The 274,635-nt window shown below is 53.2% G+C and overlaps 16 protein-coding genes and 1 long non-coding RNA gene across 30 annotated transcripts in view; 8 read left to right on the top strand and 9 right to left on the bottom strand.

Moving 5' to 3' along the window:
• G3BP1 (G3BP stress granule assembly factor 1) overlaps positions 1–9,536 on the bottom strand; it is an 18,440-nt gene extending 8,904 nt beyond the window's left edge. For 2 of the 3 annotated variants that reach the window (XM_009091469.4, XM_009091470.4), the window contains exon 1: positions 9,378–9,536. The gene's annotated coding sequence lies outside the window, so the exon portion shown is untranslated. Of the gene's footprint in view, positions 1–6,855; positions 6,982–9,377 lie in introns of all 3 variants that reach the window. The other variant, XM_050979620.1, reaches the window with a different exon arrangement.
• A 1,984-nt stretch (positions 9,537–11,520) lies between these two features.
• ATOX1 (antioxidant 1 copper chaperone) lies at positions 11,521–16,477 on the top strand. The gene is made up of 4 exons (XM_030229372.2): positions 11,521–11,673; positions 13,059–13,134; positions 14,406–14,562; positions 16,270–16,477. Exons 1-3 carry the CDS (start codon positions 11,668–11,670, stop codon positions 14,537–14,539), a joined length of 216 nt encoding a protein of 71 aa, XP_030085232.1. The 5' UTR covers positions 11,521–11,667; the 3' UTR covers positions 14,540–14,562; positions 16,270–16,477.
• Positions 16,478–30,947: 14,470 nt separating this feature from the next.
• SPARC (secreted protein acidic and cysteine rich) lies at positions 30,948–40,420 on the top strand. The gene is made up of 10 exons (XM_009091468.4): positions 30,948–31,110; positions 36,791–36,859; positions 37,024–37,074; positions 37,228–37,312; positions 37,731–37,852; positions 38,058–38,178; positions 38,362–38,495; positions 38,639–38,787; positions 39,344–39,492; positions 39,679–40,420. The coding sequence occupies exons 2-10, from the start codon at positions 36,803–36,805 to the stop codon at positions 39,705–39,707; spliced, it is 897 nt and encodes a 298-aa protein (XP_009089716.1). The 5' UTR covers positions 30,948–31,110; positions 36,791–36,802; the 3' UTR covers positions 39,708–40,420.
• On the bottom strand, positions 31,117–54,706 carry LOC108962265 (uncharacterized). Its single transcript, XR_007778749.1, has 3 exons — positions 54,605–54,706; positions 45,727–45,981; positions 31,117–31,680 (listed from the first exon to the last, which is right to left on the bottom strand). It is a non-coding gene; the product is annotated as an uncharacterized LOC108962265 (long non-coding RNA).
• A 15,524-nt stretch (positions 54,707–70,230) lies between these two features.
• On the top strand, positions 70,231–124,956 carry FAT2 (FAT atypical cadherin 2). The gene is given in 26 exon segments (XM_009091466.4): positions 70,231–70,621; positions 82,042–84,763; positions 84,766–85,326; positions 85,735–86,049; positions 92,394–92,455; positions 93,284–93,595; positions 94,250–94,460; positions 96,773–96,912; positions 98,598–98,873; positions 99,306–99,516; positions 100,487–102,471; positions 102,473–104,540; positions 106,774–106,970; positions 107,599–107,752; positions 108,433–108,666; positions 109,453–109,842; positions 110,657–110,871; positions 111,514–111,651; positions 112,498–112,641; positions 112,890–113,087; positions 114,208–115,015; positions 115,753–115,898; positions 117,762–118,203; positions 120,643–120,796; positions 122,470–123,062; positions 123,404–124,956. Coding segments are annotated over 25 exon segments (13,188 nt in total). The 5' UTR covers positions 70,231–70,621; positions 82,042–82,062; the 3' UTR covers positions 123,937–124,956.
• Positions 124,957–126,402: 1,446 nt separating this feature from the next.
• LOC103817318 (proton-coupled amino acid transporter 1) lies at positions 126,403–147,235 on the bottom strand. Its single transcript, XM_050979743.1, has 11 exons — positions 147,182–147,235; positions 143,740–143,887; positions 142,955–143,045; positions 142,269–142,357; positions 141,943–142,038; positions 141,113–141,197; positions 138,801–139,019; positions 138,463–138,561; positions 136,905–137,071; positions 131,836–132,005; positions 126,403–129,127 (listed from the first exon to the last, which is right to left on the bottom strand). Exons 2-11 carry the CDS (start codon positions 143,880–143,882, stop codon positions 128,859–128,861), a joined length of 1,428 nt encoding a protein of 475 aa, XP_050835700.1. The 5' UTR covers positions 143,883–143,887; positions 147,182–147,235; the 3' UTR covers positions 126,403–128,858.
• Positions 147,236–148,180: 945 nt separating this feature from the next.
• Positions 148,181–153,029, bottom strand: GM2A (ganglioside GM2 activator). The gene is made up of 4 exons (XM_030229385.2): positions 152,747–153,029; positions 150,822–150,974; positions 149,793–149,975; positions 148,181–149,687 (listed from the first exon to the last, which is right to left on the bottom strand). Exons 1-4 carry the CDS (start codon positions 152,861–152,863, stop codon positions 149,532–149,534), a joined length of 609 nt encoding a protein of 202 aa, XP_030085245.1. The 5' UTR covers positions 152,864–153,029; the 3' UTR covers positions 148,181–149,531.
• A 4,558-nt stretch (positions 153,030–157,587) lies between these two features.
• On the top strand, positions 157,588–166,071 carry CCDC69 (coiled-coil domain containing 69). The gene is made up of 9 exons (XM_018915500.3): positions 157,588–157,787; positions 162,790–162,859; positions 162,999–163,153; positions 163,346–163,421; positions 163,608–163,681; positions 163,903–164,004; positions 164,189–164,308; positions 164,543–164,640; positions 164,798–166,071. Exons 1-9 carry the CDS (start codon positions 157,740–157,742, stop codon positions 164,964–164,966), a joined length of 912 nt encoding a protein of 303 aa, XP_018771045.1. The 5' UTR covers positions 157,588–157,739; the 3' UTR covers positions 164,967–166,071.
• Positions 166,072–166,225: 154 nt separating this feature from the next.
• LOC103817487 (cationic amino acid transporter 2-like) lies at positions 166,226–173,133 on the bottom strand. The gene is made up of 13 exons (XM_050979866.1): positions 173,079–173,133; positions 172,444–172,478; positions 171,593–171,965; positions 171,334–171,489; positions 170,908–171,076; positions 170,530–170,666; positions 169,927–170,149; positions 169,339–169,475; positions 168,895–168,997; positions 168,640–168,782; positions 168,142–168,308; positions 167,476–167,584; positions 166,226–167,219 (listed from the first exon to the last, which is right to left on the bottom strand). The coding sequence occupies exons 1-13, from the start codon at positions 173,131–173,133 to the stop codon at positions 167,065–167,067; spliced, it is 1,962 nt and encodes a 653-aa protein (XP_050835823.1). The 3' UTR covers positions 166,226–167,064.
• Positions 173,134–175,425: 2,292 nt separating this feature from the next.
• Positions 175,426–191,548, top strand: ANXA6 (annexin A6). Of its 2 annotated transcripts, XM_009091463.4 has the most exons (26): positions 175,426–175,570; positions 177,904–177,962; positions 180,539–180,623; positions 180,870–180,964; positions 181,123–181,236; positions 181,343–181,433; positions 181,547–181,626; positions 181,703–181,759; positions 181,908–182,001; positions 182,084–182,179; positions 182,435–182,493; positions 182,770–182,892; positions 183,048–183,106; positions 183,539–183,614; positions 184,518–184,599; positions 184,822–184,916; positions 185,351–185,464; positions 185,884–185,974; positions 186,403–186,482; positions 186,681–186,734; positions 188,389–188,406; positions 189,216–189,312; positions 189,606–189,701; positions 189,986–190,044; positions 190,776–190,898; positions 191,190–191,548. In XM_009091463.4, exons 2-26 carry the CDS (start codon positions 177,945–177,947, stop codon positions 191,247–191,249), a joined length of 2,016 nt encoding a protein of 671 aa, XP_009089711.1. In that variant the 5' UTR covers positions 175,426–175,570; positions 177,904–177,944; the 3' UTR covers positions 191,250–191,548. The 2 variants fall into 2 exon arrangements, with proteins under 2 accessions (XP_009089711.1, XP_018771039.1); XM_018915494.3 differs by lacking the exon at positions 188,389–188,406.
• A 4,877-nt stretch (positions 191,549–196,425) lies between these two features.
• On the top strand, positions 196,426–211,938 carry TNIP1 (TNFAIP3 interacting protein 1). 6 transcript variants are annotated; one of them, XM_050979570.1, is made up of 17 exons: positions 196,426–196,517; positions 203,803–203,973; positions 204,968–205,090; positions 205,396–205,478; positions 207,463–207,654; positions 207,815–207,909; positions 207,988–208,069; positions 208,306–208,398; positions 208,644–208,709; positions 208,874–209,005; positions 209,090–209,218; positions 209,514–209,630; positions 209,926–210,051; positions 210,365–210,445; positions 210,556–210,750; positions 211,001–211,091; positions 211,447–211,938. In XM_050979570.1, exons 2-17 carry the CDS (start codon positions 203,841–203,843, stop codon positions 211,470–211,472), a joined length of 1,764 nt encoding a protein of 587 aa, XP_050835527.1. In that variant the 5' UTR covers positions 196,426–196,517; positions 203,803–203,840; the 3' UTR covers positions 211,473–211,938. The 6 variants fall into 6 exon arrangements, with proteins under 6 accessions (XP_050835527.1, XP_018771042.2, XP_018771040.2 ...); XM_018915497.3 differs by lacking the exon at positions 196,426–196,517 and adding an exon at positions 197,877–198,018 and having other exon boundaries at positions 208,309–208,398; XM_018915495.3 differs by lacking the exon at positions 196,426–196,517 and adding an exon at positions 197,877–198,018.
• Positions 211,939–212,573: 635 nt separating this feature from the next.
• GPX3 (glutathione peroxidase 3) lies at positions 212,574–215,495 on the bottom strand. The gene is made up of 5 exons (XM_009091461.4): positions 215,190–215,495; positions 214,014–214,167; positions 213,699–213,816; positions 213,407–213,506; positions 212,574–213,316 (listed from the first exon to the last, which is right to left on the bottom strand). The coding sequence occupies exons 1-5, from the start codon at positions 215,478–215,480 to the stop codon at positions 213,083–213,085; spliced, it is 897 nt and encodes a 298-aa protein (XP_009089709.2). The 5' UTR covers positions 215,481–215,495; the 3' UTR covers positions 212,574–213,082.
• A 4,418-nt stretch (positions 215,496–219,913) lies between these two features.
• On the bottom strand, positions 219,914–222,152 carry SMIM3 (small integral membrane protein 3). Its single transcript, XM_018915490.3, has 3 exons — positions 221,498–222,152; positions 221,203–221,325; positions 219,914–220,907 (listed from the first exon to the last, which is right to left on the bottom strand). Exons 2-3 carry the CDS (start codon positions 221,211–221,213, stop codon positions 220,727–220,729), a joined length of 192 nt encoding a protein of 63 aa, XP_018771035.1. The 5' UTR covers positions 221,214–221,325; positions 221,498–222,152; the 3' UTR covers positions 219,914–220,726.
• A 305-nt stretch (positions 222,153–222,457) lies between these two features.
• Positions 222,458–237,136, top strand: DCTN4 (dynactin subunit 4). Of its 2 annotated transcripts, none has more exons than XM_009091459.4 (13): positions 222,458–224,087; positions 225,329–225,399; positions 225,814–225,992; positions 227,576–227,619; positions 228,340–228,447; positions 229,965–230,038; positions 230,374–230,486; positions 231,782–231,891; positions 233,291–233,364; positions 233,716–233,770; positions 234,238–234,345; positions 234,757–234,854; positions 235,025–237,136. In XM_009091459.4, the coding sequence occupies exons 1-13, from the start codon at positions 223,953–223,955 to the stop codon at positions 235,236–235,238; spliced, it is 1,383 nt and encodes a 460-aa protein (XP_009089707.1). In that variant the 5' UTR covers positions 222,458–223,952; the 3' UTR covers positions 235,239–237,136. The 2 variants fall into 2 exon arrangements, with proteins under 2 accessions (XP_009089707.1, XP_050835663.1); XM_050979706.1 differs by lacking the exon at positions 222,458–224,087 and adding an exon at positions 224,395–224,645.
• A 165-nt stretch (positions 237,137–237,301) lies between these two features.
• Positions 237,302–244,593, top strand: RBM22 (RNA binding motif protein 22). The gene is made up of 11 exons (XM_009091457.4): positions 237,302–237,448; positions 238,160–238,213; positions 239,116–239,145; positions 240,176–240,308; positions 240,572–240,672; positions 240,846–241,018; positions 241,552–241,752; positions 242,236–242,400; positions 242,812–242,900; positions 243,413–243,544; positions 244,258–244,593. Exons 1-11 carry the CDS (start codon positions 237,395–237,397, stop codon positions 244,386–244,388), a joined length of 1,263 nt encoding a protein of 420 aa, XP_009089705.1. The 5' UTR covers positions 237,302–237,394; the 3' UTR covers positions 244,389–244,593.
• Positions 244,594–245,150: 557 nt separating this feature from the next.
• On the bottom strand, positions 245,151–252,167 carry MYOZ3 (myozenin 3). 3 transcript variants are annotated; one of them, XM_009091456.4, is made up of 7 exons: positions 251,733–252,167; positions 250,760–250,846; positions 250,283–250,446; positions 249,959–250,033; positions 249,711–249,858; positions 249,261–249,432; positions 245,151–246,778 (listed from the first exon to the last, which is right to left on the bottom strand). In XM_009091456.4, the coding sequence occupies exons 2-7, from the start codon at positions 250,788–250,790 to the stop codon at positions 246,616–246,618; spliced, it is 753 nt and encodes a 250-aa protein (XP_009089704.2). In that variant the 5' UTR covers positions 250,791–250,846; positions 251,733–252,167; the 3' UTR covers positions 245,151–246,615. The 3 variants fall into 3 exon arrangements, with proteins under 3 accessions (XP_009089704.2, XP_018771029.1, XP_050835665.1); XM_018915484.3 differs by having other exon boundaries at positions 250,760–250,842; XM_050979708.1 differs by lacking the exon at positions 251,733–252,167 and having other exon boundaries at positions 250,760–251,689.
• A 75-nt stretch (positions 252,168–252,242) lies between these two features.
• On the bottom strand, positions 252,243–274,225 carry SYNPO (synaptopodin). Of its 3 annotated transcripts, none has more exons than XM_018915483.3 (4): positions 274,059–274,225; positions 266,308–267,062; positions 255,453–257,377; positions 252,243–254,202 (listed from the first exon to the last, which is right to left on the bottom strand). In XM_018915483.3, exons 2-4 carry the CDS (start codon positions 266,768–266,770, stop codon positions 253,435–253,437), a joined length of 3,156 nt encoding a protein of 1,051 aa, XP_018771028.3. In that variant the 5' UTR covers positions 266,771–267,062; positions 274,059–274,225; the 3' UTR covers positions 252,243–253,434. The 3 variants fall into 3 exon arrangements, with proteins under 3 accessions (XP_018771028.3, XP_030084978.2, XP_030084977.2); XM_030229118.2 differs by lacking the exon at positions 274,059–274,225 and adding an exon at positions 271,877–271,896; XM_030229117.2 differs by lacking the exon at positions 274,059–274,225 and adding an exon at positions 267,233–267,323.
• Between the last annotated feature and the right edge of the window lie 410 nt (positions 274,226–274,635).

Raw genomic sequence — 274,635 nt, 5'->3', positions numbered from 1 at the left:
TACAAGGATCTTAAACATTTGATACTCACTGTATTTAGTGAATTTCAGAGAACTTGTCCTTTAAACACCAAAAACTGACAAGAGAGGAAATCACACTGCTGGATGGACCAAGAATGCAAAACAGAAGCTTTAAGCCTCAAAGAGATGAATGTACTTAGGAAGATGCCATGGAAGCTGGTACTGTGGGTGAAACTAAGTTCAAATGAACCTGGCAAATTTTATATATCTCAATCAATGGTCAAACACCCAACTCCTGGTAATCAAGGGACAAGGCAATGTTTAGCCACACTGTCAGAACATCCAGGTAATAGATCCAAGGATGTGATCACACCCAAGCTCCCAGCAGCAGGCAGAATGCACTGCAATCAGCTTTGATGGAGGAATGCAGCTAAGACTCAAGGCAGAAGACATAACAGCAAAGCCATAATTTTGTATACATTGAGGTATTTTGCTCTGCTTTTAATGCAATCACATGTTACCATCTTTTTAAGTCTAGAATAAATGAGAAATCTTCCCATTCTATTTTGAAACACACTTTTCTCTAGGTTTAAACACAGCAAGAAAGATCTGGTGAGCTCCAGAAGATGCGTCCACGAACTCTCTCTTTCAGCAGGATATGTGCCTATCACAACCACACAAAGAAATGTTACCTACATGATAATGTACAGGAAAAGTAAGACTAAATATGACCTAGAAGTTAAAGAGGCTTTTCAAAACATTCAGAACCTTTCAGATGTTAGAGGATTTTCAAGAGTTAACCATGCAGAAAGGAAGAAATAGTACATGGCTGGGTCTGGCCTGCAGGAAATGCTCAGATTCTGCAAACCACTTTCATTTCAGGAAGGTTCTACTAGCTGTGGTTTTGCAGAAGCCTTTGAACTCAAAATGTAATGTATTACAGATACAGATGTCCAACACCCAGCACAGTCTGAGGTGACAAAAACCTTCAAGAGATGAACTCTTGCCTTCTACTGCATGTTAAATGAGATCTTGTATTGTCTGATAAAATATTATCAGACAATACAAGAACACAGCAAAGGTAAAGTACAGCTAAGTGGTGACTACCACTGCTGACTTCCTCATCCCACTTTGTTTCCTCTTGAGTACCTGTGAAGCTCTAGAAGGAGCAGGCCAACCCTAAAGCAGTGGGAGCAGAAATGGCAGAAAGACATGACCCACACTTTTAGCTCCAGTCAGCTTAACTGCCAAGGCAGGATTTCTATGCTCCACAACAGTTAAAAATTTGCTTCTGTGCTGACAGTTTACAGCCAGGAAGCCAGTCCTACCATACACCACATCACCATTTGGAGAATGACAGGAGGCACACTTAACTTCTTTTTGAAGATATACCTTCCCTGGAATTCAAGCTTATTGCTACAGATGTAAATAGGCAGTTTTCTATTCAGTTCTGATAAATGATGAATTGGGCTCTTCTGAGAATTATTTTCAAGTGCTTCCTAGAACACCAATGTACAAAGCTTGACATTCTCACATTACGGCAAAATCGTCCTGTAGCATTAAAAGTTCAACAGCTGATTCACCAACAGCTCTTTCAGATGTCTGTTCTTCAGTGAAAGCCCTCACCTACATTAACCCACAAACACATCATCTTCCGTGCTGGTCTCAAGAAATATTGGAAGTGAAGGGGCTTGATTATGTCTGTCATACTTACATGCTTAAAAATATACATAAAGTTTTTTAATGTATATTTTTATATACATAAAAATATACATAAAAAAATATATGTACCCTCCTGCTAAGGGTGAAAAATCTATCAGAACTAACTCCTAACACGAAAAGAGGAATTGCTGAGTGCCCAGTTGTTCTCAAGCAGATCTGAAAAGAAATGGGAAAGACCTACATGACCTAATCAGAGGACAACAATCTGTTTTTACTGCTGCTGCACCTGCTGCTACGTTGCCAGGTGCCATCTGCTCTTGTTCTCCAGCCAGCACAACCTGAATGGTGGAAGCCAAGCATCTCCTCAGAGAACATTTGCTCCCTACCACTCATGAGCAATTTACTACTCCACTATTCCCTGATCCAAGAAAAACTGCTAATCCTTTTTACTACATTTTCATTGCACAGCACATAATAGCACCAAATGTTTGAACTGTCACTATGCTACTCCTGATAAAAGCTTATCCACACATTTTCCTGTCAATTGACATAATGATGAAAGGGTGAAAATTGACAGGAAAAGCCGAAAATCTGATTATTTAAGATTCATTCATAATCATGCATTCATATTATCCCATATGTAAAACAAATTGGATAAGTCAAATTTTAACAAGTACACCATAACAATTCTCCAGCATAACTGAGCCCCTTCCTTAAGCCAAGGACTTAGAGGAAGACAAATACCTCCTTTACAGTGGTTATCACCTGGCTGATGGAAAATTCCACCATCTGTTACAATGCTCCCACTTGGCAGAAAATCAATGTCAGGCACTGAATTTCTGAAATACTGTTATGTAAATTAGAGCCATTTATGTAAATTCCACATTAGCAAATTCAGATTTAGGCCCACAAAACCTATTAGTATATTAGTTCAGAAAAATGGACTCAGCACTCAAATCTAGCATGGGTTATTATTTTCTTACCAAACTGCAACGCGGTGAAAGCAAACTAGTCACTGCCGGGCCAATTCAATTTGGGGTTTTTGTGGATTTGGGTTTTAAATTTTTGAATCAGACAAGTTTAGCCTGAATGTTGCTTCTACTGGACTTCCTACACAACAGAAGTGTGTGTTATGCTCATCACAGGATGTTTGGGCTCTCAGGAAAACCAGTCCCAAGACTAAGGCAAAAGCCCCTTGGCCTAATGTAACCAGCCAAAAGACCAAAACTTAAATTTCACTTCCCAAAGAGTGTAGCAGTTTTAAACTTCTATTAAGAAAAAACTAACAAGACGACAAATTAAAATTGAATCATTATCACAACAGGCTCTGATGTGTTTTTAACGTTAGCCTTGTTTCTTTGTTCTCTGCCATCTTTAATTACACTTTTTTACAAAGAACCTTCTCAAGATACCCGAAATTCCTACAATGCATTCTAGGCCTGAGTGGAATATTACATACAGCTCACCCCTTCTACTCTGGCTACCCAAGTGCTATAAGGTGACCATCTGAACTCCACTCCTTACACCTCTACAAACTGGTGGAGTTTACAGGGTGCCAGAACAGCCATTCCAAATATCAAACTTCACACAACCCTACTCCCTCATTTTGGTATCAGTGAATTCCTTAACTTAAAAAGGCTTTTTGGAAATTGAAGAAACAGCAGGAGAAAAGAGTGTCTGTATCCAAGCACAAAACACCACAAATGTGGCAAACAGCAATTCTGCTGGAAATTAAAGGTCTGGTCAATAGTTAATAGGATTGCATAATTAAGTGTCATTTGGGATTTCTCCAAGTTGCTTAGCAACAGGTGAGCATGCTCAAAGCCACAAACCATTTATTTAGAATAACCAGCTCTAGAAGCAGTTATGGACAAAAAGAAAATTAAAGTAATGGAAGAAAATGCCAGTAGGCCTCTAAGAGGCATGATATAAACAAAGTTTAACTACAAAACAACAAATATAGTTAATTCCAACTCTCCATACATTTTACATGACTGGCATCTGCTCTGCTGCTGACTAAGTAATATAAGAAAAAAAAACCATGGGGCTGGTACCTATGTGAACCATGATACAAAACAATAAAGTGAACAATGAAACACAAGCTAAACTTGCACCCCATGGCAAATTCCAGGGCCCATCTCAGCTGGGGATTTATATCACCACACCAGCTTGCTCTCAAGTAGAAGAGTGATGTTAAGTAAATGTGTATTTAAAACACAAAGACTGCAGATACACTGAGACAGCCTTATTTTAATACAGCCTTAACTATCCAAGGGGAACAAAGAAACCCATAACAATCCAGTAGTTGACCTGAGCTTAAATTATAGAGAGCTGAAAATGCACCTCAAATAAGCAGGCAAATGAAGTCCCAAAACACTAATCTGCTTTAAAAAATAGGTCTCATTAATTGCCTCCCACTGGATGAAGAGGCAGACAATGTCACTGGGACAGAGTCCCAGCAGCACAGCCTGTATTTCAGACACAAACCATACAGCTACCTACCTGTAACCACTTCATCTTTTCTGCCTTTTGACATATTCAGAGGCAAAGTATTTAGCCTGGAAGAAGTTATCTTAAGTCAGCACTATTCCACAGGAGGCAAGATGCTTGGTAGCCACAGTCAATGGAAGCTCAATGATGGGATAAGTTATGCAATAAATAAATATTTGAGGATCAAATTGGGACAAGTTGTGAAGTTACCAGCATTCAATTCTTACTAGCATCTCCAGGAAACATTGAGAGTCTGTGAGGTGAATGTATTCACCAGGAACCTCCAGAAGCAGGCACTTCAGAGCAGTGTGAATGAAGTGTCAGGCATATGATGCAGACAGAGGAGCCTTTAATAATCTTCCAAACACCTAATAAAACGTGGATCTAGACTGTCAAACTTAGCACAGCTATTTCTCCTTTCACTTGTGACTCATCTCCACTGTATGACCCACACAACCTACAAAGACAGGCAGTGTCTACATTCATAAGAAACTTCAGGTGCTGCAGGGAACTAGATCCTAAAAAAAAAAAAAAAAATCACACAGCAGTCATCAAGCAATCAGCTTTCTCTGTGCTTAATTATCCAGATGCAGCAGAAAAGCAGAGCAATATCTGAACCCCTTCTGAAGTTTGAGACACACTGACAAGGGATTCTCTAGAAAAGCCATGTATCACACTAAAACATGGATATGAAAAATTAAGTTAGAAGCTTAACTATTTTCTAATCAAATCATCCAATCCAACAAAATTTAAGCACAATAAAATGAAATTTTCATCACAAGATTAAAAAAAAAAATTCAGAATTACATTCAGCACTGCCCATGCTAGTACCAAAAACCCTCTGCTTGCCAGTGGCAGATGGGAAGCCTTACTCAGCAGCAATGCACAGCCCTTCAAACACTGGGAGAATACAAATAAACAAGCCAGCAATTGCTGAAGAGCTGTCAGTGTAGAAGTCTGCCTGTGTTTTTGCTAACAAACCTAAGTGTGATCCACAAGTTGATGGATATGATGGAGTCTGCCATTTTTTAGACAAAATTCAGCACTTGTGTTTTTCAGCTCTACCAAGCAAGAAAGAGACAAACTGAAGATTTCTAATGCTTTCAGTCAGAATCTAAAAGAAAAGAGATAATTTTGGAGAAATGTTATTTCCAGGACATTAAGCTCAAAAGCAGATTAAAAACACAAAGATCACCTTAAATGTAAATCAGGGTACTTGAGATCAGCATACCCCTACAGAAAGGGATGAACTTTCATCTGGGTAAGGAAAATGATACCAAACACTATTCCTGTGGCTAAGAGCATAAAGCTCCAAAGACAAATAGCAAATCAGGTCCTGCTTACAAGAAAAAAAAAATCTAACAGAGAAGAATCTTGAAAACTTACTCTTAAAACTAAGTGATATAGTACGAAATTCTCAACAAGGTGTTTGGGTTTTCTATTCCTCCTTCAAAATATTTTGCCTTCCCTGGGTGCTGAGCTCAGTATGGTGTGGGTTTGGGTTTTCCTTCCTTTTTAAAGCTGTTTCACCTGGCTTCCAAGTTTCTGCTTCAATCATCACTCCTATTCAGCAGTTACCTGCTCTAAGATTAAACTAAGGTGATTTGTCCCAAGCCTAATGAGCAACACTTCATATCCTCACAAAAGGAGAGCTCCGTTACATTTAGCACTACAGAAAAACACGTGGCTCTTTTGATTTGACAGAAGAAAAAAATGAACTCTTCAAAATCTAGTTCTCTGAAAACTCAAAGCCTTGAGAATTCCCAGAAATATTCCTACATTTTTAATAATCCTAAAATCAGATTATCCTAAATGGGCTCTCAAATATGGGGGAAGGATTTGCCCTTCTAACTGAACTTACTTCAACCTCACTGACCCCTCAGTTAGAAGCAATGTTTTTCTGCAAAATTACATTTTAAACACGCAAATCTCATCCTGAAGGGCAGTAGGATAGTCCTGAATGGTTTGTTTACTTTTTCTTTAATAAGCTTTCTGCCTCTACTGCTCTCCAGACTGCTTCATGATAAAGCAGCTACTTAGTCCCTGTGATTTTGCCATTAGAACAGGTTTTGTTTTGACATCCAAGAGCTGCTCCAACATCTCGATGAAGTTGGCAGCAGGTCCAGTCATCTTCTCTTAGGTCTGCAAATTTTCCATTTGGCTCCAGTGCAGCTTCTTAAAGTAAAAAAGCAAAAGTTACTCATCAGCAGTTAGAAGAGGCAGATCAGAACCCTGAGCTACACCAACACTACAGCAAAATTCAAGCTTAATGCCACCCAGATTAGAATCACTAAGATTCAAAATATTTTCTGCATGCCAAGGAACAGAGAACTGTAAAGAGAATCAACTCTTTCACCTCTACCTGCTTAGGTCACAGAAGAGGCTTAAACCTGATGTATCAGCTGTATCCTGGCACTCAGGACTGACCCATCCCAGCACTGTTACATTAAAAACAAAATACAGCCAGCCCAGCAGCAGCCAGGAAACAGCACAGGGCAGAGCAGATGGAAATGGAAGATGGGCACCAGCCCTTTGCAGTGCAGGGCTGCACGTCTGCCTCAGCAAGGAATCAGGTTCAGCAAAGATCACTCCTACATAACTGACAGCAGCCAGGTCCTGCTCTGAAAGCTGCACTGCACCAGCCATGTCCTCCTGGAAGAGCTCCAGACTTAATATAGCAAAGCTGGGACCTCAAGCCAGCACAACACTCACTGCCTGCAAAGTTTAAAGATTCTTTTACAGTACCTGAGGATCAGACTTCTGGTTTTCTTTTTAATTACACAATGAGGTAGCTTAAGGTTATCAAGTCTACTAGTAGGTACTCCAGGAAATCAAATAATTACTTCAACTCTGCCAATTTTATATAGGCACCTGTAAAAAAAAAAATATCACCCAGTCTTCTAGAGCAAACTATCATTTTTGGTTTGTTCCAGGCAGAGCAGACTACAACCAGCACAGCAACCAGCACCACCCAGCTGATGTCCTGCTTTGCTTGGATTTCCTCTTTGATTCTTCACTCATCACCTTAGTCAGACAAAAAGCCCCAAGTGCTAGTGTTAAAAACTGAAATAGTGTTTTTTAATTCTAACAGGCCATTTATGCCACCCTTATGAGTACTCTCTTACCAGGTCCTACTGTTTTGAACAGAAATACCAAGATGTACTTAAAGCAATATCACCTTTGATTTATCTACCTTTCTGTAAAAAGTGTTGCTCTGTATGTTTGCCTTACAATCTGCTACGTGAAAAATAAAGCTCTGAAACAAAGAATTTGCTGTTTCATCGAGAGCATAGATTCTGTTTAAAATTCAGGTGTTCAAACTCTATCAGATGTGTTGAACTCTACCAATGCAGTTATGCCAGCACCAAAGGGAGCAGCAGAGCAGTGGTCCTGCCATCACAACACAAATCCTCTGGTGTGCTTTTGTTGTTTCTCAGACTGCAAATACAAAGATTTCCAACAGAAATCCTAGTGGGCTTGGCACACACTAACTAAGTCTTGTCCACCAGGTTTTCTTCTTTAATTTTAATTATGCTTCCCTGTCTTCAACTTAAGGAGTCCACACTTAACACAACCTAGCAAAAAAAGGGCAAATTCACCTTAGTCAGGAACTGGGGCTACTCTTTACCTCCTAATGTATACAAGCCTAAGGTTTTTAAAAATACTTATATTTATAAAAATATGATATACATTTGCAACGGCTCCTGAGTTTTTTTTTTTTCCTAACAGACTTTGTACAGTTACACTTTCTAGCAGGTTTCACTAGTGCCTTTCAGGCAAACCAGTCCCTGCAACACGTGATGCTGTCAAAAAGGTTGTGAGATCTCCGTCATAAAGATAAGGATGTAAGATTTTAAGCACGTGAACACTTCCAGCCAACCTTCAAATAAGCTATGTATACCATCGACTAAAACAAAAAAAGCTAGAGTCATACATGGAGACTGAAACATCCCAGGAAAGGTGAGTTCAGTTCACAGGATGAGAAGATGCTACCATCAGCATCACGGAAGTATCACAGAGCTATCTAGAGAAATGGTTTCTCTAGACAGAGAATAAGAAAAGTGAAAATTTAGTCGAAGGGAAAAATATCAGGAAAGGTCTGAAATGCAGTTTTTGTCCGTTAACTTCTGCACTTCCCTTTATGACATAAATCTAAAAAGCTTTGTTAGCTAAAAAAAAAAAAAATCTAACACAACCCTCCCCACGTTTGATTTATGGCATCTGGAAGCATCAGCTTCCAAAGCTTGATAGCAGTGTCCAGATTTCCTAAATCTGTCACTCCTGGCTGTGAGAGCAGGGGCTTGCCAAAAATAGCACACACTGGAAACATGGCGGCTTGCTGCAAATGCTGCTTTCCCCCGGTGGTGGAACAAAAAAATCCTTTTTTTGGTAAAGACTACTTATTATATTCATGCAAGCCTTAAGACAGAAGATCACCAGGTAAGCCCGCAGAGAATGAGGAACTTGGTGGAACATCCAGCTCAACACTGGGAGCTACTGGAAGATGTATAGAAACCTTTTCTCTAGGGCTTCTCCAGCACGTACATCAGGGGCCTTACAGGATGCTGGAAAGTCTCATTACCAGCACTACTTCGCATTTAAATCTTAGCTTAACCCCGGATTCAGCCAAGGTCATGCGGTAAACCAGGTTAAGATCCACGCTCTCCTGCTCGAATTATAACTTCCTTCACCTATAAAGTTATGGCAAGGGAGGCACCCCGAGCTCATACCCAGGTCCTGACCCAGCCAGCAGCCAGCACGGCCCCTCAATCCGCAGCTACAGCTCCCCCTGAACCTCGGGCTTCGGGTGGGCTCCTCCCGGCCCCACCTGCCCAAAACAAAACCCAAAAGCAGAGGGCGAAAAACCCTCAGAGCCTAGAAAGCCGAGAACAAAGCTCGACCCGCACACCTCGCCTCGCACAATGCGGGGCCGCGAGCAGCCGATCCCCCACCGCCCCCCCTGCCCCGCACCGCTCCCGCCGGGAGCTCCGAGGCCGCCGCGGCACCGGGAGCTCGGGCGAAGGCTGCGGAGCCCAGGGGGAACGCGCGGCCGCGGGTCGGGCGGGAGGGCGCCGGCGCCCGCCACAAAGCGCCGCGGGGACCGGGCGGGATGGAGGGGGAAGGGGGCGCCAGCAGCGCCGTCCCGCACGGCCCGCGGCCTACGGAGAGCCGGGGGCGCCTCGGAGTCGGGACGGTGCGTGCGGCCCGCGGTCCCCTCGGGAAGGCGCGGCCGCGCCGGTGTCTCCCCGCGCCCCCCACCCCCTCACCTGCGGGCAGAGCGGGACGGGAGCGGAGGCGCCGCTTCACCACAGGGCCCGGCGGACGAGAAGCGCCTCACGCAGCGGCGTGCTCTGCCTCCGGCTACATATATCCGGCGCGCAGCCTACCCCAGCGGGCGCGCCCCAGCCAGTCAGAGAGCGGCGCTCGCCCGCACTCGGATGCCGGTTGGCTCACAGCCGTGAGAAGGCGGGCGGAGAGCTGAGGGGCAGCTCAGCCAGCCAACCATGCGGCAGCGCTCCGCTGGACGGGGAGAGTGATTGACAGGCGAGCAAACCAATGGGCGGTGGGCGACGGCTGATAGATTTGTGCTTTGGCCAATGGGACGACGCTCCCAGCGCCAGCAGGCGCGCAAGGCGGCGCGGGCCGGACGCCGCAGTGTGGTTGAGCCGCACTGCAGCGCCCTTGAGAAGGAGGTGGTAAACCCCGTTATAGATGGGGCGGGCCTTCGTGGCACGGCAGCCAATGGGAGGGCGCGCTGGGCGCTGATGGACAGGGCCCCGTCGCTGCTCTTAAAGGGGCAGGCGGCCGCCACGCGGGGCGGTGTCCCGCGCTCCGCCGCGCCCTCTGCTGGAGGGAGGGAGGCGCTAACATGGCGGCGGGCGCCATGAGGCGGCTCTCAGGACCCGGCTCCCGCGGCCGAGCGCTGCCGACTCCCGGCAGTGCACAGGCAGTGGCCGCCTGCTTTGGCTGCGTCTCCACAGGCTGCCTGGGGCTCACATGTCCCACGCACCTGAGAGAAACTGCCAGTGCGGGCGGGTAGAAGGAGCTGCGCACCCCAAGGCACCTCCACCACAACCAGCCCGGCCACTCACACCAAGCCGAAGGTGGTCGTAACTGGCGGTCACTGGCCCATGCCCATCCCGGGAGGCTCACCCAGCTGCTGCTTCTCCCTCACAGCTTCTGAGCAAAGCAGACTCAGCATCGTCTGCCCCAGAGAGCCAATGCAAGCAGGAGCGTTTTCTAACACACCTACAAAGGAGGAGAAAGGCCTGGAAGTTCTCAGATCCTTTCGTTCACCAGCAGGTGCTGGTCCAGGGACCCCGGCAGGCAGGAGGGAATGGGAGCAGGCAGTGAGCCAGAGCTAAGCAGCTTCCAGGCAGCCATAGCTTTCCATTTGTTTGTGTCACATCCCATCTCACACGTATCTATGACATGAAGCACTTGGAGATGGATTTCACCCTATAAAAATGACTTCCTGCCCACTGCCACATCCCTGAGCGCTGCATAAACCCCTCCCTGCCATGCCTTGCAGCAAGGGATACAGACAGGATTGGCATGGGGCCACCCTCGGCATTAATATCCTCCCCCAATACCTCCTGGCTATTTTTAGCCTAAGCCACGCTATCTGCCAGTTCATAAATCAGCACTGCAGACTTTTACAAAGTTTAATGTAAGCCCAGTGACCCAGCACAACAGCCTGCGCTGAATAAACTCTGCCAGGGGGATCTTGGACATCTCTCTACAGAGCAATAGTGGGGCAGGGAATTCCCCTTTTATAAAACCATCGGTACAGCAGCAGTATTCTGTGCACCTCAAAAGAAATGCCCTGACCCCCAGCTGGTGAGGCAGAAAACAAGAAACAGGCTGGTTACATTCCCTGCCACGCGTTGGGCTTCTCAAGGGGAAGATGCTGAAAGCCAGCACGTGGTGGGGAAGTGTCACACACACAAAGCTCTGCCAGCTCTCCTCAGCCCTGGTGTGATGCTCTGTCCCCCCTCCAGCTTCCCCGTGAAAGCACCTGAGCTGCTCCTGGGTCCTCCACCTTTACTCAAGTTTTTTAGAAAGGGGCTCATTTTTCCTTCAAAGGACCATACAGCAGGGAAGAAAAAAAAATAAACCAATAAAAAAAAAAAAAAAAAACCCAAAGCAGACACATCTTCAGGAACCAGGACCCTTCTTCTCAACCTGCTCTGCATTACTGCATTACAGACTCCCCCCAAAGCTCCCGCCATCAGTATCCAGTCTACCGGAGCTCTCCCAAGCCCGTAAATCTCAAAACCTCAAAAACCGGACACGAACGAGCTGTCTTTAGCAGCCCGGCTCCATCCTCATGGCTGTCCCCACCGCCCCCCCGCAGCCCTTGGTCCGTGCTGATTCCTATCCTGGAGGCGAGCGGAGCACCCGTGCTGGAGCTCTACACGGCCCAGCCACCATCCCAACGCTCCCCGCCGCTTCTTCCTTCGCTCTCCGCGGCTTCCCCGCCTCCCGAGGCCGCGGCAGGCCCGCCCCTTCCTCCGCGCCCGCAGCCGCAATCGGGGATCCGGGAGCGGCTCCGCCATGCCGGTGGGTTCGGGGCCCGGGGGCCTCACCGGGGCCGGGGGACGTGGCGGGCGGCGGGGCAGGGAGGGCGCTGGGGCTGCCCCGACCCTCGGTGCTCCCGCGGTCCCCGAGGTTCCCCGGACTGCCGGGGCTCTTTCAGCCCCCCGCGCTCCCCTGAGGCTCCTCCAGCCCCCGAGGCTCTCCCGGACACCCAGGGCTCCTCCAGCCTCTGGGGCTCCCCCAAACCCCCCGACCCTCCCAGTCCTCGAGGCTCCCCCAGCTCCTAGAGTTTTCCCTGTCCCCTATGCTCCCCTAGTTCCCCAGGGCTCCCCCAGCCCTCCAAAGCTTTCCCAGATCCTGCAGCTCCTCCAAATCCCGAGGCTCTCCCAGCCTCCCAAGGTCCCCCAGATCCTGCAGCTCCCCCAAACCCCAAGGCTCCCCAGTCTCCCAGGGCTCCCCCAGTCCGAACTCTCCCAGGCCATTCCCAACCCCCAGGGCTCGGACCCAGAAGGGCAGCATTGATGGGACTCTCTTTCCCCCCTGCCTGCACCCTTCCCCAAAGTACCCAGGGCCTTTGGGAAATAAAACGAAAAAAAAAAAAAAGGCAATTACACTGAAAAAAAAAACCCTAATGGGAGCCTCCATCCCAACCTCCTTCCTGGGTGAAAGATCCCTAGAGGGTTTTGGCTTCACAGTGGCAGGGGGCACAGGGTGGTTCTGAATAGAAGGAAATATGGGTTGCAGGCAACAAATGCACAATAGTTTTACTTTTCTTTTTAAAGGAAAGTAAAAAGCACGTGCAAGAGAAGGAAATTAGGACCCATCTAGTACCAAAGGTTGAAGACAGTGGTTAGTTACAGGCAAACAGTGTTTTGTTGACCCACTGTTGCTCACAAGTAGTAAAGATATTGCTGGGGGCCCCAGTGGAGCAGAAGGATGAAAAAACAGCACTAATGGTCCTTAAATTTCTGTTTTGCTTTTATTTTTATTATGTTGGGGACCAGAAGCCTCGTAGATGCAAGAATAGGATGGGGAAGCACTGAAAACCTCACAGACTAAAGTCAGGACAGCGAGTAGCTGGAGGCAGGAGATTTGCTTTTGCTTGGGCGCCCTGGACAGGCGAAGTCCAGCAGAGGCCATGGAGATGGCCATTTGTGCTGACTCTGGAGGTAGCCATACAATCTCCAAAGGCCCCTCAGGATGATGCTGTGGGGGACAGCACAAGGACACCGTAGGGAGGAGTACCAAGAGTTCTCAGTTTTGCTGAGGATCCCTCAGTGGTGTGTGTAGGGACCTTTTTTGCTTGGGAGGCTTTGAACCTCCCCAAGGAAAAAGGCAGGTGTGGAGTACTCATGGTGCATTTCCAGCTGGGCTCTCCCTGACTCCTGGACTGCCTCTTTTCTTTACAGAAACACGAGTTCTTTGTGGACATGACCTGTGAGGGCTGTTCCAATGCAGTCACCCGTGTCCTGCACAGGCTGGGAGGTGAGTCAGTGCTGGCTGTGGGACATCCAGATCCAGGGCAGTGCCCTGGGGTCCTCCATCCTCAAGGATAACACTGTGGGTAAAAGTTGAAAGTTGGAAACTTCTCTTTGCTCTGCTCTGAGGCTGCTCCTTAGCTGGTAACAAGTCACTGGTTGTTTGTAGGTCTGTGACCCTTGGAGAAGTATCAAGGGAAGGAGCAGCTGCCATGGCTGCAGGTGGCTCTGAGTCACCAGGGCGTCACCCTGAGCCCTCTGGGAAGGACACTAGTGGACCCCTGCTCAGGCTGCCAGAGGGAAGGGAGGTGGATGTCCTGCCTGGCCTTGTTTCCAAGTAGGCCTGGGGTGTCTGTAGTGCTTCTCCAGATGTGTCATCAGCAGTCACAGGGAAGAGCTGCTGAGCAGAGCATTTGGTGGTTGTCTGTGTAGCCTATTTTTAATACCACCTGGAAAATTATAAAAATTATAACCCATGTCTTCTGTTTGCTGGCATTTCCAAGAGAGAAGGATCTGGCCTGCACTCATCAGTTGTGAGGACCTGCTTCTCTCCAGGGGAGAACAGCTTCCAGCCACCAAGGCAAAGGCCTTGCAACTTCTTCCACACCCCATTACCAGGCTGTGACAATTCCATTTTCTCTGTGTGTGGTTGTCAGCACACCTTCATCACTCTTCAACAGGCTGGCCAGTATCAGCCTCAGTGATGATGAGGCATAGCTCTCAAAGCTGATAGATACCTACAGGTTTTGTGAAAATACATAACTGGATGTCCAGTTCCTCTCACTGGGATGAGAGTGGCTCACCTTCATTAGGCACTGGGGAATCCACTTGGTAAAATGTCTTTTCCCTCCTTTTACTTCCAGCTGTTAGTTGATACTGCCAGTTTAGGCATCTTGTTCTGAGCCTTTCCTAACCCTATTCATACTAAACCAGAGCACAGACTGAGCTGGATGGAAATTTTAGTGGTTGGTTTGAACTCAGCTTACCCAGGCTCCTGCATGGGTGATTGTGTTGATCCAAGGTGGGGTGAGCAGATTAAAGCAGTGGAGAGACTGTGGTACCTGATGTGGAGCTAAAGCAGATTTGGCTTCCTTCATACCACTTCTGGCAGGACAAGCAGGTTGGTTTTGCTGGCTGGTGGTGGTATCAGGGTGTGCTGGCAGGAGATAAATGTCCATTTGACTGGTGCCCTGGGGAGCACAGATGTGTAAAAGTGAGCTTTCCCTGTGCTTACACTATTTGGCTGCTTCTGACTCTGCAAAATGCTTTTCCTCATAGGTGTCAGCTTTGATATTGACCTGCCCAACAAGAAGGTGTGCATTGACTCAGAGCACAACGTTGACACCCTGTTGGAAACCCTCAAGAAGACTGGAAAGAATGCTTCCTACCTCGGGGAGAAGTCTGCACAGTAGCCTTGCCTGGTTTGAGGAGCTAGGTATATACCAGCTGTACCCAGTGTGGAAGAGAGACAGCTGAGCTTTTTCCAGCTCTCCCAGTAAAACAGACATCTTCCTGGAAAGCATAAATATAAAAAGACCTGCAGATCCAGCTTTAGCAAACCCCTCATGTCAGAGAAGCAGCTGGAGCACACACAGGGACCCTTTAGCTATTCTGCACAGCCTGTGGGATCCCAGCCTTGGCTGGAGAAGTAGAACACAGCCTCTGTGCCATTCCCAGATGAACCCAGAGTTTGCCAGAGCATATTGTGCATGAAAACAAATCCCAAACACACTTAACAGCTGGCCAGAGAGAGTGGTGGGCCCCAGCAATAGCAGGGAGGGTGATGGGACACAAAGAGTCCTTTGGGTGTGGGATGCTGTGAGTTGGCTCTTAGCACAAGGACCTCCAACAGCTGATTCTCCTGATAAGGCTGTTAATCCTCCACTATACTTAAGGATGGAAAAACAGCAGCTCCCTGCTGCTCTTCTGGATGTAAAATGTTTGGTTTCAGAATAGCTCCCAGTACACACATTCCCTGGCCAACTGTCTACTCCAGTGACAACCTCATGGTTGCAGACTGTCAATTTTCCCAGAATTCCAGCATTATGAAGACATGTACAAAACTCTGCTGACTGTAAAATATATTGGCAGACAACGTTCAATTTAAGTGAAAAGAATAAAGTGGGAGAGGGCTGCCCACCCACTGCATGTATTGTTCTTAAGTGTGCAAAATTATTACATGGCATCTCCTAAGAATTTGTTTCTGTCAGTGCAGCTTTCTGATCCAGTGACTTTTTTTAATGGTCTAGTTGGATCATCACAAATACCCAGCACAGATGCACTGAAACCAGTTCATGCTGATTTAATTCCCAGTCAGTAAATTAAATCAGGGATTTATACCAGCAGGAATTAAATTGATACAAGAAAGAGCTAAGCTGATAGTGATGTGTGTGCAATAGATCTGCATTGCTTAATAGGCTGCCAACACATTTAAAATCTGCAGTGTGTATCATTTGAGCAAGCTCTCCGTGCTTCTTAGAAATTGTTTAAAATCATAGCTGTAATCAAATAACAACCCCACTTCAACAGAGAGAGGCTGATCTGAATTGATCAGTGCCTCAAATAGTTTTCAGTGCATTTCAGTTTCCTAGTATTGACTGTGAGGGCTATTACAGCTTGCAGGGACTTGTGGACTATGTGTCTGCAGAATTTAACTATTACAGCAAAGTCAGTCTCAAATAAGGGGGGGTGTGTCTCTTTTCCTGGCCCAGTTTTCCCATTTCTTTCCTTATATGACATCAAGGCAGCTGGTGAGTCAGTTCAGCTGGCCAGCGTGGCAGAACATTTCTCTGGGTGCCTTTGTTTTCGTGCTGCATTTTAACTGAAGCTCTTTGACTTATCCAAGGATCTTAAAACCCAAAACAAAGGAGAGCAGGGGGCTGGACTGGCCTTGCAAGATCACTTCAGCTGTGAAGTGAAAATCCACTAAATTAAAATTTTGCACACCACAAAGGGAATGTTTTTAGGGGCCGATCTAAAGGAGGGAGGGAAGTTGCAAATCCTTGGCTCTGCTGGATGGATTTCCTTTGGCCCTCTTCCTGCTTGACCGGCAGAGGGCATCTCTGTATAACATTATCTCCTCTGGGCCTCGCCGTTCTTTCCCCTTCATTTATTCATTTATTTATTTATGTCTATTTTGCAGGAACTCAATCGTGACTTCAGCAAAAAGATGGCTTAACTGTCTGCATGTGTCCCAGCTTGCTGTGTCATTTGACCTTTGCCAGATGTCAGAAAGCAGAGGGCTGGCAGGAGGAGACAGCTGGGCCTTGGGCTCCAGAAGTGGAGAGGTCTGGGGGAGGTTGTGGTGTTTCTAGTCCCACAGTAAATCAAGGCACTGCTTTTAACTTTCAGTGTGTGTCTGCGTGTCCTGTGTGTCTTTGTACTGCTTTGGAAGGTTTTCTGTGAAAGAGGCAGCTTTTAGGGATGGAAAACTCCCCTCTCCATGCAAGACAGGTCTCCCAGGAAATTGAAGCTATCCTTAGAAGCTGACTGGAACCACTGCCTGAGGAACACATCTCTGGAGAACTATGCTTGAATGTCACTTAGATTCAGGGAATCTGCATCTTGGAAGTTGTTTTACCATCACAGAACAAACAAACAAACATTCCATTTGGGATTCAAGTGCTGGGAAGGAGGGACTTTAGCAGCCACTCTAAGTCAAGGATAACCAAGTGTCCTTTGGAGCTCGATGTGGCCTTGAGGCACAAGTGTGCAAAAGAGAATGCCTGGGCTGATGAGAAACACAGAAGGGATGGAGGAAGGAGAAGGGTGTGGGCATATCCAAGTTCTCTTATTTCCTGGCCCAGTGACCAGCCTTCTGGTCTGTACTGCTGCTTTCATTTAATTCAGGTTTTCAGCCCAGTGAGGGATTGCATGTGTGTGTCCCAGTCTGCTGTCTGGTTTCACGTGGGGGATGTTTCCCACACCTACCAGTGACATGGGGCTTGTTCTACAGAAAGGAAAAGCAACTAAAGTTTGGAGGAAAAGGTTACTCTGCATTTCAGAGATTTTTTTGCAACTAATTTAGATTAATTTTGACATAATTGCAATTTACTCATTCTTAGAGTAGTTTACTGCTTCAAAGTCCTTCTTTACCTTTGATCCAAGCATGATTAATTGCTATAGATGGATTTGCAGGGGGCTGGAGAGGCACTTCAAGGAATGTCTTGCAGACACCTTTTATTACTGTTTAAATTAAGGGAAGCTAAAGGCTGTAAAGGTAGCATCATTGCTTTATTTTCTTGCCTTAAAGTCTCCCAGTTGAGCAGGAAATTTCCAGAGACAAGACCCAGAACCACAAACTATTTCTGCTTCGTGTCCATGCACTCAGATGCCTGGTGTGACCCCTCCAGAGTCCTGGGGAGTGAGTGAATCCCTTTCCCTAGACTGTCCTTGCTGCCCTGAGCTGGTGTTTGCCAAGCTCAGTTATTATTTATTGCTTTCATCTTCCTCCCAGGCTTGGCCAGTGCCCTGCCAGAGCCAGTGGCTCAGCTCTGGTCGCTGGGGGAGGACGTGTGCTGGCAGCCTGGCGAGGAGCTGGATGGCACAGTGGCCTTGGGACCACAGTCCGGGTGGCACTTGCTGTCTGCCAGGCTGGCAGAGGGCAGGGGCAGTGTGGTGCCCACACAGGACAGCTCCCACTCTGTCTTGCTGAAATCAGGCTGCTCGTCCTTGGTGTCTGGGGTGCAGCTTATGCTGCCCACACTGCCCTGGCTGCTCTGCTCCCTCCTCCTTGCTCTGCTTTTGGTAAGCCTGTTATCTCTGAGGCAGACAAGGAAAGGTTTCTACCCACAGCCAGCCAGGAGGTTCACACACATACCTGAAGCTCCAGCATCCATCTGCAGGGCTGCAGTCTCCCAGCTCTCCCCTCCATTGTTCAGTGTGGGCAGAGGGCAGACTGCTTTAAGCTCTGGCCTGTTGATTTGAGACACTCTGTGACAGTCCTCACTTTGGACTGTGGGCTGCATTTGGGCTGAATGCAGCTGGGATGGTTGAGTCTGAAGAGAGCTGCAGGTCTGCAGGGTGGCTGCCTGTGAGGTTTATGGCGAAGCTTTGGGAGAAAAAACAACTTCATAGACTAGAAGAATAGGAGAGTCACTACCTAAGCAGAGTTTCCTTGTTCCACCACTGCCCAACTGCAACATCTTCATTTATCATGTTAGCCTGAACTTGACTGCATCTCATGGAGAGGGACCCTGACAAGCCCACACGGTAACATCATCACAGTATTTTCCACAGGAAACAATATCCCAGACACTGAGGCTGTGAGGCTGTTTTCAGACAAGGAAATGCTCAGTTTGCAATGCAAACAGGAAAGGGTGGCACTTGGAAAAGGAGCTTTCCTATACCACAGACACCCAGACTGTGCAGGACATCCCAGTGACCTGCTGGAAGAGTGATGTGTCAGCAGGATGAGCAGCTGGTCGGGTCCATGGTTCATTGCCATCCAAGAATGTGGCGTCCCAGCTGCAGGGAGACATCACTGCTGGTCTCTTTTTTGTTTAATTTCTTCACTTCTGGTTTCTTCAGAAGGGTCTCAGCCCAGCTCCAGCTGAACTGTGAGGATCCACAAACTGCCCCTAGCTGCAGCACCAGTAAGAACGGGGCAAACCCTGAGGGACTGGCTTTAAAACTTATTTTGTTTCCACTGCCTCAAAATGATCTTTCCCCCTGACCCCCCTCCACAGTGTTTCCAGCAGACAGCATTTGCTTTTCTCACCCATCCCTGTGTGTTTGCAGTGTTGCTGCTGTGCTTCTGGGTGTCATTTTTCACCCAGTGTTACCTTCCCCTGCATTTTAAATAAAAATCTAGTTTAGGTGGAAAAAGTCTACAGCCTCCAAAGCCCAGTCCTTTTTCCACAAAAGAAAAGCCGTGGTTATCCCAGGGCTGCCTTAAACAGCACTGGCTTTTGGGCACTTTCTAATTACCTGATGACAGGCAGGGGATGATTTTAGCCAAAGGAGCAGTTGTACTCAGTCGAACCACCCAGTAAATGAGAGAATTTCCAAAATAGCACCACGGGCTGCAGAAAGCAGGCAAAGGACAGGAGATCCCCCTCCAGTGCCTGCAAATGGTGATTCCTGGTGGCTTGGAGATGTAGATTGCTGTGAAATTTCAGGGTGGGAAAGAAGGGTTCAGTTTGCAACAATCTCAGGAATTTCACAGGCGTGGCTGTCTGGGTGTTAAGACATACGTGTTACATGGTTCCATGGGAGATTTATTACCAAAAGATAGGGATTTTCTAGTTTTACTGTGCTTTTAAATGTTTGCAGTAAGGAACAGCCCGGCCCAGTGGGAGGTGATAAGCACCATGAGTGATGGGCTGGTGGCAGGATCATACCCCCACACTTTTGGGGTCAACATCAGCAACATTGCCCTGAGCAGCTGCTCTTTGAGCTAAAGCTGTGCAGCTGGACCTGGGGGTTGCCCTGGGTGGGTGTTCAAAGTCAAAAGCATCACCTGAAGTGGTCAAACACCTCTGCAAATGATGTGTCCCTCAGAAGGACTCCAAACTGGCTGGAAAAAGCTTGGTGGTCTCTCTGAGCTAAATGTGCTGGCCTTGAATCTTTTCAATAAGATCTGCAAAGACCCAATCTGCCTCAACTGGGCTAGGGCCCCTCTGTGCTGGGTGATTTGCAGAACTGTCCTAATGCAGCACTGACAAGCAGAGCAACATCAAAGGCCTGGCTGGTTCCCAGCTCCCCTGTTGATACATGCAGATTCCCTGAGTGATTATCACAGGCAGCTTTCCACATTGCAGCTTCCAAAGCAGCAAAACACACAGGGACCTGACAGACTCCCCCTCCAAAACAGGAAAACACACAAGGTTCTGACAGACTCCCCCTCCAAGACTGTGGCAGCATAAATAGAAAAAAAACACCCAACAAATCAAACAAACAAAACCCAGGCTTAATTAAGGACTTCAAGAGCAGGAAATGTGCACACGTGTGCTTGCCAGAGCACAAATATTTTCTTTTGGAGCTGCTTTCTCCAAGGGTTCAGTAAGGTGATGGAGGCTGGGTTACAGAGCAAGGGTAGCAAACAGTTCCCAGCCCCTCCGGAAGGCAGCGGCCACAGGGCACTGCTGTTCTGCATCCTTCCCCATGCTCCAGCCTTTGGCTTTGGGCTCCCACAGTATATACTGCAGCTATTCAACCATTTGGCTAAAAGCAGATGGGGAGGGAGAGAAAACAAAGTCAAACGAGAGGGAGAAAGGCAGCTTTTGTGCAGCCTCTGTTTGCAAAAGACAGCCCAAGCCCCTTTTGGACTAAGGTTTAATTTATTGGGCTCTGGAGAGCCGAGGTTGACAGCTCCACAGCTGCTGCAGGCAGTGGTACATTGGGGCAGAGGGAAGGGGTGTGGGAGCCAGCTCTGATAAGTGCATCCCTCAGAGGGGCTGTGGAATGCACAGGACACGATGTGAGGACCCTGGCTGCTCTGGGGGTGCAGACCTGCCCTCTTAACTCTTCTGCTACAAGGGCCTGTCCAGGTCCCCTGAAGGGATGAGGGGAACTGGTCTGCACAGATGGGAGCCTTCAGCCTGGCCCTTCCTGCTATTGTCCCTCTGCCCATCATGTCTGTTCCTGAGCACCTCCCAAAGCAGTGCTGGGTGCTGCAGAGCTGGCTTCACGTTTCCTCTTTACCACTCCACACTAGTGGGTTGCTGTCAATGGGGCAAGACACAGCCAGAAGAGAGATCTTGCAGCATTTCAGCCTTTTCCACAACTCCCAGCTGGCATGAAATTCCCAGGGCAGGACCATCTCTCTCAGCCCATCTGCAACCTGCTCACCTATTTTCAACAGATGGGTGAGAAAATGCTAAAACAACAAACACAACTCATCCCCTTGTAAATGAAAGGAGATGCCTGAATGGAGAAGGAATCCACTGTGTGCAAGTATCCTCCTGTTCCATCTCAGATGGAGCAATTTCCCCCACTCTGAAGCTCCTGCTGGGTTGTGGGCAGAGCTTGGCCCGCAGAAGCCAATGTCAGCAGGGTGCACAATGCCTGGCAATGACAACAGGGGCCTCCAGCTTAATCTGTTGTGCACAGCTTCAAAAAGTCCCATCCCACACAGCTATTGTCAGGGTGATCCCATTGATTGCATCATCAGTCTGCCTGGGACACGGGACTGTCTCCAGGGCCCAGGGTGGGGGTGCCTGGGGAGCAGCTCTGGTGTCCCTGGGGCTGTCCCAGGGTCTGTGGGAGCCACAGTGCAGGCTTGTGCTGTGCTGCTCTACAAATAGAGCCTAAGACCCTTTGGCTTATCCCTGGCCTTTGTCAGCTGGTGGGAGCTGGTTATTATTATTATTATTTTATTATTTTATTATCCCCACAAAGGCATGGGACACAGGGTCTCCCTTTGGTGGAGAAAACTCTGACACCAGCATTTGCATCTCTATTTCCCTGTTTTTTTTTCCTTCCCCTGCATCTGTCCTGTGCTCCATGCTTGTGCCCTCCCAGGAGCAGCCAGCAAAGCAGGGAGGTTGGTGGGAATGATCCAATTTCCAGGGCAACTGGGACGGGACTGAGTCCAGAGTGTCCTTGACTCACAGAGCCGCTCTTATTTCTCCACAGTTTCCTCTCCGTTTGCTTTCTTAATTCAGCCTGTCCTTTGCCAGGGAAGAGGCCAAAAAAGCAGAGATGTGGCACATCCAGAGTCCTCCCAGCTGGCTTTACAACTGCTGGGGGAGTTTTAGCTTTCCAGTTTCAGGAGCAGCCCTCCAAGCTTGCCTTGCCCTGAGGTCAAAATGTGTCAAAGCAAGGTGAAAGCAAGAGCATAGGAAGGCGGGAGGCCAGCTCTGGCTCTAAAGGCTCTGTGCTGAGCTTCTCACCGTGTGCTAAAGACACAGATGTGTATCCCCAGGTATGAATCATCATACTGCCAATAGTGCTGGTCACCTCTGCTATAAACAGCTGAAGATACAAGTCCTGGTGTGTCCAGAAGCAGTCCAGAAATCAACTCAGCAAAGTGTCTCCAAACCCCTCCTGCCATACCCTTGCTTTCCTTCCCCCTGGCAGAGAACTGCTCACAATTCCTCCAAACAGGGTCTCAGCATGCCAGTGGGATGGCACGGGCTCAGCTGCACCCCAGGCCTTGCAAGAAGCCAAGAAACCTTCCCTGTGGGCCACCCAGAGATCCAATGAACAGCAGGAGCTGCCCTCGGGATCAATGCTGAAGAGCCACTTTGAGGCAAAGGGAGCTGGGCATGAACTGCTCTTTGCCATGGAAAACAATAGACCCAACCCAGTGCTAGAGGGTTTTAAAATTCATCCCTAGAGCAGGATACTGCTGAAAACCTCCAGCTGTTATTTCCAGATTTGCAACCCCAACAGAAGAGCAGTCAATTCCTGCCAGAGCAGCAAACTTGTTTGTGTGTCTGCATAAAACTGACAACCAGGCATTGCTCCCCATGCTGGCATTGTCCCCCTGTCCCCAGCTGTCTCAGCCTCCCAGCATGTGGGGAGCAGGAGAGAAAGTGTCCCTGTCCCAGCTGCAGTGGGCCCTCCCTGAGCTGCAGGGCAGAGCTTGCTCCAGGGCTGGGGGCAGCAGCTGGAGCCCCCCCAGACACACCAGGCTGGGACCAGGCTCCAGATGTGGCCCTTGGTAGGTGCAAAAAAGAGGGGCCAAGAGATGAGATCTTGCTTCTCCCTTCATTTCTTCCACAGCCCCCATAAAATTCAGGGAGAGGGATGAACTTTGTGATTCCACTGGAAATGGTTGAACACAGAGAGATTTGGGGAGGGGTCAGAGAAAGAGGTGTCAATTCTCATCCAGCCTTTTCATTTTCCATCCAGAAGCAGCACAGATTCCCTTGGTAGCACTCACCATTTCTAATGCCTTGGAGAAAAACCAGCATGAATGGCCCAGCCTTGAGAGAGATGGCATCAGTGTCAGGCCAGGCACACCTCAGGCAGTGAGGACCCTTGTTCTTGGGGGTTGCAGTGGATGATTTTTAAAGGTCCCTTCCAATCCAAACTCTTGTATGGTTCTGGGATTCTCCAGAGTTGCCTGGGGGAGAGGAGCAGGAAAGGAGCCCTTGGGCACAGGCAGGAGCCAAGCTCCCTCAGCAGCTGCCCAGATGCCCTCGCTGTCCACAGCTTCATCAGCCTCTGTGCATTAGAGAAGGAACAGGGGAACATCCCCACTGCAGGTTTGGTGCCTGCATCCTGCTGGGTGGCCTTCAATAATCCAAAAGCACAGTGTTGTCTCCCTCCTGTTTTGCAGCTGAGTACTTCCAGAGAGGCCCAGACAATTCCCTGTACCACCTCACTCATCGAGAAAGCTGCTGTTTCCATAATTTCCCACTTCCTACCTTTTCCCCCTAAGTGAACAACAGAATATTTTGAATGTTCATGCCATTAAAAATCCACTCCATTGATCCTAGTAGTAAATCCTGTGCAATCTTGCTCCCTGGGGTGACGTGGGCATGCACAGGAGAGAGACTGCAGTGGGTACCTGTGGGCATGTCTGAAGTTAAGGAACTGGGGAGTGACATCACCAGTGCTTGTCTCTTCTCTGAAATTTTCTGATTAGTCTTTGCAGATGCCTGATACAATTAATGTTCATTAGCAGTCTCACAGCATTATCACATGGGAGAGAGTCCAGTGTTCTCTCTCTCCCATATTTTGGGAAGGATGTTTTCTCTCTGCTTTTCCCATAAAATAGAAGCTTAAAGGGGACTTCTCCAAATCTGATAGGGTTTTTTTAAACTGTGATTTTTGTCCCTCCCTCTCCTTAAACAGCTGCTGATAACATATGCAGGGCATATGGCTGGGGAAGCACTGCTAATTTTAGCAGCAGCTCCTGAGGGAGGACCCTGCTCTGGCCAGGCACAGGATGGAAAGTCACAGCGTTTGCTCAGGGCCCCACATGACCTCGCTATTTTGGGGCTGCCCACGTCCCACCTTGCCCCAAGCCCACAGACACAGAGTGGCCTCAGCCCCGAGCCTTCCCACAGCCCAGCTACAGCTGCCACAGCGCCGCTCTGCCAGAGGGGATGGTGGTTGCTGAAGGGAAGTAAACAAGCTTCAGGGCTAAACTGAGATCCCCACAACTCACACACTGAAGCACTGATGGAAGAGGTATTCTCTGCCCACATATGTCCGCTGTATTTTCATGTACCTAAGGGGGTTGTGTCCTCTCGGGTTTCCTTTACTCCCCAGTCAGTGAAATTCCATCAAGCTCCACACAGATGATGAGAATGATTCCTCCACTGACTGGCCCTTGCAAGGGCCTATACATGGCCTTAAAGATCTGAATTGCTCAAGGCAAGAAGACTTTAGGGAACTTGAACTCCCCAGAGTAAAATCCACACTGGACAGGGGAGCTTACAGAGGTTCAAAAGTGGACAGGAGATGATTTGAAAGGAGCCAGCAAGCAGAGATGGTGTGGAGGTCAGTGCTTGGTGTTAGCCTGGAATGGCCGTGTTTGTAAAGCACAGTCAGACACCAAAATCCCAGAGTGGTTCCCAGCACTGCCCCTACCAGCCCTGCCTGCCTGACCCTACAGCCCTTCACATGGCTCCTGCACAACAGGGGTGGCTCAGGCTCACAAGATATCCTGCCCCAAAGTCTTATCAAAACTATTTCCTACCGTCTCCCCTAATATCTACTTTGCCAGCTTCTAAGGCTGCCTGTGGCTAGCTATGCTGGTGCAACCCCAGTGGGCAACCAAGCACCAACACTTGTTTTTCCCTCTGTACCCAATCCTCCCAAATGCACGTTGCCAAAACCAATCCCATTTTGCTTCCTCTGAGGGACACCCTGTTTGTGGAGCCTCCTGCATCTGGCAGCCTGGCTCAGCTGTCTGGTACCTCTCAAGCCAGGGCTTGTTCTGAAGTGAGCTCAGCTGGAGCAGAAAGTGGCAGAGCAATGGACAGAAAAATGTGCATTCTCAGAGCAGATGGGTGCAGGCTCAGCCGGGGTGGCCCAAGCACCTCAGGCACAACAAGCACTGTGGATGCAGCCACAGCTCCAGCACAGCTTAGCTCCCACCCAGGGATGCTGTAGTTCATCCACCAGCAGTGCAGGGGATGGCTCTGTCCGGAGCCTTTGCTGGCTTGTGTCACCACTGTGCAGAGGGCAGGGATGGGGAGGAGCTGGGAGCAGGGAGGGCGCACACACCGAGGCACTGTGAGCGGGGCAGGGCTGCCCGGGAGCCGGCATGTTTTCATTGGGTTTTGCCAGTGAGGGTTAACAGCAGGACACTAAAGTCCTGTTCTTCAGCCTCCACGGGGAGCTGCTAAACTTTCCAGGCTTCAACTCAGATTCCAGCCTGCCTGTCACCAGTGTGCCTTGCCCTCGCCAAGGCCGGCTTTTCCTCCTCTTTGCCTCCAGCGATGCACAAGCCTGCAGTGAAGGCAGCCCTTGCTTCCAGCCCGTGTTCTCAGCTGCTGCATCCTGGGAACAGCGAGGATTCCTTATGCTCAGCACACCAAACCCTGCTGCCTGCTTTGCTTCAGCTGCAATCCCAACCCATGTTAGCTCCCATAGAGGAGTACTTGAAGACCTGCAGTTCATCTCCACATACATCTCAGATAACAATTCTTTATAAGACTTTAATAAATACAAACATAATTATTACAGACTTTTACTGCAATAAAGTGAAAATTTCATGGTTCACAACTCAAAATGAAAATGAAGCCCCATCACTGCTTGGCCCCACTGGACACTCACCAGCCTGACCACTGCACCACATTCCCAATGGGGAGCTTTGTAAATGGGCTCCCAGCAGAGACATGGCCCAGAAAAAACATTGTTTTCATCCTTTAGCTGAAAGCTGGTGTGGCTGATTAAATTAAAAAGGGTTGTGGGGTGAGTGGCCAACTCATCTGAGAATCAAGCTTCTCTTGGAGGACCTCACACTCATGACTCAAAAAGAACAAATGGAGCTGGCCCCAGAGAGCCTTGTGAGCCCTGGAATTTGCCTTTCTGGGCTTTTCCTCACCCATGGTTATTGCCACTACTTTCCAGATGACAATTGATGTTCTAGGGCTGCCACAGCTTCACCTGGGTACTCCCATCAAAGCTGCCCTTTAGGCTGTGTTTCTCCATGGAAAAGAGCTGCCACTGCAGCCCAGGAGCTTCCCTCCCCACAGGTCCCAGGGGCCTGAGAGTGGATTCCTGTTTATTTCCTCAAGCAGTTCTATTCATATCCTTCAAAAGCTGCCAAACCGCATCTGTCAGGCTTGAGAGGACTCAAAAGTGCATCGTAGGTAAACACCAGGAACAAGGTGGGACTACCTGGAGTGAGCAGCACTTCCCTCCTGGAAGTTTTATTTCACCTTCTGCAAGTCACAGGTACAACTCCAGCACAAGGTCTCAAGCAAGAGCAGAGTTGGGCTGAGACACCCAACTGTAATTCAGGCACTCAATATCCCTGGGCCCAGGATGAGCAGGGAACAGCCCTGGCAGCAAGGGAGGCCTTTGGGGATGGACAGTCAGGTTCTTTGGATACTGTAGGTGCTGGGATGGCACCAAGCTCAGCCATGCTGGATGTGCCTGGGAGTTTCAAATCAGCTGAGGAGGTGTCCTGTCTGCCAATGCCTGGCGTGATGTCTCCGGGCAGGGCTGTGGGGACTCTGCCACAGGGACAGGGTGAGGGGTACAGTCAGAGGGTTCTCTCTACCACCCCTTCTGGGTGTTCAGATGGATGCCCAGAGCAGCATCCTGGGCAATGCAGGGGCAGCTGCAGCACACAGAGCTCCTGTCTTGCACCACAGCTGAGGAAGGTGATGGATTTTATTCCCCTGCTTGGCCTCAGTTTGGTTTCAGGGAGGACAGACAGGCTTCTCCCAGGCCTGCAGTCCCACACATTTCCAAGTGAGTGAGATGATAATGCAGGGGGAGTTTGAAGGAGGCAGAGGAGAGACCTTCCCCATGGGGCATGGAAGAGCCTTCCACCAGAGAACCCTGGGACAGCTGTGAGAGCCCACACATCTCATGGAAAGAACAAGTCATCCCACAGTGAGCCTGTCTTGCTTTCTAGCTCTGCAGCCTGCTCCCAGGCCATGAGTCACTGCAGAGCCATGCACAGCTGCCTTTCCATCCCCTGCCCTGCTGGATTACAGCTGAGAATCTGCATCCACTCCTCCTTCTCCATCTGCTTCTGACCAGCACCCCAGTGCAGGCATCCAAGAGACTGTGAGTGTCCATCTGCTCCATCTGAGCCAGGCATCAGCCCCACAGCTCAGCTGAAGGACAGAGTCACATCCCACTGGGAAGAATTCCTTGCCCCATGCAGGACAAAGACAGCCACTCTCAGGCATGTTCCAAGGGCATTCCAGGTTCATCCTGCCCTGTGGAGATGGTGCTTCCAGTGGCCCTGCATCTGCTTAGCGCAAGCCCAGAGAGCACAACCCTTCTGCCTCTGATCTGCTTCTGAAATGGAAAAAGCCAGAAACCCTCCAGCTGACACACTCCCAGAGAGCAGGAGAGATGGGAAATTCCTGGGATAAGCAGATTCCTCTCTGCTCTGCATTTACTCTCAACTTTTCCTGAGCTGGGTGCTGGGCTCCCACCCCTGCAGCCATTGACTTCCCCCACGTTGCCCTGCACCTGTGAGGAGTTCAGCCTTCAGCCACACACCCAGGGATAAAGACTTAGCAAATTACAATCCCACAGTGGTTCCAGGGCATCCTGTTTATTTATATGCACTTTGGATTCATTGTTTTGCAGCAGCATCCACCAGAAATTAATGCAGACACATCCTCTAAAGAAAAACTCATTAGAGAATCCCTCCCAGAGCAGAGGGAAGGAAAGGCTCCTCACACTGATAGATTTGTGAGCAGGAGACAGCAAGATTATGAATCCACACTTGTATCACTCCTACAGAGCTGCTCACTTGCCTTTTTCTTCATCTCTTACAGTAGAATTGTTTCCCTCTTGGAAAGCACCAGGGTTTTCTCAACTGCACCAGCCCAGATCTGCCCAGCCTGGCTCAAAGTAGGATGAAGAAATTTGGATTTTTGTCTGGGGTTAACTGGAGTTCAAACTACCTCACCCCTCCAGACCTCTTGGCTTTGCTGTAAAATGAGCTCAGGCCCCAAAGTGTCTTGCCCTGTTTGCTGTTTCCATCAGAGTTTGTGCAGTCACTTGAGCTGGGAGCGAGCACCAGGAGCCCTGGGGTTCATCTGCTGTGCCAAAAGCACCCACTGGCACAGGTCAGGAGCCTGAGCTGGACCTGCTGCAGCCCTGCCAGGGTTCCTGGGGCTGAGGAGGCCCCTTGGGCAACCTCCTGCCCATCCAGTGCCCCATATGGCATAAGACAGCTTTCTAAACATGTGTGAGGTCCAGTTTTCCTCCTGGCAGCCTGACAGAAAAATCTCCTCTTTGCTGACCCCACTAAGCCTTACAAGAGTGGAAAGGACTTTCCAGGACTTCCTTTGCAAGCTCTCAGTCATTTCTGGAGCTCTTTAAAGCTGCTGAGTTTAAAGAGCCAGGCTGTTGCTCCAGGCACTTTGTGATCCCCCTGCATCCCACTGCTGATGCCTGGTACTGTGTCCTTCCCATGGCGCAGGACCTGGCTGTACCCATCCTGTGCACCATGAGCACCCCTCACTCCCACCCCTCTGGGCTCACTGGATGAGCTAGGGGGCATTTCCAGATGTGACTGCACCACTGGATTTTGCTCTCACTCAGACCCAGGGCCTAAGCCACCACATCCACAAAGAAATCCCTGCTATAATTATCTCCGTGGCACTATCATTTGTTTAAGCCTTTAGTAGAGGGCTTAACTTCAGGCTGCAATGCAGAGCAATTGCCACGTTGTCAGTTAGAAAAGCCGTGGTTTCTTTTCTCTTCTTTTTTTTTTTTTTCCCCTCTCTAAAATTTTTTCCAGATGTCTTTTCTTTTTTTTTTTTTTTTTTTCCTTAGGAGAAGAACCAGCAGCAGTACAATTTCAATGCGAGCCGTGACTAATCCACTGCAGAGAGCATTCAACAGCTGTGTCCCGCTCCTTGGGTTCTGACTCAAGCAAAGGAAACTTTGGCTTAGGGGATGTGTGACCTCTTGGAGCCAAACTGGACCTACAAGTGGCACTGGGCTGCACCTGGGAGCCACGGACACTTGTGGTGGGAGGACAAGGTGCTCCAGTCGGTTGCATTAGAAGGAGCCATGGAGTCTTAGACACCATCACAAATCCAGCCTCCACAGGGACCTAGGAGGGTCACATGGAATATTTACGAATGTCTCTGTGAGTGGTAACAAGATCCACATATCAGCACCCAGGGATGGCTTTTGGGAAGTGTGCAGCCAAGTAAAGAAATGGGTGAGGAAGATTTTCTTCTCTTGTTCTTTGCCTCCGGCCTCCTGAGCTGCCTGATCACAGAGATTGCCTGTTCACTGGGAAGTGATGATGGATTCTCATTAAACCCTCCTCCATTTTTTCCCCTCTGCTTTCTCTTTCTGTCCTGTTTATATTTTTTTCCTTGTTGGCCATGGGATGTTTAGTCTTACATCTGACCTCTCACATGCAGCAGAAGTGCTGTGAGGCCGGGTGAGGAGTGAGCTGATACAGAGCCACGACACAAAGGCATCCCACAGATCAGAGAGCCAGCACAGCTGGCAGGTCATCGTGGGCCAGTCCCTGTGCTGACATCTAAATCCTCAGCAACATCAGTGGCAAGAGTTAAGCACCCAGGTCCATGTCTCTGCCCTCTCAAAGATATCACATAATCAAGAATGAGCCCAAACCCCAGGCAGCTAAGACAAAACACAATGTTGAATTTTGCTATGATCTCGGGTGTCCTTCACCCAGCATCCACAATCTCACTGCTGGTGCCCAGATGTCCTCAGTCCTGCTGGCTACGCAAGACACCATCTTTCCCTTCCTCTGGAGGACAGTCCCAGGGTGAGGTCTGATGCCACAGGGGGATCACAAGCTGCAAAGAGCTGGATTATCCACGGGGCTCAGGACAGCCCTGTATGGCACAGAGACATTCTTTAGGGATGCCCAAAGTGTAGCAATTTTTGGCTACTGGTTCTCCTTTGCAGTGCAGTGCCAAGACCATGTTGGTGCTGGGGAGCAGATGCACCTCAGATCCTCTCAGCCATGGAGAGAAGCAAGGAGAGAGGAGCTGGGTTTTTCACCCTGGGCAAAGAGAGGAACAGATGGGAAAACTCAACTGCAAACAGCTTTGCTGCTTGGCTGCCTCTGTCTGGGCAGCTGCTCCAGCTGAGTTATGATCTGTAAATAGTGAGTGATGTCTGAAGAGACCACCCAATTCAGCTGAGTGGCAATTCTGGCTGTGGGTTTTGTTCAATCAGTCCAGATTTGCTGGATGATAACCACAACAGAGAGATCGCTGTGCTGAGAGTCACATCTACCAGCCCAGCATTTCTCTGCCTACTTACAGCATTTCAGATATGAAATTATCTATCCTCCACATTCTCTGGGTCATTCTTTCCTCTCTCTCTCTACAAGGCAGTCACAGATAGCAGCAATACTAGGAGACAGGATGAAGAAGCAAAAACTCTGTTTTTCTCTGCATCCCCCTGAGGATGGGAAACACCAGCTCAGGGACTGAGCTACCCCGCTGAGAAATGACAGCATTTAACATTATAATTGCAGCAGGTCGAGGTGCTGGGAGGTGCAAAACCAGGCAGAGAGATGGCATTTCCCCATCCCCGTGTGCTGTCAGTCCCAGAGAGACAGAGAACTGAAAATTCAGTACAGGCAGCGCTGTGACAGTGACTGCTGGGAGGGCTGCGCTGGCGACTGGTCTGTCCCTGACCGGGACCCTTTGATTTTCAGCTTGATTTCTCTGGTCTATCCTTTGGAGCCAGGCTCAGGGACTGCCCACTGGGAAGCGGAGGAGAGGAAGAGACCGATTTGGAAAGCTAGAGAGGAGGAGGAGGGGGAGAGGCAGAGGGAAACCCAGCCCACCCTTTGGCTTCCTCCTGCCTCCTTCTAAAACTTGCAGATTCCTCCAGCCTGTCCAAGCGCCCGAAGTTCCCTCAGCCGTGCTGCCGGGACTGCGAGGTATGGCCCGAGCTTCGCGATTGCCTTTGCTGTGCTTTTCCTCTCGACACGGGGGTCCCACAGCCCCACTCGTGGGGGTCCCGGGACCCGCTGTCCCAGCCCGGGGAGTCCGTCCAGTGCTGGCCGTGCCTCACTCGGGATGGGGACGCTCTCCACCCCAAGCGGTGCATTTAGAGACCCCTGCTGACTTCACCCCCTTCTCCTCTTCCCAGCATTTCCCCTTCTAAACTGACTCTTACTCAATTTCGCTGCCAGAGCTTTAATGTTTTGGTGGCATCTGACTGTAAAGGTTTAACTTGCCCTCATTCTTCTCCCTCCTCCCTTTTTTCCCCTCTGTGTTTTCAGCTGGTGGGTAGTTCTTTAGTGAGATCCATGACACCAAGGTCTGGGTACATCAAACCAACCTGCAGAGAAAATCAGATGTAGTTAGGAACAGTCCCCACCTCTCCCAGCCTGAGGTGTGTTGGCAGGTGATGTTTTACTCACCAGAGTATCCAGAGGAAGAACAAAAGAGCTGCTGGCTTCATGTCAGCGGTTTTATTTTTTTCAGTGCAGCCGGTCTTATTTCTCCTTTGGAAAAAAAAAAAAAAAAAAAAAAAAAAAGACACTCGGCTTTTTGTTCCAAGCAAACTCTGAAAGCTTTTCAAGTCTGCTGCCCTGGCTTGCCAAACTCTGGCTGATCGACTGGTAGGGAGACGGAGATTGCAGGAGAGGAGGAGCAAAGCTCTTTCGGGATTTTTTTTTTTTCAAGTTTTAAGAACTTTGGTCCCGTCAGGCACAATTTTAGGTCCACACAGAAGAGACGAGGGCTCGTTTCCTTTAAAGGCAGCCGCTGTCCTTCCCGGCCCGCTGACGTGACAGTCTCACTCTGCTCTTTGTGTCCCTTCTCTGAGAAAGCATCTAGCCAAAAAAAAAGGGGGAATTTAACCGGTTGGGGGCTGAATCCCCACCCAAACCGAAAGGCAGAAGTTTCAAGTCGGAGTGAAACCGGGGGTACCGGCACTGTCACCAGTACTCCCGAGTCCTCAGAGGCGACCAACTTGAAACAGCCCAAAAACTCAGCATCCCTCCGAAATGACAGAAGTTAATTGCAGCCGTTTGTTAGGGTCGACCAGACGAGTTTTAATAGGAAAAGAAAAGCTGTGGCGTCCGGCGCAGCAATTAAAGCCAAGCCATTGTCTGCCACATCGGCAGAAGCAGGGGTGCGGGCGGTGTTGGGAGGGGGAAGAGCAGAAATAAACTTTTCGAACTTTTTTTGAAGCCCTTCCTTCCACAACACTCTGCTCTTCCATGACTCAGCCCCAGAGGAATGTCGGCTCCCATGGAAACCTTTTCTGGGTCCTCTGGTCCGAGGGATGTCGGGGCTGTTATCGCTGGAGCGCTTGTGGCAGGGCAGGTCCAGGGAGTGCTTTGGAGATGGTTTGCATTTTTGCAGAATATTTATCGGACAGTTTATTCTCTGCCTCCTTTGTGGAGCTGTGCGGGATCAGCTGGTGGCACCCCCGGGGCCGGAGGGACCTCTCGCACCTGGCACAAAGCGTCCAGGCTGCTTTTGACACTGCCTTAGGTCCAGCCCACACAAAAGGAAAAGCTCAGGCAGGACAGCAAAATTCTGTCTCGCCTCTCTGCACAGGGCTCATCCACGAGCGGCTGCCTGCAGCCCACGGCACATCCAGGCTCTTTTCTTGGTACTAATGTAAGTGTTTTCCGTTATGGATTCAGTCTGTAACCTGGAGAAACTATGGCAGCTTCTGGACACAGCTGTGATGGGGATGGGCTCTTGCTGCTGTATCAACAGGCCCTGTAAGATCTGGGCGTTTCTGAGCTCACACCGAGCGGCTCAGCTCCCAGCACAGGGAATGGTTTCACACAGTGCTGCGGTGTAGCCGTGTCTTTAGTGACTCTACACGGACACATGGGGTAGGGGGATTTTTTTTCCTCTGCTGTGTTTTACTCAGAGTAAGTGTGTGTGTGAGTTAAAGGGAATTTCACTTCCATCTAAGCCTTGCATGGCTCTCTGAGCCTGCACAGTGTGTGAGAGGGGCCTGTGCAGGTGGCAGGAACCAGGCTGGCTTCTGCCCAGTCCCCTGCCCTGCTCCCAAGGCACCCAGGGCAGCTGCAGCACATCTGGGTGAGCCAGCACTGAACGTGCAGGGACCTGTTCAGCAGGGAGTTCATGGGAACTCACACAAACAAATGGAATTTCAGCCTGGGAGTGGCTGCTGAGTAAAGCTCAGAGGGTCTTGCCTGCACAGGGAGGGCAGGGCAGACAGTGGGGACCCAGCCCTGGTGTTGTGTCGCTGTGGGTGTCACACTTGGTCACCCATCTGCACCTTCAACACTGTGACCCCAGTTGGGTTTGGCAGAATCTTTTTCTGGACCAGCTTTGCCTTCAGACTCAGTGTGAGGTGGGGGAATGTCAGATCCTCCAGAGAATTGGAGGAGCAGTGAGCAGAGGGAGGGTGGGTGCAGGAGACCCTGCTGCCAGGCTGGGGTGCAGGCAGGAGCTGAGGCACGGCAGGGCTGTGCCCCCCATTCCTGCCTCCGTGGCTGCAGTGGGAGGAGGCAGCAGAGCCCCTCGCCCGGGTTAGCAGGGGTGGCAGCCGGGGTGAGGAGGAGTTGTCCAAGTGGCCAGGGAGACTCCTCCCCACGCTAACGTGGCATCCCAAAGGGCTTACGCAACCCAGGCCAGGGCCAGCGCCACATGGACCCCGCTCCACCATCCATGGAGCCTCTCCTGGAGGCTGCACCCACCCCATCAGTGTCCTCCCCAGCCCACAAAGGGCCCAGCTGAGGTCCCCAGGAAAGACCCAGCAGCACAGACTCTCTGTGCATCACTGTGGGGAGCATTCCCCATCAGAAGGAGCTGATGATGGTGCCACAAGCTGAGGGGAAGCGTGGTAAAGAGTTCCCTGAGCAGTTTTATGGAGGTGCTGAGGGTCAGCCTCTGCCCTCTCTACACCCCGTGGTTTTCTTCTTTGGGGTATGGCTGCGAAGTGCAATGAGCAGCTGGTGCTGAGGGCCATGCTGGAGAGGTCAGCCATTGGGAGGGGGTTGGGGGAGCCCCCAGAATCTGTTTAAAGAGTGGGAGCTGAAGTCCCCATGTAGGATGGAAGTGGGATCAGGTCTTAAAAATCTGCACAGCCCATGGTGCCCTGTTGCCTGCTCAATCCACTGCATTCAGGAGGGCATGGACACCTACCTGAGGAGAGGGTGGGTGACCATGGAGCTTCTATTATTCTATATTCAGCAGCCCTTTCTGTGCTGGTTTCCAGCATCCTGCAAAGTGCTGGTGTCTGTTGATTCCTTTAGGATGCAGAAGGGCCTAAGTCCCTGCTTGCTAAATTCTTTTTCCCTGCTTGCTAAAATCTTTTCCCTAGCAGTGCCAGGCATTCCCAGTGCAGAGCCCCTCAGGGATCCTCCCAGGTCCCTCAGCTGGGGGATGGATGCTGAGCTCCTGGTGTGGCCCAGCTGCCAGCTCCAAAGAGCATCCTCTTGGATAGCAGGACCATGGTTGCTCCACAAGGAGGGAGACTTGCACCATGGACCATGGTATCCCGATGGAGCAACCCTGTGTGCAGGGCTCCTGAGCTGTTATTTCAGGACTTTTGGCCACCAGGCATTCAGGAATGACTATTTGCAACCCAGCCAGGGGCTCACAGACTCTGGAATGTCCTCACTGCATAGCTTTGCCTCCAAAAAGTTGTTATTTTATAATAAATTTGTTTTACCATCTAAGGCACAAGACAGTTCTGCAGAGATTGTTTGCTCAGACTTTTTCATGCTCCTTCTTCCTCCAAACACAACACTGGCAGCTCCAACTGTCTGCTGGCTCCTAGCAAACACCTAATTCCCTGACCCCACTTACTACATGCCCAGACTTTGAAATTCAAGGCTTTTTTAAAGCTTGGGGAAATGATCTAAGATGGCCTTGGCATGTGGTTGGGTTCTTCTTAGTTCCACCTTCCACATGTGCATGCACTGCCCTCTCCTCCAGGCTGGGCATTGCCCAGTGAGCATCACTGAACCTCAGAATACCTTCCAAAGCAAACAAGCCCCTGGGAGAAGCCAAAGAGGAGCCTTTACTAGCCAGGGGATACCAGCAAGGAAGAGATGGCCTCCAGCATCACCTGTACTTTTCCACGTTACTCCCCAGACAACCCTTGCAGGAAGAAAGAACCAGTGATCTCTGCTGGCAAATGCTGGCAGAGCTCACAGAAACCTCCAGAACAAACAAGATGAAGGGAAGGGACAGCTCACACCAAGCAGGAGAGGAGGGAGATGCTCAGCTGCAGCCTCATAGAGCCAAAGAGCTCATCACCCCTGCCCACAGCCCCAAAGAGCTCATCACCCCTCCCCTTCACACCACCACAGCAGCCATCCCCACCACCCCCTCCCAGCCCTCTGACATCCCAGAAAAGCTGCCCTCCATTCCCTGACCCCTATTTTGCACAGACACCCCACTAGAGGCTGGGTGAGGTCCTGAGATTGGAAAGAGGATTTTCTCTGAGTGGCCAAACCTCTTTGAATCAGGAAGCAGAGCCCAGCCGGGTTGGTGCCCTGGCAGCACAGCTTTGGTGTGGCTGTGTATGAGGAGGAAAAGGCTGCAGTGACATTGGATACCCTGGGAGACAAGGAGAAATCTCATCCAACGCTTTCTGTCCCAGCAAATCCCTCTCAGTGCTGGCCCCAGGGTGGGCTGGGTGCAGGTGGAGCTGAGGAGGGCAGGCGGAAGGGAAGGCTTGGCAGGGGCACGGATCCCCTCGCTGGCAGGGGAGAGGACAGGGGTGTTCCAGTGTCCCCGCGGGCGGAAGGAGCGGGCAGCCCCCGCGGGCAGCAGCTCGATGTCAGCCGCATACTAAGCGGGCAGCTGAGCTCCTCTCCGCCCGCACACAGAGCGCTCAGCCCTGCCAAACAGGAACCGGGGGGGACAAGGACACGGGGATGTCACCAGCTGTGCTCTCCTAGCTCGCACCGCAGCCGCTGCCTCAGCCCAGACTGGGAGGGTGCAAAGGGCTCGTCCTTCTGGAGCTCGTCTCCCAGCGGGACACAACCCCAAAGTGCCTTGGATCCCTTAAACCCAGTCTGGGCACCCTCGGGTCTGAGCAGGAAAGGGAAAAACAATAGACACCCCAACACTTTGGAGTGCTGGGGATGATAGATTGGTCTCTGATACCCCTAGGAATGTCCATGGGGAAAGGGTCCTTTTCTAAAGGATTTAATTCTCAAGTGCTCTGTCTCATTGTCTCTCTGTTATCTCTTTCCTTCATCCATTTCCAGATTTATTCTGATTGGCAACTAAGATGATAGAGTTTCATTCTTTGTACCTGGCACTAGTATCAGGGGATTTTTAACATTAAAATTGTGGGGGGATTGGTGAAAAAAAAACCTTCCAGGGAAGGAAAGAGCCATTTTGACTGTGATTTTCCTAAAGGTATCCAGGAGAGCAACAGACATCTAAACCCCACTGTCTCATTTTGCAAAATCAAACCAATTTATCTTGGAAACACGATTTGGCCCAAGGTTTTGGCTAGAAAAGCCAGCATGTGGGTCTGTAACACTGAACAGACGAGGCAGGAAATGGAGAGAACGCCTTCCTCGAAGTGTCTGCTCAGCCTGGAGCCCAGCAGCCCGCAGGGGCCTCCTTCCTCATCCCTCCTTTTCCTCTGCTTTATTCAAGGTCTGCTGAAAGATGAGGGCCTGGATTTTTTTCCTTCTCTGCCTGGCAGGCAAAGCCCTGGCAGCTCCGGTAAGTGCAGGAGACAGCAGAGCCTCTGCTGTTGGGGTTGTCCATCTGGAGCAGCCAATGGGGATTTGCTTTTTTAACACTGGAACAGGCAGAGGGTGGCCCTGCTGCCTGTTCTAGTGGGTCACCCCCCTTGAACCCTCACTCATGTGCATTTTCCTCTGCAGCAGGAGGCTCTGCCCGATGAGACAGAGGTCATCGAAGATCCCACCACAGAGGTAGGTGGTTCTTCCCTCCTCCTCACCCAACCCCTCAGCACCCACTGCTCTGCAAAGAGCATCTCCAAAGCTCTGGGGAGCCATGGGGGGATGCTCTGCCCCCCAGGATCTGGGGCTGTGCACCCACAGCAGAAACACCAACCTCTTTTGCAGGAGCCTGTGGGGGCTAATCCTGTCCAGGTGGAGGTGGGAGAGTTCGAGGAACCCACGGAGGATGTAGAGGAGATTGTTGCAGAGAGTAAGTAACTTTTCCCCTGCCCTCCAGCTGGCAGGGACACTTTCCCCTCCCTGTGTGGGGGAGCATTAGCCACCCCAAATGGTGAGGGGCTTCTTTGGGAAGGGCTGTAGCACAAGGATGATCCCAGCCTGGATGCACATTCAAAGCAAGGAGGCACATGGTCTCTTCCAGCCCTGGGCTCTCTCTAATCCCATCTTTGCAAAAGAAAAGCCATTGGTGTGGCTACAGAAAGGAGTCCAGGATTAGCCCCAGGGCTAACATGGACTTCTGGAGCCCTTCACATCTTCCCAGTGTGAGAATAGATGTGGGGAGCTGTCCCTGGTGAAGTCTCAGTCTTCCCTCTGCGCTGAGTTGCCCTGAGCCTCTCGTGGGAGGTGAGAATGTGGCTGGCTGTGACTTTGCTCCGCTCCTGCTCCAGACCCCTGCCAGAACCACCACTGCAAGCACGGCAAGGTGTGCGAGGTGGATGACAACAACTCGCCCATGTGTGTGTGCCAGGACCCCTCCAGCTGCCCCGCCAGCGCTGGCGTCTTCGAGAAGGTGAGGGCAGCATCTGCTCAGCGCCCAGGGCAGGGAGGGACCCACATGGGCTTTGCCAGAGATGGTGACACGTGGAGACAGAGTCAGGGTGGCTGGTCCCCATCTGGTGGTGAAGAAGGAGCCCTTGCCCACCCCAAGAACAAGCTAAACATCTCATCTGGAGGCTCTCCCTGTCTCTCACACAGCATCTCCCCTTCCTGTGCAGGTCTGTGGCACTGACAACAAGACCTACGACTCCTCCTGCCATTTCTTTGCCACCAAGTGCACCTTGGAGGGAACCAAGAAGGGACACAAGCTGCATCTGGACTACATTGGACCTTGCAAATGTAAGTGGAGCCACTCCCTCAGACAAGGGGATCCCTAATTGGGCACACCCCCCATGCTCACAGCCTGGTGGAGAGCAAAGGTCCTGGCAAGCTCAGGGCTGAGGTGGAGGGGCACTGGGGCTGTGTCCAAGGCCTGGAGCTGCATGTGCAGATGCTGCACTGAGCCCTGTGTGTGACTTGCAGTCATCCCTGCCTGCCTGGACACAGAGCTGACCGAGTTCCCCCTGCGCATGCGGGACTGGCTCAAGAACGTGCTGATCACGCTGTACGAGCGCGACGAGGACAACAACCTGCTGACCGAGAAGCAGAAGCTCAAGGTGGGGCACAGGGGAAGGGGTCTGGGAGCTCACCCCCACAGTGGAGGCCAGCACAGACAGGGAGCCTGTCCAGAATGACCTGTGGGACTGAGCCTTGCACCCCGTATCCCTGCTGACAAGGCTTGCCACCTCTCCCATGGCAGGTGAAGAAGATCCACGAGAACGAGAAGCGCCTGGAGGCTGGTGACCACACCGTGGAGCTCCTGGCCCGGGACTTTGAGAAGAACTACAACATGTACATCTTCCCTGTGCACTGGCAGTTCGGGCAGCTGGACCAGCACCCCATTGATGGGTGAGTGCCAGCAGAGCAGGACGAGGCCCCCAGAACCATCTCCTGCCTGAGGACCAGGGTGATTTGGCAGTAGAAAGTGTCGAGGCAGGCTGGAGATGTGACACAAGTGGGTGGCTGGTGGCAGAGGTTCTGGCAAACCAGGGTGGGGTAGAGGCACCTTTGCCTCTTGCAAGCTGCTCTTCTGTAGGAACAGGGGCCTCCCCCAGCCCCAGATGCGCCCACCTCCCTTGGGTGTGGGGATTCTCTCTTCTCAGATTTACTGTTCTGTGACAGTGCCCTAAAATATCTTAGTCCAAAGGCCCTGGGATAACTTCAGCAGCTGAGATAGCAGCTGCTGGCTTAGCTGTGGGCTGCAGATGGGCATGAGAGTGATCACACACTCAGGCCTGTGGGGTGGGGGCAGCTGGCAGGGACCCCCAGCTGGTGGCTATTTTGTGACCAGCCCTTGACCCTCGTGACACTCAGTGGCTGATACTGGGAGGGCACAGGGACAGCAGCCAAAGCAGAGACCTGGGCCAGCACCTTCCCTCCCGTGAGGGTGTGGTGACCTTGGCAGGTACCTGTCCCACACGGAGCTGGCCCCGCTGCGTGCCCCCCTGATCCCCATGGAGCACTGCACCACTCGCTTCTTCGAGGCCTGTGACCTGGACAACGACAAGTACATCGCCCTGGAGGAGTGGGCCAGCTGCTTTGGCATCAAGGAGCGTAAGTACCCAGGAGGAATGGGGCTGGGGGGAGGCTGAAGAGCACCCCCAGAACCCCCACTGTGGATGAAGCAATGCATCACAGCCCTGGGTGAGGGGAAGCAGGGGGGAGTGGGAAGGGTGCAGGAACAGTGGGAGCCTGGCAGTATCCACCTCCTAACTTTGTATCTCTCTTTTCCTTCCACAGAGGACATAGACAAGGATCTTGTGATCTAAACGCTCACCTTCCTGCACTGCTGCCAACTTTGTCATGATTTAACCTTCCCACGTCCTTTGGTTTTTAAACTGCTTTTGTTTTGTTTTTCCCTGGGAACAAGGTGCTAATATAGGTCTAAACATATGTAGTAACGGTGCTAAAAGAAATTACAGTCCTCATTCATAGCCTTATCTATCACCACTAGATTACTCACCCAGCTGTTTCCACATGCTCTTACCAGCCTTTTCTCTCTCCTACGTCTTTACTGCTGATTGTTCCTGTGCTAAATATGCTCTGCCTCACCATCCGCTCTCAGATCGACTTCTCTTCTCGCTAACAGCACGTTCCTGGACACTCAGACACACAACCCTCTCAGCTGATTCACCACCCCAGGTGCAGATGCCAGCGAGGGAAGGCAGAGCCAGAGGATGCAGGAGGATTGGGTTCTCAAGCAGAGCAGCTGCAGGTGACATTGTGGCCACCCAGCTCGTGGTAGGAAGGATGGAGAGGGGTGAGAAAGACAGAGAGTGGTAGGATTTTGTTTTCCTTTTTTTTTTTCCCTCCCATTCCCAGGGTTTAGCAGTTATTGGGCACAGAAAAAAATAAAAAAGATAAACTGAACAAGCAAATAGGGAAGCGCACAGAATTTAAAACAAATAAGATGAAATTATTCCCACCCTGTAAAATCCTCTTGAATAATAAAGGTTTGAAAGTGCTACATGCTTCACCATCACTCAATGACCACGCTGCTGTCGTGTTTTCTGTGTGGCTGCCTGTTCCCCGGGGTGTGTGTGGCTCACCTTGGTGCTGCCATTCAGCTGCAGGTGAGACAAAGCTCTTGGCTCTCCCCAGATCACAGTGCCCTTAAGCACTTCCCACCCCTCTGCCTTGGCTGTGCCTAAATTCCAGCCCTGCTCTTCCAGGGAAGCTGTGTCAGATTTGGAAGGGATATTTCTGCCCAGAAAGTGGCGTGTTTCGAGGGAAAGGCTGCAATATTTTTTTCCTTTTGTGATTTAAGGGATGTAAAGGATGGAAGGGAGAAGGTATTTGGATTTGCTTTATAAGAGAGGGTCCTGACAGGAGCAAAGTAATGGTTAAATCTCACAGGCTGAGAACCCTTTTTTTACCTCTGAATGTTCCCTGTGCCTTATATTATTAAATTCCTGCCACAGTGTGAGCAACCTGATGAGTTTCTGTAATAAAAAATACTGATTTGAAACACTGACAATAAACCAGCCTGCAATGTTCCTCTGTTTCATCCCATCCTGATGAGAGGGACTGCCCCCTCAACACCAACCTCGTGCATGGGTTCAAGTTGTTACCACAGGTCTCCCAGCCCCAAAAAAGGTTCTGGTCCAAGGTAAGCTGAGGTGTTTCTGCCCATTCCCGCCCATCACTGCAAAGGGCTGGAGGAATATTGGATGGGAAAAATGTGGGCAGAGATGGGGTCACTGCAGCAGCCAGCACAGACACTCATATGGCTCTCAGGCCTTTGCTTTTATCAGCAATAAAATCCCTGGGAAAGGCAAAAAGGCACAAGAGCAAGAAAATAAACACCCCCATTTGCATGGGCTAAAAATAGCCAAGTTTCAAGAGCTCTGGCTCAGCTGTGAGGTCTCTGCTGACAGCCCCTGTGGAATGTGCAGGGCTCTCAGCAGAGCTGTCAGGTCAGATCCTGCACAGGGTCACTCCTGGCTGCAGAGCCAGGGTAGATCCCACAGGACACAGACACTTTGTATGGCCAAGGTGTCTGCCCCCTGTGGGAAAGCTAAGCCCAGAGGGCCCAGGTGAAGCACAGCACCCCTTCCCCCTGGCCACACTGCCTGCCAGGGCTCTTAGCCAAAGGGGGGCTGTCCATGGACACAGTGAATGCCTCCCCACTGTGGGAGCAGCTGCTACAAACTGGCAGACCTGACACAGAGAGGGGCATCAGTGCCCATGACCCCTGCAAGAGCCAGCTGGATGTGACCCACCTCCAGGCCTGGAGTGCTGTTGAGAGAAGGTTTGGGCAGGGGAGAGGACAGGGAGACAGGCAGGGGCTGCAGGAGATCAGCCATCCTGTGCAAACTGCTTTCCAGTCACTCCCTCTCAGCCAGAAACCCTCTCTCTGCTCCCCTGGGAGAGGCAGCTCCTCCACTCCTTCCAGCTCAGCCCTCCTGCCAGTGCCACCACACAGGCACAGGAGCCTGGGTCCTGTGCAGGGGAAGGCTTTGCAGCCCTGCTCTCCTCTGCCTTCCCCTCTGGTGCACGAGTCAGCCCTGAGTCCCAGCAAGCTCAGGAAAGCCAGCAGGCTGCCCCGGGAGAGCTGGGTATCATGGCTCTGAAGGTGCAGTGATCCCTCTCTGAGGCCATGTCCCTTCTCCTGGGACAACACTCCTGTCCCAGCAGTCTGGCAGAGCCCAAAGGAGCCAACCCAGTGCTATAACAAAGTGCAGCTGGCCTGGCTTTAACTGAGCATCAGAATGAGCTCAGGAGATCTGAGCTGGGGCTCTCTTAACCCTTCAAAGGTCACAGCCTGAAGTATCAAGGGTTGGAATTTCACTGCCTTGGGGCAAATGCTATACAAGGGGTTATGTCAGGACTTGAGGAATAAGCTGGCCTCTTTGAGCTTTCAGACCCAGACAGTCAGCAAGGGTGGAACAGAACAGCCCTTTCCCTGTTGGAGCTGAAATGGAGCCTCCCCGTGCCTGCACAGCAGTAAAGAAACTCCCCTGTACTTTCCGAGTGGAAATTCTCCCTGTGGTTTGTGCTGACTGAGGACACAGTTTGCAAACCTAAAAAAGAAAAAAAAAAAAACAAAAAACAAACTAAATAGAAAACTAACAGACAGATCTGGATCCAAAACCAGCACCAGCCTGACCCAAGTGCTACAGTGCATCTGCAGAAATGGTTCCTTTTGGTGCAGTCACCCACTGAGCCATGTCCTGCATTCAAGAGAGGAAAGATGGGGCAGGCAAAGATTTCTGTAGAGATTTGTGCTGTCCTGTTTTCCCAACTCTTACTTTTGTAAGAGAGACAAACTGTGGCATAAATACTGCATTAAGGTTTGTGGCTGAAATGTACAAAATGCAGGTGATGCAAAAGGTGACAAGCTATGGATCACCAGGACTACCCCAGTCACACACCTGGAAACAGCCTGGACTCAGAGCCCCACTGTTTGTGAGGTGCAGCTGCACCTGGAGCTGCTTCTGCTCTAGCTAACAGTGACACTGGGAAGCCATGGAATTAAACTCATCCTACAGCACAGAATCATGCAATCACAGAAAATTCTGAGTTGGAAGGGACCCACAAGGATCTCTGAGTCAACTCCTGCGACAGGAGAGCCCCAAGAATTACAGCATGTGTCTGAGAGTGTTGTCCAATGCTTCTAAAAATTGGGCAGGCGCTGTGGCCACTTTCCTTGGGAGCCTCTTCCAGTGCCCAACACCCTCTGGATATTTGATAATATCCAACCTAAGCCTCTCCTGTCGCAGCTTCACATCATTCCCTCAGGCTCCATGTGTGAAGGCTGGTATTTCACACAGGTTTGAGTCTCATTAGCTAAAATCAGCCCTGCAAAGGAGGATTGAACCATGTAACTGAGGGCTTTGACCTGTGTTCAGCTACCCAGGGTGGTGGGGTTGATGGAGTCACCATTCCCAGTGAGAATCTCCCAGAATTACTGAGGGGGGATCTTATCATGGGTCTGGCACAGAGGGTGTCCCCCAGGGTCAGGATTTCCTCCACCCATCTGCCCTGCTCCGGCCTGAGGAGCAGTTCCCAAACTGCCCATATCCCCTGTGGAGCATCCTTTTCTCTTAAAATCCCATATATTTCAAAGATGGATGAAATCTTGCCCAGCCTCCAGCGAGGAGACAATGCCGTGGGAAACCCTTTGAGGGACGCATCTCCTGCGGCCGGCCTGGAGGGAGGGCAGAGGGGAAGGAAGCAGACACACTTTTGTCTGCCTCCTGAAACTGTGAGAGGCGCGTCCTCTCCCTCCTCCCCGTCCCGCTCCTCCCCGGGCCGGTCCCATCCCCGGCAGCGGCGCGGAGCGGCCGGCGGGGGGAGCGATGCGGCCGGGGATGGAGCCGGGGCTGCGGGGAGGCTCTGCCGGAGCGGAGTGGGACGGGCAGCTTGTCCCGGGGCTGCCCGGGCACACGGAGAGAGGAGAGACCCGCTCCCGCACTGCTCAGATGAGGGCTCTGCCCTTCGCAGCGGAGCGGCTCGGAGCCCTGGTCCCTTTAGGGCTACGTCCCCTCCACGCTGGGCTACTGCATCCCATTGCATCCCATTGCATCCCATTGCATCCCATTGCATCCCATTGCATCCCATCCCATCCCATCCCATCCCATCCCATCCCATCCCATCCCATCCCATCCCATCCCATCCCATCCCATCCCATCCCATCCCATCCCATCCCATCCCATCCCATCCTGTCCCATTTGCTAAACCCTTTAGACACAAAGCAGTTGATCAAATCTCAGGCTAAGTTTGGCCAGGGGGTCCACTCTGAACCTCATGATTCAATGGAGGCTCTTCCTTACCCTTTCCACTCTTATCCTTTTGTGTCTCTGGTCTCCAAGCAAATCCTTTTAAGATGATTTTGGTCACTTTTCCTCTGTGTGCTTCATCCACGTAGGAAGTGACAGAGTGGATGTTGCCCCATCAAACTCTGTTAAGCTGCAGTTTGACTTACATTCAAACTTGTATTCAAACTTGCTTTTACTGACACCTTTGTCAGTGGCTCTTTAAGTGACCTAATGACACCATCCCATCTCACCCTGAGGTGCCCAAGGTCCCCCCAGCCCTTCTGGAGCACAGACCATTTTGCACTCTAAAGGATTCATGGCTTATATGATTCCAAGCTTTGAGTTTTGCAGCTCGCTCTGTCTTCCTCACTACCATTCCTTCTAATTTCTGAACATACTGGCTGGTCTTAACTTGATTTGATGGGGCATAAAACCACAGCCATGGCATTCCTCTGGGTGGCTTGAGGACAAAGAGAGGATGCAGACAGACAGACAGACAGACAGACAAGTACTTCACTGCACAGTGATGCTGAATTCTAACAGGAGCTGGGCTTGGCCTGATGCTCTGGTGCCGAGGTAATTGCACAGTAAGTAATTATTTGTGTCAGGTTTTATCCAGTTTCTGCACTGCCCATGGAGAACTTCCATTACTTTCTGTGTTATGTCCTACCACATAAACAAGGGCCATTTCCCAACTGAGCCCATTTTTTGCCAGGCTCAGTATTATGCTCCTAATCAAAGAAACTCTGATTCTGTGATTCTTGGGAAACAACTCGCCCCAGGACACATTTTTATGTGCATTCCCTACATTTTTCTTAATTTCATATTCCTTTTGATTGCTACTCCATCTGGATTAGAGAGACTGAACAAGTCTCTTGTTTTTTCTTGTCCAAACACCTCACTGATCACCTTCACTGCCTGGGTTTTGGAGACTCTGCTGCCATCAGCTCTGGGACTGAAATTCTCCATGCACAAAGCCAAGCCTGACCACAGCCTGATGGTGACTGTCTGCAGCTGCCCAGGGCAGTTGTGGCACCACAACCATTGGTCAATTCCTGGTGGCTGGCACTGTACTTGACACTCACAGGGCTTTTCACAGCCAGGAGCAGTGTAAAACCACCACAGGACTCCTACACTGAGCATCCAGTGCTGACCAGCCAGGTAATGCATTTCCTTCCCGTGAAATGAGGGATCTCCTGGAAACTTGAGGCTCTTTCTCCCCCACACCAATGTTCCCAGAAGAGCTGCTTCAGCTCACAAGTGCCTGAACTGGATGCAGTCTGGAAGCTGGGTTAATATCTGGGTCAAGTATCACCACTTGTTTGCTCTGCTCCTTCTCCCTGAAGCATCTGCTGTTGAGAGCAGAGATGAGTCAGGGCAGACCTTTGGTCTGACCCAGTCCTGCTGCTCCTCTGCACTAACCACACCTTCAATCATGCCCTGTCTGCTTGGGCTTGAGCAGCACCATTCATCCTGCAGGATTCCTGTTGTTTCCTCCTGGTCATGGTGTCCTTAATGAAAACCTTACCTTATCTTCCATCAGATGATTCCCCCTTCACTTGAGAGCCAGCTCCAGGTTTTAGCTCTGGTGCAGATTTCCATGCCCTTCAAAGAGCCATTCCCCATTCTGAGCACTTCCCACATGCTGTTTGGTGAGCCTTCATCCTGCTCCACAGGAATAATTTCCTTTTCCTTTACAGCTTGCTCATCCAGGAGTATTTTACTTAACATATCTTGTTTGCATCCTTCTCCTTTGCCTGGCAGCTGGCATTGGATGAACTACCTGTGGCAGGAAGAAACATGCTGTAATAATCAGAGGGGAAATCTGGAGGGCTCCAGAGGTTTGTTGCCCTTCAGAGGCAGATGCCCATATCCCTTGCACATTAACCATAACACAGGGCCTGTGCATACAGATGTTCTCAAGACAGTGCTGGCAAACTTCAACCCCTGCCCATGGAAACTCATTTCCCCTGGAGATCTTGGCATGGCAGACAGACTGGAAGGAGAATGAATTTCCCTCTTTGCAAAGGGCAAAAGAGGAAGGGAGGAGAAGACCATCCTCTTCTCCTTGGCTGCCTCTGCCTAAAAACTGGCAGGGATCAAAGTGCTGCACCTAGAGCTCACACCTACAACCCCCTGCCCGTGCTGCCCACAGGGAGGAGAGCAGGGCTGGGAGCCAAACAGCCTCTACAGCCCTGGGCACTGCGGGGCTCAGCCCAGCACTCCCACACTGCTGTGCCCATCCCTCCTCCTGCCACCCCCAGACCCCATCACCACCACACAGCTGCAGTCATCACAGGCATGCAGCAACGACCCCCTGGCAGACCCAGTCCTCCTGCTCTGGATGGTTCCTCTCCCCAAGTATGCTCAATTCTGGCTTGAAAAGCCAAATGTTAGCCGAGGAGGAACTCCTTTGGAAAGGAGTTGGGCTGGGATGTCAGGGCACACCTTGCTGCTCCAGCAGCCAGCCCCCCCTCCACAGCCCCAAGCTTGGGGCTCTGCTGAGGGCTCCTCTTTTCCTCCATGCTGGAGCTGTGGCTGGCTTCCCTGCTCCTGGCCTCCAGCTGTACCTTTAACATGTGTGGGCAAACCCAGGTTCCTGAATGCAACTCAAGGCAAAGGTGTTGGGGCACGTTCCGTTCGGGAGAGAAGGAATGATTGAATTGCTGGGGAAAGGCCAGCCTTGGACTGCCAAAGCTTGGAGAGGCCTGGCTTCCTGATCCAGCCCTGTCTGGGAAGGCTTTGAATGGACCCAGGGAGGAGGCAGGGAGGGATGGAATTGCTGGCATCCACAGGGACAGAGGAAACAAGATGGGGTTGAGACATGCCCCTGCTGCAAAGGTTCCTTCTGTGAGGATGCCAGAGGATCTGTGAAGAGAGTGAATGAACCTGCCTTGGCATCCCTGCTTCTTTGGAAATGTTTCCTCTTTCCATCCAGGTGCGAGAGCAAAAATCCTCCCCCTCCATGCAGACCAAACCAAGACCAAATGGCAGAGCTGTGCTTCACTCATACACGTGCACACCCACGCACAAACAGGGTTTCTTGGGTTATCTGACAAGCTTCTACTTCTTCTTCCATGTTCTGTTCCCTCTCTTGCTTCTCCCTGGGCTCAGCTTATCCTCACACAGCTCCTTCCATCCCAGTGAGTTAAGCTGAGAGTAAAGCTGAGTCCAGGTGGCTCTGACTCTGTGGGCACCACACCAGCCCCACAGAGAACAGGAGCTTGTTCTGGGGCTTGTTAACCCAAGAGACAACTCTTGGTGGGTGGGTGCCTCTGGATGGGAGTTATCCATTCATCCATCCATCCATTCAAACCCTCCATCTCTGCACTCCCTCTCCCTGTCTCCATCCCATCCTGCCAAGCCAGCTCCTCAGGGCCACAGCTGCCCCCACACTGGCTCCTACACAGGGCTGGAGAGCTTCTCTGAGTTACTCTGAGCATCCCAGACCCCTTTGTCCTGCCCACTTTCCATCCTGCCTTCTCCAGAACCCAACAGACTTCCCAGGAAATGCTGGAAGGGATTTTCTGCCTCTCTGTGCTGGGGTTTCCTCCTCCATATCTCCAGATCTAAATCACATCAGACGTGCCACAGCCAGCAGCCACACCAGCACTACCCCCATCCCTCTGGAGTGAAGTCAACCTTCCCCCAGAGCTAAACAGGAGGCTCTGCTCCCCACCCTCTTGGCAAGTCCATGGCTCACCCACAGGGGAATATCAGCCTTCATTCTCCTGGCCCCATCAGTCTCTCCTTCCCCCCTCAGCCTCAGGGGCTGGGGAAGAGCAGGCACTGATCTCTCAGCACGTTTTCCTAGCAGGACCCTGCCTGTGACCTCTGTCTAGAGACCTGCAGAGGAGCAAAGTTGGAAAACACGAGCACAAACTGAAGGGTCTCAGCTTTCCAGCTGAGTTTGTTCATCTGCAGGCACCCCAGGACTGGGATTAGCTGTGGGGTTTAGCTCTAATCTGAGTACTCTGAGTTTGACCCTGCCTTGCTGAAGAAGAGATGGTTGAATTTCTTGTAGATTATTCAGGGTATCAGAAGTGGCCTGGCAACAACATTTTTCTTCTTGCAGAACTCAGAATTAAGCCATGTACTGCTTTGGGAGTGGTGAAACAATGATCACACAGGTGATCATTGAAAAAATACCACCCAAAACCTCCACTGACTTCTACTCATTTCCAGTTTTGCTCGTTGCCAGTGCCTCTCATTTCATCTGACTCTGATGATGACAAGCAGGATTCCAGCACTGGGAAGCATTGATTGACCAAGTTCTTCTCCTTTTATTCACTTCCCCATCCACCCACACGTGGCCAGGCTTCGATTCCCTGAAGGATCAGCCCCTCGGCGTTCTTGGAGACTCATCTACAGCAATAATCAGCACAGATGCCCTCAGCAGGGTTGAACTGTTTGAGGGAGGGAGTGCTGATTTCTTGGTGGGAATCCAGTGAATGATCTCATCCTAGAAAGGAAGCCAGAAATCACCATCTCCACCGGGCAAGTCATGGTGTTCACTGTCAGCTGCACAGACCACCCCATGCTCTCTGCAGATGGCCTGTCATGCCTCCCCACCCCTCAGTCCCACCATCACCTCCACCTCCACATTCTTCAGCTTTGATTTCTTGGCAGGAATAGTCAGGACTGGTGTCATGGCTGTGACTGCTATCCCACCAAATGCCAACTGGACATCAGCAAGCTGGCCAAAAGGAGAAGAAAACAAGTTCAGCATCAGAGTAGCAAAACAAACCCCAAAGAAGGGTGGCACAAGCAAGCAGTCTGTCTGATAAGGCTGGGGTGGCACGTGTGATGTGGTGGGTGCTGCTGGGCCAGAGGCAGATCGTGTATCCCTGCCACAGCCCCATCCCTGCACTGTCCCTTCCCCATTTCCCTGCTCTCTGGGGGCTGCTCTGCACTCCAGATATTGTCCCAGTCACCCCTTCTTCCCCTGCTCTGGCATTTCCTCAGCAGGCCCAGGCAGCAGCACATCAATGGCACATGGCTCTGGTGAAGCCCTCAAGATGTCCCTTCTCAGCCCCGTGGGAGGAGGCCAGCAATGCAACAATTGATCAGCACCATTCACTGCTTGCACTTCTCACCTGAGCCCCCTCCTGCCTCTGAGCTCTTTCCTGTCTGCCTCCCAGCTGCATTTTCCAAAGAGGGGCTACAGGTTGTGGTTTTGAAACTCAGGAGCCATCCAGCTCCTGTGGTGGTCACTCAGCCTCCATCCATCCCGCTGCAGCCACAGCTGCACTTCAGACTGAGCCCTCAGCTCTGCCTTGCTGACCCAGCCTGCTCAGCTCCTGGAAGCAAGGACAGGGAGCACCCTGCCAAGGTCACAGAGAGGGCAGGGAGGAGATGTGGTTTGTGCATGTCCACAGACACCACTGCAGAGCTCCCACTGCCAGCGGGTCAGAGGCTCAGAGATCCCTCCTCAAGGTCTCTCCCGGACCTGCAGCAGGGCTGCTCTGTGGTGGAGTGGAGCCCTCCTGGCCCACCTGCCTCTCACACATGTCCATCCTCTTAGAGACATCTCATCTTTGTTCTCTATCCCACTGTGACATCTTTTTCCACTCCTCTGTTTCTCCATACAGCTCTCCAGACCTCTGGCTCTTCCTTCCAGACTCTACCATATTCACCATCTTAATTCTGCATTCCAGTGCCTCTTGCCACAGCCCCCCATTTCACACATCTCATCTAAGTATTTTTGCTCTATTTCTATCACTCCCCAGCACATCCCTCACTGGCTCCATTTCCCTCCCCAGGTCCCCAGAAACCACCTCTACCCCTCTTCTGTCTGCTCCCAAGTGTTCTCTCTGCCTGCCTCCACCCACAGCTCCCAACAGCACTGCCTTCCTCACACGTGGCTCTCCCTGCCCACCTTCAGCCCTCCCCTCTTCCAACTCTCTAGGAGGGCACGGAGCCATCAGGAAAGGTTCTGCCCTTTTGGAGAGAAATCACACCCAGATCCCCTTCCACAAGTGCAAGAGCCAGCAAGAGGGAGAGGTACTTTGGACGGGTGCCTCCCTTTGGTGGGAGGAATTGGGGTCCACAGGCAACAGGTTTTGGTTTCCTGGGCTGGAAAGTCCTGTGGGACCTCCTACCCTCCCTGCCTATCAGCCACTCTTTCCAGATAGCCCAGGGTACCCTCTGCTGAATGTGGTGCAGCTCCTTCTCTTTGTTTCTTTTCCAAACTCTGCAGTACCTTTGTTCCCTGCAGATTTCAAATTGCTGAAAGATTTATAAGACCGCAGTAAATCACAAGATGCAACACCCAAACAGGGGCTTTAATTATCATCACAAAGGTATTAAACATACATCCAAAAAGAGAGGGGGACTGCTCATCTCTCTGTGGGTATAATTCCCTGTTGATGTGTTTGGGTACATCTCTTCCCCCCACCCTGCATATTTGTATACCAGTGCATGAATTCATCTTTGAAGGCTTTACAAGAATGTATAATCTCTGCCTTTCATGTGCTTCCATATCTCTTCTCATCTCGATTACCAGGCCTCCCCTTCAGTCATGTTCACGTTATGCCATGAAAGCATTGTGCACATCCATGGAGAGGAGCACAAACTGGTGTTTACTACCTCCAGACATATTTCCACATAAATACGTTCTGCACCAACAGCTGCTTTTGCACCTTACAGAGATGTTTTGACACATGTGTGTAAGTGTTTACTCCATGTCCCTAAAACCTCTCATTTCTGCACATGCACAACTTTGGCATGGTTTTCTCCACTGCTGGTGTCATATCCTTGGGTCAGCACCATTCCCCACCAACCTGCCCCAGCCTCTGCATCCTGGGTGCCCAGAAGAGAGAGCAGAGATGTGAAGACCTGGTGTATTTTACAGGTCACTTGTTTTTGTTACAACACCTACCTTAGGTTAGCCCAAGATGCCCAACCAGCTTTGAAGGCAGTCCCTTGATCCTAAAACACCCCAATGTCTGTGTTCTTTCCCTTGGAATTACCTCTGCCTTCAGAGCTGCCTCTCATCAAAGGCCCTGGCAGAGAACAATTTCCCCCACCTTCAGTTTTCTGTCTCCTGAGCCCCACACAGGTCCACATGTCTCTGTAAGAACAAAAGCACACCCAGGAAGGGTGGTGAAATACCACAGCCTGTGGTCACTTTGCCTTTACCCTCTGTTTACAGCCCATACATGCAAAAATCACCACAGAAGAAGACACTGGCCAGGTACATCCATGTGAGGAGTTCCCAGGGATTTGTCCATTTGTCCATCTGGCACTCACATGCTCCCACTGCCTTGCTGGTCCATTCCTGCATAAACAAGAGCAAGCTGTGGCCATCCTGTTGTTGTTTCCACATTCCCCACAGCCGTTCTGCCCTCTGGTAATTTTGGACAGAAGCACTTGGGAAATTATAAACCACAGGTAATATAGAGGGCCCTTTCAGTGCTGCTGGCAGTCAGGCTTTCTCTTCCCCATCCTCAGTGATTTCAGGTATGAAGAGAGAGGAGATAAATCAGAGATAGCAGAACTTGTGAGAATCCACACACTTTCCTGTTCTGCCAGAAAACAAAGAGCAGAAGAATGTCAAATCCTGCAGCCAGAAGCAAATGTCCCTGCTGTGCACTGTGGGGCTCCTGTCCATGCACACACTCTCTGCTGGACACACTGGGCCACATTTGGAGCCAGCCTGGCCAGCAGGCACACCAGCTGCCACAGAAGCCTCCTGACCTGTCCCACTCTCCAGGAACACTGCAAGCTTTGGCTCAAGGCACATGTTTTGTGAACTAGGACCTGCCCTCACCTTACACCAGCCTTGGCACTCACGCTGGTGGATGTCCTGCTTCCCAGGACTCACAGCCAGAGTCAGTGCATGCCCAGCACAGTCACCCAGTGCCTGCTGCACCCTGAAACTGCATCTGCCCAGAGGAGGGCACAGCCCAGCAGGGAGGTTCTGTTCACCTCAAACCCTTTGGATTCAGTTGTTTGAAGCTACCCTCAGGGGCTCAGTCAGAACAAGTGTCAGCTGATGGCTCTCCCCCCCACCTGAGGATTCAGTCACAACCACTGATACCTCAGGGGCCCTTGGTGCAGGAGCTGCAAAGGCTGATCTGATCTGCCCTGAGAGACCTATGCATAGCCAGCGGCTTTGGCTCTCCCCTCTCCAGCCCTGCATGCCCCAGGTTTCCCTGTACCCAGCCCAGGGAGCTCCCACAGAATCCAGCTCCACTGCACTTTCCTGTACTGCTCTGCCCTTTCCCATCTGCTGCAGAGGGATGTTCCCTCCTAATCCCTTTATAATTTCTCCCATTAACACAACACACTGCTTTTGCAGAAGGAAATCCTTTCCAAGCACCTAACAAAGCTATGCCCCATCATTTCCTACTCATTTGGGAATCCTGCATGCTGCTGAAATCCACCGAGCTGTGCTAGGGACTGGCAGGGAGCTCAGGGTAGTGTCTAAAGCAGAATTTCCTCTATAACCAGCTTAGGGAGCATTAAGAGCATATTAACAGCAATCTGGGCCTGGCCAAGGATCAGCCAGTGCAGATCCACATGGGAACACCTCACACTGCCACACTCCCCAGCAGCAGCAGAGACATTGACATGCAGGGTGCGTTCCCAGCTGCAGCCAGCCTGGGCTCCTCACACCCTGGGGCTGCAAGCAAGAAGTTCTCCAGATTTAAAACTGGATGAAATACCTGGTCTCAAGCTTATCTGAGAGCAGAGCTGTGTCTGGAGTGGCTCTGTGCAAGAGCCACAGCTCCTGTGCCTTTGTCCAGCTCTGAACAGTGTAAAATGAAGGGACTGGCGGTGGCAGATGGACACAGTGAGAAGCACCTCAACCACCTGGGTGGATTTTGTGACAACAGAGCAAAAGAGAGGGAGCAGGATCTGTCCTCTGAACCCAGAAAAAGACATTAAGCTGCACATTGTGCCCCTCATCATGCTCCTGCAGTGCCATTCAAGCTGATCTCAGCCAAGCAGAGCCCCAGCTGAGGCACTGGGACACCTGAAGAATTACCCCTCCCTCGTTGTGCAACACTGGTGTGATTTGCATAACAGCAAACTATTGCCCAACAATCATATTTAGGCTGCTCACAATCATCCTTTGTACACACACACCAAGCCATGTCAGCATTGGCCAATATTTATTAGATCTCACCCATCCATCTGCCTGCCTGCATCTCTGCAACACTTGTGCTGCAGTAAACCAGAAGGCTGGGTTTCCCATCATCAGTCAAGGAACTGGTTATTTCTCAATTCCTGCTCTCCTGGTGCTTCAAATTCCGTATTTCAGGGACTTTACCCTTCTGATTTGATGCCAAGGATGTTCAAGCTGTTCACCTGCAGATTCCTCATTTGGCATTAAATAAAACCCTAGCAGCAAGAAAATACAACTGGAGTGAGACACTCACCAGATACCAGGGAGAGCCCCTCAGAAGGCAGAATGACCCCAGTGGTCAGCTCAGCCACGTGAAGCACAGACATCCCCTCCACAGCCTGGTGTGTGAACCCTTAGGTTAATTCCCTATGAATTCCCTAAGAGAAACCACCTAATACCTGATTCTTCTAAAACTCAGAGTCAAATCACCACCCTCAGCCCCACAGGGGAGTCATGGCACACAATTCACTTTTTAGTGAAGCCCTGGGCTCCATGGAGCTAAACCTCCCTACAGAACCATGGGGAGAAGGGGTGCACCAGAGTTTGGAGAGGTGGGGATGCTGAATGGGAAGATGATTTATTCCAACACACCAGCCTAGGCTTTAAACCTCAGCCTGGCAGATGGTTCCTCTGCTGCCCAGTGCCCTGCACAGAGCCCATTTGCTGTTATTTATCTGAGTACAAGTCAGCCAGGCACAATCCTCGTTGTGAGAGGATGAACACAGGCTTTACAGCAGAGCTTTCTTCAGGCAGCTCAATAGATGGCCGGGAAATAAAACCCAGGAGAGCTTCGCTCTGGGTGGCACCCACCCGAGATAATTGCTGCTGGATACTTGCCTGGGGCTAGGGAGAAGTTCCTACATCAGCACGGAGGAGCTGCTCCCCAGGTACCCCTGCTCCTTCACCTCCTCATCTCCCCCTTCCAACCTGCACCAGGAAATTCAGCCCCCAGGTGAGGTGGCCGTGAGAGTGTCCAGCAGCACAGGCAGGGTTAAACCGCAGTGCCAGCAGCAGGAGCCCACCTCCCCCTCCCCTCCCTGTGGCTCCTGCCTTTTCCCGCTCCCCCCAGACGAGTTCTGGTTTGTCCTGAGGTTTGCTTCTTGCTTGCCTTGTTTATGTGAACGATAATTTTGGATGTGGTAATGGCAGAACTGTAGCAACATGCCTCCCTCCCACCCCCCTTTCTCCATCGGCGCTGTGGGGCACCAAGCTGCACGGTGCTGCAGCCCAGACATTTTGGGGCCTGGGAAGGACCAAGCTCCTCACCACTCACCTCCCAGCATCCTGCTTACTTCCTCTTCTAACCCCAGGTCCTGCTAACAGAGCTCAGACCCATCCTGGCCAGTGCTGTGGTGTGTCCTTGGAAAGCCTCCCTGCAGGCTGCCACACTCCCACCACCCTCTCTGCAGCAGCAGGGGTGGAACCAGCTCTGGGTTTCACCTGATTTATTCCATATGCCTTCTATGGGCCTGTCCCCCCCACAGGTCAAATAAATCACGAACCAGATCCACTCAGAATAATATTAATAGCCATGTTTATAGTCAGCAGATTGCAGGAAATTCCCTCCCCACACCTATCACTGTCAGGCTTATCACTGAACTTTCAGGGGCTGCGATTTTATTCTTGATTCCCGTGCCAGGAATAGATGAGCTGCAGATCCCTCGCCCTGCCCCAGAGATGTGTATCTGAGATTCATCCCCTGCAGTTATTGATGGTGTGAATTACCACAGCACCTCGAAGCCCTTGTCCCAGGGTGCCTCAGCTCCAGGCACGTGTGTGTGTCTGCCAGCAGCAACGGCACCAAGAAGGTGACTGAAGGATGGTGACACCACCAGGGTGAGGTCCCCTTCTGCCCAAGACCAGCAGGGAACAACCCCATTGCGTGGTATCAAATAAGGGATGCATGGATGGGTGGGATAAGCCATAGCACATCCTGAGAAGGAACCAACAAGCAGTTTGATGTGATGCAGGATGAGGAGATTCAGGTGAGTGCAGCCATGCTGCTCTTTAGGGACCTGAGTTCAGATCAGACACAGCTTTGCTGCTGCTCAGATCACTCCTTGGGTAGACTGAATGGAGCCAGCAGCAAGGCCCTACAATCCTGGCCAATATTCCCACCAGAAAACTCAGGTCAGAGACACAGCCAAGCACAGAGCAGCTCCACACAGCAACCCCAGGTGGTTGTGGTCCCCACCACCTGCTCCTGCCCTTTCTGAGAGCAGCAGGCTTTTCAGTGACTGGCCACAGGGTTGCTTCAACTTGTTAGGGACATATTTTTGCAAATCCCATCTAAAGAGATGCTCACCAGGCTCACCCACCACATTAGCTTCTTGGGGAGCCCAAAGCAGCCTTACCCTCAGGTCCCAACTCCATTCTCCCAGGACCTGGGAGTGCAAAGAGGATTTTGCTGCAAGTGACTAATGCTCATCATGCTACAGACTGCACCAGAAGCAGACAGGTCAAAGAGGAAGACTCACCAACTAACTTTCTTTTAAAACTGGTGTCACTGCCACAAGTTGTTTTTATTGTAGTAGTTCTTAAATTAGATGCTCTTAACTGCTCTGAGCCAGTGAACAGCAAATGAAACAGCACAACAGAGAGAGCACAATGAGAGTCTGCTCCATCCACACAGAATGCCACCTACTGCCGGTGGGAGAGGACAGCTGGGCATGCAGGATGGCCCTGTACCAGCTCCCCACTTGGAAAATCCCCAGCCTACAGCTGCCGCATGGGCTGTGGGAATTGGCAGCGAGATCGGCCCAGCACCAGCTCAGGGCAGGGCACGGCGATGTCCCCTCGGCTGTGGCCGTGTCCCGGCTCGCCTGAAGCACCAGCAGAGGACGAGCCACGGGGCTGGCGACGAGCTGCAGCCCCTGCAGCCAGCACAGGCAGGCTGGGCTGCTCTGCTCTGCCCCGGGGCTGACAGCCACCGGAGTGCCCCGCAAGGAGCAGCCAAGTGCTCCATCCCCACTCGATTCTTCTTCCCCTGCAAAACCTGCGTGCTGCATCGCAAAGCAGCCGCGGTCCCTGTGCGGGAGGAAGGCTGCCCACACTCCTCCTCTCCTCCCATCGCCCGTCCTGCTCGCAGCAGGCAGGGCTGGGTAAGCCACTCCTGGGTGATTCACTGCCCAGCAGGCAGAAATGCTTTCCTGGATACACACAGCTGGGCACAGGGAGAAGGCGCAAGTGCTCTGATCCCAGCTGAATCACGGAGCTCCGGCGTGCAGGGACAGGGCTCCGCTGAGGTCGTGGCCAGGTGAGAATTGCAACAGCGCAGCGTGACTCACCGGCAGGGAAAATGCCATTTGGGGTAGGAGTGGGGAACGGGGGAGGAGAGGAGCCCGCCGGGGCACAACCCGGGGGTGGAAGGCTCGGAAACACCCAGGTCTGTCTCAGGGCGAGGAGGAGAACAAGCTCCTGCCGAGCGGTGAGGGGGCTCAGGGAATGGAGTGGGGTGAGAGAGCCCTCCCGGGAGCCACGGCATCCTCAGCATCCTCAGCCACGGCTTCTGCACCTGACGGAGCTCGATAGAAAAGCTCCTCAGCCACGGCTCTGGGAGTTCTCCTCTTTCTGTTTCACGACAGGATGCAACTACACAAGCTCCCCATGAACGGGATGGTCACAGGAGGTTTGGGCTGGATGGTGCCAGGAGCACCTTGCTTAATTCTGCCGTGGAGTCACACTCTATCCCACACAGTGGCACTGCCAGGCTCTGGGAGAACCAACCCATGGACATTGTTCCTCTCCTCCCCTGCCCAGTCCCTGGGACAGCAAGACCTGCCCCTGTGCCCCAGCAGTGAGCCAGTGTCCCCAGCACCCAGAGGCTCCCATGGGCACTGCTGTGGGTAATTCCAGTGGCATGCCCTGCACCTGCCCTGCAGGGTGACAGGCTTTTTCCCACACCTATGTTTTCTTGCCTGTCCCTGAAGGCAAGGCAGCCTTGATCAGCATTTCCATGTTGTGTTGAAACAAGACACAAACTCCCTCGAGTCAACTGTCCTAACAGCCATGCCAGGGGCAGCAGGAAAATGGGCAGAGACTCCTGGTCAGGTAACAAGACTCCTAATTCCTGCTAGGAAATATGTGTCCCTAGTCCAGGGCACAGCCCCATCCCTACTTCCAAGGGAAGGGTGTTGGCTGAGAGCAGCAATGCTGAGCTGACAAGTCATCATGGAAAGCTGCATCCTCCTGCATCCCCCCAAGCCAGCTGGATTTCCTCCTGGGGACTGCAGAGGAAGGGAAACAGGGCACCATGAACCACCCAGACCAGCAGAGGGGCTCCCCCATCTCCCTCTAATGACTGAAGTCCTTGGAGAATTTCAGGTTAATTAGGCTGGATCACTATCTCAAGCTGCAGCCCCGTTGGTTCATAGAGCCATGGGGCCCCTTGTCCCAGAGGGCAGAGCCCACAGCATCCCCAGAGCAGTCTCCCAGAGTGGTGGCAGTGTTTATGTACATGACAACAGCATGTCAGAGCAGGGGTACAGAGCCAGAGCCCTGCTGTGCAACATGCTGTTCAAATGGAGAACTGCAAAAAAAGGTAATACCTATCTATATAAATAAACCAGGCACATCTCCATTGGGAACTTCTGAAAAAAAAAAAAATCATTACCCTTTGGGATGCAAAGCAGCTAGGCCTGGAGAGCAGCTAAGAATTGTTATTAAATAAATTAATTAGCTCAGCAGAGCCCGCCAGGTACTGAACACTTTCCACTTCCAAGAAGGTAAATGAGTCCGTGGGAACAGAGGCTGCTCCACGCCTGCCAGGCAGCACAAGCTGCATTTAAATGTGCATGCAATTTCTGCAGCTCTGCCCCTGGAGGTGGCACACCGGGAGCTGTGTGACCCCCAGGAGGGACCAAAGAGCCCCTGAAATGTCAGGGACCACAGACACCTTCCCGTGTGCCCCGATGCAGAAGGGTTTGTGCACAGGGATGCCTGTGTCCAGCAGAGCCCAGAGCTTTCCCTGCAGGGAAGCAGCAGGTCTGGAGGCAGGGCTGGCACTGAGGTGGCACTGAGCAGGGCCAGGGGATGAGGAGTGCTGAGCATCACCTCGAGAGCACAGCCCCATGCTTTGCATGGCCAGGAGCTGCTGCAGGCAGCATGCCTTTGATCCCCTCCCCAGCCCTATCTCGCTGCCTTTAAACACCGACTTTCATCACCCGGGGGTCTGGCAGGAGCAGGCTGAGTGAACTCCTCTCCCATGCTAATTGCAGGGCTGGCAGCAGGTGACAGGGCAGCACTGCCCTCCCTGCCAGGGCCAGAGGCTCAGCTGGGCTCTGACCCAACCAGCAGGAGGTGACCCAGGGCCAGGCTGGGGTCAGAGCACGCTGAGAGGAGGCAAAGGAAGAGGAAAACTGGAGCTGGGAAGGAAAGGTGGAGGTGGTAAGCAGAAACTCCCCTTCCTTCCATCCTTCCTCCAGGGAAGGTCTGGCTTCAATGACCCTTCCTGCATCCCCCCCTCCAAATAGTCTGCATCAAAAGGTGAACAAATCCCTCTCCTGTGCTAGCTTTGCTAAAACTGAGAATTTCAAGGGGACTGTAGAAAGCACCAGCAGTGCTCAAGCCTCCCTTCCAGGGAAGTGGGGAGTTAGATCTCTCTTATAAGAGGAAGTTCACAATTACAGCACAAGTCGTTACTGGAAAACAAAATTCCCTGGCATGTTGCAAATAAAATCTGAATTCCCCAGTCTGGGGTTCAAGACAGCCCACAGCCTTCATTCCAGGGCCCATTTGAAAGATAAAATGAGATGATATTTATGATGGCGGAGACAGATAAAAGTTGGTAGGGGAACAACTCTGGGAGGGCATTTCAAACAATGACTGTTAGATCCAAAACAGCACAAGATTCACTTGCAGAAAGAAGCCCACAGTGCTGAAAACCCATGAAATTAAACCTCTGTGCACACCCTCCCCAGTAATCTGAGCAGCACTATTGCAAACAGCTCCAGAGAGCAGGATCGTGCTGCTCTTCCTTTCCTTGGGGAAAGAGGGTTACAAAGTCACTGAGAATCTTTGAACAGCCCTTATTTTTCACTGTGGGTGACAGCAGCTGTGTCTAGGGCATTCCAGAGCATCCAGCTGCTGCAGCACACCAGGATTGGGGTCTCTGCTTTGAGTCCAGCCCTGAGGCACCAAGAGTGACCCCAAAACAGCAGTCAGTGCTCTCCCCACCCAGCAATGGATGCCCATTCAGGTTGGTTCCTTAATGGACCCCAATCCCCACCCTAGACCAACCCTCAGCATCACCCATGGGGGCTGTCCTAAGAACAGAGCACAAACCCAACCTTCCCAGCACTCCTGCCTACCCGTACAGATGTGCCTGCCCGTACAGATGTGCCTCCCCATACAATCATATCACCTGCCCTTTCCTCCCAGCCTCCTCCAGAGCCACAACAAGCCCCAGAGGCTCCCCAGGGGGCTGCAGAAGCCTCTCGTGTCACCCACAGTTGAGCAATCCACAGATTGGCCACGACTTGGGCAGGATTAGGCAGAGCTGCTGCCAGGCTGAGCTGCCCAGGGAGGACAGATTATTCCTGCCAGGAGCCAAGACTCTGAAAAGGAACATTGTTTCAAGGATGATTTGCTGTTTCCCCCTCACACACACACACAAATCTGTAGCTCCAATCTGGCTTTTCTGCGAGGCACCTGCTACCACCTGTGGTCAGCGACGAGACCGGAGAGGGATGAGCAAAGGAAGGAGGGAGTGAAAGCCAGGCTGTCAGCCAAACCTTGGGTGCCCTGCTGAGGAGCTGAGCTCTGTCTGGGTGCTCACCTTGCCCAAGCCCAGCTGCTCCAGGTGCTGCACAGTGATCTGAGGGCAGCCCAGAGCAGAAGATGCTCTGCTCCCCTCTCAGGCCAGACCCCAAGAGCCCTGCTGTGCCCAGGAGCCACGTGCTCAGTCCTTGCTGCAGGGAACAGGCTCCCCAGCCCATCCTGGCTCGGGTGTGCTGGCAGCTGGGAAGGGGCAGTGCTGTAGCTGACCTCAGGCCCTGCAGGAGCTGGGCTGGGAGGGCGATGCACGCTGCCCTGGCCTCTTCCTGCCACCAAGGCTGTGCTGAGCCACCAGGAGCCACAGGGAAACTCAGCTGCTCAGGACGTGGGATCTGATTTCAGGGGCTGTACAGCAGCAAACCCACACCCCCAAACACAGTCCCTCTGTCAAGCCAGCAGCCTTCCTTCCCCAGGAGAATGCAGAAGCCCGGAGCTGGTCTCACACGCTCTGGCTGCAGAGCTCTGTTCCTATTTCTCTTTGCCCTGTGAGATCCCCTGCAGCCCCTGCCCATGGCAGCACTTCCCTCCTCTCCTCAGCACAGCCTGTCCCCCTGAGGTGGGCTTACCCCTGTCCTTCTGCTCCAAACCAGCACTCCAGCCTGGCTTTGGTCACATCAATCTGAGAAGTGATGGGCAATCTCTTCTCCTGACCTTAACCTTAACCTTAACCTTAACCTTAACCTTAACCTTAACCTTAACCTTAACCTTAACCTTAACCTTAACCTTAACCTTAACCTTAACCTTAACCTTAACCTTAACCTTAACCTTAACCTTAACCTTAACCTTAACCTTAACCTTAACCTTAACCTTAACCTTAACCTTAACCTTAACCTCCACCTAGCTGCTCCCCTCTCCTTTATCAGGCATCAAATTCCCCATCTGCACATTTTCCCTGTATCCTTTTTCTGCATCTTCCAGGTGTGATGCAGGCAGACCCACACCGACCCGACCTCTAAACTTTGGGAACTCAAATTAAAATGGGCCTGAGAGATAAACCAGCCTCCCAGGTTTACTTTTAAGCTCAAGGCAAAAAAACACAGAGGACATTTTGCAAAAGCCAACATTGCCTCCTGCTGCAGCACTTCAAAACATAAAAAGAAACCCCTGGATTATGGGGTGGCTCGGTATGAGGTTTGGTCCATGGGTCAGAAGCATCTGTCAAACATGCAGCCAAAGAGGATGGAGAATGCCTTGAGGTCTTTGCAAAGCTCCTGCAAAGGGCTCAGTGGGAGGATTTGCATCTGCCAAGCAAAGAACAGGGCCTGGGGCTGTGCCCCCAAGTCCCACTGGTCCCAGTGGTGGGGGTTGCTCAAGCTCCAGGGCTCACCACCGTGCTGGGAATGGGGCAGGAACGCTGGCCAGAGGAGTCATGTTCACACCCTGGCTCCTTCCAAAACACTCGGATGGTTTAGAGCAGGATGCCAGAACCGCCCATCATCATACTTCACTTTTTTCCTTTAGTCTTTGCCTTAATCCTTTAATGAATTAAGTGGAGCAATTAAGCAGGATTTTTGTTTCTTTTTAAAGTGAACACGCATGAAAATGGAGATGGGTATTTTTGCAGTTTGAACGCTTAATATGATAATTAATGCAAAGCCCCTCAGTTTTAGGGATTCTCCACACCTCTCACCCAGGCCTTTTTCTGTTTATCTTCCTGGCAGACTGCCTCTCATTCCAATGAAGGTTGCCCCTTCCTCTTGCTCATGCTATGCCTAAACTGCACAGATCAGGGGAGGAGGGAAGGGCAGGTACTCAGAGCTGCTTCACAGCAAAACCCCCAGCCAAGAAGCATCAGTGATGGAGAGTGCTGCCATAGCAGAAAGTGGAGAAACCTCTCTTCTGGGGAAACTCAGAGACCAACCTTGCTCTCCAGCAGTGTATCCAGCCTTCACCTCAAACAGGGGAGTTGAGTCCTCATGCCCAGCTCACTGGGGAAGGGTTTGCTGGGCAGGGTGATGAGGGAAGTGCCTTCCCCAACCCTGACAAAACAGAAGGTTTGGCACTGCAAAGGACAGGCTCACCTTCCCAGGCAGCATTTCCACACCTGGTATCTTCTTGCCCCATCAAACCTTCCAGTCTTCAGGTCCCTTCTCCCTTCCTCTCTTCCCCTCATATATCTACTCCTTGTTTGGCTTAACATGTTTGCAAGTATGGCTGAACATCTCCATGCCTCAGTTTCCCCACCAGTGAAAAGGAGGTTAACAGATGCCCCTGTTTCCCTGGAAGGATGCAGGCACTGGGAGATGACAGACATTTGGGGGATGCTATGGGCCCAGCCCAGCACCACTGAGGCTCTGCCACCCCTCTTCTCAGCACACATTTTTTACCAAGAAGACTGTCAGCACTACAGACATCATTATCCCCTGTCCCAGGAATGAAGGGAAGGAGCCTGGGACTGATACACATCAGGGCAGCACAACTCCAAGGGTAAATTTCTCAGATATTTCTCCAAATGGTTGGACAAAGTGCTTCAAGACAGGCAAAGTCTTACTGTAGCCCCATGAGGTGTTACCAAACTTGGCTCACTTGAAAGCAGGCAGTGGGCCACCAGTGAATCCCACAAAGGCCATCCTGACTGGGCTGGATTATATCCCTCAGCACTAGGATTTGCTGTTTGGGAAATGCCTCTACAACCTGCATTTCTTTCATTTTTTTCAATCCTTTTTTTCTCTCAACTTATTATAAACTTCTTCCTTTTTTTCACCAAAACACATTTCTTGACACAAAAAGCTCCTGGTAAATCTTCTCTGACTCACTGAACTGCCCAAACAGATCTGCCTCCACAGGAACTGGACCATCCTGTTTGTGGGTACAACAGCCACCCCCAGCCGTGTGCTGAGGGCTGAGGAAAGCTGTTCCCATTGAGAAACACTCCCTGCCAGATGTGGGCAAGCCCTCCCTCACATCTGGAGAGCAGTCAGACATTTTGATTTTCTCTCCCAGTTGTTTGTTTCCTTGTCCTGAGCAGGACAAGCCTTGGGCATGAGGCTCTTTGCCTCGGTCTGCAGAGCAGCTTTTTTTCCTGTAGGACTGTGGTTTTGTAAACCCAGAAGGAAGACAATAATAGCTCCTGAAAAGTAGCTTCAGCACTGGGAGAGAAGTTTGTCTCCTCTCTTTTGCTAGCCCGTGAGAAATCAGTGGGATTTTGGACAGTGGATTTGTTCAGTAGTACAAATTCATGGAGGTTTGGGCAGCTGGTACTGTGTCCCTTGGCGGCCAGTGCCCTTTACAACACACCTGAGACCAAACCTTCTTCCATCCCAAGGCACAGAGTGCTGCAGAGGCTGCAAAGCCTGTGGTGATCATGGCCAAACACAGCAGTCAATAAAGCTGATGACCTTTGCTTGCTTGTCCAGTCAGCCAAAGGAAACACTTTCCCCCTTGGGCTCCTATACTAGATGCTTCAAAAATTAGGGAGATTGCTCCCATAACATCCCTGGGAAATCTCAGGGACACACCATCCATCAATATTTTGCAGTCTGAGACAGTAGCAACATCTCCTGCTACACTGGTACAAGCCCAGACACTGTGCTTGGCTTCCTGTAAACAAAAGCTGTTTAGCTCTAAATTCCTTTTTTGGCTGAGGCTGCCCTGGTTCAGGGAGGATGGTATCGAGATAATCATCACATGGATTGTGCTCCTGGGACAAGACTGCCTTGCACAACGGCGCCTCTTTAAAATGCCCTTGGAGCAAGGAACTTCCAGCCTGGTTTCTCTGCCAGGCAAGACGGGGTGTCAGGTCTAAGCACCAAGGCAAAGGAGAAGGAGAAAGCAAGGATCTGAGAAGGGAGCATGGAAGTCTGGGACTGAGGGTTAACAGATTAATAAAAATTTATGGACGGCAATGCAAAGGAGAGAGTACAAAGCATTTGGGCTGGAGAAGAGCAGAACTTTTTTCCCAAAGCATGACAAAGCAGGAGAGGAGTGGTCTTTCCTAGGGAAAAGAGTTAGTGGTCCAGGATTTTTCAGGCCAGACCAGAACAAGCACAAATTATTTCCCTATTTCAAAATTAACCTCCACTTTGAAAGAGTTTCTGCTCAAGCCAGGCAAACCAGAGACATTTGAGTGAAGCAAGAGTGTGGGCAGACCCTGCTCTGCCTGTGCCTGATCTCCTAGTGCCCATGCAATCCCCAGCACGCGATCCAGTGCACTGGACTAAAAGTTAAACATCCAGTCCAAGCTGGTTGTGTGGCATCAGTGAGGGGAGAGACTCATCTTCTGGGAATGGCTCATTCTCCCTGGACAGACACCTGAACTGTGGAGCTGTAATTTAACTTCTCATCCTTGCTCTACCCTTTAACTCACTGTCCTCTATCCCCAGCTCCTAGTAAGACCCAAACAATTCCTACATTGTCCCCTCCTCTACTATCCACTGCTAGCCCCACCAATCTTTTCCACAAACACCAAGCTGAAGTTTGGTTTCTCATTCTCATGTGGTGGAAAAGCACATCTGTGTTCATCCACCCATCACAGCCCCAGCTCCTTCCTGCAAAGCTGGGCCAGCAGAAGGCACTGACCAGGTCCCTGCCTTGGCCAGAAGCCACCATGCCTTGCAGTGCATGGTGGGGAGAAGGAGGTCCAGGGCAGCAGCTTCAGAAAGACTTATGGTGGCCTGGGACATTGCTGGTGCACGAAAGTATGACCAAGCAAAGTTCTATGAAGGGGACCAGCTCCTGAGCGAGTCACACCAGGAGGGTTTAGGGGTCTGTGATGCAAGAGGCATCTGGAATGGCCAGCAATAGCGAGAGAGAAACCTCCTGCCAGACCTGGAGGTGAGAGGCTGTTCCCTGGGTGTGCCAGCGAGGAATTCACCTCATCCTCCACCACCGACTTAAGCCTGGTGGGCAGTTTTGCTTGAGATCATTTCCCCAAGCCTCGCTGGGACGTGGTGGCTCCTCTTCCCACGGTGTCCTGTCAGGGACTGCGGTGACACAGTGACACGGCACTGGTGGCACAGCCAGCGATGAGATCAGCCATCCATGAGATCAGCCATCCATGAATCAGCCATCCAGGAGCTCAGCCATCCCTGAGATCAGCCATCCGGCACGTGGGGCAGGACCAGGGGCTTGGGATGAGCTCATGCCTGCTCCGCACGGAGGGATGGAGGGGAGGAGGAGACACGCTGACTTGACAGCTCATCCCATGATGAGGGCCTGGTACAGCCCCCTGTCCTCCCAGGAAAACCTGCAGCTCCAGCCCCAGCGGGCTCTGCTCGCAGGGGTGATGGCAGTGGGGACATGGCACACCTTGGTACTCTGCCAGCGGGTCACCAGTGCCTTCCCCACTCACCAATCCTTCCCCCAGGGTCCTGAGCAGCACCTCTCCCCATCCCTTCAGGGTCCCATCTGTCTGTGGAGTGATGACATCCCCTCTGTGGGCTGGCATCCCAGCCTTCTGTTGCACTGAGCTTCTGACTCTGTCCTGGTGCCAGATGGCTTCAGAGGGAGATGACTTCATCTCTTTTAAAGGGGCAATGGATCTGTCAGCAGTGCCCTGTAGGAATCAATGTGCATCATGCTTGGTGGGAAGCCAACACGGGGAGCATGCCACAGCATCCTTATGATCCCACACAGGGCCCAAAGAGGCTTGGATTCCATTCCAACACTGCCAACAACCTCGTGCCCTTCACTCTAAGCCATGTGTCATGCTTCATCTGTCCCAACAATAAACTTGTGGAGTGGGGGACCTGACTCCAACAGGAGCTCCATGTGATGCCCTCCTGAGTGTCTAAGGGCAGGGACTACCCAGCATTCAGCCTCACGAGCCAAAGATGTCTTAATAGATCCCACACTGAATGGAGGGGAGTGGTCTGCAGTGCATCAGCCTCTTATTCCCAAAATGATGTCTGATGGGTGGCCTGAGTCAAACTCATTCATCACTAGACTCCTCTTGGACTCAGGAAAACCTGGAGCTCAAAGCAAATCCCAGCTCAAATTTGTACTGGGTACAAAGGGTGCGTCTCAGAGGGAGAATGAGGTGTGCTCACAGAGATATGAGTCAGGGGCTGTGATTACCACTCTGCTGCAAGGGCAGAGATGGATCCAGCCTGTTCCCCTTGGGAGATTCCAAACAACCCAAACGTCCCTCTCCAGACAGCACCCCCTCATTCCCCCACAGATCCTGCCTGTCTGGGAGCTGCAGGGTGTTTTGCAGGTCTATAGGAACGATCCTGAGTCATTGGAGCAGCTTCATCAGCACTGGTCGAGGAGGCTGCAGGCAGACCCAGCTCCAGAAGCCGATCCCTGCCCAGCACTGGATCCTCCCTGCCCCCAGCACACGCTCCCGCTGGGGAAGCGCTGCCGCCGTTCCAGGCAGATAATCGCCCCTTCCCTGGCAAGTCCCTGCACGCTGCCGTGCAAACAGACCCAGAGAACACGGCAGCAGATGCAGGGCTGAAGGGCCAGACACACAGACGGGCTCTATTCCCTGCAAAGGGGAAACAGGAGTTGTTTGTCCCCGAGGGAGGTCACTCGGAGATCCCTGCACGCCCCTGAGCGGAGGTTTGCACCAGGAGTCTGGCTGCCCACCCTCACCAACACAGCTGGAGCATTCCAGCCCCCAGCTCACCCACACCCTCAGGAGGGATGATCAAGGATGTCACACCATCGTGGCTGTTTCTGAAGGCAGAAGGGTTTGGAGAAAAAAAATCCAGTGCCACATCTCAACAGCTCTGCCCTGACCTGAGGGTCCATGGAGGCCACACTCCAGTGGGGCCAGCTGCAAGCGTTGGCCAGGAAAAGCACATGTTTGGGAGGATGAGCTGCAGGATGGGCCTGCAGGCAGGTCTGCAGGAGACAGGCAGGGCAGTGAGTCCAGCACCTGTAAATGTTTCTTGCTGGTCCAGAGAAGCCTGTGGTGATTTCCCCACCGCAGCCTGAACATGCTGTTTCTCTGGAAAACTCTGCATGCAGGTAACCCACAGCAGAATGTCTTGGCTTTATTACATGGAGATCTTGGGTGGAACCAGGAAATGAAATCTCTCCCCATGATGAGGGAGAAAGAAGCACCCTTGCCAGCCAAGTGATGGAGCTCTGACATCCCCGACACCCTGGAAAGGTCCAATTGCTTCTGACAGAGTGAGATCCCAACAGTGGGACACGGTGGCATGAAATGTTGACAGCAGCTTATGGAGCGTTGCTGGCTTGTTTGACTGACTGTCTGAGTGGTGTGAAGAAGGACAAAGCCAGGCACCATACACAACTCCATCTTCTCTCTTTCCTTCTGGCACAGTTCCCCAGTCAGGCCAATCCTCTCTGCTTGCAACCACAGGTAATTCTGCAACCCATCCCTTTCTGCAGGAGCAGGAGTTGCTCCTTGGGATAAACACAACACTTTCCTTCCCAACCCAGCCTGACTTCAAGTTGAGCAGGAGACCTGAGGAAGCAGAGCCACAAAGTTTTCACCAGTTGCAGGCTCTCACTCACCACTGATATGGAATGCACAGCTGCACCTCAGGAGAAGTTCTCCTTTGCTTCTTGTACTTCCTGGATCACTGGGATAGCAACCAACCCAAATGTGCTCCAAGAGATCATGTCTGTCTTTGTAAGGAAGGCTGAAGTCCATCTTAGTATCCTAGCTAACTATAATATGAGGATTTTGGGGGTTCCATAGCTAGACTGCTGCTCACCCCAAAGCCATGATTTAATTAGGAAAGGTAATTTTGTTATTAAACCATCTGGTACATTTGGAAGAGCAGGTGGGCTTTTGGATAATCAAGCCCTCCTTCAGTCATGTCCCACATGTTCTGGTGCTCCACAGCCAAGGAGCAAAGTTTTTTTCTGAGAGCTAAGTTCCCTGCAACCAACAAGAACAGCACCATGCTCTGCCACCTCTGTGGGAAGGAGCACCCAGTGCCACCAACCTGCTGGCAAAAAGGTGGAGTTGTCAGTGGCTTTTGCATTCACTGGATATTGTACATTTTCTGTAAGGGGATCAGGTAATAACCAGCTTACACCCAATTTTTCATCAGGACCTGACTGATACACAGCCCTTCTGCGAGCACCAGCTTCCCCAAAGAGCATTTCATCAGCAGAGCAAAGAAAAGGGATGAAAGAGGGCCCCTGTCACCACCTGGCAGAGCAAGAAGGCAGTGCAGACAGGGGGAGCTGGCTCGTGGGTGGCATTGCTGAGATCAGCACTGCTGGCCTTGCTGGCTGAGGGTGCACACCTTGCTCCACAAGAAGAGACCAAGTCCCCACTGCTGCAGAAGGAACAAGGCACCTGTGCAGTGGTGAAAGGCTCCAAACTCAGGGAAGTGCTGGTTCTTGCAGCAATCAGCTGATGCCCTGAAGCCAGAGGTTTGCTCACTTGCACCTTGGTGTGTCTAAATATAATACAGGTATTGTTCTGAGCCCTGCGTCAGCCCCGCTGAAATCCAGCCACCAATACCTGATTTTCTCGCCTTCCTCAGCTGTGAGACATGAGACATGCAGCTTGTGTGAAGGAACTTTTCCTTTCCTTCCTCCCAAATGCACCTCCCAGTGCCATCACTGGATGATCTGGTCTCCCCTCATGAGATGTCATTGAAAAGGAGCTAATTTGCAATTTTAAGGTACAATTATTTCTACTGTCACTTTCATAATCTTCAAAACTTCACTGCAAGTTCCTCTATAAATCATCTGAACAAACCAACTGGAAAAAATGGACAAGCTGCACATGCAAATCCAACAAAGTTTTTCCCTTCTTTCCATTCAGTTCAAACTGTTTCTGAAAGGCCATGATGAGCTGGAAACCAATGTCTTTTTCCAAGTGGAGTTAAGATGCTGTGAGCAGAGCACCCAACAAGAATATTTGAAGCACCAAAGCTACATAGATTTCCCAACCCACACAGCAGTGTCCCACAGTTACCGATGGGAGATTGGTCAGCCTCAGCACACCATGCACGTTTCCCCTCTCATTCCTGGTACAAACTCCCTAGATTTAATCTAAATTCCTGACCAATTTTGATTCCATCAAAACTGCATTTTCTGGTGAATTTACCATGTTGCTCTCACTCATCTCCACCAACAACTCCAAATAGTCCCAATATATAATGGGTCAACTTCTTCACATCTTTTTGGACTTGCACCATGAAATCACATGGATTTTCCAAGGGATTAGTGTAGTGTGATTTAAATTGACAGCATCTATTTTGAGATAAGTTCCAGTTGAAGCTGCACTTGTGGCCAGAGGATCAATAACCTCCTGTCTTGTGAGGCTTGCTGGTGACCAGTAAGGTGCAAGTTTGCACCAATCCATTCCTCCTCAAATGGGATGTTAACAGACTCTGTCTCTCTCCTCTACTCATTCCTGTGCCATTGTATGTAGCCTCATGAGAAGCAGCCAGGCACCTATGTGGACAGTTTGAAGTTAAAATTGTCCCATTTCCATATTACTTTTTTCCCCTAAAATCATACAGAAGGCTTTCTGGTAATTTCATCTGCAAAAATGCACCAGAGGAGGAGGAAACTTCACCTAAAGCTGAACATTCATTTCCCATGTTGAGAACTGCCCTGTTCAAACCTCACTTCAGTCTAAAGAGGGAATGTTAATATTTAGTGGGGTTTGGGGTGGAAAGGAAGAGGGGAGGCAGAAGGGCACAAAGAGGACTGAAGGACCCTCACAGAAACACCCACAGAAGGGTCCGTGTCCTTCCACCTTGGTCCAGCCCTAAAGAACCCCCCCAGAGTCAGGATGCTCTACTTGTACAAAGAGAAATCCCCCAAAGCTCCTGCACGCTGTCTGGTCTCCCCGCGCTGCCATCTCTCCTCGCTGCCTCCCTCTCTTCCCTCTGCCTCCTGCCTTTTCAGGACAGGACCCCCTTTTCATCCACTCTCTGCCTGTGCAGCTCGGAGCCCCCGGGGCTCTCTGGCGGCAGCCGAGGTTTCTGGGGGCTCCCCCAACATAAACAACAACCACAACCTTCAAAGTGCCTCTCGCACGGCAGCTGCTCCGAGGGCAGATTCAGGTTTCCCCCACCCCCTTCTACCCATCCCTCCTTACAACACCCACCTGGCAGATAGCTAAAAACAATCTTTGAGTTTTTCAGGTGTGTTGGGAGGGATTTACCTGACATATTCCACCAGCCCACCGCCCCCCCTGCAGTTGAAGCCCTGGATTTCATGGCAGGGCTGGTTAATCTAACAGTAAAAAGCGCTGCAATTATTTGGCTCTAAGGCTTGGGTCCTTGCCCAGTTCTGACACAGGCACACACACACACACACAACTTCACAGAGGGAGCGGGCGATGCCTCTCCTCCTCCTCCTCCTCCTCCTGCAGCCCGTCACGGAAGGGCTGGCGCTCCTGCTAGCGAGTTCCACCCCTCGCAACTTTCTCCCTCGCTGCTCCCGACCGGTGCCGCCGGAGTTTCAGCCGGCAAAACCCCTTCCTGCAGGAATTTCTCGGAGCCCTCTGCTCTGACTCGCAAGCACCATGGAGCCCCGGCGGGCAGCGAGGCGCTGCTGCCGGAGAGGATTTCCAGCGCAGGGAGCAGAGAGACAGTGAACTTCAGGAGAGGTTCCTCTCCTGTTGCAACAGGTAAGGCACGCTGCTCGCCGGTGTGGGGAGTGGAAATGACTCAGGGAGCAGTCTGTACAGCATAGATGGAGAAAGGCATGGAGGATGCAGAGATTTAATCGAGAAACTGATTTTGCATGTGAGTAACTTTTGCTGGAAGCAGCCTTCACCTACAGAGAGAGCTTTGGGATGCAGAGCTCTTCATCTCTTTCTCCCTTCTGGTACCCCTAGCACAGGGCTCATGGAAGGAGGCAGAAAAGGCTTTATTCCTGTTTGCATCTAGCTTAGCTGGGAAGCTTCAGTAGGCTGCAGCCAGTGCAAGCAGGTGTGCTCCAGGTATCAAAAGCAATGCTGCAGAGCAAGGCAGGTCTGGAGGGAGTGAGCAGAGGAGCAATCCAGGTGTCTGAACTGGGCAGGATTCTGCAGGGAACAAGCTTGTGCTGGAGTAAATGGATGAGCTGTGGCAGGAGCAGCGATAGTGTCTGGCACTAGGCTCAGCTATTGACCCTGTACAACCCTCCTAACTGGGGTGAGGTGGTACAGCCCCAAACTCTGTCCCCATGTGCCCCACTAAGCCACTTCCACTGTCACCTCGAACTGGGCTGTGCGGTGGGGATCCCCGAGTGCAGTCACAGCGCTGGGTTTCCCCTGCCCAGCTTCCCTGTACACTCAGGTAGGAGCTCCTCACCTGCCCCTTGGACGGGCAGCAGAGCCAGGGAGCTGAAGCCAGAGCCACCCTTTGTGTGTCTGCACCTTCATTCACTGCCAGTGCCTTGTGACAGGATGAAATCCCAGAGCGAGCCCAGTCCCACTTCAGGGCGTGCAGGAATTATTTCCTATGTACATGTGCAGCCCTGATAAAAGAGGTGGAAATACAGGCAGAGAGGCCTGGGCACTTGGAGCCAACCCTTCCAAACTGCAGTTATCACCTAATCAGCCTCCCGGGAAATTGGAGTTGGACTCGGTGGAGCACAGCACTCCAGAGGGGCAAAGATCAGCGGTCACGCGACTGGGGTTGCTTCAGAGGAAACCCTCAAAGAAAGCTCCTGCTCCTTTGCCTTTGTGGCTGCGGAGGGCTGAGAGTTTCCAGGTGGTGTGGAAATTCAGGCTGTGTGGTGGTGCGAGCTGGGCAGGCTCTGCTGGGCAGGCAGGGCTGTGGCCAATGGGCTCCTGCTCGCCCAGGGTGCCCTGGATCCCGGCAGGGGGACATGGAGTGCTCTGTTCCCCCATTCTGGCACTCAGAGGGGCAAAGGGCAGGCAGGGGATGTGAAGGGAGCTGCCGTGACTCTCCAGGGTGTCGGCCTGGGAGGTTGTAGGAGGTTTGGGAAAGCGAACAGTCTGTATTGGGCTCCTGAGCAGGGCTGAGCTGTCTCGGGATTCGGGACAGCAAAGTCTCCGGGCTTGGCATTGTGTGCTTTTATCATCTAATGTGCAGCACACCTCACCTTATCGGGAACAGTTCAGGGACATCTGCCTGTCTGCTGCAGGATTGGGGTTCCTGAGGCTCTGGGCACGGAGAGGTCTCTAATCCAGCTGGGGGTTCGGTCTCTGCTTCTCCCAGCCTGCCTGTTGTGCTCAGCGTGCTCTGGGACATTCCCAAAATGAGCCCAGCTGCCCTGCCTGTGGAGGGGAGAGTGCAGCAGGATCTGCTCCTCTCCCTCCCGAGCCTTTCCCTCGCACCATGAATGCATTTCAAATCCTAATGTTCCCAAAGCAGTGCAGCTCCCAACCCTGCAAACAAACAAGCATCGCTCATGTACGGAGGGAGAGTTCAAAGGAGACACGACACCTGGAATCAAACATCTGTTAGGAACTAATGCATTTTGCATCCTGCTCTCCTGCCAACTGCTCCAAGGCAAGTGCTGCAGGATCGTTCCAGCTACCTGCATGCTGCAGCAATGGCATTCCCTGCTCCGTGCACCTCGCTTTGTTTAGTGCCACGTGTGGAGCATGCAAGTGCAGCTGCACCTCGAGCAGTTAGCACCGGGCTTCCTTCTGTATCATGGACAAACATAAGAGGATTAAATACCCCTGAGCCCTTTTAAATTTTTTTAACTGGGTTGGCAACATGGATGCTGCATTGTCTATTAACAAGCTGATCTGCTGAGCAAGCGTTTTTCCCTCTAACCACACTTTTTCCTTGGCAATGAGGCAGGTACTGCTTTATTAGCAAAGAAACTTTCTTCTCTAATTCTTGAAAGTAGGAGCTCCAGGGAGGGGCAGGCTGCAAGAGCTGCTAGAAAGGTTTGTAGCTCAGAAATGGACAAGGAGCAGGGTTGAAACAAACCAAAGGAAACACTTTCCTTTTCTGTATGGAGGGCTTAATTAACTGTGGAACAAATTGCCACAGGATATTGCACACAGCAAAAGTTGTGTTTGGCTTCAAACAAGATTTTATCCATTTGGGATGGATGGCTCCAGTGAAGGTTTTTAAATGCAATAGCCCAAGCTCAGACAGGTACTTGCACTGATGCTGAAAAGTGGGAGAAGGAGCAGGTTACCTGTGCCTTCTTTTTTATGCTCCTCCACTAAGCAATCAAAACTGGCCATTTTGGAAGAGAGAATAGAGAGGTAGCCAGGCAGGGCTAATTGGATGCTCTTCCATTGTGTGACTATTTTTGAGTGGCTGGGTTGCACGTTGGATAGAAGCTGTGACTCAGGCAGCCCGGGAGACGCGGGTTATGCCATGAATAGACACTCCATATGGCCCCGGTTGACAGGGACACTCTGTGCCCAGCCTGGTTGTCACAGGTGCTCCACGCAGTGTCCATGCACCCCTGCTGGCTCCACAGAGGTGCTGCAGTGGCAGGAGATCTCAGAAATACACTTCCAGCAGAGAGTCCGGGGCAGGAGGGAGTGACCTGTGCTGGGAGCGCAAGGAGAGCTGACAAGGACACACTGTGGCAGTCAGGCCAGCCTGGGTAAACGCGTCTGTCCAGAGGGTTAATCTTTTCTCCGGAGCTCCCCAGGGCATGGGCTGGCCTTGCAGCAGCTTGTGCAGCGCTTTGGACACGGCACAGGAGGTGGGCGGCTGCGGGCAGGTCTGGGAGCTGAAGGTTTTCTATCAGCTCACAGGTAACCCTTGCATTCAGTAAATACCTGCTGCAGGGAGTTTTTGTGGCACGGCTCTTGGCATGCTGGCCAGCCATCCTTTCACGAAGGAGGATCGTGCCCTGATTGTCTCATTCATTTTTTGTCCTCTGTGTCCTTACGCTGCCTTCAAAGGCAGGAAAGGGATGGGAAGGAGCAGCTGGAGGCAGACAGATGGACACGGAGAGAGAGGGGCTGCAGGCAGAGCAGAGAGCTGCGCTCCTTGCTCACCTGCGGGCTGCAGGAGGGAAGGACCGGCAGGGATCTGGGCAGGGAAGGAAAATATCGTCGGATCGTTGCGGGGACAGGTCTGCAGGGTGAATGAGAATTGCCGGGTAGGAGGAAAAGGTGAGGGAGGAGCACGGTGGGCAGGGCTGTGCTGCAGGGCAGACGGAGGCTGAGCTCTCCCTCCTCACCTGCATCCAGCGGGGCACAAGGTCCCTCACGCAGCTTTCACAAGATGCTCCTGGGCTCCTTCCCAAGGAATTTTAGCGATTTTAGGATAACATGTGTGTTCCCCACAGGGAATCACAGAAAGGGCACTGGAGGTGATGAGGGCAGTGGCCTCATTACCAACGCCCAGGTTGAGTTAAGGTGGCAGTGAGGACTCAGAGGCTCAGAGCCCCTTCACACTCGGCAGAGCTGCTGCTCTCCCAGGATGGATTGAGCTGAGCCCTGTTGGTGTCCGTGGGTCAGGTGTGAGTTGTGTGTGGGGACCTCAGCTCTCCCAGCTCTGCAGCACCTCAGTAAACAGCTGGTTTGTGAGCAGCAGAATTCATGAAGCTCGTTTGCCTGCGGCGCTCCCTCTTGTGTGGATTCTCTGATGTCTAATAATCGGGTTGGGCTCACATTAGAGCTTTTTCTTCCAGCTGGGAGTCCTAATTTGGATTTCTCTCCTCTGTCCTGCTGCTTTTTACAAGCTTGTGCAAAGTTAACTCCTTTCAGGTCTTTGCCTATCTGGTTAAATTTGGCTGGAGCTGGCCAGTGCATCTGAAGGGCAGCAAGATTGACAGTGTGGTCCCCCACACCCAAATCCCTCAGCAGTCTGCAGACAGGAGAGTGATTATCAGTGCAAGATAACTTGCATCCCAAGCATGAGGAAAATGTGAAAGTCTCAGTACGAGTTTTGGCCGGAGAAAGCAACCAGGGAAGAGCCCAGGACCCCTTGTGGGCTCTCACAGATAGTTTGCAGTGACTGAGGCATGAGGTCCTTGGTGCTAAAAGCCTCCATGGCATCACAGGGTGAGTGGTGCACAGTCCCAGCAGCAGCAGAGCTGGGGCACACTCATGTGATATCCTGGCATGCTCCACCTGGCCCTTGTGCCAACGTGCTTGGGCTGCTGCTCTGTGGTGCCCAACCCCAGGGCCCCTCACACCCTGTCTGGTGAGCAGCTCCCCCCAAAACTCCTTCCTACCAGCACTGGCTGCCCCTTCTCCAGCCCCCAGGGCTGTTTCTTGTCCCAGCCATCAGGTGCCCCATTCCCATGACAGCCACAGTGGGATGTGCTCTCTCCCTGTCTCCTGGCTGTCACAGCTGCTGTCCTTGTCCACCCCTCAGAACCTCCACTGGTTATCTGTGCAGTGGCAGCTTTTGGATCGTGAGCAGGATTTACCCCCTTGCTCCCATAACTGGGGAGAGCAGAGGAAAGGGATCAGGAATGATGCATAAGGATGGTTCCCTCTTGGCACAAGGGAGGTCACTTCCCTCCTGTTACACTTGCCCTGGGACAGGAGCCAGCAGCAAGGCAGTTGGCACTGCAAGGTTCCCTCAACCCCCAGACCTCACTGAGGGCTCCATAGCTCTGGAGCTATTAACTCAATTAACTCTTGCTCTAGAATGATGCTGCAATGCCAAGACAGGTCATTGACCCTCAACTTTGTAGAGAGTTCAGGCATGTTCAGGTTGTCCTGTGCCTAACAGATGAGCTTACAACAATGTCACCTCAGCTAGGTGACACATCTGAGCCAGGCCTAGGTGTTGGCAGCAGTACAAAATCCAGCTCTGCCTGGGTTCCTCACAGAGCAGACAGAAATGCACATTGCAGGTGGAAAGGTGGCCTTTGGCTTCACGTACCAGGTGATGCTGTGGGAGGCAAAGACACACAGCACCTTCTTGCTCCAGTGATGGGTCAGACCAGGGCAGCAGGAGCACAGCCAAAGCCCCCAGGATGGAGGAATGGGTGAGATGTCCTGGGGGAAGGGGGTGAGTGGCTGGCTGGAGGAAGCCACAGTGGAGCAAGGTGCCTTTAGAGTCAGTCTGGCTCTGAGCATCCAACCTGTGGAACCTGGCACGGTGACAAAGGTGGCAAAAGCATCCAGCTGTAAGGGGGAAGGAGGAGTTGGACATCAGAGTAACTAAATGCTTCCCAGCTACCCTTCCCCTGAGGAAGGCCATCCTGCCATCTCCTCTCTGGCTCTACTCATCCATGTCTTGCACCACTCAAGGGACAGCATCCCCTCCTGCTCCCACTGTCAGCCCTGAAGGGTGGTCCTCGCAGGACCCCCACAGGTCCCCTGGCCACAGCAGACCAGGTCTAGGGAAGGCAGGGCTGCCTCAGAATGAAGTTTTTCACCAAGCCCTGCAGCAGTCCAGAGAAAAAGGTTATCTCTGCCAGATCCCCCTCCCAGCCTGGGGCCCAGCCTGCCCCACACCACTCAGTGTCTCACAGGTTCCCCCAAACTCCTTCAAGGGAGTCTCTGTTCCACCAACACCCACAGAGGCTGCCAGCCCAAGCTCCTTGGGGTACCCAAACCCCCTGGGTTCAGGCACCTGCCTGGTTCAGCTGGCACATGATGGAAGGAACATCTGTAGTGCTTTAGGGCTGTACCTGTTCTGCTCAGGGACATGTGTGTGACCTCCTGCCATGCTGGGCAGGTCAAGGAGAGAGTCCCTGCTCTGCATGCCAGCATGAGACTCATTAACCCACGGCTTCCCATGGCTCTGCAGCTGAGAAGCCCTCAGCAGAGCCTACCCTGTCAGTGCACAGCCCCTTTCCCCCAGGAACAGAGCTCAGCCATGAAATGGTTGTGGCACAGGTCTGGCACTGCCACTCGCTGCCCTGACAGCATTTCATGGGACACTCGGAGCGAGGACAGTCCTTGGAGGTGAAGGGCACGTGCTCCAGGTTCTGCACGATCAGCCACCTTGCTCCAGGCTGCCCAGCAACCTGGAAACAATTTCCAAAACTCTGTCCAAGCCATTCAGAGATTGGAAAGTCGAGATGGGGAAGGAGCAGCCCAATTGTGCCTGGATGGAATCTGCAAGTCCAGCAAAAAGCTGCACCCACACCAACACAGCCCCCAAGCAGGCTGGTGCAGGCAGTTCTGCAAGCATCAGCCCTAAGAAACCATCCACAGGCGCTGGAAAACCCCGAGATAGATTGAAAAGGAAACACTGTAACTTCAGGGGCTCTTTTCATTAGTTTTCTGGCTTTGTGTAGTACCTCCAGGACGTGTTTCTCCTGTGCACTGCAAAACCAAGCAGAGACTGCACAACCAAAGGCAGGAGCAGGATCTCCAAGGATGGGATTGTTTTGTTTGTTTTTTTTTTTTCAAAGTCCAAGAAAACAGTTTGAAAGATACCCATCTCCACAGAGCATTCAAACCCCACGGGGTGACTGCGAGCAGCCATCAGGGAACTCCCCAATGGAAAAGGATCCAAATCCCACCAAAATCACTGTGGCAGAGAGGGCAAACATTAACCAAGCAGCACAGCCTCCCTGCAGGCTGAACACAGGGTATTTTGGCGTTGGCAAGCAAATAATTTCACAGGCATGGCCAACACAGTGTCCATTTAACTCTGTGACTTTGCCACTCTGAAAGCCCAGGGAATGCTTTCTGGTTGGTCCTGTTTGGGAGGCAGCTGCAAGGACACTGCCCCATCTTCTGCTCCACCGAGCCAGGAGAACAGTGTCCCATCTCCTATTACCTTCCCAAAACCTTGTACTCACCATCTTACAGGATTGCTCCCTTTGCTCTCTGTCTCTGTTTCACAATGGCCATTGAATGCATCGTTAAACTAATTACTCGAACAGCCTGTCTCATCTCCTGTCTTTCCCTGTTCTTGCAGCCTCTGACAAAGAAGTTGATGTGTTTGGGGGTGATTTTGCTTGGTCCTTATCATGAGGAAGAGGCTGTTTCATGTATTGAAGGAAAAAGGGAGAGAAAATGGAGGGAAGTGAGGGAAGAAAACGAGAGGAAGAAGGAAAACTTGGGATACATGCTGGCAAAAGAGTAGTAAGGAAGTGTTGTCCTTATTTTCCAGTGAAAATGATGATTTTTCTTTAATCTTCTGATCTCAAAACCTTGTGCCAAGCCCCCACCACAGCTCATGAGGGGAATGCTGCTCTGGGTGCACTCAGCACTCGCCTTGTTTTGTGTTTGGGGTTTTATTGCTTTCAAATGCTCCTCTTGAAGGGAATCAAAAGGTGGGGCTGGGGCCACACCTGCTTCCTGGCAGGCTGCAGCCCTTTTCTGTGATATGGCCAACAAACAGAGCAGCCCACACCTTGCAGGAGACCCCTGGGAGGGCCCCCAGAGAACCCCCTGGCCCTGCCCCAGCCACTCACCCCAGCTGGCCAGAATAGCCTTTTCCTGCACCAGTCCCCCCAAATCACCCATCTCCAGGGTCTCCCCACGCACACACTTTGAATCTCAGTGCTGTGTTTGTTCCCTCCTTTCAAGCTCGACAGATTTGGGCATGTCTTTGACAGAGGTTCACAATTTGGATGTTAAATTTAGCCACGCGCTCGGGCTCTGATTAGAGATACCCCGACTGTTTACTGCCTTCGTGGGGAGTTTGCATCCACAGGGCTGAGGGGGAAGCCCCCCGAGGCTCTCTGATCCTCGCCTGGTGATTAGGAAAGGAGGCTGAATCACCACATAATGATGCCCTGGTATTTCCCTCAGTTGGGAGCGTGCCCTGCCTTCCACACTCCATCCCACCGTGGGCTTCCTCCAGCCCTGCTGGCTCCCTGTGTGCAGCAGCTCCAGCAGGCCACAAAGAGAGCTGGAGCACTCTCAGGAGCAGAAATAAATGGTCCCATGAGTGAAGGGAGCAGTGTTCAAGTGTTAAATGCTTGCAGCTGATCTGGCAGCCCTGAAGTGTGTATGGCCTTTGCCACAGGTCCCATGGATCGTGCACTAATTTCTGACAGCACAAGGACATGAGGAATAGTTCTCTTAATCTGCATGAAAAATCTGTTTGATTTCACCCAGTTTCCATCTGGACATCCTTGAAATCTGTGGCCAGGATCCCTGAGCTTGGCAGTGCTGCTCCTCCTTGGTAGCCACCTGCATTTGGGAATAAGGGCCAATAATTGACTTTTTTTTTTGCTGGTTTCATGCTATGCAGAGCTTTCAACCCAGAGAACAAAAGTCGTAGAAATCCACCTCATTTTGTCTGGTTCATTGCTGTCATCTTCCAGGGTCAGTCCCAATGGGATTTTCCCTGGAGCTCAGCCAATTCACCAGATTTCCCTCTCTTCAGAGCACTCTCCCCCATTTTTCTGTTAAGTTTCCCCATGGCCCTTGGAAACGTCCCAGTCCCACTTCTGGACAATTTTGCATTGTGACTGTGGCATACATGATTCCAGGAGAGGACAGATCAGGGACAGCACAGTCATCTCCCGGGAGATCTGTTACACTTCATTCAAATTGCACAAAAACCATGCTGGAGGAAGAGAAACAAGACCCTCAGAGCATGATTGCTTCCCAGTGCAGCCTACTAAAGGAGAAACTGCAGCTGCAGGTCATAGGGGACGATTTCCAGGCCCAGGGTGGGAAGTTGCTGTCAGGGGACACAGACTCTGTGATACTGCTCAACTGAGCATGGTCCTAACACAAAGAAAAGCTCTTGAAAAGTTGATGGTGATGCCTCCTAGGCATTTCTCCCCAAATTTTGACTGTGTCTTTCAAAGTTTCAGATCATTTCCAGAGGAAATGAGGCTTCTGCATAGTCACTCTCCATCCCTCATAATAACTGCTGAAGCCATCGAGTGCTTTCAGTCCAGCTTGTAATTGAGAGCAAAGCTCTAAGAAATATTGAGGTCACGACAGGTTTTGAAAAATAATTATCTGGACAGAGAAATAAAACCCTGCTAACAGAGAGGGGAAAAGCAGCACTGTTAAGTGAAGCCCTTCTTAGATGTCAGGAAGTACACAGGGAAGAGGGAGGTTAAGTACATTCCAGGAGAGATTCAGACGAAAGCTTGCATCTTGTTAAATGCCAGAAAACCCACTCCTTGCTGAAGGTTATCCTCCCATATTGAATTGCTGGTGCCCAGGAAGGCATGTGCTCTGGATCCAGCTTTTCTTGTGGTTGTGGAGTTCATAACGTCTCTGCTCTGCGGCTTCTCTGATGTCTTATGAGAGATGAGTTCACATTGCCATTTGAGTACAATTCAATTAAAAAGTCAATTAGCCCAGATACAAAGCGATCGGATTCATTAAGTCTGCTGTTGGTGGAGCAGCTCTGCTTTGGTTGCTGGTTTATTCTGCTGCCTTGCTGCGCTCTGGGCTGTGTGGATTGCCCCAGCGCTCGCAGCCACGCGTGCGCAGCCTGCCAACGTCTCCTCTCCAGGTTCAGCAGTTGAAAATGCTGGAAGGGAGTAGCTCTAGGCAGGTCCCGACATGCTGCACAGCTCTGAAGAGCTGTTAAGTAACAAGCAACAAGCAGAGCTTTTAAGAACATGGTTTTCGACTTCTCAGAAGGAGCCACATGCCTTTCTGGGTCACCCAGCTCTGCCCTCCAAGTTTTTCTTTAATTTGAAGTACATTTGGGATTGTGTTGTGTTTCCTAGAAGTGAAATGATGGCGTGAAAAAATGAGTCTGAATTTTGCCAAAACTGAATTGTGTTGATTTCTCTCCAGCTTCTGGTAGTTTGACTTCAGCTTCAGAGCATTTGTTTCAAAAAGGAATGACCACAGAGAGATTTTTGGATGGTTGGCTTCTATTTACCAAGGAGAAAAGGATTTGAAGCAAATATGAAATTTACAGCTTTGTATTTACCAGTAATTAGATGCCTCAGTGGGAGAATATGACACATACTGTTAGTTGGGATCTAACAATTTGTTCCTAACATTCAACTTGAGTTACATATTGAACTAGTTCTGGTTCTTAAAGAGATGAGTCTTGAAAAAGTGTCTGGAAAAACAAGTCTTCCCTGTTTAAATTAGGAATGTGCCAAATGACTGGCAGGTACTTGATATATAATTTAAATTTAAAACAGGAAGAAACAGTTCTAGATAAAGATCTCCTAGGATATCTAGGGGAAATATATGCACCTATATTTAGCTTATCCCTGGTTTCAACCCCTAACTGCATACACAGCAGCATGCACTTAGCTTTTGAAAAGAACAGGCCTTGATCCTTTAACAAGCTCTGCAAAGCTCCCTAATAAAGTTACATCCCTGTTAATCATGTGTGCTCCCCAGTTCCTCCTTTGATACACCTTGTTCACAGAGATAAACTGTGGAGCCACAGCTGCTCGGGAGCTGTTGGAGAAGGAAGCTGATGGAAGGTGGTCATGGACAGCAGATCCTGCCCAGGAATCCTGACCCTGGGGCTTTGCCATGAGAGGGCAACAGCCAGAGAGATTACTCAAGGGTTGAGTGTGACATGGGCAAAGTGTCTGGCTGGAAACCCGCTCCTTCAGTCAGCACAGAGGAGGCATCAGGGTCAGGCCTGTGAATTAGAAGAATTTGAGGTAATAGAGCTTGACTAGAAAGTGAGAGAAGGCTGTTGGAAAGGCCACATCGTGGAGCTGCACATTCAGAAGGAATTTTTACAACACGGCATGTGTTCCCCATCCTTGCTGGGGAAGGACAGCACATTCTGTAGCACAAGGAGAGAAAAGGGAAGAAAAACACAGAGAGACACATAAATCAGTTCTCATTATGACTCTCAAAGATACTTTCCAGAAACCAGTGGAGAGAGAAGTTAAGATGGAGAAGGGAGGCTGGAGAAACAAAACAAGAGGAAGTTTGGATTATGGGTGGAGAGTGTAGATATGGTGTTTGACTTAGGAGAAAGCAGAATGAAGGGAGGGCGAGATTGTTCAAAGAATAGCAAGTCAGCCTGATCAGAGCATTTTGCATGACTTAGCACATTTTGCCCTCTGTAAAGGCAGAAACTGATGCAGAGAAAGTGAAGAAATCTGAGCCAGCATGGGGATGTGGGAGGACAGATCTGTCTCTGGGACAGAGAGAAGAAGAGCTGAGCTAACAATTGTATCAATAAAGATCTGGGTAGACAGAGCAGGGAGGTGAGGCTGAGCCCTTGCAGACTTTAATCTGTAACACACTGACCTTAATGAAGATTGTTCCTAACATTCTTCCTTTGACACCTGCAGGGCTCAAGGAGACACCGCACCATGGAAGTCTCCATCAGGAGTCACTTCCTGAGTGTTGCTGTTTTCCTGATGCATTGTGTGGTCCACAAGGCCAGCTGTGAGAAGGGCAACACTTCCCCTCTGCACTTCACACATTTCTTCTACAATGCCACCATTTATGAGAATTCAGCCCCCAAGACCTACGTGGAGAGCTACGTCAAGATGGGTATTTACAAGAGAGACCCTGAGTGGGACATCAGGTACAGAATAGCTTCTGGGGACAGCACTGGTCTGTTTAAAACAGAGGAGCACGTGATCGGGGATTTCTGCTTCTTGAGAATAAGAACCAGGAGCAGCAACACAGCACTTTTAAACCGTGAGGTCAAAGACAGTTACATGTTAATAATCAAGGCCACAGAGAGCACCTTTGCCTATGAAGCCTGGGCTAAAGTCTTGATCCATATTCTGGACAGAAATGACTTGAAACCTCTCTTTTCACCCCCCTCCTACAAAGTGTCCATCAGAGAAGACACTCCTCTGAAAACAGTGGTCAGCACGCTCAGTGCCACTGACGCCGATGCTGGCCAGAACGCTGAGTTCTACTATGCCCTCAACACCAAGTCCAACCTATTCACTGTGCACCCCACCACGGGGGCAGTTATGGTCACAGGCAGGCTGAACAGCACCCATCGAGGCAGGCATAACCTGCAGGTTTTGGCTGTGGACAGAATGAGAAAGATCATGGAGGGGAATGGCTTTGGGAACTTGGCTAGTCTCACCATCCAGGTGGAGCCATCTGCCAGGAAACCCCCCTCTATCTCCTCAGTGAAGGTGACATCACCTGACTCAGACGAAGACTTTATCTATGCAACTCTCTCTGTAGAAAGTGGTGACTCAGAAGCAGGGATTGATTCGGTCGAGTTTGTGGATGGAGATCCGGGAAGACATTTCAAAGCCATCAGATCCTACTTTGGGAGCACTGAGTTCATGATTGTGTCAAACAAAGAGATAAACTGGTTACTTTACCCGTTTGGTTTCAACCTCAGTGTGCAAGCCAAGGACAAGAGCAAGCCACCACTGTTCTCTCCTGTCAGAGTTGTCCACATACCTCCCTCCAAGTATGTTTCTGCCAGGTTTGAGAAAGAAGTGTACCGGGTCCGGCTTAGTGAATTTTCCCCAGCTGGAAGCCAAGTAGTTATGGTGAAGATCACACCAGCTGTCCCAAATCTTAAATACATTTTGAGACCGACTCCTGACAGCACAAGCTTTAAGATCAATCCTTACACTGGACTGATAACTACAGTCAGAGCAATGGACTTTCATGAGCAGTCTAGTTTTGAGCTTGAAGTTACAAGCAGTAACAGTCACACATCCACCACTGTTATTGTTGACATCACCGACTGCAACAATCACCCTCCAAGTTTTACTCAGTCATCGTACCATGGGGCCTTTGATGAAAATGTTCCTCCTGGCACCAGTGTCTTAACAGTAAGGGCTACAGACGAAGATGAAGGAGACAATGGCTTTGTCACCTACAGCATAGCCAACCAGAAATCAGTTCCCTTTGTCATTGACCCCTATTCTGGTGTCATTTCCACCTCCAAGTCAATGGACTACGAGCTGATGCAGAGGTGGTACCACCTGCGAGTATGGGCATCAGACTGGGGCTCACCCTTCCGCCATGAGACTGAGGTGTACGTCTCCCTCACACTCAGCAATGTCAATGACAACGCTCCTGTGTTTGAGAAGGCAAGCTGCAGTGGCACCATCCCACGGGACTTTCCAGTTGGGAGCCCTGTGGCCACGGTCTCTGCAATCGACAGCGATGAGCTGCAGCATATCAAATACGAAATCAAGTCTGGCAACGACTTACAGCATTTTGAACTGAATCCCATCTCTGGAGTAATATCCCTTAGAATATCTCTGCGAGATCTTCCTTCTGAACAGCCACTTTTCTACTCTTTGAAAATAACTGCAACTGACGGGGAGAACTACGCTTTGCCAACATCTGTAAACATCACTGTGGTCAGCCAAGGCCTCCCCGTCAAAATGCAGTGTGAGGAAACAGGAGTCTTGAAGCAACTGACAGAAACCATCATACACTCCCTCGAGTCTCAGTCTCAAGGCCATGGGCAGGATGATGAAACATCTCTGAACTTGCACCTTATAAACCATAATGCTCCTAAGTTTGATGACAGCTTTCCACGATCCATTGATATCATAGAGACTGTTCCCATCAACTCAACTATTGCTGACCTTTCAGCCATTGATCCTGACACTGGTTTTAATGGAAAATTGGTTTATGTGATCTCAGATGGAAATGATGACAGCTGCTTTACAATTGACCTGGAGCTGGGTCTCCTTCAAGTCCTTTCTCCTTTAGATCATGAGCAAACCAGCTTCTACATTCTCAACATTACAGTGTATGACCTTGGCTCACCACAAAAATCATCTTGGAAACTATTGGCTGTGAATGTGTTGGATACCAATGATAATACTCCTAAATTCACTCAAGGTGCCTATTGGGTGGCAATACCAGAACATGTAGCAGCAGGGACAACAATAGCGCAACTAAAAGCAGAAGATGCTGATACAGATGACAATGGGAGAGTAAAATACTCCCTCCTAACCCCCACGGACAAGTTTGCCATTAACAGTGTCACGGGAGAAGTGACAGTTACAGGTGCTCTAGACAGAGAATTGTGGCCTTGCTATGTGCTGAAAATAGAGGCTAGGGACCAGCCCAAAACAGCTTCCAGCTGTTCTCTGTTACAGACCTCGTTGTGACTCTGGAGGATGTAAATGACAACACCCCTCAGTGCCTCCCAGCCCTCAACAGTGTGAAGGTCCCCGAAGACCTGCCCGTGGGGACCCTTCTCCTGTTTCTGGAAGCTTTTGACCCTGACGCTGGCTCTGGGGGGGAGGTGAGGTACAGCCTCCTTAACAATGAGGAGATGGTGTTTCATGTGGATAAGCTGACCGGGGCGCTCCGTTTGGACAAGGAGCTGGACTATGAGAAGAGGGACTCTTACAATCTAACGGTGCAGGTCAGTGACGGTGGGAAGCCCTTCTCGCGCTCTTCCCTCTGCCACCTGGAAGTGAACGTCATTGATGTCAACGAGAACTTGAACCCACCACGCTTTGCCTCCTTTGTCTTCAAAGGCTGGGTGCAGGAGAACAGCCCAAAGGGCACGTCGGTGATGGTGGTCACGGCCAAGGACATCGACAGGGGCAAAGATGGAGAGGTTCAGTATTTCCTCCGAGAAGGCACTGGCCTGTCTGTCTTCCACATTGAAAAGGAAACAGGTAAGGACATCTTCATTTAATAGTGTCCCTTGAAGGCTTAAACTACCTGCTGTGTTTGGCCTGGCTCTTTACAGTGTTCTATGCATTCAAGCCTTTCTTGATTGTGCAGGGATTTACTAATTTACCCCTGGATCTGGGTAGGAACAAGCAGGAGTTTTTCTCCTTAAAATAACAGCAGATCAGTGTCTGTCCTCCCCCAAAATAGCAAGATCTTCTCTATCACTTGTGTACCAAAAATTAATCTCAGAGGAAGCAATCCCCTCATGGTCTCACAGCCACACAGGGTGGGTGTGAGAGTTTGTGTGTGCAGCAAAGAGCAGGAAGCAGACTTGAGACTGCTCTGTCATCAAGGACTAAGCGGTCTGAGTTCCTTAAATCCCTCACAAACACTCCCTGTCCTTCTCCTAGGCACCATACGGACCATAGGATCACTCGACCGAGAGGGAACATCTCACTACTGGCTGACTGTGCTGGCCCTTGACCTGGGAACAGTTCCTCTGTCTTCTGTGACTGAAATTTATATTGAAGTCACCGATACCAATGACAACCCACCTCAGATGTCCAGACCTGTCTTCTATGCCTCTGTGATGGAGAATTCCCCACCAAACACATCAGTCCTCCAGCTTGATGCCTTCGATCCAGACTCCAGCTCAGAGGGAAAACTGACTTTTCACATCCTAACTGGAAATCCTCAAGGATTCTTCACCATTAACCTCATTACAGGTAAGACTGACCCAGCTCAGCATCTGTTTTTGAGGCTTCCAAGTGCCCAGAAGATGTTACATATTCAATATAAACAGCCCACACAGCTGCCTTTGTCACACTTTTCTGCTGTAGCAAAAGTCCCAGTCTCCAAATACACTCTGTGGGGAGTCTGAGGATTGAAACCCTCAACCTGAGGGCTGTGATGTGCATCCAGATGGCTCTTAGAATGACACAAATGTGCTGCTTTCAAAGCCTTAAACAGTTGCTTTTAATCTTCCCCCTTATAAACAACTGTTGCACAGCCTGAGCCAGGGAACACCCTTCTGGAGGTGACTGTTCCTGACACAAACCCAGGCAGGATTAACAGAAATGAATTCCACTGCACTTAAACGCTCCACCCATTCTCCAGCACCATTAATGTAGTAAGTGTAGTAAGCCTCTTCTGCCATCTTCCTAGACTATATCTTTCATCTGAGGATTATTTACCAGATCTTCCAGAGCCATCAAAAACCCGCTGATGTTTTGTGTAAACAGCTTCCTCAAACTATCCCGGCAGAGCTGACATTGGGCCAGTCTGGCAGGGAAAGCTGTGCGGAGCCCTTCATGCCATCAGCTCCTGGGAGAAGAGGGAAGGGAGGGCACAGAGCCTGAGTATGGGAGAGGATTAATTGCATGACTTTGATCTCCTGGAGATGATAAAAGCTACTGCAGCGGGATGGAAGCTCGCTCTCAGATGAGGAGCTGAATGGATTGGAAAAGGTTAGGGCTGCTCTCAGCTACATGTTACCAGTGGCGTTATGGCTGTCTGGCAGTGCTCTACAGCTGGCTAGGAGGGAAATGGAAGAAAGAAATTATTATTATTATGAAATACTAAAATCTTTTTGTCACAAGAACCTCCCAGGGTGTATTTACACGGCACTGTATAAATGCACCTGGAGATGTCAGCTAACTGTGACCACTGCTGCCCACAGCTGTAGCTGTCTGTGCTGCCAGAAGCTTTTTAGCCTGGTCAGGACATTGCTCTGCATCCAGCTTTCCCACATAATCCAAACAGCCATGCACAACCCAGCCCCAGGACAGCTTACACAATGCAGGGTTCTGCAGAAATGTTCCTTCAGAAGCCCTGTTGCATAAAACCACTGCCATTTGATGGGATGTGGAGCAGGATGGCTGTCAGGACACCAAGCTGGCTCCCCTGTTCAGCTGAGAAGCCATGCACCCTGCAGGAAATTCAGCCTTTATGCTGCAGGCAAAGCTTTCAGCCCCATTTGAGTGCAAAGTCACGATCCAAGGCTGTTCGTAGCAAAATGAGTGACTGGCAAAATCCAAATGTTTGCCAATGAGACACCTCACCTCTGAGCCATGCCATTAATCCTATCTTAGACAAAAAAAGCTCTCTCAGGTATGAGTCATCTCCTCTCCATCTCTCCCTATACTCAGGTGATTTGCATGAGAAGAGTGATAAGTTTGTCAGTTCTGAAAGAAACTCATGGGCTGATCTTATCTCTTGGACAGTTGCTGGAAGTCTCTTCTTTAAACCCTGAGCTTGGAGGTTGTTTAAGGTCCTGCTTCCAAGCCTGATGAGGATTCAGTTATCCATTATTTTACTTGCATGTCACCCAAAAGAACCTATAATTACCTGTGAACATTGGCATAAACGGAGCAGTTATACCCTCATGTTTACAGTATCTAAAGAGAAGTCATTTGCTGCTGCTGCCAGAAGGAATATCACAGCTTGTCTAACATTCAGGGCCCCTAGGCAGCCTTTTGGAAACCCAGTAGTATTTTCATTCTGCAGGCTGGTTGTTCCATTAAGTAGAATAAAACAATAATCTTTGGTCTCAGTTTCGTAGGGCAGTGCTGGAAGATGAACTGCTGTCATCCCCATTAGTGCAGGATTGTATTAAAAAAAAGAAAGGGTTATCCCACTGCAGGGCAGAAGACTGTGATCAAGACTTCTCCTTTTCACTTATCCCACATGGTCATTGTCATCAAAGGACAGACAAATAAACACACTGGCACTGAAATAAGCCAGAACACAAGAGGGCCAGAGGTCAGTCTGGGTCTCTCCTAAGTAGGACATTCCTGGTAAAGGGATAGGAGGAGGAAGCTCATTCTCATCCTGTGTCTTAATAGGAATTAAGGTCCTGATGTGCTGCTACATTCTGCTACACCCAGAATAACCGTGCAGAGTAGCCCTGGATATCATTTAGGGCAGAGTCACACACTATTGCAGGTAACCTGATTCGGTGCCGGGTTGTGTGTTTGATTCAGTACCTTGACATGGGGTGTATTGGCCAGTGGAGACATAACCAGCGTGGCCCCTTGACTTCTCCTGAGGCCTTGCAGGGGAGCCAGGAGCAGCCATGATAACTGTCCTGGGCTTCTCCAGCATTCCCAAACTCCCACAGAAAAGCTGTAAGATCTTCAAGCTCTCAGTTCTCTAAAGAGGGTGGAGAAAAAGGAGGAAAATACATGAAAGGCTAGTGAGAAGAGGGAACAAAACTGTGCACGGAGATGAAAGCTCTGTGCCATGGGCAATGGAATCTCTCCAGCCCAGCCTGGCAGCTGGTGTGGAGCAGTGTTTGTGGGAGACAGGGGTAGATAGCAGGGTTTGGGATATTCTTGTGCTGGAAAAGTTTTCAGCTTGTTTTGTTCAGGAGGGGGTTTGAGTCCAGACAGGACCAGGAGGAACTGGGAGGCTGTGGCAGGAGGAGTCAGGACAAAGCCATTCATCTTGCTGAAAGACTATTTGGAGAGTCCTTTTACTCTGAATTATTTGTCTCCAGCTCTTATCTAGTGCTCGTTCTTCTGGTGTTCCTTCTGCTGTGACAGTGTCCATTGACTTCCCCAGGATTCCTGTGTGTTCCCTGCAAGGAAAGATTTCTCTACAGGGAAGGACATCCTGCTCTTTAGGCTCAAGGGATGGTTGCCTGGCTGCTCCCCAAAGTCAACAGCTGAGCATGGAGTAGTGCACAGTGGGGTCAGAGCAAGAGGTGGGGTGGTAGGAAGAGAAGGATTAAAAGGTTAAATGGAAACAGGAATAAGACAGGAGAAAGAGGGTTTTAGGAGGACAACCTCTTCCCTTCTCAAGCTCTTGTGAAAGCCTCAATGCCTGCAAACCTGATTCTGGCTATTTTAGCTATCTTAGATTTTCCCCCCTGCAGCAAGGGCAGGGGGCCAGCAACCTCCACCCCAGCCCTGTTCTTGCCAGCAGAAGTTATTACTATTTTTTGTTCCCTGACAACAGTGCCCTAGTAATTTTGGTGCTCTTGTTCCAACATGACCAGCCTTCCTCTCTGCCCTTTGCAGGCAGCAAGCAAGAGGGAGACAGACAGTCTTTTCTCACTGCTGTGTGTGGACAGGCTGCTGGAACACAGTCTATGCCTGCCTGCATACAGGCAACAGAAGGCATTGTTCCTGGGCCTTCACCTGGATGCAGAGCTTGGCTGATTAGCCAGGTGCAATTAGGACCTTTGACAGTGTTGTTCAGTCTCTGTAGGATTCAGCAGAAACCATCAGGGCCTCATGCAAGAGCACAGATAAAGGACACCCACTCAACTCCATCACACCTCCCATGGGACAGGCTGGATGGGGTTTTCCAGCAGGGCAGGGTGCTGATAACTCACACACATGCACATGCACACACAAAACACTCATTAAAATTAAGCATGCACTTCCCAGGCCTTGTAGGGGACAGCAGAAAGAACCAAGGAACTGTGTCCCCAGGCCACAAAAGCTGATGGCAGTTCCCCTTTAATAGCAGCTTCCAATTGCATTTTAGCCCTCTGGCCTCACAGGGTGTATAAGCAAGCAGCACCAAATGAAAATGTGCATTAATTCCATCTGGCCTTTCTCAGGAGCTGTGTGCAGGGTCCATGTCCCCAGCTCTGGGTGCTCTGTGCCCGTGTGAACACTGCTGTCAGTTTGTGCATCTCAGCACCACCCAGCACCACAGCTCCAAATGGGAATTAGGGTGATTAACCCTAATTAATTAACCACAAGGCCTTTCAGATCCCAGGGCAGAGTGGTAACTGGCTCCAGAGGGGGGAACCAGGAGCCCCAGTTGGTCACGGAGTAAGGGACAGAGTTTGCCTGGGGTCAGGAGGAGAAGCCAACCCTTTGCTTGTGGCTCAGCAGATGTGAAGATAAAGCAAAAAAATTCCATCTGGTGAGACTCCCAGCTGGGATACAGCACAGGTTCTGTGTTAGAGAGCAGGGTCAGCCCTTACTCCCCAGGAGATAGCAGCATCTTCAGTGATACAGACATTCAAGTGTCATTAAATTCCAGTTCATCTGCCTTCACTACAGTCCTCCTTCTCCAGCACTAGAAAGCTATGATCCTGCTTTCTTTCATTTTTTTCATTGAGTCATGGAAGAATTTCAGGGTGTGGCCAAGCAAATCCAGATAGTTACTTTAGAGTGGTCAAATTCCCTTCCATCAGGCATGCAGTAATCCAGTACAAACTAGGTGTTAGTCTGCTGCAACTGGATTTTGAAATCTGATAAACCAGAAGCATCCCCAGTGTGCACATGGGTGTCTGTTTTCAATATCTGTGTGTCCTGTGGGCTTTTTAGGCCAAAAGTATGAAGCATTCCCTGAAGTAGCTGGTGTTCTGGGCTCAGTAGACAACCTATTGGTAGTGAGGACAGGAACATCAGAGATCTCAGTGAGCTGCTGCTGCAATTCCTTCTCCAGGCCCCCATTAGGAGAGCATTTCCATGAGTTTTGCTGCTAATGGAGCCATACAGGCTCTCACTAACCTGGGAAAGTTTTAAAAGCTCCTCAGCCAGCGGGCTCTCTGCTGAGTCCTCTTCACCTGCTGAGATGTTAAAAGGATGATTAGGGAGAGGAAAAAACCCACTATGACAGACAAGCAAACAGAATTTTTCAAGCCATCCTGTCATAACACATTAAGGAGTGTTGATTTATGATTGTAAAGGCATCAAATAAATGTTCAGCGCCATGGCTGGTGCCAAATGTGAATAATCCCAGAGAACAAGTGGAAACGGTGAACACGAGTCATGTTCCAAGCAGCTGCTTCTTGCTCTCTCCTTCAGCTGCCTTGTGTTTCCTGCAGCCATCTGAAATTTTCTCCTGCCTGTCTTGCTCAGACAGACAAAAAACTATGGTACACCTGAAGACAATACTGTTAATTAAAACTGTCTGGTTTTGCACCAGAAGTGAGAGTTGAGATGGGTTCATGCAGCTGGGAGGTACAAGTCTTTCAGGGCACACAAGTGGATGTGCTCACTCCACTGCACATGCATGTGGCATCCCATGGGAAGCATTTCCCAGGGTAGCATGAACCTGTGTCAGTGCTTGCTGTGCTCAGGGAAATTCACCCTGCCTTTTGCTGGTGTGAAGAAGCAGAACTTCCCTTCACAGGGAAGAGAGAGACCTTGATAACTGGGAATGGACAAAAACACTCACCTGTGTCAGCCTTGATGACTTTCAGGAGGTCAAATATTACATATACAGTTTTTATCCTTGGTACAGCAGTTGTAAAATGGTCTAGAGCTGCTTTTCCCCAGAAGTGAAGAGTCAAGGCACTCAGCAAGGACTTTTTTGAAGCCAGACATGTAAAGAGAAGCCTCAACTCCATCCTTTCCACACTTGCTTCTACTCAGCTTAGTCATTGACAGGCCCAAAAGGGACAATTATGATGTTTTTGTTTCAACTCTAGTTTATTATAGCCACAATTCTTCCCTCCTGTATCCAACCTATTCCCTGTGTTTAAACTACTGTGTATTTTTCATAAATCCCTCAAATCTTGCAATTGTTGGAGGACTCACCCTGTGTCTCAGCAAGGCTTAAATAATATTCCAGCATTATTTTTGACTGTGTACCTTATTTTTAGCCCAAATGCATTTGTTCTAGCAGTTGAGTAGAGGGTATTTCCCAAGACAGAAAACAAACTTTTGTCAAAACACTGTAAATTACAAAGAGCGAGGTTCAGCAGAGGAAAAACAGGAGTAGAGACTTGTTAAGAGGCCAGATTTGTGCCAGCACATGCAGAATGTTTCTTACTTAGAGGCATAAGAAAAGTTTTGTTTTCATGGTCCTGCAGCTTTTCTCACCTAATGCCTTGCCAACCCTCAACTGATGCAGGCATCTGGTAGGTGTTCCCCCTCCTCCATGGTCTCTGTGATCAGAGAGCAGCAGCAACACCTCCACAGAGGGATTCATGCTGGGAGGGGACGGGTTACCCTCTGGGGGTATCTGTCTTTCTCCTCTGATCACAAAGGGAACCTGAAACAGGACAGGTGGGCAGGCTGATCTTGGGCATTCAGGGATCTGATCAGCCTTGGCTTTTCTTGCATGCTGAGTCTTGGAGCTCAAAGGGTTTCTTTCTTGGCAGGTCTGATTTCCACGACTTCACGGCAGCTGGATCGAGAATACAAGGCTGAACATATCCTAGAGGTGGGTAATGATGATTGTAATTAGCTTTATTTACCTACAAGTGTATTAAGTCCTCAAAGGGCTTTCCTTGCAAGTTGGAGCACAGAGAAAGAATCTCATCCCATCAGCTCCCAACTGCTGGGAAACTTAATTAAATGGTGTGTGTTAACCCAAGAGACAGCTGCAGCAGTACTGCAGGGTTTATTATTTTCTTGCTGAGGACTGGAGCAAAAGTTCTGTTCTGGAAGCTGTGGGAACGCAGGAAGAGGATTGGAACTGTCCTCTAGCAGGATGGTTTATACAATATGGGGGAAAGAACAAGCCAGAGAAACCCACCCTCGTTTATCTCATTGTATCAGATATTGCTGTGTAGCTTTGCTCACCAGCCCCCATCCTCAGATGCTCACAGCTATGAGTATTCCCATCAGAGGGATCTGGAGGTTTTTGAGTCTATCAGGGTCTATCATTTCTCTCTGCAGTGCAACATGCTGGGAGCGTGCCCAGGCAGGGCAGGGTGAGGATGGCTGGTACCTGGCCAAGCCATGGCAGTACAGATGTTTTCAGATGTGTGATCTCCAATGACCAGCCTGACCCACTGCCCAGAGCAGCTGGAGGCAGGAGCCCTCCAAACTCATCCCCCTGTGCATGGACAGGCCCTGCACACTGCCAGCTGCAGCCACCAGGCTTTGCCCTGCAGAGAGGAGCAGTGCCTTTGAAAATGTTGAGATACAAATGCAGACCCACACAAAACCCCCCTAGCTGAGTCCTTGCCCACCAGGATGGAGGCTGGCTGGTCACACTCTAGGTCACCTAGGAGCCCCGTCACCTACTCCCTTTGCTTGCTGGCAGGTGGCTGTCTCTGACAACGGAGAGCCCGCCCTGAAGTCCACCAGCAGAGTCGTGATCCAAGTCCTGGATGCCAATGACAGCCCTCCCAGTTTCCCCCACAAGCTGTTCATGGTGCAGCTCCCCGAGAGAGAGGCCTCGGAGACGCCGCTGCCGGTGTACAGGCTGATCGCTTCCGACCGCGACCAGGGCCAGAACAGCCAGATCACCTACACCATCGAGGAGGAGGAGGAGGGCATCTTCACCATCAACCCCACAACTGGCACAGTCTTCTCCAGGAAAGCTTTTCCTGCCTCAGAATACAACATTCTCACGGTGAGAGGAGAGTGAAGCACAAAGAGCTGATGGGGAGAGAAAGGCGGAGAGGGAAGGAGAGAAGGGAGTTCACAAACAGAAAAAATGAAAGGAAAGAGATGGAGAAAATGCAGCAGTGGAGAGAAGGAGAGCTTGAATTAGGCAAACGTGTTAAGAGGGAGAGAAAGTGGGAGGGAATGGTAGGAAGTGCAGAAGGTAGGAAGTTATTAAAATGGACAATAAATTTAAAGTTAACTTTCCAAGCTACCATCAGAAAGGAATACGGTGATCCATGATTCCATATGGATGTGGACCCAAACCTGAGCAGTCTTTGTGTTCCATCATGCCTCTATACAGTGTTTGATCAGGCCATGGAGCTTGGATGTAGGTTCAAAGCCTTCCCACAATCTCTGGGTCCTTGCAAACAAGGCTTGTGATCCAGCTCTCTGCTGTGTATAGAGCTTGGCAGATTTACTTGTTGGTAAAGAGGAATTTGGGTTGCATGGCACTGCCTTGGAAGCAGCCAGAGCATGGGACACTGCCTCAGGATCTGTTTGATGGGATTTTGGGCACACTGGGAGCTGAAACTCCCAGTGGGTGGGAGAAGGAGCTTTTCATGGAGCTCCTTTGAGCTGACTCGGCTTTCTCCCTGGGTGCACATGCCTTTCTCTGCAGGTCAAGGCCACAGATGGTGGCAGCCCCCCACTCTCCTCCCACGTGAGGCTTCACATCAGCTGGGTTGCCCGGCCCGGCCCTTCCTCAGAGCCTCTGGCTTTTGATGAGCCCCACTTCAACTTCGCCGTGATGGAAACAGATCCTGTGAACCACATGGTGGGAGTGATCAGCATTGAGATGGGCCCCAGCCAAGTGTGGTTTAACATCACAGGTGAGGCACAGAAATCAGAGCAGGGCAGAGGTGTCCGTGAGCATTTGCTCTGGCTCCCTTGGCTTTCAGCACTCGCATGCCTGAGCTAATGGAATTGTTTGCTTTAGGTATACGTGAGCTGCAGGGAAAGATTTCTCACAGGCACCAGGAGGTTTAAACAGCCATTAGAAAAAGCTGCCCATCCAAGGCCTCAGGTGCCAAGTGCAATTACCCAACACACTTTTTTAATGTCAGTCTGGAACTTGCCTGTGTTTGAGGTGTTCTCTGATGTCGCACGAAAGGCAGGGCATGCCAGAGCCAGCTCCTCCTGGGAATCAAGTGACACTGTTGGTTTTGTTAAAACTGCCTGCAAGGATCCAGGTGTGTGGCTGAGTGTTACAGATACCCACCAGATCTCTCTCCATGTTGAGTCTTGAGCAGGGAACTGAGAAGGAGGCATTCCTCAAAGGCCTGGTTTGCCCTAACTTGTGGGGCTCTCCCTTCCTCCTCACCACATCCCAGGGGTGATTTAGACATGGAATGCGGAGCTCTAGGGCCTCCTTTAAGACACAGGATTCAGAGGGGACGTGGGCTGTCACCCCAGGCTGTCACACTTCAGGCAGCGTGTGCAGAACTGGTCCTACCAACAAGGGCCAATCGTGCTCCTGTAATTTGATGTTTTGAAGTGGTGCCCCAATCTACCTTGCGCAGCCTTTCCCTGGTACTGCCTGCAGGGCCTGCCCTTGTCAGACAAAGCCTTAATTGGGCAAGTGAATAGTTTTTCCCCTTGCTGTGTTAGGGGAAGGATAATGGCGTATAAATACAATTAACCAACAAGAGATACAACCCTACAAGGAGGAAGACAATATCAGTGCAAGGTTTATCTGGCATTAGTAGTGTCTGCTTGGGTCTGCAGAATGAGCGGTGTATTCCTCTGAATGTTATCCCATCATTTCCCTGCTGAGTGCTGGAGCATAGATTGACCTCATCTTTCCCAGTTCCTAGAGCTCCAAGAGATGCTGAAGGCTCTCTTGGTTTCTATCCTGGTGGAAAAGGACAGGATTTTATTTTCCCTGCCAGGGAAGGACAGCATCATGGTAGCTGGCAACCAAGGAGGTGATGCAGAGATCCAGGAGCCTTCAGCACCTCATTCAAAGTTTTACCTTCACCAGACCACAAACACCCTGTAACTACGATTGATGGAGTCTGCAAAAACTCTGACAAAGCAACCTTGCTCTTCATCCCTTTCTTTTTCTGGGCTTCTTCTTTCCATTGGGCACTGTGCATGGAGAGCTCTTCTCTCTTTTCTCAGGGAAGGACATCCATGGGTCTCTCTCCTTCTGTCTCTGCTTCTTTCTGTCTCCTTCCCAGCAGGAGAGCAGTGGTCCAGATGGCTGGTGAGCACTGCATTCCTCCAGCAAGGGAAGAGATGTAATTTTACAACCAGCAAAGATTTTACCAGCTGGTAATAGAATAAAGCAGAATCCAGAGCCTCCAGTAGCCAGGAAGGAAGAAGTTGAGACCTGATATAAATTACAGGAAACTGTTTCAGCTGCTCCATATCTCAGAGGAGCTTTGCAGGGTTTAATGTGCAGGAAGGGCCCAACAGGCCCCAGCAATTGAGGCATGAGAAAGGAGCTGCCATGCCAGGGCTGAGCAGCAGTAGGGTGAGGGACAGCCTTCTGCTGCTGAGCTGCTCAGGCCTGCTGTTCCTGGCAATTCTCAGCCATCTGGGTTGGAGGCAACAGGCTCTGCTCACCCTGGAAGCACCGTCTGCCTCCCCAACTGTTGGAGTGTTGGGAATTCAGGGAGCTCACAGGCTCCCAGCCATGGTGATGAGGACCATTGCTGATATGCCCACAGTGTGACCTTGAATCAGAAGCCAGCAAGAGCCCTGTTCTACCCGGCAGGTCCCTGGTCCATGCTAAGCCAGTGATGATGCATGACTGGAAACCTTGTGCAAATAAATCAATGCTCAAATGGGCCTGTTGCCAATCTAGCCAGGACATCACATGCATAAGTGCATCTTTTCCCTTTCTCTCCTCCTCCTCATTTTCTCTCATTCCCCTCATCTTCCTTTTCACACTCCTTTGTCACCGTCTGTGACTATCCCTTTGTCCAGCTTTGCTTTGTCCTCCCCACCTCCTGTGTGCATCCATCCATCCATCCATCCATCCATCCATCCATCCATCCATCCATCCATCCATCCATCCATCCATCCATCTCATGTTGTTTTGAGTTTCCAGATTTGGGAGAAACCTTCCCTCTGGCACTGTCCCCAGTCTAGCTGACTGTAACTGCCCTCCTGTTTCCCTGTCTCCCCCGTGTCCCAGGTGGTGATGATGACATGGATTTTGACATTGAAAAGAGCACAGGCAGCATGGTCATTGCAAGACCCCTGGATGCAAGGAAGAAGTCAAGCTATAACCTCACAGTAGAAGTCACTGATGGATCCAGTACGATCAAAACCCAGGTAATGTTTTTTTTCCTTAGTGGAGACCCTGTTGAGAGGGAGCATATGCCAAAGGGAACCTGTTCTCTGGGTCTGCTGAGCTCTAGATCAGGTGCCAGGCACAGGAATGCCCTCACACTATGGTCCTCCATTACACAGTGACAATGTAATGGAAGATCCTGCTGCACACAGATCTTATACCAAGCTAAGATTGTTTTTATGTTGTTGGAAACACAGCTGGTCGAGGAAAGCTTGGATCTTTCCTGTTGATCCCAGGCAGCACACAGGGACACATCCACACCACCAGCCAAGCTGTGATGGCATTTCACACACTCAGACCTCAGCTTGGTCTCAGCTGCTCAGACTGAGTTACAACACATCTGGGGCAACATCTTAAGGGAAGTGTGTACATGGTTAGGTCAGGCTTGGGTCCATGTTCCCATGTCAGGGAGTGTTCCTGGGATATGCCAACCCAGGTACAGCCAGCACAAATCCATCTACAAGGGGTGAGGTCAGGCCCAGGGTGTGAGTGAGGCAGCTGCAGAGATGCTGTGTGCTCTGAGTTGCCACATATAAAGTTAAGTGCTGGTAAAAGGAGGCACTTCACTCTCAGGCATGTCCCTGAGCCCTGGCTAAAATGATGAGATTTTGCCCATCTTTACTACCCTGATGAGAGGTGTTCAAGGCATGATGTTTCGCTAGTTACCCTCTCCATGCATAAGAAGCAGCCAAAAATCCAGTCCTCAATGCACAGGAAGACCTAGGATGTGAGTCACCTGTCAGTAATGCTTATCATGGGAAATTCTCTGTGGGGGATGATGAGTGAGGAACTCCATCATTCCTGTGAAACGTGATGCTAATGGATGGCCACATGTCTCAACTATCTTCAAGTATTGCTCCAAATAAACAAACAAAGCCCCATCTTGCCTAGTGTGCATTCCATGCCACCTTGCATCTCATCCCTCCGTTTATTTTGGCACTCAAGGCCGCTAGCAGATGTCAAGAAACCTGCTCGTGTAAAACCCCCATGGCATGCTCAGGTTTGCTAAAGGAAGCAAATTATTACACTTGGTTGAGGCTTCCTAAGATGCAGGAGGCACATCAGTAGGAGGGTCAGGACAGCCAGGGTAGGAGACCACACAGGAGAAAGCAGTGACTTCCCCAGCAGGATTCAGGATTCCTGGCATGTGCTGTTCAATGCAAAGAGGAAAACTTGGCTAAAAAGGGTAGAACAGAAATTTTGCTTCTCCATGCACTTGCTGCTCCTAAGATGGGCCAGACCCTCCCTTCTTTAACCGAACATACCCTTCTGTCAGCTTTCTGTTGAGTAAATAATGGGGGTTGCTGTGTAGGCACCAGCCAGCAGCAAAGCTGGCACCATGGCTGAGCTGCTGCTGCTTTCCATGGCAGGCTGTGACTGTTTCCCCACGTGCCAAGTGCAGGCACGTTCACTCTGAATGCCTTGCCAGACTGGAGAGATTTTGAAAAAAGAGGGGAAGCAAACTGGAAAACACAAAAGGGGAAGGCACAGCAGGTGTTCATTGGGATGAAGGACAAAGAGGTTCCCATTCATCACAGATGGCAAAGCTCCAAAAGTTATGGAACCCAAGAAGCACCCAGTGTCAGTAACCAAGAAGGATTGGTAGCTGAGATTTTACATGTCTGCATGTCCAGTTGCTGCCCTCACTGTGCTGTCTCCCCCACAGGCATTTATCCATGTGATTGACATCAACCAGCACCGTCCTCAGTTTCTTCAGAGCCATTATGAGGTGAGGATTCCTGAAGATACCCCCTCAGGGAGAGAAATCCTTCGAGTCAGTGCAACAGACAAGGACAAAGGAAAGGGGCTTATCTACACCATCCATGGCAGTGTGGACCCTAAAAGCACAAGACTTTTCCAGTTGGATCCAGGCAATGGAGCCCTCACAACAGCAGAAGGCTTCAGTTCCCAGCCCATGCCTCAGCACACCCTCACAGTGATGGTGAGTCCTAACCAAGCCCAACCAAGCTGAGTCCACCGGTTTGGCCAGGATATATGGGTCACTGGAGAAATTAAAAGTGGTTCTAGTCTTTGAGGGAGGACTTGTCTGGAGCAATAGGGAAGAGGAAAGCAGGGTGTTAGCTTTTGCTATGTGGCTAAATGTAGTTAACAGCCTGCATTCCTCTAACCACCTTCTTTGGAGGGCCACTGGATTCTTAGAAAAGAAAACACAGTGTGTAATAGTTAATGTTTGCTTTCAAATTCAAGGCTGAGCTTTGGTGCTAAAACTTCCAGGTTCATTCCCAGCCAAGGGGTTGGTCCCATTGCAAAACACCCATCTCTGTAGAGTGCTGATGAGTTACTTGGAAGATGGTGCAGGGAAGACTGGCTTGTCCCTGGGTGTGACTGCTCCTGCTCTCTCTCTGCCATTCAGGTACGAGACCAGGAGGTCCCCATCAAGCGGAACTTTGTCCGAGTCATCGTCCACGTGGACAGCTGCAACCTTCATCCTCCCCAGTTCAGCAGCATCCATTACGAAGCAGAAGTGCTGGACTCAGCAGTGGTGGGCACAGAGGTCATCCAAGTCAGAGCCCTTGATCAGGACCAGGGAGCTAATGCTGAAATCCACTACTCCCTTCAGGCAGGTGAGAGCCATGCAACAAGACAGTTTAGGTTGTGATCATACCTGCATTACCATGCTCTAACTGGTAGCCACTTGACCAGCTTTCTCTAGCTTTTGCAAAGAATGTCAAATGGCTGCACAATTCTAAAATGTAATTTTCTTACTACCCCCAAAAAAAATCCAGAGTGAGTAGGTAATGTCCATATTATGGAATATTAGCGTCTTTTCTTAAGAAGACAGTTTAATGTTGAGTCACTGGTCAAAGAAAAATAGTGACTGGACAGGTTAGAGCAGCCTAAAATCTGCTCCTCTTTGTCCATGGGAACTATTCAGTTGTTAGGCAAAAGTACTCCCAATTCCCACAGGAATCATCATCATTCCACTATTTCTACCAAGAAACACATCCTCAAGGAATGATGTGAGGATGGTGAGAACCCTCTCAGCATTGACTGGTGGTGGTTTTGAGTCATTCATGCTTGATGGGCAAATATTTTATCATTCACTGTAAAGGTTAAAACTTAAGTATGTCTCTGCCACATGGCCTATTTAGCCTGTAAACTCTTTGCAGGAGACAAGCCATCCTTTGCTCCATCTTTCTCACTGCAATTTAGATCAAGGGCTGAGGAATTTAATTGCTCCTGAAGTATTGGTAATTACAAGCATGACAGGGCTTGAAGGAACTAGTACTGTCTGTGCTACCATGTTCTGCACACGAGGCAAAAGCTTCAAGCACATGCTCTGCCACCACTAAATATGCTTAAATTAGAAGGGTGTTTATCTCCAATTTACATTTTGATTGATTCAAATGCTAGCTCACAGATCTCAATGGGTTTGTTGTTCTTACAATTATTTAGAAATGAATTAATTTCTCTCAGTAGAAGAAACAGATGTTAATCAGGTCTGCAATCAGGAGAATCTGTGAAAAAGAGTTGCAGAAAACAAAGATCAGTAAGATGTCTGCATTCTTCACTCTCTAATTTCTCTCCTTGCAGGTAATGGGGAAGGCTTCTTTAGCATCGACCCATATTCTGGAATTGTTACAGTTGCCCAGAAACTGGACCCATCCAGGCAGGAGCGATTTACTCTCATTGTAAAGGCAGAAGATCAGGGGTTTCCTCAGCTTAAAGATTCTGCCACAGTACATGTCCACATTAGACCCTCAGATCGAACCCCACCAAAATTTCCAGAGGCTGAATACATCACAGAGATCAGTGAATCCACTGCTATTGGCTCTCCTCTGATCCAGGTTTCAGCCACAAGCTTGTCACCAGTCAGCTATGAAATAAAAGATGGAAATGGAGACGGAGTGTTCTCCATGAACTATCAGTCAGGCCTTATATCCACTCAGAAGAACTTAGATTTTGAGCAGGTGTCTTTTTACCAGTTGAAAGTTCGTGGTACCAACACGGCTGGAGCATTTATGGATGCAGTGGTGCTCATCTATGTCATAGATGAGAATGACAATGTGCCTGTGTTCGTTAAGCCTTCCTTCGTTGGCTGGATCATGGAGAATGCCCCATCACAAAGCATGGTTCTGGATGAAAGCAATGCTCCCCTTGTCACCTATGCAACAGATGCTGATCAAGACTCCAATGCTTTGCTGACCTATGAGATTTTGGAACCAGAGGCACTGAAATATTTCACTGTGGATCCCAGCACAGGGACACTAACCAGTCGTGCTGATATAGACTATGAGCTCACCCCAGTTTTCCACTTCAGTGTACATGTGCACGACAGTGGAAGTCCCAGCTTGTTTGCATCCAAGCCCGCCAAGGTCACAATCCATGTTAAAGATGTCAATGATTCACCTCCAGTCTTTCTCAAAGACACCTATGACATTTCTGTCTTGCTCCCTGCCCACCCAGGGATGGAGCTTTTGTCAGTGCAGGCAAAAGATGCAGATTCGGAGGTGACCTACAGCATTGTGGAAGGGAACCTTGACAATGCTTTCCACATCCATCCACTAACAGGTCTCATCTCCATTCTTAACACAACTGGCCTGAGAAGCTACCAAGAGCTCACAGTCAGAGCTGGTGATGGCTTGTATAAGAGCACTGCCCTGGTTAAGTTAAATTTAACTCGGGCACAAGGTACCAGCTTGAAATTTGAGCAAGATGTATATACAGCAACTGTGATGGAGAACTCCACAGATGAGAAGACTCTAACCATTCTTGGGGTCAAAGGGTATCAGCTAAATGAACCTCTTTCCTACTCACTTTTGAATGAAAAGGAGAGGTTCAAAATGATCCAGGCCTCTGGAGTCCTTCAGACCAAGGGTGTGAAATTTGACCGCGAAATGCAAGACATGCACGAGGTAGCTGTGGAAGTGAAGGACAACAGGAAGCCACCAAGAGTGTCCCAAGCCACAGTCAGAGTTTATGTAGAGGATGTCAATGACAACCCCCCACAGTTTGAGAATGTGCCATACTACGCCTCGGTGCAGGATGGCACAGAGCCAGGAGATGTCCTTTTTCAGGTGTCAGCAACAGACAAAGACATAGGGGATAATGGAGCTATTACCTACTCCTTTGCAGAGGAATACAAATACTTTTGGATTGACCCTTACCTTGGAGACATCTCCCTTAAGAGGCCTCTTGATTATCAAGCATTAAATAAATACAGCCTCCGGGTCATTGCTAAGGACAAAGGAGAGCCTCCCCTGCATGCTGAAGAGGAGGTTGTGATCAGTGTGAGGAACAGATCCAACCCTCTGTTCCAGAGTTTGTACTACCGAGTGAAGGTGCCAGAAAATGTCCCCCCATACACATCTATCCTCCACATCCAGGCCCGCAGCCCCGAAGGCTTGCGCCTCATCTACAACATTGTGGAAGAAGATTCCCTGAAACTCTTCAACACCGACTTCAAAACTGGTGTCCTCACTGTCACAGGGCAGCTGGACTATGAGCTAGAGACGAAACACGCGTTCACTGTTAGAGCCACAGACACAGCACTTGGATCCTTCTCAGAAGCCAGAGTTCGAGGTGGAGGTGGAGGACGTTAATGACAACCCTCCCATATTTTCTCAGATCACTTACACAGCGTCTGTCTCGGAGAGTTTGCCACCACAGACCCCTGTTGTCCAGCTCTTTGCCTCTGATAAGGATTCGGGCAGAAACAAAGTGGTCTCCTATCAGATCATGGATGATGGTTCAGATGCTGCCAAGTTCTTTAATATTGATGCCAGCACAGGGCAAATAACAACAGCTCAAGCACTTGATTATGAAACAAAGCAACAGTTCCGTGTGAAAGTCAGAGCTGTAGATCACGGGGTGCCTCCACTCAGTAGTGATGCCCTGGTAATCGTAGATGTGACGGACATCAATGACAATCCCCCTGAGTTCAGCCAGCTTCAGTATGAAGCCAAGGTCAGTGAAATGGCTACGTGTGGGCACATTGTGATCAAAGTCCAGGCCCTGGACCCCGACAGTGGAGACACCACCCGGCTGGAGTACGTGATCCTCTCGGGTAATGACAACAGGCATTTTGCCATCAACAGCACTTCTGGGATAATATCCATGTTCAACCGCTGCAAAAAGGACTTGGAGCCATCTTACAATCTCAGAGTTTCTGCTTCAGATGGAGTTTTCAAGAGCACTGTACCTGTGTATATCAACACCACAAATGCCAACAAATACAGCCCCTCTTTCCAGCAGAATGTGTACGAGGCAGAGCTGGCAGAAAATGCTGAGATAGGAACCAAAGTGATTGAGCTGCTGGCTATTGACCCAGATGGTGGCCCATATGGCACCATAGACTACACCATCATAAATAAGCTTGCCCATGAGAAGTTCTCCATAGACAATAAAGGCTGTATTGCTACACTGCAAAAACTGGACAGGGAAAATTCCACAGAGAGGGTCATTGCCATTAAAGTCATGGCCAAGGATGGGGGTGGGAAGGTGGCCTTCTGCACTGTCAAAATAATCCTTACAGATGAGAATGACAACCCACCTTTGTTCAAAGCCTCTGAATACACCCTGTCCATCCAGTCCAATGTCAGCAAAGGCTCCCCTGTCATCCAGGTACTGGCTTACGATGCCGATGAAGGTGCAAATGCAGATGTCATTTACTCTGTTGACTCTGTGGAAGATGTGGCAGAAGACCTTGTGGAGATCAATGCTGCCACTGGGGTTGTTAAGGTCAAGGAGAGTCTTATTGGTTTAGAAAACAGAGCCTTTAACTTCAAGGTGAAGGCTGAAGATGGCAGACCCCCTCACTGGAACTCCCTTGTTCCAGTGAATCTCCAGATTGTCCCCAGGGAGGTGACATTGCCAAGGTTTTCTGAGCCCCTTTATACCTTCTCTGCATCTGAGGATCTTCCAGAGGGGTCTGAAATAGGGTCAGTCAAAGCTTTTGCAGAGGATCCAATTATATACAGCCTGGTGAAGGGAACCACTACAGAAAGTAACAAGGATGAGGTGTTCACACTGGATGAACAGACAGGGGCTTTGAGAATCAAAAAGCCTATGGATCATGAGACCACCAAATGGTACCAGGTTGATGTCATGGCTCACTGCTCACATCTGGAGACTGAGCTGGTCTCTCTGGTCTCTGTGAATATCCAAGTGCAGGACGTGAATGACAACAGACCTGTTTTTGAGGCAGATCCCTACAGAGCATTTGTCATGGAGAACATGCCTTCAGGAACCACAGTCATTCAAGTGACAGCTAATGACCAGGACATGGGAAGTGATGGGCAGGTGACCTACAGTCTGGAAGCAGAGTCTGGCAACCTCCGCGGGCTGTTCACCATCGACGGTGAGAGCGGGTGGATCACCACCCTGAAAGAGCTGGACTGCGAGGAGCAGGAGATCTATCGCTTTTATGTGGTGGCCACAGACCACGGCAGGAAGGTGCAGCTCTCTTCCCAAACCCTGGTGGAAGTCACTGTGTCTGATGAAAACGACAACGCCCCGCAGTTCACCTCAGATTTCTACAGGGGGTCGGTCATTGAGAACGCGGAGCCGGGGCAGGCCGTGGTCACCCTGAGCACCATCGACGCCGACATCTCCGAGCAGAACCGGCGCGTCACGTGCTACATCACCGGTGAGTTGTTCCTGACTTTGAATCTCCAGTGGGCAAGGAGAGAGTGTCATCCTAAAGTGAGGATTTGATACCTTGTCTTAGAGGTTATTAGTACAGAAATAGTGTTACACTGACAGTCCTGTCAGAAGCAGGAGATGAAGGCTGAGCTGTCGTGAGCTGGACTCAGATGAATCCAGGGAATACAAAACCCTGTAGTAACTGCAGTGGGTTGATCATTAAAATATGAATGATCTTTAAAATAACTGTCTCACCACAGAATTGTCCTGTTTCTCTGGCAATGAGAAAATAAATAAGATACATATAAAGTAGTTACACTGTACTGTAGAAATATTTATTTACATTTTCTTAAGAGAGGAATAAAGACAGTGTAATTATAATACCTATTGGAAGGACAGGAGAGGCAGTAGAGCAGGAAGGAAGATTTTTCTCACACAGATACTGTGATCTGTATTTAAGTTCTTTGACCCAGCTTTTTCTCCTACCAGCACTGCAGTCAGTTTACACATCACACATATACCTGTAGCCTGTTTATGTTTTTTAATAACTATATATAACTTTTTGGTATTAAGTGTGTTTCCTACAAAACCACTTGGAGGTTGGCTTAATAACAAGGCTGCAGATAGTCACTCTGCACTGGGGAATATTTAAGACTATCACGTCAATCTTAGTAAAGGTTTTGGCTAACAAGAAATACTAAAAATTACTCTTGCATCCCTGGAACATTACATGTGCCAGCTAAAATTAACCACTGCTGTAAAATAACTAAAAAGTTACACTGGAATGTTTGTTCTGCATTTGCACAAGTAGAAGCTTGCTTTTATGGTATTTTTTGACCCTAAAGGGTCTTTCTAAGACCTGGGGCAGATCCTTCAAATTAAAATGTTTGCTCAGGCTCAAACAAGGACCCTTCAGGGTCAAAACACTAGGCCAGATCATGCTGCAGCCTGTTATCTATTATTGTAACCATCTGAATCAGGGGAGGAATGCTGGTACTTTCATTTGGTTTATGGCATGCCTAGGTATTCGCAAGCCTTTGAGAGGAAAGATTTAATCCATTATGTATTCACATTTCTGCCATCTTAAAGGTAGTAGTAACTTCCAAGTACTTTAAACCTGAGAGGATGCACACTTATGTTAGGGGTGAACACCTTGTGCTCTCTGCTCTGTGTGTACAAACAGAGATCAAACTTTACCAATAAACATGGAAATGCCGCAAAAGAGAGGATTAGGTGAACACAGAGCCCAGCTTCCCCCATCCACATTGATTTCAAACACACAGAAACTAAATCTGGGCATGGGATAGTTGTTTCCCAGCATCAGAAGAAAAGCTAGTACAGGCGTCATTGTGCCTCCACCACCTCATCACTGCGGCACAAATGAAAGCAGAAAGGGAGTGAATTTAATTTATCCCACTGTGCGAGACCCTTCAGAGTCCAACACAAACAGATTCCACAGCCAGCTCTCTTCACTGGCCCCACTGCCTGTTGTGCTTCCTCCTGGGTCAGCCGAGAGCACCAGATCCTTCCCAGGAGAGAGGGATTCTCCTGTAGCAGCATCCAGCCCATTTAAAATCCAACATGTGTAACAACAGTAGGAGCAGCCATTAATCTGGTGGACCAGAGAGCCTGCCTAGTCTGGATTTACCTGTCTCTCATCATTTGGCTCTTACAGAAACAAAAAGTAGCCCCAGAAAACAAAGCTATATGTTAAATACCTCTACATGTTAGAGGAAGTACAACTGTACATGGTACCATAACAGTAAGATCCAAACCATGTCTGCAGGGTGTTTACAGCTCTCGGATCCCTTTGGGGACATGCACAAAAAAGACTGACGGGCTTTGGGAAGGTGAGACAATGTGGTTTTGAGACAATGAATATGCACATCTGCAGAACATTACTGACTTTTCTGCAATCACTTGTTTCCTTTTCCCACTGTAATGTGCAGACAAGGAATAACTAAAATGTGCAGGTTATTTCCCAGCTTTGCAGTGAGGTTGACCAAAAGCTCCTCACCTGGTGGATGTGCAACCAGTGCCCTCTTTGCATCACCAGTTTGAGGCAGAGTCATGGAATCATTTGCGTTGGAAAAAAAATACCTCTAGGAGTATCCAGGTCCTTCACGTCTCCTAAGGAAGGAACCATCAGTGGACAGACTTGTATTCCCTTTCCTTATCCCTTCTGATTTTCAGCCCTTAGTAAATGCCTTTTTTATTTGCTTCCTGCCCCCTTCTAGAAGGAGATGTACTGGGACAGTTCACAGTTGATCAAATTGAGGGCGAATGGACAATTTCTTCCAAGAAGCCTCTGGACAGAGAAGATACAGAGAAATATCTCCTCAAGGTTATGGCCTCTGATGGGAAATTTCAGGCTACCACCGAAGTGGAAATTTTTGTACTGGATATCAATGACAACAGTCCTGAGTGTGGCCAGGTAAGACATCTGTTCTGGGACATCAGGGGCATAAAGGGAGATCCTGGGAGGGAAAGAACACAATAGAAAAGAAGAAAGAACAGGCAGAGCATGTTGAAGGATTTGGCTTGTCATAATTCTTCTCACACGATCCTGTTGCTTTGATTATGCTTAACAATTTTAATTAAGCAGCATGTCAAGCAAGAATATTAAATCTAGCCTCCAAGCATGTTTGCCAGCAGCAAGTGAGAGCCTAAGCATTATGAAGAGTAATTTTTAGAGATAAACAATGCCAGGAAGCCTCCTGGGAAGGGGCATGTAAATTACTGAGTTTTATATCCTGCTAAGCTGGGAGATTCCCATCAGGAGGTTTGTTGCTGTAGAGAGCTGATCGCTGGTGTGGACGTCACCTGTGGTGAGAACGAACAGAGGTGGTTACTTCCCAAAGGAGATTCAAAGGCTTGTGTGAAATGAGCTCACTTGTCCCAGTCCACACCCCAGCAGCCAAGAATGGGAGGCACATTGTGTTCCCCTATAAAACACAGAGTTTATCCTCTGTGAAGCTTCTGTGGGCCTGTTCTCCTTACATTTGGGGTGGAGGTATTTTGGAGAGAGCTCAGATGCCAGTGATTTCTTCTGTCCTGGCCAGATACTCTACACTGGAAGAGTCTCTGAAGATGCTGGGCCAGGTCTTTTAATTTTGAAAATATCAGCGAGCGACCCCGACGTGGGCAGCAATGCCCAGATCACCTACAGCCTGCACGGCCCCGGCGCCGAGGAGTTCCGGCTGGGCCCGCACACAGGTGAGAGCAGGGCTGCTTTCATCCTCTTCCTCACCCTCCCCTGAGAAAAGCAAGCTCCCAGCATGGCTCAACACTTACCTCCTCTTAACCAACACCAGGAGCTGTTTATTCCAGCTGTCCCAAGCTAGGGAGGAATGGCCACAGCATAGAGGAGAGGGAGTTCTACATTATCATGTTTGCTCTGTCTGTTCTGCTGAAATGAAGGCTGCTGAAATTGCTAGCAGCCAGGTCTCAAGGAGGAAAGAGCAGCAAGTATTTGGCTTGAGCCAAAGACACAAGATCTAAATCCCAAAACACCTCTTATTGTATCCTGGTCAGTGTATTTACCCAAACAGACTTGATGATCATTCTAGAGATCACTTGGGCTCATTACATTGCAGAAAGCTCAGTGCAGTGGGGTTTTGAAGTACAATTTATTTATGAACAGTTTTATCCCATGATGGCATCCCTTGGATGAAGTTCAGCTGAACTTGCAGGACTGCCCATGCAAAACCTTGCCAGGGCCCTGGCTGGCAATGATCCGAGGATAGCCCTGAGCAATGTGGCGTGGACACATCACCACTATTAGCTCAATTATTGTCTCCCACGGTTCATCCAGGAAAACAGCTGAACCTTCTGAGGTCCTGTAGGCTGCAGCTGTGATTGCTGGAGACACAACCACCTCCTGTTCTTTCCCACAGGGGAGCTGACCACATCTGCACCCCTGGACCGTGAGCAGAAGCCCACGTACCACCTCGTAGCCAAAGCCACTGACGGCGGGGGCCGTTCGTGCCAGGCTGATGTGACACTCATCATTGAGGACACCAATGACAACGCACCAAGGTTCTTCCCCAGCCACTGCGCCGTGGCCGTCTTTGATAACACCACAACTAAGACACCCATCGCTGTGGTTGCTGCCAGGGACCTTGATGAAGGTGAGTCAGAATGGGATTTATGTGTTGGTAGAGTTCATCTTTCATTCTGAATAGAAGCCTTTGAAACCGAGGGAAGTGCTACAGCAATGGGCTTAGGTGATTGAATCTTGGCGAAGATGTGCCTGGATCTCGTCGCTGACATGTTCTTGACTACTGGGCTGGCATCAGCATTTTTGTGACCCTGTTGGGAGCACAGTATCTGTAGAAACATGCAGACCTTCTTTGAGAATGTGCTCAGTAACTGTGGCTGTGATACACAGCATAAACTGTGACGCAGGGATCCAAACTGGACAGAAACTTGTTCAAAGGTGGGGACTGAGAATGAGTTTAATAAAGGAAAAAAGGAGCTTTAGATATGGGTGGGGTAGGTAATATGGATGGAGATGTCCTCCTGAAGACACAGAGATTTTCAGAAGTATAGGTAAGGCTCCTAAGAAAGGAACTTTCAATAAACCTCTCCAGCAGAGGCTGAATTTAGAAAAGAAAGATTGTATTTATCATCTTTGGAAGCAGAAATTACATTTGAAAACAAGGTAATAAAAAATGAGGAACAGTAGTAAATGCAGACAGCTGACACTGGTGGATAATGGTCAGGGCTGGCTAGATGACTGAACCCGCAGATGGGCAGGGGCACACTCAGTGTTGGTATGATGTTCATACAGCCTCCATTTTCCCTGGGAATTGGAGGTCATTCTATTCATATAGTGCTAATAATGCATTATAAATTAATAAACCTAGCAGCATCCCTACCCATGAATTACTGCAGCCTGTCTGTTTCCCTTCCAGGTCTCAACGCTGAGGTGGTCTATTCTCTGTCTGACTCTGCCAATGGACACTTTTCAATTGAGGAAACCACGGGGGTGATCCGGCTGGAAAAGCCCCTGAAGGATTCCCAGCACTCAGCCTTTGAGCTGACAGTCTGTGCCACCGACCGTGGCAGCCCGCAGCCCCTCTCTTCCCTCGGCACTGTCACTGTCTCTGTTGTGGATCTCAATGAGTACCTGCCTGTTTTCCTGGCCCCTGAATACGTGGCCATGGTGAAAGAAGATGTGGCTGTTGGTACCGAGGTGCTCAACTTGTCAGTCCTGACGAGGGACAATGCAGAAAACACAGAGATCAAGTATGAAATTGTGAACGGCAATGACCACGGGAAATTTCAGCTCAACTCAAACACAGGTAAAATGATCTTGTGCCCAAGCAGGTCCAGGATGATCCAACATCAAAGGATGTCTTTGTGTGCATCTTCTCTGGTTCTTCCCCATTTGGCTCCCACTTTTGCTTAGTTCTGTGTTTACCCAGCACAAGGGTAGGGAATACAGTCTTCTTTTCTGCTTCAAATTTTGCGATCCAAGTCACTTTAGGAGTGATCCAAGTCTTACTGAAATTAATGGAAAGATTCCTCCTGTGTGTCTGAGACCTGAGACAGGTCCATGTGAATGAGGGATACATGGAGAACAGGATGAGGACATTTTCCCACTTCAAACTTCAGGAGAAAGTGTTTTCATTTAAAAAGTCTTTCCATCAAGATCCCACGAGGAACCTGCTGCCCAGGATAACAGGCAGCTTTATTGAATAGCACTCAGTGAACACAGATAATACCCACCCTAACCCATGGAAAATAGCAACCTAACCATGGGCAGGTGTTGAGCTATGATTACCAGTCAAATAAAGCCCTATTCTATTTGCACAGAGATGTGATAAGAGCTGTTATCAGAAAGCCAGTGCTAACTCCCTGAAACGAGCCCTTGGCTGTGTCAGCAATGGCCTTCTGCCCTCGGCTGTAACATCCTCATCAATGGCTCCTCAGCCTCTCTGGTCGCAAGGCTCTTGCTAAAATTCTTCCGCATCAAGGGGGTCAAAGTTAGGTCAACTACACTGTTTCATCTGGCAGTTTGGCAGTTGCCTTGGCATATCTGCAGTATTCCAAGAAATCTCATGTGCCATTCATTTGGAGTATTTTCTGTCCCTTCCTCCCCATCTCCCAACATAGGTGCCTTATACATCAATGGGAGCCTGGACTTTGAAGCGAGTCACGAGTATTACCTGTCCATTGAGGGCACGAGGAAGGGCTCAGCCTCTCTCAGTGATGTGACCATGGTGGTGATCAATATAACTGACATTAATGACCATGCACCAGAGTTCATCCAAGATCCCTACTTCGCTGACATTCGGGAGGATGCTGCCATTGGAGAGATCATCCTCACGGTATGACTGAACCACGCCAGCTGTCTTTACCTCTTCCTTGTTTGTGCTATGCAATATTCACTCCTCTGGTGCACTTTTCTTTTCCTTGGACACAGTGACCTCAGTGGGCTTGTGACGTTCAGCATATAAGATTAAAGCATGACTTTTAAAAATGGATGATTGGCAGAATTCTTGAAACTCCACAGACATGGAGAACACTTTGCCTTATAAGACACCTTTAAGTGAAGATTAAGGGTGGGCTTAGGAGCTTTGAGAACATCCCAAGAAAACAAAAATGCCTGAAAAAGGACAAGGCACTTGTGACCTGGGGTAGGCAGAGGCTACCCTGGGCAGAATAGCAGAGTCCAGGGTGATGTGGAGTTCCTTGTCCAGCCTGTTACCGTCACAGGGGTGGTAAAGTCAGGAAATGGACTTGGAAAAAGCTGAGGAAAATGTGTTGTGTTGAAAAAATCTATCTATGTGTTGTCTTGAAAAAAATCTGTCTATTGGATGACACTTATTTGAACCACCTTCCTTTCCCCCTCCTCATTTAAGGCAAGCTCAAACCAATACCCTTAAATGACAAAGTGGTCCCATTTCTTCATGGCATGTCCTTTTTGGCCCAAGGGTCCTAGCAGGGTTTTGGTTTTTTTCTCCACACAGGTGTCAGCTGATGACTTGGATGGATCCATGAACAATCAGATCACATATTCCATCGTGGAAGGGAACCCACTGGGACACTTTGCCATTCAACCCAAAAATGGGCAGATCAGCATTGCCAAGCATCTGGACAGGGAGGAGGTGAGTTCAGGAAAATGAGAATGGCAAGGCTGAAACAGATGTGCCCTAAAAGACTTGAGGGAGAACAGCTTACTCAGCTACCTCCTGTCTTCTGAATTATTTACTCATAATATCGTAGGTAGAAGACAAGGCATTAATTTGTTTTCTAGACTCACAGATATTGCAGTAGGAAGGCTGAGCTTTAGGAAAGGCAGTATAGAATCATAGAATGGTTTGGATTGGAAGGGACTTTGAGGATCATCTAGTTCCAACCCCTTCCGTAGGCAGGAACATCTTCCATAGCTCTGAGCTTTGGTCTCAGTATTGGGAATGTTGGTTGTGGAAACCAACGTGGTTGGGTTCTGCTTCTGTGCATTAGAGCATTAGAGAAAACAGGTGTGGGGAGGAGAAAGGTCACCTGGATAATCTCTCATTCATAAAACAGCAGCAGCTTGTCTCAGCCTGCCAGAGTTCAGAAGCCTTTGGAGAACACTCTGAGGCACATGGTGGAATTCTTGGGATGTCCTGCACAGGGACAGGAGCTGAACCTGGTTAGTCCCTTACAGCTCACCTTATTCTGTGATTCTATAATTCTTAAACCACTATTGACAGGTGTTTTTCCAGCTTAATTTCATCCATCTTTGCCAAGTTGTTTCTCTTTTCTGAAACTGTTGTGAGGCTGATTTAGTTTAGCAATGAGCTCCGAGTGAGATTTATGGATGGAGAGCCTTAGCCAAAGACAAAGCTGTTGAGGCCATGGTGCATGACCTCGGGCATTTCTACAAGCTGCAGCAGAATAAAATTTCAATGTGGAAAAGCCACCATTCTGCCATTTCTCCAAGTAATCCTGCATTACAAATCCTCCAGATCCCGCGTTACTCCCTGACAGTTCGAGCCACGGACAACGGCCACCCTGCTCAGTTCAGTGATGTCCCTGTACACGTCCATGTGTCTGATGTCAATGACAACCCTCCTCGCTTCTTCCAGCTCAACTACAGTGTGGTGGTGCAGGTAAGCCAGGAGACACTTTGTTCTCCCAGTCCCTCTCATGGCACTAAGGAACTCATTCCTAGGCTGCTGTTGGAGTAAAGTGGGGAGACAGTGATGAATCACATCGCTGCTTTGTGCTCTGTGTGTTCTGGGGCAGGGGTGGGATTTGTTTTCCTGTTCCTGATCCAGCAGCTCCTGGGGCACTGTAGGTTCCCCTGGGCCATTTTTCTTTGCTTATCTTCCTCCAATAGCATCTTTCCCTGTTCCAGGAGAATGCTCCCGTGGGGACAAGTGTCCTGGAGCTGATTATGAGCGACAGAGACTCTCCAGAAAATGGACCACCCTACTCGTTCCAGATCATGCAGGGCAATGATGGGAAAGCCTTTGAAGTCACCCAAAATGGTCTGCTGGTGACATCGTCTGTCCTGAACAGAAGAGTGAAAGAGCAGTACCTATTGCAAGTCCAGGTAAAGCCTTTGTTACTGTCCTGGGGTCTGAATTCCCCAGCCAGCTTAAGTAGCAATAAAATGCGATTAGCATGGCCCAGCTGAATGAAAACATCTCTGGCTTTGAAGAAATCCAATCCAGGCACAAATTTTGCAGCTTGGAGCCAGCTGCAGAGCTCATTTCTCCACACAGTCTGCCCACAAGAAGCAGGGGGCCAGCTTCTGTGTTGATAAAATCAGATAATATGATCATGAACAATACTCTGTCAGCAGTTTCCTTTGACAGATGCTTTCCCCATAATCATTCTAGTGAATTCCAATTTAAAGTGAGACCTGGATCTGGTCCTACAAGCTTTCTCTAATTATCCTTGTCATTTAAGAAGTGGTTTCAGTTCCTCTTCAAAAAGGATTTCTGTTGTTGCAGAATGAATTCATTATTTTTCAACATTATCAGTAGGGATAGTCCATTACAAACAAAAGGATAATAACATGTAAAGTACATACTTCTTCAGTAATGGCAATTGTTGCAAAAGCTGGGTGCTATTATATTACAAACCTCAACCTCTAACTGCTTAGCATTAGGGAGAAATTTATCCCATAATCTGATTATTCGCATTTTTCTGTTTGAGGTTCCTTGACTCAATGCTAGACAGACATTGTCAGAGGTGGGACAGGGGCTTAAGCAGCCTGGAAGGTGAGCGAATGTGTTGATGTGCGTAACTGCTTTACATCTCTGTACGCTCAGTTACGCGTGGAACCACAAAGATTGGCAGCATCACAAAAAATTATTAACCCTCAGGAATTCAGAGCCACTCAGAGGTGCCTCAGCTCTGCTGAATGCACAGGGAAGTGAGTGTGACCCCACCACTAGCAGAGGGCCTCAGTCAGTCTCCAAGGCCTCATCAGTCTCCTCCATCCCTCCCTAAGGAAGGGAAGGTGCCCTTTCCCTAGGGCTTTCTCCAGGCAGAGCTCCAACACTGCTGCCAAGTTTTCCCATCCTTCTTCAGTCCCAAAGTGCTGCCTGAGAGCTTCCACTCACTGCTCCCTGAAAGGCACTCTCCTTTGCAGGACCTCACCAGTCAGGTGAGGTGACAGTAAGTCAGCGTGTGGCTGCAACAGATCCTTCTGTTTTCCTTGCCAGGTCTCCGACAGCGGCATCCCTCCCCTCTCCTCATCTGCATTTATAAATATCCAAGTGACTGAGCAGAGCCAATACGCGCCCTCAGCCCTTCCCCTGGAAATATTCATCACCACCAACGAGGAGGCCTTCCGAGGCGGCGTTCTGGGCAAGATCCACGCCACGGACCGGGACCCCCACGACACGCTGGTGTACACTCTGGTGGCACAGGTGCCCAAGGAGGGGCTCTTCTCTGTCGGGGCTGCAGATGGGAAGATCATTGCCGGGGACAAGCTCCCCCACGGCCACTACCTTCTGAACGTGACAGTGAGTGACGGAACGTTCACAGCCACCACGAGCGTCAGCGTCCACGTGTGGTGCTTCACGCAGGAGGCCTTGGACAAGGCCGTGGTGCTGCATTTCCGACACCTCTCCCCCGAGGAGTTTGTGGGGGACCACTGGCGCAACCTGCAGAGATTTCTGGGGAACATCCTTGTCACCCGGCGCCAGAACATCCACATGGCCAGCCTGCAGCCTGCAGCTGCCTCTGACGGAGTGGATCTGCTGCTGGCTGTTGGAGAGCCACACGGCTCCTTGTACGAGCCACGGGTGCTGGCCAGCAAGCTCACTGGGTCAGCTGGGGAGATGGACCAGCTCGTGGGGCTCCGGATGAAGAAAGCAATCCACGTGCCATGTCATGGGTCAGACTGTGCCCACCGTGTCTGCAAGGAGACCATCCAGCTGGACCCAGGCATGATGTCCACGTACAGCACTGCCCGGCTCAGCGTCCTCACCCCACGGCACAGCTTGGAGCAGATCTGCTCCTGCAATGGTGAGCAATCCCTCCTGGCAGTGTCTGACCCTATAAATCTGGGCATGTTGCGTTCTCCTTCAGTACACTATAGAGCACCTGGATTTTCCATGGAATTAGGCTGCCCAGCGACCAACAGTTCTGCCCACAACTTCAAAGACTTTAGAGTCTGAAAGTTTCATATAGTGCATTTTTTAAAATTGTCTCCCATAGCATTTAATAACAGCAACATCTGTCTCTCTGATTGGGAAAAGTCACTCATACTTAGCAGGAAATGAAGGTCAGTAATCAGAATTTTTTACCTGTGATCCTGACAAAGCACAGAGTAACTGATAAATTTGAGGAAAGCCAAATAAAATCTATTTGTTATACTGGCTCTAGTATACTTCAAGAAATAATTGGAGGGAGCAGGGATCAGTGACACTAGGGCAGGAATGTAAGGGGATACCAGAGAATAATACAAAAACTACTAAGCATGGAGAAAGTCAAGAGTGTTGTAGACCACACTGAGGAGACCTTGAAGGACAGAAATAGCCAGGCTGATATTTCAGGGTTGCTTCACAGTTGAGTGCGTAGAAGAAATACTGGGAGATCCTGGTGGGGGTGTGGGAGATGCAGTGCAGGGATCCATGGGTTGCTGTGGATAGGACTGCTCCTGGACAGTTGTGGCATCAGCCTAGCAAAAGAGGCAAGGCTTGATACAGTCCATAGCCTCAAAGTACGACAAAGATGAGACCTTTCTTTCATTCTCCTTTCAGGAACAGCTGTGAGGTTTGGGGGCCACAGCTACATTTGGTACCAGCACTCCCAGGCTGGCTCCTGGCACATGCACTTTCGCCTCAAGACCCACCAGCATCACGCAGTCGTGTTCCACGCCAACGGGACCGACCACGCCACTCTGGAGGTGGGTATGGCACTGCTGGGGGACCTCTCTCCACAGCTACAAAAACCTCACTATTTCAGGGAAGGGAATCACAGAAAGAACGTGCAAAAATATGTACCCTTAGTAATTCGTGAAATACAAGACTTGGGAAGACCAAATGAGAGCCAAGCACAGTTTGGCATTTGCTGCAGCCACAACAGGAAATTGTCCTCTATACATGTAAATGCATGTATTGGTCTCTGATGTGACTTCTGTTGAAGTCATCAGACACTCATAGCATAGATGGCTTGTAGATTTCATGAAGAGGATGAGCTCTCCCAAGAGCATGCATATCATCACTTTTCCAGTCCCTGAGCTCTCCTGATGTTCAGAAATAGGTTACAGGAAGAGGATGGCAGACCAGGCAAGCTGGGAAAGGCTTGGCAGTGTGTCAGTTCTTGCTCCAGGGAATCGAGTTCTCAGCTGTCTCCCAGCCCCAGAAATTGATAAGCCAAATCTACAGACCCATCTGAAGAGAAATCATGTTCCTGCAGATGAAGTGAAGTGACAAAGTTCTCTGGTGTGCTTGCCAATTGTGCAAAGGGATTTACACACGTGTTGCCCTGAGGCCCTTCCATGCCATGTGCCAGCTGCTTCTTGTTATTTCTTCCTTCAGCAGTTGCTCTCTCCTCCCACTAGTATTTATTTATACCATGGGCTTCTCTAAGAGTTAGCTGCTGTCCTCCTTTGCTCCAGAGTAGCCCCTTCATATTGTGTGTGGGTTTCTCTAGAGTCAGTGTAGCCCATAATCATTCCTGTTCTTTGAACCCCTTCCAAGAGTGAAACCCTCCTCGCTGTGTCTAATGTCCCCCAGGGACGTCTCCCCTGTCTGGGATAAATTGCTTGATGTTACATAGCAGGCTTTGCAGGTTTCCCACCAACACTTCATTCCATCTCTTTTCTCCTTTTCCATAGGCTCTTGGCTTCTGTGAGAGACAGGTTTTATCAACAAAGCACTGGGGAGATAAAGGTGAAAAAGGGGTTTAACCCTGACTTCACCCTGAAACAACACAGCTAACTTTTCCTTTCTCCCTCCTGTATGACTTTTAAAGATACATCTTGGGCCAGAAATCGGAATTTCTAATATCCCAGTTTAATGCAGAGGACGTTGATGTGGTTCACTTTTAGCAGCTCAATACCTTGTCTTTCTCCAGTCTGGTGGAGATCAAGGATTAGATTGCAGCACATATCAGTAACTTTGGCCTGGTTTTCCAGCATGGGTACAACAGTAATTCCTTTCTCTGCCTCCCAAGTCCTGCTTTTTCCTCCAGAGAAAGCTGCCAGTGCTTCTCCTCAATAAGATTCTTTCACCACCCTCACCCCTGCCAAAGGGGCAACTGCTCCAGCACCTTCCCCACCACTAATGAGACAGTGAGAACAGAACAAAAGCCACGTGGCCCAGAACAAGAGTCCATCTGTGACTGGTGATGCTCTTATGGATAGTCTGAATGCCAGGGCTCTGATCAGGCTCAGGAAGGTGGGGGAAAAGGCAAACAGCTGCAGCAGTAGCTGTATGATCCCATGGCTCTATTACATGGAAAGATGGGCTTCCCTCCTTGCATGCTGGTCACAGGCTGCCAGGAAGGACCATGGGTAAAATTGTGCCAGAGAGGTGAAGGTGTTCTGCAAAATTAAGGAGTTGCAGTCACTTAATTGATCCAGGCATAGGTTAAAAAAGGTGAAAGAGGCTGCATTTGGTACTTCTTGGAATCAGAAAATGGGGAATAATCTCAACTGTCAGTGTGAAGGCCAGGAGAGAGGGGAACAAGGAGCAGGAGAAATGTTGAAACCCTTCATGAAACAGCAGCCACCTGTATCACAGCTACCTGTGATTCTGTTTTACAGATGGTTAATGGAGTGCCTCACCTTGCCTACAGCTGCCAGGGGAGCTCCTCTGGGAACCTCTCCTCCTCACGGTTTGTGAGTGATGGCGAGTGGCACTCGGTGTTCCTGGAGGTGAAGAACACTTCCGTCCGCCTGCTCATCGACGGCCTGGGCAACGCCTCCCTCCAGCTGCCAGGGACCTGTGCTGTCTCCCAGGGCAGACGAGACCTGGTCTTTGGGGGCCTCCCAAAGTCCCTGCAGCCCCAGAGGGTCACACGGGGGTTCAGGGGCTGCCTGGACGTGGTTGCAATCAACGGCAGAGAAGTGGTTCTCCTTCCAGGGAAAGGGCAGTCGAAGGAAGTCTTGGAGCAGGTGGGGATAAGGCAGTGCTGCTCCCCCACTGGTGCCTGCAGCAGCAACCCTTGCCTCAACAACGGGATGTGCTCCGAAACTCACGGAGGAGGTATGTGAACATCCCACACAGAGCTGTGGAGAGCAGTAAGCGGTGACGGGGGAAAAAACAACTTTATTCACCCCTGTGGAGGGGCTATTCCAGAGGGGAAGCAGAGATCCTCTATCCCAGGGGACCTCAGGTGACTCAGTGCAGCAGCAGCTGCAGGGTGTGAGATCATCATGCTGGCTCTCACCAGTGGACCATGGGCCCAGAGGGCAGGAAGGTGTTTCTAAGGAGTGTGCATGACATAGGAGAGCAGAGTGTTGCCAAAAACTCAAATGCGTGTAGAGATTCCACCCACCCCTCTGCATCCTTTTTGCTTAAGGAGCTGCTAACAAGGCTGGAATCAGGCAAGATGGGATCATGTGGTGATGGTATCTGGGCAGAAACAAGCCAAGATCTTGGACTCTTCCCACTGCAGTGAGAGACTCCCCAGGGCTATGCAAAGGGATATGGGAAAACCGTAAGCTCAAATCCAAGAGTCCCAGACTAATGTGGGGTACACACTCCCAAAAGGTGTTTGATACAGGCTCTGCCCCAGGCAGTGTCCCTGCTGCCCCATTCCTGCCATCAGAGGGGCTCCTTGCAGTGAGCTGTGTCACAGGGACAGGGGCTGTGAGCAGACGAGCTGCTCCCAGTGATGTCCACTCGTGTGTCACTGCCCTACAACTGGTTGTAGCTGCCAGCACAGCAGGGCTGCACCCCATAACACCCTCTATGAGATGGGTACTGCCTGTGCCTCTGCCCCTCTGAGGGGCAGTGGGGCGCTTCCCACGCTGCTGTGTGGGGCAGCAGAAGCTGCTTCTGCAGCTCTCTGGGGCCCTTGCCAAAGCACACCCTGCCCGGCGAGCAAGTGAGGACAGAGGAGGCACCACCTTCTCCTGCCCTGCCCACTGCCTCTGGGAACAAGATTCCAGCCCTGTCGACTCAGCAGCTGCCTGGTTCAGGTGAACTTGTTTGACACCAGGTGTAAATGTACAGAACAGTTAGTCTGGCTGGCACTCAACACCTCAGCCTTCAGACCCTCTGCAAAGAAAACCTCTCTGGCTGGGCTGGAAGGGGCTCAAAGCCCACAAGGGGAAAACAGATCTCTGCTCTAAGTCAAGGAATCCCCTGCTTTCATTGCAGAGAGAATACAGTGGGAGGGGGAGGTGAAAAATCACTCCCTCAGTAATAACGATAATAATAATGATCATCCAACACCCTTCCCATAGTTTCCTTCCAGGATGAACAATTTCTCCTGCAAATGACCCAGCTGACCAGGAAAGAGCCTGTGGGGCATGGCTCCAGGCAGGGCACTGCTGCAGGGAAGGGATTGCCCAAAGGATGTTTATTTATGAGGTTATCCTGCTTCCCTGAGTGCCATGGGCTCAGTCCTGGGGACCCCGAGCAGGCAGCACGAGTTCCTGCAGAGCTGTGCCCAGGGACCTCAGCGTGGGATTACTGCACAGGCAGGGACTCGCCTGTGGAGCAAGCCTGGGGAACCACGTGGCTGTGTGAGAACACAGCTGTGGGGAGAGGACCCAGGCCAGCCCAGCACCACCCCAGGACCACAAACACAAGTGAGCCCCACATCCAGGACATGTGTTTGGGCACACACAGCCCTGTGGGCAATGTCCAGCACCTGCTGCACCAGTGTCAGCACGTCCTTCTGGTACAGCCACTGACACACATGTGGGAACAGGCCCAGGTTGTTTGCCCCGTGCTCTTAAAGCAGGGTTGTTCAGCTTGTGGATGAGTAGCAAAGACTTTTCAAGTGTGCTGCAAGGTGCAGACTCCGAATTTCCCTCACAGCAGCGCCAGCCAGGTGACAATCAGGAGCTCAACATAGCCAGGGACATTCCCATGCTTAGGGCTATGTTAAACAGCAGCCAAAAGCACAAACAGCAGGAGCCCCCTCCGAGTCCCTGGCTGTGCTGGGTTCCTCTCTGTCTGTGAGCAGACATCTCCTGCAAGCAGGAGAAACTCGGCATGTTGAGACAGGCACTTCATACCACGAGAACTCGCAGGACCGAAGACTCCTGAGAACAACAAATTACAGGGGATTGCACTGAACAGAGTCAGAAACTGTGAATCAGCCAGCCAAGTTCCCCTTCCTTTATCCCAGATTTGTCCCTCAGCTTCTCCATGCCATAAAGCTGTGCCCTGACTGCATCTCTGATCCGTGTCAGGAGAGGACGGGCTCGACTTGTTGCTCAAACAGCTCCCTAGTGCCACTGTGTTGTTCCAGAATGGCCACCCAGCCTCCAGCAACCACGCCAGGTCCTGTAATGAACCCACCAGGCCTCCAGGGATGGCCTGGGTGTCCCCCAGCACCTGCTGCAGCAGCAAATTCCTGTGCCTGGGTAGCTGTGCGAGCCGCCTGTGGGGGCCGTCAGCACCAGGCACTGCTTCTCCCTGTTGTTGCCTATTTTTTCACACGGATACGTTCACTCTCACCCTCTCCAGGTTACACCTGCATCTGCCCCGGGCTGTTCTCTGGTGAGCACTGTGAGCTTGGGGACAGTCCCTGCGAGTCCAAGCCCTGCCTACATGGGGGAACCTGCACCCTCTCGGCCACTGGCTACTCCTGCCACTGCCCTGACTGGTACCTGGGCGAAAGGTAAGGCCTGGGGGGACTTTGGGACAGGTGAAATCCCATGATGGGCTGGGAATATGAGCACTGCACCTTTCTGGGGCTCACCAGATCCACACACTCTGGGATTAATTGCAAACTGCAGGCACCTGAGTGTTGCAGCTGGGAGGTGCTGGAGGGCAGAGCTGAGCAGAGCAGGACACAAATAACTCTGCCATCGTGTGGCCACTGCTCCTCTGAGCAGGAGGGAAAACAGAAACATCTCCTCTGCTTACAGATGCTTTGGTGCCCGCAGGTGCTGTGGGGCAGTGCAAAGACTTTCCTTGATGGGAAAGTCTCTCCCCACACACTGCTGCTCCCTGTGGGGGAACTCAGGAACTTTCAGCAGTAATGGCAACACCTTGGCTGTGGTGGGGGAGCTCAGCTGTGATGGGGGGCCTGGCAGCAGGGTACAGGCAGACACTGCCCTGGGTGGCAGGAGGGTGCCCTGAGGCTGGGGGAACCTGCCTGGCAGAGCTGTCAGGTGCACCCTTCTTCAGTAGCCTGAATACCCACCCTGCAGGGTGCTAAAGGGGTTATCTGAGAACAGCTCTACAGGGTTTATGGAAAAGAAATCTCTGTCCCAGGTTGCAGCTGTGATTCATCCAATTCAAATCCCAGCTCAAGACAGTGGGCATTAGCGGGCATTACCACCCCAGCCCAGCAGCCCCTTCGAGACTCCCACCTTGCCTCCAGCCCAGCCTGGTCAGAGATTCCCAGTGCAGGCTCAAACAGCATCACACCCAGTTCATCCTTCTGCCTTGCCCATTTAGCCAGGATGGACACTGGTCTTGTGGGTCAAGGCAAAGGCAGAAATTACCTGTTCAGTTTTTGGAATAAAAGCCTGTAGCTGAGCAATAGATGGCAGTGTAATACCTGACATCAGCCAGAGCCTGTGGGATGTGTGGGCATGTTGCACACACCAGCTCACACATCCTAAACTACTGACTACAACAAGAGCAGTGCAAACCTCACAGAGTTTGTTGAGTAATGAGAATGAAAAAAGGGAAGGAAAGCCACTAAGGCACTGTGTATAGCCCCAAGCATGGGGAGGTCATTGCTGTTGGAAGGAAAGTTCCCCTGTACTGTTGGCAAACATTTAGGTTGTGTGTGGGGTGGAGCAGGACAGAGAAACAGAAATTCCATCTCAGTTCTACAGATGCTCCATAAAATGTCAAAAAGCCTCTCCAGCAAGGGTGTCCATTCACCACCTCATGGGGTAGTCTTTTCCCAAATGTTTGCTGCAACCTGCAGACATCCACAAACCATCCAGAGGCTCCACAGAGCTTGGAGGACATGGGAGGCTTCATAAGAGGTTAACACACTTCACACTGACCCTGGGCTCCCTAATTTAACAGGATGGGAGCATCTGTCTATGCAGTGTTAGTCAAACACTCCTTTGAGGCAGAAAGCCCCCTATTTTAATTTGGGCATACAACTGAAAAATAGGACCACCCTGTAAAACGTGGTCTCTTGAAAAGCATCATTTTATACTCAAGGATCCTCTGCCAGGATAAGCAGGTAGCAAGAATCTAGCAAGGGAGGGAGAGCAGACCAGGACAGATCATCCTTGGGTGGTGTAAGCCAGAGCCTGCTTAGGATGAGGCAGTTCTGGTGCATCCCAGACTGACGGGGTCATCTCCATCCCTTTCTCCCCACAGGTGTGAGAAGCTGGCAGAGGAGTGCCAAGACAACCCGTGCCGCAACGCCGGGCGCTGTGTGAGCAGCCAGGGCTCCGTGTACTGCATCTGCCCGTCGGATTTCCAGGGGGACTACTGCACCCAGCCCATCATCACCCCGGCCATCGTGCCCACGCAGTGGGCGCTGGGCCCCGAGGAGATCGCGGAGATCGCGGCCGGCGTGCTGGGGGCGGCCATCCTGGCTGCGGCCTTCGTGCTCATCCGCAAACGCTGCCACCACCGCGCCAAGGTGCACAAGCCGGTGGCCCGCGAGGACCCCGACCTGCTCTCCAAGAGCGAGTTCTCCAAGAGTGTGGGCGTGGGCACCCAGCCCGTGCCCCCCATTGAGCTCAACATCCTCAGCGACGTGGCGCACAACAACCTGGACCGGGCCACGCCCGAGCAGCGCAAAGCTGCCGGCACCCCCGAGTTCGTCACCTTCAACTCAGCCAACGCCCCCAAACACCGGGGCACCATCGTGTGCAGCGTGGCCCCCAACCTGCCCCCCGCTGCACCCCCGTCCAACTCCGACAACGAGTCCTTCATCAAGTGCACCTGGGCCAGGGAGGAGATGGGTAAGTAGCCACAGCTTTTTCTTGCTCTTACACATCCCTCTTTCCCTTGGGAAGTGGATCTGAGGTTTGCAGACATGGTGGGAAAATGCTGTTGGCTAAAGCTGTTGGCTTTTGGGTGCTGAAGTAGTGGATATCTGTAGGCTGGTGGGGACACTGTGTCAGCACAGCCAGGGGTGATCTCAGGACCCCACAGTCCCCAAATTAGCAGCTACACCTCCCCTGTCCCTACATCTTCTGTCCTCCCTGGCCTGCCATATCTCCTAGAGGCTCATTGGCAGGAGGCCAAGAGAGGGGCACCAACTGTTAGAGCTGCAGCTAACACGACTTTTCTTTTGTTCCAGTCTACCCAGCAGAAACCACCTACTGGCCACCCCGGTACCTGTCATCAGATGTCCAGGAGTATTCCCACTACGAGATCATCCAAGGCCCCCCTGCTTCCTCCTCTCACCCTCCTCTCCCGCCGCCACCTCCTCCCCCAGCAGACACAGAGCCGGTCGCTCTCTACGGGGGCTTCCCCTTCCCGCTGGACCAGAGCAACAAGCGCGCCCCCATCCCACCCCGCTACAGCAACCAGAACCTGGAGGACTTCCTGCCGCTGGGCCCTGTGGACGTGGGAGCATCCCAGTGCCAGAACGAGTACACGGCCATCAGCTACTACCCAGCACAGCTGGTGCAGAGCGAGGGGGTCCCGTTCCAGCCCGAGCCGGGCTACAAGAGGGTCAGCATGCGCCTGAGCGTGGCCCAGCCCTCCTACGCCGACTGCGAGCTGGGCCACCAGCCCAGCATCCGAGCCCAGCCCATGGCACCCCCCAACTACGAGGGCTCCGACATGGTGGAGAGCGACTACGGGAGCTGTGAGGAGGTGATGTTCTAGCGGGGCTTGCTCCTGGGATGAGGAGAGAAGCACGTTTCCACGGAGAACAGAAGGCAGGGGGCTGGCACACGCTGCTGAAGGGAGGCTTGTGTGTGTCTCTCTCAGCTTGCAGCGTCCCCCCCTGCATGGCTGGGTTGTAATTTTGGCTGGATCATTCCCCTCGCTGCCCTCCACAGTGCTCCTGCTGCAAATGGAGGGGAAATGCTCCAGCCACTGCTGGGACATGGAGGATGCTCCTGGGATGCCAGTGTCTAACCTGCCTCCTCACTGAGGGGACTGCCTCCAACAGCATGCTACCTCCTCCCACCCCAGGCTTCCTGGCCACAGGGAGAATGAGGAGAAGGAGGGCAAGCATTGCAGGTATGGCAGCAGTCATGGTGGAAAAAGGTGTGAAAGGATTAGCAATGCACAGCCTGGTGGTGCCCCTTGTGGGGTACAGACGCTCCCTGCTCCCAGCTCTGGCTCCAAGGGCTTGCATCAAGCCAACAGTTCGTTCGTGGAATGGATCAGCTGGTGCAAACCCTCTTCATTTCTGTTCCCTGACATTAGGAGAGAGAAGAGGGAATGCAGCTGATCCCACCAGCACATCCCTGACTGGCTAACAGAAGTCCAAGGGAAAGAAAAAAAGAAAATTTGTGTAGAAAAACCAAGCAACAAGGTTTGTTATAGCAGGAACCGCCCACAGACTCAAACCAGGTGGCCCAGTTGGGCTGTTGTGCATACAAGTAAGGGGGACCCTGCCCTGAGGATTGTATGCACAGCCTTGTCCCTGTGGCTGTCACAGTCCCACGCTGATGCAGCTGCACACCCTGTGCTGTATCCCAGAAACACTGGCCAGCACTGCCTGGAATCTCTGACCAGAGAGGGGCACTGAGGCTACTGAACATGGGTTTGCCTGTTTGTCCTTGTGCTTGGACATGTATCGTTTCTTTGTGAGAGGTTTTCTTTGGTTGGTTGTTTGATGTAACTTTTTTTGTTGTTGAGTTTTTGGAAAGTATTAAAAGAGTTTGGATTTTTTTACTATTATGATTTTATTCAGTATCTCAGGGATTCTCTTGTAAATAAATAGGACACCCTTGCCTAGCTTCAGCCAAGGGAATAACAGCTTAGTTTGGGCACAAGAAGCTTTCAGAGAAGTACCAAGACAGCAAGTTAAACACTTTTTTGAGGATCCTGTGCATGCCAGAGGGATGAAGCAGACAGACCCACAGTACCCTGTCCTGCTTTGGGAAACCATGAGCCTCCTCATGGTATTTCTTAGCTCAGGAGTAAAGGGGTTGAAAGGACCCAAACTGAAGCCTTTGATTTGCATCCCAAACACCACTTGTTTTACCTCTCAAAGCTCTCATGCACTTCCACAAAACTTTCTCACCAGCTCTGCTCAGCAGAAAGCAGTTCTTGCCTAGATTAGACCTTTTTTATGTAGTTGGTTTCATTCCACTTGGTAAATCTCTCTAAACATCATCCAAAAATAATGCATTTCTGTATTTTGAGGACATTTAATTTTGAGGTATCTCAGCAACAGGCACCTCTTTTGCCCATAGGGAAAACACAAATTGTTCTTTCCAGCAGCAGAAGCAGCACATACAACAGTGATATTTTCCTTTAGATTTTTTAACTCCCCAGGGTTGCTTTGGCCAGTGGTCACAACACAGGGAAGGGCACAGGCAGCTTGAGATGAAGCTCCTCTAATACCTGGGAGGGAGCAGCCTCAGGAAAGCCATTTCATGGGATGGGGACAGCCCTGCAATGCTCAGCCCTGAGAAAGAATGACTGTGGATCCCACCATGGTGACTCTCGAGAGTCAGAAATACCCTGAAGCACCAGAGTGCCTGTGCTCAGCACTCCCTCCTGCCCTGTCATTCAGGTGACCTCAGATCCACAGTCCCCATCAACCTGCAAAAGCCTCCTAGTTTAAGGAAAAAAAATCTGCCAGAGTTTCTAAAGATGAACTTTTTATAGCACAGATTTCCCAACAGCCCTTTAATGACACACTGCAATGGCATGAATTATTCAGCAGTGAGAAGCTGAGCTGCAGCAGTGCTGGCAGTCTCCCAGTGTGGGCTGACTTTTGCTCCTTTGATCTCTAGGGTGGATCTGTAGCAACTCAGCATCCCCCATCTTTTTTCACATGCCAGGCTCTTTTTTTCAGCTGCAGCCCCACTTTTGGCATAAATATGGAGATGAGAAACCAAGGCCCAGCTTTGGTGAGGCAGAGAAAAGCTCAGCCCTACAAGCTCAGAAGCTCTGCCCACAACCTACTTGCACAAATGAGGTCAAAAGAAAAATTAAATTTTCCAAGCAGCAAAGCTGGAACACTTTTATTTGAAACATTTACTAGGAGGGGAAATAGTGTGTGCTGTGTGGGGGTGGGAGCAGCACAGGATAGGATCCTGAGTGCCTGCTGGGCTCCACATCACCTGCTCGCTTCTTTTGGAAGAAAAACCTACACTGCACACCCCCAAAGCCTTTACACATAAAAAATAGATCATATTTATTGATTAAAGTAAGATACATGATTCAGGTGCAGTGCCAGCTCTCCCGCTGGGCAGGCACCTGTGCTGTACACTGACAATATCCATAGGCACGAGACATGGACATGACCATTGCTATATTTACACAGACAAGTTTCTTGGTTACTGAGCAGCCTACAATACACAAGTGTCAAGTTTTCGTGTCCATCACTGACCCCTGGCTCAGCAGAGCCCCTCACACCACAAGTGTCACCAGCACAAGTTGCCTCATCTTCAAACACCCCTGCTCACCCTAATAATAGGGAAGATCTGCAAAACCCATTTAATGCTTCTGTGATATCCCAGCCCCCTTGGAAATGAGGTCTTCACTGCTGCTTGCGAAGTGAGTTTGGATGCCAGGAGCCTCATCAGCAAACCCACTGATGCCCAGTGCCAGGCCAGGGACATTCCTTGGCACACACCTGTCCCTAAAATGTGGCCAGCCTTCTTCGAGTGCACTGCTAGCAGGGCAAGGGGAAGCATCACACATCCCCTGGTCCTCACAGCACTCCCTCCTCTGCTTGACAATTCTGACTCAAACTCAACCCCAAGGGCCACGCTGGGGTCAGTACACAGAGATGGACCTGAATATTGCACTTGTCCCACTTGTGTCATGCCCTGGAGCCCTTTCCCAGCCCTGGGTGCTTTCTCTCTATCCCCACAGTGACCTCCAGAGGGAGGATTTGAGTTAAAGCTTTGCTCTGCTCCTGACCAAGCCAAAACCTTCCCCAGCACAGCCTTGGACAAGACGAGGTGAGCCCCAAGAGATGAAGGGAGCAGAAGAGGGGCTGGAAAGGGGCAGAGACGTGGCACAGACCCACCTCCCACCTGGCCATGGGTCCATGTACTGGCATGTGGCACCCAGAACTGCCAGCAAAGGGGCACAGTGCAGACACAAGCAGCACCCAGGGAGAGGCAGGCTGCAGGGACACTGCTCCACACAGCCTTCCCCTCACAGAACCCAGCCAAACACCAAAAGTAACTGCAAACCTCACCCTCCACCAAAGATGGGAACACAGCCCACTGGTGCTGTACTCAGCCTCCTTTCCCACCGCCAGCAGCCTTTGCCCACCCCCAGGGAGGCATGGCTGCAGTGGGATGAGGGATGAAGATTCTCCAGAGAGAGATGGCATTTGGGAGATGCTGCGTTAGGAGGCAGGAGTTCGACCTGTCCTGTGGAGGATGCATTTGCTCCCTTGTCTTAAAAAAGTAGAAATCCAGTAGAAAGGTGAGGAAACTCTCTAGGAAGGAAGCTGGGCTCTCAGAGAAAGGAAAGCAGCAGCACCACAGGACCATCCCCACCAGGCATGCACCAGCCACGACAAAAGAAGCAAAAAGAGCACAGAGAGAAGTGCCAGGGAGCTGCATCCTACAGGAGGAGAGGAGCTGGGCAGAAGCAGAGGATGCAGAGGGAGTGCAACCAGGAGAGGAAGGGTTAAAAACAGAAATATTACGGAGTTTTTGTGTTTGATTTGACATTCAGTATCAGCCTGCAGAGGCAGGTGGAGGGTGCCAGGGCCAGCTCAGGCACTGTAAACAAGGTGATGTATTCTTGTGGCGTGTGGGCAGAATGTGGTGACCCCTGGGGAAACCCCATCCCACCCAAAGGGGACCAGCTCAGCCCCTCGTTATGGCAGAGCCTGTTTGCTCCCCACACACCTCAGTTCTGTAAAGCTTCTGAAAACCAAGCATTGGGTTGTGTGCTGGATGGGGATAAAGAAGTGTCACTACTGAAAGCGTGGACCAAGGGTCAGCAAACCCTCCCAGTGCCCAGCTCCAGGGCCTGCTCAGACTTCCTGCTCAAGGCAGCTGGAAACAGAGCTGAAGCACTGCAGGAGCCAGTGCCCATGGATGGGGATTCCACTGAGAGAGAGCTGTGGGCCCCAGCATGCTCCGCACCTCAGGCTCTCACCCACAAGGCCAAGGTGAGGAGGGAGCTCCACGCTCTCTAACCTGAGCTGAGGTTTGTCTGTTGCTGTAAAAATAAAGTGCTCAGGGGAAAAAAAACCAAAAAAACATCAAACTGGCACAAAAAAAGAGTAGTCCCTGTTCCCCGCCCTGACTGAAGGGACAGGGGAAATATGGAAAGGTTGGGATTTTAAAAAATAATAAAATAAAATCTACATCCCTGGGATTCCTCACCTCTCAAAGTGCCTATTTACAGAGGACCACCAGCCCTAAGAGCCCCCAGGGAAGGCACTGCCCCAGCCTAGATCCCACCTTCCCAACAGAGCCCAGGGTAGGATCCTGCTGCAGCTTGGCCATGGTGCTGGGCAGCCCCATCCCCTCACAGACCAAACCCACCCCACTTCCCAAGAGGAGAGGGGAGGCCAGTCCCAGGAGAGCAGTGTCCGGTGTCCATGCACCCCCAGCTCAGCATCCAGAGGGGCCAGTGGGGCAAGGGGATGGTCACTGCACCAGGACAGTGGTGGCATTCACCACAGTGGCCGCGGGTGCCACCAGCTCCACCAGCGCCTCGTACGTGCCCACCACGAAGCCAACGAAGCCAAAGAGGCTGATGGCGATGTCCTTGGCAATGACAAGGGGGTGCATGCCCTCGGAGTAGTAGGTGGCAATCTCCAGCAGTGGGGGGAAGATGAGAGCCAGGGCGCTGCTGCTGATGGAGCCCACCAGGGAGATGACGAGGTCCAGGCGCGGGATGAGGACGGCCAGCACGCCTGGAGGAAGAACGGGCACGACATCAGTGCTGCCACCTCCCAGATGGCAGAGAGGCTCCTCCCCACGTCAAAGCTAGCAAAACCCCACCCAGGGATGCCACTGGCTGAGTCCCACCTCTGCCCTCCTCCCTGACAGAAGACAAGGCTGCATATTTTTCCAGCAACTCCTCCGCAAGAAGCAATTAAGCTGTTAAATTAACGAGCCTTTTTGTAGCCCTGGGCACCACCGGAGCGAGCTGCAGGGCTGAGCAGGATGGGTGCCGCTGGCTGCCAGCATTCCCGACCCCCCTGTGCGAGCCAGCACTCCTGCTCCCCACACCTGGGGAGCCATAAAGCCTCAGAAACCCCGTAAAAGCAGGAGAAGGGAAGAAAAAGGCATCTCCCCCCACCCCAAATCAATCCGTGTGGTTTGCGTGTGTTTAGAGCTGCTCCAGCAGCAGCACCACCCACGGCACAGCCCGGGGGAGAACATTTGTTAGGTGAAAACTGCAGCCAAGGAAAATCCCCCTGGGAGACTCCTGACAGCTTGAGCTCAGCAGTGCGAGTTTAGGAATATTCCTGCTCCTCCTCCTGCATGGCACCAGGAGGGGACAGAGGGATGTCACCAGAGCTCTGCACAACACAAGAGAACTCCCTGCAAGCAAAACAGACTTCAGTGCTTAACCAGTGCTTAACCAGTGACCAAGAGAAATAAATTGGTTTATTGCTTTGAAAGCTTTTCTGCTTAGAAACAGGAGACACCTAGAAGGGCCTAGGTGGAGCAGCCCCTGTGGAGAAGGGACATCTCAGGGCTCCTTATTGGAGGATTTGTTCTCTCCCTGACAATCAGCTAGAGGCAATAGAGCCTCCCTGAGCCAAAGATCATCCATGGAACTGCAGAAGAAGGAAAGTTTGGGAGACTGACTGTGCCACCACTGCAACACTGCTGTTATCTGGATAAGCCTAGAGATAAACCATCCCTTCACCAAGGGAAACAGCAACAAAGGTCCTGAGCCAGTTTATCCTGGTGCTCAGCCCTGAACAGAGCCAAAGGAGTGCTCTGCCAGGTGACTGCCGCAAACAGCATCCCTGCTCCAGCAGCCTCTGAGGACAGCAGAGCAGCTCCCCTCCAACAGCATTCTCAGCCCACCCCACACTGCTCTTTGGACTCAAAAGTAAACAAAATTATTAACTCCCCTCTAAAACAAGCAGATTTGAAGCGCCAGCTGCAGTCCTCAGCCTCCGGGGAAACGGTCTGATTTCTGCAGGTATTAATTCAAAGAGGTTTTAAGCATGCTGGTTTTGAAGTTTAAGGTTGAAAGACACCCATACACCAGACTGCATCCTCTTTTTGGGAGCCAAAGCCCTGGTGGGGGCTTGTTGTGCGGCCACACAATCATCCAATGAATATTCATGCAACCCCCCAATTACTTTTATCCTCAGCAAGAGTCACAGAGATCCCTTAAGTGGAAGGGTGAGGGGAGGAGGTACAAAGGAACCTGCATCCTTCCACCAACACCTCTGCTGCCTCCCTACCCCCACATAGGAGGGTACTGCTGATGCCTAAAGCCATCCCATCTCTCCAAGCCTCCACTTCCATGGCTTGACACAGCCCAACACCCTCCAGGAGAGGCTCCAACCCCACAAGCAACTTCCAAGTTCACCCACAGCACAAGGGTGGCCAGAGCATATCGCCCAGTATGGCAAGATTTCATCCCTGCACCCTCTGAGGACATCAAGGCTTCAGGAGCTCAGCACAGAGATGGGCCTTGCCCACCTCTGTTAATGCAGCACTTCTGGCCTTTCATTAGTGACAGCCAGAAACAGCAGCACCCTGCTCTCAGCCAGCTCCACCACCCCTGAGTGAGCACCACGCTCCTCTCAAACCCAAACCAGAGCCAGCTGGGACACTGGGCCAGCTCCCTGACGCTCAGCTCTGGTGCATCAGCAGCATCAAGCCATGGAGCAAAGCTCCATTTCAGCAGGGGACGCCGGGGAGCTCAGTCAAGCATCTCAGCTGTGCTGACAACAGCAAGCATTTGGTCTTCAGGAACCAAAGCCAACCAAAATCAGATACCACCTGATTCATTCCACACCTTTCCCAAAGGTCCACCAGACTCAAGCCAGGAGCCTGATCCACTAAAACCTCACTACAGGACCCAAACACCACAAAGGGAAGGGACACCTGCCCAGCAGCACACCAGAGCTCTGGTTATTGGTCACCTACGCCTGTCAGCTGTCTCCTGCTGTGCTCCACACTGCAATGAGTGTGTGGGCACAAGAACAGCCCATCCCACACAGTCAGTGACTCCTCTGCAGCCATGTTCCTATCACACAGGCACGAGGAGCCTGGCTGCACACTGCCTACAGAAAACAGACTCTAGGCTAGGCTGCCTGGCACTGAACCCTGTGCTGGGTGTTCCATGCAAACCCTGGTGGGACTCAACATCCTGCAAAACTGCCATGCCCAGGCCTGAGGCTCCTGGGGGATCTGCCACTTCTAAACAATGCAGTTTACTACTCCTCCACTGGATAGACTGGTCCCATACAGAGGGGGCAAAGGATCACTGCTGCTGCTCCTTGGAGGCCATTGGTTTGTATTAGCCAGTCCCAGGAACTACCAGCTGTGAGGGCTTGACAAGCAGGGCTAAAGGTGAGGGTTGATGGCTCAGTGGGAAGAAGGTGCCACAGCATCATAGGGAAGGTCAGACAAGGTGGTTTGTACTCACAGGTCACACAGACCAGGGCCATCCTCAGGAGCAGGTTGACCAGCCAGCCCCAGCGCTCCGACATCCGGGCCACAAGGGGAGGGATGATGATCTCGGCAGGCACGTAGAACTGCACGGCGTAGGTGAAGAAAATCCCAAAGGAGAAGAGCAGCTTTACAGCTTGGTACAGCCTGCAAAGGACAAGGACACAGTGAAACAGGCTCTTGCTCCAGCCCCTGACACATCAACAGCAGAAAATGAATGTTCTGCCAGGACCTTTGTGAGCTAGGGGTCTAAACTCCTGAACACCCATAGAAAATTAGGGGTGATGCATTTAATTCACAAGGACCTTCACTGAGCAAGAGACAGTAAAGACACGGATCAGCTGCAGCCATGATAACACATTCCAGCTGCTGCTTGGCTTCTGAGGAGGGGGAAAAGGACAGCACTGATGGGATAAGTCTGGGCTTCCATGCAGAGTGAACATCACGATGTTCCAAAACCAAAGTCATGTGAACAGGCAACTCAGCCTCCTCCATCAAACAAAAAAGAGCAGCTATTTTTGGAATGCTGCATAGTACATGTTTGGGGGGAAGAGAATTAAAAGAGCAGTTTGGGCTGAGCAGAAGGAAGGCAGAGAGCAGACAGGCTGCGAACAGCACCTTGGGCTCGCCCCAAGTCAAATCTAACCGTGTCCCAGATCCTGCAGTGACACAGTGTGACTGCAGGAAAGAGCCCATCACAAGTGACCAAAAGGCACCTCCCACCCCATTTCTGCCCTCAGCTTCCCACCAGCCTCTCCAAAAGAGAAGTAACACCTGGTTACCTCACATATTGTCCTAACCCTTCCCCAACTCAAGACACACTAACCAAGCAGTAAACATGGGTCCTGGCCATACCACTTGGGTAAATATGAGGTGGATCCAAGCTGAGGAATGTATCTGGCTCCTGCCTTCCCTCTACCTTCTTTGGGCCTGTGCCCTTCTGTATGCTGGGTCTCAGCATCCACCTTCTACAACAGCCTTAAATCACAGAAATCCAAGTATTCCCATGCAAGACAGCTTTGAACACTAGTGGCAGAGTCTGGCAGAGTCAAACATTTCCCACAGATGGAGTTAGGGATCACCTAAGTGAATGGAATGTTACACAAGTCTATGGGACCAGTCCAGATGGATTCAAGGTTGCAGCCAACAGAAGCCTGAAGCCACCTTATCATCTTCAAAAGAGCAGGGTGCTCAGGGAGAGGTCCTGCTGCCTTGGGAGAAGAATGATTATTCACCTTCAAGAAGGATGAGGGAAGGTACAGGCTAATCAGCCTCACCTCAATCCCCAGAAGAATATGGGTTAAGTCCTCCTGGTATCTATTTCCAGGCACATACTGGACAGTAAACAGCCAGCAGGGATTTGCCAAGGGGTAATCATGGAAATATCCTCATCAGTGACCTGGATGAGCTTTCAGTGACCCAGAGCACATTCTCATCTAATTCCAAGCAAGATCAAATTGGAGGAAATGGCTGACAGCTCGGAGCAACAACATGATGTCACAAGCAAAGCTCCAGTGCAAACACAAATTCCCACACATGTGAGGGCTGGGGCCAGGAGAACAGGACCTGGGGATCTTGGTGGGCAGCAGACCGAACATGAGCCAGTAGCAGGACCCTGCAGTGATGAAGGTCAATCACAAAGCAGGCTGTGCTAGCAAAAGCACAGCCAGGAGGTTAAGGACAGGGATCAAGAGATTATTTTCTTGTTTGGGGCTTGTGCATCTTGATTATTGTGCCCAGCTCTGATACTCCAGGACAGGACACTGACTTACTCTGCAGAGCAAGTTGAGTGCAGGCTACTAAAATGGTTGGGGCCGGAGCATGATGTCCAAAAAGAGGCTGCAAGCCCTGGGCTCATTTGGCATGATGAGAAGGTTAAAAGGGGATGTTATTAACCTCTTCAGTTGCCTAATAGGACAGCATGGAGGAGAGAGTAACAGGCTCTTCTTGGAGGTGCACAGCAGAAGAAACAGGTCAATTAGACAGAGCTGCATCTTCAAAGAATGGTTAAGGGCCTGGATTGATAGGAAATCACTGTCCTTACTGATACTCAATTCTTATGCTGGTAAGAGGAGCCAGTGATCCCTTGGTGTCCTCTCCAACCTGAATTACCCTGAGGTTCCAGAGGCAAGCTGAACACAAAGTTATCTCCAGAGTCCAGAGTGTACCCGTGCAGCCACACGTGCACAGGAGCCTTGAGCCACCAACCCACAGCTGGCATATCTTATCACTGCATTCCCAAGAAAAGGATTCTATAAAAGCCATAAAGTGCTCCAGGGCAATCCAAGATTAATAGTTGTTAAAAAAAGTACAGAAGAAGGCTGTGTACCTGTCCTGCACAGGTCATGAACCACAACAACAAGATCAAAGGGCATTTTAAATACCAAGAAGAGGAAGAATTCAAGCATTACCCTTGATCCACAGAAAACAAAGACCCATGCAGGGCCTTGGAGAGGCCCTCTGCCAACTACAGTAATGCCTGCTTCAGCCAGATTGCCATGCCAGGCCATCCCAAAAGGCTGCAAGAAGTGAAATACTCTCCTGGGACCATAAGTTCTGTCATTACCTTCAACTGGCCACATGCAACCCAACAGCTTCCCCCTCATTACAGCACTTCTTCACCCTTCACATAGTGCAGTGAGGCAACCCTTCCTAGGAGGCAAGGAAGGATTTCTGCATAGCAGCACTGTATTTTGGACACTGTGGTTAGACCTGGGAACTGACACTCCTCGTTTGAGGAAGCTGTGGTTTCAGAGAAACAAGACTGGAAAAGTCCTTAGTCACCCTGTAACTCAACAATTCCTGCAGCACTCACCAAATCTGCTCCAGAGACCTCCAGGCAATGGCTACAGCTAAGGAAGGCTGCAGCACCTCTACCACAATCCTTGCCTTGTCTCCCAGGCTGCAGGCAAATCCCATGACTTCTCACCTACAGCCCTTAGGACCAGCTCCTACAGCCCAGCCTTTTACTGTCGGGAAGAAAACCCATGGGCGAGGCAGGATGGGCAAGACTATCATTGCACGAGCAAGTCTTCACCCAGCACCTGTGGTTCAATCTACAGGAGTGGTAGTGAAGACTTTATCTCAACTGACACAGCCCTCACTTGAGATAACCCATTTCCAAGTCCAACATTTACTGTCAAGAGGCAACATACACAAACATCAAGATGTTCTGAGTGCCAAGTGACAAGGACCACAACACACCTTCCCTGCAGCTGGCCTGCCACATGCCCAGGCTTCCCCAGACACTGCTTCCAAAAGGCTATTCTCTTCTCACTATCCAAAAACCTTATGGCTACTTTTAGAAAAGTAACTTTAGAATACTTGGCTTTCAGAAAAGTAGTTTACCTCAAGAAAAGACAGAAGGTGTGGATACTCCTAGAAACATGGATTTGCACTCCTCTCTGTAGCCTAGCAGGTCAAAGTAATCCCATTCTAAGGACCTGTTCTAAGGGACTGTCAGTCCTCAGGGCACACAGAGTTGAGACTCCCTGCAGAAGCCCCTTTGCAGCATTTCAGGTCAGCAGATGTCATGGCAGGCTGTGGCATGCAGAGCCCAAACCTGGAAATTATCTGCTTTCCACCTTCAGGAGAAATAGCAGCATCTCATCCCCTCCACACTGTACTTCAGCTTACTGAGCAGAAGGGATTCACACCTCCTGTGCTTGGCATGGTGGGATTCAGACTGCCCTACAACACAGGCACGTCTTCCCACCAGCCCCATCCCTCCTCACTGAGAACAGGGACCTGGCAGAGCTCCCAACACCTGCAGGGGACAAAACAAGGCTCTTGGCAGGAGCAGGATCATCTCCCACACCAACACTAACATCCAGCAGTGCAGTCACTACACAGACCCAGCATGAATGAACATCCATGCACTCAAACTGAAAAGAACCCCACACAGCAATAATTAAAGCAAAACCAGGCTCTATTTTTGTCAAATCTTTGCTGTCTCCAGAGCCCCAGCTCTCAGCTCTACCAGGACAGCATGTTGAAGCACCAGTGACTCAAAACTTGAGTCCTGCCCAAATTTACTCCAACAGTGAGACAGTGAGTCCCACTGCAAGGTGCTGGGTGCTACTAGGAGCAGAGAGGATGGGCTGAAATGGAGGACAGGCACCCTCAGCTCCAGGTCTCACTCTGGCCTCTTGCAGGATTTCAAGCCGGCAGACACCATCAAAGAGGACTGCTTGCATTTCTCCTGTGGAGGATTATGGAGCCATGACACTGAGCAGCCACCCATCCTCAGGGACAGAGCAGCAGCCACCAGCCCTGGCAAGAAGAGAAACAACTCCTCCAGGCAGGCAGGCGTGGGGTCAGGCCACAGGGCTCCAGAGAGAAACTGGAGCATCTCAAGAGCTTCACCAGATCCCAGAGGACAGACAGGTTTAGGAGGATGCAGCAGAGCTCAGCCCCCACAGAAGGAAGGGGTATCCTCATGGCACCAGTGCTCATAGGCAAAGCATTGGCTCAAGATGAGCCACATCCAGGCACAATGTGGAGCCCAAAAGTGGGAGTTTCAGCTCCAGGGCTGCAAACAAGGAACACAACCCACACATGAAGATGTCACATCTCACTCCCTCTGGGAGCTCCCAGCATTGGGTGGATTTTTCACATGCTACATTTGAGGAAGAGAAGTGGGTTTTGCACAATTCAGTGATGTTCTGGTACGGCTGCATGGGGGTTGTGCTCTAGCACATCTGCTAGGCAGTGCCCTGCTGAGCCCCAGAAAGATGCCACAAGGCTCAAAAAAAAAAAAAAAGAGCTGTACCTACCCAGGCAGGGACCACAGGGATCCTGATAAAGCAGCCTGAGCTCCCAGACATTACAGCAACAGCTCAGACACTACAGCAACAAGCCTCTTCCAGCACATGCATCTGACAATCCTCGTCAAACTCCCTAAAGCTTGCCTATGGCACAGTTCCTTAAGCTTCCTCAAGCTCACCCAGATTAGTTCCCGTAAGGAGTGAGGTCCCCCTCTCCCACCTGCCTAGTTGGATCCCTCATTCCATACCCCCAGTCCCTCCACTGCCCAGAGGAACTCACCAGCAGTTGGGCAGGTTGAGTGTTATGCTGGCCTGAATGTCTGTCCCAAAGCGCAGGTACCCCAGGACACCCAGGCTGATGTACAGGATGGTGACAATGCTCATCCCCACGTACAGGATCACTGGGAACTGACGGGGCTTCTTCATCTTGTTCTCCAGAGGCAGCACCTGGGGGAAGAGGAGGAGGAAGATGACAGAGCAGCAGGTTGCCTGTCCCTCAGCCCCAAAAAGAAGGAGGGGCATCCCCATGGTCAAGCACAGCTCACCATGCCAGGATGGGATAGTCCCACATGTAGCCTGGAGAATCCAGCTGAAAACAAACCTATACTGGAGATCTGATTTCTGTGCTCCCATTGGAGCATAGCAAGTCTCCAACAGATCACCCACACACTTGTCTTAAATATGGGACCTGCTCCCTGCCCTTGGCAGGAGCTGTGCCCAGTGCTGGGGTGTGGGGCAATGCCAACCACCCAGATCTTGGGTGCATTATGCTCTGCACCCCAAAACAGCACAGCCATGCCAACTATTTTACACCATCCTATTTTCCCCAGTAAATTCTGGGAAGACCAAGACACACTCTCCTCTGCTAGCAAGTTTATCTGGACAGATTTCAACCAGGCAGGACAATAAAAAGAGCAAGGAGAGGTAATTCTCCCACCTCTACACTACTAACACTAAATATAGGCCTTCAGCAAACAATTTTATAGCTGTCCTTGGGTGGTGTTGGTTTCAAGAAGAGAGACAATGGCAGATCTGGTGAGGAGGTAGGACAAGAAAAATTTTTATTTGCTTCTTCACCTCCAAGTCATGTGAGAAAGAGAGCATTTGTGCCTCAGTGCTGGCAAGAACCCTCTGCCCAGGGCATTGCATTCAGTAAGCACTCCTCCTGTAATGGATTTGGCCCTCTCCAGCCCTGTGTTTATACAGTCAGCTTGTATTAAGAGATGAAAACATTTTTTCCTCCTTTGAAGGGAGCTCCCGGAAACAACTCACAACATCTTAGGGAGTAATTAAGCTCTCCACCCACCCACCCAGCTTTTTTCACAGACACAGTTGGTCTATTTACAGCATCTTGCATGAGAGGGCCATTTGCATGGGCAGGCTGGGGCCATGTGGCTGCCAAAGGGAGATCTCAGTGCCCCCGCAGTAAGGGGGGAAGGGAAGGATCACATCTTTCATGCCACACTTTTTGGCCTCCCATTTAAGCAACCTCAGGATCCAGCCTGGTTACAAGACTCAGGACAATTCCTCAACAGCCAGCAGAGCCCAAGACAGAGGCTGGTGTGATTTCCAGTCTACTGCCAGATAAAGCCACCTCTAAAGCAGCAACCAGCCTCCTGAGGTTTGGAGCACGTGCTCCTCCAGCCTCAGATGGAAGCACCTGAGTTTGACCCAGGAGATAGCCTGGAGCTAAAGCTAACAGCATCTTCCAGAATTTGGGCTACTGTCAGAAAAGTTCAACTGCAACTGCAGCTGCAAAGCAGAGCAGGTGCTGCAGCAAGTCCAAGCAGTGCCGAGCCTCCTGTGCAGCAGCCCCACTGCCACATGCCCAGACTTACCACACCAATGCCTTCAAAAGCAAAGATTGCCGTGCCAAAGAACAGAGGATAGGTCTTCCAGGCTGCTGCTAGAGGCAGGTTTCTGGGATCAGGAATATCCTGGAAAAAAGCCCATGCAGAGTTCAGACACAGGGAGGACAGGGAAGACCTAGCCTGTTCCCATCACTCCCTGTCACAACCCCACACTGCAGGGAAAGCCCTGCAAAGCAGAGGGAACCATCATACTCACAGGAACAAGCAGTACCCCCCCAGCATCCAAATGCCCCATTGCCAAGCTCCTCCACCTGCCAAAACATGGGACAGCACAGAAAAAAGAGAGGGAAGCCATACACACGTACCCTGACGATGTACTGGTAGATCACAACAAGGCTGACAAGCATGGCCACATTGGCCAGCATGGAGAAGATGGACAGGACCTTGAGGTTCTGGATGAACGTGAGCAGCACCACAAAAGGCAGGATGGAAAGCATGTACAGGCGGGAGTCCATGGTGGGGGTCATCACCACCGTCCTGTTTGAGCTGCAGTCATTGGTGGTCCCATTCGCAGCAGACACAACCTGGGGAAGCACAGGAAGCCCTGGTGAACTCCACCACACAGATCTAAAAGCCACAGATCTTAGCAGCCCATCCCAGGTGGGTCAGAGTACCCCAAGAGCTCGCTTCAAGCACAGCCAGCTGATTAAAATCAAACCAACAAACTCTTTTCAGACAGTGCTGAAGCAAATCCCTGTTATCTTGCAGGGGGCAGAGGTGGGACTGGCTATGGCACCTGAGCCAGGACAGCAAATCCTGCCCAAGCCCAGATACACCGAGCAGGAGGACTCAGCAGCCAGGCACACAGAGGACAGAAAGCAAAGGCTGCATCTTTGCACTGCCTACGAGGTCAGTTGAGAAGAGAGGAAAGAGGCATTAAGTGCTATTTCCAAAGGTATCCTTTTCCTCTTGCTGCACCAAGATGTTATCTAAGTCACACAGTCCTTCAGGTACCCAGTGCCCCAGTCACATGCAAGGACATCTGGAAACTACTGCTGGCCCCCAAGTTCACCTTCTCATGACAAACCATTATTCCCTTGGGGTCTTTCATTCCAAAGGCAACTCCAGGCCATGTGCTCACTTCTAGAGGCAGCTCATGCCCAGGAACTGGATGGCAGAGCCATTCATCCCAAGAGTATGGGCTCCCTGAATCACCAAAACAACCATGAACAGGATGGTTCAGGTACCAAGTCCTGTCCAGTCACTGCAGCAAAGAGCAGTCTGCAAACTGATTTAACCTGCTCCAGAGCAAGTCCTGCCCCAGAGGAGAGGCTGAAGAACTCTGTGTAAACCAGCATCCTCTGTGGAAGAGGGCAGTGCAGGGCCATGCACCCATGGGACAGTGCTGCTCAAGCCCCAGCCTGCCCTGCCTCTTCATGGCTTTCTGCAAAGCAGTTTTCCAAACCAAAGCCCTGCCCAACACAGTGGCACCTCGCCCAAGGTACCACCTGCACCATGACTCTCCACCTAACACGCTGTTCCTCACCACAAAAAGAAACAAGCAACACTCCCCTCTCCCCACCCAAAAAAATTCCAAAGCCAAGGGGTTTCCCACCTGTGGCCTAAAAAACTAGTGTGGATTTGCAGGTTTTTGAAAATTTCCCCTGAGGCTTGAGACAGCCTTCAGTCTTTGCTGTGAGGGGCTGAGGAGAAAGAAGCTCACCTTGAAGTGGGGCAGAGGGCTGTTCCCAGGGGTGGGGGCCAGCAGCAGCCTGGCCCCTGCACACATCCTGGTCCCTCCTGCTCTCAGGGCTGGTGGATGACCAGTGTTGACCTGTTTATTCCTCCTGCCACCCAACAATGGAAATCTCCTCAGCTGCTGCTCCAAGAGCATAGGAAGAGTCTCACACTGGAGGGACCCCTGCCCCCCCTGCTCCCCAGGAGCCCCCTCTGAAGCTGATGGCCACCACTGAAGAGCTGACAAAGGGCATAGCCATGATGGCAATGACAAGAGCACTGCTACAAGAGCACAGCAGGAGCACACGGGGAAAAAAGCTGAGCAGTGCCTGCAAGGCACTGAGCTGGTGGAGGCTGGGAATGGGGACTCATTATTGCCAGTTTCTTACAGAACAGCAGCCAGCCAAGCGGTTCAGGGTTTCTGTTTATTTCCTCCTGAGGCCTGGCAGGAAGAAACTCTTTCTCTAAAGATGTAATTAAGCTTCAGAGCCACAGGATGAGGAAAGAAACTGGAATGCAAACAGATCCAAGGAAGGGAGAAGAGAGGTTCACAGCAGGTCCTGGGACCTACATATTACCATTGACACCATTAAACCAATTAACTGAGGGGGACAGGATAGAAAATGCACAGTCCCTCTGCTTTCATCCCTTTCCTGTTGTTACCTCACTAAGGATGGCCTCACTTTTCCTGGACAACACAGACACCTCCAGCACCTCTGCAAAATCACAGAGATTCTCAGGAAAACCTGCTCTGTTTGAACAGGAAAAACAATCCTCCAAAGCACCTGAGCAGAGGAGTGGACTTTTCAGAGCAGCATAACCTACAGAAACCAGACCTTTGGGGGAAAAGCAGGGCACAGGATACAGGAGCTAAGAAAAACTCAAGCACCTTCACACCCTCTCACCTCCCCCCAGCTCATGAAGGAGGTGTAAGTCCAACCTGTTTCAGATTGTCCGCCAGAAAGACAAAGTACACGCAGCAGAAACCCAGCTGAGTAATGATCAGGAAAAGTCCCACTATACGCCTGGAAAGCAAAAGAAGAGCATTTGTCAGCCAGATCATAAGGAAATTTGGGTTGCCTTGGGTAGCACTTGCAGAGTGCAGCAATGCTGCTCTCCTCAAGGCTGGGATGTGCATGTAGCAGCCAGATTTGCAGAGCAGTGTTGGTCAGAGCACACCCAACTCACTTCTCTGTGATCAGGAGACAGGACCTTCTCTCCACCCAACCTCACAGATATCAGGCTCTCCAGTCTCCACATCTCATCCCTTTCACAAGGTCAGGACCAGCCTCAGGAGAAAAGCCTCCTTTTTGGGTTCGACATCTCCAGTCTGCTGCTGAATTGTCAGAGCTGGAGGCAACACTTCCTGGACACAGGAAAAGGTGAATGCTCCCATTCCCTGATGGGCAATGATCTGTGTGATGAAATGTGGGACACTCACAGGGCAGGGAGCAGCCACTGGACACGTTCTATGTCTGACAAGATGGGCCAGCACTGCAAGACCCTACTCACCCCTTTGTTATGCTGTGGAGACTTAGTTATCCCACACATTCAGTGTAAGTCACATCTGGCTGGGGACAGTACTGGATCAAAGACCTCAGCATTACCCTCTCGGGGACACTGAGCACTCAGGGCAGGTGAGCCAAACAGCATTTTATGTCACTTGTGCTTATCTACTGACACAGCTCAGTGACCAGAGGCTCTTCTGTCCCAGCTGCAGCACATGCTAGGCTCAAAGATGAGTCCCTGCGTGGGGCAGGGGAACAGTACCTTCCCCAGATGGCATGTGTCCTCAGGCAGGCACTGGGAGTTGCCTCCAGCCCATACATCACAACACCTCCATAGTCCAGGAACTGCTTCTGGAACCTGTCCAGAGAAGGGAGAAGGATCATCACATCAGCCCTGTCTGCTAGTTCCCAAGGCAAATAGTGACATTAAAAGGAAAACAGTTCCTGTGAAAAAGAAAATAAGTTCCCAACTGAGGCTTTTGCATGGGCAACTTGCTGCTGAGGGGCTTCAGAAAAACCCCAGGGCTTTTTGGGCAAGAGTGAAGAACTGTAGGAGTTGCAGGGCTAAGAAGGGGAGTTGCTCCTTACCTGTTGCAGAAGTGATGGGCACATTTGACCAGGATGCCCATGCAGTGCACAGCCACGACTCCCATCACCAGCAGGCTCAGAGGACCCAGCTGCAGGGAAGAGAGGGGGAAGGCTGCACTCTGATGGCCAGAGGCAGAGCTGCACTGCACCTTCTACTTCAGACGAAACTCCATGGGCTGGGTGAGTGCAAACACTGCTGGAGGCTGAACCAGAGCTCTGGTGCAGCTCCCAGGAACCAGCCCCCCAGGAGCAAGTAACCTGACAGAGCCATGAGCTTGGCAGGAATGATGCAAAAGAAGCAAGTTTGGGCAGTTTTGGGTATAGCAAAGAACTTCTAGGATTGTTTTCCAAACTATTTTGCATATCTCTACTATGCAGGTGATGAAGAGGTCATGACCTGGACAGAGAGTCCTGCCTGACCCCAGCAGATGAAACCACAGGCCCAGCTCACACACTGAACTCCCCCACACCAGGCAGCAACAATGCAGGAACAGCAGGAACAGTCTCAGCAGCGAAACAAAGCCACAGAGCTTAGGGTGCAAACATGGGCAAGTGGCCAAACACTGAGAGGTGTCTGGGCAGGAACTCAAGCCCCAACACCCCCAACACTGGCTATGTGAGCTGCCCAGTGCCTCGGGGTCACTCTGCCCCACAAGCTCCAGCACAGCAGGGCTGAACTGCCTTACCAGGATGCCAGCATTCTTCACAGCCAGAGGCAACCCCAGCAGCCCTGTCCCAATATTCCCCTTCAGCAGATGGATCAGGGTCTGGTACCACCTGAAGGAGAGCAGATGAGAAGTCACTGTCAGCAGGTGCGAACACCCAGACCATACACAGCTTATCCTGTTAAGGGTCTACAGCAGCTCTGAACTGCTGCAGGGAATGCACATGGAAGTCATGATCCTGTCCCCTGAACCCACCTCAACCAGTTGGGACCGAGCTAGGTGTGAAAGCAAAGACTGAACAAACATATTTTGGATGGGCATTTGTAAAACCAACTTTATGGCAAAACCCAGCATAAGCACAGTGCAGCACCAAGGACCTGCATAAGGAAGTCTCTGAGTTGAAGGGATGAGTCTCTGTCAGGCAAAGACAGCATCCTCTGCACACCTGGGCACAAGGAAGCCCCCAGAACACGGCTGGCTCTGAATCTGGGCATGCTGTTTGCTTGCCAGAGCTCTTCACCAAATGAAGGTGGAATGAGAAAATACTGGGAAAAGCATCAATCACTGCCCACTGCCAGCAAGCCCAGCTTCACCAGAGAGCAAAGAGGAGTAGCTTGGGCAACTGCTCAGTTGGTGCCAGCACCCCACAGATGCAGGACCACAGCTGTGCCCTCATCACTCTCATGAGAACTCCCCCTAAAACCACAGTTCCACCATCCTCTAGCAAAGGCAGCAGGGAGCCAGCATGACCTCCTCCACCCTCCCCAGTGCCAGGCCAGCCCAGGAAGGAGGGAAGCATCACTCACGTTGTCCCGTTGGTCTCCCCAAAGCGCTGGTAGGACTCGGGGTGGGCGAAGCCATTCATGCCGTCGGGAGGGCTCCCCTCGGGTGTGACATCTGTGGAACTGTAGTCATTGTAGTCCTCGCTGCGGAGGCGCCGGGTGGACATGGTCCCTGTGGGGACAGTGGCATTAGGGGTGCTCAGCTCAACAGCCCCATCCTCAGGCTTCTTGGGGTCAGCCATTGTGCAGAGACACCAGCTCACACTGCCAGAGCAAGTTCTCCTCCAGGGCTTTTATACAGCCACAGGCTCCCGCCCCAGCAATCACAGAGTTGGCATGTCCTAAGGTCAAAGGTGCATGGCACATTCCCACTGGCTCTTCCTTCAGGCTCGTGCCCATGTTTTGGGCACACCCAGACAGAATGGGGTCAGGATCCTGCAGGAAAAGCCTGGATGTGACCCAATTCATGTCAGGCACGGGAGCTGCGTACCCTCCTCTAAGGGTGGTGAGTGACACCACAGGCAGTGGGGTAGGAGAGGACATGCTGGCACTGTGTCCCTGTCCCCTGCTCTGGCACTTGGGACACTTGGGCTGTCAAGTGGACGGGCCAAGAAAGTGTAACTGCTTTTAACTTGCACACAGTGTGCTGCAAGGGAACAGTTTGCTCTTGCCAGGGAAGGGAAAGTTTCCTAACTTCTCTTTTTTTTTCTTTTCCCTTTTTTTTTCCCCTTATTGAAGAATTTTTATTAAAGAGAATTTTTACAAAAATGTATTATACTCCCATCAGAGAGGAGCACAGACCATGTGCTGACAGCGAAACACCTGCCCCAAAAGGTTTCACAGCCAAGGAAGTGCCTACGGGGAAAAGGGGCTTCCCAGGATGAGGCACCTGCACAGCCTGGAGCTCTTGCTCCAACAGAAACTCCAACAGTGTCCAGCAAGCCAGGAGCACCAGCACAAGCCTCACCAAGGACACACACCTCATGCCTTTGTCTGGAAAACAATCAGCTGGTTCAATTCCCACACATGCCACACCCAGTATCCCGAACACCCACTGGGAAGGAGCACCAGAGGCAGGGAAATTATGTGTAAGGCTCTTGCGCCACAGACTGGTGATCCAGTCCCTGCCCCACGGCTCCTCTGCGCTGTCATGCCCCAAGCTTCACACCTGCCCCAGCAATCCTGGTGCTCCCCCATCCCACTCCCCAACACTGGTAAAGAATTGGGAGCAACAGGAAGCGGCAGAGAAATGTTACTACTGCAAAAAACTGTCTCGTTTCCTGCCAGAGCTCTTCATTAACCCACCAAGTCATGCAAGCGCTTGCCACATGCAACCTCAGCACAGACCAACACATCTGACCATGCCAGGAATGCTCAGACTGGGCCACCCAGGTGCTGCTTCACCCACAGAGCACCCAGGCATTCCCCAGAGCACTGCTCTGCAAATCTGGCTGCTACATGGAAAACAAGCCAAGGGCTGAAACCACTGGGAGGGTCCAGCCTGGTGCTCAGAAGGGTAGCAGGGAGCAAAGATTTTTCCTCAGGTCTGGATGCTCCAGATCCCAGCTGCTCTGGAGCAGTTATCCAGGCCACAACAGCAGTGCCAGGCAACACCAGCAGCAGGAAGCAGCAGTGTGTCCCATGGAGTACCAGGCTCTGGAGCAGCAGTGAGGCTGGCTGGCTGGCTGGCAGGCACTCCAGAGCCAAAGGCAGCACATGCATCACTCCTGCCCAGCCTCCTCCCTCACAGCTGGGACACGTAATTGTGTCCTGAACCGGCTCTGCCGCAGGCTGGGCGATCCAGCGAGGCAGGGACCGGGAAGAGCGGCAGCAGGAGTTTACACAAGGAAAGCGTTAGAAGCTATTTGTCATCGATGAGAGGCCCAAGGGGCAGCAGAGAAACCTGGGAGGCTATGCAGAGGGCTGGCAGAGGGCAAGGAGAGTGGGCAGAAGGGGTGCAGGACTGGGTCGGGCATGGGTACCCTTCCCAAGGATGGCCTGCACAGCATCTAAAGTACCCAAGAGCAGCGAGTTTGAGATAAACACAACGTGCTGACATCACTCTGCCTGATTGCTCCCTGTGGATTTTTTTTTCCCTTTCAAGCAGGCCCGTCTGCTTTCTGCTTTGAAGAGCCAGGGAAATGCATTCATCATGACTTGCCTGCCTTGTGTCTGGATTAAAGGTTGCGTAGCAGCAGGGAGCGAGCACTCTGCTCTCCCGCATCCAACAAGGAAAAGCTGCAAAACTTCTCTCATCCACAAGAAAAACATTTAAAACCAAAGCAAAACCCCACTACACCATTTCCTTGTCACTGGAAACAGCAAAGGCAGGAACATTCGGTTCCCACTTCAAACCCTACTCCTCAGCCACTTTCATGTGCTTTTTTTGCCACCCACACACAGAAGCAATTTCATCCTATTAGGAAAGCTGGGGGGGTAGTGACAGCAATTTGTCCCTTACAGTGACAGCCCCATGCTAGAAGTCAAAAGCAAGCTGTTACTTGCTGCTGACCATGACTGCTCTCCCCAGCTGAGCTGGAGCTGTGTGTAGATCAGGAAATCTTCCAGAAAAGTGAGCTTCACAGCAAAACTCATTGCTGCTTCCCACCATGTGTGTTGAATCCTTTATTTCCAAAGCACTGCTTGTAATAACCCACCTCAGTGTAACACAAGGGAGAGCCAGCACTGCCAGATCCCCCTGCCCTGCCTGCATAGAGGCCACCAACAAGCCTCTTCCCCAGGCCACCATGCCCACCTCCCAGTCACAGCATCAGTCCTCTTGTCCCTGTTCCACCCAGTGCTCCCACAGCTCCAAGAACCCCTAGATTAACCTCTCCAGCATTTCACAGCATGGCCCGGTGCCCACAGCCCAGCTTCTCCCCACAGGGAGGCTGCTGGGCACAAACCCCACCAGTCCCCACAACTGCCACCCCAGCCAGGCTGTGCTGCCCAGCTCACCTTGCCCCTCCACAGAGCAGCACAACTGAGTCCTGCAGAGTGTGGGGCTCCCTGCACCCTCCCAGTGCCACCGAGCATCCCGCACCCTTCCCAGCACCTCACATCGGGGGCTGTGCCCCCCACACTGCACGGCACGCCCGAAGGAGCCCCACGGGGTGCCAGCCTTCCTGCAGGGCATCGCCAGCACGCCCAGCACACCCATGTCAGCCTCCAGCATCCCCAGAAACCCCCAGCACCCATGTCAGCTCCACAACCCCCAGGCTCTGAGCATCTGCCCATGCACAGGGGCTGCCAACGAGGCCCCGAGCCCCGCGTCCCGTCAGCGCGCCCAGGCTGCCCCGAGCACCCACGTGGGACGGCGGCACTGCCGGGACCCCGCGCATCCACCGCGCCCCCGGCTCTCCGGGCACGCCGCGGGCTGACAGGCGGCTGACAGCCCCCACCCACCCGCAACCCCCCGTTCCCTGGCTCGCCGGTGCCTGTCCCGGTGCCTGTCCCGGTGCCGCACCTCTCCGCCGCCCCGCACCGCCCGGCCCCGCCGGGCCCGCTCGCTCGGCCGCGCCGTCACGTGACCGCGGCTCAGCTGAGCGCGGCGCGTGCGCACGGGGAGCGCGGAGGGCGAGGGGCGGGGCCGGGCGGGGCCGGGCACGGCGCGGCGGCGCCCCCTGGCGGCGGGCGGGTCCCGAGGCCGCTGTGGGGAAAGGCGGGAGCGCCGAGCCCCCGAGGGGCGGCTGGGGACGGGAACCGAGCTGGGCAACGGTCCGGAGCACCGTACTGTGAGGGAACTGAGCTTGTTCGGCCTGGAGGAGGCTCAGGGGTGGCTTCATCACGCTCTACAACTCCTTGAAGGGAGGGTGAAGCCGTGTGGTGTCGGCCTCTGCTCCCAGGCAACCAGCGACATGACGGGAGGACAAGGTGCTGAGCTGTGCGAGGGAATCTTTAGGTTGGACGTTAGGAAGGCTTTCTTCACAGAGAGAGTGATTAGACCGCCCAGGGAAATGGTGGAGTCGCCATCCCTGCAGGTGTTTAAGGAAAGACTGGACATGGCTCTCAGCACCATGGTGAAGGGGACAGGGTGGTGCTCAGTCACGGGTTGGACTCACAGAGTGAGGTCACGATCACAGACATCTTCTTCGAGCTCATCGATTCTGTGCTTCTGTGATCCCCCTTGCCTTGGGGAAAGGCCTGCAGAGCCATGCAGGTGTCAGGGTTATAGAAGGTCACCTGGATGAGTGACACCCTCAAAGCCCCCCAGCATGAGCTGTGGTCCCCTGGGCCATGGCTGTGTCCCTGTGTCCCCACATCACAAAGTAGCACTTGCAGATCCCTGCTCCTCACACAGGAACTGGCCTCGGGGCTGCTCAGCTCCACTGGCCACAGCATCCTCCACTGCTGCCCCCACCATACCACCTCCATTTCCCCCACTCACACCCACATCCACACTATTCCCAGCAAAATAAATGTCACCTCCAGGTCACCCTCAGCAACAAGAGGCACCAGCTCCACGTCCTGGTAAAAAGATTTATTAAGAACCTGCAGAACCTGCCCAAAAGGAGGTTGCTGCCCTGGCACTGAAGGGGGAGCAGGGGCAGGGGGTTAGTGCTTCAACACGCAAAGCCACAGGGTGAAACAAATTGAGTGGAGGGCACAGAAAGGCAGTGGGAGCACATCTGCGTGGTGGAGGAACACCCACAGCAGTTAAGGCATATAAAGTGCTTGTAGAAGACCAGCCCTATCAAGGGGCTACAAAACACAAGCAGGCAGGGACAGCAAGGGATGTGGGTGGCTGGTGGCACCTGGCACAGGGGAGTGATGACAGGCTCACACCCTGCCCAAAGCTGCAGCAAGAAGGACACTGCCTGTGCACATGACAGTCCCCAGCCACAGCCAGGACACCCCCAAATAGGATCTAGGCTGGTGGTCTTCATGGTCATCTCCCAGTTATCCCATGTTCATGATGCTGCTTTGCTTGGGTGCCTCTGCCAGCACAGGAAAGGAAAGTCCCAGTGCAGCATCCTGCCTCAGCTCACTCCCAGAGGAAAAATGAGATGAATGTGACTGGTCCTCAGCCAGGCTGTGCCCCAGCAGCTCATCACAGCCTTGTGTCCCCCTCTGGAGTGAGCATGGCCATCAACCAGCAACCTCTTCTGCTGCTGGGAATGTCACCAGCCTCTTGGTCCCCTCTAAGTGGGAATGTCCATGTGGGGCTCGGGTGGTTTCCATCCTCATGTGTTCCTGTTTGCCACAGGAGGGACATGGGGAGGTGCCTTCACAGGTGCCTTGTGCCACCAAGCTGGTTGCCCATGCAGGACAGGGATGCAGCAAAAGCAGGTTCAAAGCTGCTGTGTGGGGAGAGGTCTCCTGCAGCCACCTTGGGGACACTTCTGCAAAACAGCCCCATGCTCTGGCCAGAGATGGTGGGAAGCAGGGACACCCTCTGCAACTAGTGCTGCATCCCTCTAGCCTGCCCCAGCACTCCCAAATACTCCCTCAACCCCACGGACTGCTCCAAGAAATACTGCTTTTCCCTGGAATGTTTTTGTCTAAAATTGATAGGATTAGGAAAAGAAAAAAAAAAAAAAAAAGAAACTGGATAAAAAATAACAACCCCAGGTCATGCTGGAGTTAGGCTCCAAGGCCACCCTGTCCAGGCAGGAGAACCCTGGTGATGGGTTTGGGGACAGCAGAACAGCTGAAGGGGCCTCTCTGGGTGTAGCAGGGGAGGAGGCGCTGGAGGGGGACAGGGGCTGCCTCCTCCTGACAGCAGGAGGGATAGACCTCACAAGGATGGGATGGGACAGGATGGGATGGGACAGGGAACCAAGCTGGAGGGGATATGAGGGACGGTGTCCCACCCCTCAGTGGGAGTGCAGGGAGAAGGCCAGTTTGACACAGCTGAGCTCCTCCCCACCATTGCTGACCACCACCCGGACACGGTAGTTGCCGTTGGTCATCCAGGAAGGGAGTTCCACATCAGGCACGTCAAAATCGCTGGCTGGCAGGGAGTAGGAGCCCTATGGAGAGAGGGGACAGACAGACAAGAGGTCAACCAAAAGGCCAGCCCAGCACCATAGGGTAGCCACTGGCAGTGCCAGTGTCAGTGCGGGGCGTGGCCGTACCGCTTTGAAGGGGCAGTGGCAGGGGATGCCATAGGTCAGCAGGGGCTCCGGGCAGGGCGTGCCAGGTGGGATGAGCTCATCCAGAATGCTGCAGACGTCGTTGTAGGTGCAGCTGCCCAGCTGGTCGATGCAAGGCAGCTGGATCCAGAGGTCACCCAGTGCCTTCTCTACTACCAGTGCTGCCTGGAGGGAAGGTGTTCAGCACCAGCACAACCAGCAGGGACACCCACAGCTCCTCACCAGCCAACCCCCTCAGCTCCTGATCATGCAATCTTTGGGATGTCCATGAGGTCACCAAACCGCCTCCTGTCTCCCCCTCCTGGCTTTCAGTTCCCCTCAACCTGCAGCTTCTGTTCCTCCAACCTCAGCTTGACCCCTTAAGCTAACACCACCCAACACCTCACATCCCCACCTGCTTCCCCTCTCTTCTGCCTGTCCCAAAACTCCCAGGGTGCTTCCATCCTGCAGCTCTGGCTCCTCACTCCCCCAGCACTCACCCCACAGTCCCAGGCCCAAACAGGCACCATAGCATTGCTCAAGACAGCCCATGCACACTGGACAAGAGACATGTTCTGTCTCATTCCAAAAAACTTCCCAAAAACTGTTGCAGGGCAGCTGGCATGGCCCAAGGCTCCCAGAGCAGTGCTGTGGCGTGTCCTTGGAGGGAGCAGCTGGGTTGGCTGCTGAAAAACAACTGCAGAAGTGACCTCCAGAAACACCCACAGCACTTGGGTTTCACTTCCCTCTTGGGGCCAATACATCCCCAGGACATGAAATGACTCAGGTGGTTTCTGTCCTAGGGACAAGGTTGGGAGGCTCCTACTGAACTGTCTGCTCCCACCACAGGTCTCCCCATGCCCACTGCCCTGTTCTGGCTTACAGAGCCCAGTGTGCTCAGCCCTGCACTTCTCTGCACCTCCCTCCCCAAGGGCTGCTCATTCCTGTACCCATGACAGGCATTTCCTAGCTGCCAGTGGTTTGAGGAAGCTCTGCCCTCCCTCACCACACAGAGGCACATCTGGCACTTACCTTCAGAGGGGAGCCCATGGTCTTGCCACTCTTGACAGCTGCGCTGACACGCAGGCTCCCCGGGATGCTGATGGGGTCGGGTGCCACAGAGAGACTCTGCAGCACCACGGGGTCCCTCTTGTCACCACAGTTCTCCCAGGCAAAGCCACCAACCTGCAGCACCGAGGGACAGGAGGAGTTAGAGGCAGGGCAAGCCCTGCCTTGTGTTTGCAGGAGGTTTATCCAGAGTTGCACCTCTGACCCCTGCCAAACATCTGCTCACAAAGAGAAATGACCTTCAGCCCCTTCAAGCGCCAGTTCTTGAACTCCCAGCTCTCCAAGACTGAGGACATTGCAGAAGCCTCTGTCTGTGTGCCTCTGCATGTACTTTACACCCAAAGAGGATTACCAGGCTGCAATTTCCAAACTTGCCTCAGCTCTGCCTCCCAACACCTGAGGTGCATCCTTCACGCCAACGGCACCAAGCAAGGTATGTGAGGACAGGTCAAAGCAAGCTGGGAGCAGGTGGTGTTTGCACTGTCCAGTGGGATGCTGGGCAGGGGTCTAGGGACCCCCCTGGAGGGGCTGTGGGGTTGGCACAGCCTCCCACCTCATCCAGGACCAGCTTTGTGAGCCCTCATCCATCACCTCCAACCACCTAGTTCCACATAGGAGCAGGAATCACACTCGGGGACCAGATGAGTGTCTGGGCTCATCCTCTGCCTGATACACCCGAGGGGCCTGGTCCTGAGCTACAAATGAGTACAAATCCTGATCCAGAGAAAAAATGAGCCAGGGAAGCAGCATTGCCCTATGGGATAATGAACATCCACATGTAAGGAGATGTCACCTGAATGAGGGACATTACTTATGTGTCCTGTCTGAGTTAAGAGTCATGCTAGGACATCTCCCCTGTTTCCTACAAGTCACACCAACCTCTCCAGCAACCACCAGTAAAGACACTCCGATTCAAAGGTGGAGGGCTAGCAGCACTTGTCTGCAACAGCCACCTCTAAGCCTGCCAGAGGCAAATGGCAGAGACCAGCCCCAGCTCCCTCCCGAGCAGGTTTGGCCGGAGCATCCCGTGTCCCCGTGGCATGACGTGGGGCTCTCCCTGCCTGCTCGCAGCCGCAGAACCGGTGGAGGCTGTATTGCCTGGTGCCACACGGCAGCCCCAGCGGGCACAGCGCAGCCCACGCAGCCGAGCAGCCCATCCCACATCCCGCTCGCCCGCCGGGAGCAGCCCAGGGCAGGACACAGGGCTCAGGACAAGCCGGGACAAGGGTAGGCTGCACCCCCGACACTGAGCAAGAACTGGGAGCCCCCAGCCCGAGAGTCTGCAGGCAGAGGTTCCAGCGAGCTGAGCATCAGTGTGTGGCTGCAGAATGCTGCCAGCCGAGCCCCCTGCAGCCTTCCCAACCAGTTCTCCCTTCTCTCGGGCAAGCGCAGGAATCCTGGAAAATAAATTGCGATATTTCCCTTCACACCGCGTGAGAGTTACACGTGGTAATCGGCTGTGTCTTAATCAGCGGGTGGTAATGAGCCCGACCCAGAACTCCGTGGGAATAGGGAAGAACCTGGGCTGGAAAAGACTCATGGAGCAGCAAAATGAGAGCCGGGATACGATCAGCCAAAGGACGAGGCCGCTGGGTTTCTGCGTTGAGAAGTGTTTGTAAACACTGAATCCCTCCTGTTCCGAGCTGCCCCCAACTTCCAGCAGTGCTCCCCAGCACGGGGGGCTGCGGGGCTCCAGGAGTCCATGGACCCCACTCCCTTGCCCAACCACAAACACGCGCCCACCAGCGATCTTCCACCCTGACGGGGTAGGAAAAGCTCCTGGTCTCCTGCAATCCCAGCGGGATGACGGAGTCTTCCCCCTCTCCGCCCCCCGAGTCCCCCCGGCTGCCCGAGAGCTGCGGGGTGCGAGCTGCGGGGTCCCCGCTCACCTTGCTGAGCCGCCGGGCCCCGCTGCGCTCCACCAGCAGCTGCGGCTGCGGCCCGGCGAGCGCGGCCGGGACGAGCTGCAGCGCGCACAGCGCCAGCGCCAGCCCCGCGCACAGCATCCTCCGGGAATGTGCCGGGAACGGTCCGGGATGCGTCCGGGGAGCTGCTCTGAGCGGTGGGGAGGCGAGCGGAGGGCAGGGACCTCGGCGGGACCGGGCTGGCAGCGGCCGATCTATGAAGCCCCGAGAAGAGGGGACGAGCCCTCTCTCGGAGCCCGGCCCACCGCCCGATTCCCCTCCCTCCCCCGAGGACGCTCACATTTTCCCTTCCCCTTTTGCTTTCTTTTTTTTTTTCCTCCCTTCCCCGGTTTCGCTGCCAAGCGCAGGACTGGACTCGCAGGGATGCTGGGACGGGAAGCGCGGCTTTCCCAAGCTCCCAGAGCCGGCACTTGGAGCAGGGGGGCGGGAGCTGCACCCACCACCCCGGGGCAGACACATCACCCCGCTGCGATGGGGGAAGCACGACCACCTCCCCACCACCCACCCTCCACCCAGGGCTGCGGCTCTCCTCGCATCCCACTCGGGGGTGCCCCGGCTGTGCGAGCGTCGGTACCCTGTGGTCTGTACCCGGGACCCCCACGTTCCCCCCGCGCTCAGCACAAGGCAGGTGGCAGCTGAAGAGCAGAGATATTTGAGATATTTCAGATATTTGAGACCCTCAAACCCGATGTGTATAAGGAGGGAGGAGGGGACACTGGCATCGGGTAGCCCCTGACTGGGCAGTTTGCCACAGTACCCCTACCACCCATCTATGTAAAATGCTGGATTTATCATCCCCTCTTCCATTCCTACCCCCTCTTTGCGGATCGTTTTCCAGACAGAGCTGCCCTAGGCGCTCCATCATGCTGGAATGGTCACACGGGTACCCCTCCATCACAAGTGGCATAGTAGCATGGATTTTCCCATATATTTTGGTGGACAGATGCTTTTATCCTGCAGAGGGGACTGAGCCAGCTGAGCACACGTGAACGAGTGTGGCAGGTCTCACACCTTCCCCACTGCCACAGCACAGTCAGGAGCCACTTGTGAAACCCTTCCCCACAGTCAGCTCTGCTCTCCCTTGCACACGGACACTGCTTGGCCTCCCCATATTGCTCCCAGCCCTGGGAAGGGTTGCCTGGCTTGTCCAAACCCCCGTCTCAGCTCTATTTTTAGCCTTTCGTCCTTATTTAGCAGCGAGGCCGGGCGGCAGCGTGCAGGCAGGGCGTGGGAGCAGGCAGGGGACGCGGTGGATGCTGCTGCCCACCCCGAGCCGGCAGCGACAACTGCGCCGCTGATCCACTGCCTAGGCTTAAGGGTGAGGAATAAATAGCCCGTTCCTCCCAGCCGGGAACGGAGCGGAAAGTTATCCCCGGGGATTAGCTTTCACTTTGAGGCCCTGGAGCAGCCGGAGGACAGGGATAAGGATAGGGATACATGGGGAGAGGCACGGGCACAGAAGAAGCATTGTGTTTGGGGCTGGGAGGGGAGCAGAGCCCCTCACCTCGAGCCCCTGGCATCGCATGCTTTTCTGCTTCTCACAGCCATTGTGAGTGAAGGTTACACTTCCCTATTCCCATCCTTTCCCACTTCATTTTGCCATGGGGGAAAAAAGAGAATAAAAGACTGCGAGAACAGGTTAACCCACATCTTTTTGCTTGGAAAAACACAGGCAGGGACAGGAATGACTTGAAATTGTTTCACTACCTCAAGGCAGAATCATGTGTGACCTAAATCCCCACTAAAAGAGCCTGTGATGTTTTTTGGGCTCCAACACATGTGAGAACTACTCAAATTCAAATAGTTTTTTCAGCTATCTCACCCATGCAAAATTGAGTGCAAGTCAGACCTGGCTAAACACCTCAGATTTGCATTGAAGAAAAGCAGCCAGAACTTCATTACCTCTCATTTACAAAAGCAAGCAGATTGCAAATGATGAGCAGAGTGTAACCATGACCACTCTCTGTCCACTACCAGCTCATCACCCAAAAACCTTCCAGCAAAATATCCTCCACCTCTCTTTTTTTTTTTATTTTTCCAGACCAGGCTTCTGAAAATAAGATATACAAACAAGAAAAAAAAAAAAAATGACCCCATCTGCACTCACAGAACCACTCTGCAAACAGACCATGCCAGGCTGGCACTGACACTGCCTTGTACCCATCCTGTTGTGCCCAGTCCTTACCAGCTGGAACCAGAGAGAGAGCCACAAGAGACATTTAAACAGTTTGCACAAATGCTTTTCTTATCCATCAGCTTTGCCAAACACTTTAAATGACCATTGGTACAAATTAACTCTATTTTCCAGCTGTTATCCCATTTACGGCAATTCAGCCAAGCATGTGATAAAGCCTCCTGTCTCACTTTTCTAGACAAAGCCCTGAAGATGTCTCCAGCTGCTGTCATTCCTGGGGAGAGATCAAGATAACACCAAAAAAAGACATTAGAGCAAACTTCAAAACAAGCTGAAGCTGCCTCAGGTGGGGGCACCACACCACCTCTGCTTTCCTGTCTTTGCCTGGCTAGAAATTCCCTCACTCCCATAGTCCCCTTTTTCTCCAGGCTGCCTCATGCAGCCTCCAGGCCCTTGTGCGCCCCAGATCCCTGGGGTGCTCTGGTTACCCCTATGAAGCCCCTGCTTTGCTCAAAAGCAGCTGAACAGAGCAGTTTCTGGCTGTTGAAGTGCTGCTCTGAAAAGGGAGAAAGTTTGCAGTGTATTGGGGCAGAGGAGGATAAAGCAGGGCTGAGATGAAAGACCAGTCTGGCTGGCACATCCCATGCAGTTTCCACAGGAAAGATTGGAGAAACTGAGGAATTGCTAAAATCAAGCTAGAGTAAGAGAGGTTTGGGGCAGCACAGGAAGGGCTTTTGGCAGGCAGCCTCACAAGTGCACCCACAGGCTGAAGGAAGGACATAACATGGTCTGGGCAGCTGTGTCTCCAAAAGACAGTGATCTCTAGAAGCACAGGGCTGTCACAGCAGAGCCTGCAGGGGATGGGGGTGCTGGAGCTGGCCTTGCTGCACAGGCCCATCCCCAAGCCCCAGTTCTGCCCTGCTGGCTCAATGCCTTAGCCTGATGTGACCAAACAGTTTTTTCTCCACCGTTGTCAAGAGAAATCCTACCTGGAGTCCCACTTTGTGACACAGGGGCATCCCCAAGCACCCCCTCAGCACCCCACAGTTAAAAGCTAAAATTTCCACAAGCACATGTGCAAACTACTGGACCTTTGTGCACCAGCAAGACGTGATGGCAGCTGGACAGACTCCCCACCAGCTGCCCACACAGTTGCTTCTCTTTCCAGCCACGGCCCCAGCGATGCAAATTCAGCCTGGAAATCTGCATGTGCTTTGTGCTTGCCCCTGTAGGCCTTCAGTCTCTGAAGTCTGTACCAGGATTTTTAATTAACCCTGGAGAGGTGGAGACCAGCACCTTGCACTTTTATCCCACAAAGGATCTACTCAGCCCAAATAAGTACTCTCATGCAGGGAAGGAGACTTGCCCCACTCTGAAGTGCTAGAAGAGATAAGAACTGAGACGCTCTTGGTGGTTTCTGAGCAGTGGGAGCAGATGCCAGAAGCTTCTGTGACTCACAAAATTTCACTCAGGTTACACAGCACCCACCCAAGAGAACGCAGGCAACTGGTCCCACCAGTCCCCAGGAGACTTGGGGCAGCATGGGCCTGCCCCTCGCCTTCCCCACCCTCCCATCCAAGTGGTATTTCACAATTTCCTCCTGTGCCAGAGTTACCAGGGCAAGAAAAACACCTCCAAATTGAACGTGACAGGACGACCAGGCACCTCCACTCCCTCGCCGCCCAGGCAAAATGCCAAAGTGTTGGCATCCCCAGAGCCGCAGGCTGCTTGGACTTCTCCCAGGGGATATTTGGAAAATGTCAGAATAGAAACTTGTTGACAAAAAACTTGCAATGTTTCCATACAGGCACAGCCTCGTGACCAGGTTCAAACACTCCAATTTCAGCAATTCTGGGTAGCACCAATGGGTTTTCAGGTCAAAATGTGTGGTCATTCAGGAATGTATAAAAATATAATTTTAAAAAAGCATTTTAAAAATATCATCAAAATCAAAACATTTGGAAAAACCTGCTTTTCCTCACATTATTTTTCAGATGGGACACTTTCAAATCCATGTGTTTCCCTATGTGTTCAGGACTCACTTCCAAAGTGTAGGATTTCCTGCTGGAAAAGGGCACCCTGGCTCCAGGCCCAGCATTTGGGGTGTTTGGGATGCTCAAGGGAAGAGTTGACAGGATGCAGTCCCTCAGGCAATATGGAAGACACCAAAAGCCCCCTCCAGCCTGCACAACGACCACCAGAGCAGAGCTCCTGCCAAGAATAACACCCCAAACCCACCACTTTTTCACAAGTACCCCCACACAAGCTGAAATTTAATGGGGTAATGGCAAAAGCCTGAGGGATTCTGCTTTCTCACTCTCATCCCTGCTCCTAAGGGGGCTGGGGTGGGTTCAGCACAGTAAGCCCCCGGAGCAGCTGGTCCTGCTCCCACTCTAGCCCTGGTCCAGGGCTCCTGTTCCCCTTTTCCTCTCCCAAGAGAGGACACCTCCAATGCAGGGGTCCGGCTCTCCTTACCCCACACCCACAACGGAGCATCCTCAGTGCAGGGGGCCAGTGGTACAGAGCATTCCCGAAGCACCCCGGCCCAGGGCGGGGACACCCCGGGGTGGAGGGGGCCCAGGGCCAGCCCCGGGGGCGGGCAGGCTGCGGCCGGGGGCCCTGCCCGCGGCTCGGGGGTGCAGAGCACCCTCTCCCGGCGCTGCCTGTCAGCAGCTGCCGGACGGTTTTATTACTTTTTTTTTTTAATTACTTTTTTCTGCCTGCCAGCTGGGGCGGCTCATCCCGTCCCGTCCCTGACCGGTGCCGCTCGCCGGGGGATGCCGCGCCCCGCGCCCCGCGGCTGAGCGGTCCCGCTGGGGCTCCATGGGCTGCACCGGCAGCGCCCTGCGCTGCTGCCCCGTCGGTGTCGAGGTAGCGGCTGCGGGGGCTTTTGGGCTGGGCTTGGGCTGGGCTTGGGCTGGGCTTCTCTCGGAGTCGGGGTTCGCGTGGGGTCGGGTCTCCGTGGGGTCGGGCTGTCGTGGGACCGAGTGCACACGTTGTCGGGGTTCGATGGAGTTGGGGTTCGCGTGGGGCTGATGTTTGCGGGGAGTCCCGCTTGTACTGCTGGGGACCAGGGGTGCTGGGGGCACCCTGCGTGGGTTCCTCGCTGTCCCGGGTAGCGGTGGTGCCGGGCGCTGTGGCTATCCCCTGCTGCGTGGGACCCCACCGGCATTGTGGTGGGGGAGGTGGCAGCGGGGACAATGAAAGTGGCAGCCACCCGCCCTCCTGCATCCTCCTGCACTCTCCTGCACCCCTCCAGGCTCACCCCGCCATCACGGGAATTCTATAGCTAAGGGGGTGCATCATCTGGGATGATGATGCCTGTTGGAAATGCTGGTCCCATAGATGACAGGGATGGGTTCCCCCAGCTAGACCTCTGCCAGCTTCCCACAGCATCCTCCCTCGTCCCAAAGGCTGTGTCCCCTTGTGCTGAAGGCATCGCTCCTGTAGGGGAACACTGCGAGTCCCCTCAGATCTCAGCACGTTGCTCTGTACTGAAGAGCTCTTCAGCAAGGTCTGAAATTATCTGCTGATGGTTATTATCATTATTATTGTTATTATTTGATGTGCTCGTGCTGCCCCAGTGCCTCACCACTGACCTCGGGAGATGTTTTTGCTGTGGGATGTGCTGTGCTTACTGCTGCTGGGTGTTGTGATTGCTGGAGGGTGGCAGGGGAAGGACGGAAGGCAGAAACACCTCGAGGTGCTGCTATGCCCCTGGCACTGGTGGCCCTTTGCAGATCCAGCTGTGAGAGTCTCCACTTGGGACCACAGAACCCACTACAGGATGTGCAGGGAGAGCAGGCACGGGGCTCCCGCAGCCCTGCAGCCAACAAGTGCCTTTATTTACAGCACTTGCAGGCTTGGTCGCTTCTCCACATCATGGAAAAAATCCCACTCTTTGCTATATCATAAGATCAGATATTTCTGGGTTGGTTTTTGACTCTGAGAACTCTCAAGAGCAGGCATAGGACAGGGAGAAACAACAGCCCCAAGGCCCCAGGTGCTGAGAGCCCCACATTTACCGAAAGACGGAAATTTGTCATTTGCCTACAGACGTCTCCCTTCCTGCACTTGCCCGCCCTTGAGCTCCTCTGCTCAGCCCTGTGTCACCAACAGTCATTACCCATAAACAGCCCTGCTGCTGTGACTGAAAGTCATTCTGAAAGAAGCACCTAAAATCCCCATTATGGCTAAAAGGCATAAGGGCAGGCATGGGGCCACTCCTGCCCATGTTCTCATGTCCAGAGTGCCAAAAGGCAGGATGGGAGACCTTCACCTCCCACTGCTGATGGGTGGACTTGCAGAATTGGTCCCTGGAGGTTGCTTGGGGTTAGGGGAGACTTCAAACCCCAGGGACAAGCCCAGCCAGAAGCCATGTGCAGGTCGTGGGGCTGGGGACTCTAATGGGGCTGGGGGCTGCAAAGGCTTTTGAAGCCAGTCCCAGGTTTGAGGTGACCTTGAGGAACTGGTGCTGGGCTGGGTCTGGTGGGTGGATGACATACCAGGAGCCACTGTGTGCCCTGGGGGAGGTGCCTTGGCAGCCTCATCCTTCGCTGGCACCAGTCTGCGGGCAGCAGGGCGATAAGGGAGGCACAGAGAGAACCCAGCCCTGAGCTGTGGGTGCTGCCCCTGGGGTTTCCTTCCCCTTCAGCTCCATCCACCCGTGCTTGGCCACTCATGGTCACCGCTCGCGCTTTGGTCACGCTCCTGGCGTGAGAGAGGCCAAGTTGCCTTCCCAAAAGTCAGGGCTGAAGCTTGGCCGCTTTCCAGGGCTGGGGTGAATTTATTTTGAAGTGCTAGGAACTGTACGTAGCACCAGGAGTCAGGGAAGGGTCAGAATGCAAAGCTCGGGGCTGTCAACAGTGTGAAGTGTTTGACTATGGTCTGCGGCACAGATCTGACTGCAGGAGAGGTGATAATCACCTCCTAACACAACCATCACCATCACTGGAGGAAACACAGCAGCAGGGTTAAAGACAGGTCCCACGGACCCGTGCCAGCATTGCTCTGGCAGCACTGAGCATCTGCTGCAGGTCCTGGGAGGTGTTACACTCATGGACCAAATCCTGGCCCACTTCTCCACAGCCACAAAGCAAAGCCTCCTCCCCAGGAGCAGAGTCTGGATTTCAATACTCATTTCCTGCCTCTTTGTGATTTCCTTTGCTAGTTTGCATGGTTGAATTGCTTAATGTACTTGTAAAACAGGAAAAGAGGAAGAAAAATACAGTCCAAAACCCCACCTCATGCTAAGAGCTGAAGCAGAGGCTGCAGCCACCTCGGCTGCCCACACTGTGCCAGCTGCTCTGCACTGGTACTCCCCACCCCAGAACCCTTGGAGATGACTCAGGTCCTGCTGGAAATCCCTATTAATCCATCCATAAACAGTTCTGCTCCAGAGTATTAGAAATATTTTGTTCTAAGAATGCAGATACTTTTGGTTTTTCATAGCTGGAAGGTATTTTTGGCAGAGGTTTCCAAGAACTTACAGGATAAGCTACGCTGTGGATGGCCCCCACCTGCAGGATGTATCAGGCTGCTGCTTCTCCTGGCCAAAGCTGTTCCAGCTGGAGCAATTCCCAACCTGCTCCTTGCACACACTATGGATTCCAGAATGATTTTCCAGCTCTCCAAAATGCGCCAGGCGATACCAGAGGTTTGGGTGCCACAAAGCTTCTCTGGAAGTGACAGTGGAAAGTCCCTCCATATTTCAGAGCTTTCAGCCAAATTTTGCTATTCACCCCAGAGGCAGTGCTTTTATTCCAAAGGACAATTGAGTGCTTATGACTAAAATTAGCTCTAGATGCTATTTTAATTGCTCCTAAAGGCAGGAAGGTGCCTCACTCCTAGCCTCAGGGCAAGTATTTAGATTTGTCTGTTGATGCTGGTGAACCTGTTGCTCGCTTCACCTATTTCTGAGTTCAGTTCTGGTGTCTCAAATCATCTTCCTTTAGAGGCTGAGGGGCTCTGAGGTCCCATCCTGCTGGCTTTGGGGTGTGGGGGAGAGGTGAAGATTTCCTGGGTGTGTGCTGGGGACATTACCTGTGCTATGGAGGTGACCAGCCCTGGGCTCTCCGTCCTTAGGCATCACTTATGCCAGTGAGCAGGACAAATGCAGCAGAGGTGGTTTGGTTTGGGGGTTTGGGGTCCCTCCTGGAGGTAATAACAGCATCCTGTTCTCAGCTCTGCTGAGATCATCCAAAACCTTTCAGGTGTGTGTCACCCCCCTGTGTCAGGAGGGTCCTTCTACACAACTTTTGCTTTGTTGCAGTGAAAAAAAGGGCAGGATACAGGGTGTGGGGCTAGGGGAGGAGGCTTTTTGGGACTCCTATGATGCCCTCAGGACTACAGAGCCTCGACTATCTCATTCATCTCTCCCCTTGCCCCTGTCCCCTGACTTCAAAACCCATCACAGGACACGGGTACGGTAAATACCAGGGAGATGCACGCTGGCAATGAGGTGTGCCAGGGGACAGGTGGGGATTCCTGGGGACACTTTGCAGTCAGGTGTGCCAGGATTCAGCAGCATTCCAGGGCACCCCACGCTTTCGGGGTGCGCTGCATGGACAAGGAGAACAAGCCTTGTGAACTCTGACTGCCGGGTGCCTCCTCGCCCCCTCGCCTGGGCCACGTTCAACGCCGCGGCTGCTCATGCCATAGAAGGGAAGATAAAGCCTTGGCTTCCCAGAGGCTTGGAGCTCTCCTGCTCTCTGGAACTGCGCCTCCCTCCAGCTCCAGAAGGGGGGCTGCAGGGGAGGCGGAGACAGGGACGGCTGTTTGCTTTCCCTTGCTTTTTCCCAAGCCAGGCTCCCTAATCCGGGCTGGATTTGGCCGCGCCGCTGTGCGGGGCCGAGCCGGGGAGCAGCCGGCCCAGCGGGCAGCAGGGCTGCTCTCCTTAGGGATCGGGATTTTGAGGGACAGCTCTGCCGGGGGCTGAAGAGCAGCACCGTGTCTCCAGGTGAATTTTCTCACCCCTCATGCACCAATGCGATATCCAGAAGCGCATCTCAGTGATGGGCATCAGGGACCAGATTTGTCCTGTGCTGGCGAAGCCGAGCCGTGAGAGCCTGCAAGCTCTGCTTCTATCTTTCAGCAACTGATAAAAATATATCCACTGCTTTTTTTTCTCCCTCTTCTCCCCTCCAAGTGACTAAATTAAACCCATGCAGGGCTGGAAGGCATCCCACGGAGCTGTGTTGCTGGAGGCAGCTCTGGGTTATCTCAGCCCCGTGGCAGCAGCGGGAGCGTGCGGGAGTGCGGGGCTGTGCAACACATTCCTGCGCTCCTGAGGTCATTGCTTGGCCGCCTGCTCCCGCCTGCTGCCAGCCCTGCACAGGGGCTGTATCGCCTCTGATTTATGGTTATTTTTCATTTCTCACTCCTGCTCCAGCTGTGCCAAAGCCCATCTGTCTAAGGCCCTGGCAGAGGCGTGTGTTTGGGGGCTGCAAAGTGCCAGGGACCAGACTGAGCTGAGCATCCCAGGACAGGAGGAGGGTGACAAGGGAGTGCCAAAGCTGGACCCCTGCCAAGGGCTGCCTGCTCTCCCCCACCAGAAGTTTTGTTGCTGGAGCCCATTTTGCACCAGCACCGTATCGGTGAGGGTGGCATCTCCCAGGTTTTCCAGCTGAACGCCACATGGTGATCTGTCTGGGATGCAGGGAATTGGCATGAGCTTGAGGCTGCCTGATGGGCAGTACATGCACACCCATGGGTGCCCAGTGCTGAGAGAGGGCAGGGGGCTGGGGAGGGGCCGCTGCTCCCTGAGGACCTGTGTTTAGCAGAGCTGATGAGGGCTCAGTGCAGGGTGTTCTCTGCCTGCAGCCACCTGCCCCACTCTGTTCCCTCCTGCTCCAGCCCCCTCTCTCTCTGCCAGAGACAGCTAAAAGCCCAGCAGCAGAGGGGATCGGCTTCCCAGGAGCTCCCGACCTTGAAGACACAGAATGGTGAGAAAAAAATGTGTTTTCCCCCTGCTTTGCTTTCTCAGAGTGCCCACGGCACTGGCAGGTTCAGCTGCCCAGGATGTGCAGGCAGCCCAGCCAGTGGGAGGCAGCCAGTGCTGCTTCAGCTGTGTTTGTCCTGCAGCCAATGCCTGCCTGCTTCCTGAGCACGGGGAGAAGGCAGCACGGCCAGAGGAGTGGGCGGAGAGTGCGAGATTCCTCCAAGGCCAGGAGGAGGAGGAGGAGCAGAATGCCGGCCAGGCAGGCACTGCCAGCATCTCCCAGGACATTGAGATCCAGGTGAGCTGGAAGAGCTGGTGCTGCTGGAGGCAGCATCTGGGCATGGAGCATGTCACCAGCCTGGTCTTCCCTGGCACATGCTGGACTCTCCCATTTTTGGGAGAAGGACGGGTCTAAGAAAGGGTGAGGAAGCCCAAAGCAGTGAAGCTCTGCATCCCTTACACTGAGGTATTTCATCCAATTGCTTCCCAGGTGAAAAAGAGAAAAGAACTGGAGCTGAAGGAACAGCTTGATGCCCTGAGGAGAGAGCACACAGAAACCCTGCAAGGTGTGTGCCAGGGCAGTGGGGCTCCCTGCAGCTCTTGTCCCCTCTCCCCACTACTGCCATGTCAGTTTGTCTGCCTGTGGGGTCATGGGGACTCTGTTCCCTGCTCTCCACCTCTATGGGCCTCAGGTGGGGCCAGCTGCCCCAGTGTCCCCATACTGGTGGCACTAAGCTCATGTTCCTCCACAGAGCTCCAGGGAGCACATGAGCAGGAGAAGCTGCTGCTGACAGAGTCCCACCACAGGTCTGAGGCAGCCTTACAGGTACCAGCAGAGAAATCCCTGAGGAGGGGGGCTTGGGAGGGCTTGAGGACCATCTGCTGGTGCCCCACATTCTTCAGTGGCCACCTCAGTCCCTGGTGTGCTTGGGGACTGCACCAGCTCCTCCAACCCTGGTGTTATTTGGGTACCACAGCATAGCAGTCCCCTGGCTCAGAAAGAAATCCCAGACACCTCTCATTCTGCTTTTCCCCTGGTTCTCCTAGGAGAAAATTCAGGCACTGAATTCCCAGCTGAAATCCTTCCAGGACAGGATGAAGCGGGTGGAGGAGTCACTCTTGAGAACAGACTACAAGAAGCACATCCAGGTGCAGGGAGGGTGTCAGGGAGGGGACCTGCTATGGGGTGCTGACCCAGAGCCAAGGGGCCTCCCTGATGGACCCTGGCAGGGGGGGCTGGAACCAGAGGGGAGCACAGAACAGCTGAAGGGGGGAGCAAAGCCTGTCCTGGGGAGGTGTTGAGGTCCCTTGGACACAAGTGATGGCCCTGCAGGAGCACGGGAGCCCCAGCCCCTTCTGGGAGCAGGAGCTGGAGAGCCTGCACTTCGTCATCGAGATGAAGAACGAGTACATCCACGGCCTGGACAAGAAGCTGCTGCACCTGGAGACCGTGGTGGGTTGAAAGGGGGGGTCACCGGTGGGCTTTCCTCTTTTCAGCTCCTCTACCCACCTAAATTCTGCCCAGAAACTGCAACTGGAGCAAAGGTGGATGGAGCCCATTTCCTCTCCTGGCATGGGGACGGGATGGGGGAGCAATGCCACCAGGCCAGCATTTCACCCCAAATGGGGTGGCAGGGGGCTCAGCAGTGCTTCCCATCTCTCTCCTCACCCTCATGCCCCCTTCCAGGAGGAGAGGAACCTTCTGCTGGAGGAGAAGGTGAAAACCCTCCAGCAGGAGAACGAGGACTTGCAAGTTCGCACCCAGAACCACTTGGTCATGGCGAGGTAGGTCCCACCCACCCGGTGCACAGGTGACATCTCCGGTAGGGGGGACAGGTGGCAGTGTGGGAGCACATCGCAGCCCGCGGTGCCGCCGGGTGCTTTGCGGGCTCTCTGCCTGTGCCCTCTGCCTGTGCCCTCAGCCTGTGCCCTCTGCCCGCAGGCAGCTCTCCGAGGAGCTCCAGGCGGCCCGCGGGGCGCTGGAGAAGGAGGCGCAGCTGCTGGATCAGGCTCGCCGGGAGAAGGAGGAGCTGCTGTACCGAGTGCTCAACGCCGGGGACGGCGCCCCCTTCCCCATGGCTACCGGAGAGGTGCCCCTCATCGCCACGTAGCACCGACGGCACCGGGGACTGCCGGGGCTGCCCTGCGAGCCCAGGGCTGCTCTCACAAGTGCCCCGGTCGGAGCAGGGCTCTGGGCTGGCCGAGCCCTCGGTGCACCTCATGGACGGCAGTGATGGAGCATTTCACGGGACATTTACTCCTGCATTTCCCCAGCCCGTGTGGGGCTGCAGAGGGACCCTGGCCTCCCACCCACACATTTCCTGCACCCCTTCCTCTGGTGAGGGGGTGTCTCGGGGTGAACGGGGTCAGCCAGGACACACAGACTTGCTTTGGGTCAGATCTGACCCAGCACTTGGCTCTGAGTATAAACAGCACCGGTGCTGCCCCAGGGCATGAGGACGATGAGGAGGCCACTAGGAAAAGCGCCTGGAGGATGAGGAGGGCACTGGGGACCTGGTGTTAACCTCACAAGGCAGGGCTCCCACTCATGCCCTCCTATTCCCATCACCTCCTCCACCTTCAGCAAATGTCTCCCAGGTACTGCTCTTGCAGCTCAGGCATGTCCCAGCTCTCTGCCACAAAGACCCCAAGCCCTACTTGTCCCTGCTGCCCATCAGCAGCCCCACCAGTCCCATCTTCTGCCCCAAAAGCTGAACAGAGGCTGGAGCTGCACATCAGGGAGCAGAGAGTCCTCCCAGGGGGTGGATGCTTTGGCAGGTCACATCCCTCTGCTTGAGGCAGGGCATCCCCAGCAGGGAAGATGCTGCCAGCATGGCTGTGGCTCAGGGCTGGATGCACACAAGCACTTTCCCCTGGGTGCACGAGTGTGGTGGGAGCCACTGCTCTGGAGCTGTCACAGGCCTGTCCCCTCCCCAGGGCTGTTTAGCCAGAGCTGTAGGTGTGTGTGGGTATGTTTGGGTATGTGTGGGTGTGTGTGGGTGTGTGTGTGCACCAGCCAAGGTGCTGCTGGCTGCAAGGATTACAGATCTGTAAGAAGCAGCAGCCTCAGGAATCCCACGTCAGTGGTTTGGGGGACTGGTGCAGGAGGGTCCCAGAGTGGGGCTGTGTGCTCCACACCCCATACAGTGGGAAGAAGGGGAAGGGTGGGAGCTGGCACCACAAAGACTCAACAAGGAAGGTCCAGATGAGGCCCTTAAGGCTGATCCTCATTTTCCTGCTCCTTTTCCTTCATTTCAATGGGCTCCCAGCTCAGGGCAGATCAGGGCCACTGCATCAGCCACTTCCGTCCTTTGTGCTGACCCTAATCAGAAATACAGCAGCTGAACGGGCAGCCAGGAAGGCAACGTGGATGTGGGGCCCAGCTCTGACCCACAAACCTCCATGGGGTGGCCAGAGGGCGAAATGGGGGAGCCTGTTGTGTCAGAACCATGTCCCACCAGGACACCCTCTGCTCCACACATCATCTGTGCCTCCCCCAGGTGTTGTAGCACCAAAGGAGGGGATAGCCCAGCAAATCCTGCCTAGTTATGGCTGAAGGGATCAGGATTTCTGGACAAAGGGATATCAGGCTGGTGGGCTCTGGGATCCTGCTCTGGACACCTGGTACCATGTCCCAGAGCCCCAAAGGCAGATCCTGCGTGGGACTTGGAAGAATGTGCCCTCCTCTGGGAAAGGGGACACTGGGAACTGAGGAGGAGGAATAAATGAGTGCAGAAAAGGACTTGCACACTATGAAGGGGGGAAAGTCTGGACCAGGCAGTACCTTGGCAGTCATGGGGGGGATGATAACAGCTCAGGCTGGGTGCCCAGGTGGAGGGTCAGGGCAGCACAAGAAGCCTCTCCACCTCATTGTGAGCAGCTGAAGGAGCAGGGTGGGCAAGGGCAAGGGGCCTGTGGGGGGCTGCAGGGAGAGGTTTCAAAGGAAAAAAAAAAAAACAAAAACACAGCCCAGTAACAGCAGCAAAACCACTTTTGTGCTTTATCCTCTCCAAAGAGAACTCTGTCTGCAGGGGCTTACTGTGAGGATTTGGGTCGCTCAGGGAGGTTCACCAGACTTGAGGAAGCAGCTCCTGCAGCTCTGGCAGGGCTGGCCCCCTCTGTGGGACAGGACCCACTGCCCAAGGGGCTTCCTTGCCCCCTCAGCACAGGATGGAGGGAGCCAGACACTCAGGAACTTGCCATCCCCTTTTATTGCCCTGGAGCAGATGGGCACAGGGCAGTCCCACAGGGCTCCAGGGCCACTTCCCTGGCTCTGCTTTGGGGCAGCTCCTGGGGACCTGTCCCTTCAGGCCAGTGGCTCTCAGTGCTGTGCCAGATCCCATAGCCAAAGTAAATGAGGAAACCTGGGAAAGGGCAGAATAGGGTGTGTATGGACTGCTTCTCTTCCTTCCCCTCCCAGCCACCAAGTGCTGGCCCCTTCCTTTGGGCCACATGTCAGAGGACACGGTTCTCCCACCACTGCTGGATATCAAAGGCCAGCATCTCCTCCCTCCCCACCACTGCTCAGAGCAACATTAGTGCCACGGGCCCTCAAACCACCAGCACTCCACCCAGAGGGGCTGGTGCCAGCTCTGGGGCCTCGGGAGTGGCTGTGCTTACCCGCAGCCATCCAGAGCAGGTACCGCAGCCAGGGGGCCGCGCTGAGCCGGGCCAGCAGCACAGCGTTGATGCAGATGCTGAGGAGAGGCAGGAAGGGCAGGCAGGGAACCTGCAGGGAGCACAAGGGTAAAAATTCCACCGCTGAATTCAGCTCTTTGCTGCTTTGGCTGGTTGTCCACAGGCAAGGGGAAGCCCAGCCCGGCTGTGAGGCTCAGAGATCCAAGCTGGGACTGCAGCCTGTGCTGGAGAGGGATGCTTGTGGAGGGTGTTTTGGTTGACAGGTCCTGCACTGGGGCAGGAGGTCTTGCAGGATTTGAGGTGAGAGGCAGCAAAGCACCCGTAAAAGTAAGCCAAGGTGTTCAGGCCAGATATCTTTTTACTGAAGAGCAGCTCTGGTTCCTCAGCAGGCACTGGGCTCAGCTTCCCCCTTCAGCCCTCAGGTCATGGGGGGAAGAACCCTCATGGTCCCTATGAAAAACCCCACAAGATACATGCTGCCTCCAGCAGTACCTTATTAATGTGGACGCAGCAAAGATGTGCCTGACCTACAGCTGAGGGAGCACCCCCAAATGGCCCCCTTTCCCCACAAGGCTGCAGCACTTGGTGCTCTCTCTGCCCCAGGCCCTTCTTCCTGGGTACATCCCGAGGGTTGGGCTGGGTGCTTACCATGAAGGAGGCTTTGTCCTGGCTCTGAGGCTGCCTCCAGACGAGAAGAGCTGCTGCCAGGATCCCCAGGAGAAGCAGGGCCAGAGCTGTGATGCACCAGGCACCCCCAGCCCACAGGCAGGGCAGCCCAGCAGTGCTCACCCAGCTCAGGGCACAGGCCAGGGCGGCTGCAGAGGGACCACAGTGTCAGGGCAGCTTCCCTGAGCTGGGCCATCCCTCTGCCAGGCTGCCATAGGGGGACAAACCACAACAAGGGGACATGGCTGGGTGGATTCTCATGGGGGGTTTAGCTTTTCTCTCCAGTCTGGGAGGTTTCCTGAGGTCCTGCTGGGGCAGCCAGCTGTGTGGCAGTGGGGTGAGAGCAGGAAGGAGCCAGGCAGCCCCTGCATCTGCTGCTGGGTGGTTTCCACCCAGCCAGCCCTTGCTACAGCAGGGATGTCCCCCATGGGTCCCCCCAGGCCAGCTCCCTTAGAGCCCATCCATCATTCCCAGACACACCTGCAGCTGTCAGAGCCCAGACCACCAGAGCAGAGGAGCGAGGGGTGGGATGGGGGGGTGGCTGGACCAGGTGGTTCCACCATGGCTGCACAGCTGGGACCTTCCCCACAGGAGTGTCCCGAGGGCTGGGCTCAGGCCGATACCTGAGGAGCAGACACTGGATGTCAATGCACATAAACCTGCACCTGCCTTGTCCCAGGCATGGCCCACATCAGAAGGTGGGTGAGCCCTGTCCCCTGTCCCCAGCAGTCTCACCTGAGCAGCAGCACACAGCCAGCCACCATGGAGTAGGCCAGCAGTGTGCCAATGGACATGGTGTCAACCAGGGCTTTCAGGTCGAAGAGAAGGGCCAGGACAGCTGTGGGGAAGAGAAGCCCGTCCAGCCTCTGAGCAGAGCTGGCAGTGCTGCTGTGCCCACCTCAGTCACACTCTCCTGACACCCACTGCAACAGAACCTCAGTGGACTGGTGGTGCTTTGGTCACTAGTACAAAGCACCCTGTCACCTCCTGCCTGGCAGTGCAGAGAGGCTGAACCAGAGCCTGAGACACCATCGAGGCCAAATGGTCCTCACCCACTATGAGGAGATCTGTCTCTGTGTGAAGAGACATGGCTCAAAAACAGCTGCAGTCAAGCTAGAGGGAAGGAGGACACCCACCAAGGCCTGCTCACAGTTAAGGGTAACCCAAGCACTCACCCACCTGCCACTCCTCCAGACACCAGAGTTGCCACCACCGGGCACTGATGGCGATTGACTTTGGCCAGAGGTTGGAAGAGGAGCCCGTCTCGAGCCATTGCATACAGGATCCTTGGCATGGGGAACATCGAGCCCAGGAGGCTGCATGAGACAGGGAGGAGAGGGGGGAGAAGAGAGGAGGAATCCAGCAGGTGCCATCCTGCCTTTTGCCCCTCCAAGGGAGATCCCATTGATCTGTATGGCCAAGACCATCAAGACCATCTAACAAATCACCTTCCTCACCATCAGATGAGGGATGGTGTCAGGGAAGAGAAGTCTGCAGTTACCTGTGCATGCCAGAACACTCCAGCCCACTCTTGTGGACATAGTGCCACCTGGCCACTTCCTTCAGTGGCATGCCAACAGGCTTGGCTGCTCTCCCTGATCAGGAAGGGCCAGGGTGGGAACACCAGGGTTTGTGTGGAAGGGATTTTGGCCAAGCAGGAAAGGCAAGGAGGAATCCAGGAGGAAGGGGTTGGGGATATCTCCTGGATGTGTTCAGCTCCAGTACCTGCTCTGAACCACAGGAATGCCATCAGAGGATGCCCCTCACCTGGTGGAAAGGGCACACAGTGACCCCACAGCCACGGCATACTTTGCACTGCTCCAGCCAATGTACTCAAAAGCCACTGGCAGTGGGCTCGTGGTGTCCAGGAGGTAGTAGGGCATCATCAGGGTGAGGGCAGCAGACACCCCGAAATAGGCCAGGAAGCAGATGAGAAGGGAGAGAACGATGCCCATGGGGATGGATCTCTGCGGGTCCCTCACTTCTTCCCCTGGGGAGGACAAGCTCAGCTGTAGGAACAGAGGCTCATTTAACATGCATGGCATGCTAAGAGCCCAGCTCAGGCCGGAGAGCAGATCCTATATCCCCCCCAAGAGAGGACACAGAGACCTTCTAGCAAGGACCACTAGATGTTCTGGGCCCCAGGGATATTGGGACAGAGAATGTCTCAGCTCCAGGATTAGCCCGGACATTCCACAAGGACTCTTAGAAAGGGCAGGAGAGAGTGGCTGCAGCACAGAGCTGGGAATGTGCCCATTTCCCAGCCTCACACCAGTTCCCAGGACTGTGGGGAACTGTGGGGAACAGTCACTGCCACAGCCCCCCAGCCTGCAGGGAGGGTCCCACCAGCAGCACCCCCACCTCACTTACCTGTGGTAGCAATGCAGTCAAATCCAACAAAGGCATAGAAACAGGTAGAGGCTCCAGCCAAGGTGCCAGTGAAACCATAGGGCATGAAGCCTCCCACCCCAAAGGCACTGGTCATGTTGCCAGCCATGGACTGGTTCCTGGGGAGGAAGAAGAGTGCAGGGGGTCAGAGGAATGGGGTCCCAGGATGGGGTCAAGCTGAACAGTCCATCCAACCCACTCAACCCACAGCATCAACCCAGCAGGACTTAGGACTTTGTCTCTTTGACACATTGCCAACAGAGAGAAAGAGAGAAAGTGGTGTCTCCTGGGATAAAGCACTGGGGTCTGACTCCCCACCCCACTCTGAAGGCAGCACGGGGACAGTGAAGCCACTCATACCCAGCCTCCTGGGCAGCTGTCTGTGGCAGGTCGTCCTCCCTGAGCTTCCAGTTGCTCATGTGGCCTTTGATGAAGCCACTCACTGTGACAAAGAGCAGGACAAGCACGTTGAGAGCTGTGAAAGCTTTGTTTACCATGGTGGACTCCTTCACTCCAAAGGAAAGAAGCGCTGGAGAATAAAAAAATCAAAACTGGATGAGGTCCCTGGATGACACTAGGGTAGACATTCCTGGGGAGGGTGGAAACGGGGGGCAGTTGTAAATTCAGGACAACTTGCAGATTTCCCCAGATTCCCTTTCTATTCTCCATTCTTTGCTCAGGAAAATGGCAAAGCCTCAGAGGGGTCAGCCCCATCCTGAAGAACCCACAGTGGGGTGAGGAGCTCATCCTACCTGATGGACGGTGGCACACGGGGAGGCATCCTACCTGCCAGCAGGACCACCAGGCAAGCAGCAAAGGCATCTGGGTGCTCTGCCAGCCCCACAGAGCTCATGGCTGCATGAGCACCCAAAAACCTCCCCATCTTCTTGCCAAGGAGCTGGTCAAAGGTAGCGCTCCAGGCCCGGGCAACACTGGCAGTACCTGGGGAGAGGTGATGTCTGTGTTCTGGTGGGCCTGTGAGGTCTCAAAGGACACCCAGCAAAGCCACCAACACATGGTGGGGGGGATCAAGAGGGCCTTATACCAATGACATAGGACAGCAGCAGGTTCCAGCCAGCCAGGAAGGCACAGAGCTCGCCCACTGTCACGTAGCTGTAGAGGTAGGCAGAGCCAGCCAGGGGCACACGAGCCCCCAACTCAGCATAGCACAGCCCAGCCAGGGCAGACACCACAGCTGCAATCAGGAAAGAGAGGACGATGCTCGGGCCAGAGCTGGTCTTGGCCACCTCCCCTGCCAGGACGTAGACACCAGCCCCCAGCGTGCTGCCCACTCCCAGGGCAGCCAGATCCACGGTGGAGAGGCAGCGGCGCAGGCTGGAGCCCTCTGGGCCAGCTGGGACTGCCTTCCTGCGGGAGAGCAGCTGGGGAACAGAGCGTAGCTGGACCCAGCACAGCACCTGCAGGACAGGAAAGCAGCAGGCGTGAGGACACTGCTGCCCCACAGCACTGACCACCCTAATGGGACACAAACCCAGCCTCAGTGGTGGTGGTCTTGCAGCTCCCACCATCCACAGTGCTCCTGGACTTGCTGGGTGCTGCCTGCTCTCTGTCTCTGCCAGTAAAACAGCCCATTTTGGAGCAAGGTGGGGCTCAAGCAGCTGTGCTGCTCTCTCATCCCCAATGACAAGTGGAGCTATGCATGGCTGGGGTTTGTTTGGCTCTGTCCAATTTGTGAGAGGGGACACAGACATGTGTTTGACCCCCTGCCAGCTCAGAAAATCCTGTTGCTCCAGCACCCTCAGCAGGGACACACAGTCAGGATTATCCCAGTTTGCCACTGAAAGTATTTGAAATACAGAACCCATGCCAGAGAAGGAAGAATGGGAGATGCTCTGCTCTGGGAAATTGCCTTGGAGTGCACCAGAAAGTACCCACCTGCTCAGCTGGAGATGCTCCCACAGTACCTGTAACTGTGGGTCAATGGCACAGCTCAGGGGGAGACTGGATCCCCTGGGCCATCAGCCTGTGCAGTAGGGCTTTGGTTTCTGGGGGCACCAATGGGGATATCAGCCTGGCAGAAACCCTTAAATCTGTGCTTGGGGGAAGGCGTGCTTGGTGTGGCATGCCTGGGATTTGTGTGTCTTCCCCCATCCTGCACATCCTTTCCCAGGAGCTCCAGGACTGGAGAACCTGCCTTCACATCCCATGGTGCTGCCAGGACCTCCAGGTTACACCACAGAAAAGCAAAAGCCGTGCCACACACTCCAAATGCCAAAATCTGCTACTTCCATGGCTGGAAACCCTGGGCAGTGGCACATCCCTGTGGCACAGGGGACACAGGATCCCTGCTGAGGCATGGAACTGGAGGGGTCAGGGACAGCCCTGCCTGGCACCCAGACCCGCAGGATGAGGTGCTGCTGGTGTAACAGGGAGCTCCAATTCCCAGGACAACTGCTGTGCCCTGGGGGTGAGGATGAGCTGTTCTGCCGCCCCCCAGCAGCTCCCACCCAGTCCCGCCCAGGACACCTCGTCCCGGCGATTTTCCCTTCTCCTGCAAACAAATGACTCACCCCAGCCATTCTTTGCTCCAGCGGCGAGCTGCTGAGGACAACGAGCACCAGGCATGCCCCCCTCACACTCTCCCCTTAAATCCCTTTCGGGAGTACGTTGGCCCTCCCCCCGCTGACCACCGCTCCGGGCTGCACAATGGGAAATCTATGCAGAAATATTTTTCCCACAACGCCTTCCAAATCATACACACACAGCCTGCAATGCTAATAGGCTCAGAGGCATTATTGAGGGAGTTTAATTCACTTTTCCAAGCTCCCTGGGCAGGTGAAAAGGGGAACTCTCTCCCTCTGTCCCTGCTCCTTGCACAAGGACCCACATCTCAGTCTGTGGAGCTGGTATTGGAGGAAATTCAGGCAGAGAGGAGCAGTAACAAGGCTGGGTTGGGGTTTAGGGATGTGTGCACCTACAGCTATGACTGACCCCAGGTACTCCTGGGGAGCACAGAGGGAGGTGAAACGGACTGCAGCAGCAAGGCAGAGGAGCACAGACCCAGCTCAGTGGGATGTTTGCAGCAGCATGTCCAGCTGAAACTCTCCAAAGCAAAATCCTGAGGCTGCTTGCACTTCCCTGGTATCAGGGCATTCCTGGGGTGCAGCTCACAGGGGCTGAGCAGAGGAGTGCAAGCAGGGGCAGGGCTAAGTCCAGGGCTGGGCTTAAATGAGAGCACAGGGCTATGTGGGTGGGGGTCCCAGGTGAGGGTCCCTGGGGCACATGAGTGTCCTTGGGCACCAGCACAGCTGTTCTGCACGGCTGCTCCTGGCAAGGAGAGGCCATGGGGGAAGTGATGGGGTGACCTGCTTTGTCATCAGCATCCTGGGAGAAGAGGACCAAGTCTGGGCCCTGAGGAAGTGTTTTAGTGTGAAGAGCTAACTTTGATTTTATTATAGATAGCACTCAGGCTGAGTCTGCTTACAGTATCTTGAAACCAAAATCTCTCAGGCTGTGGCTCAGCCCTTCCTCTGGCTTTTAGCTTGCAAGGAGCAGAGGAAGGGAGCAGGAGCCATGCAGGAGTAAAGCAAGGAAGGATCCAGAGCACCAAAAGCATAGATGTACACTCTAACCACAAGGCTGCCTTGTCCTGGCTCTATGGGGCAGCCCCATATCCAGAGACCCTGAGAGCTGCTGGGCACTGTGAGCATCTCTGGGGCAGGGGGGCTGAGCACACCAGCCAGGGAGAGCAGGGCTGTTGCCCCACACTGCAGCACAGCCTGAACAAAGCTGTGCTTGTCACCCACGCCATCTCACATGAGCGAGGTCTCCAGATACCAGTGCCAGCCCAAGGGAACATTGCTCTGAGGGAAAAACAGGGCAGGAAGGAGCAGCCAGTGCTGAGAGGCTGTGAGGGTCTCCTGCCAGGCTCCTCCAGGGAGCACAGCCATGTGGCTGCATGCCAGCCATCCTGGAGTCTGTGCTGCCCTGGACAGGCAGGGCTGAGCAGCTCAGCTGCCTTGCAGCCCCAGAGAGATGCTCAGGCCAGTGGGTACCACCAGGGCTGGGATGCCTGAAAGGTTACACACCAGCAGCCTTCAGAATCTCCAGGAGTCCCTTGGGGTTTTCTGCTCTGGCTGGTGTCAGACACCACTGCCTGTGGCTCCTGGGAAGCCCCAGTGGCTCCTCCAGCCCTGCCACAGCCTCTGCACTGGCTGGGTGGTGGCAAAGTTAAACGTGGGTGAGGCAGGGAAGGAAGCGGCCTCAGGGTAGTGCAAGCATAGATACAGCCTGCCAGGAGCATCCTGGAGAGACTCAGCCTGCATCTCACCCGTGTCTGCAGCACGGGAAGAGAAGACTGGGGGCAATCCCAGGTCATCATTCCAGCTCAGGTCCTGCCCCATGGGTGCTCATTGCAGAGCCTTGGTCAGCACCTCCCACCTTAAGCAGGTCCTGGGGGACCAAGGTCAGGCCGTTCTTCCCTCCTCAGACTCCTGCAGAGTCAGGGACGGACATTTCCCAGCCATGAGCAGGGAGGGGGTGATTTGGGGTGATTTGGGTGATTTGGTGCGGGAGGAGGTGGCTGGCTGGCAGCAGGACCAGGAGGCAGTGGGGTACCCTGCTCCTGGCGTTCACCAGGAAACCACAGCTGGGGGGACAGGAGGGGTGACATTTCCGCCGCTGAAATGCAATCACCGGTATTGCCTGGCAGAGTGCGTGTGGCACTGAGCCACCGCTGCTGGCACAGTGCCCCTGCACACACCAGTGGGGTTCTTGTGCCAGGAGACCCCCTTCCCCACAGCCGGGCAGGACAGGGTCATTTTGCAGGTGACATCGGGTGCCGCCGCACCGCGGGTGATTTTGCGGGTGACATTGGGTGCCGCGGGCTGAGGTCTGGCACGACACAGGGGGTGGGATGTGGCCGTGGCAGGCGGGGACTCGGGGGCGGTGACGTCTCGCCGTGAGGAAACAGCTGCTCGCCAAGGACGAGCGCTCGGCCACACGAACAGCCAGAGCGCGGCCGCGGCTCCTGCCAGCGCACCCGGGAGGCTCCGCGCTGCCGGTCAGTGCCCGCTGCGGGCCGGGGCACGGCGGGGTGCGGGCACTGGGGTGCGGGGCGGGGTGCCCGACGGGGCTGGGCACTTTTTTCCGCAATGGCCTGGGGGGAGGAAAGTCGTGGAAAGCCCTGGCTGCGCTGGGCGGTGAGCTGCGCAAGCGGAGGCTCCCTCCAAGGGGTGGCCGCAGGGGGAGTCCCTGGGTTTTTTTATTTATATGAAAAATCTTTCCTTCTTGACGAGCCCCCGGGGGCTGCGCTGCCGGTGCTGCTTTTTGAGGTGGGCGCTGGCGGGGCTGCGGGCCCCGCTGGGTGTGTCCCGGCCGGGATGCGCCTTAGTCCGAGCTTTGGTGCTGAGGCGGCTGCGGAAACGCCCATCCCTCCTTCCAGCCGGGATCCAGGCTGGGGATCACCCCCGCTTTGGTACCCAGCAAGTTTTTCACAGGTAAACGCAGCCCACGACAGCCCAGAGGCTCGGAGCTCCTGAGGGCCTGGGAGGCTTTTTGGTAGTGGGGTGGGGCAGAGCATTTTGGGGAAGCCCTGTCAGGAGGATGGTCCGGTAATTTTTAATCCGGGGAGGCTCCCTTTGCTTCAGGACAGCGGGTGGCGGGGGCCTCTGTGGCTGGGGAAGCCCCCCAAGCCAGTCGGGCTCTTGGGGTGCAGCCCTGAGCTCACAGCTCTCGGGGGGCTTTGGAGAGCCCGGAGGGGTGCACGGCTGGCGAAACACAGGCTTCCAGAAAGGCTGTGCACATCACTTAGGATTTCTCACGGGATCCCCATATCCCACATTTCTCCGTTGTTGGGTGGGGGGCAGGTGTACCCCCGTGCTGGGCCACTGCTGCCCGATGGACGCGGTGTGTTTGTGCGGGGATTTTCCCGGGGCTGCTCTCCCGGGATCCGCGGAGGTGTCAGCAGCAGCGGGGGACAGGGACGGGGCACTACAAGGACAGGTCGGGGACTGGGTGTGGTCGGCGATTCCCCACCGAGATCAGTTGGGCGTTCTCAGCCCCGCTGCCACATGCATGGAGTGAGGGAGCAGGGCTGTGCCGTGCTGGGATTTCCCCATGCCCAGGAGGGTACACAGCTTTGTGCACAGGCTCCAAAGGGGCATTACCTGGCTGCTTGTGCCGGGGGTGGGTGGCATCCCTTGGCACCCACCCAGCGTCCGGCCGCAGTGCGGCCCCACTGCGTGTGGGGCATGTGGGGGCTGTCCCCGGCCAGCAGCCACGGGAAGGGGCGAGGCTCACAGCTTCCCCAGCTGGAGGGGGAAGGAGAGGTGAAAGCAGCTCTGCATTTCTGCAAAACACTGTCCCCTCAACCACGGTGCCTGTGGGTGCTTTTAAAAGCTCCCTGTAGCCAAGCAGGGGGACCCAGCTGCACAGATGGTTGCCGGGCTTGCTCTCCCCTTGCATGGGAGCTCCTGCAGGGATGTGCGGCCAAGCCAGGGAAGTTCATGTGATTTCTTCTGCCCGCTCCACGGCATGAAACCGAACTCCTCTGGGGTCAGAAATCCCCCGGGGTGGCCCTGCTCTGTTCTGCTCTGCTCTGAATTTTTCTGCAACGTGTCTCAGAGGGAGGGTGAAGGAGCCAGGCGGGGCCGTGCCTCAGCTGACACTCAGCGGTTCATTCATGGCCGGGCTCCATTTTCCAGCTGTTTTTCTCCCTCTACCAGCTTCTTTCGGAGCAAATGGCGCTGTTGGGGGACTTTCTCTGGGAGGGTGGGGAGAGTCCACACCGCAGTGGGTTGCAGTTATAAATGGTGCTGGTGTTAGAAAACAACCTGCAAGTTACCCTGGAAACCCAGCTGTGTTTCCTGGTCTCCAAGGATGTGTGGGACTGATGGTGGCCTTGATCGCTGCACAGAAACTCAGATAACAGCTCTGGGGACATTGTGGGGGCTGCCCAGCACCATGAGACAAGGAAAAGTCCCCAGCAGCTGCTGAAGCTGGGATGGCCCCAGGTGTTGGGGCTGCAGGGGAGCAGAAGGGACATTGAGGGATGCAGTGAGAAGGCCCAGCCCTGCAGAGGATGCTTGGCCCGTGTCCGTATATTCAGCACATTTTTCCCCTCTGGTGTCTCTTGGTACTGACAGGAAACTGTGCAGGCTCTGTGCTGCCCCTGGTCTGTGGGGTCCCCTCAGTGCCAGATACCACAGACTCAGTAACCACAGGGTGGCTGTGCAAAGCCAGCAGAGCCCCTCTCCCTGATCCATCCTGCAGCACCTGGCAGTGCTCTCCCATGGCATGGGCACCACTGCCAGGAGGGAGCAAACCTTCCCTTAACTCACACGACCTGCACAGAAGGGCCTTGGCTCACATTGACCTTTCTGTTCTGTTCCACAGCTCCTCCTTGCCCTCACTCCAGTGATTTCCAGCTTTGAATCATGGCACCCCAAGGAAAGGTAAGGGTGACCTCCACATGGCAGGGCTGGGCCCAGGGCAGACCCCAGAGCTGGGGCAGTGTCTCCAGCAGCAGCAAGGATGTGGTGACGTGCATGGACACCATGCTGCCCAGAGCCTGTTTACATTCCTGCCTCTCCAGCCACTGCTGTCTGGATGTGATGCAGATGGGGGAAGTGCTGGGCTGGGGAGCAGGGACAGCAAGGGGCAAAAATCCTTTTGGGACCACAGTGGGATGGGGAAGAGAAGCAGGGCCGTGGGAAGGGGTGGAGAAGAGATGTTGCACTGGGGATTTGGGCATTTGATGGAGAAAACTCCTGCCTGAGCATGCTGCAAGGCATGCAGCCCTGTTTGGGCCTTTCCCCTCTCCCCAGCCTGGATCACTTCCCACTCCAGACTGGGGCTGGTGCCGTGTGGCAGCTGGGTGAGCAGGTGCTCCCCTGCAGCCAGGAAACATCTCAGTGTGGGTGGAAGTCCCTGCCTCGGTGGGCAGGCGTGGCTGGCTCAGTGCAGCCTGCCTGCTGGCAGGGGAGGAGTCCCAGCCCAGAGCCTCCCTCCCTTCTGCTCTGCTGGGGCCAGGCTCTGCTTTCCATTCCCTGGAGAAATCCAGCAATTATTTTCTCCAACCTTACTACCCAGAGCTTCCTGCCCAGCTAAGGCAGTGGTTGCTCTGGGTGGGGAAACTGAGGCACAGTGCAGGTGAGCATTTTCCTGCAGTAGTCCAGGACCTCAAGCAGCCATGGGGTGGAAGAGAGTGAGGCCATGCTGGGAATTTTGCTTCCACCCTCCTGGCCCCAGTGTGGCTTATTTTTAGCTGGGAGGTCCCGGACAGGCCAGGATGACTCAGAGGCTGGAGGAGGGGAGGCAGGAGGCCCCTGGCAGCTGAAACAGCATGGAAAGTGGGATGGGGGTATGAAGAGTATGCAGTGGGCAGGATGCTGTTTCCATCCTAACTGATGTTCCCATACTTGCCTGGGGCTCATTCCCACAGAGAATGCAGGGAGTGTGGGGTGATGCAGAGCACTGAGCTCCTGCCTCAGTTTCCCTTGCCCCAGCAAGGCAGGCAGCTCATGCTTCAATGGCTCAGCAGGCAAGAACACAGCCCTGTTCTTCCTCTCCATTTAACCAAAGCTAACATCTTGACTTCCCAATACCCTCCAGCCACCCTTGTCCACTCCTGCTGCCTCCAGGCACCTCCTTTGCCTTGCAATTTATTTCCATCCCTGTAAGGCATGTGTGTGGGAGCAGCTTGTGCCAAGCCAGGAGGGTCTGGGAGCTGCTGGGAAGTGGGGCTAAATCCAGCTCTCCTGATGAATCACCTGCAATACGATCTGTCCCGTGCCTGCCTGGTTCCCTGGAAGGGCAGCATCTGCTCTTGGTCCCTGCCACAGGGGACAGCAATGCCAGCAGCTCCTCCCAAGGGGGCCTGTGGGATGTGCCCAGCTTCTCTCTGGAAAACAGGAGGAGAGAGTCTGGTTTGTTTCTGGAGGTGCTGGGGGGGATGTGCAGCAGAGCTGTTGTGCTGTGACACTGGATGGGACCCAGGAGCCTGGTGGGTAGGGAGCTGCCCTGAGTCCATCTCCTTGGGCTCATTCCTGGAGGCACTTCCTGGGTCAGGGACATTGGTGCTCATCTTCATTAGATTTAGATATCCATGCTGGCAGCAGGCCTGGGCCTTTGTACAGCTCCTGAGATGTTAAAGATGCCGTGCAGCAGATCAGCAGATCCTGAGCAGATGAGCCCAGGGAGGTGCACATACCCAGCTGGCACGTGGTACAAGCAGAGCCAAGGGAAGATGCTCAGTTTCCCAGAGTGCTGACACAGCTGACAGCCCCAGCTCAGCTCACAGACCTCCTGTTTCTCGGCAGGACTAATAAAGAAATGCTGCTGCTCAGTTCTTCCCACTTTATGCCTCTGGTGGGGATCCCAGTTCCTTATGTGAGGCCAGGATGGTTTCACCTCTGCTTCCACCCACGGTGGTGCTGATCTCATTCAGGCTCCGGCTCCAGGCTCCCATGTGGTGAATTCCCCTGAACAAAGTTTACCTGGGGAGTTTCAGTCCCTCTTTTTTCCCGAGGTCTCTGGAAGTGTCATTCCTGGGTAGTCTGGAAGTGGCAGAAGAGCAGATAGAAGTGGATCATATAAACCCCCCAGAATTCCTCAGGCTCTCAGGAAAGTTTTTCCCAATACCCAGGGTCTCCTCTCCAGCCCCTTGGATCAGCCTGGGCCCCATGGGAGTGCATGCTGGAGCAGGACATGCTGTTGGCAGCTCTGGTGCTTCTCAGTGTTTTCCACTTAACAGCCCATTTGTGCCTGTAATTTTGTCTCATCCTCATTATCCAGAGTGGTTCCTTGCTTGCAACAGGCAGTGGAAAATTAATTCCCTCGTAGGGAGAGCAAAGAGGAAAGGAAACAACTGCAGAGGAAAACAGCTGTTTATGTCTGAGCTTGAGCTTTGCCTTGGGCAACCTGAGCCATAACGGATCTGACCTCAGTCCTACTCAGCTTCAGTTTCTCCTTCCCCCATCCCACTGGTGCTGCTCCTTCCTCTTGTACCTTCTCTCCTCCTTTCCCACAGGTCTACAGGGGCTCAGTGAAGGATTTCCAGGGCTTTGACGCCAACCAGGATGCAGAGGCCTTGTACAATGCCATGAAGGGATTTGGTATGGATGCTCCTCCAGACTGTCCCAGGGCTACCCTTGGTGTCGCTTCTTCCTTGGTGTCCCTTATTCCCTGGTTGACCCTTGCATGGCTGGGTGTCCTGCATCACTTACCCTCTCAGCTGACTGTCTCTCCTGGTTTCCTCTCCTCCCTGGAGCCAGCTTGGCTCTGCTTGTCCTCCCAGCCCAACTCCAGAGCAGCTCTGGGCACAGCAGGCTGGCTGTGGTGACTCCTGGCTCTCCCCACAGGCAGTGACAAGGAGGCCATCCTCGACCTCATCACATCCAGAAGCAACAAGCAGCGAGTGGAGATCTGCCAAGCCTACAAGTCCCTCTATGGGAAGGTAAAGCCAGGAACACTCCCTGGCCCGTGGCCCCACTGCAAACACAAGTGGCCAGGGCTGCCACCACCCAGCCCCTGCAGGGACCCACTACTCCCTGGACCCACTCAGAGATGCTGTGGAGCAAAGGATCCCCCAGCCCCTTTCTCCCCGTCCACCAGGACCTCATTGCAGACCTGAAGTACGAGCTGACAGGGAAGTTTGAGCGGCTGATCGTAAGCCTGATGCGGCCCCCAGCTTATGGAGATGCCAAAGAGATCAAAGATGCCATCTCGGTAAGGAAGGGGTGGGCACCCTCCCAAGGGTGGGCACGCTGCCCAGGGCCCCTCTGAGGGCACCCCAGCCAGGCCCAGGCTCATGGGGCCATGTCTCTGCCTGCAGGGCATCGGCACAGATGAGAAGTGCCTCATTGAGATCCTCGCCTCCCGCACCAACCAGGAGATCCATGACCTGGTGGCTGCTTACAAAGATGGTGAGGGCTGAGAAAGGGCAGGGGCTGCCCTGTGTCCTCTTGGGCCACAAAAAAGGCAGAAGTGAAGGGATCCAGGTCTTCAGGCCTGACCTCTTGCCTTTCTCTTCCACCAGCCTATGAGAGAGACCTGGAAGCTGACATTGTTGGAGACACATCAGGCCACTTCAAGAAGATGCTCGTTGTTCTGCTTCAGGTATGTCCATCTGTCCAGCATCTGTAGGTGGTGGGTGCCTGTGCCCTGCAGGGCTGAGCCCATCTCTCTCCCACAGGGTGCCAGGGAAGAGGACGATGTGGTGAGCGAGGACTTGGTGGAGCAGGATGCCAAGGTGAGCCTTGGTGGGTCGCTCTGATAGGTGGTATCTGGGCAGGGATGGGGCTGGTGGCACTGGGACATCTGGATTTACGGTGCAAAAGGTGGGTGGCTGCCAGGGGAGCACCCTGAGTCAGGCTGTGCCACCTTCCCCATCCTACTAGGACCTGCTGGAAGCTGGCGAGCTGAAATGGGGAACAGATGAGGCCCAGTTCATCTACATCCTTGGCCGGAGGAGCAGGCAGCATCTCCGCCTGGGTGAGCATCCCCTGCAAGGTCAGGGTGGGCCTGAAGGTACCTTGGCAGCTTCTCCAGGCATCTCCTTGCTCTCATCCTGCAGTCTTTGATGAATATCTGAAGATTGCTGGGAAGCCCATTGAGAGGAGCATCCGGGGAGAGCTCTCTGGTGACTTTGAGAAGCTGATGTTGGCCGTGGGTAAGCCAGCCCCACATGGGGATTCTGCAAAAACACATCACTGCCCTTCCTGGGCTGGGAGGGCTCAGTACTGGGGCCAGCAGGGTGAGGGCTGTGGCTGTACCTGGTATCAAGGAGCTCAAGCAGGCTCCTTCAGGATGGCTGGGGATGCTGGATGTGGTTCCCATGGGGTGTGGGTGCTCAGAGCTTGGGGGCACTGGGGCCACTGGTGAAGCTGGGTGCTAGTTCCCTCACTACACCTAAATTTCCCCGCAGTGAAATGTATCAGAAGCAAAGCAGAGTATTTTGCTGAAAGGCTCTACAAAGCCATGAAGGTGAGTGTATTTCCCCTTATCTACAGGGTCCCCCCAGCACTGCAGGGATGTGGCCAAAGGCGGTGTCCCCTTGTCACGGGGTGCTGTTGGAGAGCAAGGTGACACAGGTCCATGAAGGCAGGACTTAGGTGACCTGGGGTCTCTGCTCTTCCCTCCAAAGGAGTTTTTCCTTCAGAGCCAGGGCTGGGTAGAAATCATATAGAGGGTCCAACATGTGATGAGCTGAGCAGAGTTGCTCGGCCATCCCCGGCTTGATGTGGGGTTGGTGCATTGCAGGGTCTGGGCACAAGAGACAACACGCTGATCCGCATCATGGTGTCACGCAGCGAGATCGACATGCTGGACATCCGGGAGGTGTTCAGGACCAAGTATGAGAAATCTCTCTACAACATGATAAAGGTAAGTGCTGGGGGTCCCTGCTCACCCTCCAAGCAGCTGCTGGTGCTGCCTCCCTCGTGATGCCAGCACCCCTGGCACCTCTCCATGAGCCCATCCCATGGCAGTACCTTGTTTTTACCTACTGCATGGTCCTCTGTCTCCATTTGTTTTTCCAGGAGGACACGTCTGGGGAGTACAAGAAGGCTCTGCTGAAGCTGTGTGGAGGGGATGATGAGTAAGAGCACCTGCCACCCCCCTTTGTCCGTCTTTATTCCCTTGATGCTGGGTACAACATGTGGGTCAGAGCCTGGTGGAGCACCGGGACCAACAGCACCCAGAGTGACTGTGATTCCGTACAGGGGGCCCTGTGGTCCCTCTGCATGGCCAGCCACACTGTCATGGTCCCTTCTTGGCACATGGGAGCCCTGCTGGGCAGGGCCAAACCCCTGGAGGGAGGATGCTCTGGTGGGGGAGGTTGGGATTCACCACACATTTCCTCCCATTCCCACCCATCCAGCCCCACAGCAAGCACCTGGTTCCTGCCCCTGGTTGTGCCCAGTGGATACAAAACACTCCTCGTGGAGGAGCAAGAGAGGGTGAGGGGGCACTGCTGGCAGGTGCAGGGCCCCCATGGCTCACTGTCCCCTGTCCTTGCCCTCCATTGCAGTGCTGCAGGTGAGTTCTTCCCCGAGGCGGCGCAGGTGGCCTATCGGATGTGGGAGCTTAGTGCGGTCAAAGTAGAGGTCAGCACCGCCACCCCCCTGCACCCCCTCTGTGCTGCCTGCCAGCTTGGGACCCCTGGCTGCTCCTCTCTGCCATGGGGCACAGCCAGCCCCACACCTCTGCTCTGACTCTCGATCCCTGGCTTCTCTCAATGCCATTCTCTGGTTTTGGGGTACGAGGTTGGCAGGATGTAACCATGCAGGGCTGGCTGTCCCCCATGGGCTCCACTAACCCCCTCCTCTCTCTGAGGCCTTCCTCCCTTGGGGCAGTGGGTCCTGCATGTCTCTGCAGTGCATCACATGCAGCCCTGGCTCCAGTGCCCACCAAAGAACTCCTGCCCCCTGGGGGAGCCCAGAGCTGGCCAGGGCATGGCTGCAGTATGGGGAGCAGCAACATGCATGCAGCTGAAACTCCCACAAAAGGGTGCTTTGGGATGTGCAGAAAATACACCCTGAGTCCTACATGAACACTGTGAGGATGGAGATGTGTTCGGATCATAAGGACACAGGAGGATAGAACTTTAGGGCAGGAGTGGGCACTCTTTCAGAGACTCCTGTCTCTCAGTGACGTGGCCAGCCCAGACTGAGGTGTTCCAGGCTAAGGCAGGCAGGTGTAACACTGGGCAGGACACTGAGGCTCCAGGGATTGTCTGTTGCTGTCCTCTTCCTGCTCTCTGCTGGTCTGGCTATGGTTTGCCCTTTAATGGAAGGGGTGACAGTGGTGAGGAGATCCTCACTGATCCCCAGGTGCTTGCACTAACACAGAACCTGCTTTGGCCTCAGCTTGCTGGGTGGCACCTTCCCTCTTCTCCATCTCTCTTTCTCTCCATCTCTCCATCCCTCCCTCTCTCTATCCCTTCATCCCTTCCTCCCTCCCTCCCTCTCATCTCGAGGGTGACCATGACCCCCTCTCTGCATCCACAGCTGCGAGGAACCGTGCAGCCTGCAGGAGACTTCAATGACGATGGGGATGCACAGGTGCTGAGGAAGGCAATGAAGGGCCTGGGTAAGTGGGGACCGTGACTTTAAGCCCTTCCTGCTGCTCCTCAGCAGCTCCTGGGACACAAAATCCACCCTGGCCCACACAGGGCTACATGGAATCCCCAGAGGGAATAGAGACAGAGCTGTGGGAGTTCTCCCTTCCCTGCCTACCCAGTTTGTGGGGGTGGCGATGTGCCCATGATCAGGGGTAACGTGGTGACACAGTGTGGCTCTGCTGTCCTTGCAGGCACGGACGAAGGGGCCATCATAGAGGTGGTGACCAAGAGGAGCAACGCCCAGAGGCAACAGATCCTAAAGGCTTACAAGGCTCATTATGGCAGGGTACTGCAGTCTCCTTCCCACCCTGCTTCCTCCTGCCCACATCCTGCCCCCTCCCACATGGAGATCAGTCCCTCACTGAAAGGAATCCTGCCCAAGGAGCAGTGGGCAGCTGGGGCACACCCACATTCCCTGGCATGACTCCTCCAAGGGAAACAGTTGTCACAGCAGCCTCCCACTCTGGGTGCCCCACCAGCCCAAGCGAGGGTGTCCCTTCCCCTTCACTTGGCCCATCCTCAGCTTTGCACAGAGAACAGAGAACTCCAGAAGCAGAATCTCCCCAGAGCCACCCAAATATGTGACTTTAAACTGCCCCAAGGGTTTTCACAGATGTCTCCAATCCCTAAGCTCTCCTCCCCTTTTCTTCTCTCATGTTGCCTCAACTGGTCTGTCCCTGCAGAAGCAGGTGGGGACTGAAGCCTCAAATGCTTTTGCAGGACCTGATGGCAGACCTGAAGTCTGAGCTGTCTGGCAGCTTGGCCAAGCTGATCCTCGGGCTGATGCTGACGCCAGCGCAGTACGACGCCAAGCAGCTGAGGAAGGCTGTGGAGGTAATTGTCACACTGCTGGTGGCCCGGGGCTGTCAATGCCCACAGCTTCATGTGCCCCAGAGTCTCTCTGAGAAGAAAAGATCAGAAAGCACCAGGACAAAGACCTGGCTTGCACTCAAGATTGCATGCCTCTTTGCAGCCCAGCATGCTCAGACAGCTGGTGGCCACTGGACAGCCGGGGTAGTGGCAAAGCAGTGACATGCACTGCTATCCACCAGTCACACCAGCTGGGACCCCACTAGCAGCATACTTGCACACTTCCATGTTGATTCCTACCAGCCCTTGGGGCCATTTGCTGGACGCAGACTTTTGCCACATGGTTGGCCTAGACCCCTCCTTGCCTAGCACTGCATGGCAGTGCCATCCTGTCCCCATTTGGTGTTGGCATCTGCAGCGCCCACCATGGCTCTCTCTTCCAGGGGGCCGGCACAGATGAGAGCGTCCTCATCGAAATCATGGCCACGCGGAACAACCAGGAGATCAGGGCTATCAACGAGGCCTATCAGGAAGGTAGGGCACAGGAGGGACAGAGGGAGCACACAGGTTCTGGGCACTGAACACACTGTGCAAGGCCCTTCCAGAGCCCAGGCAAAGTTTTGTCTCTGGGTTGGGTCCATGGCTTGGTGCTGTGAAGGTCTGTTAGTGCCTCCAGCAGAGCGCTGGTCCTCGCCTCTGTCCATCTCATGGTGACATGCCCCAGCTCTGCCATCAATGTCTCCTTCCCTGAGAGCTCTTTCACGATGATCCTGTTTCCTCCAGAGTACCTGGATAAGAGGCTGTGCTTATGCTCAGGGCATTAGAGCTGCTGGGGTGATCCCCTCTTCCCTGGGTTTGAATTCAGCATTTGCTTAGCCATGCTTCCCATGGGGATCACAGGGACAACAGGCACTGGTGGGTGGGAATCTGAGCTGCAGGGCTCAGCCATCCCTTCTCCACAGCCTACCACAAGAGCCTGGAAGATGACCTGAGCTCTGACACATCGGGGCATTTCAAGAGGATTCTCGTCTCCCTGGCTCTGGTAAGGGCAGCTCTCACTGGGACTTTTCCTCTCCCTGCCACAGGCAGTGCTGGGGGTCTGGAAGGACGGTGGCTGGAGAAGACACAGCATCCCTGCCTGGCTGGGCAGTGCTGCTGGACTCTGTCTGCCACCACCTCACCAGGGGCTCTCCCAGGAGATGTCCCCTCTCCATTTCCATGATTTTTTATCCAACCACAGGGCAACCGTGATGAAGGACCAGAGAACCTCACACAGGCACACGAAGATGCCAAGGTATGACCCATATTGGCAGTGCTCTCATGCTTTGCTTAAAAAAAGGAGAGGATGTTGCATGCCCTGGTCTGGAATTTACATTCTCAGGGACGCAAATGCTGCTGGGCCAGGGTGTCTGTAAACTGCAGGGGGAGGTGAAATGACACCCTTGGAAGTAAAGCTCCCATGCCTGATTCCTGAAGCTCTGCTGCTCTGTGCACAGGGAGAGCAGCCCCAGGGAGTTCCTCACCTGTAGGCTGCAGCCTTTCTTGTGCAGGGGTGCTCCACACCTCTCCTGGTGTGGTGAAACACAACTGGAGGGGGAAGGCTGAGCAGCCAGAAACAGTGCAGGGATGTGTGGGGGCCATTCCCTGACTGAGCTCCTGGTCTCAGGAGACCTGTGACCCACGGGCTGTGTCTCCTGACCCCCTGCTCCTCAGTGCTGCATCTTTTCTATAAGGGGCTGGGAAGATCTGTGCAGAGTCCAATCCGAGATCTTGTTTGGCTATGCTGTGCCAGCACTGGATGTTCCAATGCACGGGAGAGCAGCACAGCATTCCCAGCAGGGCTGCCACCAGCAGAGGGAGTGGATGCTGTGCTGCCTGTGTGCCTGTCCATGCACTGCCTGCACTCTGCCACCCTCTCTGCCTGTTCCTCTGTCCATGCACTGCCTGCACCCTGCCACCCTCTCTGCCTGTACCTCTGCCCAGGAACTGCCTGCACCCTGCCACCCTCTCTGCCTGTACTTCTGCTCCTGCCTTTTTAGGACTACCTAAAAACAGAGGCCAGACAAAATTAAGGGAATAAAAAGCAGTTCTATTTATTGAAGGGCCTTCAGGTACATTTCGGGCACACGCAGCCCCCCAGGGGCTACACCCAAAAATGGATAACAGGTCACAGGTTTTCAAACTTTTATAAGTTTGCTCCATTTGCATATTAGGGGTTAAATTCCAATTACAGCTTCAGGTAATGAAGTCATTTACCCCAAGTTTGCTCCCCCTCAGCTCCCTTTTGTTTACATTTCTTGGGGCCTGAGACAATAAGGTGTCCTTGATTCCCAGGCCTAGGGAAGAATTGTTTTGTCTTACTAAAATGGGAAAGCAGTAGCTAATGGAGTTTATATGGAGTTTGGAGTTATACACTAAGGCATTGCAGGATTACAAATATATGAAAAATACAAAAGCTAAAATCCTAAGGCATCACTACCCATTCACTGCCTGCACTCCCACTGCATGTGCTGCTGCTCATCTCACCCTGCTGCACAGAGAGAGCCAAGGATGACATGCACAGGGACAAGCCAGCCAGGTGGCACCTGACCTGGCACCATGCTGTGTTTTGTCAGCAAAGCTGCCCTTCCCCTCGTCCCACTGGCAGAGGTGGGCTGGTGGGAGCCAGCCTAAAGCCAGGCAAGGATGCTCCAAGAGGAGCAGCAGGCTGGAACCCAAGCTCCAGGGCTGGGGGGATTCACTTTGTTTGGCCAAAGACCACCCTCCCAAGGTACTGGTGTGTAGAGGCCAAACTGGAGGACACAGGTCCTGCTTATGGGGAAGCAGGGGACCTGGGGACAGGTTGTTTTAAGGGATTTTGCTGGACTTCCCTTGCTTTGTCAGGGAATGATAAAGGCTGAGCAGCACCTTCTGACCCTGTTGTCTTCCTGTCTCTCTCTCTCCACCAGGTTGTTGCTGAGACCCTGGTGAGTGCCTGTCTTTTTGCTCCTCACCCTTCTGCATGTTTGAAGGGATGCTGCAGTCCTGGGGCGCAGGGCTGGGGCTGGGAATTGCAGCCCCACAAGCCAGGTCTTTCTGACCCCATGGGCTGTGCTCACTGGCTTGTGACTCTTGCAGGAGAATAGGGGACAAGGGGACAGATGGGACCTGCAGTGAGGGCAGGACACTTCCCTGCAGTGTGGGGCAGGAGAGGGAGAAAACCATCTGCCCTGCCCTTGGGGACCAAGCCTGCCTGCTGCCTGCATGTGGGATCTGTGTTTCAGGCAGTGTGAGACTCAGGGCTGGCTTCCCTGGCTCCCCAAAAGTGGGCATTGGGGAAGGGGTGACTTTCTCCTGCAATAGCCTAAGGGATGAGATGAGCACAGCCTCCCAGTGATGCCCACAGAGGAATGGCAGTCATTCATTCATGGGCAGCACTGCTGTGGCCCAGGGTGGCTTCTGTATCTGGCAGCCCTGAATTTCCTTTTCAGGTGGTGTTGGTCACACCTGAAACATCCTCCATAAAGCACAAAAAATGTCTTCACCATGAGCATTGCAGAGCTTTTTCCATAAAAACCAGAAAACATCTTTTCTTAGAGATAATCTGTGAGTGTGCAGCTTCACATCCATGCAGAGGAAATGCCTTTTTTAGGGGGAAAAAATCCCCAGCTATTTTCCTACTTATAATCTCTTCAAAAAAGGGTTTTCAGTCAGGACTGGCTGTCCCAGGAAGAGCTTTTTGACACCTGTGTCCCTCTCTGCTATGTCTCCCTCTTCACTCTTTGTTCTCTCCCAGAAACTTGCTGATGTGTCCAGCAATGACTCCAGTGACTCCCTGGAGACCCGATTCCTCAGCATCCTCTGCACCCGCAGCTACCCCCACCTCCGCAGAGGTAGGATCACATTTCTCCATCAGCTGCAACACCAGTGCTTGGATTTGGGCTGGGTGGGAGATGGGGGTCCCCTCAAGGCTGAGGTTGAGCCCTTTCTCCTCAGTTGTGGTGGGGATGAGGCAGTGGGAAGAGATGGTATGGCCTGGCATTTGAGCTGGCTTGTTGAAGTCACCCAAGCCTGTTCTGGTCCCACCTGGTCCAGAAGTCTCCAGAGCTGCGGCTCCAGTCTCCGGGGTGCCCAGGGCTGGGGTGGAGCAGCTCAGCAGTGACCCTTTATTCTCCCCCATGCCCAGTGTTCCAAGAATTCATCAAGATGACCAACCACGACGTGGAGCACGCCATCAAGAAGCGGATGTCGGGAGACGTGAGGGACGCCTTCGTGGCCATCGGTCAGTGCTCCCTCTGCACAGGGCTCCCCAGGGCAGGCAGCCCCTGCAGCTGTCACTGCCAAGGCAGCAGGGCAGCAGATTCCTGCTGGGAATCTCCATGTTGGACCATGGAGACTCCCACTGGGGCACGGGGTTGGGGCACTTATGGGGTCCCTAGAGAGGGCCAGGCTTGCACCCTTGTACCAAGGAGAGCTTGTGGCTGAGACAGTGGTGCCACAGCTCCTTGCTGTGATGTGTCCCCTGGGCGCCATGAACCCTTTTTCTGTCCCCTCTGTGTGTCACAGTTCGGAGTGTGAAGAACAAGCCAGCTTTCTTTGCTGACAAGCTCTACAAGTCCATGAAGGTGAGGACAGACCCTCCTAGGGCTGGGCTGTGGGAGAGGGCTGGGCTGGGCTCCTTTGGGACTGTGCTTTAACCCTGTGGAAGGGATGGGGTTTGTCCTCTGGCTGTCCCTTGGGGAGTAGGGAGGGCTGAGCTCAAAGCAACATCTGGGGCTATCAGGAGATGTGTCAGGCTGATGTCCTGCTAGCAGCAAGTCCAGCATTTGTCCAAGGAGAGATCACAAAACAGTTAGGGTTGGAAGGGACCTTTAAAGGTTTCATCTAGTCCAATTCCCTGCAATAAGCAAGGATGTCTTCAAGACTATTTAAGGCCCCATCCAACCTGGCTGTGAATGCTTCCATAGAGGGGAGATCCACCACCTTTCTGGGCAACTTGTTCCAGTTTCACCATCCTCACTGTAAAAAATTTCTTCCTTGTAACTAGTCTGAATCTTGTCTTTTAACTTAAAACCATCACCCCTTTTCCTATCACTAGATTCCCTGCTAAAAAGTTTGTCCCCATCTTTCTAAAGCCCCTTTTAACTATTAAAAAATTGCATTAAGGTCTCTCCAGAGCATTCTCATCTTCAGGCTGAACAACCCCAGTTCCCTCAGCCTTTCCTCACAGGAGAGGTGTTCCAGACTAATTTTTGTGGCCTTCCTGTGGGCCACAGCTTGGACTGTGCTGGAGATGCCAGGAGCATCTGTGAGCCCCAGTCCCTGCAGAGCTTTTTGTTCAAGCTCTCCTTTGCAGGGTGCTGGCACAGATGAGAGGACCCTGACTCGGATCATGATTTCTCGGAGCGAGATTGACCTGTTCAACATCCGGGGCGAGTTCATAGACCTGTTTGACAAATCACTGCACCACATGATTGAGGTGAGGGGACAGGGACATCCCTTCCTGGCACATCACCCTGTCTGGCTGAGCCCTGAGGGGACCTGAGCCATGAGCAGCACAAGGACTGAGCATCACCTGGGCAGGGGGAACCTGCCCCCAGCAGTCCCAGAGTTGGCTGGTCTGGCTGTAGAGAGGATGTGTTGGCATCTTCCACTGCTGCAGGGATGCCTGCAGGGTGTCCAGGACATGGAGCTGTGCCTTCCCTGTGCCCAGCACCTTGAGCCAGGCTTGCCCAGGGCTGGTTCTCTGACACAGCTCTCCCTCTTGCAGAAGGACACCTCTGGCGACTACCGCAAGGCTCTGCTGGTCCTGTGTGGTGGGGAGGACTAGGTGGCAGCTGGGGCCCTTTGAGTCTGAGCCAGCACACAGCCACTGCCTTGATGTCACCGCAGCTTTGGGGGCTTCGGGGGACACTCAGTCCCCTCCAGAGAACAACTCACTTTGCGCTGGAAAGCAGCACCACATTGCAAGCGGGGGAGTCTCGGGGAGGGGAGCAGAGGGGTCTGGGTAGGGAGATTGTCTGTCTTGAAGCAAAATAATTCATACCCAAACATGCCACTAAACCAAAGAATTTACCCAGATGGAAAAGACGATTTTAAATCTGATAAATAAAACCTCACTGTTGCTGACCCTGGGGCAAGAGCAGTTGACTTTCTGGGGCAGGTTTGGGTGGCACAGGGAAGCCTTGGTGTCTCCTTGCTCCCGTAGGCAAACTCGGGTAAGAGCCCAGCCCCAGCTGCAGGGAGGGCCCTGAAGACACCACAAAACCTCTCTGAACAACGCTTCTGCTGAGAAAGGGGCTGAAAATGCATGTGGGGCTGGCAGCAGTGCAGGGACTTCACCAAGGGCTTCACTTCATGCCTTTGAAAATCCCCGGCAGGGTTCATGCCGTTGTGTGGATGATGCTTTCATAAACCAGAGATAGAAATCAGACTTGATGGCATCCACCCGTCCTCACACGCGGTTTCCTGTGCTTTCAAGCTGCTGAAGAAGCAGTAGAAAGGCACATGCCATAGAGGCTACACCCCCAAACAGTTTGTTTGCACTTCCCCCAACACTCAGGAGAAAAGAACTGGAATTTCCAAAAGCGGGAAATTCCAGCACTTTCAATTGTTTCCAAGTCAGAACAAAAAGTTGTGAATACCCTAGTCTTCCTCAGAACAGCTGGGTGAGGAAAGCTTCACCTTCAAAATATCAAAGCAGTGTTAGGAATAATAACACAGAATTATTACAACACTTCAAAACCAGCTGAGGTCAAGAAGCAGCAACATGTAGAGGCAAACCAGGGAAGCTGAAACAACCCAGCTGGGTATTATCCCACTAAAAACTCCCTTGATGCCTTCCTGTAAAATATCCCCTTGTAACAAAATAAGCTTTCTTGCTGGAAAACTGTCTGGTTGAAGCTTTTTCACCCTCCCCATACTCCCCACAGAGATTTGGGTTCCTATGTCTAGTCTCTGTGTGTAAGTAGGATTGGGCATCCCTGTCCAGACAGCATCTGGGGGGCTCAACATACCCCACACCTGCAGCAGCCTACAGGTCACCTGCTTGGCCAGGAACCTGCTGCAAATACTGAGCAGCTGCAGAAGTTGTTTTGAAGGGAGGATGTAACCGCAACCTTCATCTGCCCGTCTCTACCTGCGGCTCCGCACTGCAGCTCCGAGCTTTGCAGCAGAGCCTTCTGGAGATGAGGGTAGCACAGAGACTGCAGGGAGCAGAGCTGGCCACCTCCCTGCAGCTGGGAAAGGGCTCAGGAGTGAGGAAGGTCCAAGGAAGTTGTGAGGCTTGGGTGATAGCCCATCGCCCCTGGGAGAGCTGGATTTGGGGCAGTGGAGCCCTGTTCCTCCAGAGCAGGGGGACACCCTGCTCAGTGTTAGCACAGGGCCACAACACATAAGCCATCATCTGCTTCATTCTTGTTGCCAAAACACACTCGAGGGGTTTGTACAGGGGGAATGTTCCAGGTGTAAACACTGCAGTGAATTTTCTGACTGTACCACAATTGCTGTACACCAATGGCAGGGCCGTTCACCACCCACAGCCTGGATGTCTCAGAGTGGCACAGGCCCAAAAGTCAGCCCCTCAGGGCCAGTCCCCAGTCCAGCTCAGGGTGATGCCACCACCAGGAGGACTGCCTGACCAGAGCACACTGCTCCCAAGGCCAGGAATTTCCCTGGTGCCTGTTGCAGGCTGCTCCTACAATGCAGACAAGATAACAGAGTCACAGAATGTTTAGGCACAGGAAGGAAGAGTGAGATTGGGTTTCCTCCTTGAGCAACTCCCTCTTCTGGAAAAGTCCTGCAGCCAAAAATCCTTTGTCTTGCCCCAGTGCCATAATAATCCATCTCCTGCAGCACCTGCTGTTTCAGCTGGAGCAGAAAACAGCTGGTGGTATTTTAATTGCTGCAAATACTCAGCATAGTCAATACCCCATTTGAGCACAGGTTATTTCAGCACCTGCCCCATGCTGGGGTTGGGTCTGCCCTACAAAGAACTACAAACTGGCCTGAGCTCAGCAGAGCTACCTATCCTAAGGCAATGCCAGGAGGGTGATGGGATCTTGGGAAGCACTAACATGGCCTCTGGGACTCACTCATAAAGCAGCTTCATCCCTATCTTTGTAGCACCCCAGTCTCCAGCGCAAACACTCTTCATAGCACCACTGTCCATGAACACCTCTGCTCCCTGCGCTGGCTCCAACCCACCCAATCCAAGGGCAGTTGGTGACAAATCTCATGCCTAACCTCTGAGATCAACAAGGAGGTGAGCATTTCAAGGAAGGCTAGGAAAGGAAGGGGGAAAAATCAGCAAGGCTGTGATCAGGGTAAGGGCTGGAGGCAGGTCTGTACTGGCCATCCACACTTCAGCTTTCAGGGGTACTGCAGGGAAGAGCCTGGGATTTACACTTTACACATTGACCAGCAATGTCGGGGGCAAGGGCTTGCTTCCAGGCAAAGCCAAGGCCAGATTTCACAGGTTGCAACATCCAGAAAACCCCACGAGCCTGTGTTTGCTGTGCAGAGAGGGCCGGACCTCTGCTCTGAGTCACCCACTAAAGATCCTCTTTGCTGCCAGCCCCTGGAGAGGAGGAGCCACAGAGACAGATGGGATGCTGGCCTAAATCTTAAAACAATGCGAGCCACTTCCATCCCACCTGCCATCCTCCCCTTCCTCTGAAGGGAGAAACACAGCCTTCAGCCTTGGGAGGTGGCGAGCTGGGGCTAGGGAAACAGCTGAGCTCTCCAGGACTGTTCCCATATCTCTGGAGCAGCCCGACAGGACATGATGACTGCCCTGTTCTCAGGCATTGCAACTGGATGAGACATGGCCTGGGGAGAGAGGAAGAGGGGAAAATCCCCTCTGTGCCTATTGCTGGTTTTGTACTATGAGATTCCAAATTATTCAAAGCTTAAGTCATGCAAGGAAATCCTCTGAGCAATCCCACACCTGGTTCCCACAGTTTTTGGACCCACTGTGGGACTGCACCAGGTCCCACCACAACCCATCCCTGCTGACTGTGGAAGAGGGAGAGGATGGCAGGAGGTGGTGATCCCCTGTGAAATGGGTGACACTGAGTCTGGCCTCACATGTCAGAGGCAGAGGAAGAAGGGAGCCCTCATTCAGTAAGAGGGTAAAGCAACGCAGCATCCCTGGAAAGCCAGGGTGTGATCCAGCCCCCCATGAAGGCAAGGTAATTCAGAGGCTTGGTGTAGCAGGAATGTTCCCCAATACATCCCTTCTCTCCTATCTTGATCCCTTCCACACTCCCTTCTGCCCTCCCAGCAGCCAACTATCCCAGGCTCCCTCCCCTGCCTCTCCCTTGCCCTCCATCCCAGAGCCCTCCCATCCTGCCAGGTTAATTTGAGTTTCTGATTTGCATAAGCAGCAGATCACAATGTTCTGGAAATCCCCTCCTGCAGCCAGAGCTTCCTCCCCACTCTCACAGCGTCACTGTCGGCCTCCTGCTTCCTTTCGCTGCTGGAGCACCAGGACACATTCCACCAGCACTGCACAAACAGCAGCTCCCAGCTGCTGATCTGAGAGGGATCCATCACCTGCCACCATGCAGAGCTGAGCCCTGGAATGCTGGGCCAAACCAGCTGCATCCCCTGCCTCTTCTGATCCTGCCTTGCTCCAGGACCAGCTCCAGGCACAGCCACCCATGACAGCCAGGTCCTGGCTGGCCCCATCAGGGTTCAAGTGAGCTCTGTTTGCCCAGCAGCAGAGGGCAGGTGGATTTTTTGGGCAGTAAGAGCTGTTGGGCCAATGCCACTTTGAATTCACATCACTGGATCCACCCTGCTCACTCTGGAGTGGGATCAACTTGAAGGAAGCCAGACTTGATCTGAAACAAGCAGGACCTGAGGACAGGGGAGTTCCACCACCTCCACCCGCAGCCTGTGCTCCTTCTCAGCCCGTTTCCCACAGCACAGCAGCAATCAGGCCATGTTAACATCAGTAATCTGCAACTGAAGGTGCTGAACCCAAGTCTCTGTACCAAAAAAACACCCTAGTGTGTCAACACGTCAGCTGTGAACACAACCTCACAGCCACACAGGCGTACTCGTAAATCACAGCTGCCATCAGGGGAGTCTTCTCCCCTGGGAGCATGGTGGGACCAAAGGAATGAGGAAGGACCAGCAGGACCAAAAGCCTTTTATTTTCATAGTGAAATTCATGCTGACGTTTGGGCCAGCCTGAGCTGGCAACCTCAGGTAAAAACATGAAGAGCAGCTGGCTAGAGAGGTGCAGAGACACTGAGTCAGGCTGTGCCATCCACAGGTTCCCAGGTGCAGGCAGACCCCAGACCCACAGCTCCTCACTCTCCTGCCACCCAAACCGGACTAAAGCTGAGCCCTCTTCAGGCCTTGCAGTTCACACCTGGCAAGTGTAGACCAAATACCCTACCAGATACAACTCTACCTGCTGGCAAGGAGCTGGGGAGCTGGAATCAGCCTCTATAAAAAAGAAACATTTAAAGCTTTGGTGTTTACTCCAGCACCAGCTGGCTCCAGCCTTGGTTCTGACCGCCAGCTCTCCTGGTGAATGGTTTCCAGGGATTCTCTGCAACCCAGGAAAACCATCACCTCTGCACCTCCATCAACAGACCCAGCTCTACCCTGCTCCCCAGGAAGATGTATCCGATTCTGACTCCAGATAGGGACATGGATGAGATGGAAATACATATGGAACAACAATGCCTCTTGCCAGAGGCAGCAGTTTCTCTGAGGAAAAGCACATTTGCAATCCCAGTGAAGCTGCCCAGAAACCAGGCAAGGAAAATGATGTAACGAGGCTCTCCCGTTGTCCAAAAGTGAATCACAGCCTCTACGACAGCTCCCCCCCCCACTTTTTGCTGACTAATACCTGACATGAAGGGCCCTGGGAGGAACAGCACAGGAGAGCCCTTTAAGTGGTGCCTGGCTCCCTATCAAAACCACACAGAGGCTGTCTGGGACCTCCATCATGGGGAATTCCCCTTCTCCATGCCTAAAAGTAAGCTCAGCTGAGCCAGCCTTCCTGCATTTGGGGATCGCAGGCACAGAGCTCCTGCTCTGAAGGGCTCTCCCTCCCCCAGCCCCTCCAGGACCCAGCCTGGTGAGTAGCACGATGATTTTTTCTGTGTGAGATTTCCCGTGATGGAGTGAGGGGAAGGCAGACAGCTTATGGAGTGCTGCAAAACCAAGCCACCCCTTTTGCTCCTAGAAGAAATAAGCAGGGTTTTGTTATTTCATGCAGGTTGAGGCATTAATTTATAGACAAAGTGTTTTCTGGTTCTGTGGGACTGCATTTAACTTTGAAGATAGGTTTTCTGAGGGTTTACAGAACAGTACTGGGCCTCTCATTGGGGTAAAAATTAGACTTTCAGGGAACAAAAGGGAAGATGCTGGGCATGTATGGGGTCCTGGTCTCTTATCCCCAGCTGAGACTTCAGACGCGAGCACAGAGAGCACATCAGGGTCCCATCAGGGCTGAGCTCTCCTAACCCAGCCAGGCTGCCAGGCTGACGTTCTGCTGCCAGTGAAGGGCAGTCAGGAAAAGGAATTTCTGGGGTTCTAATTTTTACAACTCAAAACATCAAATTCCCAAGAAGTGGTGGAGCTGTGCGAATACAGCTGAGTAAGAAGCCAGGACTGGGGCAGCTGGAAACAGCTCTATCTCCAGTGAAAGACCATGATGAACCCAGCAATAGGTCACCTAAGGAGGACACGTCTGGAGTACAGGCAAAGAGCAGCACAGCTTCTTACATCTTATTTCTTCACTCCTGGTTTGTTGCTTTTATTTACACATATATTTAATAAGAAGCCATCACCTTCTCCTTGTGGCAAAACCAACAGAAGAAAGAAAATCAGGTGTTGAGCTGATTGAGCTGTTGAGCTGAGTCCCAAAGAGCAGAGAGAACCCAGATGTTCCCTGTGCTTGGTGCTCCGCCGGCTGATTTTGGTGCTTCACCACGGCACAACTGCAGCAGCAGCACGCAGCAAACGGATCCTGGAATACACGCTCTGCTTAGAGGGTGGAATTCCCTCATTTAACATTAACTTGGAGGCCCGGTGGGGAATTCTCTGTGCCCAAAGGAACGTCAGCCTCGACCAGCCGGCAGCACCAGGCTCCTCCTTCCCGAGGCCGAGACCACCAGAGCGCTTCAGCAGAGCCTCCCCTCAGCCACGGAGGGGGTACACGGGGAGGCCCCCCGGCCCCGCCATTTTGTGTCTGCACAAGCCGGGGGAGCCGCTACAGGGCTCGGCCCCGCGGCTCCCCTACACAGCGCAACCTCCTGCAGGAAGAAGGCGTAGGCCGGCTGACGCCGCCCCTCAAAGTCCCACTAAGCCGGGCGGGACCCCCATACAACCCCAGGGACCCCACAGAACACAGATACCACGGCTCCGCCATGACGGGCACTATCCCCGCAGCTCCCCGCCCTCCTTTTTATAGCCCCCGCCGCGCGCCCATTGGCTGCGCCGCCTGTCCGTCAGGCTGGGAATTTCCCGGGGGCGGAACCAGCGCCGGTGCCGGTGGCGGAGCGGAGGGACCCGGACCGAGACCCCCGACCCCGATCGCCATCCGGGCGGCGGCCCCGCCGTGGGGCGCACGGCAGGTGAGCTCGGAGCGCTGCGGGGCCCTGCCGCCCTCGCGGACAGGAGCCCTGCCCGGGGCACCGGGGTCTTACGGGCACCGGGGTCGCGCCGCCCCAGCCAAGGGGCCCGGCCCGGAGGGAACTGCCGGCATCGGGGCTGAGCCTTGCCCGTCTCTGGGCGGTTCTCGGGCCGCTCGGGTGGTTGGGGTGAGAGCCCGGAGGGGGCCGGGGCCGCGCCGTCCCCCGGGGGTTTGTCCCGGAGCCGCCCGCTGTCGCGGGCTGTCGCGGTAATCGCGCCGTGCCTCAGTTTCCCCTCTCCCGGGCAGGGCGGGGGCTGCCGCCCCCCCCCCCCCCCACGGGGGACAGGCGGGGTGTCCGTGTTGCCGGCGGGGCCCGGGGGAGAGGCGGAGGCTCCGCGGGTGCGGGTGGGGGTCCCCCGGCCCCCCGGGTGGTGCTGGTGCCCCGGGGTGGCCCCACAGCGCTGCCGTGCCCGGCCCCGCTCCTCCCTCGCCCCGCCTTGCACAACCCCGGCGTTTCCCCGGCCCCACGCATCTGCCTCCCGACTGCCCCTGGTTTGCGATCCCCCCCGGGCAGGGCCGCTTCGTGGGTCCTCCACGGGGGGGCTGCGGCAGCCGTGGCCTCAAGGACCCTCCTGTCCGTGCAGTTTCCCTTTCCCTTTGACTTTTTCCCTCTGGTCCAGCTGTGCGTGTCCGCATTGAACGCTGATCCAGAGGTTCGAGCAGCTGGAGTAGGGATGGCAGCATCCTTCTCTGTTGGGAGGGAGGCACAACTTGTCTCCCCCTTTGCACTCCCTCAGTTCCATGCTAAGACCCTCATGGAGGGCAGAGAGAAAAAAACCAGAAAAGATGCTGCCTTTCACTGCTGCTTTTGGGTGAGAGAAGCTCCAGATGGGACTCATGGGGATCTGCATCCTCTCAGAGATCTGTCTGTCCTGTTCCTGTGTCCCTCGCACACAGGTTGCCCCCTGTATCATGAAGTCAAACACAACCTTTTCCCTTGAGCAGGTTATTCCCATCACTTGGGTGGGTTATTACCACCGTCTGGGGGAATGGGAGCTGTTCTGCTGCCGCAAGCTCTTTTGGAGTGCACATTTCATGGAGAGCACTGTCAGCTGAAGCATTCCAGAGACTGGACTTTGGGCACTGGGGTGAATTCTGGAGACAGGAAGGCTCCAACTAGGCACGTCCTTGAGAGCTGTTTCTGTGGTGAGGTGAAGTAAGCAAGAAGAAAACAGGAGAGGGTTTTTGCTGCCTTTGGCATCGTTCCTGGTTCTGCAAGAAATCCCACGACGCCCTTTCAGCCCGACCTACGCCAGGCAGACCTATTTAGCACAGGGCCGTGGGTTGTTGCTTGCCAGCAGCTGGTACAAAACTCTCGTGGGTGGAGGAAACTGAACCATCTACTCTTGTGGCATTGCAGATTTTGTTTTAAAGCAGCAGTTCTTGCACTTTGGGTGGCACTTCCCTGGTGTAGCTTTGTAGTGTCACTGTCTGCTATCACCTATTGGCTTGGTTGTTGCTGGCTGAAGCACACCAAGCTGGACAGGAGTAGTTTGGAAGCAAGGAAAAGGCTACAAGGAAAGGGGTGGCTGTGCCTTGTTCTGCTTTGGAATGCTGTGACAAGCAGCCATGATGCTGCTGAGCTCTGCAGGGAGAAGTGGAGCAGGCAGGATGAGCCAGATGTCTTTGCAGCAGAAGACAGGGTCTTGCATAAATTCCCCCCTCTGCTGCCAGGAGAGCGCCACCACCATGCCTGGCTGCGTGTCCTGCCTGCATTGAAGCTTGAGCCCACGCCGAGGAGATCTGCAGCTGTGTGTGGTCAGCTGTGTTTGTAAACCTTGCAGACCCAGGGAAATGCTTTATTTTCTTTGTAAGCAGCCTCATCAGAAGCACGTTGTTTCATGAAGGTGGGTTTTTTAGGCAAGAGTGAGATTTCTGGCTGGGGGACATCTTTAATACCTGCTGTGTTTTGGGTAGGGCTCTTGCCTTTCCCGCCCTCTCATTGTGGCTAAACTGGCTGGAAAGGAACATACTGCAAGTGGAGGTTCAGACCTTTCCCTTTGAGACCTGAGCCTTGCAATGCATGCTTTCCTCTTCTTTTATTTCTCCCAGCCTAGTGGACTGCAGTGCCCAAAAAGTCTCATTATTGCTGCCTCCTAAAGCTAACTCTGCTTTTGCTTTCCTGCAAATGAGACCAGTCCAGCAGTTCAGGAATGGTTTTCCCTTGTCTGGGAAGCTGCTGGAGCCCTGCGTAGAAGAAAACCAGTCTGGGGGCTACAGTCTTTTCCAGTAAAATGATGAAACAAAGAAACAAACAAACAAAAAAATCATTCCATGATATCTAAGTGGCTTTTGCTTTCCCTCTGAGGAGGGAAAGCACGCTAGGGACCCAGCAGCCCCAGTCATGGGAAAATTATGCTGGCAGCCTGCAGGGATTTGCTTTCACCTCCTGTGATCCTGATGCGGAGGAGGCTTCCTGTGAATATTCTGCGCTGAAGTAAGGAAAAACCCCTTCTCCTTAGGGGGTTCCCATCACAGGATGGGAATTGAAGGGCTGCCAAGTCTGCAGCTCTGGAAGGCTGCTCCCCACCCTGGGGTCACTGCCCAAAGCAAACCCCCAGCAGTGCCAGCCCCCTCCTGCACACTAAGCCTTGATATCTTCAGTGTTCAGTAATTTCAAAGTAGGAATCACATCTTTCTGCCACTTCTGCATGGCTGGTGCAGTGATGGCTGTGGCAGTGGTGCATGTCATTCTGGGTGACAGCAGTGACAGCTCCAGCTCACTCCCAAGCCACAGCACAGCTATTTAAACACCACTCTGTTTTCATCTTTGCCCATGAGTTTCCTCTGCCCACTCACACTCTCATTCTCTACTTTTGCTGAGTTGCCATAAAAATTTGCTACCTAAAGGTCTTGGTGTCCCACATGGAACCAGCAGCACCCACAGGTGCCTGTCTGGCAGTCTCTGACAATGGCTGGGCATGGGGCCAATTAGCTGCAGCCGGGCAGCCACAGTCTAAGCCTGGCCCTCAGGCCCCAGGGCTGTGAAATATTGTCACATCACCTTAGGAACTGTTGACTGGCAAAGAGGGAAGTGTTTTCTGGTGGTTTGGTGGTTTCTGCTGGAGTTTGTGGTAGTTGTGTTTTCTTTGTGTATCTAACCACTGCTAGGTGCTGGTGTATGGTCTCCTCTCTCCTCCACTCTTGTTTGTTTTGAAATGAGATTTTTCACTGTAAATCTCACCTGTCAGAACTCTTAAAGAAAAAAAAACCACAACAAGCCAAGACTGAGATTGGTGACTTGGTCTCTGGTCCCCAGGGTGACCTCTCTGTTTCAGTGGTGCCTTGCAGAAATTGGACTGTGCCTTCACTCCAGGAAAACCCACCCTGTCCTCAGTGATGGCCTGGAATGCTGTGGAAACCCCTCCCTCTTGCTGTCTATTGTTTGCTGTGGATTTGTGGCTGGTCTGTGCTTGGGTCAGCTGGAGATAGTCCAGTTCCTCTCCACAGCTGTTGTTTGAAAGCAGCTCCTGTGGTCCCTTTGCTACAATCTCCCTGGTAGGGTACAGACCTTGAGTAGAAAAGTTCTTGATAAAATCTTAAGAACAGGGATTATCAGAGGCTTGCAGCGGCTCCATCCAGCTGGGAGAATATGGGATCACTGTGAGTGAGCTCGGCTGTTTGGCAGGGTGGTCAGTGCAGCTGGGCTCTGAGGGATTCCTGCAGGACTGCACAGGGGATGGGTACCTCCCATGTGCTATAGGACAAGGCAGAAAACCTCCAGGTTTGGGGTCTGGCATTAAGAGAATGAGGACTGGTATTTCAGGCTGCTTCCAAGCCACATGGGGAAATGGTACTGCAGGAGGGGGCAGGTTTTCCCTCTTCTTCCTCCTCTTCCTACCTTCCCTGACACACACCTGGGTTCATCCCGGTGCAGGATGCAGGTGCCCCACAAGGTGGTCACTGCAGGGTGGGTTTGGTACCCAGCTCCTCCCAGAGCCCCAGGTCTGGAGCAGCATATGGTGACTGGACAGCAGTGAGAAGCAGGCTTGGATCTCCAGCCAGCCTGTGACACCGTCCCCATCCTCTGCCAGGCTGGCCAGGCAGGTAGCATGGGCACAGGTGATGGCATTTCCCAGCCATGAGGGTCCCACTGGGCTACATGCTGGGCCCATCCAACCCTGGCCTTGATCACTTCTAGAGATGGGGCATTCAAGGCTGCTCTGGGAAGCCTGTTCTGGTGTCTCACAGTAAAGATTCTCTCCCTAATACCTAATCCAAACCTGCCCTCTGTTTAAGGCTGTGACAGTGCTGCCATCGCTGGGAGCCACAGCTCAGAAATGGACCTGGCTCTTCCACAGCTTCCTGTCAGCTGCTCTGGGCTCCAGGAATAGCTTCTCCTCAGCTCATCCCCCACCACCACAGCTGGGCAGCTCCCAGTAGCACTTCCAGCTGCTTGGGATGGGGTCACTGGCTCCCCATAAAGGGGCCAGAGACAATGGAGGGCTTGGCAGCACCCACAGAGCAGGAGGATGATTTGGGGCACCAGTGCATCTCCCAGAAGCAGAGTGCTGCTGAGGCCAGGCCTAATTCCTTGTCTCTGAGGCAGGCGTTAATTGCTGTTCCAGTTGTGGGTGCTGCCAGGTGACAGTTGTCATCTGGAAAGTCCCTGCCGCTCCCTGGCAGGCAGGTCATCCAAACTGGGGATCAGCCTGGATCACTCACAGCATGAGCATTAGTCTGAGGTTGAGACAGTTTCGGGTACAGACTACCCCCTTCCCCTTTCTAAATGCCTCCTCTCAGCCCTCCCCTGCTCACCAGCTGTCTTGGCTGGGACAAGAGCCCTTTGGGGTGCTCCTGTTGTGCCCCCAGGCAGCATCCCAGCTTCAGCTGGCACCAGGACCTTCTCAGCTGCTGCTCTGATCCTTGTCTTAACAAGCTGGCATCAGGAGGGATAGTTCTGATAAGTTGTGCTGTGATTCACAGCTGCTGCTTTATCCCCCCAGGAGATGGGTGAGGCCTGGAGCCAGGATCCTACCCAGCTGTCCCCAGGCCAGACTTCAGTAAGGGGGAGGCCTTAGGCCACCCACAAGTGCAAGGGATTGGAAAAGCAGTCCACATCTTGCTTGTGGGTGTTTTGTCTCCTTGGGCTTTGCTCCCAGCCTGGCACATGCCTGGATATTTCCTGTGCCCAATTCAGGAAGCCATGCTGCTGGCAGCCAGTTTTTCTGGCTGACCAGGAGGACAGAGTAGGTCACTGCCTAGCTCCTGGGGCTCATCCCCCTATACTGCCCAAACCTCCCTCCAGCTGTTGGTTAAGGCTTTTAGAGTTGCAGACACTGCCTATCCCCAGGCAGCCCCTGAGAAGCCTTCATGCACCCCAGAAATACCATGTGTTGAGCAGGATGCCCTAGTGACAGTGCCCAGGTTTGCTCTGGTGTGGGTGAATGCTCCTGAGCTGCATCTCCACCTCTCCTGGCATGCAGCAACCAGGGGTTGCAACCTTCTCTGTGACTCCAGTACCCTGCATGGGTGAGAGCCAGCCCCAAGTGGGGCTGCTGGTGATGCCTCCTCGTGTGACAGTTCTCATGGCCGTGAGTCACCCCACACATTCTCCCCAAGCAGGGCTGGAGGGGGAAGTGCCTTCACCTGGGTCACTTGTTGGCTGGCTGGAGAGCAGTGAGGCACCAGCACGGCACCCTAGACCCCCTTATGGTTGGGACCAGGGGACTGTGGCACCATCTGGAGCTAGAGAAAGGTGATACCGTGCTCCATTGCCTTGCAGGGATGCCTGGCTGGGAGACAGGCGACTGAACAGCAGGCATGGAAGGGAGAGGACCCTATCATATCTATGACCCCGGTGGGGGCTCAGAGGAGAATGGATCCACGGCCTTGGAGCGGCTGGTGGAGGAGAACGCCCGCCTGAAGGAGAAGATGCAAGGGATCAAGTCTATCGGTAACTGCAGCCTGTCAGGGGGATGAGATTTGTTTTTGGGGCAGCCCAGCCTGTGCCCACAAAGCCAGGGATTGCTTGAGGAAGGGTGCTTATAGAAGCTGGGGGTCTTGGCACTGGGGCAGCAGCAAAGCTCTCCCTGTCCTGGAGGGTTGAGAAGGACATCTCAGCTTTTTCACATGGCAGTGCAGAGGGAGCAAGAATTTTGCTGAGCTTCTGGGGTATTTCGTGGTGGAATAAATGGCTGGAAAGAAAAGACAAGTGCTGAAGCAAGGACATCTCCCTGGAGTTCATGGGTGCTGGGACCAGTTCTGCTTCTGATGAAAATCCCCACCTCCTGCAAACGCTGTTGGGCCAGGGGCTTTTCCCAGGTGTTTCTCAAGGAACCTGATGTTGAGTGCTCCCTGCGGCAGCAGGAACATGCCAGTGTTGAAATGTTCCGGCTAAGTTGTGCCACCCTCTTTCTTCTCCGTGTCAGCCTTCCCCCGCTCCCACCCCCAGTTTTGCTTTCTGTCTCGTGAGCCAGCTTCCTCCTTTGAGTCCTGCTTCTGCCGCCGAATTTCCACCTGCCTCGTGATTCCCGTTGTGTCACCATGCCCTTACCTGGGACAGGGACTCACTGGTGTGACAGCAGCCCCCCCCCCCCCCATCAGGGGAGGATTGCATTATTCATGGCAGACCCCAAAGTGGAGAGGTTGGACCTGTAAGTCCACCACCCAGGCTTAAATTTTTCTCTTCTTGGAAGCAGAGGACAGCCACAGTGGTGCCTTCTGCCTCCTGTAACCAGTCCTCTGTGTGTCAGCATTAGGATCTCTGAAACCAGTGAGCCGCTGATCCAGCTTTGCCATTGGATTTATCCCAGAATAGTTGTTTCCAGATGAAGGACTATTCTGGGTACTGCTTCAGCCAGATGGGGTTTCTGGTGCTGGTGGATGGGGCTGCTGCAGGACAGGCCCTGGGGGAAGGAGGCTGAGCATTCTTCTGTTGCCCACAATAGGAGAGCTTCTGGAGGAGTCCCAGGTTGAGGCGTCCAAGCTGCGGCAGAAGGCAGAGGACCTTGTGAAGGACAATAAAATGCTGATTGGATCATCTTCTCTGGAGGACTTGGTGGAAACTGGAGGTAGGAGATGGGAGGCTCATGGGGGAGGAATAACCTCATGTCTCAGAATCCTGAGCTTGGGGGAAAGGAAAGGCTGTGCAAGAGACTTTAATGAAGGTCTCCTGCAGCCATGTCATCTCTGCAGTGTATCAAACCACTGCCATCCTCCCTTCTAAAAGGAGGTTTTTGTCCCATCCCCATAGCTGGGGTAGAAATCATCCATCAGCCTGACCTTGCAGGTGTCTGCTGTCTGCATCCCTGTGCTGGGTGGAGGGAGGCCCTGCTCTCCAAAAGGCTCATGGCTGCATCCTCTCCCCTCTCCGCAGCCGTCGGCCCTGATCCCACCTTTGCACGGGCAGCCCCGGGCAGTGCCCAGCCGGACGTGGAAGCACAGAAATCACCTCCCACTGTGAGTCTGCTGAGTGTGGAAGCTGGTGCTGGCATGGCTGGAGAGGGAGGCACTGTCCATCTAATTAAAGCAAAAGGAGGAAGCCTTTAACCTCTAGAGACAGGGATGAACCTGAAAGGAGGGGTCAGCTCCCCTGCTGTACTGCTGGTGGTCCCTCTCTTTGTGTGATGGCATCTTCAGCTGCCATTCCCTGGGGAGCTCTGACCTGGCTGTCTCCCCTTGCAGGGATCCTCCTCAGAGTTTGAGATTGTTGCTATCAAAGCACAGGGCTTTCCCCAGAAGGGCAGGAGAGCACTGAGTGGCCCTGCTGCCTGCAGGATTTGGTGTTGGCAGGTGGGGAGTTGAGCCAGTGTCAGGGCTTTGGGGATTTGCAGGGCTTCAGCTCTGTGCCCAGGCAGGCACTAGCAGGGCTGGCTGACCCATGTCAGGGAAGCCCTTGGGCAAAGCACAGAGGAGGGATAAACTGGGCAAGGGTTCTCCCCCAAACACAGCTGGCCTGGCTGGGCCTGGGTGAGGGGCCAGTGAAGCAGCCCCAGCCAGATGGGGACACCAGTGTCTGCAGATGCCATATGACAGTGACAAGAAGAGCTGTGACAACTGAGGTAGCTGTCAGTGATGCTCTGATGTTCTGCTGGTGCGTACACTGGGTGGGAAGACCAGGCCTCCAAGCCCTGTCATTGCTGACAGGGTCTGCCCTAGCCAAAGCTCTGTGTGCTCCATTTGCTGCCATCTGAATGCCCTCCTGACTGTCACTGCCCCATCCTGTCCTGCTCTGGTTTTTTGTGTGCTGGAATGGAGGGGAGAAAGGATGGGGATCCCAAGGGGAATGAACATCAGCTGGCATCAATAAGAGGACATGCTGTCATTGCCCAGAGAGGCTCTTGGAGGGGTTGGGTCTTACTGGATGCTCCTAGGGTGCAGCTTGAGGTGATGGAGAACAGAATGGGATCTGCTTGGCCTCCAGCTGCTGGTGCCTGAGCCAAGTCCAAGTCCTGTGCTCACACCTGGATTCTCCCAGCTTGTGTCCTCACTGCCTCCCTTGCCAGGAGACATGGGTGGGAGGAGCTGGCTGTGCTGTGCCCCACAAACACCCTCCCACAGCAGGTTTGGGGCTGTAAACTCCGGGGTCAGGGTGCTGGGGACACACTGGGCTGCCCTGTGGTGCAATCTGGGGCATTCCCGCAGGCAGCAGGTGAGTCAGCAGAGCTGGGAGTGGAGCAGGCATAGGTGTGCCAGCACAACCCCAGCTCCTCCCAGCAGTGCCCTGTGTGTCAGCTGCTGTGCCAGTGGCACCTCCTAGGCTATGGAAGAGTTAACCAAGCACACCAGAGGAGCATAAACCTCCTGGGGACACTCCTCATGGGCAGGGTACACCCTGACACTGGTGGGTGTGACCTGGGCTTTCCCAGCCTCTGTTTAAATCCGGTGCATCACCCACTTGGCTGTTACCTGCCAAAGGGCTCGGGTTCCTGATGCCTAGCGCCTGGCATGCCACAGCAGCAGGGAACACAGAAGTAGGACAGGTGGAAGGAGTACATGGGACTTGGGGTAAGACCACATACCCTTCCAGCAACAGACCAGGGTGGAAGTAGAGAAGACAGTCTCAGGAACTGTGATTTTTAGTCTTGGTGCAGATGGGAAGAGCTCAGGTGGAGGAGACCAAGGGTGGAGATGCCTCCATTGCTGTCAGCGATTTGAGAGTGTGTTCTGCTCAGACTGCCAAGAGGCACAGGGAATCCATGAGCTGCTGCCATGTCCTCATCCACCGGGGACTCGGTGTGCCATATCCAGCAGCTGGGAATCAGACTTTTACAAAGCTGACAACAGTTTTTCAGCATACTGAGAGGTGCTGCAGAGTGTCTTGGTGCTGGCCCTGCTCCCCACCGCAGCCCTGGATGGGACGTGAAGTTGATCTGCCCAAAGAGGAACTTTACAATGCTCCTTTAACAGCTCTGACCACACTTGATCCCCTCCCTGTTCCCAGGACTTGGAGCAGCCACCGAACGAGGATGCCAACCTGCTGCCCCAGCTGCAGCAGCTGGAGAACACGCTGAGTGGCTGTGCCAAGGAGGCCAGCAAGGACCAGGTCTTTGTGCGCATGGGCTACATGGCCTCCGAGCTCAAGCGCTTGGCCTCTAAGGTGCACAAGAATGAGCAGAGAACATCATTCCTGCAGGTGAGCAAGGCTGGCCTGGCACTTCATGGAGGTTTTTTTCCCACCAAAACCCTCTTGCCCACCCTAAGGTGGACACCCATGTCCTTTGCGTGGCTTGGTGGGAGGTGTGGGTAGCCCAGGGCTGGCCATGGTCCTCACACTGCCAGTGTTCACTCTCCAGACGTTGTGTGAGACGCTGCACAGTGAGAACAAGGAGCTGCGCACCAAGCTGGAGCATGACTTGGAGCAGAGAAACCAGGCTCTGGAGAAGCTCAGGTGAGGATGGGCTCTGTGGATAGGGACCTGCAAGCCCTGGAAACTTCTTCCTGCTGATCCATCTCTTCCTGCCTACAGGTGTGAGAACCAGGAGCTCCGGAGGATGGTAACACTGAGCAGCCAGGACAGTGGGAAGAGGGAAGCCGCCGAGCAGCAGCAGGTGAGGAGGCAGCATCTCCTTGGAGAGGGCTGGGAACGAGGCAGGGAGCCCGCTGATACATCAGCAAAGATGGCCTCATTTTAATCAAGCCCCCAGTTTGTCCCAGTGTGACCAGCAGGACTTCTCAGGGTCTCAAGGGGATGGGGGAGGCAGCGGGAGGGGAACTGGCTCGAGTTTAGCCGGCCTTGGGCACAGCCTCCACAAAAGCCCTGAGGGTCCCCCCCGTGCGCGTCCAGCAGAGCGGGGCCATGGTGGAGAAGGCGCCGGGCAGAGAAGAGCTGGAGGCCAAGGAAAAGAAGGTGAAGATCCTGGAGCACCAGCGCAGGGAGGTGAGGACCAGGCTGGGAGGGAGGCACCACTAAGGAGGCGGGGAGTGGGCAGAATGGGCACAGGGCTGGGGTGGCACCGAGAGACTGGGGCAGGACTTCAGAGCTGCAGGGAAGCACTGCTGGAGCTGGGATCTCCATCCAGCTGGTCCCCAAAGTGCTTTCATGACAGGAGTCTGCTGGGGACCACCACAGCTGGTTCGTAGCAGGATTTGGGCTCCTGTTCAGCCATCTCTCTCTCCCTGCAGCTGCTGGAGGTGAATAAACAATGGGATCAGCATTTCCGCTCCATGAAGCAGAAGTACGAGCAGAAGGTAAGGCTGGGTGCTCAGGGCTGGGTGCTTGGGGGGGACATTCATGCTGGGTGCTGGCTGTGGGAACTCAGAGGAAACAGTGTAGGGAGGTTTGGAGGCTGCCTGGGCCTCCTTTCCCTCAGTGTGAGTCCTTCCAGGCCAACATCCCCACTCCCTCCTGGCAGGTCACAGACCTACACCAGGAGCTGGCTGAGGCCCGCAGGGCAGTGTCTGAGCTGGAGTCGGAGCGGGAACAAAAGCAACGGGATTTTGACCGCAAGCTGCTCCTGGCCAAGTCCCGGATAGAAACAGAGGAGGTGAGTACCTTGGGAAGGGTGACAGGGAGCTGCCAGCCCTGTTGCCCTGCCCTGGCTGATCTCCCTCCACCCTGGGTCCTGCAGGCAGAGAAGGAGAGGCTGGCCATGGAGGTGAGGGACCTGCAGCAGAGGATGCGGTTCCTGCAGGAGCAGCTGGCTCCGGTCACCAGGCAGCGGGAATACCAGGAAAAGGAGATTCAGAGGCTGAACAAGGTGGGGGCCAGGGCACAACCCCTCACTGCAAAATGTCTGTAATGTTCTCCAGTCTCTCCACCTCTCTCAAATCCAAAACTGACCCTGATAACCCACTCTTGCTCAGGCAGAGACTTGTGTCAGGCCCACCACATCCCTTTGGGCTCTGAGGAAGGGAGGTTCAAGAAGGGTCAGTTGTCCCTCTTGCATGTGTGCAGTTATAATCACTTATCATGCTGGGCACATGCCCAGGGTCTTCCAGTGACATCCAGGCACTGAACCTGCTTTGACTCTGCTCCCCTCTCTTTCTCTCTAGGCACTAGAAGAGGCCCTTAATGTCCAAGCCTCTCCACCACCTATCTTTGCTATGGAGCCAGCAGGGAAGCTGCCTCAGCAGGAGCTGCTGACCCAGAATGAACTACTCAAGCAGCAGGTAGGGCAGGACATGGAGCCACTGGGAACAGGCAAGGAAATACATGTCCTGAATTTCCACAGCAAAGAGCCCTGTGTGCCAGCAGCAGCTGGGTGGGTGTCAGTGCTGGGACGGTGGGGGTCGGGGACCCAACTCAGCATCCTCCAGGCATTCATCTGGAAAGACTACAGCTATGGGCCACATGCTTGGGGCTTGGCATGGCTGGTGAAGCCAAGGATGGCAGCACAGTGATGGGGTTGCTTAGGGGAGGTGTCTGCCCTCAGCCAGGTGCACCCACATTCTTCCTTCCTGCCAGGTGAAAATTTTTGAGGAAGACTTCCAGAGGGAACGGAGTGACAGGGAGAGGATGAATGAGGAGAAGGAAGAGCTGAAACAGCAGCTGGAAAAGCTGCAGAAGCAGTTGGTCCTCTCCAACAACCAGGTGAGCAGTGCTGGGTGCCACTAGCAGCACTCTGGGAGCCCCATGTCAACCCCATGTGTCTCAGATATGCTTGCCCCCAGTGTCACAGTCCCTGTACATAGCTAAGAGTAGGGGCTGAAGGACAGGAAGGCCACAGGGTTTTTTTCTTCTGCTTGTCCCTGCCAGAGAATCTCCTTTCATTCATCTCCTTTTTCTGCACCTCTCCTGGGGGTCTGATGGGGGGAGACTGATGCAGACATTCCCTCAGCAACCCTAACTCATGAAGATGGGGAGTGGCAGGGTGGGCTCTGCACTAACCCCCTCTTCCTCCCAGCTGCGAGCCTCCAAAGATGATTGCCAGAGGGAGAAGGAGGAGAAGGAGAAGCTGAAGAAGCTGCTGAAACAGCACAAACAGGTAGGGATGGGGGGAAACCCTCCTTGGGCAGAGGAGCTGGGGGCTGCAGGTGATGGGTGGTGGTGGGCTGCCCTTGGGATCTCCCCAGCATCTGTCCTGGCTCCTTGCAGGCTTCCGGAGAGAGGCTGCACGCCGAGCCAGGGCCAGGGCCACTGGGCCCAGCTTGCCCCATGTACCAGTACCAGTACAGTCCCCCCATGGCTCCCCCCATGTACCACGGCTATGAGGACTGGCAGCAGATCCGATACCCACCAGCCATGCCGGGCGAGCACACGCAAGGACAGAACTTCCACCATTTTCCCCCGGTGAGACTCCACCTGTGCCAGCAGGAGGGGGGGCAGAGGGTGACGTGCGGGTGGGTCTGGAGCTCCCTTCCCTCCAGGGCCACTGAGTCCCAGAGCAGGGAGCTGAGCACATGTGTGCTGGTGGCATGTGGCTGCTCAGCCCCTTTCCTCCCCCTCCTACTCCTCTTCCCACACTGTCAGTCTGTCAGAGTGCTGCCTCATGATTCACAAGGCAGGTAATTCCCTGTCTCTGTTCCATCTCCTCCTACAGCCTGAGTACCCCTGGCGCCCGCCCTGTGCCATGGCTCGCAGCCAGAACACCCAACCAGTGGCCGGGGTGAAACCGGTCCCCAAGGACTTGGGTAAGGCTCAGACCCTCCCTGACAGGGGTGCCCATCCTTCACCCTGAGACTTAGGGCGCTTGGCTAAACACATGGGGGAGGGATGGGGGCACAACTTTCCAGGCAGTGGCTGTTTTCCCTTAGCCCCCACCTCTCATCAGCTGAGGGGATGATTTTGCCATGGAGTTGGTCCCTGCTGCATCCCTGCCAGCATCCCCACAGCACCTAAAGTCAGGCTGAGCCCAAACAGCTCATGGAGTTAAGGCATTTGGTGCTCAGGGATAACAACCATGCTACAGCTGGCATCTCTCCTGTGGGACTTGTGTGAGAATGAAGAACTGTGCTTACCCTGTGCCACCCCTCTCTTGTGTCTCAGAACAGGCAGGTCCCGGATTGCCCTAATGCCAAGGACCGGCCACGCTCCGACACCAGTGGAAGAGCAGTAGGGTGTGTGTGTGTGCCCGTGTGTGTGTGTCCAGGAGCTTCCTCCGGCCGCCAATGCCTGTGCAAGGACATGTGCTGCACATGGGGGGCTCAGCAGAGCCTTCCCCCAAGGATATCATGAAGGAGGGACTGAAGGTGCCATCGTGGTGACAGCCAGCATGGGGTCAGTCCCCTGCAGCCATCCCCTTCCCCACGAGGAGCCAGGCCTGGCCTGGCAGCGCCGTAGACCCGAGCCAGGTCTTCAGGGAAGAGGAGCCAGTGTTTCCCAGGAGCTGCTCCAGTGCAGAGCCCCTGGAGGAGTGGGTAACAGCAGGGACTCTCCCGGTGGTGGGAGACCCCACACTAGCAGGCAGGTGCTGGCCGCAGCCGTGGCCCGGCCTGAGGGTGGTTGGTGTCTTCGTATTTATTTAAGGACTGAAGTGTGGCTGAGTCTCTCTGGTTTTGTCTTGGGCAGTCTCTGCGTGGGGAGGGGGAGAGGGAGGGATACCAGGGCTGTCGGTCCCCATGTGCTTGGAGACAAACTGAGTGCAAGGGGACCCCAACCTTTGCTTGGGCACCCCAGGATCTGTTGCCCCAAGTGCTTGCCCCACCCCCGTCTGTGTGCTGAGCTCAGCCCCTCACCCTCTCCTTTTCTGCCCCCCACCTCTGCTAGGGCAGAGAAGCCCCTGCTGCCCCCTCTGCCTTTCCATGCAGCAGTGGCCTTGGGGACAGTCTTTGACATTGCACACAGCAAATCTTGCTCCACAAAATAGGTCTGGAGAGGACAAAACAAACACAACCCAGTTTCTGTAAGCATGGCTGTCACAGGTGTGAAAGCAGGAGGTACAGGATTCCAGTATGCTCCTCACTGGGGATTGTCCATGGTCCTGCCTCCTGCCCCTTTTGCCCACCTGTGCTCTGCACTCACTCTCCATACTGTCCCCAAATGCTGGGCTGTGATAAGTCCATGCCTGCAATTACTGTGGAAAAAATTGAGTTTCTCCAGTCAGGCACTGCTACCCCCAGGCTGGCCACTATGCCCCCCACTCTACCTCCCCTACCCCTGGCCAACACGTGGGCTGCACATTTGCAGAGCCTTTATTTAGTGTTTCTATGGTGGGTTGGTGAGGGGCCAGCCACCCCCAACCAGGAGAGCTGCACGTCTGTGTGCCAGGACCACGGGCAGCCTGAATGCACTGAAGAGCTGCTCCGTGCTCGGCACGCTCAGGCTGGGCCCGCCCCAGCTGGGGGCTTTCAGGCCAAGCCTTCATGGAGATGTGGTCTCCTCCAGGGACAGCCAGCCCCTGCATCCTCCCACTGCCCGGGATGGTGGAGAGGAGGGGGCAGGCTGGAAGCCAGGGGGTGTCACCACCAGGGGTGGAGGTGGGATACAGAGATATTGGAAGTATTTACTGCCATCACTGAGGTCTCTGCCATGAGATCCTCAGTCCAGCATCCTTACTGAGGGGTGCCAGAGACAGGAGCAATGGAGGGAACAGGGAATTCCTGCTGCTGGGGAACGTCTGGGGAGGGAATGGAATGGGAAGCAGCCGGGGGGATGCCGGCCCTGATGCCAGCAGCCCGAGGCTCTACTGGTCCTGCTGTTCATCATGGTTCTCCTGCTGCTGCCGCCGCCTCAGGTAGGTCATGATGTTTTTCTTCACGACAGCGATGTTGGTGCGATGGTACCAGCGCATGATGGGCACGCCCTCGGGGCTCACCAGGAACTTCTCAAAGTTCCACTTGATGTCATGGTTCCGCAGAGGCTCCCAGAAGAGCCGGTTGGGGTTCCCAAAGTCCTCCGCCACCGGGGGACAGGCATTCTGCAATGGGGAGCCAATGCATCACTGCCTTGCCCCTCCAAAAAGCAAACTGGGTCTGTCCACCTCATCTCCCCTTGCCATAGCACCCACCTTCAGGAAGGTGAAGATCTTCTGCTCCTTGGCCCCATTCACATCCCCTTTCTGGAACAGCTGGAAGTTCGGAACAAAGCCACCTCCTGGCCGGACATACCTACAAGGCGGGGAACAGGATGTTGTGCAATGGACAGCTCTGGATGCTTGCACAGGGGTGGTGACAGGACCCCAAACGCTTTGTTTGGGTCCAGAGCCAACAGCAGCTGCAGCCTGTGCTCCCACTGCCTGGCTGGGACCCCAGCAGAGCCAAGGGAGTGAGGTGTCCTACAGCCCCCAGCACAGTACTCACTTAAGCGCAGGGAGGATCTCTGAGTTCTGGCCAGGTTCCTGCTTCCCAAACTGGTTTGAGGGGAAACCGAGGACCACGAGCCCCTCGTTTCTCAGCTCATCTTGTAGTGCATTCAGTTCTGAGTGCAAGGAGAGCCAGAAGTGGGTTAGCAGAGGGCTGGGCACACCCCCACAGCTGCACTTACCATCTGTGCCCATTCCACTCAGGCTAGGCCCTGGGGAGCAATCATTAACCCTTTCCCCAGCTCCCTAAAGTAGAATGGACTGTGGGGCCCTGCCCTGACCCCGAGGTGCCTGTGCCCTGCAGGAGCCTTACCAACATACTGCAGTGTCAGGCCTCAGTATGTGGCTACGTTGACGAAGAGCACTGTCTTCCCCTTGTACCTCTCGAAGGGGATGTACTCATCCCCATCGATGGTCAGGGCCCCGTAGTTGTAGATGGTGTCGTTCACCGAGTGGTAGCAGTCCACCTGTGGGGCGAGGAGCATCCTGTGGGAGCGGGCTGGGGGCTGCCGGCCACCCCACTGCCCATCCCCACGGCAATGGGGCCAGTCCTGCTGCGGGGACAGCTGCCAGCGTTGTGTCCCCTGCCCGGAATGCTCCCCTGCCCGGAATGCCGCTGGCATCAGCCACACTGCGACGTGCCAAGGTGGCGGTGGTGGGACAGGCTGGCTGGGGCGTGCGGATGCGCGGGGGTCTGGCTGCAGCTGGGGGAATGTTTACTGAGCAGGGAGCAACAGGAAGGCGAGTGGCTGCAAAACAGCCGGAGCACGAGGGAGGCCAGCACCAGAATCCCGAGGCTGTGGGTAAGGGAGTAGAACCCACCGCCCCTGGGGGACACGGGGAGGGCAGGGGGTGCCGGTGGGATGGGGAACGGGCCGGGAAGGGTCGCGCTGGAGCAGCCTCTGCATCCGGGGCCACAGGGGTTAACCCAGAGGAGCCCACCTCCTGTCCCCGCCAGGGCACCCAGGCTCAGCCAAGTGCCACCGAGGGGCTATTTTGGGAGCTGGCAAGAGGTGAAATCACAGCGGTTGCACTCGAGGAATGAAGGCTCCATGGGACTGTGGGGTCCCTGTGGCAAAGTGGGGAGCCTAGCCGGGGGAGGTGACAGTGCCCCTGCCTGCTGGGCTGTGGGGACACGGTGGGTCCCACACCTTCCCGACATGGGGGAGCCCACCCGGGCATTGCAGGGAAAAAAGCCCCCATGCTCTGCCCCGCTGAGGTCACTTGGGGGATACATGGCTCTGTCCCCCTTTCTCCCCAACTCCAGGTCAGCGATTCTTGGTCCTTGGCAAGAACCAACTCAGAAAGTCTCCCTGTGATCCAGGCACCGGGATTGCAGGGGGAAGAAGGGGGGGCTCACGGGGCCGCCGTGCCCCACCCGTGCCCCGGGGAGTCCTTCAGAGAGTCCGGGAAACAGGCGCGTCCCCAGGGTGTCACACACCCCCTAAACCCCCCTGACTGCCCCGTGGCGGTGTCCCCCTCCTCTTACCTTCTCCCTCTCCTCACTTCGCCCCAGCTGGACGAGCCCAGCCAAGAAAAGGGGCAAAATCCAGCTGCTGCGGGAGCAGCCCCCCATAGCTGGGTGCGGGGTGCGGGGTGCCAGCACCCCCCGACAGCCCGGGGCGAGCGGCCGGGACAAGCGCCGCTGTCGCCTGCTGTCACCTCGGCGCCCGGCGGCCGAGAAATAGCTGCGGGCTGCGAGGGGGGAGCCAATGGCCGGGGGGGGCCGGGCCGGGCCCGCGTTAACCGTGTGGGCTCTGGGACGGACACACGGACACATGGACAGACACCGCCCGGGGGTGGCACCACGGCCTGGCGGGGACCCGGGGCATCCAGGGGGACACGGGGCAGCGGCATGTGCCGAGGGTTTATGCAACGTGTTACCCGAGCCGGGATTAAACCCGCAGGGTGGGGGGAGAGATATCGGAGGAAGGGGGGAAGGAGGTGATGGGGGGTGGGAAGAGGTGCTCCATCCTGCTCAGGCCACCCAGCCAGGGTGACATTTCCCCCCAAGTGGGGTGCTGGCAACCGAGGACCACGAACCAAATCCCCCCCCCAGCAGCAGCCTGGGGAGGCCGGGCTGGGGTTCGCTGGGTGCCCCCCAATGGCTGCTCGGGCTGGGCTGGGGAAGGCTGATCCCGCTCCTCTCCTGTGTGCCCGACAAAGGAAGGTGCTGCTAGAGGCAGCTCCGGAGGAGGATCCTTCCTGCCAGGGGCTGTGGCTGCACGTTTATCCTGCTGGGGTCAAGGGCAGGGCCCTGCTGGGTGTCCCCAGGGGCAGGAGTTTCCAGGGTCCTGTTTGCTTAGCCAAGGAATGTGAACATTTACCCTGGGCTGTCTCCAAGGAAAATATCCGTGGTGAGGTGTAAATTCCCTGAAATCCCCCCCAAAAAATTATTCATTGGGAGAATTAACTGGCTGGAGGGGAGCTGGGGGAGTTGTGGTTTTGGGGTGAGGCTGGCCTGGGGTGGAGGACAATATGGGGTGGCAGGCGGTGAGCCCTGGGGGGACTATGAGTGCCAGCAGGAGGTTTAGATTTACTAGAAAGCAGGGTCAGCCCTGCCTCGATGCTTTCACTGAGCCAGCTGCTGGAGACGCCACCAAGGAAGGGGAGTAAGGCCATGGGTTAAGAGGAAGTTGGGAGCAATCTCCCAGTCTGTGTTCTTCACCAGAAGGAACACCATGTCCTGGGAAAGGCTGGTGTTGTGAGTCTCCAACTGCAGCCTCAGCTGGCGTGGGAGGGCTGGGGGCTGGGTCCATCTCCCAGGCACACAGAGAAGCCACAGAGCAGGGGAGCTGTGGGTTTCTCTGTCACTGGCAGCATTTCCCAAAGCTTTAAACCTGCACTGGGACTGGGGGAATGGCTTAGCTCTGCCCAGCCTGGACCCCAATTAGTGTGGGGTGCTCCCCCAGGTCCAGGCAAACCCTCAGGGTGCTAAGCCACTGCCTGGGCACTGCACAGGGCTCATCACAACATGCCAAGAGCCAGGCCAGCCACAGGGCTGCTCTGGGTTACTCTCACAGATATGGCTGTGAGTGGAGTAAGGTGGCTACTTGCCAAAACCAGGGTTTGATCCTCCCAACCTACTTCCCAGGCTCTAGGGAAGTTTGAGGCCATGGGGCTGCAGCTCCTGGCCTGCACATTCTGCATCCTGCAGCCAACAAGGACCAGTGTGTGCTCAGTGCTGTGCTCCCCAAGCTCACACTTCTGATCCTGACCAGGGCTTGAGCCATGTCCTGCAACAGAGCTGGGACAGGCCTGGAGAGCTGCTCAGGACTGAGCTCCCTGCCCCACATTTCCCACCACAGGAACAGCCACCCACATCTAGTTATAGTGGTGTGTGGCACAGTGTGGTTGTGTCCCTTCCACGTGTCCTTGATCCCTGCCATGAGCAGTGAAAGTCTGAGTCACTCCTGAACTCGGTTTTCCTAAAACCAAAATTAAAAAAGGGACTTGTTTATCCAAGTCCCGCCTCCTTGGGTCCCAATGCCAAATCAGCCTTGATGGAGGTTGGGAATGGGGAAGGAGTTAATGAGACACAACCAATGGATTCCCTCTCTGCCACTGATCTTCCCTGGCATCCCAGGCATGTCACTCAGTGTCCCCAACACCATATTCCACGTCATGCTGAAGGCTGCATGCTGCAGGACAGGGGTCCCCCACCCCAAAGAGCAGCCGTGCAGGGCAGGCTGACCCTCGCACGAACTGTCCTGCTCGGTTGTTTTCCACCAGAGCTGAGCAGGAGCCAGCTCCCGCCTGCTGCAGATGTTTGGCAGGAGTCCGGGGCGGGAGGCCAGGCGCTTTCAGCTCCCCGGCCCCCATGCTGTCGCTGCCACCAGTCTCCCTGGTGTCCCCTGAGCCACGTGCCGGGGCTGCAGATACCTTGTGCCAGGCTGCAGGGCCCCAGCTGAGCACAGGGAATGTGAAAGCAGTGGTGGGGACCATCTCGTGCTGCATCGCAGAGCTGACCCAGAGGTATTTTCATGCAGAGGGACAGGGATGGTGCAAGCAGCGTGGCAGGACAGTGGTAGGGAGCTTGGGCAGCAGCAGGCAGCATTGCTCTGGCTAGCAGCAGTGCAGCTTCCCTTTGGCAGCCTGGCCTGGCATCAATCCCAGGGCAATCTGAACCTTTGTTCTAAGTGTGCAACGGGAAGCAAAAGGGGAGCAAGCTCTGCCAGGAGAGAGGCCCCAGCTCTTTGAGCACCAGGCTTCCCCAGGCTGCCAGCTCACAGCTCACCCAGCCCTCACTGCTCTGCCCCAGCCCGTGTGCTCCCACACACTGCCCTGGCTCAGCAGCAGCCTCCCTGCTGGGCACGATGCCCAGCACCCTTTGGAGTGGGGGTCCCCTTCCCGAGTGCCCCCACAGCCCCCAGGATATGTGCTCTGCCCCTTCCAGTATTGCCATCCCTTCCTTTTCCAGGAGATCTGCTCCCTGTAGAAATGCCCCTGGCCCATTTTCCCCCTTCCCCCTGCAAAGGGAGGCTGCCCAGAGGCAAGGTGAGAGCCAGCATCCTGCATCCCCTTCTCCCTTCTGAACTGCCCTATCTGCCTCCCCCAGCAGCAGCCCCCACAGGCCAGCAGCCAGCTCCTGTCACATGCCAGCACCTCCAGGGAAGCATCCCAGTGGATGGTGAATCCCTTCAGTGCCCATATCACCCTGCCTGCTACAGTGTCACTGGAGCAGGACCCGCTTCTCAGCAGAAAGGCATTTTTCCTTGGCAAAACTCCATGCAAACACTGCCTCCAAGATCCAGCACTGTCCAGGCACTGAAGCCAGGGCCACAGGGGGATTTGGTTATCTTGTTCCATCCTGGAGGAGGAATTTCTGACTTGACAGTGCTGGAAATCCAGTTTAAATTAATTCTCTGCCATCTTAATGCTTTAAAAAATGTTGTGACTTTTGCCTGCTTTACCTCTGCTGCCATTTAGTTCCATGTTTGTTGTTGTTATGAGCAAACCCATCTTTCCAAGGCCTTTCCTGGAAATGTTTTCCACGGGTTTGAAACTTCCCAGAAAATGCACACCAAGAAAGGAAATCTCTCTCTTCCCTCTGCTGCTCTTGACAAGGGGAAGGCAGAGGTGGGAACAGCAATCATGTATGGTTACATGGATGGGGGGGGGGAGGTGTTCCATGCTTTTCCTTGTGTCTTGCTCCAAACCAGGCTTCCTTCCCAAACCACTCCAATGTTTGTGGTTTCTCCCCTATTCCTCTCATAGCAAAGCTGCTCAGCTCTAATTCCTGGTGCTGCTGGCCATCCCTACATTGTCCCTAGGGAAGCAATGCTGGGGTGGAGCACAGGGGAGAGCAGAGCCAGGGCTGCTCCCACCCTGCACATCTGTAATGTCCTCCAGCTGCTGCTGCACTGTGCCAGCAAGAGAGGGAGAGAGGAAGAAAAACAGGAAAATAACTCTGCTTATTTGCCTCAAACTCTGCAACTCGAGAGGGGAAGAGACGGTTGACAGCTCAAAACAGAAATATGTTTTTTTTGGCTGGGCAAGGAATAAGTGTCTGCTCCCTCCCAGCACAACCACAGCCAGTGGCTGCAGCGCAGGCACTTCTGCTCCCCAGGGTCTGTATCCTTGTGCTAGGCTCCCTCCCCAAGGTGGGAGGTGTTTGCCCAAGGTCCTGTTTCCCTGAGAACCTCCTGCCCCTCTGGCCCCACCACCCAATACAAACCCAAATCTGGATGTTGTGGATCAAGCCACACAGGGTTTCCAACACTGCAGGGCTGATTGCTCTTTTCAGCACAGAAAATTGGATTCAAACAATTCCCACCAGCATCACCGTAATGTTTCCCCACATCCTTCCTGATTCATGCTGTTCATTTTGTGACCTTCCTTGCTGTGAGTCACCAAGACGCCGTTTCAGCCCCAGGGCTCCTGATACACTGACCCGGCACGAGGCTGCTATGAGGGAAGTGGTGCTGGTCACCCGAGTAGGATAAAAACAGCCACAACCACTGTCAGAGAGTCCTGAGGGATCCTTCCCACCCACGGGGTCCAGACTGAGGTTTGCCCTCCTGGAGCATGGGGCTGGACTGGCAGTGAGCTTCTTGCTGGGCTCCAAGGCTGGGGAGAACCCCAGGGACCTTGAGGCACGGCAGGGCATGAGGTCAGAGCAGGGAGGGTTTCTGGAGAGGCTGCAAAGTCTCCTAGATCCTGCAGAGCCAGACACCACCTGCAGTGTGGACAGAGCTGCATGACACACTCACATGAAGGATAAAGTCCATTTATTTCATAACAAAGGGTAATACAAGAGCTTACATGATCCCTTGCCACTGGCTGGGCACAAACCTGTTCCTCCCGCTTTGCCTGCACAGGTGAGGCATGCACAGACTCCCCAGCAGGGCTGGTGTGCTGGGCAAACAGTGGGAGCTCTCACTATAAGGAGTGGGGAGTGCAGTCAGCATGCAGACAGGAGGTCTGGCAGAAACTGCACACACTCCTCTGCCCCACAAGACCCAGAGGAACTAAGAGTCCTGCAGGATTTTCCTACCATTTCTGCAGATAATGGGTAGAGGAGAAGCTGGTGCCAGCTGTACGTCTGCTCTGTCACTGATCTTTTTAGCCAAGCACTAAATGCACAACCAGAAGCCACATCCATCTTGCTTTGACTCTTTTTTCCCCAGCCACCTTGACAACTGGAACTCCAAAGAAGAAATAACTTTGTCAGGCATTTCCACTCCTTGATGCTTGCCTGCGAGGAAACAGTGTCACCAGTGAAGGCGAGACCAGCCTGCCTCTCTCATGGAGTGAGATATTTCCAGCTGGACATGTCCCCAAAGTCACACCTCTCCCCACTGCTGCCCACACTGGCATTTCCCCCACAGTCCCCATGAGCTCAGTGGGCAAGATGAGCAGTGGGTACCCAGCAAGAGCCAGCTACAGGAGCAGGTCTGGGTGCTGGCCCACCCCAGCTCCTGGCCAGGTTCCAGCTCTCAGGGTGCCCCATGAAGGTGCCTGGCACAGGGTCCTATGGCTGCAGCCCCCAGCCCAGCGAGCTGGCCGTGCCCCTGTGCCCGTGGCTCACACAATGCCGTTGCGTGTTGGGTGTGTCCGGACTCGGTAGATGATGACGGCCGTGGCTGGGCACAGCAGCAGCGCTGTCATGATGAGGATGGTGGCCAGGATGATCAACACGATGACCCAGATATCCAGGATGTGCTTGGGGAGGTCGGTGGGACTCGTGAGGTGAGGGAGGTCCATCCTGCAAAGAAAAGGCAGAGGGGTGGTGGGGTAGCCCCGTCCATTCCTTCCCTAGCCAGAGTCCCCCCCAGTCCCCTGCTGCTCTTTTCAGGGACACCCCTGTGGCCAGGTCTAGCTTTCACCTTGGACTCCTTCGAGAGCCTTTGGTAAAGGCGCCTTCAATTACCCGCAGGATTTACAGCATTCTAAAGGCACTGGATAAAAGCCCAGGGGAAAACTTCCCTATTAATTGCTACTGTTTGTTACAGGAACCGATAAAGGGAAGCACCAACCGGGTGTCCCTCTGGTTCACTCACCGGTCTATCATCACGTGGGGACACAGTGGGGTCAGGTCAGACGGGAGCCCCCTCGTTTCTGGGGAGCCTCGTGTGTGTCCCCCGCACCCGCACCTCGTCCTGAGTCACGGAGTTATCCATCGGCTGAAGGGGAGCGAGGGGCGGAGGAGTGGGGACCCCCTCCCCGGGGAGGTCCGCGGCTGTGCCCCTGTCCTGCCCCGGCACCTCGGGGGTGGGGACACGATACAGTGCGGGAGAGGCGGCAGCTGCCCGTACCCTGCCCGAGCCCTGCTGTGCCCTGCCCGTATCCCTGTACCTGCGGCGCTGCCAGGCTCCGGCTCCCACTCCGAAGGTGGCTCCGGCTCCTGCGAGCAGCGGTGGCAGCGGCAGATCCAGCCGGGAGAGAAAGACTCCCGCCGGGCGTGAGAGACTCCGCCTGGCCCCGCCCGGCCCGGCCCGGCCCGCGGGGGACGGCAGGGGAGGAGGAGATGGGGAAGGGGATAGGGGGAAGGGGAAGGAAGGGAGGAAGGAAGGGAGGAAGGAAAGGCAAAGCAAGGCAGGACGTTTTTTCTACACCAGGATAAAATAAAAACACGCTCCACCTCATCCCACCCACAGTGGGGTTCCACTGGGGGAGCACCTCTGGAGCCGAACCCGAAGGTCTCAGGGAGGGACCGTGGGGACATTTCACACAAAGGGTTCTCCCTACCCCGTCCCTCTTCTGCCTCAGCAGGGCTCACAGGCACCCGCTTGCCGCCGAGGCCCAGGGCAAGAGCACCCAGAGCCTCCATAGCCGCCCGCAGCGCAGTCCCCAGGGGCTCGGGCAGGGTGATTTACAGAGACACGGGCAGAGAGGGGACAGAGCTCAGCCCGCCGGCTGGGATGGCTGTTTCTGCTGCCCAGTGGAATATTCCACTCCATGGTGATGCTGAATGGTAAAAGCAAGATGGGATGATCCGACTTTCCTTCTGGGACATAATCTCAGTGTCTGTCACTCTGGGAGCCACACTGCACCTTTCACTCCTGCCTTTTCCCAGGGAAACCTGTTGGGTTTCTGGTGGTGGAAAGCCCTACCACGAGCTCCTGTGAAAAACGCCAATCACTTGTTTTTAAAATTTTAAAAGTTTAATAGTAATAAAATGGCTACAAAAATAGTAATACAACTAGAGTAATAATAATTTTGACAATTTTAATTAGGACAATATGAGACAACAGAAACAAAGGTCCGGATACTTTTTTCTGGGCAGCACAGGCCTGAAAAAGGATGCCCCGTTAACAAAGGATTAACCCTTAAAAGCAATAGCCCGTTGAATATTCATACATCCCATACATTATGCATAAATTCCATTCAAACAAAGATTCAGTCTGGTCATCATCATCTTCTTCCTCCTAATCCTAATGACGTCTTTGATCCTGAGTGAGGCAGGAAGAAGTCAGTTTCTTCTGATAAGAGAACAAAAAATTCTTTTTCTCTGAAAGATTTCAGTGTCTTGTGGCTGCTATCTGGTGCGAGTACCTCATTCCTTTCTTAAAAAAATATCCCACTTACACAGTTCCTATCTACAAAAGTGACCTTTTAACTACAAAACTACATTTATCATGCTATTAAAATGTTAATACAGCACTACTAATCAATACAACAAAATATATATAATATATATCTGAGTAGAGCCACATAATATGCACTTTTCACACTCCCAAGACACCTCTGTGCTCCCAGCACTCCTGGACACGCAGCTCTGCGGGGAGCAGTGCACAGGCAGCCTCCTCCCTGTCCCTCCAGCTGCTGCAGGCGGATAAAAACCGTGGGGTTTTTATCTGAGCAGTGGCAGATCCTCATGGACAGGGCTTTCCTGTGGAGCTGCTTGGGGCAGAGGGCAGGGACTGACTGCGGGCGCTGTGTGGGGATGGATCCTGGGCTGAGGGTGGGGGGTTCATGCCACAGGCCAGGCTGGCTCTGGCTTGTTTGGGCTATCCAGCAGCACACTGGGAGGGGTTTGCTGATACCAGCTCTGGCTTGTTTGGGCTATCCAGCAGCACACTGGATAGGGTTGATGCCAACTCTGCCCACCGAGCATACAGCAGAGCATCCGCAGGCCTCATGCTTTCCTGCTGATCCAGCGGCACGGGAATGTTCGTTCTTGTCAGGATCCTGTCTAAGTGGATGTGAGACTGAAGAGAAACCACCTTTGGGGTGTGAAAAGATCACCCTCTCTGCTCTGCTCTGGTGAGAGTCACTTGAGCTGTGTCCAGCTCTGGGCCCCAGCGTGAGAAGGACATGGAGCTGCTGGGCTGACTCCAGAGGAGGCCCTGAAGATGTTCTGAGGGTTGAGCCGCTCTGCTCGAGAGCCAGGCTGGAAAAACTGGAGAAGGCAAGGCTCCGGGAGACCTCAGAGCCCCTTCCAGTGCCTAAAGGAGCTCCAGGAGAGCTGGAGAGGGACTGGGGACAAGGGATGGAATAAGATGGAACTGCTTTCCACTGCCAGAGGCAGGGACAGATTGGATATTGGGAAATCCTTCTCTGTGAGGGTGGGGAGCACTGGCACAGACCAGCTGCGGCTGCCCCAGCCCCGGCAGTGTCCAAGGCCGGTTTGGAAGATGTCCCAGCCCATGGCAGGGGCGGTTCTGGGTGGCACTCGAGGGCACTGAGGGGCCAGCCACGCCCCCTTTCTGGCCGCGCCCCCTTGTTGGCCACGCGGAGGAGTCACGTGGCCAGACCGGCGTGGTGACGTCAGGCGGCGGCGGCGCGGCGGAGCCCGCCCTCTCCCAAGATGGCGTCGCTGCTGCAATCGGAGCGGGTGCTGTACCTGGTGCGCGGCGAGAAGGAGCTGCGGGCGCCGCTGCCTCAGCTGTACTTCTGCCGCTACTGCAGCGAGCTCCGCTCGCTCGAGTGCGTCTCGCACGAGGTAACGGCGAACCGGCCGCGCCTCACCCGCGTACCGGGCGGGACTGGGCGGGACGGTGCTCTCTCTGCGCGGAGCGATTGGGTCGCTCTCCTGCCTCTCACTCGCTTTCTGCTTTGCTATTGGTTGTTGGTCCGGCTGGCGGGTGGGTGCAGCGCTGCACGGGGCGCGCGGATTGGCCGCGAGTGACGGATGAGGCGGGGTTGCGCGTTGATTCGCTTTGAGCGCCTGTCAGTCGGTGGAGCTCGGGCTGTGATTGGCTGGAACGAGAGCACAGAGGCAGTTCCCCTCATGGGGGACGAGCCCCCCTAAACGGCCCCGGCCGGGGGAGCGGGGACCCCCCACACCTCAGTGGGGCCCGACTGGGGCCGCGGGGACCCCTCACCCTCGCCGGAATCCAACTCTTGGGTCAAGACCCTGCTCCCCGCCACACCTATGCCCATCGGGCTCGGCTGAGGAGGGGCCGGGACCCCCAGACCCACACCCCATGTCGATTTTTGCTGTGGAGGGGGGGTTTGGCGTCGTAAATTCTCGTATTAAAATCGCCGAGACTTGTTTTGTGTAAGCCTTGTTGAAATAAGAAATTGTGGTAGATTTGGGAAGCCTTGAGGGAATGACTGTGCAGCCCAGATCTCAGAAAAGGCAGCTGTAATGAAATGTTAAGGCCTGTGCAGAGCGGATTTGTGAACTGGCTGTATCCGTCATGAATTCACTGTGGTGTAAGCAGTGCAGTCATTGTGCGTGGCCATGCTTAATAATCAGTTTGAATTTCTCTTCAGGAAGGGGGCCCCAGTCTTGCTATTGTTGTTTTAATTGACAAAATTCACTGTGACAGCGGAGAGATACAAAGCATCTCCTGAAGTATGCATGTATCTGACTAGTGTAACTGCGAGGACACAATAAATTTAGGTCCAAATAGAAAATAAAATGTTAAACCTTTTGTTCAAGCTGCAAAATGAGATTCTGGTTATTGCTAAAAGTCAACACCCAACTGATCTTTTCTCATATACAAGGCGGAATAGTTTAATCCATTCTGACTTAAGGAACCTTATTATTTATGTTATTAAAGATCAAAATCTGGCTGAGATGGGCTAAGGTTTTGCATACCAAAAACATCTCAAGCCTTCCCTGGCTTCACTCTGCTGTTGCAAGACACAAATCCTTGTTGGATCATGTAGCACTTTGGGGTTTTTTGGACGAAGGTGTGCCAGATAATGTGTGTGATGTGGCTGTGTCTTCTTCAGGTTGACTCACACTACTGCCCCAGCTGCCTGGAAAACATGCCTTCAGCTGAAGCCAAGCTGAAAAAGAACAGGTAAAGTTGCCTTTTTTTTTTTTTTTTTTTTTTCTCCAATCAAGGCTCCCTATCTAAAACAATCCCTTCCCATGTTTGTCTGAAACTCTTCAAAAATTACATGGCTGTTTGTTGTGTTTGAGTCTGTTTTGGGGAATAAGTGTTTTTCCATCACGTACCATGGGCTGTTCATGACTTATGGGGGAATTTTTATAATCTGGGCTCATAATACAGAGGATTTTTAGTATCACATTGTGTTTTTCATTGCTGCTGCTCTTATGCTGCCTCTGAACCCCCCAAGTTCCTGTGACAGCCTGTTGTCCCTGGTGCTGTTGCCTAGGAGTTAATGATCTGTTGCTTTAGTGCTGATGTGGTTGTTGGGAGCATTTCTCTCAGCCTGGCACCCTTCTCAGAGCCCTGCCTTGTTGTTTGCAGGTGTGCCAACTGCTTTGACTGCCCGTGCTGCATGCATACCCTTTCCACACGGGCCACGAGCATCCCTGCGCCGCTGCCTGACGACCCGGCCAAGACCACCATGAAGAAAGCCTATTACCTGGCCTGCGGCTTCTGCCGCTGGACTTCCCGGGATGTTGGCATGGCTGACAAGTCTGTTGGTAAGGGACAGTTCAAAGGCTGTCTTGGTTTGGAAAGATAGGTGTCTGTTAAGGAAGGTAGGAGCCTCCCCTGAAATGGAGTATGTAAACCCTCCTCATCGCTCTGAATTGCATAAATTTTAAATGAAGGGGCTCTCAGGCAAAAAAAAAAAAATGGGAGGAGGAAATAATAGGTCTTTAATAGGAAAGAAAATAATAGGATAAAATAAACAATGCAGTAAACTAGAACAACACTGACAGAATCAGAACTCAACCTGACAGCATGTTGGTCAGGGTGTTGGTAGCAGTCCAGTTGGAAATGTGGCTGCAGTCCTCCTGAAATGTCAGGTGTTGTTCTGTTAAAGCAGAGGGTCCTGTAGAAAAGGGTGAATTCTTCCTTCTGAAGATCCAGTGGAAGAAGAGGCAGCTGCTGTTCTTCTGGGAAATGCATTGGAGAAGCTGTGCTGGTATTCCAGAATCTCCAGATTATATCTGGGTAGCAATGGTTGGCTCCTCCCTCTGGGTGGAGCATCTCCCAATGGGATGCTGTAATTTTTATCAGTCATGCAGTGGCATTCAGTAGCCTGTTATCATCAGATGTCCCCTCCCAGGGAAGAGTGATTGTGATCACTCAGAGAGAGATAAGGAAAACTGCCCACTTGACAAAAGACACCTGCCATACAGATGGTAATAGAATACATCTTGCCTTGCAATCTGGAACAAAGACACAAAACTAAGTTACAACATGAGCCCAGTCTGTGTTTTGAAGGTAACAGATAATCCAGTTAGTTCCAGACTGTGCTATAGACTTGATATCTGGTGGGGATTGGAGTTGTGGTTGGAAATGCACAGGAAAACTCTTTGTTGCTGAAGACTCCTCTGAGGAGCTGAGCTGAGTTAGTGGAATGTGTGACCCACTTTCATGCCTGTGTTACCTGACTAGTGAGAAAACTGTCAAACTGTTTTAGTCAGTGCACCCTCCCCACTGCTGAGATCTTGTTTGTGTGCTTTCACAGGCTTTGAAGCTGCTCAGTCTGACAGCATAAACACCTAATTTATTTTTCATCCCTTTTGTTCACTTATTCCAGAGTTGCTAGTCAGTGTTTGAACTCGGCTTTTCTCCAAGAGCACTAGAACAAAGCTTTCATCTATTTTTTTGGTACATGAGATGTACAGAAAATATCTGTCAGGTGGGGCTGAGTAGGCCAAGCAGATCTTCTGACTTTCAGTGTTGATGTGACTGAAAACGGAGCTGAGGATGCAGAGACAGCAGCAGCCAGTTTTAAGAGACATACATATAAACGCATGTACCTGCTGCTGAAGTGACTCCTGGGTGCTGTCCTGAGTATCTCTCAAGCAACATTTGTTTAAAAACACAATATAAAAGCTGTCAGAGCTCCTTCATTCCAAACCTGCCTGTGCAACTCTTTGAGAGGTGTGTATTTGTACGGACCTGAACTTAAACAATTGCAATGGTAGGTGTAGCAAAAATAGGGAATGTCGTATTTTATAAATAACCCCAAGATAGTTGAGTGTTGGGTGTGATTTCTGTGTGGCATCTGGAAACTTCCTGTGGACTTTGCTTTTTCTCTTCTCTTGTGCAGCGAGTGGGGGCTGGCAGGAGCCGGAGAATCCTCACACACAGAGGGTGAGTGAGTGGGAAAGCTGTGCTTGGGCTGAAATGCATCAGCCACAAAGAACTGTTAGAGTGTCAGGCCCTCAATCACTTTCTCTGCATCTATATAATCCTTCAGATACCAGTTCCAGTTCCTAATCTGCACCTTGAATGGAGGGAAGGCCTCTTAGAGGCTCCCCTGAGGATATCGCAGTATAAAATCTCCTTTTGAGAAGAAGCTCAGTTGAAACCAACCTATCTAATGGTGCTGTTAAGGTGAATGTGCTGCGTATGTATGTGAAAAAAAGCTGTTTTCCAATCAAAAGTGTGTCTAGGATCTGGAAAACACAACTGCACCTTTAACACCCTTCCCTTTTGCCCATTAGGGCTCCACTCTAAATGTGACCAGCCTCAGGGAGGGGGGAAAAGATGCTAAAGATGCTGTTTGCTCTGCCAGTCCACATTGCTCAGAGTTGGCACATGGCATTACTCTATGCAGTCATAACAAATTCATGAACAAAGTCTCAGTTGCTGAATTGCAGAGTGAGAATTGGACACTGCCCTCCAACACACATCATTCCCAAGGAAGGGTCATTTTGTCACCCACAGTGTGGGTTAAGACACATTAAGGTACACAGGCTTGCACAATACAGCTGGTAGTAGGAACAGAGTGAAACAAACAGCAGGAACCCCAGCTAATTCACAAGGAAATGCTGCAGCTGAGGTGACAGTGCTCCCTGTTCCTCCCTCCAGATTAACAAACTGGTTGAGTACTACCAGCAGCTGGCTCAGAAGGAGAAGATTGAGCGGGACAGGAAGAAGCTGGTGCGACGCCGCAACTACGTTCCACTGGCGTTCTCGGTGAGCTGCTGCTGCCATCCTCTCAGAGCAGGAAAAGGGATCCACAACAGCCTCAGCCTGGAAAATTAGACAGTTGGTAGCGCAATAGGGCTGCCCAGCTTTGGCTAATTGAGGACAACATGAAGAAAATGAGGCTTTTTTTAGGGATGAATACTTTTACACTCATTACTGTGTATTACATTGCTACTCTCTCTGATAGTCCTCCCCAGCAATGCCAGGAGGTTTATGCTTGCCATGCCTAGGAGTATGTTCTCCAGCAGTGAAGTGCAGTGCAGCTGCAGCCACATTGCCAGTGGCAGCCATTTCTCAGGACAGTTCATCCCACAGCTTAGTGACAGATAGATCAGCATTGTCTGACACTTCTCTGCATGAAATCCCTACTGAAGTTAACCTTAAGACTTGGTTATGGCTTGAATGACTTGTTTATTGTACCTGGCAGGGAAATGCTCACTTTGTTCAGCTGGGTGACTGCAAATGCTTGCTACTTCAATGAATTTTGCTTGCTCTGTGCCCTTGCTTGTGTCTTATGGCTGCATTTTTTGTCTCCGTTGCTACCTGCTGCTATTTTGGGGGCTCTCCACAGCAACACACTATACACGTAGTGGTAAGTCTTTTCACAGTTTCTGCTGGTGTTAAAGCTCTCATGGTACCAACTGAAGGGGAGTAACAGATCATACACTATGCCTCAGGGCCTCTGGCTTAGGTGTGCCTAGAACAAACACAGGTGAAGCCTAACTCTTCAGAGGGTAACATTTCTTACAAAAAATATTTTCTCTTCGTTTAGAAACAGGACAGTGTCTTTGAGTAAGTAATGTACACTTGAAAAGCAGTCTTTCACCAAACTTGGCTGAAACACAGCTGTCTGCTTGGCCAAGGCAAGTGGCTCTAACATTAATCATCTCATCCTTGGAAAATCTGCAGAGAAGGCTGATGCTCACATTTCTCATTTGGTGAGAATTCTAGTTTTCAGCCCTGCCCAGAAGGAAGATGTCTGCCCCCAAGCACCCTGGGTACAGCTCAGCTCTAGAAAGCTGAGTAGTAGCTCAGCTATTGCTAGTGAGAGAGACTTGTAGGTAATGAGGCTTGTAGGAGTTTTCAGCTGCTTCATGTAGTGCTCCAGAGCCTTTCAGATGGATGCATAACCACATCAACCCACTTTTTTTGGTAGCTGAGCTCTCATTCTACACTACTTGACATGGAGTTGCTCTGAAGAGAATATCCAGGGAAGATGTGTCAGTAGTGCAGGCTGGTGATTTGTGCAAGGAGCAAAAAGCTTTATTAGCAGTAGCCACACACATCTGTCTTTCCCCATCTGCAGTGCAGTGGGAATTGTTTTCTCCTTGCTAACAGTTTAAGCAGAAAAATGTATCTTAGGAAGCGTTTAATACCTTTTCCTTTTTGCTTTCCTTTGCTTATACCCCCATGCTTGTCATGCAGCTCAAAGGATGAGTTTGCAGCAGGTTTTTGTGTCCCATCAGAGGCAGACCTGAATGTGACAGTTCCTTTTTTCCTTGTAGGACAAATACGGCCTTGGAACAAGGCTCCAGCGCCAGAGGCCCGGAGCTCCCATCAGTGCCCTCGCTGGACTCTCGTGAGTCTCAGGGTTGGGGTTACCTTTGGGGGAAGCATTGGAGGTGTAGGCAAAACAGGAGTAAAGCAGCTCTAGAAAGATGATAGACAATTAGCAGATAGCAGTGAGAGGAGATTTCTCCTTTTCAGCACTGGAGAGGTGTCAGATCCTCAGGCGTCTCTGCAGCAGCTCCAGATGGTCTGCTTTCTCCCAAGAGGAACAAGGGACTGCTCACACCCTTGTTGCAATTATTGTTGTGCAGTCTCAGCTCTCACTGCCTTCTGTGCTATAATGCAGTTGCTGTCAGAGCACACATTCCCTATTTCATGACTGAGTTGCCCCTTATTTTGCTTTAGCCTGAAAGAAGGAGAAGACCAGAAGGAGATCAAGATAGAGCCAGCTGATGCAGTGGAAGAAGTGGAGCCTCTTCCTGAAGATTACTACACAAGACCAATCAATCTGACAGAAGGTAAAACCTTAGTATTCTGTCACTTTTTGGCCTTATATTTTGTAACATGGGCGTTGCCTACAAGCTTGTGGCATTCCTCATGACCCAAGTTCCTGATCATTTTTATGCTGGGATTGAAATACTGGGAAATACTTGACTTTTTAAATGGTGACTTTGAATGCAGCCTCAGCTTCATGTTGTACATGGAAAGCTCAGAGAGACAGAAGGCCTGAAGGGGTATTTCATTTTCTTGCTGGCCTTAATTTCTGTGTGTGTGAGACATCAACTTTTGGATGGAGAAAAAAGCTGATGTCCTTTCTCAAATAATAGCAGGAAATAAGGAAATAGCAGCTGCTGGGGATCTGGAACCAGAAGTGGACTGTTGAGTAACAATTGCGCATTGCTTTGACATCAGCTTGGAACAGCCTGTGTACGCTTGCCAGTTCTTTAGCTGACTCATAAATTTAATCCATAAATACTGTAAATTGATCAGTAAGACTAGGTGTGAACAGGATAAACCAGCAGGTACAGGAGTGGTGTGGGCTTTCACTGAGGTAGCTCCAAGTGGAATGGATGATGTTGATAGTTCTGCAGGCCTACAAAGTCTGCCAGTATCAATTAATTCATGAAAGGTTTGTAGAAAGGGGTAGATCTTCTTGGTCACTTTTCTCATCATGCTGTTGGCATTGAGAGTTTGATGCTGGTGAAGAAGACGGCTTTCCTGGTTCCTCACAGCGAAGGAAAGGCTGCCAGGTGGCTCACTTGCCTCTTAGGCACTGGTGCAGTGAGGAGCCTGCATTTGAGAGAAACCCATGGGAGGTTTTGGCTGCTGGGAGTTTCTTGCTTTGGGAGCTGTTTTCTCTAATTCTACGTGTGAGTCTGAGTTATGCAAACTCCTTGCTGAGAAGCTGTGTATTGTACTCATGCAGCACCCAGCTGTGAGGGTAACAAAGATGTGAAACTCATTTCTGTGGTGAGGGAAAGAACTGTGTTCTAGATGGTTAGAAAACTCTTGTTTCCATCCCAGCTCAGCTGTGAAAAATGATGTGGGTCCCTTGTTTCTCCTGGGCTAGCAGTGATGTTGCTCTCATGTTACTGTGCCCAGTCAGGACAGCCCTTTATTCAGCTTTTGCCTTTCTGTATATTTCTAGAAATGTGATAGTTGCCAGTGCCTTCTGAATTACGGGCTGCAGATGAAATTAAGTGTCTTAGAGATGGTGACAGGTCTCCACACAGTGCGAGGTACATATGTTGAATCCAGCTCAAGTTTCAGTTCCTGAGACATTTCTTTGTCTTGCTTTCTGTTGTGCTCCCAGTGACGACTCTGCGCCAGCGCCTGCTGCAGCCTGACTTCCAGCCCATCTGCGCCTCCCAGCTCTACCCACGTCACAAGCACCTGCTGATCAAACGCTCCCTGCGCTGCCGGGTAGGCAATTCAATCCAGAGCACTATTCTATTAGCCTCCTCAAGCCAGGTCTCATAAGCTCTCAAAGGCTTATAACACACCCAAGGTAACTCAGCTACCCTTGGAGGCGTAAAAATCAGCAGGATGGCTTCTGTTGCAGTGTTGGAAACAAAAGGGTTTAGTTAAAGGCAAAATAACAAACAGAGAAAAACTGAGCTAGGTGCAGGAGGTCTTTGCTCTTGGTGAAACACTTTACGAAAGCGATTAGTTTTTTTGTTTACTTCTTTTTCTCAATTGCCCATGCGGGACTTTTTGGCTTCTGTCTAATTAGCTATCCTTAAGTTTGAGGTGAAGTCTCCTAGGCCGATGAGGTGGCTTTTTCACCTAATTGAAGAGAGAAACTTCTGAGCTTCTCTCCTTTTTAAGGAGACAAAGGATAGTTTTGTCACTCCTTCAACAAAGAGCACACTCCTACATGCCCTTTCCAGGCTCTCAGCACTTGGGTGCTGGGAAGTGGGCTGCGGGTTTCTCTTTGAAAAGAAATGGCTTAAATGCTTCTGGTTGTTGAAAGTTCTCAGCCAGTTAGTGGTAGCAGCACTGAGGGGGTGAGGGAGGCTGTCATGTCTCTGGTTTGATGACAGTTGTGAAAGGGAGACAACACCATCAAAGATGCATAAAGATACAAAGGTGGTTTGTGCTAGTGCCCTGCCTAGCCAAGGAGTCAAAGAATACTGCCAGTGCAGTTGAAATTAAAAAAAAATAAATTTGCTGTTACTAAGGAAAAAAGTCAACAAACAAAATATTAGGGAGAGGCAGTGCAGAATACTGAAGTCACTAGAGTGAAAGCAGGGAGAGGGTATTTCACAGAAGCAAAGTAGAGATCTGTGAAGTAAAGACATTCAGGGGTTGAAAACAAGTTCTGCTGTTGGCTTTCTGCATGGCCCTTACTATACTACAGTCATATGAGGATATTTATTTATCTAGCTCCTCAAGTAATAGAGCAATATTATTGTAAGTATTTAAGATGCAGGATGCTGAACAAATGCAGAGTATTTTCTCAGAAATTAGTAAGCCTGATCCTGTATTTGAAGAGTAGCCTATGAGGAGATCAGGACTTAGAGCTGCTTCATTTTTTTAATGGATTCTGGAGCATGGATCGGGCAGTTATTTGTGCTGCAGTCAGTGTCCAGGTGTTTTCAAGACTAGTTCCAAGTCTTGTGTTTCCGAGGTTGTGCTGGATATGACATTTTGGGATATCAATAGCTGAACACATTGATGGCTACATGCACCCCAGATAGTTTTTATGTGCTGTGCTGGAGGCTGTAATGTCATGGCTGGTGACACAGCACTTGTGGCTCTGATTTGTCAGTGTGTGACTGCACACTGTCTTCGGTGCTGACTTAAATACCTTTCTCTCTAGAAATGTGAACATAACCTGAGCAAACCAGAATTCAATCCAACCTCTATCAAATTCAAGATCCAGCTGGTTGCTGTGTAAGTAAGAAATGGGGACTGGGGACAAAAACTCCCTGTTCATGCTTAGTTAATGCCTTCTATTTTAATTTCCTTTGACCTCTTGTGGGATTGTGTCATCCCTTAGGATGGTGTAATCACCTTTTTAAATATATTTAGCTTATCTGTAATAGGTTTGCTTGCTGATCTACTAAAGATTTCAGCAGTTTGACAAAAACACTGCATGCTGTGCCAGCGCCAGACTGTAGCAGGGTTTTGTAGGGTTAGGGTTATACAGCAAAAGGACACTTCATTTTTCCTTTCAGGAATGCTCTAATAGCTTTACAGACAGTAACACAGTCCCTCACAGTCATTTGCTCTGTTATTTTGTAGTAACTACATCCCTGAAGTGAGAATCATGTCTATTCCCAACCTGCGCTACATGAAGGTCAGTAGCTTTTCCAGAAGTGTCTTAGGCTGAGACATAGCCAGGAGCTGTGAATGTAGGATCTTTTTGGAAGATGATACGGTGTGATGATTGTTCCCTGAAAGCTCTACTCACTCCACTTACAAGGTGCAGGGTTTAAGGGAGTGGCCAGAGTAACACTGCATGTACTTGTCTCTGCAGCAGTAGATTGCTGTGCAGTGTGACATCATCACTTGCCAATGTCTGAAGAATAAAAGGTGTGGAATTGATATCTCAGCTAGACTCCCAAAATACATATTTCTTACATTAAGAGTTTTGCATGGCATTGGTGCCTTTCTTATGGGTGGGGAGTGGTCGCTGCCCATCCATTGAGAGGATGTGATGCAATTTTTGAAAGTGTTGATGAGTCAGAGAAGATGGAGGTGCTTACAGTAACAATGAATTTTAGCACAATTGCTTCTTGAGCTGTGATTCCTGAATCTCCCCAGGAGAGCCAAGTCCTTCTGACTCTGACTAATCCTGTGGAGAACGTCACACATGTCACATTGCTGGAGTGTGAGGAGGGAGACCCTGATAACATCAACAGCACTGCCAAGGTATTGATTGTACCCTCCTGCTGGGTAAGCCCAAGCCTCTTCCAGGGTTTACCACTCCCATTTGTCCTTCCACAGGGCACACTTTTCATATGTACTTCAACCCCTGCTAACTGTGCTGCATTTCCCTCCTTGGAGCATAAATGACTGTCAGCAGTATAAACAGCAGCTCATTAAGTATTTTGAAATTTTGGCTGTTCCTTGATATCGAAAACCCAAGGGAGAAATTTATTATTTCACTGGCAGGGTGGTAATCAGGTGGTCCTGGAGCAGAGAAAAGCTGAGGATGAGTCGCTTTTCTCTGCTCCAGGACCACCAGTAAAGCAGACCTCAGAATAGGAGAGCCCTCTCCTGCTTGCAATGTAGCTGGTGATCAGTGCTGAATGGCTTCTTTCTCTCCCTGCTCTGCTTCAGGTGGCAGTTCCTCCCAAGGAGCTTATTCTGGCTGGCAAAGATGCTGCAGCAGAATATGATGAGCTGGCAGAGCCTCAAGACTTCCAGGATGACCCTGAGTGAGTGTCCTGTGGGGATCCTCTCCCTTAAAAACTTGGCTCTTTGAGTAACTCCCTTTCCTCCTGTCTGTCTTCAGTGTGGTTTGAGTTCCTCTGAGAGCATTGTTCCACTTGGAACAATGCTTTGAGAACTTGGCTGACCCAATGTTCCTGTGTGTTCTGCCTTGCAGCATTATTGCCTTTAGAAAAGCCAATAAGGTGGGAGTTTTCATCAAGGTCACCCCACAGAAAGAAGAGGGTGAGGTGACCGTGAGTTTCAAGATGAAGCACGAGTTCAAAAACCTCACTGCTCCCATCAGGCCCAACGAGGAAGGTGACCACCCCTCGGAGGTGATCTGGCTCACCCATCATGTGGAGCTCAGCCTCGGCCCCGTGCTCCCCTAGCGGCTCCCAGCGCTTGCTCCCGACGGCTGGATGGACTGGCACCCTGAGAAAGCACCTGCTGAAAGGTTCTGCCAGAGCTCCTCTGTGATGTGTGGGTGTGCCACGGGCCCAGCCAGCCGCTAGGAGGGGGCTGAGCTGCCGTGGTTTGGGCTGGTTTGTTCTCTCTCCCCTTGTCGTAGTGCCCACTAACCACCACTCCACTTCCCCTCACTGCCACAGGCTAGAGTAACTTGCAGCATGTCTTAGAGCACAGAGAAAGATCTCCCTCCAGGTTTGCACTGAATTGGGCTTTATCAACAGATGATTAGGGCTGAATTTGGATTTATCAGCAGAAAAGAACCCATATGGTTTTTTTCTCCATGTCAGCCCATAAACCTGATGTTAACATACTCAATAATGAACAACTTCTCTTTCACACAGAGCAATGTCCTTTCCAAACAAACATTTTAAGGAGTGTGCCTGCCTTCTGCATTCTGGCAAGTTACTGCCAGCAGCATGATCTTTTCGTTTGGTTTTCTGCTCTCTCATAGGATACCTCAACTGTGTGGGTTGGGCCATAGAGCCCTACCCCTCTGGCATATGTAGCTTGCTTAGCTGAGGTGGCAGATGTTTTTTCACAAAGGAGTTGATCAGTTTGCCTTTAAACTTTAAACATAGTGTACTGTAGTGTTCATGGATCTGACTGGCAACCAAGCCTGCTGTATTTCAGCTGGATGTGGCAGCAGGATGTGCTGCAAGCTGGGAATTCAGGTTCTGCTGCAGCTCTTGATTGAGGCAAGAATGCTCTGGAGAGGCAGGGATGCTCCAGAGAGGCTCCCTGGCAGACCTCAGCTCAGTAAATGTTGTGTTGCTAGGGATTGTAGCAATGATGGTATGAAACCTGGAGAGTTAAGATTAGTTCTGGTAATTATAAAGCTGCAGTGGTGCTTTGGGTTTGTAATCTTTGTTTTTCCATTTAGGGTGGGTGGGAGGGAGGTGTAAAGGTGGAAACTCATATGTTAACGACACACACTGTACCAGGTCATTTACCCAGGGTATAATTTGGCTGCAGTCCAAGCTAAAATGGGTTATTAAGAGCTGTGTATCCAGGAGACTGAATTACTGAGAAGTGCATGGCTGGTGCAGGCAGGTGAGATGGCTCTTCCTGCAGAGCATTCCCACTTCAGACGTTGACCTTTGTTAAACATTTCTGAGGGGCTTTGACATGCTGCTGTGCTGGGAAAGGCTTGAACACCAGCCAGCCATGGCTCTGTCATGTTGCTTGTGCCATGGCTCTGCCAGTCCTCTGCATGAAGGAGCAGGATGAGGATGCCTGCTCCCTGGGGCGTGGTGCAGCACCCCGAAACATCTCCCTTAGCTCAAGGAACCTGCTGTGGTGTGCTGGGCGGCTCACGGCTCGCAGCCCTGGTCAAGCAGTGGGTCTCAAAGCAGCAAGGCATCACGTTTACAGCTCTGTGTAGGTGACACACAGATGTACAGCATGAGTTTGAGACTTGTAGTTAGTAATTAATGTGTAGTGCTAGTGCCTGCTGTGGCTTTCCCTGTTTGGATAACAAAGCACTTCACCTCTGGCCACTTCTCCTGTTCAGTAGCCAAAACAGCTGCTGCACTTCCACACCACCACGGAAAGACATCCCAGGACCCAAGCCTGGAGCTGTGCCTGGGGCTGGGGTTTGCTGCAGGCAACGTGACCTGCGCCCTTGTCACTACAAACAAAAGGTGCATTGGGCTGTGGCGCTCTGAGCTCGGCGAGCTGCTCTCCCCTCCCTGCAGGTGCCGTAGGCCGTAGGAAAGGTATTGCCGTGTCCCTGCCTCTGTCCCTGCTCCCCGACAGGCGCCTGTTGCCTTATGCTTGACGTCGTGTAGTGACCTTCAATAAACCACACGTGGCTCTCGGATTCTTTGCGCTGGCTCTTATTCCAAAACAATCGTTATTTAAACAACACAAAAGGCGGAGCTCCCCCGTCTTTGCCCAATGGTTTCGTCCCCATGCTCCCCCCCCCCTCCTTGCCTGTGGTCTCGCCCGTCGAGCTGTGCTTGTAGCGCCCCCTGCCGCTGTGACGTCACCGCTTCCGCAGCCCGCCTTTTCCGTCACGGCGCTGGTGGAAGTGGCGTCACTTCCGGCCGCCGCCTGCCGGCAGCGGAGCGGAGCCGCCATGTCCACATCGCTGGGCTCCAACACCTACAATCGGCAGAACTGGGAGGATGCGGTGAGCGGGGCGGCCGCGAGGGGCCGGGAGCCGGGAGGAGCGGGTCTGCGCCGGCGGGGCCCTGCTCCGCCGCGGGAGCGCGTGGGGCGGCCAGGCCGCGAAGCGAGCGGAGTGCGGGGAGGCGGCCCCGGGGCTGGGACTTGCCCTGGGGACCCGCTGCCTTCCCTGGGGACCCGCGACCCGCCCTGGGACCCGCCACCTGCGGCTGAGCCGCCCGAGAGGGCCGTGCCGCGGTTCTCCGGCTCTCCTTGCGGCGCAAAGGGAGCGAATTACCCCGCCGCTCCTTCCCCCGCGCCGCCGTGCAGGGGCTGGAGCAGCTGCGGGGCTGAGCTGGGCCCCCCGTGTGCCCCTGGCCGCCTCCCTTCCAGCTGAAGTCCCTCCCGAGTGAGCCCAGTGCAGACAATCGCTGCTGGGGGATGACGGGGGCGGTGTCGCCTGCTGCAGTCCGGGCCCTGACAGGTTCAGATCTCAAGAATACGATTTTTACTTGGTTATTCTGTGTTTTACTCCAAGCTACAATAGCGACCAGATTATGATTCTATAGTAATTATGATTCTATAGTAATTTGGGTCATGGCTTGCAGCTCTCCCGGTCCATTTGCATCATTTAATCATCTGTTGAGGTAAACTAGATCATTTTTCAGAGTGTGACTTGAATGCTGTTGTGATGGCAGAGCTTGTTACAAATTCCTGGTTTTCTTGCTCGATTCAGGACTTCCCTATCCTGTGCCAGACGTGTCTTGGAGAAAATCCCTACATTCGGATGGTACGTGCCTGTTGGGCCATGCAGTCCTTCCCTCTTTCTATGGTGGCCCTAGAGCTGTGGGTTTGGGGACTGAAATGGGGCTGGGTACAGGAGGAGGTGCTGAAGTGAGCACACACTCCTGAACAGCTGGTTCTGCACAACAGGATTTGGTTCCAGCTGTTGTTGGTGTGTAATATCACAGTTAGGGGTGTGAATGAAGAACAGATCAGTCACAAAGGAGGGAAGATGATCCAGCCCAGTGGCTGGAGTGCAGAAAATGATAGAAAATGAAATTTTAGTATTGGCAGGCTCCAACGTGGAGAGCTGTGAGCTGCTCAAATTCTAATTAGTCCAATTTCTATAACATGACAAACATGCACCCCTAAAATTAAGTTAAAGGTGACTTATGAAAGTAGTTTAAATTCCTGTTTGTTTTTGCTCTATGCAGGGTGGCTCAGTCAATTTCTGTTACTTTTCTCTGCCTGGCCTGGTTGCCCATGACCTACATTGACTTTATCTCCTTCACATTCATGTTCCACAATTTTCTGAGAGAGATTGGGTTGTTCTTATAAAACATAACCCTTATGCTACTATAGGGGATATTTCAAAACCTGTTTGTTTCCATGGGTTATTTAATGTAGCATCATCTTTCTTTAAAAAGAGCTGATAATATTCCTTTTCATTCTCACCTTTCATCACTACAGGAGGTGGGACTTAAAGTACTCTGTTTTTAATGAAAGTTTCTAAATCAAAAGTGTATTAAGAGTATTAGGATTTGTATTTTTTTTGTCCTGTTGACTTTCCAAGGTGTAAACCAAATGCATGGGGATGAGTGAGTCTAAATGCAGCATAAATATGAAAAAACCTCCTGTGTTATCGTATCAATGATATGTTTCTTTTTTTTTATTATTTTTATATTTCAGACCAAAGAAAAATATGGAAAAGAATGCAAGGTATGTTTGTGTGTTTTGAAGAAAGATTGTCAAAATTGCTGCAGATCTAGGAGCAATCCATTTTAGTGATTAAAAACCTGTCAGCTTCAGAAGAGTGCTTATCTGGGTTAACTTAAAATGTTTATGCAACTACATAAATTTTTAGGTCAGTCTACTGTGTTTGTTAGACAAAGTCAGTTGGTTCTAAAATAGTAAAATTATTGAGCAAATCCTGAGTTTGTCTAAACAAGTCTTCATGTTTATCAGAATGAGGTTTTGCAAATACTGTTGTACTATATGTGAAGTTATTGCAGCATTTTAAATGATCCATGTTTTCTTGGGTGAGTTTGTTGTTTTTACAGAGAAGTGCAAAATACCTGGAGTTTGAGTTTTACTGTGAATGTTATTCATGCTATTTGGTGATTTGTGTTGGCTGTCCAAGAAATAAGCCACAATTATTTCCAAGAGCAAGAAATACTTAGTGTTGTTTCCACTGAGGGAAATTAAGGGAGGGTTTTGCCCTTTTTTTCAGTTTTCATCTGAGGTAGAGAAAAGGTATTATTTGGAGTCTGCACGTATTGAGACTATATTGTGTACTCAGGGTGTACCTGCAGAGGAAACAAATGCATCATTCCATGAGATAAAAGGGAGCAATCACTCTTCTGCACCAAAGCTGTCATAACCTCTTCCAGGTTGCTGCTGTGCTGGTGCCTGATGTACCCATCATTGTAATTCAAGTCTAGAAGCTCCACACTGACATCACCTGGAATCAAAGAGAATTTACATATCTTTGAGTAGATCTGCACTTGGGTGATTGCAATAAATAAAAAGAGAAACAACAACAAAAAAAACCAATTTCCCTAAAATTTATTCCTGTCAAAATAAGACTCCAAATGGAAACAAATATTCCTGAGCTCTGAGTCTTAGCTTTAGGACAAAGAAGTTGTATTTATGGTTTGGGGAGGCTGGATGAGTTTGGAGTTTGTTTCCATGCCAGAAGCAGAACAGTAGCTGTGTGCAGGGTGAACCAGGTGCCACCTTTGTGTCCCAGATTTGTGCCAGGCCCTTCACGGTGTTCCGCTGGTGCCCCGGGGTGCGGATGCGCTTCAAGAAGACAGAAGTGTGCCAGACCTGCAGCAAGCTGAAGAATGTCTGTCAGACCTGCCTGCTCGACCTGGAATATGGTGTGTACCCAAAAACCTCATCCAGGACAGTGATCTGACCTCTGAAATGGGAGCTGGTGAAATCACTTTAAATGTGTGCATGTTACTGTCAGTGAACAGTCTTTGAGAAGAGCAGGTGTTGTCTATTCAGAGGTTCAAGAGCAGAGTGGTTTCCCTGAGCAGCAGATTTACCTCTGGTCACTGCAAGTTACAGGAATCACTGTTTCTGCTCTTTCAGCTTATTCTTCATATGGATTGGTTGGGGGTTTTTTGTTTCATTTTAGGTTTGCCTATCCAAGTCCGGGATGCAGGACTCTCTCTTAAGGATGAAATGCCTAAATCTGATGTCAACAAAGAATACTACACCCAGAACATGGAGCGAGAGGTAAGTGTAGCCAGCCATGATCATGCTTTTTGGGTGCCTGCGTGTGGGGAGGAAAGGGCAGCAATGACCTAGCTTCTCTTAAAGCTAGGTCAAGCCACTTGCTTGCTCTGATTCTGTGCATTAGTGTTCAGTGCTGATAGACACATAATTATTTGTGTTCTGCCTGCTTTTAGATAGCCAATTCTGATGGCACCAGACCAGTTGGTGCACTAGGAAAAGCTACTTCTACCAGTGACATGCTGCTGAAGCTGGCCCGAACCACTCCATACTACAAACGCAACCGTCCTCACATCTGTTCCTTCTGGGTAAAAGGAGAGTGCAAGAGAGGAGAGGAGTGTCCCTACAGGTACAGACACAGCTTGGACAGTCCATCTCTTCACCACGGTCAGATGCAGCTTCCCTTGGAGATGCTGCGGTTGGCAGGAGACACTACAGTGATTTGGGTCAGGGCAACACTTGCATTCAGTGCCAGCAAATGAATCTCTTGTGGTGTCAAGTTGGTTTGTGAGAAGCTGGCCATGTCCTTTGCCAAAGCAGTGACTGCAGCTCTTCTCTTGTGTAGTCAATTTTTCCCCTTTGTGGCGTCAGTCCCCTCAAGCAGAGATCTTTGTATTTGAACAAGAGGCTGTTTCAAACCCAGCTCTTGTGTTTTGTAGTGCTGAGTGTTGAGCTGTCAGAAGCACCATTCATTCAGAACTTGACGCAGTCCTGGCTGCAGTTGAAGGCTTCTTCAGGGCTTAGTTCCATTTTGGCGTGTTTATGTGGACAGGTTTAAGGATATAATTGACCTGAGACTTTGAGAAGGGAAACTGGCAGCTACAGTAATTTTAATCCATTCAGTCATCCCTGATATAAAATGCTTTGTTTGCTGAACCTTAGACATGAGAAACCTACAGATCCAGATGATCCTCTGGCTGACCAGAACATCAAAGATCGTTACTATGGAATTAATGATCCTGTGGCTGACAAACTTCTGAAACGAGCATCAACCATGCCTCGTCTAGATCCTCCTGAAGACAAGACTATTACTACACTGTATGTTGGAGGGCTTGGAGATACCATCACTGAATCAGATCTCAGGTGTGTTGGTGAATTTGCATTGCCCTTGCCTTTTTGTTTGTCACTTTGACGATGGCTCTTCAAGTGAGGAACAAAAATAAATCTGGATTTCGGGGTTTTTTAATGAGAAGCTGGTTGGTGGGCAAGTGCAGAGGAGTGCCAGCTTGTTGGAGAACAAACAGGCACATTTCAAATGCTTTGATTAAAATTTATCTCTTTAAAGATGAGTCATCCCTTTGTGCTTTTGGGGATACTGTGTAACCCTTTTTACGAGGAGGTTCTGTATCCTCTAGCTAGTTACTGAGAGAAGCTGCTGCAGCACTTTAATTGCTCCATAATTGTACGGAGGCTAATTATGATTAACTGATTGATTATTGATTTCTAATGATTAGTTTGAACTGGAAATGGAGAAGAGAAAATTTTTGAGCATGCCTATTTCACCTGCCCTATTCCCTGTGACTAGGAGGAGTGGGGTATCATGATAATTTTTTTTGTCCCATACAGAAATCACTTTTACCAGTTTGGGGAGATCCGGACGATCACGGTGGTGCAGAGGCAGCAGTGTGCTTTCATCCAGTTTGCCACCAGACAGGCTGCAGAGGTGGCTGCTGAGAAATCCTTCAACAAACTCATCGTCAACGGCCGCAGGCTCAATGTCAAATGGGGAAGGTAAGTGTGGGGACATGAAGCCCAGAGGATTTACAAGTTCTTCTCTCAGTTTACAGTCTTGATCAGCAGGATTGGGTATTCTGCAGAAGTTGATACTTGTTTGGTAAATAGCTTGGGTCCTCTTGCACTTTGGTTTTATTTTTACAAGGGGATCTGGCTTGGTGATGACACAAGTAGCATAGGGGATTTCTTGGTTGAGGATTATGGATGAGCTTTGGTGGCTTTGCTCCTAGTCCATCTCCTGTAAACTCTGTTTGCAAGCTTGGTACCATCTGTCTGATGTTCTGTGAGTTTTTCATCTTTGGCCTGAAGAAACAGATCTGGAATAGATAATGTGAAGCCACTGTGGTGTAAATATCTCCTTATCCTGCTTTTCTCATCTTTGTTCTCAAACTTTTGTTTGTTTTTCAGGTCCCAGGCAGCAAGAGGAAAAGAAAAGGACAAGGAAGGCACTACAGAATCGGGGATAAAGCTGGAGCCAGTTCCAGGACTTCCTGGAGGTAATGGAGTTTTATTCATCTCTGAAACACTTAATGCCGACCCACTTCCACGAGCGAGACTGCTGTCAAACTTCCAGAAGCAGTTACAGTTCTGGATGGTAGAGGCTGTGATGAGCCCAGAGCAGTTACAGTAGGTTTGCAGCAGATCCAGCTGGATGGGAGGTGAGCTTTGTCTAGGAACAGATCCTTGATGAAAAGAGAGCTCTTTATGTGATGAGTGAAAAGTTAAAGCTGAATTCAACTTACTTAGCTCACAGATACTCACAACCCACGCTTTTGATGTTTTCTTAGTCCAGTGAGTGTTGTATGATGAGCAAAGCAAAGCTGGTTTCAGATGGGAAATTGGTGACTGATGTTTCAGGGCAGTTCAGCTTTTCACTCCAGTTCATACATGCAATAGTAGCAACAGTTTGCCCTTGTGAAAGCGTGGGTTGTGCTTCATCTCTGAAGGCAGACGCCTCTGCTTGTCTTGCCTGAGAGATTTTCCATAACCATATGTGCTTTTTCTGCAGCCCTGCCCCCTCCTCCAGCTGCAGAAGAGGAGGCTTCTGCAAATTACTTCAATCTACCTCCAAGTGGCCCTTCAGCTGTGGTGAACATTGCCCTGCCACCTCCTCCTGGCATCGCTCCACCGCCGCCTCCAGGTACCTGCGTTTTCCCCCTCAAGTGGGACTGTGAAATTCAGTGTTAGACAGTCTCTTCCTCCCTGCCAGGCCATGCTGCAGTACTGATGCATGCCCTGAGCTGATTTTCCTCATCCCTGATCACACAGTGTAAACGGATGAGCTAAACTGAGCTGTCAGCACAGTTTAATTAAACTGAGCTGCCTGTTGTGGTTGGTATTTGCTTGCAAATTCCCAGGCACGTTGGAGATCAATGTTACTGGTACTGAGACCTACTCAGTGCTTTTGATGGCTGTGTAAATGCCACATTAACCTGAACTTCAAAGGGTAATTTTGCAGATGGTTGAATGCTGACATGTCCTTGGCTCTCTATATGCCTATCCAGAGTTCCTTTTTTTTTTTTTTTTTTTTGGTCCCATTTTGTCCCAAAATGGAATTTTGGACTCTCACAGATGTATTTGTTCTGCTCTGTGATTGAGTAGAAAACATTTAGATGGGTATTACAGACACCTGCCCAGTCTCCCCACCAGCTTTTATTTGTAAGGATGTGTGTTGGGTAGGGACTGGCCCTAGTTGTGCTGAAAAGAGGGGCAGGAGTTTGGGGAGATGGGAGATGTGCACATTTGTGGGTCACAGCTGTCAGCCAGCTGTGATGTCAGTACTTTGAAGCAGCAGTACACACACATCAGGTTTTCTGTTGCTTTGCCTGAAGTTGCCAACTTTTGTTTCTGCAGGTTTTGGACCACACATGTTCCACGCCATGGGGCCTCCACCTCCCTTCATGAGAGCCCCAGGCCCCATCCACTACCCATCCCAGGATCCCCAGAGGATGGGTGCCCACGCAGGAAAGCACAGCAGCCCCTAGCACGTCCTGCCACCCTCATCCTTGAAGTAAATGTTATTTTCTAGTTACCATGGTAGCACCATATGTTGAGCTGTGGGTGAGCTAGAGATGCCTTATTTCCCTGCTTGCAGCCACAGGGCAAGCTCAGCTCCGTGTCTCCACTTATAATTGGGTTCTTGATATGTCCCAGGTCTTTCTATTAGTGTGGGGGGTGGGTGGGGGACAGACAGAAGGGCTGTCAGGGGTCTGTGGGTCTGGGGTACCAGAATTACAGTGCTATCTGTGTATCCCATTGGCACACTTTTGAAATAAACTTCTGGAAAAACAAAACCAAACCCTTTTCAAGCCCTTTTGATATCTTCAGTTAGAATGTTATGGACTGTTAAAATGTAACCAGAGACTCTTTTCTGTCAGGTAACTAATGATGTATTATTCTAATGAGGTATTAAACCAGGACTGAATATGAGTTGAAAAACGAGTTCATCAGACCTGCCAAACCCATGGCTTGGCCTTACCACTATACAGAATTTTCCTTCCTCCTTTTTCCTGACTTCTTGATTAAGAAAAGACAAGAAAGCAAAGCAAAGGAGGTGTAGCACTTGTGGCACCATAGGCTGGCTTTCTCTGGGGAAAGAGCTGGGCTTTGGGTGTGGGTAATTCTGTTTTTGTCAGGGGAGAGCTCACCTAGGGTGGTGTTGGACATGCTGGTGGATGGGAGAGGGATGTGGCATTTGTCACTGCTCTGGTCCAGAGTGTCTGTAGCCAGGACCTGTGAGTGCTGTAACAGATTTGGCATGCAGGAGGCTTCACATCATCCCAATTTATTATTTCCAGCCAGTTACCCAGGGTGCCTAGGTTCTGCAGATGCTGGACAAAGAGGAGAGAAATGGAATTGGGACAGGGCTGCAGTTAAACATCATAGATTTATTGTTTCTAAGGAACAAACCATTTTTCTTTCTGTTTGCTTGCCCCCTTCTGCTTCTGTGGGAAACAGAGTCATGAAAGCTTCCCACCTGAATGATATGTTGTGGCAGCAGAATCCCTGCGTGGGGTTTACTCTGCACAGCATTACAAACTTCACAAATGAGGCAGCTGCTAACTGCATTTTTACCACAACGTTTACTTGCCCCATTTAACCACAGTGGTGGAAAAAAGAACTTTTATCCTGATGCTTTTGGGAGTATAAGAAAGGATAATGTTAAGAACCTGACAAAAGCAATTGAAGGAAGCCTTTGTTGAGTCAGAGGTTTTTGAGAATGGGGTTCCCCAGGTATTCTGGTGATTGTAGGCTGTTGTTAGCTGCACGTTCCACTGTGTGTCACTGCTGGAAATGTTGGTGTAGTTGGATCCTCATTGCTGATTTTCACGTTCCCAAGAAAGCCTGTGCTTGCTCTGGAGGCACAGCCGTGCTGCTTTTCCTTCCCACTGGTGTTGAAGTTACCAGAACACCCTGGCAGCATCCTCATGCTGGTGTGGTTCTGCAGGGCAGCAAGTCCAGGTCAGGCCTGATCATTGACCAACTACATGAAGCAAATCTGTCATAAGTCACTCCAAGAGCTAGATTAGATGTTCAAGCAAGACATGCAAAGAGCGGTAGGAGGGGGGAAATAGCTGCCAAGTGCTAGGCAGTAGCTTCTGGAAAACAGAGCACAAGTTTCCAACTCCCAGCATTCCTCTCCCATCTGCCGTGGCTGTGCTGTGTTGGTAAACAGGTAGATTCCAACTCCATTTGTTTTTGTTGTCCAGCCAAGCTCAGGGTAGCTGCTTTAAACATGCCAATGCCTCAAGCAACTTGTTTTGCTACTGCTCTTCCATTATCGCCTCTTCTCTGCGTCCTGACTGGAATGACAGATGCAGAGTTGTCCTGAAGATGGAATTTCTCTGCAAAAGCACCAGCTGTCCAAGCAGGTCTCGTGTGCTAGTGAGGATGCAGAGAGGCAGCTTTGGTGTGTTGCAGCTGGTGGTGCTGCTGTTTTCCATGAGGCAGGGAAGAGGACAGGCTGTACGGGAGCTTGCAGGGATCTGCTGGATTAACAGCGAGGATTTGTCTGGTTGGCTTGGCACTGACTGCAAGGGGAACTCAGAATGGTCCCACACTTGAGCTCAATCAAACCCCACTCAAAGATGATGATCCAAGCCCACCAGCTGAGCTTCCATGAAGGATACCTGCCCTCCCTCCCCTCCCCTGCGAGCGTGTCCGAGCCCAGTGAGGGAACCATCTGTGGCCATGGGGAAGGGAGTGCACGTCCTACAGCTCTTCGCTCTCCGGCAGGATCCGCACCCAGCCTTGGGCCACCCTGTTGAAGTTGGGCCTGTGGGAAATCACCTCCAGCACACTCAGGTTTTCCAGCTCTACGGTGGGCAAGGAGAACAGCTCACCAACCAGAGCCCTGTCAAATGGGGCTGGAGTCCTGCAGCACAAGGAAAAGCATGTTTAGTCACAAGGAGAGGCTGGCCATGTTGTGAAGGTGTTAGAAAAAACAAGTTTGGATTTACTGATGCCAGCACAATGTAGCAATGCCTGTTAGAAATGACAACTCTCCCCTTCCTCCCCAAGACACTGTTAGAGTCCTGCCAGCCCAACGGGGTGGTTCTCTGGTACAGAGCCCACCTCAACTCAAGCTTTGGGAAGCTTGAAAAGTGGGGTTTGATGCCTTGGTGTTGGTGCAAGTGTTCTGCACATGGAAGGACTTAGACTCAGAGACCAGTGACAGTAACAAACCCCTGGTCTTGAGAGTGCCTCATCTGCAGCTCCTGTGTCCTGCAGAGGGCTGGGGCTGACAGCACTGCTCAGAATCACACCAGCACATGCAGCTCTCTTGGCCCTGGCTCCATTCCGCCTTTTGGGATGGCTCCTCCTGAACAATGACTAACAGGAGGAGCAGTGTGGGGGCAAGAGCTGTCATCTCTTTCTGGAGAAATGTGGAAAGGGACTGGGGAAGAGTGTGCCAGCCCCCAAAAAGCCAAGAACGTTGATTTTGGAGCAGCATGTGGGGGCTGAGCTATCAGTGAGGCAAAACCGGGAATGTTTGCTTTGGGAAGCACAGCTAGAACATGAATAACGTGGCACTGTTTTGCAATAAGAGGGGAAAGGCAAATGAGACAAGTTTGTTCTAGGAACTTTCTTTTGGGAAAAGAGAGTCTTTGTCGAAGCTTGGTTTTCTCTCTCTCTTAAGGCAGCACACCTTAGCAAGGTGGTCCAGGTTTTTGCATCACAGTCTGAATATTCAAAATTGAGGATAAATGAGCCTGCTTTAGCGCAGTTGTTGTGGAGATAATGGACTTGCCCTTGGTCTGTGACCCATGAAAGCTGTGCTGGGATTCAGCTAGCCTTAGGCAAGACCACTGGCTTTTTGATAGCCAGCTTGTTCCAAAAGGTTTGTTTTTCTGTGGCTTGGTATTTGAACTGAGAAGTGATTTAAAAGCTTGGAAGATTGTGAAAAGCCCAGTTAAAAGCAGATTGGCTTTCTGAATCTTCCTGCCTCACTGAAGAATTAGAGGAGGTGGCAAGAGGCTTGGAGTTAAATTAGCATCCATCTGTATTAAATTACAGTTGAAGACTTAAAATAGAAAGGCAGTGTGTGAGAGGGGAGAAATGGTACAGGGTAGAGTATTATTCAGAAACATGCCCTTGCTTCAGTCCCTGTCCATAAATAAATCCTCTGGCAGAAACATCGCTAAATGTTGAAAGAAAAGAGCCAAGTGTCTGCAGCAGCTCCTTGTTCTCCCCCTGCAGCACCTCCTTGGCTCTAACTCCTCAAGGAGAGCCACATGGCAAAGCCCCAGGGCTGAGGGGGAGGAGAGCAGCAAAGGGACAGTGGTGGCCAGACACATCTCTGCATTTAGGATGGCTTTTCCCACAAGGAGGAGCTGTGATCCCCCACAGCCCCTTCTGCCAAGTTCTGAAACCACAGCATGCCTCAAATCCAGCCCTAGGGCGGGTGCAGGGGAGCTGCTGGGGAGCAGTGCTGGGTCCCAGGGGGAAACTCCAGTGGGAACTTGCCTACTGGAAGGTGATTTTGGCCAGGCCACCAAAGCCAATGTAATTCCATCCTCATGACAGAGGCTTTCAGGAAGGAGGGCAGACAGGACTCTTTGTGCTGATTCCCTAGGATGATGTTGAGATTAAAACTTCAGTTCTCCTTCTTCTGCCATGGGCTGCTGGTGCTTTGCTACCAGCAGATCTCCATCTCCTGGATCCCCACTAAACACCTTTCCAGAAAGGAGATCTGTCTTGGCAGCCTTTGCTCCAGGGTCCCACCTTTGACCCCAGTGTAATCTGGAGGTGTGAGGGGGCACCAGCTGTGCTCCATCAGAAGCAGCCACAGGACAGGGAGCTTGCCAGGCTGAGCCACCAGAACCCCCCTGGCCTGGAGGCTTTGGGCTCAAGCAGGTGTTTGGAAGGAATCTGGTGACCTCTTAGCACTCTGTGGGAAGATTAACCTTATACCCCCACTGCTTCCAGCAGCTGCTTGAATACCTTAAGGAAATTAGGAAAGAGGCTTGGCACTGTGTCATTCCTCCACCCAGCCCAGAGCTGAGCCCAGCTGGGAACAGGAGTGATTCCTACTCCAGGGCCATGTTTGTAAGAATTGGTCCTCCCAGATTTCATCCCTGAGATTACCCAGTGAGATCAAGCTGCATAAGGCTGTGCAAACCCAGTAGTGGAGCTGAGAGGAGATCTGGGGGAGAGCTGCTGGAGGCAGGAACCTTTGCAGGGAGCCACAAAGGAGCTCCTGAGTATGAAAACAGCATCCTGAGCCCTTGCTGTGCCCCTCTGAGGTATAAAGAGGGCATGAATGGTTGCATTTCCCTGGCAGGATGGTGGGTGCTCCTTGAGACTGAAGGGCTTGGCCAAGGGCTGGTGTGGCTGGTGGTGTCTGCCCCTGTTACCTGTTGAAGCTCCTGAAGTCCCACGCAGGGGGTCTCATGGGCGGCGGGTTCTTGCTATACACAGCGTTGTCCCTGTCACCAAAGAGCTCCTGCCACGGGGACCGGTAGCCCTTGGGGATGGCAGTGGCATTGAACTTCTCATGGGGGATTTCTTTGAGGGGGCTGGAGTACCCTGTGCAGGGGAAAGACAGTGTGGGCTGCTGGGACTACAGCCAGGCTGAGGCAGGGGGCTGGGAACAGCCCGGCCTCTGCATGGCCACAGCCTGTTACTGGGGCAGGAATGAGTATCTATAGCAAATATATATGTACCTATAAATACATATTTGTACTCATAAAATCTCTGGAGGAGGGTTGGGCAGACCCCTGAGCAAGCAGCAGCTCACTGCCTCCAGCCCCATGTTGCTGAGATCACATCAGAGTTGGGTTCAGGTGCAGGAAACATTGACTTACCTGGGGCCAGGGCACTGGGGTTCAGGACTTTGCTCATGTGCAAGACCTTCTCTGACTTTTTGGGTACTTCTGGGGGGCCACCTTGGGGTGATGCTGCTACGTGGAGCTCAGAGTGATAATTCTCCTGGCCCCCGGCATTCTCACCTGCCTGTGGAGGGGAGAGTTAACAGGCACAGGGGGAGCTCCCCATGCCCCATTTGGGACTCAGGGTGGTTGAAAGCGCCTCAGAGCTTTCTCCATCTACTCACCATCTGTTCATTCACTGTTCCTTCTGGACCACCTTTCCCAGTGTGGTGGGAGCTGCTTGCCCCTTGCCCTGGGAGCTGCAGGAGACAGTGAGTGGGTGCAGAGGGAGACCAGCACCATCCCCCTCCTCTTTGGTGGATATTAAACCCCATGTTTGCCCATCTCCCTGCCCAGCCCACCAGGACATCTCTCCTCCCCCTCCACCTCTGCATAGCAGTCAGCCAACCATGGCTGCCCTGCAGAGAGACCACTGACCCTGCCAGGAATCAGGAATTCCTTCCATGGAAAGGCTGTAAGAGCCAGGGAAGGGCTGTCCTCAGACCCACCTGCCTGGAGCCGCTGGGATGCTCAAAGACAAAGCGCTGCACCCGCTTCTGGCGCTGCTGGAAGAGCCGGGAGCCGCGGTTGTTTGGCAGGGAGAGCTCCTCGATCATCAGGTCGTGTGTTGTGCTCATCTTCTTCCCCAGGTCCAGATGGGGCTCTGAGGAGGCTGGGAGAGCACAGCTACAGCTGAGGATGCTGCAGGGTTGGGGACCCCCAACCACAGCAAGGCAGCACAGACCATGCATCCCCTCATTGGGGTCTCTGTTCTGTGGCTGGGCCATTTGCCCACACCAGGGACTGGTGTTTCCTCTGTGTGAGGAATGCCAGGGAGCTCCAGAGGTTCAAGCAGCCTCTCCCACCCTGTGCATGGACTGTTCCAGCAAAAACAGGGCAAGTGGCCTCAACCAGAACTGGGTCTGGCCCTTGGGCAGGGAAGGCAGCACTGTCCTGGAGCTAGTGGCACATCTGCACCCCCTTACCGTCTTCAGGGCCTGGTCTCATGATGGCCATCACTTGCTGCCGTGCTCCTGGGGCAGCTCTGAGGGAGGGGGATGGATCCTGTCTGGCTGGAAGAGAAAGGCACTCCAGGAGTGACATCAAACATGGGAACATGTCAGCCCCAGGCATGGCCCAGAGAGATGCTAGGATTCAGGTGAGCATCTCTCCTGGTCAGCATCATCCCCATGCATCTCCTTGCACCACTCTCTGTTGCCTTCAACAGACATAAGGAATGTTCCAATCACGCTGCCCCTCAGCCCCTGCCTGTCCTTCTTCCCTGCCTTTAGGGCAGAAACTGTCCTTGCCCCTGTCTTTGCCCACAGTGAGCTGTTGTCCTTGTGCCCTAAGTGCCCTGGGAGCAGCAGGTGCTGGCCAAGCAGGGGCCCCGGCTACTGCCCCCCCAGCACCTCCGCCTTAGCAGAGCTATTTTCAGCTGCTGGCTCCCAAGGTGCAGGAGCTACAGCCCTGAACCTGCAGGGAGCTTGTGAGCCCAGCCAGCAGCAAGAAGGGTCATGGCACCACTCGGCTGGGTTGCTCCAGTGTGGAGAGGTGGCTGGAAACCAGCTCCAGTCTGAGTCCCCTGAGCTGCCCACCTGCAGCAGAGCCCTCCTGTGCTGCTGGGACACTCGACTCCCCAAGTGCTGTTCTACCCTGTTTGGTGCATCTGGCACCCCTCAGCTTAGGCTGATGCAGGGCAGCTTCCCCTGAGGGCCCTGCAGTTCTGGGGTTCCCGTGGGGCCAGGATGCCTGGCACACAGCTCCCTCCCAGCTCTGAGCTCAGCGCTGACCATCCACACAACGAGCCAGGGACCTGCACCCCATCCTTCCCTCTGTCCCATTCCAGGGAGACTGTACCCAGGCCCCCACAGTGGTGCTTCCCCTTTTCCAAGGACATCCCCAAACCCGTGCACCCACCCATCTGCTGACCCCCACATGGGACCTCACCTTCCCTACCTGGCCAGGGGATACCCCAGATGCTTCTGGGGCACTGAAGATGCCTCTCCTGCTGTGCTGAGGATGAGGCTGAAGCCAAGCTGCAGCCACCAGCACTCGGTGGCCTCTGCTGGCCCTTCACGGCACCCTTGGGCTCCTGCTGCTCGCCCCAACCCGTGCTGGGCTCCAGCCCAGATGCCAAGGTCCAGCCACGGGACAGAAGTTATTTCTGGCTGAGAAAGGGGGCGGAGCAGGGCTGTGACCCTTGGGGACTGGGATGCCATCACCCCAGCGTGGAACAGGTCTGACTCACAGGGATGAGGATGCCGTAATCCTGGCATGGAGCAGGGCTCTGACCCTTGGGGACCGGGACGCCACAACCCAGCGTGAAGCAGGGCTGACCCACACGGATGCAGACGCTGTCACCTGGCATGGAGCAGGGCTGACCCCTGGGGACATGGAGCAGCAGCAGGAGGTGGCCATGTGCCATGTGTGCCCAGGCCACCTGGGGGACAGATCAGAGCCAGCCTGGATGGAATAACGGTGGTTTATTTCAGAACTGGGTATACAGCGGTGTGGTGAAGGCAGGCTGTGGTGGCTGCTGGAGCCAGGGTGGGAGATGTGTCCTGGGAATGGGGGGCTGTGCTCCAGGAGGGACAGCTGCAGTGTGGAGGTGCTCCAGGGATCGGGGATGGGCTGGCTTCAGCAGTGAGTCCTGGGGAAAGGGCAGGGTGATGGTCTCTGTGAACAGGAATATGCTAGAGCCCTGGCAGCTCAAACACAACCTCCTCTCCAGGGCTAGCCCCAAGGTGTGGGGACCCATTCTCAGAATCACCTTCTGTGCCAACACCTCCTTCAAACCCTCTGAAACTTCTACCATTTCCTTCAGCTCCTACAGTTCCCCGCCTGCCCTGGCTGTCACAGCACGTGTTGGTTCCTGTGTGTGCCTCCATCCACCAGAGTGGGAATGGGGATGTGGTGAACTTGATATGGGGACAGTGACAAGTACAAGGTGGGGCTGTCCCTCTTGGTCTGGGCAGGGCAGGAGGTCACCTGTAAACAGCCACCTTAACATGGCAATAAATAACTTTGGCTCTTTTTGGTCTCTAGGGAAGGAAGAATTCAGGAGAATTTCTTTGAGAAAGGGTCAAAAGTTAAAAAAAAAGGGGAAAAAAGGGCAGTGAAGAACTGGGGGGGCTGGAACTAAAAATTAAATTTTCTTCTCCAAAATCTGGTTTTAATTGACACCACCCAAATCTAGAGGCTGGGAGAGCCTGGTCATGGCATCCAATCGATGCAGCCCACCCGCAGCTGATGCGTCCCCCCAGGGAAGCAGAGCGGCAGTGACGCCCCGGGATAACACCTGGGAGCTGGGGACAAGGGCTCACGGGGCACCGCCAAGCCCATCCCATGCTGGCTGTGCAGGATGGGGCCGGCTGGCAGGCAGGGACTGCCGAGGGACGGGCCGGGGGGGCGGCTGCTCCACTCTCCCTGCTGACCACGCAGTCCTGCCCCGAAAGGTTAGCGTGGTAAAAATAGAGCGGGGCCATGGGACGGCGGGCGGGCGGGAGGCACCTGACCCCTCTGGCACACAGAGGGGTCGTGGCAGCTCCGAAGGGATACTGGTTTTTGGGGACCTCAGCCCTGGGGGTTGGTGTGTTCCCGGTGGCATCACCCGGGCTGACGGGTGCAGGGAGAGGGTTTTTGGCGGGGGCTGGCTTGTCTAGGAGGTGCAGGGAGCGCCTGAGGGCAAAGCCCCCGTCTTCAGCCGCAGGCTGCTGGTCCAGCCCCTGGGACAGAGGTTGAAGCTGTGGATTCCCGGGCTCTTGGTCCCCGAGTCTTCGGAGTCGAGGGAGACGTCCGAGTCCGTCGGGGACCGGGAAGTGCAGCGCTTGGCTGGGGACCGCCCACCCACCACTGGGGATGGCAGGGGGCTCTTGGGGACGGGGGACAGCCTGGGCACGGGGCAGGGAGACGCGCTGGACGGCAGCAGGAGCCGGCGACCCTCTGCCCAGGAAGCTCGGGGCATCCCGGGGGAGGCACAAGACTGAGGGCTGCCCGCCCGGGGCGATCGCAGGGGGCTTTTGTGGGTGGGCGAGGGGCTGCCCAGGCTCCCCAGCGCGCTGCCGGCAGCCTGCAGTGCCGGCGCTCTTGGCCCCAGCCGGGGAGACTGGGGCAGGCTGGGGGTGCCGGCGGAGATGGGGGTGAAGGGCCGGGAGCTCTCCAGCCCCACGGCTTTGGGAGAGGAGCTCTTCCTGCGGGCAGCGTTGATGATGTTCCTGGCGAGCCGCGCTTGCATCTGCCGGCTGGCGCGGGGGTCCGCGTCCTGCCGCAGCGGGGACAGGGACCTCTCGCTCCACGGAGGGGACGTGGGGGGTCCCTCATCCAGCTCGGGCACCGAGGCCGGGCTGGCCCAGCCGTCCAGGCTGCCCGGGCGCCGCGCCAGCCGGGGCGTCCAGGTGGGCGATGCAGGGAGGGACGAGCGCCTGTCCTGGAGAGGGACAGAGAGCGGGTTAGTGACCCCTACTCGGGGGGACGCAGGCACAGAGCAGGGGTACAGCGGCAGGAGGGTGCCGAGGGAAGATTCATGCTGGCACAGCCCCACAAGAGCTGGGGATGTCTCCTCGTGCATTTCACCCCTCCAGGGGGTCCCCAAAACACATTTGACCCTGCACCCCCTTGCCCACCAAGGAGGGGGGAAGGCTGAGCCTGCTGTTAATCATCCTTGCCCAAAATATGTCCCAGGACTTCTCATTACCTGCAGCTTCCTCAAGTCTCCCTCTGGGGGATGCTTGGAGCCCCCCTTGCACTGCCCCAGGATCCATCACCCAGCACTGCTCCCCAGGCGGCAGGAAAGAGAAGAGCCAGGTGTGACAGCGCAGAGAGTGTATTCGGAAAGAGGGGGAAAAGAAAAATGCAGGAGAAGTAAAGCACAGTCAAAAGGCAACTTGGCACCAGGGGGAAAGTGGTGAGAGGGCATGGGCAGAGGCACAGCTGGATGACAAGCCTTGGGCTGAGCATCACCCAGAAGCCCTACCCTCAGCACCCTCCTCATCCCAGCACATCCTTTGCTTCCAGCCATGCCACACTGAGCCCAGGTGGGCACAGGGACCCTGCAGTGTCCCTGGTCCCAGCACCACTTGGCTCTGCCATTCCCCAAGGGATGCAGTTCTTCCTCCACAGTGAGGAAGCAAACGAGGACAGATCCTGAAGGAGCAACAGAAGAGCCAGCAGCAGGCACAGTGAGGCAGAAAGGCAGTGTGTCCCCTCCAGGTTTGCTTTGGTAGGAAGCTGAGAAGAGCCCAGGACAGAAGGGATATGGAGGAGCAGGCAGAGATCTGAGAGCTGGAAAAGCCACAGATGAGGGAAGGAGGGAGCCAGAGGTGTGATGGTCCATAACAGTTTCCAGGTGAAAAGAGCAAGAGCAGCCCTCTGGGACAGGCAGGCTCCTGCTGACTCTTTGGGAATCCTGCACCTCTGTGCCCAGTTCCTGCTGCCTCCCCGGGACTCCTCAGCTCCTCTTGCACCGAGGGCTCAGCAGCGCCTGTCACCCACTGTCCCAGCACTGCAGCCTCACAACCACTTGTTTTTTTCTATTTTCTTTTCTTCCCCCCAACTTTTTTTGTGGCTGGTTTGGCTTTTGGCTCTCCCATGAGCAGTTAGTTAGGGAGGACTCAGCCTAGCACCGCTGTATTTTTCTCTCTGCCACCACTACTTGTAGTAAAAGGAAGGTTTCCACACCTGCGGCTCGATGCCGGCATTCCTGGTGGAGTAGGAGGGCCGGGGTGCCTGGAATCCTGCCTTTGCCCGGGGCGGCAGCAGGCGGCAGGGCGAGGCCAGCAGTACCTCGGCCGGGGCTGCAGGGCTGGCTCGGCTCTCGTGAGTCAGGGGCAGAGCCCCGGCAGCACTGGGGAAAGGGCTGGCACTGGTCTGGCCGGCGCTGGGCACCACGGGGGGATGCCAAACCGGGGAAGGAGGCAACGGAGAGGTCGGGCAGGAAGCTTGTTGGGGATAGGGGTAGGAGTCGGGAAGAGAGGGTCTGGGTGGAGGCACCTCCTGGGGCATGGACCTTGCTGGCCCCTTGGATGGGGAGAGGATGAAGAGAGAAGACTGGAGCTGGTAAGGCTGGTGCCTGGAGATCTCCAGCTCCTTCTGGGACACCTCGTTCTCCATGAGGTTGCTGCCATACAGCGATGCAGGAGGGGTTTTGGAGGGCCTGCAGGGACTCTTGGAGGGGCGTCTGGAGACCATGGGTGACAGGTAAGCATTGTTGTCATACTTCCAGGAGGGAGGCAGGGACATGGTGGGTGATGGCGACCGCAGCAGCTCAGGCTGGGAGGGAGCCTCAATGATGAACTTCTCCATCCTGGATTGTCGGCGGGCAAAGAGCTCAGCCCCCTTCCCTCTCGCTTCAGTGAGGATGTGGCTGGGCTGTGGCTTCTTCTTGGGCTGGATGGTGGGAGACTTGAGGCAGGAGGACCACGCTGGAGCATCCTCAGCTGGTGGGAGGTGCTGCACACCCCTGGCTGTGCTGTTGGGGACAAAGTTCGCAGCTTCAGCCCCGAGGGCAAAGGGCTCATCCTCGGTGCTGTGCTCCCCCTGCTCCTTCTGCTTCTTCCTGCTGTCTGCACTCTGAACCAGGTCCAGCAGGTCGGGGTTGGGGCTCAGCTTCGGCTTCTCCAAGAAGGTGAACATGGACTTTCTGCTGGCTCTGCGTGCAGCCGACTCCTCCAGGATCCCTGTTTTGGGCAAGGGGTTTGGTCCACTCACCCCGCAGCCCAGGAGGGGATCTGGCAGCACCTTCTGCTCCTGGCTGGGATACAGGGCCGAGTAGGCAGGAGGGGAGCGGACACGGGTTAGGGGTGGAGGGCTGCTGAGGGTCTCTGCATAGGTTGGTGGTGGGGGCAGCTCAGGGGCAGGGGGTTCCTCGGCCGGCTGGGCACTGGCAGGGGATGCCTGGGTGCCGAAGGGTCTGGCCGTCCGGTTCTTCACAGGCTTGGGCTTGGCTAGGGTGAGATGGACCTCATAGTACTGCCGGCCATGTGTCCCGTTCTGCTGCTGCCCGCCTGGGGGTGCCATCCCTGTGGCTGTCCCCGCTGGCGCGCTGGGCACCTCGCTAGGCACCTCACCGGGCACCTCACCGGGCACTTTGACGTTCTTCTCCTCCTCGGAGCTCTGTGGCAGGACAAAAGCCGCTGTGTTGGGCCTCGCAGGGGCTGCTGCATTTCCGAGCCCCTCCACCCCTCTTTCCGTCCCGCTGGCCGCCTGCTCCTGCACGACGTTGGTGGCGGCCGATGCCATGTTCTCCTTCAGGTAAACGCTGAGTGGGACCTGCTGGGCTTCAGCAGGAAGCTCCTGGCACGGGGAGGCGTTTGCCAGCATCCCTTCTCCTGGGTTGCCAGGCTGGCCAGGCTCCGGCTTCATCCCCTGCCCCTGGGTGTGCTCCATGGCGCCTTGGCGAGGCTGGGGCTGCGCGGGGCTTAGCGGCAGCCCCCCGCCATGCCCGGCCCCCGTGAGCCCGTCAACGCGCTGCCTGCGCCGGTGGAACAGCAGGACGCCCTTGGAGCTGGGGCCGGGCGCCGTGGTGAGCTGAGCCGCGATCCTCTGGCTCCGCGCCTTCGCCTCCTTCAGCTCCTTCTCCGAGAGGCTGGCGCTTCGGGAGAGACCTGGGCAGAGAGGAGAGGGGGATTAGAACCCTCAGAGGGAATGTGGGGCGGCAGTTCTCCCCCCCAGGACTGGCAGCCCTTCCTCCAGGTATCCCCCGGCATCCCGACTCCTTCCCTGGCAGGTGGGAGAAGGGAGGAGAAATGCACCGGGGCTGGGATACACGGTCCGGGGACAACGGGGACCATCACAAAGATGCTGGGACAGATGGGAAAGCCCAGGGGACACCTAGTGACACTCAGGACCTTTCCACCACCCCACCCCGTATTTCAGCTGGGTTCTGCGCACCCACCGCACTGACCACATGGGAAAGGAATTTCTCGGAGCGGGTCTCCGGTTGCAGCTCACATGGCTTCGGCCCCGGCTCAAAGGGACAGAGGCGGGGAAGAGGCAGCTGGTGTCCCCCAGCCCTTCGCCCCGAATCCCGGCATGCTCAGCCCCGAGAGGGCAGGACATAAACCCAGGGGAGATGCTAGCCCACCCCGACCCCTGTGGGCAGCCCTGGTGAGAGACTCGTGTGGAGCAACACGAGATGGCAGCAGCCGACAGAAGCTGTGCAGATCCTGCCCATCTGGACACAGACACGGATACTGCGAGGAGCCACCCTCGCGCCTCGGGACTCAACACTAAGCGCTAAAAGCAATGTGCTAAAAGCCTGGCCCGAGCCCCGCGGCTCGCAGCCCAGTGCCGCTGGGCTTCTCCTGTGCCGGACAAAGGTCAGGGCACCAGCCCTTCCCTAAGACCGAAAGGATGTGGAGCTGCCGGGAATGCATTTTCTCAGGGTGAGCCATTTCCTATGAGCTTGCCCCCCCGAAAGCACCCGTGGGAAGGGCAGTGTCCCCCACCCTGCCGAGGCCACTGTTGGGCATAGACACCAGCGCCGACCATCGGCACCAGCCCCGCACCCAGCAAAGGTGCAGCCCCTCTCCAAAGGCACTGCCAGCATGGCTCTGATGGTGTCTCTGCTCTGGCTTTGGCCCCAGCAGGGAGGTGGTGGCCAAGGCAGCCTGCTCCCAGCCTTGCTCCTCTTTCCTTCCCATCCCATCCCTTCCCGTCTTCCCTTCCTTCATGTGTTCCTAATTTTCTTGCCTTCTGTGCTGCTTGGGAGTCTTCCAGGATATTTTCAGCAGTGGCTCAGCCTACCAGCAAGGGAAAGGGATGGATGACTAAGCCAAATCCTTCCAGCGAGCCCACGGTTAGCAGGAGGGCTGCTGGAAGCTGGGCAACTCCTGTTCCTCACCCTTCATCCCTCCTGCCTCCCTCAGCACCCAGCAAGTCCTTGCACACAGCTCAGGTGTGCAGGATGCCCTGCATGAAGTCTTCAGGCTGCCCGACAGGAGGGTTTTATCTGGGCAGGGGGCAGAGATGCCAGTGGAAACTCTCCTGCGGACGAGGAGCCCGGCAGCAGCGGCGACGCCGGCGGCCCGAGTCCCCCCGTTCGCGCCCAGCATTGTTTTCCGCCCCATTTCTATTTGCTTTGGCGGCGGCACAGAGCGGGGCCGCTGCTTCCTCCGGCCGGGCTGGCTGGAGGGCGGCCAGCACCGCGGCTCCGGCTCCGCGGGGTCACCCTCGCCGCCTTTATCTCCGAAACGGAGGAGAAACACGGCCAAGGAGCGGTTGAGAAAGAAGCCACAGGCTCCAGATGTCTGCGGGTTTCGTGCTCCGAGCGGAGCATCCCCGCTTCCTCGGAGGCCGGGGCTGCCTAAGAAGCCGAGCTCTCGGCGGAGCTATTTCGCAGCCTCTTGCTCTTGCTACTGCCTTTTAACGGCAAACGAGGGGCCCTGGGGGATCTCCTCAGTGCTGGAGGGATGACTCAGCTCTTGGCCAGCCCGTTCCCGCTTGGACTAGCCTCCAGATATGCTCCCATGTAGCTGGGACCAATGCCGGGATTTGCCCGCCGGGATTTTGCCCCGGGTGTCTCCATCCCTTGCTGTCGCCACAGCCTTGGCATTGTTCCGGCCAGGGTGTGCTGCAGGGTGGACTTCTCCACCTAAAATCCCCTACCTGCAATCCATTTCCATCCATACCCATCCCCTCCAGTCTTTCAGCAGCCCCTCTGCCCCTGCCCACCCAGCACCTGCCATTCCTGGGCTGTTCCACCTGGGCCCACTGGAAATTGATCCCTCAGGATACTGCTTGGGATAGTGAGGGTAAGAATTGCTCTTCACATCCAATTTTTATGACACAGACAAAGAAGCCTCTGGCAGTCCAGAGGAAATTGCTGCAGCCTGAGCTAGGGGATGAGGTTATTCACCCAGTGCTAGAGCCCTTATCCATGTGCCATGGTGTCTGGAGGGATTCTGTCACCTGGGGCAGTTTCTATACCACACACTCCCCTCCCAGCCACAGGGAACATTCTTTCATCCTTCCTGGCCATCTCCTGCCAGCTTGCAGCCCCAGGCAGGCAGGAGGGAGGTGAATCCACTGAGAATGTCCAGGTGCTGGGGAGGAGAAGGAAAAGGGGTGTGGGGCTGAAGGCAGCCAAAGCTGCCTTCAGGAAGGAGGTGAAAGTAAAAAGATTACATGTGTCCAAGGGCACTGGGAACTGGTTTCCACCCCTTACCCTGAGCCCAGAACAAATTCCAACAGGTGACAGCTAGCTCCCTCCTTCCTTCCTTCCTAAGCAGGAAGGAAGGAAGGACAGGACAGGAAGGAGGAAGGACAGAAGGCCGGAAGGCGAAGGGACGGAAGGAAGGAAGGAAGGAAGGAAGGAAGGGAAGGAACGGCAGGAGGAAGGCAGGACGGAAGGAAGGAAGGAGGAGGAAGGACGGACGGAAGGCAGAGGAAGGGAAGGAGGAAGGACGGAGGAAGGAAGGAAGGAAGGAAGGAGGAGGAAGGCAGGAAGGACGGCAGGAAGAAGGAACGGAAGGAAGAAGGACGGAAGTGAAGGAAGGACGGAAGGGAAGAAGGACGGAAGGACGGAAGGACAGGAAGGAAGGCAGGAAGTAAGGAAGGAAGGCACTGACAGTACGGAAGGATCCGTGACGGTCGGCATATTCAGTCCGTCTACTTCCTGCGATTACTTCAGGACAGGAATTACCTTACGGACTTGCCTTCATTCCTTCCTTCCGTCCTCCTTCTTCCTTCCTTCCTTCCTTCCTTCCCATACACTGGCTTGCCATGACACTGTCCCTCGGGAGGGAAACATCTCCCCTCTCCAAATGTCCCATCTTTTTCCAAGCCAACGAGCCCCACCAGCCCTCTCCACTGCCATGTGCCCTTGCTGGGCCAACCCTGAGTCTCTCTGTGACCCAGGGGTGCTGCAGGAGGTGCTCCCTCTGCATCCTGTGCCCCATGGAACTGCTGGAGTCCTGGCACACACAAGCAGCTCCAGGTGCTATTCTGGTTTAACACACTCCAGCTCTGGCCACAGAAGCCTACAGATCTCTATCTATATATTTATATAGGCTCTTGCTCTGTAGGTTTTCCGTTGCTCCAGGGGTGACTTCCTGAACATCCCCCAAGTGCAAGGCTTAACAGCTTCTCTCCAAGCTGTCAGTCATCCTTCCCACAGCATGTGCAGTGCTCTCTCCTCCAGAGAGAGGATGACGAAGGTGATGAAAGGCATTTTTGTTACTCTCACTTCCTGGACAGATGGGGGAAAAAAATTCCTTCCATCTCAGCTTTCCATGCAAAGGATGGATCCTCCTGAAGGGTGCTAAAGCAGGATGTCTGAAGTCCAGCCAGGAAAGGCTGGAATCACCATCTGACCCCAAATGGAGATGAAGGATGTTACAGACATGGCTTGTGACCCCTCCTGCCCTAAGATGGACTCCGAGGGCTGAAATAGGATAAAGATTTGGCCTAAATTGCAGTTTCACTCAACTGACAAATTCAGTGAAAGTGGATGGTCCTGACGTGGCTGGGATGTCACAGGAAGGAAAAAGTGACTTGGAAGCTGTGCCTGGTATGCAGAAGACAAGAGGTACCCAAGCCTTAATGGGACTTGCAGGGTGCCACAGGTCATGTGAAATATCAGAGTCAGAGCTGGCAGGCGACTCCAAAGTCTTCAGTTTGGGCTCTGTCCCTGGCCTGCTCCACGCCTGGATGCTCAGCTATCCTGGTGCTGCAGCCCAGCTTGGCCATGCTCAGGGTGTCCTACCAGACCACCCCCTGGACAGAACACCCACCATCCATAACCAGCAGGCACTTTTTCCCATATCCAAACATTTCTTGGACTTCTGTGGTCAACCCAAATGGTGCCTCTTGCTGGTAAAATCCCACTGGCAAAACCAAGAGCAAGACCAAGACAAACCCCATTTCCAGAAGGACACGCTCTGTGCCACCTGACACGAACCCCAGTGCACATCCACAGCCAGGCAGCGCTGGGGAGAGGAGATCCAGTGTTTTCACCCAAACATTGAGGACTTTGGCCACTGAGGAAATGTAAGCAGGTTTTTTGGCAGAGCAGCAAGCTGGCCCCTTGCCCCAGCTACAGCTGTGCAGGATTTTTTGCAACGCGTACCAGCTCACACACATTTAAGTCTGTGCACACATTCCCCTCCAGCTCCCAGATATCCCAAATAATCTGCAGCTAGCAAAACACAGAGGGTAGCACAGACAGGCAGCTGAGCTAGCTAGAAACGGATATGATTCAAACATATGGATAGAAAGATGACAATTTTCTGCCTCATTCCCAGCTTCCAGCTCTCCTATGCCCCAGATAAAAAACCTCCATGAAGTTCTTATCCATGCTGGCCCTGCAGCCCCAAAAGATTCAGCTCAAGTGGTGGGTGCTGTGATGGGATCAACCTCTCCTGCCTGGCAGACGCTCTGTGCTGGGCCTCTCCACACGGGTGCCTCTGCCAGTGACAAAATGTGGCACAGCAAGAAAATTCGTTGCGCTTGCAAGTTTTGCCTGTGCTCTGTTCGCAGGGGCTTTGCTGGATTTGGAGCTGTTTGCCTCCCCAGCCGTGGCTGGCACTCAGCACCCAAATCCTGCTGAAATGGCCCCACAGTCTCCAAGCAGCAAGTCCTGGGGCACCCAATTCCCACACAGGGGGAGGAGAAGGGGGTGGTGAGGGTTAATTGAGTGGGGGCTGTCTGCCCCTGCACATCCCCAGTTCCTGGGAGATGCAGTGAGCAGCCCCAGCCCTACATGTGTCCACATTGGGCAAGAAGAAGTTGTTGCTACCACACAAGTGGAGGCAGCACCTTCCCCAGCTGGCTAAAATTAAGCCCTTATCTTTGGAAAGGCAGCTGGATCTGGGCAGACCTCCCCCAGCCAGCCCTGCCATCCATCTACCCCGAGGGCAGCAGAACCAGCCCGTCCCGCGGCCGGGTACCACGGGGACTCCATCCATCCTGCCTGGGAAGTGCGTCCCAGCCCTTTGTGCCCAAAGCTGCTGGAACTCGCTGCGACCCATCCCGGGCTGCAAGGTCCCGGGGACAGCCCCGCCGGGCCGGTGCCCCGAGCCAGCGGCGCCGGCCCGGCCCGAGAAGGTCAAATGGCTCGGAGTGTCCCTGCGGGGTGGGCAGAGCGGGGAGGGCGGCGGAACGAAACGGGGCCTTTGCCTGTCCCTTGCACAATCCGTAAAGGATCCATCCTGCTGGCTGCCAAGCCGAGGGCCAGACCTCGTGTCCCCAGCATGGGTGGCATGGCCAGGGGAGGTCACGTCCCTGACGCAGGGGACAGGGAACATCGCCTGGGAAGAAGTTCTGTGGATCAGTGAGGTGCGGCCCTGCGAGCCCCGCGGAGGACCCCCAGGTCCCTCCACGTCCCCACCGTGTGTCCTCGCCGTGCCTCCCACACCCACATCGGACACCCGGGAGCCGGCGGATGGAAGCGACACCTGCCCCGTTCATTCCTGGGGACAAACCCCGCTGAGCTCCGGCTGTGCGCGCCCCATCGCCCACCCTTCGCCCACCATCGCACCCACGGGACATCTGGGCATGCACTCCCGTCCCCCGCCCCTGCTGCCCGGACCCCGAAGCACCCCCTGCGCACTGCCACCCCCCGGCACCCCGGACACCCCCAGACCCCGACAGCCCCGCTGCACTCCCTCTGCGTGCCCACACAGCGTCCTTGCCCAGTCCCTTCTGCAGTGGCACCCCCGGCCGCCGCCCGGAGCCCCCCGGTCCCTGCCCCCCTACCCCTCCAGCCCGACCGTACCCGCGGTGCCGGGTGCCGGTGCCGCCTCCCCGCGCAGCCCGACTGCACCGGGGAGGAGGCGGCGGGCAGGAAAGTTGCGGCAGCTCCGCCCTCGGAGCGGGCCCGGGGGGGCGGCGGGCGGGGGCCGGGCCGGGGGGGGTGGCGGGTCCCGCCGGCACTGCCCCTGCCCCTGCCCGCCCCGACAGACAGACCGACCGGACGGGAGAGGTCCCCCCGCCCGGCCACTCTGGCAGCCGCCCCGCCGCCCCCGATGTTCCTGCTCTGCTGCTTCTCGTCCCGGCTGGGTCCGCCCCTGAGCCAGCTGAGGGAGGGGAGAAGCCTGGGCATCCCCTTACCCACCCTGGACATCCCCTTACCCAGCCCGGAGCATCCCCTTACCCAGCTCCCCGCATCCCCTTCCCACTCCGGGGCATCCCCTTATCCCGTCCTGGGGCATCCCTCTCTCCCAACCCTGCGCATTCCCCTTAACAGTCCGGAGCATCCTCTTACCCATCCCGGGACACCTCCTTACCCAGCCCCTCACCCTTTTTCCTCCTCCCCCCGCAGCACCTTACGTTTCAGACGCTGCTGGGGGTGTGGAGCTTCCCCTTCCCGCAGGTTTCCTCAGTGCTAAAGTTTTGAAGCTCTTGGAGGGAGGCAAAAATCCAGAGACAAAAATCCAGCACGGGTCTCACTGCCCTGGGGACCTCCTGGGAACAGCCCTCAACCCCCTCTGCCAGGGCTGGTCTCTCTCAGTCACAAGGGAACCACAGACGATCCCTGGGGAGCCAGCATCACCTCCTGCCTCCACCACCCCTCTAGGGCTGCAGAGCTCCCTGGCTGCGGGTGAGACGGGCCTCACCCCCTTCCCAAGCCTGTCCACACCTCAGGATGAGCTCTTGGCTTGATTTTTTGCCTTTCTAATTTCCTTTCTTCCTGCCCCTCTGTGCTTTTTTGCGCTTTCCTGGTTTTTGAGGGAGCCTGGCGCTGGCTCTGCAGCCCCCAGGGAGTGAAACCTTCCGTTTATTTGCACACCAGACAGAGAAACCAGTCCTGCCTCCTGCATCTCCCAGCCTCTGCCTCTTCCCGGGGCTCCTGCACTCCCCAGCCTGCCCTGAGAGGTGCCAGCCAGCCCGGGCTGCCCTGCTGGATATTTGAGAGCAGCCAGCCTGGCCCTGGGCTCCTGGATGGGGACCAAAGGGGCACCTGGGACCCGCCTGGGTGGGTCCACACAGCTCAAGGTGGGGCACCCGTTTGGCTCCCGGCTCCGAGGGCCAGCCCTGCACCACTCTGGCTGTGGATGGATGTGCCCTCTTCTCCTGAAGGAGCTGGAAGAGGTGGGAGGTCCTGTACCCCATGGCAGCTAAAGAGAAGAGGAGCAAGCCTGACATCTCCCAGGGATGCTCCTGCAAGCAGCCTGCTGCAGGAACAGCCCTAGTGTCACTTGAGAGGGCACCTGCCCTTTCCTCTCACCTGCACTGATCCAAAGCTCTCTCCCCCAAACCTGCAGGCTTTTGGCAAGGTCCCTGCTCCCAGGACCCTCGGTGACATCCTGCCCGCAGGCTCTGGAAAGTCTGACGGGTCCTGCAGGCAGTGGCTGGTGGTGATCTCACTTGGAGGGGGAGGAAACGGGACAGACAAACTCTTTCCAACAAACCTGTTGAGTTACTTTAAAATTCCAGGCTGGCAGCAAAAGTTCTGGATTGCGGCGCGGATTAGGAAAATGCTGAGCCTGGACAGAGTCAGGCCTGACCTTTCCCCACCACAGATCTGCCATCCCGGAGCAGTGAGAAATGGGAAGACTATTTGGGTCCATCTGGTTTGTGTGCTGAGCCCTGAAACACGATGCTGCTGGGGCAGCTGTGAGCCAAAGGGCTTGGCTGAGCTTCCCAGCCTGTGTCCCATCCAGAAGCCGCTGGTTTGGAGGATGCCTGACATTGCAAAAAGGCAGGGACTGGGTTCTGGACACTGGGTTTGTCCCTAGTCAGTCCCACCCCATCCCACCAAGTCCTGGGGGCTACCTTGGGAGAGCCAGGCTCTGAGCTGAGCAGCAGCATCCCATAATGCCATCCCATGGGACAGGGACACACCTGCCCTGGCACTGTGTGGCAGCTGAGATAACAGCTGGGCAGGAGCAAAATAGAAAGGAGGGTGGAAGCAGGGTTTAAAAATGGGTCCAATGCCTGTAAGAGGAGCATCTCCCACAGGGAGGTGGGGCATTCCAGGCATGGCAGCAGCCCCAGGAACCCTAGGTATGAGCCTGTAGGTGTGTCACTATGGCTGGAGGGACAGTCACGGGGGGAGGAATAGCTGTGGCACGGGGTAGTGAAGTGAGGCGATGGCAGAGAGCATTGTAGGAACCAACCAGCTCAAAATAAAGCACATAGTGCTTAAACCAGGGGCTGACAAAAATGTCCCAAAGCCATGTGAGGAACACTTGGCCATCCCAAATGGACGGAGGAGCGGTGTCCCTGTCCCAGACAATGCCACAGGAGCTGGTCCTGATCACTCTTGAGCAGGATCCCACCGAGCCCCATGGCCAGGGTGAGGGCTGGGAACTCCATCCTGGTCATGCCCTACTGAGGGATGGGTTGAGTTCCTGGAGACAAGTGGGAACCCGCCTGCTGCCTTCCCACCCCCCTCCCAAGAAAAGCCACAGATTCCTCCTTATTTTTAAGGCCAGAGAGATCATCTCAAGCTAAATTAGTCCCAGAAGCTCTGCTGGAAGCCTGGGACCTCTAACCCAGGGAAAGTCCTGCCCTGGGAAGAGCTGGGTGTTCTCACCAGGAGCACAGTAGTGCTTTTCCAGAGGGGACAGTGGCCAAAGGGGGTTTCTCTTACCTGTTTTCCTTGGCTCAAAGTCGGGGTTGATGAGGACCCGTTGGATCTTCACCACTTTCCACTCCTGGCTGGGATTGTCTGCTGTGGGGGGCAGCTCTGGGGCAGAGCCAGGGCACTTGGAGGGGGCTGCAGGCTCCTCTGCCAAGGCCAGGCTGCTGCCATTCAATGGGGGTTGTGGTGCATCCCCATTGAGCCCCCTGAGGTCCCTCTGGCAGCTGCCACTTGATTTCCCTCCCAGCAGTCCCACCCGTGCCTCCTGCTCGCCTGGCTGGGAGGCTGGAGCATCCCAGAGCTGATGGCAGCTCTGCTCCCCTCTGCTGCCCCTCTCCTGCCAACAGCCACTGTACCCCTCAGTGTCCCCCTTGGCTGTCCCACCGACACAGGGGGGCAGCTCAGCCTCGCCAGGCATGGGGCAGCTGGGCTGGGGGTGGAGGCAGAACTGCTGGAGCCTTGTCCTCAGCATCTTTCTTCACTTATTTCCTTCACTGGCACTCCACAGCCTTGCCAAACAGCTCTGCATGGCCAGGGGGGTGGATGGATCCTCCCTCAGAGCATGGGCAGCATGAGGGAGGGCAGCCACATGCCAGGCAGAAGCTCAGCTTTACTATTCCTGCAGGAAGATCAGGCACGATGCCACTGGAGCAGGCAGGTTTTGGAGACTTGGATGGAGGGATGTGTCCAGGGGAGGCAGACCCCAGCAAGGAGGATTTTGCAGGAATTTCTCTTCTCCAGGCAGAGGACCAGCATCCAAAGACCTGTGTAAAGGGAAGGAGGAATGTTGAGTATTCTTGTGATTTCCTATGGCCACAGAGCACCTCCCAGCCAACCCCAACCCAACTCCAGCTCCAGGACCACTTCCCATGAGGAAGGACCCCCTGAGATGCAATTTGGGAATTTGGAAATTCATCCATCCATCCATCCTCACCCTGGGGACAGCAGCCTGTGCCTGGCTCCCCTCGCTTTGTCAGCCCAGATGAGGCTGTGTCATCCCTGTCAGTGCTCAGCACTGGAGCACCACTGCTCTGGAGCTGGGAGTGTTCAGCCAAGAACCAAACCCCTGAGGATGTTGCTCAGGGTTATCAGGAACAAAAAAGGAAAATTTCCAGCATTCAGCTAAACTGTGTTTAACCATTGAGTGACTCATGCGGCGTCAGGACAGGCGCAGACAGACACACTTCCCTCCTGCCAGGCACAAATCCTGCTGGATGACGAAGCCACGCACCAACACAGACAAGTTATCAGCTGGGAGAGGGGGATGTCATCTCTCCCAGGACAGGATATGGGTTACAGTGTACGGAAATTCCTGTGAGTGCTCTCACACAACATCACCCAGCCCTGCTCATGGCAAGGCTGGTCCCAGGGAAGCACCTCCTGGGAGATCCACAGCACCCAGGGCACCTGGGCCAGGATGGATTTCCCCAGCTAACAGCCAGCTGGGGAGGAAAAGGGGTTCCTGCTCATCCCAAACCCCTCCCTGAGTTATTGCAAGGTTTCTCAGCAAAATAAGGAAAAGCACCAGGTCAACATTGCAGGTTAAGCTCTGGCAGGAACAGCCCTGCAGCTTCCTCGAGGCTCACACAGCTTCTCTGCAAAACTTTTCCTGTCCTTAGCAAGGTTATTTTGGAAAAGAAGGCAGATTAGAAAGCAGGCACTTGGGCATTTCCCAAACACAAGGCTGCATTTTTTGGAGAACGCCCAAAGGAAATCTTCTGCCCTTCTTGAAATCCTTCCTCCTGCCTCTCTCTGCTGCAATTATTCAGCACAGATTTGCAAAGAGAACCTGAGGAGAAAATGTCAATGTTTCTCTCTGAAAAAGAAATTTCACCCTCCTCTTTACGTAATTTGGGGGATCAATAGTTGCAGGAAGCCACCCACATCTTTCCTTAGACACATGGCAAGTTGTTGGAGCTGGAGAGAGCCAGTTTATCTCAAATGAGGACAAAGAGAAAATTGCCCAAAATAGCCCCAGCCCAGCGTGGGTGGGCAGAGAACCTCTCAGGGGGGATCTGCACCTCCCCACTCCCATTTCCTCACCCTATCCCAAGGGAGCAGGTTTCTGGGGCAGCACAATCAAGTCCATCCAACACCAGAGCTGCCTTGACAATTTGCTGGGGGAGCTGGTACTCCCTGAAAGCATCTTCCAGAGCCATCCCCTTCTGTGTGGGAGCATTTTCCACTCACGGGCATCTCCTGGGAGTGACACCCACAGCCCTGGTGCTCCCCAGGCAAACCCTTCCTGCTGAGACCCGGGCACTGGTGTTCCCTGAGGACACTCTGCTGGGAAAGGGCTGCCCACAGCACTGAAATACTGAGCCAGGCCTCTGCTGCCCTGCTGGGGGCCAGGCTGGCACAGAGGTGAGAGAGAGCAGCCTCCTTCTCCCAGGACACAGATCCTGGGCTCTACAGCAGCACAGGAGGGGAATATTTATGAGTACCATGGATCTCTAGCAGAAGCTGTGGGCTGATCCTGTCTGTTGGAATACCAGCAGGTAGGGTGTGTATAAATGCCTCGGGTGCAGCACTGTGCTGGCAATAGCAAGCAGCAACAGCAGCCATAGCCACAAAGCCAGACTGAGATAGCCCCCACCTGCAAACAAAGGCTGTAAAGAGGGGTGGGGGTAATTTCAGACAGCATTTCAGGGGTGAAGCTCCAGAGGCCACCCAAACGGGGTGCCGGTGCCCAGCTCAGAGTCCCAAAAAGCAGCTGTTCACTGTGTCCTTCTGAGAGGCTCCTCATGCTTCCTTATGGCAACAAGTCCCTACGAGAAGCTGCAAAATGGGGCTGGGGAGGGAATAATAACAACAACAACAACAACAACAACAAATCCTTCAATTCACAAAGTGTTGAAATCTGGCAGCAAGGAGATCTTTTGCTCGACTTCTCTTCCTGCCCACTCGCTGGCGAGTGATGCACAGCCCCCCCACCTGCCTTTCTCACACCCTGCCACCCTCCCCCCCCCAGCTATTGAAAAAAGGAAAACTAAAGTTAACTTTCCACGTCCCACACAAATATTTTTGGCAGGCGTTGCTGGCATTCAGGCTGCTGAGCCCGGGGGAGACGGGGTCTGCTGAAAGTCTTTGTCTCCATCTGCTCCCGGCACCCGGCTGGGGGTCTGCAGAGCCTGGGCTGTTCTGTCCCAGACACAGCGCGGGGCCAGGAGGTGGCACAGCTGTAAAAAACGGGGGGCACCTCCAGGACAGCCCTGGGCACCGTGAGTGGCCCAGCCACGGGAGTGCCATGAAGTGAGGGGCAGATTCACACCCAAACTTTGGCTCTGTCCCCGCTTTCCTGTGTTGTTCTCAGCCACATCCCTGCCCCTCGCTGGGTTTTCATCACCATGAAACGAGCCGGGAAGGGGTGTGAAAGCCGTCCCCAGCACCGCGGGGCTCTCGGGTTTCCCCGGGTCAGGCAGCGGGTCGCTGTCACTCAGGCAGGACCCTGCTGCCCAGACTTGCAGTCCCCAGCTCCAGTCACAAGATCGGCCCAGTCCCTTTCCAAAATAGCCCAGCTGCAATGTATACATCTGGGGAGCTTTACACCTCCCCTGTGCCAGCAGCTGAATGTCCCCTCAGGGGAGCTGGGCACCTTCCTTCTCCACGTGGCACCTTCCTCCCGTGGCCCTTTCCCTCAGGAGAGGGGCGGCTGCATCCCCCCCGGGCAGCCCCGCATCGCTGTGGCTCTGTAAGGGAGCTCTGCCCTCACAGCTGACACCGGAGACACCTCGGGTGTCACCAGAAGCGTTTGGCTGCCCTGTGCACAGCCACGCTCCCGTCTGCTGCAATCCAATATCCCTCCCGGCTCCCTGGATACCTGGCCAGGACGGCTGGGCTGTGTGCTGGGGGAAAGCACAGCCGAGCTGCCTGTGGGGTGATTTCCCTTGCACAAGGACCCCAGTGCTGAACCCTGCAGGTGTCACCTGTGCCACCGCAATATCCTTCCATGGCAGAGCCAGCCTGCTTACAGCCAGAAGGGGATGGCAGCAGGAGGGACACAGCTGGGCTGTGCACGGTGGAGGGAGGGAGGAAAGCCTTCCCTGGCAAGGCCCAGTGCTCAGGGAAGGGACACAGGGAAAGTGGGATGGATGTGATTGCCTCCCTCGGCAGGACAAGGGATTCCTGCCCCCTGAGGAGCAAGACCTGCGAGTGTGGGCAGGGATGGCTTAGTCCTGGCTCAGGGCAGGCAGGCACAGCAGCCGGCAGCGTGCTGGGGAAAACAAAAGCCTTTTCCAGCACTGATTTACTACCTGATGGAAACGGGGATGGAAAAAACAACATTCCTGAATTCCTGTCCCCGTGCAACCCCTGCGATCCGCAGCACCCCAGCCCGGTCCCGCAGTGGGTGCCCTGTGCCCGCATCCCGTGCCCGCAGCTGCTGGGGAGAGGCAGCAGAGGAATGCTGGGGATGGGCACGGGGGCTGCGGGCACCGGGGGAGCGGGCGTGAGTCAGCGCTGAGCGAGGCAAGGGAGGAGGAGGATGACAGTGGCATGCCGGCCAGCTGGACCATGTCCCCTCCCTCTCCACCCCACGCTGGAAGGAAGGGCTAGATGTGGGCAGATCGCATCCCTCTGAGCTGCTGCACGGCTCCTCCGGCCCTGGGCTCATCCCTCCGGGTCAGGGAGGAGTGGAGCTCTCCCTGGGCAGCTCCCTGGAGCAGAGGCTGCCGGGCCCTGAGGAAGGCAGGGGAGCAGGATGGGGAGCAGGAAAGGGATGCTGGCCCCTTGGAGGGCAGCACGGTGCAGGCTGGGCTGCACTCAGGGTGAAATGTGTTTGTACCCCAGCACAGCCATCCCAGCACAGCCTCAGAGGGCATTTGCCCCACTCTGCCACCCCCATTCCATAGGGGTTTTGGTCAGGTTTTGATGCTCAGCACACCCACTCCCCTCCTCGCACTGCTCAGCCCAGTCTCCAAGAAACCCTGCTGCTCCACAGGGTTTGCATCCATCGAACATCAGTCTGTGCACTCCAGCCAAACGGCACTGATCCTGCTCTGCCCTCCTGGCTGGGTTCAGCAGTGAATCTTCCCCTTCCTGCCACCCCTAAGGGGCCCATCTGACCTGGGGGTCCCAACCAGACAATCCTGGGAGCTGCCCATGTCCTGACTGCATGACAGGCCCACGCAGGGCAGGTCCCAGCCTGTCCTGCCCTTTGCTCAGCTTGAACCCTGACCCCAGCTCCAGCTGCCGCATTCCAGGGAATGAGGACAACCCCAGCCTGGCTCTCACAGCTGCCCCAAGCCCTTCTTCTCAGTGCAGTTCTGGGGAGCAAAGTACCAGGTTTGCCAGCTCAGCCCAAGGTGATGGTAGCCCAAGGTGTCACCTCTGGCCCCTCAGCTCCAGATGATGACAGGAAGCCAGGGATGAAACTGCAGCTCAGCCTTTTCAAAGCTCAAATGAAATGTAAAAACCAGAGAGGTACGAGAGAAGATGAACTGAATAATCAAGCTCTGGTCAGTGTGGCACAGCTGTCCCCAGGACTGGCACCACCATGGCTGCAAGGTGAGCTGGATTGGCAAGCCAGGTTCTGGCAGCTTTTTTCTCCACACATCCCTGTCTGCCCGGGGCAGCTCACCTTCCTCACTCATCCTGCAGGAACATCCCGGCTCTGCAGCCACCAGCTCTCTGGCACAGCAGGTCCCACACCCAAATTTCCCCTCAGAGCTCCAGCAGCAGCTGCCAGAGGGAGGGAAGGGAGGGCGGGCTGGCACAGTGGCGCCTTCACGCATTTCCCAGGCACGACCAATTCACATTTCCTGGGAGAGGAATGAAGGAACTCTCACTGAACAAAACCCTGCTCCTGGAGGCGAGCACTATGGGCATGGGGTCACCCCTGGTTATCAGATGCCTGTTGAGGGTTGTGCCAAAACCTGTGTTGGGTGGGGAGGACAGGGCAGCCTCTGCAGTGGAGTTGGGGTTCACCCTGCAATGGGATTAGAACTCATCCCACAGCCCTGAGATGAGTGGGATGAACTTTCTGGCAGTGGAGTTACAGCTCATCCTGCAGCCTCAGTGGCCCCAGGGAGCTCAGCCTCAGCAGACATAAAGCACAAGACAGCAACTAAGCAGAAAACCCCACAGGGGCTCGAAAATCCAGTTTAAACAACCTCTGAGCATTCAGGGCTGCCTGAGCTGGGACAACTGAGTTAGAGCATCTCATCTCCCCAGGCCCCAAACCAGGCTGCAGAACTTCCCAGGGAATCCTGGGGGCTGGCACAGCCACTGCTGGGTTTCACAGCCGTGTTTGACATTGTCACAACCCTGCTCAGGTCCTCCTGAACAGACAAATGAGGCGCCGTGACCTGAGGCTGTCAGGATCAGGGGATGTGACCTGCCAGTGCAGAGATCCAAGGTCAATAGCAGACCTGACAGCTCAGCCAAGGTTTGCTGAGCCCAGCAGCTCTGTCCTCCCCACTGTGAGCCCCCCCACCATCAGCTCCAGGCACCCCTGAAGCCCTAAGGCTCCCTGGAGAACAGAACTGTGCTGCTAAGAAACAGGGAGCAGCTCCCTGCTGCCTCTCAAACCTGCAGCCCTGGCCAGTGTCTCGGCTCCCAGCTCTGATCCCAGGGAGGTAGGATGGGAACTGAGAGCAGAGATGGGTGCACTCAGCCTGGGAACTGCCAGGACCAGGATAAAGGACAGTTTAACAGCACAGTGACAGAGTGCACACAAGTACAGGGTTTGGCCCCTCTGAGCCCCACGGGCAGCTCTCGGCCTGTCCATGGGAAACAAAGAGCATCCCGGGGAAGGGAGTGTTTTCTTTCCAGACCAGGAAAGCAGCCAAACCCCAGCACATGCCCATTCCCAGGCCTTGGCCCCAGCAGCACAGCAGGCTGGTGGCCTTGGGATATGAGGTCCTTTCCCATCTAGCTCCCCCAAGGCTGAGAGCCCGGGCAGTCCAGGCAAGGCAGGAGAGCAGCCCTGCTGCTTGTGGGGGCTCTGGGGGTCCCTGAGGCCAGGGCAGCACCACCACCTCCCTACTCAGAGGGGTCTCCAAGCATTTTGGGCTGGGGCTGTGTGTCTGTGTGCTCAGCAGTCTGGCTCCCTTCTGGCAGAACCGCTTGTGCAGTAGGAATAAACATGCCGAGGACACATCCAAGCCAGTGCAAACAGCCCCTGACCGAGCTGCTCTCTCCCAACACTCTGTTTTTCTTTCTCTTCTTTTCCTCTCCTCTCTTAACCCCTTCAGGAGCCCAGGGGACCTGTGCCCAGCTGCCCTTGGAGCTGCTGAAGCCAAACCCCATGAAACCCTGGGAGTCTGACCACAAGGAAGGGCTGGGACGGCAGTGAGGTTCCAAGGTCCCCCCAGGGCACAGGGATGGTTTTGCTGCCCTCAAGTCCCCTGGCTGTTGTTCCCCTCCCTCTTCTTCCTCCCCCACCTCCTTTCTCCCCTCCACAGCTCATCCTTTCCCCAACAGCTCCGGAGGGTCCTGGGGAAAGGGCTGCTCCCCCTTCCACTGCCCAGTTCACCCGGCCAAGCACGGGCTAAGTGCTGGCAGGGGGGCACATCACTCTGGGCTGGACAGAGGAGCCAGGAGGCACCCATCGAGAGGAAAGCACTCCAGGGAAGCCCACCTCCACCCTCCACTCTGCCGGGAGCCCTCTCCATCCTGGAGGTTGGCGTGTTCCTCTCCTGTGACACCGCTCGGTCCCCAAGGTCACCGAGAGCCATGCCCAGCCAGCATCCCGCTGGGATGACCACGGAGCCCAGGGCACCTCTGGTGAGCCCAGGGATGCTCTCACTCACCACGCTCACCTCTTTCGCTTCCCCTTTTCTCCCCTGGAGAAGTAAAGCTGGCTGCCGTCCATGTGCTCTGGCTGAGCCCGGAGGAGGTCACGTCCCGGCTGCCCCGCCGTGCCTGGAGCAGGGTCCCGGCCGGAGCAGGGGCCGGCAGCGCCCGGCTCTCCTCGGCTGCTCTGCTCCAGCCGCGCGCGCAGGGCAGGGAGAACGGGGGGAGAGGGGAGGGAGGAGGGGAGGGGGGAAATGAAACTTTAATAGCACAGAGCCCCTTTTGTTTCCCAGCATATGGGATATTTCATACATGCTGAAGGCATTAACCACCTATATTCTTCAAGCGCTGGCGGCGGCTGGGAGCACAGCCCTACACTCAGCTCGGGGCACAGCGCCTGTCCTGGGGGGCTGCAGCAAGCAGCAAGGAGCCCCTCTGCCCTGGCACCCCCTCCGGAAGCGGGGAGACCCTAAATTACAGCCTGGAAAGCTGCTCTGCTTCACCCAGGATCACCCCCTGCATGGTTTTGTCTCCCCAAAAGAGCAACCAAGACCCCAAACTCAAGACCAAGAAAGGGATGTCCCTTTCCCTGGTTTTTGGGCG

The sequence above is a fragment of the Serinus canaria genome, chromosome 13 (genome assembly GCF_022539315.1).
Source record: "Serinus canaria isolate serCan28SL12 chromosome 13, serCan2020, whole genome shotgun sequence".
In the NCBI taxonomy this organism is placed as follows: domain Eukaryota; kingdom Metazoa; phylum Chordata; class Aves; order Passeriformes; family Fringillidae; genus Serinus; species Serinus canaria.
This window is presented reverse-complemented; position numbering and strand designations above follow the sequence as displayed.

What these genes read in the sequence shown, in the direction of transcription:
- TNIP1 (XM_050979570.1), top strand. Translation starts at nt 203,841, where the DNA reads ATGGAAGGGAGAGGACCCTATCATATCTATGACCCCGGTGGGGGCTCA. An exon ending in GGACTTGGTGGAAACTGGAG is followed by an intron (nt 205,091 to 205,395) that starts GTAGGAGATGGG and finishes CCCTCTCCGCAG; the next exon opens with CCGTCGGCCCTGATCCCACC. An exon ending in AGAGAACATCATTCCTGCAG is followed by an intron (nt 207,655 to 207,814) that starts GTGAGCAAGGCT and finishes TTCACTCTCCAG; the next exon opens with ACGTTGTGTGAGACGCTGCA.
- GM2A (XM_030229385.2), bottom strand. Translation starts at nt 152,863, where the DNA reads ATGCTGTGCGCGGGGCTGGCGCTGGCGCTGTGCGCGCTGCAGCTCGTC. An exon ending in GGGCCCGGCGGCTCAGCAAG is followed by an intron (nt 150,975 to 152,746) that starts GTGAGCGGGGAC and finishes TCGGTGCTGCAG; the next exon opens with GTTGGTGGCTTTGCCTGGGA. An exon ending in GCCACTGCCCCTTCAAAGCG is followed by an intron (nt 149,688 to 149,792) that starts GTACGGCCACGC and finishes CTCTCTCCATAG; the next exon opens with GGCTCCTACTCCCTGCCAGC.
- ATOX1 (XM_030229372.2), top strand. An exon ending in TGTCCTGCACAGGCTGGGAG is followed by an intron (nt 13,135 to 14,405) that starts GTGAGTCAGTGC and finishes TTTTCCTCATAG; the next exon opens with GTGTCAGCTTTGATATTGAC.
- SYNPO (XM_018915483.3), bottom strand. Translation starts at nt 266,770, where the DNA reads ATGCTGAGGACAAGGCTCCAGCAGTTCTGCCTCCACCCCCAGCCCAGC. An exon ending in CTTTGAGCCAAGGAAAACAG is followed by an intron (nt 257,378 to 266,307) that starts GTAAGAGAAACC and finishes CTCTCTGCCCAG; the next exon opens with GTCTCTCCCGAAGCGCCAGC. An exon ending in ATGCCGGCATCGAGCCGCAG is followed by an intron (nt 254,203 to 255,452) that starts GTGTGGAAACCT and finishes GTCCCTCTCCAG; the next exon opens with GACAGGCGCTCGTCCCTCCC.
- ANXA6 (XM_009091463.4), top strand. An exon ending in GAAGGCAATGAAGGGCCTGG is followed by an intron (nt 184,600 to 184,821) that starts GTAAGTGGGGAC and finishes CTGTCCTTGCAG; the next exon opens with GCACGGACGAAGGGGCCATC. An exon ending in AGCTGAGGAAGGCTGTGGAG is followed by an intron (nt 185,465 to 185,883) that starts GTAATTGTCACA and finishes TCTCTCTTCCAG; the next exon opens with GGGGCCGGCACAGATGAGAG.
- SPARC (XM_009091468.4), top strand. Translation starts at nt 36,803, where the DNA reads ATGAGGGCCTGGATTTTTTTCCTTCTCTGCCTGGCAGGCAAAGCCCTG. An exon ending in GCAAAGCCCTGGCAGCTCCG is followed by an intron (nt 36,860 to 37,023) that starts GTAAGTGCAGGA and finishes TTTCCTCTGCAG; the next exon opens with CAGGAGGCTCTGCCCGATGA. An exon ending in CCGAGAAGCAGAAGCTCAAG is followed by an intron (nt 38,496 to 38,638) that starts GTGGGGCACAGG and finishes CTCCCATGGCAG; the next exon opens with GTGAAGAAGATCCACGAGAA.
- LOC103817487 (XM_050979866.1), bottom strand. Translation starts at nt 173,133, where the DNA reads ATGCCTGGTGCTCGTTGTCCTCAGCAGCTCGCCGCTGGAGCAAAGAAT. An exon ending in CTGGGCTCTGACAGCTGCAG is followed by an intron (nt 168,309 to 168,639) that starts GTGTGTCTGGGA and finishes GTCCCTCTGCAG; the next exon opens with CCGCCCTGGCCTGTGCCCTG. An exon ending in AGGACAAAGCCTCCTTCATG is followed by an intron (nt 167,585 to 168,141) that starts GTAAGCACCCAG and finishes TGCTCCCTGCAG; the next exon opens with GTTCCCTGCCTGCCCTTCCT.
- LOC103817318 (XM_050979743.1), bottom strand. Translation starts at nt 143,882, where the DNA reads ATGTCCACCCGGCGCCTCCGCAGCGAGGACTACAATGACTACAGTTCC. An exon ending in GCCCATCACTTCTGCAACAG is followed by an intron (nt 142,039 to 142,268) that starts GTAAGGAGCAAC and finishes TTCTCTGGACAG; the next exon opens with GTTCCAGAAGCAGTTCCTGG. An exon ending in CTTTTGAAGGCATTGGTGTG is followed by an intron (nt 137,072 to 138,462) that starts GTAAGTCTGGGC and finishes CTCTTCCCCCAG; the next exon opens with GTGCTGCCTCTGGAGAACAA.
- MYOZ3 (XM_018915484.3), bottom strand. Translation starts at nt 252,052, where the DNA reads ATGCCAGGATTACGGCATCCTCATCCCTGTGAGTCAGACCTGTTCCAC. An exon ending in GAACAGTGAATGAACAGATG is followed by an intron (nt 249,859 to 249,958) that starts GTGAGTAGATGG and finishes TCCCCTCCACAG; the next exon opens with GCAGGTGAGAATGCCGGGGG. An exon ending in GACTTCAGGAGCTTCAACAG is followed by an intron (nt 246,779 to 249,260) that starts GTAACAGGGGCA and finishes CTTGTGCTGCAG; the next exon opens with GACTCCAGCCCCATTTGACA.
- CCDC69 (XM_018915500.3), top strand. Translation starts at nt 157,740, where the DNA reads ATGGGCTGCACCGGCAGCGCCCTGCGCTGCTGCCCCGTCGGTGTCGAG. An exon ending in CCCAGGACATTGAGATCCAG is followed by an intron (nt 163,154 to 163,345) that starts GTGAGCTGGAAG and finishes ATTGCTTCCCAG; the next exon opens with GTGAAAAAGAGAAAAGAACT. An exon ending in AACCACTTGGTCATGGCGAG is followed by an intron (nt 164,641 to 164,797) that starts GTAGGTCCCACC and finishes CTCTGCCCGCAG; the next exon opens with GCAGCTCTCCGAGGAGCTCC.
- RBM22 (XM_009091457.4), top strand. Translation starts at nt 237,395, where the DNA reads ATGTCCACATCGCTGGGCTCCAACACCTACAATCGGCAGAACTGGGAG. An exon ending in CCCAGAACATGGAGCGAGAG is followed by an intron (nt 240,673 to 240,845) that starts GTAAGTGTAGCC and finishes GCCTGCTTTTAG; the next exon opens with ATAGCCAATTCTGATGGCAC. An exon ending in CTCAATGTCAAATGGGGAAG is followed by an intron (nt 242,401 to 242,811) that starts GTAAGTGTGGGG and finishes TTTGTTTTTCAG; the next exon opens with GTCCCAGGCAGCAAGAGGAA.
- DCTN4 (XM_009091459.4), top strand. Translation starts at nt 223,953, where the DNA reads ATGGCGTCGCTGCTGCAATCGGAGCGGGTGCTGTACCTGGTGCGCGGC. An exon ending in AGTGCCCTCGCTGGACTCTC is followed by an intron (nt 230,039 to 230,373) that starts GTGAGTCTCAGG and finishes ATTTTGCTTTAG; the next exon opens with CCTGAAAGAAGGAGAAGACC. An exon ending in GACTTCCAGGATGACCCTGA is followed by an intron (nt 234,855 to 235,024) that starts GTGAGTGTCCTG and finishes TCTGCCTTGCAG; the next exon opens with CATTATTGCCTTTAGAAAAG.